Raw genomic sequence first — 288358 nt, forward strand, 5'->3', positions numbered from 1 at the left:
TAAAATTTGAAAGAAAAATAAAGCCACTTGAGGATCTGTGACATAAATTATTTAAATTCATTGATTTATTCAATCCATTTTTTTAAAAAATAAAGAGATTTGAAATTAAGTCATTAATAGGGCACAGTTACTGCCTTTGGGGAAGTCACAACTTTGCAGGAAAAGGAGAAAGTTAAACAAACAAAATGTATATATATGAGAGAGAGAGAGAGAGAGAGAGAGAGAGAGAGAGAGAGAGAGAGAGAGAATGCAAAGGAACCCTGACTAAAAGAACACAAAGACTAAGAGTTTTTAATTAAAAGTAAAGAAACAAAAAGCAAATCAATATTATAATATTCCCAGGTTCTGTTCTGTACTACTTTCTGAGCTATATCAAATTTCTTTATGACATCACTAATGGTATTATGAATGAAAAAGTAGCAAAAAAAAAAAAAGCAGGAATCACCTTTGTGTCCTTTCCCATTTTGAGATGTGATGTATAAAATCAAATTTAGAAAGGTTGGCAAACTAGAATAGTTCTAAAGTATCTTCTGTGTAGCATTTGTTGATATTATAAATATCAACCCAACTTTGATATTTATAATATCAACATATCAACCCAAAATTGGGTTGATATTCATAATATCAGTAATATAAATACCAGTAATATTCATATATCTCACTCTCAATGTGCAGAAATAAATTATTTGATTATAGGTAAACTGGGATTGTAGAAAGAGCTAAAAATCATAGCCCATTTTTTCTTAGAAAAGTGTTATCAATTGTTGTTTGTTGTTAATTCTGTTATGGTTCATAAATATGTATTAAACTGAAATGTCTTGATAGTTCCATACGACTTACTTAGCTTTTCATTATTATAAGAAGAAAATGTAAACTATATCTTTTCATTTTACTTTATAGAAATAACTACAATTTTTGCACTTAACTTTCCTCTAAACTTTTCTGGTTTTTCTACATAATCTGACATCAAAGAAAGATTTCTGCTTTATCCTGTGGCATTTTCCCGGCAACTAATTTTGTGATTTTTTTTTTTAATAACTCCTGAGATAGGAAATGATGTTTATTCTCTTTGGCTCTGAGTTAGCCTCTGGCCATGAAAACTCCCTAATCCAATATCAATGCACAAGTCTTTCCAGCAGTTACTCAGGAAAGCAGTACTTTATGTATCATTAAGATCTGTTATTGTTTCAGTGATAAAATAATTACTCAGGGTGATTTTTATATTCTTATCTCAAAACATGATTGTTCCAGTTCACATATTGATTAAGATTTAAACATATGAACAACATAGCATTCCAGAAAACATCTGTGAAATGTAAGTGCTGCTAAAGTCGTTTAAGCAACCCGAAAGAAGAAGACCAATGTGTTCCAAATGTCAAATCATTGTAAACATTGTTGTTTTTCTAGTTCACCTATTTTCTAAAATTTATGGGTATCAATAATGGAATTTTCTGGAGAACTTTATAATAATGCAAAAACTGCTATGTAAATTAAGCAAACAAATTAAACAAGATGGGTTTGCTCTACTGTCAATGCAGTGGGTTAGTTAAGAATAGGAAAAAAAAAAAAAACTTAAGAAAGAAAAGAGGAAAGAGGTGGAAGAACTCAGGCCTGTTCTTCCTTAATCATATACAAAAGAAAGCTTGGCCATTAGGAAGTAGAAAATTTTGAGCAGAATAAGGAAAAATATATGAGAGTGTGTTAAAAATATGGCATTAGTCTAAGATTTTTTTCCTCAATTAATCATCAGAATAACCACAAGAGTTAGGTAAAATGATTATTGCCATTTATGAATAAAGAAACTGAGGAATAAAGGTGGTCAATTAGCACAAGTACATATATCTAGTGAATGTCAAAAATATGATTTGATCCAGGCAGTCTGCCCTCAAAGTTCACTGTATAAGGCTTATAAAAGTCAATAATGTTCAAACATAGGAAGTGAAAATACAAGTTTTTCATTTGAAATCAAATGTATATGATAAAATAAGACAAAAGTTACCTTTTTAGACTTTGACACAATCAATTTTACTATCTCATCAGTTAGACTAAAATTATTTGGCACCACCCTCTGGGCCCTGAATTGGTAAATTGGACAATCTCTGGTCACAACATGTTTAGCACCAGGAATAACTCTTGCTAATAAAGACAACATTGGAATTCAAGGCAGATGCAACTGGGTGGGTCTCTTCTTTCAATAAGATGTCATTCTTTTCAGAGATGTGTGACTGGCTAATGATAGGAATCTTACAGTGTTAGAAACTTCTGCTTAGTATTATCCAATACAAACCTTGCTTTCAGCTGGCTGAACTTTTTGCTGCTATATGGAATATTTATATGGAGTAAATATGAATTAACTCAAGTTATGTTTTATGTCTTTTTATTGTTGTTGTTCCAGGTATTGAACCCGGTGGCATTTAACCACTAAGACACATCCCCAACCTTTTGTTTCTCTGTTTGTTTCCCCTAAAGACAGAATCCTGCTAAGTTACTTAGAGACACACTAGGTTGCTGACACTGGCTTTGAACTTGCTATCCTCTTGAGCCACTGGGATTTCAGGTGCCCACCACTGTGCCCAGCTCTTTCATGTCTTAATGACAATTATATCACATACTGCTTGCTCAACTATGCTGAAAACATGTATCATTCTTGCCCAAGAGTTAGAAATAACAACTTTTTTAGAAATATTATGGTGGCACCTAAGAAATTTCTTACCATATTTAGAAGTCTTTGCTCCTAAAAGGACTAAACTGCAAACTTAATTCCTTAGAGAATCATCTTCACTCTAAATAATAAAAAGAGGTGAAACTGGTAAAAAAAAAAGATGTGAGAAAGAATATTGAGAAATAAAAAAAATACTTAAAAGGGAAATTAAATACCTAACTCTCTCACTTGTAAAATGTGTGTTGCTTTTTTGCATATGTAAATATTATTAGTTTATCTAAATCATCAGCAGAATTAAACCTGCCTGAGAACCAGGCCCTTTGCTTCCAATCTTCAGCTTTAAGCACAATATCAAAAGCCCAAAACATGCTTGGTAAATATTTCTTAAGTGAATGATAACATCTTTTCTCTCAAATATAGAGCTTTAGTTGTATTCAGAAGCAAAAATATGCAAATTTGCCCAAATAGAAAGTGAGATCATAGGATGTTAGAATCTTGGAACACAAAAGAAGTTCACGTGGTTTCTTTCTTGATATCTAAGATAATTTTATGCTGTAGGAAGAAAGTACACACAGAAAGAATCTTAGTCTAGTTCTCAAGTTGTTGAGCTTTTCTTTTTTTTTCTGTTATGTACATTTTTCTGAAATTTTAAAATTCAGTTTCCTGTGTGTTTATAGTGTTTATATTGAAATGACACTATTCACTCTGCTTATCAGATCCTCTCAGGCTAGCCTGCATCCTAACTGTGAAATTATTATCTATTATAGGAGACACCTTTTATACTTAAAATGAAAATTTGTTTCACCCTTAATTTTTAGGAAAATTATAGATCCATAGCAACAAAGTATGCAAATTTCAGAGAAAATATTCAAATCATAAGCAGCAACTAATTACATAGAGTTTTTTTTTTTTAAAAAATAACGGACTACACAGGACATATCAGAGACATCATTCACATCACTCAAACATGCACTGCTATTATCTTTCAATAGAATGGTTTAATTGAAGAGATGTTAGCATGACACATCCAAGAGCCTACAACAAATATATCAATATTTCTGCCTGTTATTATACCAATAGTTTTATTCCCACATTTTTCATAGCTTTAAAATGTAAATATTCTTGAGACAGGGTCTAACTATAAATACAATAATTATTATTTAAAACATTATCCAAGATTATCATTCATCACTTCACAGAGAGCCTGGAACTTGGTACTAAGTACAAAGTAAATACTTAAGGTAAAAAGAATAGATCATGAGAAGTAGTTTTAATACAGTAAAGAAAAAAAAATCTGTCTAAATCAACTTTACTTGACCTCTTACTCTTCAAACTCCATAACTCTATTGTACAAATTTATGGAATCTATTTGTATTCCCATTAAATGTGTGTTTGATTCTCCCCTATAATATGTGTCCTCCACAAGGATAAGAACTGTGTAAATGTTTTTATTCCTTTCCTTGGTTCCTATTCAGTGCTTTTTAATGAGGCAAATGCTCATTCAGTATTTGTTTATTAAGCTTTGCTTTGGGCCATCATTACATTTGATAAGTACACTCTTTGGTCATATTTAAAATAAAAAAAGGAACAAACAATAGTCCATAGACTTGTGCTAATTAATTGCAGAATTACTAATATTTTAAAACAGTTTAATCATAATGTGTAGCAGCAGCCATTTTGTTAGTTTTTGATCTTCAGACACAATTTGTAAAAAGGGCAATAAAAGCTGGCATTTTTGTGTGTGTGCAATAATTTTGACCCATGACGCTCCACACTTCACCAGCAACTTCTTGCAAGCCACCAGTTTCTGGCTTTATTTAATATGTTCAGATCAGATTTAACAGAACTCAGACCCATTTCAGCACATCAGGCACAAAAAGTCTCTTTGATCTTTTTGCCACTTTTGAGAAACATCTGCATCTTTGTAAATGACCTAGCAAGATGAGCCAAAAGTTTGAGAATGGGCCCAGCCACGTGCAAGTAGATAGAGTTTTTTTGCAGGGAACCAACTTTCCTTTTTGGATTCCCAGAGACCTGAGGGAAGGATGGCAGCATTTAGGGCTTATAAACATGGAGCAATTTCCAGGAGTTGGACTTCAGAAGTGACCTATTCCATCATCCAATTAAAAAGGACAGACAGAGTAGCAGAATTAGTTTTAAGGTTATCGAAACATTCACTTCAAAAATAAGGAAACTTACAGTGAAAAAAGTTCATATTTGTACTTTGCTTTTTTCCTACTTTTTTTTTTAAGGTTAAGTTTAGATCTTTCTTTTCCCAAATCCCTCTGTTATGATTTATTCAGCCTGACAGGGAGGAAAGAATATCTCATGCGAATACCCAACATATATCTTCATGTAAGTAGTGCATCTGTCCTCCCTACAGGACTCCACGCCCCCTAAATGCTTATTAATCCTCTCACCTTCCACAGCTCCTGCTGCATGTTTGAACTGAATTGAACTTTTCTTTTTCTAGATGAATGCTGGAATGTGCTAAGTAAAATAATGTTCAAACACTTTTCCTTTTGAGCGGAGCATTGAAAATGACAAAATAATAATTCTGACTCTAGCTTGAATATACTGGTTAAGAGGGAAATGCAGAGGACCCGCTTAAAGCCAGGGGGAGGGTTAAACCTCAACTCCCATCTCTTTTGCTATCCGGAGGCTTACTTTTCCAAGCAGGTGGAAAGGGAGCACTGAATGAAAGAATAAAAACAAAGCAGCAGATGATAGACAGCAGAAGTTTTCAATCTTAGCCTTTTCCAGGTTTCTAGCACATGTTGTAGATTGAGTGTTCTGTGAAGCCCAAAAAGCATGAACTGAACAAAAAGTTGAGCCAAAACTCCTGATGGCTTATTGAAAACATTTCCTGGCCTTGGAAATATATCCTAATAGGAATTCCTATCATTTCTGGAAAAGCCAGGCAAACCAATATGTTCTGAGAATCCAGCAGCCTTTTCTCATCCCTTCCAGCAGGAAAGACAAAATAGCCAGTTTAGCCAGGCCATGTTAAGAATAAGTCACTTTCAAAGTTTAAACAAGAGAGAAAAAGCCTAATATCCCACAGTATTTTAAATGTTATATTATATATACATACATATATGCATATATGTATACAGGATACCTACATATATATCTACATATATGTGTGTATACAATATAGATAGGAAAACAAAAGGCCTAGATTCTAACTTATGATCCATTCATTATTTACAGGAACTTTGGTAAGTAGTTTATCTTTTCTCGATTCAGTATTCTCCCCCTTCCTTTTTTTTTTATTGGTTGTTCAAAACATTACAAAGCTCATGACATATCATCTTTCATACATTTGATTCAAGTGGGTTAAGAACTCCCAATATTACCCCAAATACAAGTTGCAGAATCACATTAGTTACACATCCACATTTTTACATATTACCATATTAATGACTGTTGTATTCTGCTACCTTTCCTAACCCCTACTATCCCCCCTCCCCTTCCTTCTCATCTTCCCTCTCTACCCCATCTGCTGTTACTTAATTCTCTCCCTTTTTTTCCCCCTTTCCCCTGACAAACTCTTATATGTAATTTTGTGTAACATTGAGGGTCTCCTTCCATTTCCATACAGTTTCCCTTCTCTCTCCCTTTCTCTTCCCCCACTCATCTCTGTTTAATGTTAGTCTTTTCCTCATGCTCTTCTTCCCTGTTCTGTTCTTAGTTGCTCTCTTTATATCAAAGAAGACATTTGGCATTTGTTTTTTAAGGATTGGCTAGCTTCACTTAGCATAATCTGCTCTAATGCCATCCATTTCCCTGCAGAATCCATGATTTTGTCGTTTTTTAGTGCTGCGTAATACTCCATTGTGTATAAATGCCACATTTTTTTTTATCCATTCATCTATTGAAGGGCATCTAGGTTGATTCCAGAGTCTAGCTATTGTGAATTGTGCTGCTATGATCATTGATGTGGCAGTATCCCTATAGTATGCTCTTTTAAGGTCCTCAGGAAATAGACCGAGAAGGGTCAAATGGTGGTTCCATTCCCAGCTTTCCCAGGAATCTCCATACTGCTTTCCATATTGGCCACACCAATTTGCAGTTTCACCAGCCATGTACAAGTGTACCCTTTTCCCCACATCCTCGCCAGCACTTATTGTTGTTTGACTTAATAATGGCTGCCAATCTTACTTCTCCCCCTTCTTTTTATTACAATTTCAAGAAAGACCACTAGATGATTTTTGAGGCTACTCCAAATTCTAATTTATATTACTCCATTTTATTTGTATTCAGTTTATTGAATTATATTTAATATGCCACAAATTACATCCATATAGAGTGTACAATAATGAGTTTCTGTAAATGTATACACCCATGAAACCATCAACAGAATTCACAGGCAGAATATTTTCTTCACCTCCAAAAAATTCCTGGTGTCTCTTTGTAGCACTTTTTTGCTCTATAGCCAATCCAGATTGATCTTTATTGTTGTTGTTGTTTGTTTTTCTTAAATTAAATATGTCAGTGAATTAGTGTGTACTCTTTTATGTCTGGCCTTATTCACTAAGTACAATGATTTTTGAGATGCATCATTGTGGTTTTCTGCACCAGTAATTTCTTCATTCTTAATGGTATTGGTTTTTTTATTGTTGTTGCTAATCTGTACATCTGCTGATGGACAATGGGCTATTTCCAGTTTGGATTCCTCTCTTTCTTTTTTTTTTAATTTGTTTTAATTATTTATACATGACAGTAGAACATTTTCACACACTGTACACAAATGGAGCATAACTTTTCATTCCTCTGGCTGTACATGGTGCTGAGTCACACCAGTAGTATAGTTATACACATATATAGGGTGATAATGTCTGTTCCATTCTACTATCTTTCCCATCCCCATTGCTCCACACCCTTCCATACTCCCCTCTGCACAATCCAAAGTCCTTTCATTATTCTCCTACCCTGCCTCACTATGAATCAGTATCTGCTTATCAGAAAAAACATTTGGCATTTGGTTTTGAGGGATTGGCTTATTTTCACTTAGTGTTATATTCACTAGTTCCAGCCATTTACCTGAAAATTCCATAATTTTTTCTTCTTTAAAGCTGAGTAATGTTCCCTTGAATATATATACCACATTTTCTTTATCCATTCATTTGTTGAAGGGCATCTAGGTTGGTTCCACGGTTTAGCTATTGTGAATTGGGCTGCTATAAACATTGATATGGCTGTGTCACTGGAGTATGCTGATTTTAAGTACTTTTGGTATAAACCAAGAAGTGGGATACCATGTGGCTTCATAACTTGTTGCTTTTATATGGACTGGACATTGAAGGTAATAAGTTTCCTTCCCAGACTGGGTGCTGCAGATGGTGGGCCAAAGTCTTAATTTTAAACATGAAATATCCATCGTCTCTCTTTTTTCTTTTTTCTTTTTTTTTTTTTTATCTCTCACCTTTGTCTCCTCCAATAAGAAGACATGGCAGGACAACTTTTTTATAAAAGTCCTCACTTATTCTATAAAATGTACTTCACTTGTCTTTATCTAACCTTATTTCATGATTAAATTGAGGTTATGTATTATGACAATAATAACATAAATGATGTGAGCTACTCAATGCAGTGTGTCAAGAGTTATATGATGTTAATATATTTTACTACTTGAAATATTAACTATAATTGTCTGGTTAAGGTAGTGTCTGTTAAATTTTTCCACTGAAAAATTGGTATTTTTCTACACATGAAGAATGGCTATATTGGGGGGGAAATTAGAGGTATTTTGAGACCATGCAAACATCCAGTTTTATCTCAAACTTTTACTTCCTAATTTTAGGATTCATCAGAGGATCTTTGTAGTAAAAGTTATTACTGTGGTCTCTAGCATGGATTTTTTAATTTCTTTTTATTTCTAATACTTGCATTAATTGCAAGTCTTATATATTTTTCTCTCCATATATATTTTATACTATTCATGTGCATTTATAAATTACTTTTATTTATCATAATGTAATATTATAAATAGTTAGATTGTTGTCAGATTGTTTTAGCTGTGGCTATTGGGAACTTTTCAGCTCAATGTCTGTGCCATTTTAATGTGTTCCCATCATTTTTGAACACTTCATTATTTTCTGACACCACAGTATTGTTTAGATTAATCTTGTGTTTTCTTGTCCCATTCTGGAGGTAAATCATATATCTTTGATTCTTTTGATTTGAGAGCAATAATATTTAGAATACCAAAGAGTAATAAATATGCAAATGCACAGCTTATAGCTTTCTCAGTGACAAAGCTAAAGATATACCCATATATAATAACATAGATTTATGATTATTAGTGTATCCAGCTATCTCTATGTACTTTTAAATGCCATCAGTTCATACTGGTAAATCTGATTTCAATCAAAACCAAAGTTCATCTCAACCTTCCCGTTTATTTATTTGTGATTCTTTTCTCATTATCTGTGATATACTTATATCTCCAACTCTATATAAAGTGTACTTAGGAGTTTCATATGATAAACAAATTTTCTGTGAAGACTATACTATCTATGTACAATTTTTTTAATTTCTTAACCTTAAAGTATAGAATTAAATATTGACTTCCATGTTTCTCAGATTAATCATTTTTTTCCACCCTCCTTCACTATGGTTATATTTTTTATTTCTGGTATAATTTGGTTCCTTTGCTAAAGTTTGTATTTAATTTTTGAGTCTCCTTCACATCCTGGTTCTTAAATTTATATACAATAAAATTTACTATTTGTGGAATATATCTCATAGGCCTTGATGAATGCATAGTGCTACTTCTCTACCACTAGTCTTGATTATAAATTGATTCATTACTTTAGAGAAGGAAAATCTCTCATGTCACTCCTTCACTTTCACTGTTCTCTTTTCCCATTTCTTCATTTGACTGGCTAGGCATTTATCAATTTTGTTGATTAAAAAATAGATATTATCTTTATTACTCTCGGGCTGGGGATGTGGCTGAAGCAGTAACATGCTCTCCTGGCATGCATGGGGCACTGGGTTGATTCTCAGCAACACATAAAATAAAGATGTTGTGTCCACTGAAAAACTGAAAAATAAATATTAAAAAAGTTCTCTCTCTCTCTCTCTCAAATTAAAAAAAAATTACTCTAGGTATTAAAACATATATCTAGGGGCCTGGGGTTATGGCTTAGTGGTAGAGCACTTGTTTTTCACGTGTGAAATCCTAGATTCAATCCTCAGCACCACCTATAAATAAATAAAGTAAAAGGTATTATGTCCATCTATAATTACAAAAAATTTTTAAACATATCTAATTTTTATGGCCTACAAGTTAACATTTTATGACTTCATAAAAAACACAGATGACTTACAAAAGAATATGCCTGTTTAGTGTCATTTGCCCTTATTTTATAATTATTATATGAATTATACTCCATATGTTGTCAACCTCCCAGGACCATGTGTAACTTTTACTTTAAACCATTATAATTATTTAAAGAAAATTGCCCTTAATATATACCTACATGTTTGCTTAAACTTTTAAGACACCCACCAGAGCCTAGCCTCTGGCACAGAACCATCCTTTCTGACCAGCAGGCTACCAGGGAAGTCAGGCCTGGCCCAGATTTGTCCAAACTGATTTGTGCAGGACCCAGGTCCAGGGTAGGTCTGAGTTCGCCCCCCTCCCCACGCCCCACCCCCCGCACGCCACACCTGGGAGCCTAAGCCTAACCTACTTTCATCTTGTGACTCTGTAATCATTGTCACAACCTTCCCCACACAGTAGCCCCTAACTTTTTGGCAACAGACAGGACCTACAAGCAGCTGCATCTCAGAGCAGGCATCCCAAAGCGAGTGAGAGGCCCACTCTTGCAGCCCCTTCTCTGAAAGACATTGCTTCCATCCAGGGACACCTTGACTATTATATCAAGTTACCTCTGCTATTGCCACCACCAACCTTAGATGCACACACTGAGGGACAATGGCAGGGCATGGAAGCCCAATATTAAGGTGAGGTTCAGACAATCTGCATGGGTACTATAAGAATATAGAGAAGAAAATGTAATATCTCAGATCTACACTGCAAGAAAGGAAGACACATAGATAACATGAGAAAACAAGGGAGGAAAGTGCCCCAAACAAACCAGGATACTATTTAAAAAAAAAAAAAAAAAAAAAAGCCATGGACAGCAAAGTCAATGAAGGAGTTCAGAAGGTTCATAATTCAAATGATCTGTGAATTAAAGAATGACCTAAATGAGCAAATACAGGCAAAAATTGATCACTCCAACAAGGAGATAAGAAAGCAAATAACAAGTAGCAAAAGATTACTTCAAGAGGGAGAGACTCTGAAAAAAAAAAAAAACTAGTCCGAAATCCTTGAAATGAAGGATACAATAAATCAAATAAAAACTCAATGGAAAGCATAACCAACAGACTAGATCAACAATAGTGTTGGCGAGAATGTGGGGGAAAAGGCACGTTCATAAATTGCTGGTGAGACTGCAAATTGGTGCAGCCATTATGGAGATTCCTTGGAAATCTGGGAATGGAACCACCATTTGACCCAGCTGTCCCTCTCCTCAGTCTATACCCAAAAAATACAGCATACTACAGGGAGATAGACACATCAATGTTTATTGCAGCACAATTCACAATAGCTAAACTGTGGTACTAACCTAGATGTCTTTCAATAGATGAATGGATAAAAAAAGCTTGTGGCATATATACACAATGGAATATTACTCAGCAATAAAAGATAATAAAATCATGGCATTTTCAGGTAAATGGATAGCTTTGGAGAAGACAATGCTAAGCGAAATTAGGCAACCCCCCAAAAAAAACAAACACTGAATGTTTTCTCTGATATAAGGAGGCTGACTCATAGTGCGGTAGGGAGGGAGAGCATGGGAGGAATAGATGAATTGTAGATAAGGAAGAAGGGTGGGAAAGAAAGGGAGAGAACAGGGGATTAGCAAGGATGGTAGAATGTGAAAGACATCATTATCCAAAGTACATGTATGAAGACACGAATTGGTGTGAACATACTTTATATACAAACAGAGATATGAAAAATTGTTATATATGTATAATAAGAATTGTGATGTATTCTGCTGTCATGTATTTAAAAAATAAAACCAATAAAAAATTTAAAAAAGATAGCACTTTAATTCAGATCAGAAAAATGTGCAATTACAACTCCAAAATTCAATCTAACATATAAAATAAATAAACAAGTGTTAAATTCAAAATCCAAAACAACAACAACAAAGGAGTCAAATAGACCACAACACAATAATTTTGGGTGACCTTAACACACCTCTTTCATCACTAGATAGATCTTCCAAACAAAGATAAACAAAGAAACTATAGAACTCAATGATAGAATCAATAACTTAGACTTAACTGACATATGTAGAATATTTCATCCTTCAAAAAGAGAATACAATTTCTTCTCAGCAGCACATGGATCCTTTTCTGAAACAGGCCATATACTATGCCACAAAGCAACTCAGTAAATATAAAAAGTAGAGATACTACCCTGCATTCTTTCAGATCATAATGAAATGAAATTAGAAACCAATAATAAAACAAGAAATAAAATTTGCTCCAACACCTGTAGATAATATAATATGCTACTGAATAAACAAGGGTTGCAGAAGACATTAAGGAGAAAAATAAAAAAAAAAAATTTAGAGGTGAATGAAAACAGATACAACATATCAAAATCTCTGGGACACTATGAAGGCAGTTCTAAGAGGAAAGTTCATTGCATGGAGTTTATTCCTTAAAAGAAGAAAAAGTCAACAAACAAATTACTTAACATTACATATCAAAGCCCTAGAAAAAGAAGAACAAATCAACACCAAAAGCAGTAAAAGACAGGAAATAATTAAAATTAAAGATGAAATTGAAACCAAAGAAACAATTGAAAAAATTGACAAAACAAAAATTTGTTTATTTGAAAAAAAAATTGATAAATCCTTTGCCATGCTAACGAAGAGGAGAGAGAAAACTAAAATTACTAACATAAGTGATGAAAAAGGAAATATCTCAACAGGCACTACAGAAATACAGAATATAATTAGATATTATTTTGGAAAATTGTATTCCAATACAGTAGAAAATATTGAAGGCATCAACGAATTTCTAGAGTCATATGATTTGCCCAAATTGAATCAGGATGATATACACAATTTAAACAGATCAATTTCAAGTGATAAAATAGAAGACGCCATCCAAAGTCTACCAACAAAGAAAAACCTAAAACTGGACGGATACACAGCCAAGTTCTACAAGACCTTTAAAGAAGAACTAATACCAATACTCTCCAATTTATTTCAGGAAATAGAAAAAAAGTCAGCACTTCCAAACTCATTCTATGAAGCCAATATCACCCTGATTCCAAAATCAAGCAAAGATGCATCAAAAAAAGAAAACTTCAGATCAATATCTCTCATGAACATAGATGCAAAAATTCTCAATAAAATTCTGGCAAATTGAATACAAAAACATATCAAAAAGATCATGCACCATGATCAAGTGGGGTTCATCCCAGGGATGCAAGGTTGGTTCAACATAAGGAAATCAATAAATGTAATTCATCATATCATATCAATAGACTTAAAGATAAGAACCATATGATCATCTCAATAGACACAGAAAAAGGATTTGACAAAATACAGTACCCCATCATGTTCAAAACACTAGAGAAACTGCGTGCACACAGGCGAGAGTTGCTGAGTTCTGCTGGCGTGAGTCCCTGAAAGACACCCAAGGAGGCTCTGTTTTGTGCCTGGCCACACCTGGCTGGCCAGTGCCTCCGGCCCAGGCTCCGGGTGGATGGGGCCAGACTCGGGACAGCCTCGGGTCACCCACTTGGAGGTGTGCCTCACCTGCTGGGCTGCACAGGTCCCCATCCCCTCCTATCCTGCTGCTGATGGCCGGAAGACTCTTCCCCTGACAGGGAGACATCAGTCCTTCTATCTGGCGCTTGTTATTTATGGGTTTGTTGCTGTGTAAAGAAAAGATCATATCTGCTGTGTGGAGAATGGATTGGAAAAGAGAAAGAAGGGAGAGACCATGCAGGAAAATCTTGCAGAAGTTCAGAGGACTTTCAAACCAGTCCCTGAGACCAACCAGAACACTGGTCGACACAGACAACTGGATGGAGACGTAGCTGGGAGAAGGAAGACGCTCCTGGAAGGAACTGATACAGAAAAACACCATGGAAAGGAAAGCCCAGGGGAGCAGGAAAGGTCTTACCCACAGAGAAGTCCCCCATGTTGGTGGGCTGCTGCTTGCCATGGCCCTTATGAATGTGCTCCTTTACCTCTGCCTCGACTGATTTTTCATATCCCTTCAACATTCCACCAAGGACCCTAGATCCTGTCTGCATGGTTACTTCAAAATGGGGCAGATGAAAAACTGCTCACCCTGGCTGTCCTGTGAGGAGCTGAGGACACAAGTGAGACAGTTGAAGCGTGTTGGGGAAGGAGCCGTGAAAAGAGTGAGTGCATGGTTTTCTTCTGTATTATCACTTGTGTCACCTCTTTGGGAGAACACTTTGGCATTCTGTGCTAAGACCCATTAAAAGGAAGTGGATGTGGTGGCACCTGCCAGCACTTGGGAGGTTGAGTCAGAAGGATCACTTAAGCTTAGGAGTTCAAGGCCAGTCTGGGCCACACAGGAGATCCTGTCTTAAAGATCCACAAAGGCTCTGTGTATCTGTCTTTGAGCCCAGTAATCTCATATCTGGAATTTAACTTTAAAAGAATAAAAGAATCTGAAGGAAGGAAAAAAAAAAAAAACTAAATGCATAAAGGAATACTATACTAATGGAAAACTAGCACCAACAATTTTAGGAGAACAATTAGTTAAATTATGGCCCAACCACTTGATGGAATATTCTATAGCTATTTAAATGTAGTTAGGAAACCCTCATGTAGCAACAGGAAGAAAATCTTAGGAAATTAGAATAAATTTGAAAAAATCCTTTCAATAAATGAAAAAAGAAAAAGAAAATAAGTAAAAAAGATCAAGATATTGAATTGTGTAGTATGTTATTTTCAACTGCGAAATTACATATTTACCTGGAAAAACACAAAAATGGCAGAAATTATATAAGACAAAGGGGGGATTATGAGAAGATTTTTCTTAGTTTTCAAAACATGATGGTGGTATTGATTTTTAAAATTTTCTTTTAAAAGGAGTGAAATCAGTTCTCATATAAAAATTCCAAGAGCCTTGTCCTATTGGTAACCAGTGTATGCTACACTCTGTGTGGTTGTCATTTCTGTGGAAGCTGAGTCTACCAGTATGAAGAAAGATTCTTTGTGAATTTGAGACAGGCAAAAGGAAGGGAGCGATCAGGAAATGCACCTACAAAGCTGCAGTTTGATAAATGGCTAATGAGGATGCCATGGTTTCCTCCTGAATATAGATAGGGACACATTAAAGGAAGGAGTTAGGGAGTAGGGGAAGGAATTTGTATAAAGTACTCTATTCATTATAGGTGCTATGGTGGAGTGGTAAAAGAAACAAAGACACTGATTTCTTTTTTAGTTGGAAAGTCAGATACTAAGAAAAATAAGAAAGTTGCATTATGATGTGTTATGAAGACAAAGCAGGCAAAGAAATGATGTGCTTGTCACTCCAGGTTTTTAGGAGAGGACTCTGGTGAGAACAATGGGAGACCATGATGAGAATGTGGGCATCTGGGGAAGAGGCCCCATTCCTCTGTGAAGGAAGCATTCCTGGTGTTCAAGGAGCAGGAAGGAACCTAGTGTGACCAGAGAGCAGGAAGAGGAAAAGAGGTCCCGTGAGGTCTGAGAAGGGTCAAGTTGGGAGCCAGGTTATGCCAGGCCTCACAGAACTTTGAGAACCACTGGAACGATTTTAGTAGAGAAATTTATTTTGTAAAAGGACTATCTTAGCTGCTATGTGAAGAGTGGATGAAAGGTGGCAAAGGTGGAAGACTGGTTAGGTTTTTGCACATGTGAGGGATGGTTATGGCTTAACAAGGGTGTTAGTAACAGAAATCAGTGGATTCTGGACATATTTTTCAAGGTATTACCAAAAGGATTTTCTAATTGACTGGATGTGGGGTATGAGAGAATGTGACCAGAAGGTTCCTAGCTTGGCTACCAGGAAGATTAGAGTTGTTAGTATCTGAGATAGGGAAGATGGAAAAGAAGAGATTCTATGTATCTGAGATGGACATGTTAATTCTGGTAAGACACCCAGGTGGGGATTTGGGCAGTTAGATGTGCAAGCCCAGCAGTTTGGATGAGGTCTGGGAGAATATAAATTTGAGACTCAATATTATGTAGATTCATTTAAAAGTATTAGGATGTGGGGAAAAAATCACCAAAGAAGGGACATAGATAGAAAAGAGGACATATAACCAGCTCATTTCCATCTTCTTCAAAGAGATTTGCTTGAATGTTGGTGCAGTGGTGCATGCCTGTTATCCCAATTACTTGGGATGCTGAAGCAGGGGCATCACAAGTTTGAGGCCAGCCCCTGCAGCTTAGGAAGATTCTGTCACAAAATGGATATAGCTCAGTGGTAGAGTGTTAGCATGTATGAAGCCATGGGTTCATCCCCAGTACTGGAGGGAAAATGTATATACTAAGAGGTGACCTTGAATATGTTATGTCTATGGTTGTAATTGTTCAGAGCATTTTTGGAATTTGTTGAAATTGCTTATTTCCTCCCAAAGAATATGGTTTTGATGGTGGGAAGTAATTATCATTTGTAAAATAGATTTAATTTTAGGGAGCCACAAATCATGTTCATCCAAATATGAAATTTAGTAGTGTGGCTAATAAGCCTAAGCAATATCATTTTTTACAGTGAAATATAACTAGCCAGGCATGATGATACACCCCTGTAATCCCAGCTACTCAGGAGGCTGAGGCAGGAACATTGTAAGTTAAAGTACGTAACTTTATTTTGACCTTGTTTCAAAATAAAAGTGAAGCGTGAACAAAATTTTTAAGAAAAAGAAAAGACACTAGAAAAATTAGTGATAACAGAAACACATCTCAACATCATAAAGGCTATCTATGCTAATCCCCAGGCCAATATAATTCTAAATGGAGAAAAATTAAAGGCATTTCTCCTAAAAACTGGAATAAGACAGGGATGTCCTCTTCCACCACTTCTATTTAACATATTTCTTGAAGCACTGGCCAGAGCAATTAGACAGACAAAAGAAATTAAAGGAATACACACAGGAAAAGAACTTATATTGGCATTATTTGCTGATGATATGATTTTATAACATAGAAGACCATAAAAGATCTACCAGAAAACTTTCAGAACTAGTAAATGAATTCAGCAAAGTAGCAGGTTATGAAATCAGCTCCCATAAATTAAAGGCATCTCTGTATATCAGTGACAAATCCTCAGAAAGGGAAATGAGGAAAACTACCCCCATTTACAATAGCCTCAAAAAAATAAAATAAAATAAAATACTTGGGAATCAACTTAATGAAAGAGGTAAAAGATTTATATAATGAAAATTATAGAACCCTAAAGAAAGAAGGCAAAGAAGACTTTAGAAGATGGTAAGATCTCCCTTGCTCTTGAATAGGCAGAATTAATATTGTCAAAATGACCATACTCCCAAAAGCACTATACAGATTTAATCAATTCTTATCAAAATCCCAATAACATTCCTCATAGAAATAGAAAAAGCAATCATGAAATTCATCTGGAAAAATTAGAGACCAAAAATAGCTAAAGCAATCCTTAGCAGGAAGAGTGAAGCATGTGGCATTATTATACCAGACCTTAAACTATACTACAGAGCAATTGTAACAAAAACAGCATGGTATTGGCACCAAAACAGACTGGTAGACCAATGTTACAGAGTAGAGCACATGGAGACTAACCCACAAAATTAAAATTATCTCATATTACACAATGGTGCCAAAAAACATGCATTCAAGAGAAGATAGCCTCTTCAACAAATGGTGCTGGGAAAACTGGAAATCCATACGCAACAAAATGAAATTAAACCCCTATCTCTCACCATGCACAAAACTCAACTAAAAATGTATGGAGGACTTAGGAATAAAACCAGAGACCCTGCATCTAATAGAAGAAAAAGTAGGCCCTAATCTCCATCATGTGGGATTAGGCCCCAACTTCCTAAATAAGACTCTCTTTGTGCAAGAATTAAAATCACAAATCAATAAATGGGATGGATTCACACTAAAAAGCTTCTTCTCAGCCAAAGAAACAATCTGTAAATTGAATAGGGAGCCTACATCTTGGGAGAAAATCTTTACCTCTCTCACATCAGATAGAGCATTAATCTCTAGGGTATATAAAGAACTCAAAAAGCTAAGCACCAGAAAAACAAATAACCCAATCAATAATTGTACCTGAACAAGGACCTGAACAGACACTTCTCAGAAGATGATACACAATCAATCAACAAATATATGAAAAAAGTTCATCATCACCAGCAATTAGAGAAATGCAAATCAAAACCATTCTAAGATTTCATCTCACTCCAGTCAGAATGGCAGCTATTATGCATACAAACAACAACAAATGTTGGCGAGGATGTGGGGAAAAGGTACACTCATACATTGCTGGTGGACTGCAAATTGGTGCAGTCAATATGGAAAGCAGTATGGAGATTTCTTAGAAAATTGGGAATGGAACCATCATTTGACCCAGCTATCCCTCTCCTCAGTTTATACCCTAAAGACTTAAAAATAGCATACTACAGGGACACAGTTCCATTAATGTTTCTAGCAACATGATTCACAATAGCTATACTGTGGAACCAATCTAGATGCCTTTCAATAGATGAATGGATAAAATAAAATGTAGCCTATATACACAATGGAATATTACTCAGCAATAAAAGAGAATAAAATCATGGCATTTGCCTGTAAATGGATGGCTTGGAGAAGATAATGCTATGTGAAGTTAGCCAATCCAAAAAAAAAAACAAATGCTGAATGTTTTATTTGATATAAGGAGTCTGATTCATAATGGGATACGGAGAGGGAGCATGGGAGGCATAGACGAACTCTGGATAGGGCAGAGGGGCTGGAGGGGAAGAGAGGGGGCATGGGGATAAAAATGATGGTGGAATGTGATGATCATTATTATCCAAAGTACATGTATGAAGACATGCATAGTGTGAACATACTTTCTATGCAACCAGAGATATGAAAAATTGTGCTCTATATGTGTAATAAGAATTGTAATGCAGTCCACTGTAGTGTGTGTGTGTGTGTGTGTGTGTGTGTGTGTGTATAAAATAAAACTGAGATCCTAATGATTAGCAGGATAGCATAGGATCACACATCTGGTATGGACTCTTATGTGTGTGTGTGTGTGTGTGTGTGTGTGTGGTGTGGAGAGAGAGAGAGAGAGAGAGAGAGAGAGAGAGAGAGAGAGAGAGAGAGAGAGAAAGGGAATGAGAACTATCAAATTTTAGACCAGGAGCAAATTTAAAGAAACCTTCAGATTAACAGAATCCAGGCACTTCCTACGAAATACCAGTATACACTGAGGAGACTTTCGAAGATTGATTCAGAATGTCTTCATCTGGCTCAGGTATAAAACTAGTAAAATCATTCATAAGTGGGTTACAAAGAAAGTCAATGTCAGTTAGACAAAAGGACTTCTAGAAAGAGTTTCATATACAAATGGCAACCTAGAGTACTGAAGATTCTTCATTACATAGAGGACCAAGAGTGAACCTGTCAGGGAAGCTATAAGGAAGTATTTGAGCATTTGATGAACAATTGAAATAGGTAACTGCTAAAGTTCCTTCCAAAACAGGGTATCCATGAATTGATAATTTAGTGATCATTATGTTACATCTAAAAGTTCCTTGCTTTCATCTGATAATATAAACTATTGCCATTACTATAGTTAATATCAATTGCCATGTAAAAATGGCAAAATGTTTCTCCTCTTATAGATCAAACTTAATATACATATACAAAAGTATATGTGGATCAAGGTTTTTCTTTTCCTTTGGAAACAACATGTATTTTGATTTCCTAATAGGAAGCAATTTGAATTTAATGTTTATTGTTAGTGAAAAAAGAAAATGTGAAAATTGTAATATTAATATTGTTTCATGACTCAGCCCAATTTACTCTTGAAGTAACCCCATTTTTTTAGTAGGATAAGTGTTCTCCAAGAATATTTATGGCACCCAGGAAGTGGCCAAGACCATTTCAGAAGTTCTGTAAAGTCAAAACTATCTCCACAATAAGATGAAGACATAGTTTGCCCTTTCTTGTAATTTTTTGCACAAGTCTACTGTGGGCTTTTAAGACACTGAGTGTCATGTAGGACATCATGGTTTTTATCCTCAGAAGATATGTATAAGCATACTTCCATTCTTTCCAAAATCTTATGTGAATACATAAATATGTGTGTTTTCATGTACTATCTCAATTTTTAAGTAATAACTCCACCATCCTGTTACTATCACCCAATAAATGTCATTTTGAAATTCTACAATTCTCCTTTGGTCTACATGGAAACATTAAGACATTAACATGTCGTTTTGATTTACAGGATATTTTTAAAATTTTTGAAAATTTTTCTAAAGTTTTAAATTTAATCTCAAACTGTCATTATTTCAGAATACAAAACTAGTTTATTTTGAAACATAGCAAACACCATTTTTCTTATATTTAAGGAATGATTTGATTTTTAAAACATCTCATTTTTCTCAGTCCATCGATGCACTGTCTATATCTAAAGATGCTGAGAAAAGTAAAACTTTCATATCAGAAGATTATTTAACTCATGGAAGAAATAATTCTTTTCCAAATAATCATTAGTTAAGAAATAAAACTGGATTGGGCCTGTATCTCAGTGGTATAACCCTTGCCTAGTATGTGCAAGTACCTGAAATTAATATCCAAATGAAAAAGACAAAGAAAGATAGACAGACAGGCAGGAAGGAAAGAAGATTTAAAAAAAAAAAAAAAGAAAGAAAGAAAAAGAAAAAAGAACTATGGTAAAAGGCTACTCCCCTCATTTTTACAAATGCAAACAATGTTCTTTATTATGACATTGAAACCAAATATTTAAAATAGTTTTGCAGTGCCAGTTAAGTTTCATTGTCATTTTGAAATTAAACATTCAGAGGCTAAAGAAAAAAAGATAATTAAAATTTTCAACACCATTGGGTTGAAAACTTTCACAGCCAATGTTGTTTTTATAACTTTTCAATTGAGACATGCAGAAGCCAAAGGAGACATGGAGAAATGTGTTACAGGATATATCATCATATTTCATTGGCTAGAGAACAAAATACAGTAGCTGGGTTTTAGTAAAACCTTAGACCATTGACATTACTCAATGAAACCCAATAAAATATCAGTAAAATCTTTCACAGCAGTGCCAATTTCCAATATTATAGCACGTTGTCAAGGCAGATTCACAAATGTGACACAAATGTGTCAATTCACAAATGTTTTTGTAGAAGTCAAATTTATAAAATGATTTCCAAACAAAAAATTCTTGACTCTTTTACAAGTATAGTTTTCCTGTTTTGCAGGTCTTCTATTTGCTCTGCGTATGTTGCTGTTTTATTGATTATCTACTGTTTAAACTATCTTACTTTATTATTGTGTCTCCCCACTTTAATGTAGGGTTCATGAGGATGGAGCATGTGTCTGTGCTGTTATTTGTCTACCCCAGGGATTAGAATAATGACTGGCATGTAGTAGATAATGTGCAAAATGAATTATTTTTTGCTTAACTTGCCTTATTTCTATTACATTTTTGTGACATAGGCTTCAAATAAATCATTCCTATTTTTATAAAATATGTATACATGTCTACCATTATTTTAAAAGCAAACAAAAGTTTCTTTTACACACAATAATGAGCTATTTTAATTCTCTTCTGTTATTTTACTCCCATTTCTGACTTGTGACTTATTAATTGAAACAGCGGTATTTGGTTGTTTTCTTCTCTTTAAATTGCATTTTGATATTGTTGCCTATTTATTCTTCCAGATTTATCTAATAAATTTTGTGTTTTAACTATTTCTCTCTATAGTGGGTTAAAATCATATAATTCCATGATTTTGGAAATGTGAATACCTATGACTCTAACACCAAGATGTCATTATACTTGCATCCCATGCTCAGGACATTAAGACGAGTTTCAGTCTTATTATACTTATTCTATATAACTGAGCCCTTGGGCCTGATTAAAACCTCCTTACCCTTTGGTTAAAGACTTGGCAAAAGTCTCTGGAGACCTAACCTCCCAGTCAGCAGTTACACTTGCCTTTGTGTGCACAAACTTCTTTATCATGGCAAATGCAGAAATGTCAGATTTCAGTTCAATCTGGTTTATATTGTGTCTGGCTATCCCCTTTCCTGGCTTCCTAGTGTCTTACCACCAAATTTTCTTGATGGGTTTAAAGACTGTTTTTGAATAATTTCATGTTACATTCTTCTTTTTGCCTTAATTCATGCCACTCTTTCTTCTGCAACTGGGCTTACTTTAGCCTAGATTCAAATACAGTTTGAAGAATTACCACTATCCCAGTATAGGTTTATTAAGGTACATTTGTGTATAAACAGTCACAGAAATCTTAAGTGATGCCACCCCCTATAAGCTCCCAGTATGAACATGAGCACCCTGGAAAGGGCTGATTTTAACTCTCATATAAGAAGATTCTTTGACTCATGGAAGAAATAATTCTTTTCCAAATAACCTGGGTAACACCTTAATTAAGAAACAAAACTAGGTTGGGTATGTATTTCAGTGGTATAGCCCTTGCCTAGTATGTGCATATACCTGGAATCAATATCCAAATGGAAAAAGGAAAACAAAAAGAAAGGAAGGAAGGAAGGAAAGAAGGAAGGAAGGAAGGAAGGAAGGAAGGAAGGAAGGAAAAGGGAGGGAGGGAGGAAGGAGGGAGGGAGGGAGGAAGGGAGAGAAGGGAGGGAAGGGAGGGGGGAAGGGAGGGGAGGGGAGGGGAGGAGGGAGGGAGGAAGGAAGGAAGGAATGAAGGAAGGAAGGAAGGAAGGAAGGAAGATAAAAAACTATGACATGCTATTCTCAGTTTTACAAATGCAAACAATTTTCGTATGATTTTGTTCTTTTATTCTCATAACACAATATATCATGCTGCATAAACATGGCTACAATAGCAGTGTGATTTCCTATTTACTTTTTTATATGTTATTATTGTCATCATTATTACTATGTGCATATGTGTGTAACATATATTTCTCATTTGCTACATTTTTGCATTATAAACACAGCATGAATTTTATTAAATCAAATACTCTAGAATATTGAGCATATCTACATTTGCCAAATTCAACATCATTTTCCAAGACAACAAATTTGTTTTTATTTTGAAGAAGGGAATTCTTATATTCAGAACAGAAAAGTAATTTTTTCCTAATGGCCCACTGTATGTCAGTGATGGAGCTGGTAATAAAATTCTAGTTCTCTGAATCTCCAATTCAGTGCTCAATAGAAATTGCATTCTTCACTCAATGAAAGCTAAATGAGAAAATAAAAGTAGCATGCTGATTCCACAGGGTACGCTGTGCCAGACTAACGTCACCCATTTTACTCCTTGCAACACAGGCATACTTCAAAAGCTATTTAGTAAATGATCTGTGAAGGTCATTTCTTGCAATAGGGCAATGTTTAAAAGTTGTGAGTCACTCATACTATGAACTATTAATGAAATACATTTGTGAGCCTTTCCTCTTTTATCATAAAATGAATGTACCACTTATATATCCTTGTCTCCTAAAACATAAATTATAAGATCATGTAGCTCCATGATCCTCTACCTTGTGCCTAGTATGCACGAGGCCCAAGGTTCAGTCCCCATTATCACAATAAAAAGGTGATGAGGACTTATTCGTCACACTAACTGTGGCAATGATAGATACTGTCCTAAATTCTGTCCTAACCTTTTTTAAAGAGTCGACTCCCATTTGCCAAGAAATAGTCATGATAACTTAGCATACTTATCTCTGTATCTTCTTAAAGAAAAGTGAGGTTATATTGCTATTATTATCCTGTTCATAATGGTAAAACTTTCCATATGTGATTCATGCAACTCAGTATCAGAATCAAGTTTCAAACTCCACTCTTCAGAGCAACGTGCCTGCATTGAGAATCAGACATTATTCTGAAACTTCTAAATTTCAAATCCAGTAATAAAGATGAAACTAAATGCAAGAAAACAAAAACTTATTATCATCAGTATTTTCTGTGTGCTTCAGAATACTCTAATAAAAACAACATAGCATTTGTGATTTGTGGTCCGCATTCTAAACACATATGCTGTTTTTCAACCAATTGACATTCCAAATCCAAAATGACAATAAAACTGAACAGAGATCAATCTGGAAGGTGATATTTATGGGCACTGCATGTAGGGCTTCATTCTTTCCTGTAAATTAGTTTCATATCACAGCATAGAAGTTATGAACATTAGCTGGGCACTAATATACAAAATGTTACACCTTTAATCCCAGTGACTTAGGAGGTTGTGGCAGGAGGATCTCAAATTTGAGGCCCCTAAGTAGGGGCCTCACTAAGGTTAGTAAGACCATGTCTCAAAAAAAATAATAATAGTAATAATAATGGTTGGGGATGTGGTTCACTGATTAATCATCTCTGGGTTCAATCCTTTACCATAAAAGAAAAACAAGAAGCTATAAAGTTATAGCTAAGTAATAAATGACAAAGTTGAAATTTAGAAACTCTCAATGGATTCAAATTATATAAGTGAAGGGTAAATTCCTGATTCAGGAAGAAAATAAAAAAATTGTGTAAGGATGGCATGGGATAGATCTGGACTGATAACATTTTAAGCAAAGAAAATAAAGAGATTCAAAAAATTTAATTGACCATGAAAGCTATAAAAATCCCATATGGGATATGGTAGTAAAAATGTCCCATTAACACCTATTTTTACATGTAATACTATTCATAAGAAAAAGAGAGCATAAAAATAGAAGATAAAATAAGCTAATTTTCATATCCCAATATCTGTATAATGATGGATATTAAACACAGCTAGAAAAAGCACAATCAAAATAAAATGTTACCTCAACAAAACGCTTCTTGTTATACATTCCTCATGATATTAGCTGTACAGTTTTTGTAGAAATCATTCTAAAAAGAAACATTTGAACGTGGTTTCCTCGGAGTATTTGAGATCAAGGAGTATTTTTTTAATATATTTTATTTATTTATTTATTTACTTACTTACTTACTTAATATTGCAGTACTTGAAATTGAAACCCAAGAGTTCTATTCTATTTCTGAGCTACATTCCAGCCTTTTTTTTTTTTTTTTTTTTTTTTTTTGAGATGAGATTTCACTAAAAGCGCCTTGGCTGGCCCCAAACTTTCAATCCTCTTGCCTCAGACTCCAGACTAGCTTGCATCACAGATGTGTGGCACCAAGCCCAGCTTCTTTTAAATTATCTTAATTTTCCTAATGCACTTCAAAAAGTTACTTTTGGAATCAATAAGTTCTTTTAAATAAGCTACTATCTCTTTATTTGCAAACTTGGATCTTATTTTATCTACAGATATTTAATAGAATTCATCAATGACTATGGGAAGGTGAACTAGACTCAGAATATCATTACAGAAAAACTCACTATGCAATTCACCATGCCACTCTCCATTATTATCAGATGTTTGTGTACACCACATTTTTTCTACTATCTTCTCTGACCATTTATCCATTTTTTTTTCCAATAAAAAAGATGTTAATGATTTTAAATCCTTCAGATCTTTTCCCCAACCAATATCTAGAATATAATTTGTTATTTTTCCTTCCCCTCTTGTTTACAGGTGTTTTAATCAGCTTTGTATTTCTCTAGAAAAAGTACTTGGGGCTCAATGGATCAAAGGTCTCAGTCCATAGATTACTAAAACTACTGTTTTGGGCCCGATGTGAAATGCAAAAGGACCCAGCAAAGGAAAGCTGCTCAATGTATGGTGGTGTCTGGAAGGAGAGAGAGAGAGAGAGAGAGAGAGAGAGAGAGAAATGGATCACAGGGAACATGAACCCTTCTGGGCATGTCCCAGTAAACCCTTCCAGCCATGACCCACATGCCTAGTGTTACCACCTAGTCAGTCCATTTAAATTAGGATGGACTAACTAGGCTACAGATCTCACAATGATTTCACCTCCAGACATTCCTGAATTAGCACAGGAATTTCCAGGAATTGGTAGGTGGGCACCTCATATCTAAATCATAACAATGGAATAGTCCATAATCACCCAGGCAATGGGTAAATCTGCAAAGGGTCTGATGGTTGCATTTGAAGGCAGAGAGAAGAGGCACCATTGCTAGGAAAACAATCATCTCTTGCTGTCCTACCCAAGAACCCTGTTCCTGGCATAGTACACTCACAAATTCAATAATATGCTATAGGAGAAAGAGAACTAGGCCAGTTACTATTAGCAGCCAGCTATTTAAGAGGAGAAGACATAGGGTTCAGATGTTATAGGACTCACTAAGTTTTTTTTCTTTATTTCTAATTATATAAGGCTTTTTTGGAGCGAGCAGGTGCTGAGTAGGCCCAGATGAGAAATCAAGAGAGAACATTCAGCAACCTATGGCAACCTGAAAACTTCAGGTGTCAGAATTAGGCACTAGGATTCAACACATAAATAAACCATGAAGATTACGTCCAATTTTCTGATTGATTTTAAAGTCTTTAGTGACTTATACTGTAATAGTTGCAGAGCAGAGAAATATTTCTAAGGAGTGGTAGATGAGCTCATAGGAAAAGGAGTGGTATCCTTTATACTTTTGAACATACACATGCTGTCAATAATTTAGATTAAATATATTCTGTGAAGTAAATAAATGAGGAAAAAAACTTAGGTAATTAGTTACCCTAGATATTTCTGAAGCTCACACAATTTTAAAGTTTTTAATCAATATCAAAGATGGTGGCAACAACTTTAACTTTCAGGATTAAGGAAGTTATGAAGTATTGAGTAAATTCAAAAAACTGTCAGTACTATATTCAAATTTTGTATTATCAACATCCACCTTAAAGAATTATTCCCAGAATATACAAATAAAAGACTGAAACTTTAGAAAGTATACATGTCAAATAAGGTGTACATTTACAACTGAAAAAAAAAAGTCATCCTTTAAATAATTACATCTTGGGCTGAGATTGTAGCCCAATGGTAGAATGCCTGCCTAGCATGTGTGAGGCAGTGGGTTTGATTCTCAGCACCACATATAAATAACTAAAATAAATATCCACTGACAACTAAAAAATACTTAGAAAAAAAATTACATCTTAAAATTCACTGCATTTTTATCATGTACTATAGTTTCAGAATTAGTAAAAAAGATGCACAACAGATTTTATTTTACATATCCCTTAATCATTTTCTATACCTAATAAAAGTGGCCATTTCCCTGAAAAATTATGAAGCTCGGTGCTTTCCTGTATACACCCAATATCTACTAAACCCAATTACATTTCTCCAAGCTCTTCAAATGTTTGAATAATAGAAAATTATTTAATATTCATTTAAAGAAAATTGAAAAATCTAAATAAAAATATAATGTAGAATAATTTGTTTCTACTTTTTTTTTCTCCTAGGCTTTTATCAGTTGAGTTCATAAAGCTTAACTTTTAAATTTATGTATTTAAATCGAAAAATGAAACTGCATGTATTTATGGCATACAATATGATGTTCTTCTATATGCATATATTGTGAAATGGTTAAATCAAGCTAATTAACACTTCCATTACCTATTACTTTTTCTTTATAGTAAGAACATTTAAAACCAACTCTGTAAGCAACTTTCAGGTATACAATACATGAATATATCTTGACTATATTATATAATAGTTTTCCATAATTTTCTTGTCTAACCAAAATTTTCTATTCTTTGATCAATGTCTTATCAATAATAAGAAGTACTGAAAGACTAACTGTGTTTATTTCCTACCAGCTCATCAAAACAGAACAATAAATTAACCTTTAGTAGGGACTCTTGGAAATAATGCAGCAGTGATAGACAATTGGGCTAAATATCTGAATGTTCACTTTGAGTTTCTCAAACGAAACAGGACTCACAATTAGTGAGTATTCCCTAGAATTGCCACAGGAGACAAAAATCTCAATTACAACTTGAATGAGCTCTCTCTGGGTCCTAATCTACCTTAAGATGAATACTGTAAATAAAGACATTTTTCACTTTATATTTAATCATTTAATCTAAGTTTTTTACTTTCTTAACACAAACTCAAAAAAAAAAAAAAAACAATCATGGTAGAATAGCTTTAGGGGTAAAAACATAGATTTTGAAGCCTAATTGATCAGCTTTACTACATGTAAGTTGTTCCTCTGGTTAAGGTGATTGGCTTCTCTGTGACCTGGTTTTCTTAAATAAAATGTGAACAACAATATCACTTATATCATAGAACTACTTTAAGAATTAAATAAATTATCATATACGTGAATATTTCCTGATACACAGTGTATCTGTGTGTTTGCTATTATTACTATCATCTTAACCTTTAAGTATCTTATCTGAGAAAATGAAATTAGGAAGTAAAGTTAGCTTTATAAATTTTGATATCACTTCCTTATGAAAATTTTCTCAACAAAAATATAATTTAGGGGACTGGAGATGTGGCTCAAGCGGTAGCACGCTCTCCTGGCATGCGTGCGGCCCAGGTTCAATCCTCAGCACCACATACAAACAAAGATGTTGTGTCTGCCAAAAACTAAAAAATAAATATTAAAATCTCTCTCTCTCTCTCTCTCTCTCTCTCTCTCTCTCTCTCTCTCAAAAAATATATATAATTTAGTAATATTGTAAAAAATATAAAGTTAAATTCAGATAGTATTATCTTTTTCTTTTAGTATTTTAAACAATTCTGCTCATTCTAAATGAAAAGGGAATATTTTTCCTGGACTGGATGAAAATTATTTCTCTGCCTCCCAAACAGAAAACACTTAAAAGTTGTAGCTTATGAAAATGGTATCCGAGTAAAGGAAAAGTAGCTTTCTTTTGTTAATGTTGTGGAATTCAATTATAATGGGTTAATGATAGGCCATAAAATACTGCTGTGTGTGTTAATACAAGAACAGAGATTTGATGTTCATACTAAAACTGGTAAGGCTTGGGAGTTATAGACTTGGGTGGAAAATAGAAATAGCAGGGTGAAACTAAGGAGTATAAATAACCCAAGGTAATAATCTTAGAGCCCTTTCTGGAAGGCAATAGGAAACAAAGAGGGACAGGGAATACAGCTCAGTTGGTAGAGTGCTTGCCTCCCATGCACAAAGCTCTGGGTTCAATCTCCAGCACCACCAACAAAAAGGTGGGAAGGATAAAAAATGAAGAGGAACATTGCAAGGATATTATTTTTATTGTCCACAAGACATATTAGAAGAAAGTACTTGATGTCTAATCATCTTTTCATAAATTATAAGGCACTTTTAGTGGTTGTCTCCAAACTTCAGAATGTGAAAATTTTTCCTTCTTCTATTAAAAGTAGTCTGATTTTCCTTGAAAAGTTTACCTTTTATCACAATATATTGTATATGCTGTTTTGGTGGGCCTGAACAAGAGTTCATCCTGTCAATTTAATTTATCCCTGAGGCCATCATACCTAATTTAAGGCTGATTCATAACCTTGTTCAGCTCATAGGTTGCAGAGAAGTAGCATTTTTCTCCCTCAGGAAGAATTAATGAGAGTAGATGAAGTTCACAATTTCAGTCATCATCAAAGAAGATCTAGAACCACCATGTACAATTGAAAAAGACCATTGGTACCATGGAAGGCAGAGCAAAAGGCAGGATAAAAAATTAGATGACTGGTGGTTTTATTCATGCCAAGTCCCATATGTGCTTTTTATCTAGACTGCCAAGTTATAAAAGTAAAAAAAATAATAAATATATTATTTTGTAGTTGTTCATCATACCAGTTATGTTGTGTTTTCTGTTCTTTTGCAACTAAATTAGTCTTCACTGATTTAAATGGGAAAATAGCATCCATATCCTGTGCTTACACCCTTGAAAAGCAAGTCTCCAGACATGTAGAAAAGTGGCTGGTTGTGAACCATGCACCCTCGTGAAGTATGTCACGAATTTTCAAACTTCATCTTTCAGCCCCATAAGAATCTCTGTGAGGTCAAAAGTCAAATAAAGTTAGTTTTAGTCATATTTTCACTGCTATGATCAAAAGATCTGACTGAAAAATTTTAGAAGTTAGTTTATCTGGGCTCACAGTTTCAAGGGTCTCAGTTCGTAAATGGCCAATTCCATTCCTCAGGGTTAAAGGTGAACCAGAACATTATAGTAGAAGGATGTGAAGGAGGAAAGCAGCTAAGTAAGTGACCACCAAGAAATTGAAAGAGAACTCCACTCAACAAGAACAAAATATATACCCCAAAGGCATAACCCTCAATGATGCACCTTCTCTAACCACACCCTATCTGCATATAGTTATCACCCAATTAATTCGTATAATGTGATTAATGCACTGATTAAGTTGAAACTTTCATAACTCAATAATTTCACCTTGAAACTTCCTTGAATTATTTTATATGTGAGATTTGGGGGGACACCTCATATCTAAACCATAACATAGTTCAAGTAATGATCAAAGGGATAGAAGAACTGTAAAGCAAGTTTGAGAAAATTTTTTAGTTATTTTCAGGCATGTAGGTTCTACCCTAATAATCTCAAGAAAACACATAAGAGCTTTACATGCTTGCTTAACCATAATATCCTATAGGTTGTGTGTGTGTGTGTGAGTGTGTGTGTGTGTGTGTGTGTGTGTGTGTAGTTTATGAGCCAAAGCTCATGCACAGATCTTAGTCAGATATAGTCATATAATCGTTTTCTTTTTTTATCACTTGAAATAGTAATCACTCTTATTTTCCAGATGATAGGAAAACTGATGTCAGTAGCAAAATATCTATCTTTTTGGCCATGTGAGGTCCATTAGCTCATGAGATAACCTTTCCCAAAGGACTCATCTTCATATCTTAAAAAACAAATTGGAAATTCATTATTTAACATTTCAAATAATTCCTTAAAATTTAGACCTCCAAAATATGGTTTCCAACATATACCAAATTGTTTCCTGTAGAAGCTAGTGTAAAAGCATCAGTGAATTCACACATTTTATCCTCTTTATAATTTAATATCTTGACAAAATATATTGGACCACCTCATGACATTTAGAGCAGAGTTTGTAAAATCATAATAAAAAACAATTTTTGAGTCTTCTAAAAGCTTATAATTTTTGGAAATATTGTAAGTAGCAAAAGTACAAAATTATAGTCAACATCTATTTTACATTCTCTGTTATATCTCTAACTTTTTATGTAGAACTTTCTACAGTTTTAAGTTGTGTGAGAATGTGTTGTTTTCTTTTTCTTTTTTTGTAGCTATTGATGTTTTTTGATTCATAACTATTCTTCTAGTCTGTAAACTATTAAACAGTCTGATAGGGGCAAACCTATCAGACTTATCATGGACAACTAATGTCTATTTGATAAATGCATAATTGAATTAAATAATGAAGGTATAAATGAACAACGTGACTGTATATTCCCTATTGATCTAGCAATGAAGGCAAATGCTGATATAGCTCAAAGTGCATTCATATCCTTATTTAATGTTCTTTGTTTGTTAGACAAATATAAATAATGGGTAGCACTGGCTTTTTCCAGCAAAATGTCACAGGAAAGTTTAGGGCTGAAGCTTCAAATCTCAGTTCTTGTGTCCTGATGAAAAAAAAAAAAAATTAAAGTCAGGAACTAAAAGCCATGCAAGAGATCTTCATTATAAGTGAAAGTAAAGGATTGTGTTGACTCTGTATAGTGCTTTTGGTAGTATGTTCATTTTGGCAATATTAATTCTGCCAATCCAAGAACAAGGTAGATCTTTCCATCTTCTAAGGTCTTCTTTATTTCTTTAGTGCGTTATAGTTTTCATTGTAGAGGTCTTTTACCTCTTTTGTTTAGTTTATTCCCAAGATGTTTTTGTTTTTGAGGCTATTGGAAATAGGGTGGTTTTCCTTTTTTCTCTTTCTGAGGATTTGTCACTAATGTACAGAAATGCCTTTGATTTATGGATATTGATTTTTATATCCAGCTACTTTGCTGAATTCATTTATTAGTTCAGCAAAAGAAACAATCAGTGAGGTGAATAAAGAGCCTACAGAATGGGAGCAAATCTTTACCATAAGCATATCAGATAGAACACTATTCTCTAGGATATATAAAGCGCTAAATAACCTTAACTCCAAAAATACAAATAACCCAATCAATAAATAGACCAAGAAACTGAACAGACACTTCTCAGAAGAGGATATACAATCAATAAACAAACATATAAAAAAATGTTCAACATCTCCAGCAATTAGAGAAATGCAAATCAAAACTACCATAATATTTCTTCTCACTCCAGTCAGAATGGCAGTTATCAAGAATACAAACAACAATGTGTTGGTGAGGATGTGGGGAAAAAGTCACACTCATAAATCACTGTTGGAACTTCAAATTGCTGCAGCCAATATGAAAAGTAGTATGGAGATTCCTTGGAAAACTTGGAATGGAACCACCATTTGACCCAGCTATCCCTCTCCTCAGTCTATACCCAAAAAATACAGCATACTACAGGGAGATAGACACATCAATGTTTATAGCAGCACAATTCACAATAGCTAAATTATGCAACAAACCTAGATGCCCTTCAGTAGACGAATGGATAGGGAAACTTTGGTATGTATACACAATGGAACATTTCTCAGAGTTAAAAGAGAACAAAATCATGGCATTTTCTGGTAAATGTATGAAGTTGGAGAATATAATGCTAAGTGAAGCAAGCCAATCCCCCCAAAAAACAAAGTCCCAATGTTTTCTTTGATATGAGGATGCAGACTCATAATGAGAATGGTGGGGAGCATGGGAGGAATGGAGGAACTTTAGATAGGGCAAAGGGGAGGAGGTGAAAAGGAGGGGGCAAGAGGGTAGAAATGATAGTGGAATGAGTTAGATACCATGAAGACATGAATGGTGTGAAAATACTTTGTGTACAATAAGTGAATTGAAAAATTGTGCTCTATATGTGTAACATGAAATGAATTGATTCTGCCATCATGTATAACAAATTAGAATAAATAAATAATTTAATATTTTAAAAAAAAGAAAGTCAAGGAAAGCTCGAGCAAAGAACACTCTCAAGCCAGAATGGGTTGTCTCTCCAAGCAGAGAATGATAACCATAGTTTGTCTTCTCCAGAATTGTCATGGTGGCTATCCTATTTTCTGGGGCTCCATGTACACATCAATCTTATGTTAATGTGGGTGCTGGGGTTAATGTCTGGGCAGACTTAAACTTAGTACACCTGCACTACTAATGAAATTTCCCTTCTGAAATATATTGAGAAATCCATGACTATAAATCCTGACTTTACAATCACCTCAGTAGACCCTGCCAGGAATTAGTCCCATTGATCTTTTCTTTCTTTTTTTTTTTTTAAATTTATTTCTTAATTGAGTTCTTTTGTATCTACCTGTTTATTCTCAGAATTAGTGCACCTGTATTTCTACAAGTTATTTGATTGGTCATTAAAGGTAATTACAAGGAAACCACGTGACCTCTCTATGTTTTTTGCTCACATTTCACTGTTCATTCCTAAATATTACCTAATATGTAACACAAACTACTACACATAGTGGCTCCTCTGAGAGGTCATCAGGCTATAGAAGGATTGATAAGTGGGCTAGACAACTGTTCCAAAACAAGCAACAAAGAAGGAAGGGGAAATACCCTATCTTAGTTACACTTAGTACTGAGTGTTCCCAAGAATTGGTTTTTCAATGCTATTTCTGCAAAATCCTATCAAAGAAAGAATATGAAATAGAAAGAGATAATGCGCATGGAAGAATTTTATATTCAAAATTATTGCAACAGGGAGGAAAGATTGAACTCCTTTCTGCTGAAACAAAAGGCAACTGAGTTTTGAAGTTCTAGGTAAGGAAGTGGAAAAGTACTGGAAGATGTTACAGGTTAGATTGGTTCATGTGATAATGTTTGTTTGTAAAATCAGGCTCCTACTCCCACAGAAACTGAGAGATAATAGTTGTCTTTCTAATTGATTACATAGAAAAGAATGCCTCGAGGTTCTCAAGCAAGGTATTCCTGAGTTATAAAACTGCCAAGAGTCTGGGAGACTTGTGTCATAAAAAAGGGGCAAAGAAAACATTTACAATTGAACATTTTCAGTGTAGGTTTTCTAAGAAAACTGATAGGAGCTGTTAGTCCGGGCTCAGGGGAATAGTAAGGCCATCATAGATATTCCTTAGCAAACCTGGATTAGTCAGTCACCTACTGGATGTTAAGTATGGCAGAGAACTTCATTAAAATTTATTTACACATGAAATTTGGGATATTCACATTCAGCAAATTCTTATATAAATTCATGACTTTGTTACTTTTCAGATTTGCCAAAAATATGATATTTTTTTCTTAAAAGAGTATCTATTTCAAAGTATGAGAATTATTTTTGTTTCTGTGAAATAGTTTTATAGAAGTACATATTTGGGGAGTTTGTTGAATTGCTCTAAAATTAAACTTTCTTATGAGGTAAAAGGTTTTAAACATCACTAAAGAAATTGTTCAAAGAATGAATCTCTCTTCCATAATGCTTCTGACATGCACTAAATCTTCTTAATCCAATAAAAGGCTTTACTTTATAGACACACTTTCTACTTTCTCATCTTAAACTTCATTTTAAACGCTGTGTAAAATCACAAACTAGAGATTCACTTCTTTTGAAATCTTAAATTACAAAAATATGGCCATATAATCAAATCTGAGTATTTAAACTCTAGTGGTAAAGACATGGTCATTTAAATGTGACTTAAACTGTAAGACCTGGTATAGGGAGTACTGTTTGTGTAATAAAAAATGAATCTCATAAGTTGCCAAGTTAAAATGACTCTTTGCTTAATATAATATTTTACTATATTGTTCATTTCCTATATGTTTGGTTCTCGGGAAGGTTCTGGGCCCATATGGTGAAGGAATTAGATTCTAGAAACTCACTGAACCAAACCCAGTACTCCAGACAGAAAGGAAAACCCTTTTCCAAGGTCGCTGGCCAACACTTTGTCTGTGTGAGCCAAAAGAGTGAATATGAAAACGAGTCTAAATATTTTTTTTATGAAGAACCAAATAATAAATTCTTACAGTCACAATGAGGTCAACAATCTTCAGTGTTTATCATATTAAACGAGAGGCCATCACATCAGCAGCAGCTTAAGATGCATTAATTTTCTTCAGAGAGTAAAAGAATGAGTTGACAATTCCAAAAGGATTTTTTTTCCCTGCTAATTCCAGGAATTCTACTCTATGAGGGGTGTGTGTGTGTGTGTGTGTGTGTGTGTGTGTGTGTGTGTGACAGTTTTGAGAAACTATCCAGAGGAAATAAAATTAGAAAAAGGTCACAACTGAAATTTATTATACTGAGAATTGAGAGAAAAACATTAACTGACTATTTACATAAATAGATGTTTGGATATAAAAGGGTAGGTAAGAGGGTGAACACACTTAAACTGACAGTCTTAAGAAACGAAGTAAAGTATTGAAAGCCATAACTCAAGAGAGTTCATTTTAAAAATTATGCATTTAAGCAGGGGTTTAGCCCAGTGATATAGTCATTTCTTAGCATCCAGGAGGCCCTGAGTTCTATCTATCCAAAACCACAAGAAAATGGAATTGCATTCATTAACTCTTTCAAAAATATATTTAGTATTTCTTATGTGTCCAGACGGAATATTTAACATATAGACCAACACATGCATGATCACTCCAACAAAATGAAAACTCGTTCTTGCTCTTATTAAAATATATATATATCTCCCAGGTTTGTCAACAGAGCATCACTTCTCCATGTTATTTTTCATAACTAAACTGAAAGAGGCTCTGCTATCTTTAATATAAATACACTAAGATCAGGCTGAGAGTTGTCCCTATTCTAGCTGGCTATAATGATTTATAAAACAGGGGAGAAGAGGCAGGGACATTTTAATGGACCCAGTTTAGGACTGGCCCAAGTTCCTCTACTCACATTATATCTTCTGCCTCTGAGGACCAAAAAATGGGACATGAAGAACTAATATAACCATTGTTGTAAATCATAATTCTCTGTTCCTGATGCTTGATGTCTCAATAACATAAATAAATAAAAGTTAAAAACATATCAAATTAATCAGAGGCAATACTTTCAAAGAATATGTTTCAGAAATGGATTGAAAATTATCAAACAAGAATAAAGATATGACAGAAGCATACACCTCTAAAATAGCATTCATAGAAATTAAGCTTAGAATAAATCGAGACTTATGAAAAATAAGAGAAAGGATATGAAGGGATTTATAACTATTCTTTAAGCAAGCAGATGAACAATAAGAGGAGAGTGTAACATTACAAAAAGACAGAAAGAGAATAGTCTATTTATAAGGAAAAAAATTTTCACTAAAATAATAATAAAGCAATTTAATTTACTGCTTCATTAAGGTAATAAGTCAGATGTAATGAAATTTATTCAGGCAAAATATTTTAACCATTATTTATAAACCCTTGTAGAATCTGTTAAAGGTGCTAAAATTATAGAATAGTTGTGCCAGGTTCTAAAGTTCTGCATTGAATTAATGACTAAGAGTATCTTGCAGAACAGGAGAACATTAGCCTCTGGTCTGCCTCAAGATTTGATCTTCTTTCTCCTTTTATTTAGTTTGAAAGTACATGTATCTTTTTGAAGAAAATTATGATTCAAAACTATCTCACCCTTGTGTGTCAAAGATATAACTGAATATAATAAGTAAGTCTCACTTGGATTCAGTAGACTAGTTACAATACAGAGGAATGCCAAATTATCAGTAGTTTATGTGAATCTACACTTGAAATTGGATCCTGTTATTTGTCATGAAAGCTGGACTCTTAAGTTGAAACAAAGAGTCAGGTTTTATTCTCAGCACTATCATTCAATAGCTGAAAAATATAGAGGAAACATTGAAGTTTTCTAAGCCTGTGACTTCCTCAGTGTATGTATGATATCAAATTCAGGATAATTTCATAACTCTGTTCTGTTACTGCCATTCTAGATTCACAACATCGTATTTGATTCTAGATATCAGATGTCTCTTAGGGGGAAATACTAACAACAGGAGAGGATCCTGAAAACAGCTAGTATATGGTAAAATCCAAAAGCTAAGTAATGGAACCTACTTGAGAACTAAAGTCTTCTGGACCAAAATGCAGAGGACCAGGCAGGATACATCATCTACACAATGCAATGTTGACATTAAAAGGGTAACAGATAGGTAAGCAAGACCAATTCAAGTAGCACACATTACTGGATTATATTAATTGATGGGAAAATAGCATGAGGTAGAAGAGAATCCTAGTTACAAATATTAAAATCCGTTAGTTTAACTGCAGTTACTTAAATTAATTTAAAAAAAATTGTTAAGTGTTGCTTTATGGTTAGTGAGTTTTGATACAGACCAGCAAGTAGATGTTAGTATCACAGAGGCATAATTTGCAATAACAAAAGAAAAACATTTTCCACTTGAAAAGAATTCCCATAGAAAATAGAGAGTGCCAAATCCCTGGAAGTGCTCAAGCTAAGACTGGAAAACCATCTCACTGGAGGAGGGATTCCTGTAAGATAACCTCCAAGACCTTTTCCAGATATAATTCATTATTTTATTAAATAATGCAAGCCCATGTGGAAAAAAGGTCAGGAGTACAGAAATATCCAAATATTATGAAAAACATCTTGTAAAATTTGCAAAGGATAATGTTAGAGTAGAATCTTGAAATCGTGCCTCTGGGAAGATTTTCAGGAATGCAACAATCAATGGATTTTAGATGAATTTTGCAAGAAAGTCACTGGAGCTTGAAAAATTAAAAAAAAAAAAAAAAAAAACATTCGAAAAGAAAGTAAAATTCCAACTTCAGTGCATTCCCAGCATAATGGCAGATTTACAGGTCAAAATTTTCAAATCACCAATATGTATAATCTTTTTATATTTTAGTATAATATTTAGTTAGTATGATATCAAACAATAGATATAAATGAAGCAAACTGTAAATACCTGTTGATACATACGTTCATATGCCAATTTGGAAATAAATAGTATTTCCTCAGATATAGTTTTACAGGTTTTAAAATTTAGTATCATTCAGAATCATTTCAACAATTAAATAAAATCCGAGTTAACTAGAATTTTCTCACTGTTTATCTAAGTTACATTTAGTTATTATTAACCTATTTTCTCATGATAGCCTTTTGTTAGATTTCTTTTTTTAATATTTCATATAATTTGTCGTCACAAAAAATATAGAGGAAACATTTCTACAGGGACAAGGTGAACTGTCACTTCTGTTTCTAGTTTATAGGTTTAGTGACTTCCACTCATCTATTCATTCAGTTAATATTTACTTGTCACCTGAATAATCATGAATGGTGTCAAGCTATCACTTTATTATTTACTTTTATTATGGTGAGCTACTACTAAAGGAAACTAATTAGAATACTGGGAAAAGATGTTAGGTTCTATAATAAGGCAGTTCAGAATGTCATGGGTGTAGGTCACAGTAGGCATAGCACCTTTTCTTTATTCATTCACCCACTGATGGACATTTAGGTTGATTCAATAATTTGGCTATCATGACTGGTGCTGAAATGAATTTGGGTGTGCAAACATCTCTTGACATACTAATTTCAAATCCTTTAGGAACATACATAGAAACAGAATTGTTGGATTTTATATTAATTCTATTTTTTCTTTTTTGAGGGAACCTTGTTCTGTTTTTCCAAATGGTCATATTAATTTGCATTCTCAACAGCACTGAACAAAGGCTCCCCTTTAATCCCCAACCTCAACAACATTATTGTCTTCTATCTTCTATCGGGTATTAGAAGATATCTCCTTGTGGTTTTAATTTGCATCTCCCTAATGTTCCTGATATTAACAGTACATACAGCCATTTGTATGCTACCACCTTATTATTTACTTTTGTTATGGTGAGCTACTACTAAAGGGAACAAATTAGAATACTAGGAAAGGATGTTAGGTTCTATAAGGCAAGTTCAGAATGTCATGGGTGTATGTCACAAAATATATAGGCATTTGGAGAAATGTTTCTTTAGATCCTGTTACTTTCATAGTCAGGATTTTTGTATCCTTGTTATTGAATTGTTTGAATTCCTTATATGTTTGGACATTAATCAGGTGTAGGGATTTCAAATATTTTCTCTTATTCTATAGGATGGCTCTTCCTTCTATTAATTTTTTTTACTTTGTTGTGAAGAAACATTTTATTTTAATATAATCTAATTTCTCTGTTTCACTTTTGTTGCCTATGCTTTCAAGATGAAACCTAAAACTCTTTGCCTAGCCCAATGTCATGTGTTTTTAAATTAAGTTGCTAGTATTTTCTTCAGGAGTTTTGTATCTATATTCATCAGAAATAATTGTCAATAGTTTTATTTTCTTTTGATATCCTTGTCTGGCTTTGGTATCTAGGTAATTCTGGCTTTATGAAATAAGTTTAGAGATAGTCTTTTCTCTGATTTTGTGGGGAAAAAATGTATAGAATTGTTATTAGTTCTTCTTTAAATGTTTGATGAGGTTCAGCAGAGAAATTATCAGATACCAGTCATTTATTTATTTATTTGTTATTTATTTGATGGAGGGGTCTTTTTAGTGGTCAATATTCTCATTCATTATTGATCTGTTTATATTTTCTATTTCCTCAGAATTCAGGATTAGTAGATTATGTGTACTTAGGAATTTATTCATTTCTTCCAGCTTATCCAATTTTTTGGTGGGTAATTGTTCATACTAATCTCATGATTCTATTTCTGTGGTATCAGTGATAATGTATCTATATTTGATTTACTTGTGTGCTTTCTCCATTCTTCTTCACCAATCATTTTCATCCACAATGGGAAGTGAGGAGCTAAATCCATTGATGCAGGAAAGAAACTGAGTGAAGATTCCTAACAGGAAGGGAGATGAAGTTCAGAGGTATGAAAGACATGAAGACAGTGTGTCAGATAATAATTGAAAGCCACACACAGAACACAGGTCCGGAAATGACTCTGTGTGTTACAGTGCTCATTTTCTTATTAAGAAACATGCTCTTTACCAGCCACAGGAAAAGCTCTTTACTACTTTTGCCTGCTGGAATGTAGGATACACATTTCACTGGTCTCTGTTCCTGAAATCTGTGGTATGAAACTTGGAGAGTGAAAAGGTCATTAGATTTAGCTGGTGTAAAATAATACTTCATGAACCAATTTCAATTGTCAAGTAAAGCATTGACTTGGGTCTAAAAACCTGTATTTCACTGGAATAAATTAATGGACATCTTTTAAAATGTTAAATCTATTTGTAGCATTTGGGAAAAAATGCATTCTCTCTGAAAATAAGACTATGTTTTAATGGAAAAGTATTATTTTAAGTCTGTCATTAAATTTGAAAGGGAATTTCTTATATCATTTGATAAACTTGATATATTTAGCAATGATGATCCCTCTTTTCTCACCTGCATCCAGGCATGAGATTTCTGAACTGCCAAGCAAAATTTTCAGAAAAAGAATTGTTGAGACCTTATAATTTGCTAATCTAAACGTAGACATATTTCTCTATGTTTCCCTAGTTTATGAATATGTATTCCTGGATAGCTATGGCCAGAACTGCTCTTCTCTACCTTCTAATTGATGAAATCAAGATTTGTTTTAAAATTCTTAAGTAAGAGAATTGTGTGTAAACAAAATGTTATTTTACCTAGGGATCATTAATGGCATTCATGCACAGATATTTTTCTCATATATGATCTCATAAACTTTTGTCTTGAACTTACATGATATGTGTCTATGAGAAATGGTGCTGAGGACAACCACTGAGAGTCATGGAATGTCTCTGGTAGGGACCACAATATTCATTTAAACCAGTACTAAAATGCAAGATTCTTCCCCTACCAACAGATACTCTGCTGATTGTAGGTCTTCCAGGCTTTCCAGATTTAGAATGAAGTAATCATTCTTTCCTTTTAATTATCAATAATTTGTAGGTAAATATTAGAGTTCCAATGGAAAAATTCTGTCATACAGATTTGGGAAAAGGAAGATGTATTCCCTTTGACACCTTGGAGTACTTGGCTAAAAGTCACAAAATGTTTAAATGGTAAAGGTTATGCCTAATAGGAAAAAAAAAAAGCCAATGGCAAGGAGCAGGTTAATATCTCCTCATATACATTCAGATTTCAGCTCTCAGAATTTACCTATGGATGTACAAGTGAATTCTGAGCTTAACCATGGGAATATATAGAAATAGTCACCCATTGCTAAGGCTAGTGTTGTACTTTTTCCAATATTAACCATGCTATTCAGATATTGCCAATGCAGATAATCATGGCTGGTAGCTGCTTGCATACTCCTCCTCCTGAATTCTTTCCCAAGCCCCAATGTGACTTTACTTCTTAACAGAACTTTTAATTAAAGTGTGTGTGTGTGTGTGTGTGTGTGTGTGTGTGTGTATGTATTTTAGTGTAATTCTTTTTTCTGCTTTCTTTTTGTTTGTTATTGTTTGTATGTTAGTATAATATTTATTCTTCTCCTCTACTCTGGGGAAGACCAAAAAATATTTGCTCTCAAGCATGGCTGGCTGCTAGAATCACCCGGAAGCTTCCAGAACTTCTGATGTCTGAGAGCCACATCTACAGATTCTCATCACATTAAATCAGAGCAGTAATATCTTTAAGCTTCCCAGTTTATTTCTATCATGCATTTTAAGTTAGGAACCACTTGGCCATTGTGCAAATCCAGATCTGTTTGATTCCATAGCAATATCTACTTCTTAAATGTTGACCTTAGTTTTAGTGATGTTTCAGATTGAGTTCATGCTTGCTGGCTATCGACCAACTCAGTTGGACTTAACTAGTTTCTAAAGCTCAGATTACTACTTTATGTTAAATATAGAAAAGAATAATATGAGACTGTTGGGAAGATTAAATGAGATTCTACAATTTAAAATTGTTAACTAAGGGTTTGGTATTGAGTTATTTCTGAATTCATACATTGTCATCCATTATTATGGCTACTATTGTACTTTTTCCACTATTAACCATGCTATTCATATAGTTCCAATGGAGATAATCATGATTGGTGGCTTCTTGTATACTCCTCTTCCCAGATTCTTTCACAAGCCCCAGTGAGACTTTACTTCTTACCATAACTTTTGATTAAAACTCCTTTCCACAAATATTTTTAATAGCACTCCTAGGGTTTGGCTGCTTCTTGAAATGTAAGCCTGGTAAAATGTATAATAATTTACTAAAAATTTAGTATATTTGTCCATATTAGACTGAAATTTTGAAATCGCGATCTAAATTCAGTACTCAACATTTCTATAATATCTAGACCAATTATTTGCACAGAACAAGAACAAAAGACAAGTGACTGAATGAATTAATAGTTAATTGTGAAACAGTAACCCACGCATATTACACCTTGCTTTGCTGATTTTTACTTTTAACAAAAGGAACCCAGAATAAAAAAATTTTAATAACTCCCATCACACTGTATTGTGATATTCTTTGTTTCTTGCCATCTGAAACTTTATTGGTGGCATGAGCTCTGTTATTCCCTTTGCCCCAGGGGGAAATTCTCTCACTGAGAAAATTCAAAATAAAATCTGGAGCAAGACAGCATGAATTTATAAATCATGCTTAGGAGACAAGTTTTCTTTTGAGCTTTACAATCACATGGATATTTCCCACTTTCCATTTAATTCTATCCTGTATCTCACAAGTCAGTGTATCCATGCATGGTGATTTGTCCTTTCATTATTTTGTGTGTGGGGGGGTGGGGAGGGTGAGTCTCTCTTAAATTAGATTCTAATTGCCTAAAGGGAAGGACCAAAGTTTTCCCTTCTTTATATCACCCATTTTATTTAGCCAAGGTATGAACATGCATATAACAATGATAATAAGTAATAAATATTTGTTCAATATTTTATTCCCAAGCAGAAAAGATGTGCATATTGCTGTTAATATCTTTTCCATTTTCTACTTCAGTTTTGTGTTATAGGGAAGCCCAAGAAATTCTCTTCCTTAGAGAAATCTTGTGGCAGGCTAAACCCTGATCATGCTTAATTAGTGGAAGTGAATGTTCTGTGACTACCAGACGTTTGGGAGCAGAAGGTCATGAATGTGGGCCAGCATGGGTTATGAGGGCTGCATGGAGGAAAGGGGATGCTCAGTCTGGCCCCCAATGCCTTCCCGTTCTGTGTCTCAGAGACCTCAGCAAAGGAGTAAACAGGGTCTTAATGCATTCTCCAGATCACACTAAAATGGGAAATGTTGGAATAATAAAATGGGCCCTAGCAAGGAAAATAAAATAAGGTTCAACTTGGAAAAAAGAACTAACACATCTACGGGAAAAGTAATTCAAAACACAGATTCAGTAAGAGGGACAAACTTGGATAGCAGCACATACTGCAGGCCATCCTCACAGTCCTGAGTCTGAATGGACATTTCAGTGTCTTTGCTCCCCTTTCTTTCCCTCACCCAAGAAAGGGTGACCCTTTCTATGGTTCTAGTGACATCTGAGGCTAAAATTCTCATACTCCAAGTTTAGGAATTTGAGATTGCAACCAAGTTCACATATTATAAGATGAAAATGTAAATAAGGAAATTGACAAAGGGAATTTTTAAGTATTTATTCAGAATTATAGTTTCTCAGAGCAGAACAAAAACGGATAATCCGAACAGAAAATCAAGTTACAAAACACACTTTACAAGATAAAATGAATACTCACACCCTAGCACACAATCAGCCATATTTATTGTAGGGCCACAACACAAACACCTTTAGGTAGATGAATTTAGGATGTTCCTTAGTAGTTCCAAATGTTTTACCATCTTTGTTTCTTGTCTCCACACAGTATCATATTTAAACCATCATGATGGGTCCATTCATGACCTTCTGCTCCCAAATGTCTGGTAATCACAGAATCTTCACTTCCACTAATTAAGCAGGAGAGATATTTGCATTTCTATCAGCTCTGACTTATGGTGGCCTTACTAATAATTAAAACATTTTGTAATATGAAATTTTTAGTGTAACTTCATAAATAATCTTCAAAATTTGATTAGAATTTTAAAATCTATTTGACCAATATAATTTTTAAACATTTCAGCTCATCTTTACTAGATCTGCCTTAGATCCCATCCATATCAGGAATTTAAAAGAACACAAGAACATCTCTGCCCTAAGTAAATTTGGAATCTCACAAAAATTCAGATTAGCATGAAAACCAGACAAAAAGGAAAAACAGACTAAATACATCATGATTTTCATCATTACATTGTTGCCCAATTCTCATATGCTCCACCCTAATTTCTTTTAGGCCAAGGATATGAAACTGAAATTGTTTTTAATGTTTTTAAGAAAAATTAATTTTCCCTCATTACTTTAAAAAGCAAGAACCCTGGAATTTTCTAGGTCTGAGTAAGTTTCAGACAAAATGACAATAGTATATTTTAATTTCTTTAAGTCACATTCAGACTGGAATTTATTTGTCAATTGAAAGGCTACTTTAGACTTCCATTTCTGACCAAAAGGAAGTATGAAGCCAGATTAAATATATTGTTGGAAACAACCAAAAAAGAACAAAATATGGGAGAAAGGATTTATTTGGTGCACATCAGGTAATGAAAAACACTAATATCCGAGATATGGAAAACAAGTGAAGCTTACAAACTGCCCTTGCATTTTAACTTACAAGGCACTTTAGGCTGTAATTCAAGAAGAAAGAACCCAGGAAGAACCTCCCAAACTTCTGAAGGTGAGAAGACAGGGTAATATTATGTGGAGAACAAAGCAGTTAAAAATTTTCAGGAGACAGTTCCACAGAGAATAGAGATTTACAGGGAGAGAGCTCTGGAGCTGAGAAGGTTCCATATGAAGGATTCAGTGAGATTGATGAGCAAATCTATATTAGGAAACTATCCAAGAGAGCAAGAAAATACAAAAAAGATAAAAACATCAAGGCTCAGCACTTACACAGGAGTAAAATAGTACATATCTATTCTCACCAGACAGACTGATGGTGGTGAATAATTAGCCATACACTGACAGCTAGATTCTCTGGACCTGCCTAACAAATTTTAAAAGCAAAACAAAATGTCAACTGTTTTCTTTTTACTTAATTCCATTTTAGAACTAAGCTCAAGAACATTTGCAGCAATACAAAAATATTCCACACTCAAGGCGAAATTCACAATCATGTCCAGGTATATATATATGCTACAAAGCAAGAAAATATGACCCATAATCAGGGCTAAATAATCAAAACCTATTCAGAAATGTCACAGATGTTAAGTAGCAGATAAAGAATATGAAAACAGTCATTATACATTTATTATATATATTTTAAAATTTAAAAAGACATGGAATTTTTTTTAAACTAAACTTCTTGACATGAAAACTGCAATTAGAGGAAAAAATGCACGGGGTGGAGTTTGCATATTAGACAGTGGATATTGAAAAAGAAAAGGTTAGTGGACTTAACAGTATAATAGGAACTATCGAGAATAAAACCCAGAGAGATAAAGAAAGGAACCAGGAGTTGAGGGTAAAATTCAAATGGTTTCATACACTTCAAATTTGAGTACCAGAATAATGAAAGGGGGGAAAACAAAAACTTGAAAAGCAATTTACCAAAATTTTTCAAACTTAAAAAATATAAAAATCAACAAATTCAAGTTCAGTGAGCACAAAAAATGTAAAGAAAACCACAGCAAAACACAACAAAATTAAATTTCTCAAAATTAGTGAGAAGGAAAAATATCACATTCACTGTAGAGAATAAAATAAAGATGAAAACATACTTCCTATTTTAAAACATGAAGTTGAGAAGATGGTGAAGTAACATGTTTGAAGTCAAGAAAGACATAAACTGTCAACCCAAAAATCAGTGGGAAATCAATTACATTTTTTTCTAAAAAAAAAAAAAAAAGAAAGCAAAATAAAAACTCAGTAAAACCTAAATCTAGTTTGTTGAAAAAAATCAATAAAATTAATGAACTTCAAGTCTGAGATATCAGAAAAAAAGATAGATACAAACTCTCAATACCAGAAATGAGAATGGTTCTGCAGATATTACATGAATATTGACTCTATAGATATTTAAAAAACAAGAAAATATTACTCAATACCATTTACTATTATATAGAGTTTCTCACCAATGCAATAAAGCAAGAAATAAAATAAAATTCATCCAGATAAGAAAGGAAGAAGTACAACTCTCACTATTCATAAAGGACATGAATATCCTTATTGGAAATCCAAAGCAATATATAAAAATGGTAATAGAACTAGTGAGTTTTTAAATATATATGAAGTGAGGAACAAGATTAATGATCAAAAATCAACTGTATTACTATATAAGTAACATACTATAAGAACTTGAAATTAATACTTAACATTATTCATAGTAGTAACCAAAATTATGAAATATTTAGGGATTATTTTGACAAGAAAAATTTGGAAGACCCATGCAGTTAAAACTGTAATACATTGCTGAAATAAATTAAACAAGTTATAAATACAGAAAGAGATTTGTGGCTTAAAAGAATCAAAATTATTAAGATGTCGATTCTCCTCAAATTTGTCTGTAGATTTAACACAACCTCAATTAAAACCCCAGCTACTTTTCATAGAAATTATTAAATCAATTCTAAAATTCATGTGGAGGTATAAGACTCAAGATAAATTTGAAAAAAAATTACAGGAAAGAATTACAGGAAAAATAAATAGCCTGACATGTGGCACATACCTATAATCCCAGCTACTAGATAGGCTGAGGAAGAAGGATCACAATTTGAAGGCCAATCTGAGCAACTTAGTGAAACTCCCTAAAATATAAAATATTTTTTAAAATTACCTGATTCCAAATGGTGCTAAAACCAGAATAATCTGTTCAATGTACTATTAGGATTACGATAGAAAAATGAAGCTATGGAATAGCATACAGTCCAAAAATATATTTATACATTTTTTTTCTACAAAAAAACACTTTCCCATAAAAGTACAAAGAAATCCATTGAAGAAAGATTAGCCTAATCAACAAATTATGTTGTAGCAGTTACATATTCACATGCAAAAATATGAGTTTTAATCTTAATATAATGATTAACTCAAAGTCCACCAAAAAACCAAAAGTAAATCCAAAACTTAGAAAAAATTCAGAAAAACCTTTTTGATCTTTGATAAGCTAGAAATTCCTTACATCTGACACCAAAAGCATGACCTACAAAAGAACAAACTTATTTATCAAATTTTATTAAAATTACACACTCTTTTACCAAAAACCTTGTTCAGGATTCTAAAAATAAATTATTGTATGACTTATTAACATATTTATAACTGGTCAGACCTCTTCACCATCCTCATGAATTGTCAGTTTAAAGAAAAATTGAATATATACCAATATTCAAAAGATTTAAACATTGATAAATATTAATTGAAAAAAATTATAAAGTATAAATTCTGTGCAAGAGAAAATTATTCTACAGGTTAAAAAAATGATGCATTACTTTAGCATAAAATCTGAATAGAATTTGCACACATTGCTGTGGTTCTCACCAGTATCTCATTGTTGAATATATCCTGGATCTATATAAAACTCTTAAGAGCCTATGACCATTATTATATTTCATTGGTCTGTGAGGCATTACAGAAGATACCTAGAGCATGAAGGGAAAATTGGACATGGTATTTACTCTCCCCCCGCCCTCATTTGATGATACAGCAACATTTACTTGAACTACGAATTCTCAGTTCGTGGAGCCAAAGTTGTGGACACCCATAGTTTCAAGATGCCTTCTATACATGAAAACATCAGAGCAATCTTTCTCTTTTCCACATCAGAAATTAAAGGGTTAGAGGACAAAAAGAAGTTACATAGGTATTCAAAAATTAGGTATATGTTGTTCTCCTTGTTTTCTCAGCTGATTGTCTTTAAGAAAGCTAATAAAACAATTTTGATTCATTAATTTACTACAAGCCTCACTATTGTCACTAAAATAGTGTGCATATGGCTGCTTCCTTACCATTATATTTATGACTTGATAGAACATATTAATAAGTAATTTCAGGTACCTAACTTAAGTTACCTTAAATATCCAAGGGAGATTCCAATTGATCACAAAGATCACAGAAAACTTTGAAGACATCCTGTATGGGCTACTAAGTCCAGCCTCATCATAGAAACACGATTCACTTTTTCTTTTTTCTTTTCTTTTTTTTTTTTTTTTTTGTGGTCCTGGGAATTGAACCCAGGGCCTTATGCATGTGAGACTAGCACTCTACCAACTGAGCTATATCTGAGCCCCTAGAAACACAATTCAAACAACTTATTACCTTTTATCACTCATACTAGTCCCCACAGGAGTCTGAATTTTCAAAGCCCCAAATCTCAATGAATATAGAAAGATATTTTTTACTAAGGATAAGTGGATATATAAGTATAAATATATAAGAAAGAATCAGAAATAGACAGAAGCAGGAGTTCAGCTTGTGGAATTTTAGTCAGATTTGGACATGTAACAAATTAAGAAGATATGGGATGCAAAGGGGAGTCTAAGAATGAATCACAAGGGTCTTCACTGAGAACTTATGGTACTTGTATTCTGCAGTGTAACACTGGGAAACTATTGAATATACCTGAGTAAAAAAGTTGTATGTTGAATTCTTATCTTGAAAATATCAGCAAAACGTCAGAGGAGTTCAAACAGGAAAGGAGACAAAAGGTAAGAGCAGTCAAGTGTAGCTATTTTAAAGTTTGGGCACAGAAATGATGGTGGTCATGAGAAAGAAGAGAATACTTACCTCTCAGTTACCTGTAATTGGTGGAGACCAAATGGGTAGAGTAAGTGTTGAATTTAGTAGCCTGAAAGAATAGGTATATCAAAATAGGACAATTACATGTAAGTAAAAATAGTTTTGAAGGAAGTTTTTAAGAATATAGAGTTAAGAAGACAACTGCAAAATAACACAAAGAATTAGTCAAGCAGAAATTTACAATACAGAATCTGAACCCAGAAAAAAGATTAGGACCAGGTTCATGGATTGGGGAGTCCTTCACCAAGACAGGTATATATTCAAAGAATCTGAGAGAAAACATGAAAGGCTGGTACTAAAAAACAACTCAGGCTTTCTATATAAGGGATGTGGCAAGAATAAGCATATGATGAGGCTGGGGATGTGGCTCAAGCCTTAACGCGCTCGCCTGGCATGTGTGGGGCGCTGGGTTGGATCCTCAGCACCACATAAAAATAAAAATAAAGATGTTGTGTCCACCGAAAACTGAAAAGTAAATATTAAAAAAATTCTCTCTCTTCTCTTTCTCTTAAAAAAAAAAGAATAAGCATATGATACAGAGAGGCAAAGGTATACACACATGTGCACACGTGCGTACATACACACACATTAAACATTTCACTACCAAATGAGGTAACTAGAACCTATTTCTTCTAAGAACAAGTCCATACTATAAGATATTCAGAAGGGGTATAAATGGAAAAATTGTCTCAAGTTAGAAGTTGAATTTTTTTTTCCTCTGTGGTTGAAAATGTTCCAAAACCTAATTATTACATCCTATTGATATTTCCTCAAAGTTATTAGGTGTGTTTAAAACAGTGAATTAAACAGCACAGTTTTGAAGCAGTACTGCTCTGGTTTGGAAGCTAGAGTTCAAAGTGAGGCTCCACCACTTACAACTTTAACTACCACAATAAGTTCTCTGAGTTTCAGTTTATTTAAAAAAGAGAGATTTCGATAAAACATAGTTATAATAACTTTAATGTTTGTGATCATGGCATTGAATTATATCATAAAGTGAAACAGAAATCAATATTTTCTTAAAGCCTATAAAGAATGACTGAAAATAAATCATAGTTATAAAGACTGCAAGGGCAGCTAGCCCCAACTAAAGCCATGATCTTCACATTTAAATGCGTCTCACAAGAGAAGATCCAATGATCCAATAAACATATTGATGGTTTTCTCGTCAAAGCTCAAGCACATTGAAGGGACATGACAGGATAAATTCTGTACCAGGGTATCAAAAAATTTTTAACTGAGATATATTAAACAAGGCACAGCTGATACATATAAGGCCAGAAAGAACACTGAACTGCTTTTTTAATGGCACTGGAGACATTAAGCTAACGGCAGCAGAAATAGGCTATCAAAGTCCAGTTGTCCAGGACAATAAACATTATCAGGCTTCTGCTTCATAACTGTGTGCTGTAGAAATAGAAGGAATTTTATATTCATAGGATACCACCTGAGGTTACAAATTTGGGAAAATTAATGCCCCACCTCAAAAAGAAAAGATTCAAACTGGCAACTGCAAAGCTAATGATGAGAGGCTTGCTCTCAAGTTTGATCTCTGCTTTGTGTACTCTGGCCTCACAAACATTTCAGTAGCATCTCATGGGTACAATAAAGGACCTTGATTTAGAGTCCACAAATTCTCCTCCCTATTAGACACACACTGAATTGCTCCTGGGAGGATATTATATGACATCAAGTGCTCATTGCCGCAATATAAATGGGAGAAAAGTGGAAGAGAGGAGAGAGGAGCAAACTGAAAAGAGAAATTTTGTTTGTGCTTAAAGAGGCCTGATATATTTTTTTTGTTATTGTTTTGAAAACATTTTTTGAAGTTTTTATTAGAGGTATGACTATAAGATTTTATGTATTTTTTTATATGGCACTTTAATAATCTGCACAAAGAACATTAAGTATTTCAGGAAATGCTGGAATAATAACTTACACCTGAGTTCCTCTATGAAATGCATATAGACTTAAATTATAAAAAGTTAAAATATTATTACTTACCCAATAAAAGTCTTCTGTTTGCCATGTCTCTTTCTGGCATATTAAGGCTATAAATATCTCTAAATTTAGTTCACACACCTACTAAAGGAAATTTCATGGAAAATCCATTGACACTGAAAAATCCTCATTACAAATAAAATCGACTAGCTTGTGTATGAGCATTTACTATTTTCTAACAACTGATAAAACAAGGAGTGTTAAGGTGGATCCATATTCACAGGGAAACTTTGGGAACTTACACAGTTTGGTTAAAACATAGGCAGATAGAGATACGAAACTCCTATAAAAATTATATTTTTACTAATCTAGCCATTAAATTTGCTTATGTGTCTTATATTCTAATTTTATCTGTTTGGGTATCTTCTTTTGTGGCTAAAATGGGATATTTCAGATTTTACCTGACACTGCAAGATTTCCTCCTAATGTTCTGGAAATGTGAGTGAATATTAATGATTTCATTGGGGGTTTAAAATGTGTATAAGACTGAAATGTGTGACAACCTGTACTTGTTTGCTAGGGCTTCCATAACAAAGTGCCACAAACTTAATGGCTTATAAAACAGAATTTTATTTCCTCACAGTTCTGGAGGCTACAAGCATCTAGGTGTTGGCAGAATTGGTTCCTTCTGAGAGCCATAGCCTCCAGCATACCTTGGTTTGCAGATGACAGTCCCCCAATGCCCTCCCTTGCACATGTCGATGTGTTTAAATTTCCTTTTCTTATAAAGACACCAGTTATATTGAAATACAGAATCACTGTATTCTATCATGACCTCATCTTAATTAATTAGATCTGAAACAACCCTATGTCCGCAGGAGATCTTGTTCTGAAGCACCAAGGGGTTAGGACTTCAACATATTAATTTAAGGTGAGGTTGGCAGGAGACACAACTCAACCTACCAAGTTAAAATAGTGCAGAAAACTTCATAACAACTCTTGTCATCCAATTCTTAAGCTGACAACAATTATATTTAATTGATATGCTTCATTATTTATACTGAAAATAGATTATAAATTGGTAATTATAGATTCCTGCCGCAGTCCGGCTGCAGCAAAATAACCGGGGGTGATGAGCAACTTGTGTACATTGATACAGCAGGAGTGGGAGTCGTTTATTGTAGGACAGGAGGGGTATATATACATTACACACAGCTTATCTTAATTAACATAAACTAGATACAGCAGTCAACCAATAAGGAATCTCCACACTTAATGGCTCGCTGGCGTTACTTCACAAACCACTCCCTCTGGCAAAATGCCAGGCGCCATCTTGACTTGTTTACAGACCCTAACAGATTCCTACCCTAATTTTTATCTAGGTAGAAAATGATTAAGTCCAGATGTTAAATCTAATATCAACCTCACAGAACAGGAGCAAGATAGTTATCCCAGACCTTATAAACAGACCCTCAGGATAAGATGCTTTAGCATAACCTTTGATTTAATGATTTCCAAAGACATATTAACATTAACATTTTGGCATGTAGGAAATCCATGTGTAACTAATGATGAATGCACCTGGATTTGGTTCATATATGACACAGATATGATCATTACTTTTTTCACAGGTCCATGTAGCACTAGCTCATTTCACTGAGCTCTTCCTAAAGACCAGGAACCATTATAATTTACATGGATGTTTTCACTTAATACAACAACTCTGTAAGTGATGTAACACCTCACCCCCATCTAAAGAAATGGGGCTTGAGTAGTTATATTACTCACCTAGGGACACAGCTTGTTCAGAAGCCTGTATAACTTCTGAAAAGCTGCAAATGTTAGAAATCACATCTTAAAGGAAACTAGGAATGCTTCCCTACTTTCTCTAAAATATTCTTCTAGCTAATTTTTGATTGAGAAAATGATGCGACATTAATTTTTCAGATTACAATATTACATTAATAAATTTTCCAAACATACCAAGCAGACACTTGGACAAATTAATTCCCCAAAAGCTGCAAATATTATTTCTGTTTCAAAGTAAATTGTGAAACAACCCAAATCTGCATTACTCATCTGGGTGATAAATCAGATTATGTAATATGCAATTTCAAAAGAGGTAGAATATTGAAAAGATGAACTCTTAAATGAAGAAGATCTGGCAGCTGTGGTTGAGATTACTGGTGTTCACCCATATTAGTTGAACCCTGACACTCCCTACTTTCCCACTTGCTTTCCCATATTAGGTGGGACCTTGTGACTGAACAAAAGTACACCAACTAACTTATGTTAAGTCACCAAGCATCTGGGTTGTACTTGTCACCAGAGCATAGCCTAATTTACCTGAATACAGAGACACAAGATTTTAGGTTTTACGTGTTTATTTTTTCATCTGTCACTTTTAGAATTCCTTAGGATTTTTCAGAGAATTTAAGCATTCCACCTAAGCAGTCACAGGAGCTCAAAATACAGGTGACTTCTCCTTGGAGAAATCACATTGGCAGCACAAGAAAGGAAAGACCTACTCGCATAGTATGAAATCCATTCTTCACAATAGCTCTAAATGTATGGGACAGATGGAGAAACAAATTGCCATCAAAAAGTTGCCAGCTTTGACATTCCTGAAACAAAAAATGCTTCCAAAAGGGCATAACTCCACAAGCCTTCAAAATCTGGAGGACTAATTCACTTCATCACCCTCATCAAATTGTTAGGAATAGTACAATGTTCACTGGCATAAAACTAATGGAGAAAACAGGGAACATACTGGTGCCTCTGTGCAAATTAGGCATTTTATTTTAACTTTAGCATTTTGCAGAAAACCACCAAAAATTATTTTGAATTTAAGAAACTGTTGACTCTTCCAATTGCTCAAAAGATATGTGCCTAAAATTACATAACTGTTTATAGAAATTATAAAATATTGGGCAATATACCTGGAATAAATATGTGTGTTACAACCTGAGTATTTGCTGAAATATTTGAACTGAACTATCAAATAGCATTGCAGGATTGATCTGCAGTCTGACTACCCTTGAGTCCCAGCTTTTCTCTGCTTGGTAGGAATGTGACTTTGGACAAATAAATTGTTTTGCTTTTTGTAAAATGGGGACTATATCCATATCATGCTGTAGTTAGGCTTACAGGAGATATATATATGATAATTTATTTATCATCAAACATGACATAAAATGTTCACAGTGTCTTTTAATTAGTATTACTAATTTAAGGAATACATATGAGTAGAGTTAAATTAAAATACAAGTCATGAGCAGCTTATATTCTTTTATTTGGATGGAATGGGAAGACTATTCTGGTGAACTGTTCAAGCTCTTGGTCTTTCTACTGGGCTCAAATATCTATTCTATAACTTCCTCATCATGTATACTACTGGGCGAATTATTTAATTGTCTGATTCTTTGCCAGGGGGTGACGAATGACTTGTGTACATTGATACAGCAGGAATAGGAGCCGTTTATTGTAGGATCTGAGCGATATTTATACATTTTACACAGCTTATCTATTTAGCATAAAATAGATACGGCAGCCAACCAATAAGGAATCTCCACACTTAATGGCTCGATTTTGTTACTTCACAAACCACTGCCTCTGGCATTTGGCCAGGCGCCATCCAGACTTGTTTACAGACTTGTTTACATTTCTCTGGCAAAATAACAGGTGCCAATCTGACTTGTTCACAGACCTTAACAATTCTTTTGTTACTTCCTCTGGTCACTGAGGTAATTGTTACAACCTAACTTAGAAAAATGTGAGCAATAAATGTGAGAAACAATAAAGGTTTGGTGTTTCAGAAAATTATGATTTCTGAAAATCTGGGTGGATGTTATATCTACACCATTTTTATTTAGAAAATTGCTATCAAATCTCAGTATAAAGTGTTCAATTGATCATTTTGTAGTTACTCCCAAAGACAAGAGCAATGTAGCATATGTTAAAACAAGAAGCCACTAATCAAAAGAGTAGTCCTTAGAAATTTTATGAAAAATAACTATATGCTTTAAGAAACACTAAAATATCAATTATAAAAAAATTAGTATTTTGTGTCTAAGAGATGCAATATTTTGCATGGCTCATCACTGGATATAGTAGAATTTTCCCACAATGAAAAACCTGTGGATACATTATGATAAATATACATACAAGCACCTAGGGAAACCAATAAATACTGAAACTTTCAACACTGTCACTATAAAAATTTCAAATTCTCTATTTCCTACCTACCAAGTCACCTTGGACTATTTCTCTTAATAATAATGGTAAATAATTGGGTGGTCATATCATACTAAAATTTCTATAAAATTCTTTGTCACAGACCCTAAAATTTTAAACAAGAATTGTAAAAAAATTTTATTAGGTCTTGCACAGATAATGAAAAAAAAAACTTTTAAAAATTCTTTAAACATTAAAATATAAAATATGTAGGACTACTACCAAATTTATTTTATGTGTCTTTTATATTCTTTATACTAAAAGCAAGGAAAGAGTAGTTTTGATGTGCATTTCTCTAATTACTAGAGATGTTGAACATTTTTTTTCATATATTTGTTGATTAATTGTGTATCTTCTTCTGAGAAGTGTCTGTCCAGACACTTCTGTAGCCCATGTATTTATTGGGTTGTTTGGACTTTTTGATGTTAAGTTTTTTGAGTTCTTTATATATAATGGCAATTAGTACTCTGTCTGATGTGCATATGGCAAAAATTAGCTCCCAAATTGTAGGCTCTCTCCTCACTTCATTGTTTCTTCTACTGAGAAGGAGCTTTTTAGTTTGAATCCATCCAATTTATTGATTTTTTTTATATTATTCTGTGCTTTAGGAGTCTTGTTAAGGAAGTTGGGGGCCTAATCCAATGTGATGAAGATTTGGACCTACCTTTTCCCTGTATTCGGTGCAGAGTCTCTGATCTAACCTAGGTCATTGATCCACTTTGAGTTTTGTGCATGGTGAGAGGTAGGGGTTTAGTTTCATTTTGCTGCATATGGATTTCCAATTTTTCCAGCACTATTTGTTGAAGAGACTATCTTTTCTCCAATGTGTACTTTTGGTGCCTTTGTCTAGTATAAGATAACTGATTTATGTGGGTTTGTTTCTGTGTCTTCTATTCTGTACCATAAGACTTCTTCTCACCCCAGTCAGAATGGCAGTTATGAAGAATACAAACAACAATTCAAACAAATGTTGGCAAGAATGTGAGGGAAAAGGCACAATCATACATTGCTGGTGGGACTACAAATTGATGCAACCAATCTAGAAAGCAGTATGGAGATTCCTTAGAATACTTGAAATGGAACCACTATTTGACTGAGCTATCCCACTTCTCAGTCTATACCCAAAGAACTTAAAATCAGCATACTATAGTAAAGCAGTGACATCAATGTTTATAGAAGCTCGATTCACAATAGCTAAACTGGGGAACCAAAAGATTCTTTTTGATAGATAAGATAAAGAAACCATGGTATATTTGCACAATGGAATATTACTCAGCATTAAAAGATAATAAAATTATGGCATTTGCAGGTAAATGGATGAAGTTGGAGAATATCATGTTAAGCAAAGTAAGCCAATCCCCAAAACCAAACTCTGAATGTTCTCTATGATAAGTGGATGCTAATCCTTAATGGGGGCGGGACATGGGAAAAATGAAGGAACGGTGATTGGGCAAAGGGAAGGGAGGGCGGGGAGAGGGCATAGAAGCAGGAAAGATGGTGGCATGATATGGACATCATTACCCTAGGTACATGTATGACTGCACATATGGTGCAAAGCTGCATTTTGTACAACCAGAGAAATGAAAAGTTGTACTGAAATTATGGACAATGAATCAAAATGCATTCTCCTATCATATATATCCCTAATTAAAATAAATTAATTTAAACAATAAATAAAGAGAAGGAAAGAAAAAATATAGGTTAATCTCAATCATGAAGAAAATACAATGTCTAACAGAATAGAAGAGTGAAATTATACAAAAAGTAGAATCCCAAATGCATGAGTGGTTGGTATTTAATAGTTAATTAATAAACTATGTAAAGGGCCTTACTGAGATAAACTCATTCTTATCATAATACAACAGACAAAAAGTTTCAAATCTTTCTAAAATGCAGATCAAATAAGGAATAAAAATTAATCAACGTAGTCTGATAAAAGATTGCTCTATAAAAGCATGTTAGAATAATTTCCTTTATAGCAAAACCACATTTAATGAGATCTGCCATATCCAAAAGATATAAGAAACTAAAAGAACTCAATTGCAAGAAAATAAATTAACTGTTTTAAAAATGGGCAAAATTTGACAGCATAGATATGGTAATTATGCTGATTTGGTCATTGCAGATGGAAAACATGTATCAAAATATCATACTATATCCTATAAATGTGAATAATTATTATGCATAAATTTTAAAAATTAATAAAAACAGGCAAAGGTCCTGAATATACATTTCCTAAAAGGAGACAAACATATGATAACAGGTATATTAATAAATGTTCAACAGTATTAATCACCAGGAAAATGCACATAAATACCAAAATGAGATATCACCTCACATCTGTTAGGAAGGTTACTATCAAAAGAGAAGAAAAGGGGCTGGGGTTTTGGCTTAGTGGCAGAGTGTTTGCCTGTACGTGTGAGGCACTGGCTTCAACCCTCAGCACCACATGAAAATAAATAAACAAAATGAAGATATTGTATCCATGAATAACTAAATTTTTTTTAAAAAAAAGAAGAATAAAAGAAAGCATTTACCAAGTTTGTAGAAAAAAGAGAAATCACTGTATACTGTTGGTGAGAATATAAATTAATAAAGTCATTATGAAAAACAGTGTGGAGGTTTCTTTAAATAAAAAATAGAACTATAAAATGATCCAAAAATCCCACTTCTGGGTATATGTACATAGAAAGTGAAATCAGTACCTCAAAGAAATATTTATTCATTGCAACAGTATTCACAATTGCCACAATATGGATCCAACCTAAACATTCATTCATTAACAGATGAATAAAGAAAATATATTCCAGGCATATGCACACTCCAGCAATTCCAGTTACTCAGGACAAGTTCAAGGCCTGCCTGGGCAATTTAACAAGATCTTATTTCAAGATTTTTTAAAAAAAGGGGTGTGGTAGGGAATAGCTCAATGGTAGAGGGCTTGCCTCTCAAGGCCCTGGGTTCAAGTTTCAGAAAAAAAAAAGGAAAGAAACAGAAAAATTTTGACCAAGAGAATTGTTAAAAGAAAGAAAATAATTGTTTTTAATTTCCTTCTTGAGGGGAAGATTTCTTAAACAAGATAGATTATAAAACACAAATAAAAAATTGATAAAATACAATATATTAATCTATTAGACAAATTGCATAGAAAATGTAGAGATAAGCCCCAACATAAAAAATTGTAACAAAAGGATAATTATCTGCAATATATGACCATTAAGCCATAAGAGAAAACATGAGCCAATATCATTTCACACAAATGTAAATAGCAAAAAACATGAAAATACCTTTACTGTACTGGTATGTAGTAAAATATATATTGATTTCATCCTCATTGGTATTTATAAACATGTAAATGAAAACCACTTCAAGGTACTCTTTGCCCAATAGTTTAGCAAGTTTTTAAAAATCACCATAAAAGGTGGGTGAAAATGGCAACTCGGGTCGTGAACTATTACTTGGAAAGCTATGGAACACTGCTTGGTGAGATGAAAATATGAATCTTAAATCACCCAGAAATTCTGTTCCCATAGTCCTTAAGTGACTCATATAAAAGCATCCAAGTTTTATTGTTTTAATAAGGGAAAACCTGGAAATACTGCCAATGTATATCAATAGGAAAATCACATAAATAACAACAAATCACATTTATCTAGTAGAATAATCCAGTTCACAGAAGAATAAATACACTATCATTTCTCATATATAAAATTAAAAATAGGTAAACATAAATAGAATAGAACAATAAGGACAGAGTAAATCTCAAACTCTGGAGGAAAAAGGGCTGCAATCAAGGATATCTAGAAAACTTGGAAGTAGTTTAATTTTTCACTTAAACCCATGCATTCATAAGCATTCCTTTTATGATTATTGATATATGCATAAAATAAATAATTAAAATATATAATTGTCATTGTGATGTCTAATGAAGATAATGGGGTAAGCTCACCTTTAGACAGCTTCTTTGCCCTAAACACATAGTAAAGTCAGTTAAAATATAAAGAACAAAAGTAAAGGTCATATGAGTGCTGAAAGCCAAGAAGCAAAAAAAGTGAAGTACAAAAAGGTGAACAGGGATAATCAATGTGTCTGTTGTATCCTCTATGTAAGAATACTTAGAGCCTAATGGGGTAGAAAAATACAAACTTGAGTCTTGACCAGCATCTGGACCAATCATGAGACTACTGATAGTCTTTTTATCATCCTGAGACAGGAAACCTGGACCATCTCCATAAAGCCTAATTTATAGACCAAGAGCATAGTCAGAAGAAAGAAATAGGAAAATAATAATAAGAAAAAAAACACAAAAACTTCCCTACTTAAATGGAGGCTGGAATTCAAAATGCAAAGCAATTGAAGAATTCAAAAATTAAGAAAACATAAACATAATAAAATTATTTAAAATATGTTTAATCCAGGTAGAGGGTACATACCTTTAATCCCAATGACCTGGGAGACTGAGCAGTAAGTTCAAAGCTAGCCTCAGCAATTTAGCAAAGCCCTAAGCCACTTAGTGAGACCCTATCTCTAAATAAAAATTTAAAATAGGCTGGGTTGGTGGCTCAGTGCTTAAGCACCCCTGGTTCAATCCTCAGTACCTAATAATAGTAGTAATAATACTAATACTAATACTATTTAAGAGACAAATTTTTAAAAAGTGATTGTGATTTTATGCAAAATGAATACAAAATAATAAAAATGCAAAAATGAGACAAGTAAGTGTAAATATTCATTGAACTTTAAGAATTAAAACAACAATATTTAATTGAAGATAAACTAAACCAAACATAATCTAGATTATGGATTAATTGGAAGAAATTCTCCCACAATGTAGCAGAGAAACAAAGAAATTTTTGTTTTAATTAAGGAATATCTATTATTAAGAGTTCCAAAAGAAAACTGAGGGGATAGTAGTAAAAGTTTTGCTTAAAGTTTTCCAGAATTAAAAGAAAAAAAGTTCTGAATCAAGACAGTAAGAGATGCCCAATACAGTGGTGCATGCCTGTAATTCCAGTGTTTGGGAGGCTGGGACAGGAGGATTGCAAGTTCAAAGCCAATCTCAGCAAAGCAAGGCACTAAGCAACTTAGTGAGACCTTGTGTCTAAACAAAATGCAAAATAGGGCTGCGGATGTGGCTCAATGGTTAAGTACCCCTGAGTTCAATCCTCACCATCAAAGAGAGACAAAGATTAAGAGTGTACTATGATTATTAAGTATGCTTATTTTAAATCCACCAATTCTTAAACTACACCCATTATAGAGTATCTTCTAAGCTTGATGTCTCTAGTGGGTTATGAATGAAAAGTAAAGTCCTTTAAAATCATTAAAGTGAATAAAGGCAGCTAGTTTGACAATAAACTTTGCCATAAATGTCAGAAACAATGGAGAAATATCTTCCAAGTCATTCAAACAAAAATTCATCAACCTTGAATTCAAAAGTGACAGAGAAAATATTTTTGGACATTCATAGATTTAAATCTTTTCACAGCCAGAAGAAACCTTCCCTAATGCAACTCTTAAGGTAGACAATAGAGAGAGATCTTAATTCATGGTATTAATAATAAACTCTATGGCAATTCCATTAACACTGTGTTGCCACAGAATGTCAGAACTTGAGGCCCTTGTTGGGAGTGCAAAGTCCAGTAAGCATCCTAAGCTCCATAAAGGCACGCACTATATGCACTGCTTTAACAGCATCAGGAATTACATCTGTTTCATGGGCTTTCAATGAAGATCTTTTTAATTGACCATTTGGGTATTAACAGTGTTAGCAATGGAGATCCAAGAGCTCTGCACTTGTTGTGAAATGCAAGTATTTCATCATTCATTTTGAAATATTCACCATAGAATATAGTCAAAATCTCAGTCCACATCTGCCTGCCTACACATTTATCTGCTCTTGTTCATGTCACATTTCATTACCACTGTGGCTATTTCTGTGAAATATTTCACATCATTTTTTTCTTTCTCCTTTTACTAAAAATGCTGAAGTCGTCAGAGGTTCAGCAAAGGTGAATGCTTTAATCTCTGTTGCCAGATCAGAAACTCAAACCCGAATTCTGTGATAGGAAGCAAACTCTGTTTCCTCTTGTGACAATGAATTATAGAGGCAGTGTTCGTACGGTTACTGGATTCTCAGGGCCTTGCATATACTAAGTATGTTCTTTACTGAAAGTATGTTCTCAGCCCATGCTTAGTTTTAATTGATCTAATCATGTAATAGATTACTAAAAATACCTATTGATAATACCTATTTATAACATTATTTATTTAAGTTTATTTAGAACTTCTCACAGTTGGAACCCATTTTTCAGACAAGATATAAAATTTATGTAGATAAACTAGTTTCTTCCAAGCGGTACACGTATATTTGCATATATCTATAATCACAAGTATAGGAAAAGCTCACTGTGCTGAGTTTATCTGTTATTACATTCCTTCTGTAAGTAAATTACTTCATTCAAGGAAAATATATTCCAGACAAATTATTCTAAGACGTATACAATAAAAATGTGTCTGCTCTTAACACTCAATACACTTATACACCTGGAAGGAGGTAAGTATAGTGGATCAGTACACACCTTGAAGTAGAGTTCAGCTCTCTGAAGAAAGGTATGAATTATTGTCTTTCTACTCTGAAGAAATGATCATGGTATCTTAAAGGAATTAATAACTATGTCAAAGATTAAAGGACTTAGTATTTATAAAATTAAAGGTTGTGTACCAAATGGAATACTCATTGATAAAAACTGAGGAGAGAAGAGCAGAGGAAGAAGATCAATGGAGACAGAAGAGGGAAGTGAAAGGAAGGTACTTGGGAATGAAAGACCAATTGTTCATGTATGAATATAGCTCTGTGAATCCCACTGACAGATTGTTATTAGCATATAACAATGCTACTGATTTTTATGTGTTGATCTTGTATCCTACAACTTTACTGCATTCATTTATTAGTTCTCATAGTTTTTTTTTTAATCTTTGAGGTTTTCTATATGTAAGATCATGTCCCCTGCAAAGAGTGGCAATGTGACTTAAAAAAAAAAATAGAAAGACCTACCTGGACTAAGAAAAATACAGTGAATACTCAAATAAAATAAAAGATAAAAAAAAAAACATTTCCAAGATTGAATATGAATAAATGGAAAATCCAAAGACACCAATAACAAGAAAAAGAGTTTGAGTGAGTTTTTAAAAAGTCAAAGGAAAGGTCAAGACCAATCAGCTTCACCACAGAGCTCTGAAAAACATTTAAAGAACTAATAAAAATTCTTAAATTATTCAAAACATAGAATAGAAAGGAATTATTTCAACTAAATTCTATGGGGGTAGCATTTCCCTGATACCAAAACCAGACCAGGACACAACCAAAGAGAGAGGAAGTGGGGGAGAGAGAGAAAAAGAGAGAAAAGCAACAACAAAAACAATAACAAAAATCAATATCAGTAATGAACATAAATGCAAAAATGAAAATACTAGTAAACCAAATTCAAAAGCACATTAAAAAGATCATTTGCCATGATCAACTAAGATTCATTCCACATATACAAGGATAATTCACTATAAGCAAATCAATAAACATGATAAATCACAGCAACAGAATAAAGGATAAAAATCATTTGGTCATCTCAATAGACACAGAAAAAGCAGTTAAAAAAATTAAAATCCTCTCATAAACAAATTAGGTCTAAAAGGAATGTGCCACAACATAATTAAGGCCATTTATTGTAAGCCAACAACTAAAAGCTAAAAGTTAAATTTTAAGATCTAAAATAAGACAAGGAGTCCTACTTTCACCACTTTTGTTAAATATAAGTGTTATAAGTAATGACCAGAACAATCAGGCAAGAGAAAAAATATATGTTAGGTATCTAAATTGGAAAATAATAAGTCATATTGCTACTGAAAAGGATTCTTTTGCCATTCTCACCACCCTTCCCTTCATCCTCCTTTGTCAAATCTAATAAACTTCATATCTCTCCACCCCTTGTTTTTGGTTAGCATCCACATATCAGACAGAACATTCTGCCTTTGGTTTTCGGAGACTAGCTTATTTCACTTAACATGATATTCTCCAGTTCCATCCATTTACTGGCAAATGTAATAATTTCATTCTTCTTTACAGCTGAGTAATATTCTATTGTTTATATATACCACATTTTCTTTACCCATTAATCTGTTATGGGTTCCATAGCTTGACTATTGTAAATTGAGCTGTTATAAACATTGAAGTGGAATAAATCAGACATCTTTCCTATCCTTATATATGAATACACAACCAATGCAACTACACATCACATACAACCACAATTATGGGATCCTAATTGGAACAAGTTATATTTATTCTATGTATGTATAATATATCAAAATACACTCTACTTTCATGTACATATAGAAAGAACAGATTTTTTAAAAAACTACATTCTTTAGATAAAGTCCTAATTAGTGGTTGCCCCCACCCTCCAATAAAAGAAAAGCATTCTTCAAGGATGCTATGTAACAGAAAGTAAGTTACAGGTTTACTTACTGAGACTTAATAGAGTATGTCAAAAGAGGGATAGAGCTGAATGAAAAATTACTCTAAGAAGTGTTTTAGTCTGCTTTTCATGGTTTCAGGTGTTCAGTCCCGACTCCACAGCTCTAGGCCTGCGGTGAGTCAGAACATCCAGATGGAAGAGCATGGTGAAGGAAAGCAGCTCAGGGTATGGCTGCCAGGAAGTAGAGAGAAGACTCCTCATCAGGGTTACAAATCCCCAAAGTCACACCCCCACTGACCCACTCTTCCAGCCACACCTCACCTGTACAGTTACCAACCAGTCTCCATATCAGCAGATTAAGTCATTGATTAGGTCTTACAAACCAACCACTTCACTGCTGAACATCCTTGCATTGTCTCATACCTGAGCTTTGGGGGGACAGCTCATATCCAAATCACAGCCATGAAGTAGTCAGTAAGATAGGAGATTGTAACGCATTCTGTAAAGGAAAAAGACACATAAAATGGAATTAAAAGAAGGCTAGATTTGCGGAGATTAGAGAAAAAGAATAATTCAAAGTTTAACATAAATGAACTCAGGTAGGAAGAAAGCATGGTGCGTTCCTTGCATTACATTATTGCTTGGCAAAAAGTGAATAAAAGTGAAAAGTGTTGGGCATGTAAATGAAATAGCAACATCCTTTAAGATGGTAAAATGTCTACAGATAAATTTTCTGTGTTGTTTTGTCAATCCTAGTATTTTCACACATACAAGTCCTGCATCTTCCCATTCCATGCTCCTCAGTGAAAGAACTATTCTTTCTCTCATTGCCTCAGGATTACAAGATGGCTAGTACAATCCAAGGCGGATTGGGTTCTACAAAAGAAAAAAGATAAATGGGTGGGGGGCGGTCTACTACTTGTATGTTTTTCTCTTTTATCAGGGAGAAAACTAGTTTTCGAAAGAATTTTTAGCATTAATTTCTCTGTATTTAATTGCTCAGAGTTGGGTCATATAACGACCCCAGATTAACTTTTGGTAAAGGGAAAGGGACTCCACTATGATTCTTCCCCTGGTACTGTGAGAAGTGCTTCATTGAAGAAATTAGAGCTGCTTTTAGCAAGAAGAAAATACTGTTTAGTGAATAATCAACAGTCTATGACTTTGTGTTTAATTCTGGAATATAATTCGTACATAAAAATCACATGATATTAAAAAAGGGAAAATATTTGATCCAAAATATGAAAAATATTGACCATTAAAAGAATCGGTTTTTTTAATTTAATTGCCAATTGGAAGACATTTTAATTTGAAAGCCTTGTTGGTTTGTCATTGTTTAGTTTTCTTTTTGTTTGGTCTCATTCCACTAGTAGGAAAATTGCACAAGCAAAAGTGTTTAAATTGGATCAAAACTGAGAGACAGGTTGTAAAATAAACTTAGAAGCTTTACTAATTACAAGTAATGGGGGATTAATCTGAAATGTGACTACTATAAGACAGAATAGAAAATTAATTCAAATAACATTGCAGAAGAATACTTTCAAGTGGAGAGCTGGGAAATCTGTTGAATGAAAGAATAGAAGATCCAAAAAAAATGACTACAAAGTTTCCTCTTGGGTTCCCAGGAACACAGGACTTCCATGAATATAACAAGGCACTGGAGAGGTGATTCCATGAGATACATGATGAGAGCAGGTTTTAGTAGACTGAAAGTAGGAAAATTACTCTTTTACCATTTATTTTACCCAAATGGCAACCCTACACTGTACACAGTGATATGGAATCCGATGACTAAATTATTCAAACCAGTTGAGCAATCCATTAACCTAGACAACAAATAACTAGTACGAGAAAGTTAGAATGTATTCTAACCCTAGTTTTATATTTTTATATTGGATCATCAATAAAATATATAAAAATGAAGGTTAAAGAACTGATTATATAAATACTTGGTTTGATAACTTGTACTTCACACTTGATGATAAAATACAATAAGTGAGTTGCCTCGAGAGAAAGTAGGAAATGGAATAGTTTTAGGAGCCACATGATAAATTTTCATTCTTTTTTGCTGTTGTTGTTGTTGTTTTTAGATATACATGATAGTAGAGTGTATTTTAATCCTGTCTTTATAAACATTTTTAAAAGCCAGCTTGATAGCTCATGCCTGCAATTCCAGCAACTTGGGAGGCCAAGGCAGGAGGATCTCAAGTTCAAAGCCAGCCTCAGCAACTTAGCAAGGCCTTAACCTACTTAGTGTTACCCTGTCAAAATAAAAACTAAAAAAAGGCTGGGAATGTGGCTGAGTGGTAGAGTAAACCTGCACTCAATACTCAGTACTGCCCAAACATATTTTTTTAAATAAACACTGAAAACAAATCAGTTTGAGGTGCACATTAAAAACAGCCTTCTAATATATTAAATAACTTACACAAGGAATTGAATTTAAAGAATCTCAAATGAGTCATGTTCAAATTGAAAAAAAATCTAAGATTTTGAAAATGGACATAAAAAAGGATTTTATAAATCTAGATGTAAAAAAATAGATTACTAACAAGTAAATTAGACTCACTGCTTTGGTATATAAAACTGTTGTAATATAAAAATTTGTATTTATGAGATAAGATAATTCATCTTTTGAACAAAACATGATCTATAAATCTGATGTCTATTAAAATAAAACTCCCAGATTAGAAAAATAAATATAACAATTTTGACATTTTTATTTCTTATAATGTCAAAGCTATTGTTTAAAATGTTATTACATAGCTTAAAATATATAGAAATAAAATTTTATTAAAGAATTAGACAATAAATGGAGAGAATGACTAGCTTAATAGGGAAATAGAAATCATTCTTAAACATATTAAGTTTAATTATTATACTAAGTACTTATCTTTACAATAGGCTTTATTTTATATATAAATTTTACTGGACTATAAATTTTCAAAATAGTTTCTACTTATCTTCTGTGTTTCAGTAGTGTCTCTTCCGATATTTCCTTCTCTTCATTAGTGTGCCTAAAATTATCAATTTTATTCATTTTTTCAAAGAACCAACTTTTTGTTTTGTCAAATTTTTGAATTGTTTTTTTTTTTTTTTTGTTTCCATTTCATTGATTCAGCTCTGATTTAATTATTTCCTATCTTCTATTGCTTTTGGTATTAATTTGTTTCTCTTTTTCTAGGGCTTTAAGATATAATTTTGGGTCATTTATTTGTAGACTTTACATTCTTTTAATGAATGACTCAATGCAATGAAGTTTCATCTAAGTTCATACTGTCTCAGAGATTTTGATAGGTGGTATGAGATTTTGTATGTTTGATACATTGTATCAGTATTCTCATTTGCCTCTAAGTATTTTTTATTTACCCTTGATGTCTTCTTCTATCTATTCATAGTTCAATAGTTTATTATTTAGCCTCCAGCTGGTAGAGTAGCTTCTATTTTTTTATTTTATCCTTGGTTTCTAATTTCATTCCATTATGATAGAATGCAGGATAATATCTCCATTTTTTTTTTTTGTATTTAAAAAGAGTTGCTTTGTGGCATAAGATATGGTCTATTTTAGAGAAGGATTTGTGTGCTGCCAAGAAGAAAGTGTATTTGCTTGTTGATGGATGAAATATTTTATATATGTCTATTTATTAAATGTATTATTTAGTTCTATAGTTTATTTGTTTAGTTTTTGTTTGGAAGATCTGTCCAGCAGTGAGAGAGGTGTGTTAACATCATCCAGTATTATTGTATTGTGGTCTATTTGATTCTTGAAATTGAGAAGTGTTTGATATACATAGATATTCCACTGTTTGGGGTATAAATATTTACAGTTGTTATGTCTTACTGATGTATAAGTCCCTTAATCAGTATGAAATGTCCTTCTTTGTTCCTTCTGATTAACTTTGGCTTGAAGTATCCTTTATCTGATAAGAAGATGGAAACCACTGCTTGTTTATGTGATCCATGTGAGTGATATGTTTTTTCCCATCCTTTCACCTTCAATCTGTGAATTTCTTTGCCTATGAGGTGAGTCTCTTGGAGACGCTTATTTTTTAATCCAGTCTGCCACTATGTGTCTTTTGATTGATGAGTTTAGGCCATTAATATTCAAGGTTATTATTGAGCTATGATTTGCATTCCTGGTAATTTTGATTTATTTCTTGTTTTTAATTTGACTAGTTTCTCCCTTGATTATATCTTTTGTGTAGTTCCTCTCTTTTCTGGTTTTCACCTGTTTTTTTTCTTCACTTCATCCTCATGGAATATTTTGTTCAAAATGTTCTGTAGTGCAGGCTTCTAGTTTTGTTTTTTTTTTCTAGCTTTTTTTTAATCATGGAAGGTTTTTATTTTATCTTCAAATATGGAGCTTAATTTTGCTGGATATAAAATTCTTGGTTGGCATCCATATTGTTTCAGAGCTTGAAATATATTATTCCAAGACCTCTAGCTTTGAGGATCTGAATTGAGAATTGACCTGAGATCCCCTTATACTAAATTGATTTTTTCTCTGGTGGCCTTTAACTGTCTATCCTTAGTTTTATGTTAGTCATTTTCACTATAATGTGCCTTGGTGTGGGTCTGCTCTTATTTTGTACCTTTGGGTTACTGTAAGCTTCTTGTATTAATTTTTCCATTTCATTTTTTAGGTTTGGGAAATTTTCTTATATTATGTCATTGAAAAGATTATACATTCCTTCAGTTTGTATTTCCACTTCTTCATCTATCCTGATAAATCTTAAATTTGGTCTTTTCATGTTATTCCATAATTTTTGGAAGTTCTGTTCATGGTTTCTTACCATCGTCTATGTGTGCTCAACTTTATTTTCAATATTATATATTTTATCTTCATTGCTTGTGGTTCTGTCTTCCAAGTGGTCTAGTCTGTTGATGATGGCTTCCATTGAATTTTTAATTTGATTTATTGATTTCTTCATTTCAAGCACTTATGCTTTTTTTTTTCCTAGAATCTCTACCTCTTTAATCTTTTACTTCCTGTATTTTCTCTCTGATTTCACTCCTTATGTCATTTTTTACTTGGCAGATCAATTTAAATATTTACATTCTAAACTCCTTCTCTGACATTTCTTCTACTGTGTTGTCAACGGCTTCTATTATTGGAGTTTCTTGGTTTTGGAGGGTGCTTTGTCTTCTTGTTTTTTTGTTTTGTTTTGTTTTTTCATGTTGTTTTGTGCTTTTCCATCTAGCAGTATGCATCTGAGGAATACAAATTCTACCCTGTAGATTTATTGTGTCCCTGAAGGTTTCTGGTACTTCACCTTTATCAATATTAACAACACCCAATGTAAATAGTACACAGTCATAAACCTAATAGCTCCTTTAAGACATCTACTGTTTTCTCATAATAAATGGAAATGATGAGTTCAAGTATTGTCTACAATATAAACAGTAAATTTGCTAAAAGTGTTTATAATTTCAAATGGTGAATAAAGAGATAAAAGAAGTAATATAAGATGTGATGTTTATGAGGGAGGAGGAAAGAAGTAAAAATGTATAGGAAGAGTGGAAGAGGAATATATAGATATTGGCTGTTTGCTAATAGAAAAGCACACACAAGTCATGTCAGAATTGGATTTTAAGCCATGTCTGATCAAGCAGATGACACAACCTCCAAAAGAAATGCTCTTAAACTCTGAGCTATTGTGGTGATTTCAGGATAATTATGTTTTCATGTTTTGTTTAATAAACTGTGTCCTTATGTAACCAAAGCATAACATTCTTATTCTTATTTGTATGTTTTTATATGCATTATTATTATTATTTGGTCTTCAAAATCATCTTTAAGATAATTAATAAATATTAATTTGCATTTTTTCAATAACATGAAAGTTCTTGGTCCTATTTATTATTCATGTAAATTTGGCTCTTTTTGGGGAGTTGTGCTCTATTAATCATTTTTTACTACTAAAAATTAATGCATTTCCAGCTCAGGGGAAGATTTCAACATCAGTCAAATTGAACTGAACTACAACATGCATGAATAATGCATGAAAAGCAAACACTACCAGCAAACCTCAATATTGCTTATTTTCAATTTGCACATGAAAGAATTGACTATTAGCTTAAACTTATATCTAAGATGATTATAAACATCATATTATACTTAATCCATGATTAATAACCATTCAGTGGGTTATTTTTATTAAAATTTCTGAAGTTTCTAATGGAATTTTTTTTTCCCTTCCCCTACTCTATTACTCCTGAAGGATGAGAATTACATTTTTTTGTTTTGTTCTTTTGTACCAGGGATTGAACCCAGGGGCACTTAATCACTAAGCTGCATCCCTAGTCCTTTTTGCTTTTTGTTTTGAAACAGGGTCTTGATATGTTGCTTAGGGCCGCAATAACTTGCTTAGGACCTTACTAAATTGCTGAGGCTGGCTTTGAACTCACTATCCTTCTGCCTCCATCTCCTGAGCTATTGAGATTATAGGCATGCACCAGCATGCCCAAACATTGAGTATTTCTAAATTGAGCTAATAAAGTCTGTCTATGGCAGATTCTGAGAGAGCACTGAAAGAAATTTAAAAGAAATGATTGTTCTTGAGGTGCCTGTCCCCTTTCCCTTGTCATTCTTATATCTACTGTCCTAACTACCATGGACATATGTGCAGCCCACCTCAGTCCAGGAAATTAAAGTCATTTTCTCTATTGTGCAGAATAGGAAGCAGGAGAAACTAATTTATTTGGTGGGCAATGATGTTACTTTAAAAAATCATTCTCTTCAAATTGTCTGTCTTTGAAATTGGAATAAGTCAAACTAATTCAAGAGATTCTAGATTTTCATTTACATGTTATGTAGACAAAATATTCTGTTAATATCTAATGTTAAAAATAAGTAGGTTATAAAACACAATAAAATATGTCATTTTCTCGTGTAAATATGACTGATATTTAACAGGGCCATTAAATATCCTTGTTCATTGATTAAATCTACCTGCATTAACAAATGCAGTGTGGATCAAATATGTGTTGTAGATTTACACTAGTACAGCATTTTTCCCCACCAATTCAAAAACTTTCATAACCCCTTTGAGCACCTGAGTATCTGAGGAGTTGGTTCACCTATGCTGAGATGATCATGCATGATCACCAGCTCAGTTCATGTTGCAACATATATTTTACATATAATGTGTCTTGTGGTCCTTGAATATTATAGTAACTTATACTATATTTTTTTCTAGATATGTACTCCTTTTTATTTTATTTCTAAGTAAAAAGTAACTGAACAAATTATTACATTCAGCTTTTCCTTTTTTATATTTCATCCCATTACAAAAATTATCAGTGATTGAATGTTTTATAAAGATATGAACATGTTTAGCCTTTGATAGTATTTTACTAAATGGTATTTCAAAGTCATAATATGCAATATCACTATTTTGGATTTACTATTTTCATCACAATTTAGTTAGCAATGGGTTTTATTCTCTCTCTCTCTCAGCATGCTCAGTCATTGAAAATCACACATTTTATTTAACAAAACGTGTTCTGAACACTATTTTGTTTTGTACATTGTTCTAAGTTTAGAACAACCAACTACAAAGAGACACAGCAAATATTGTTTTTGTGAAGCTCAAAACCATTTTAAGTTAGGGCCCTCCACAGAAGCAAAACTGATATGACATATTAAGAGAGGTATCTAAGAAGGGATTTACTTGGAGAATTTGCTCACTTGATTGTGGAGGCTGAGAAATCCCACATCAGGCAGACCAAAAACTGTTCTACCAGGAGAGTTGGAAGCAGGGCTCAGTCCAAGTCCAAGAGCCTCAGAACCAAGGAAGCCTATGTTATAACTTTTGGTCTGAGTCCTAAGGCCAGAGCCCAGGAGGTTACTACACATCTCAGAACCTAAAAGCGCGTGAATGTGGACTTTTGACATTGAATGTCAAGAGAAGAAGGGCACACCAGTACTCAAATCTGAAATCTAATCTAGTATATATTTTGATTAGTTTGTTTTTAAAAAAAACACATTTTTTTTAAGCTACAAACTATTCTAACTGCTGTATTTACACTAAGTGATTTAATCTTCAGAATATCCCTTGTGATGCTTTATGGATATATATATACATAAAATATCTTCATTATTCAGAAAACTTAGAGAACGAAGAAGGTAATTTAATGTCCCCAAGATCACATAGCTAGAAAATGTTAGAGATAGACTGGGAAGAGGAAGTCCAGATGGTAATGATCTTTGCAGTAACAATGGTATTCTATATATCTTTTACATGATTTCCTGGAAAGATGGATATTTCTCAGCATGAACTTTCTCAACTGGCTTCTGATATATTCTCCTATTTATTAATGAGAATGCTATTATTGCTCTTATACATCTCTAGTAACAATAATAAACAATTTTAAAGGAAATGGTGAACAGTATTAGCTTTGAAATCCAACAGCCCAGCACTTGAGTTCGGCCATAATATCTACAACTCTGTGGCCTTGGGCCCAGTTCTCTCTTTCACCATCTACAGGTGTAATGCCAGATTGACCTGAAGAGCTGCTGTGAGGATCCAGTGAGATAAGACATGCAAGCACTTGGCATAGTGCCTAGCACCTAGTGACTGTGCACTAAAATTGCTTTTTGGTCATAAATATTAAATGATTTCAAAGATGTGATAATAAGAGATTTAATTTAAAAGATTTGGAGAAAATTTGGGAATAGTACATATTTTGTTGGCTAGGAGAGTGGGACACTTCAGCCACTTGAAGTTCAGCACTGGGAATCAGGCAAGGAAGCAGAAAAGTTCAGCATCAAAGACAAACTTTGTAAATTTCAAATCTTCACACTGATGAAGGGAACACAACAAAAATGTGTAAGGCTTTATGCAGGATATCCCTGTCTGGTTTCAGGCTTCTGACAGGGTAACAGGCAAGTCATGAACTGATAGCCTTGGTGTAGGTGTCTCTTAGGGTGTCGCCTCATCCTCTAAAAAGAAATTCTGCCTGCATACACAGATAAAGTACTACAGCTGTGTCATCCCATCCAGGCAATGTTGTTTAGATTGATAATAATTATAATGTATCTGTGCATTACCAATGCATGTGTCTGTATAAGTGATTATGCCCCAGCAATTTATGACAACTTGAATTTAGGTATTTGATGAAAAGATAAAAATATGCTGACAGTCCTCTTGGTGCTCTAGGGTAGCCAGTTATCTCAGTGGTTATTTAAAGGTCATTGCTTAACAATCAAGTCTCAGACTTCCTTCCAGCATAAGCCCCAGACTCTCTTCTCCAGAGTCCTTCTTTATGCACACCTCTTCTCTTCAAGGAAGTGATGTGGGTAAAGCTTTATGCTTCCTGTCCACATGGGGAGACTGCATATCTTTAGGCACATGGAGACATGGGTAGAATTAAACTTCTCACTCTTACTCACACTCCTTTCTCCCTCTACTACCCCCCTCCAAGAGAGAGAGAGAAAGACAGAGAGAGAGAGAGAGAGAGAGAGAGAGAGAGAGAGGTATGATTACAAAGGAAATAATACAGAAGCTTAGGAATATTTTGCTCAAAATATATAAAATTTCAGTAAGAGAAAAGAAATAGTTCAAAAGAACCATTATACATCATGGTGACAAGAGTTAATAAAATACATGGCATCACTGAAAACTACTGATTTAGGTGTTCTTACGAAAAATAAATAAATAAGACTGTGGTAGTGATGCATATTAATGCTTGATTTAGCCATTCCACAATATATACATATATCAAAAATCATGTGTTGTCATATATATATATATATTATATATATATATATATATATATATATATATATATATATATATATAATATATATATATTTACAACTAATTAACTTATTATTTTAAAAAGAAGTGATTGGGTATATCACATACATTTTCAATTCATAGGGGAACTGTGGATATGTTCAACTCAGTAGAGTAGGAAAGGAAGATTGAGAGAGAGGATCATCTTCTTAGTCATCTTATGAGCCTGGTTCCCACCCTCATCTCGGTCTGCTTTGGAGAACAACATTCCAGTTTCTGATGTCCTCACTGGAAAAGCTGAAGCATCAACCCCCTGTCTTTTATCTCCACAGTACTGCTAAATACACAGAAGGCAAAGAAAGAACATATAAACATTGTACAGAAACCACATTAATTTGTCTAAGGAGTAGAATGAGGTGAGAAGGCTGGAGAGAGTGTATACCAGCAGAACACAGTCTTTTACGATTTTAAGCAGTTTCATAGCAGGCTGCCTTCTCTTAAAACTTAAAAGTCAGAAGAATAAACAAAGTGGGTACTGACATTCTAAATTATTTTAATGCATTCTATACAGCATTAACAGTCAACATGGAGACAATCTTCTTATTAACCATTAATGCTATGTAAAATGGTCATTTTCTTAATGACAAAACTTGTTAGGTGTTAGTGGCCACATAAAATTATTTAGCATCCTGATTTTTATTTCAGAGTGAGAAAAATTTTGTCACACAGGGAAATCACATTAACAAGCCCACAATTAATGGCCAGTGTTACTCCAACAAATCTTTATTTTCCATGTGCTGCCTCTTTCATGTTGCCCACCCTTTTCCCCTCTGTCTCTCTGGAATTAAAATTGAGAAAGCTATTTGCACAGCTCTGGGCTGATGTGCTCAGCAGGTAGCAGGAACAATAAAACCTCCCAAATCCTCTTCTGAAGTGGGCATAATATCAATTAAATCTTAATGAATAGACATCATTTCAAATACATGTACATTTTAAGAATGATCTCACCAGTAAGCAAAGACCTAGGGAGTTGTAACTGAGCTGAGAGAATGGCAAGGTTGCAGCTGTCGTTTAAAATGGCTCAATAGGGAATCTGAGAAATTAAGGAAAACATGTTGTTGCAACAGAAACTGAAATACTGTCTATAAGCCCTCAAAGAGCTAAGGGCAAGCGTAGAGATGCAAGAGATACTGATGCCTGGAGGCTGCATATATTGGGAGTGTCTTCATCTGTTTCTGACAGAAAACAAATATTAATTTTTAGGTCATCATCTTTGGTTCCTAATAAGGTTGATGAGTCTTTTTGAAGAAGGAAGCAATAGGGGCACAGGGAAGAAGGTGAATAGATTTAATTCATTCATGAGGATAATACCCCATGACCTAATCACCTCTTAAAGTCTCCACCTTTTAACATCATCACTATGGCAATGAAATTTCACCATGAATTTTGAAGGGGGCATTCAAACCACTGCACAGATCAAAGTTCCTAACTCTTTAACAAAATTCTATTTTATTTTTATACAATAAAGTGTCAAACTGACCCATAATATCTTTCAAAAATTAATGTCATATTGGGGCTGGGGATGTGGCTCAAGCGGCAGCGCGCTCGCCTGACATGCGTGCGGCCCGGGTTCGATCTTCAGCAACACATATAAACAAAGAAGTTGTGTCCACCGAAAACTAAAAATAAATATTAAAAACTCCCCCCCCTTTAAAAAATTTAATGTCATATCTAACCTTAATACTAGAAAATGCCTTTCCAAATTTGAAAACTCATAAATGGGGAAAATGATTGACAGAGGCATGTCTAAAATACTAACAATATATAAAAATAGAAGCTGAAAACTACCTTGAAAAAATTATCTAAGATAAGCAAATAAGTATACAAAGGATAAGCAAAGTTAATCAGAATAAAAACTAAATAAATTTAAAAATACAGACTTATAGAAAAGTGACACAGAAATAAAGTGATAATTAATAATATAAAATTCAACCTCACTATGAAAAATGAAAGTTTGACTTGAGAATAAAATATTCATTTTCATCTATCAAGCAATGAGATATAAAATATTTAAAGCTTAGCACTTCTGAGGAGATAGGGAAATTGGCATATTATAGACACACAAAGGTACACTTGGCAGAGCCATAGTGATTTCTAGGAAAACTGTCCAGATTGTGTATTCATTTGCCTTTAAGAGGTAAGACAGATAGAGATTTAATCAAAGCAGACTCTATTCTGTATGCAATAAATCAACTTGTTCTTGCTTTTTTGCTTTATTCATTTTTAACAAGATACTATTATGGTTTACATGTGATTAAAAATCGATATACTAAAACCATACCAAAAGCATCATAAATTATAATGGCATAAATAACTCAGAATTTAGTATAGTCTTTGGAAACTGGACTAGAGAGAGACCCATATACAAAGAACAGGAAAAACTGGCAAATCTGCAAATCAGCAAGGTCTCTGTGTACAGCATCACAACAGCTTCAAGTTTTGTTCTAGACACAACAGCTTCAAGTTTTGTTCTAGATTCACTGATAGTATGATATGGTGTTTATTCAGATACAGAGCCCAACAGTGAAAAAACTACACATCAACCAAAATGTAAGAGTCAATCAGGAAAACTGCCATTCGCGAGTCTCCTGGCCATATGCTCAGCTTGGCTTAGATTTGAAACAGGGACTCAAGTTAGGGAAGGAAGAAGAGACACATCAAGACAAAGTACAAAAGATCTTGCAAATAATTGCAGTATAATTGTACATTAGGTATAAATTACCAGGCAAAACTGGGAAAAGAAGGCTAAGCCCAGTTCTTCTGACTAGGATCTTGCTTAGACATATGAAAAAGGAAAAGTTGTAACCTACAGCCAACTGGCTATTGTCCTAGGTTACTTGAATTCAGGTGTCATTGTAGCAAGATAATCTGAAGTACAAGTTCAGAGGTGTGGCATTGGTACGGGTCACTACATCACAAGTATAGATGGGTCATTTGTATTTTGTCCCTATTAGATAGTAAGTAAAACAATGATAAAGAACCTCGTGGAAAGTCCAAGAAAGACCAGAGAAGAAAGCAGAAGCTATAGAAGCCTCTCTGCTCATGCCTATATTATTTTTACTTACAAGAGCAATACATTTACACAACTTGAGAACAAAAAAAGCAAGTTTTCAACTTGACCCTTACCACTTCTGAGAGTTAAACTCTTTTACTCACTTCTGGGCTTAAATTTTGTTATAGATATTTTATCATTCTAAATAATTAAATTGCTTTGTTTTGTTGATTTGCCAACTTGAGGGCACAGAAAAATGTGGAATTCAGTTTATGATATTCCTACCTACATACCTGCATACATTCTCTTATGTTATCTTTAACTGTTCTACTGATTATTTTCCTAAATACATAGTAATCTTAAGTTGCTATGTCATTTCACCACATGGATGGTTTTAGTAACTGCTACAACAAACTCACTCTCCAAATGGCTTAAGATAAAAGACTTCCGACCTACATCACAGTTTCCCATATTTTTTTTCTTTTTTTTTTCATTTCAGGTCCCAAACTGATGGAGCAAATCCCGTATCTCGAAACTTGCTAGTTGGCACCACAAAGGAAAGAGCTTTGGAGAACTCCAAGTCAGTAATTAAATTCCCTTGGCCCAAAAGTAACACATGTCACCTCGGTCCAAAACTCACAGACCAAAACTGTTAAAAATATGAATTTGACTTTTACACATTCTTCTTAGACTTTGTAAATTCACACACTGACATCCATTGGGAATTTTCATCTGATTTTTATAACAAGAACAACAATATGAGATCAAGCTATACACATTTCGGGAATTATCTTTTTAAACTGGATAATTCTCCAGGTAAATATATATAAATCTTACTTTTTAAAGCCAACTAATATTCTATTGCTATGGAGGCCAAAATAATACTAGACGTTTAAATACTAGCTATTTAAGTTTAATTTTTAATAAATTTAATTAAAATTAAATTAATTATGTATTTCCTTAGTCATCCTAGTCACATTTCAGTTGTTAAAATGAATCCCACAGCTACCATGTCAAACAGTGTGGTTAGCTATAAAACATTTTAATCCTTCTAGAAAGTCAGAAATTCTATTAGTGTAAATTTATTGTATGAATATACAAAAAAAAACATTCAGCCCTATTACTTAATTAATAGATTGTATTCATTTTTAAGTGAATATGATCAATGCTGAAATATATTCTTCATCATAATACATATATGTAATTTGATTTGTATTGGATAGAATCCCAAAATGGGAATATACTATGCTTTAAATTTCCCATTTGTACTTCCTTAGGAAAAATTTTTATGTCTGCTTATGTATCATATTTATTCTTGTATGTTTTCCACTTTTTCCAATCGTGATTATTAATACTAAGAAGTTTATAAATCATACTTATTTAAATTACCAGTCTAATCATTCCAAAGTTGTGTTAACATATGAACTTGAGTCTGATGCTTGCTATATACTTTATGTGTTTGTGTGTATGTGTGTGTGTGTTTGCTTTGGCAGGACTTGTCATTTTTGTTGTTGTTGTTGTTAAAAGTCAGATGTGATGTATCAGCTCAAAGGAAAATAGGTAAAAGGATATCAAGTGTGAGGTTTTGTGGGGGTTTTGTGGGGTTTTTTGGTGTGTTTTTTGTTTGTTTGTTTGTTTTTCTAGTTAACAGTTGAGCTGTGTTTAGTTTTCTGGAGCTCCTGTGTCAGTAGATAAAATATCCTGTATTATCCTTGTTTTTGTCTACTTTTATCTTTGGGTTTCACTAGAGACTCCTTTTTAAATAGTGCCTGAAGCTTGCAGTTACTATAAATCTCTATTTTACAGAAGCTCTATTGACTTGGGTGATGGGGAGCGATCTATAATACTATGAATAGGTTTCAGTCTTGTGAGTCTGTGGACTTCACAGTTGCTTCTCAGTTTCACCACTCTTAGGTGAAATTGGCAGGGTAGAAGGGATAGAGTTGGGTAGTTTCTTTCCCCTATGTTGAAGGGGAGCTCAAGTGAAATACTTTTCATCTTCCCAATTGGTTGGGCTGTGATCAAATCAACTTGGTTAGGGAACAGAGTTTTCCTTGAGGCCAAGCTTATGTTAATGATGATGGCTCATTATCATAATTAATGGTCTGGCTGTTCATCAAATGGTTTTCTCCTCTTGCCAGAAGAACAAAGGAATTTCTCCAACCTTTACTCTGACAATTAGTTGGAATTTTGAAGGTAAAATTCATCAAAGGATGTATTCACTAGATTTTTTTTCATCTCCTGAACTATCTTCTGATTATTTTCCAGCAAATAGTAGATTAACTTTTAATTGCCCCTACCAATTGCTGACTACAGCAAGGGCTTCTGTTCCTAGTAGAGTGTAATTCTTCATTTTCACCTGTTTTACTGTTGTCTTTAAATTTTGGAGCCATGCAAGGGGACACCTCTGCAATCCTAGTGACTGGAAAGCCTGAGGTTGGAAGATTGCAAGTTCAAGGCCAGAAACGTAGTAAGACCCTTCAGCAACTTAGAAAGGCCCTATCTCAAAATAAAAAAATTAAAAGAGCTGGGAATGCAGCTCAGAGGTAGAGCATTCCTGGGTTCAAACCCCAATATCCCCCACAGCAAAGAAAATAAATATTTAGGGATGGCAACTTGTCCTCCTACCTCAATTATCTAATGGATTTGAAGAGTTACTGATCTCAACTTTTATCACATATATTTTGTTGTTACTGAGATAATGCCAGAGCAATGACCTTTAAGCTCATTTATGCCACACCACCAGAAGTCAGAATCTGTCACTTTTTCTTATCTCTGTTTCAATTAACACTAAAAAAAGAAGAAGAAGACAAAACTGTCATTCTAATTTTTTTTTAATAAGTACCCAGAGTCTCCTTTGGGCAGATACTGTGATAGGTACTAGAGACTTCTTCAGAAACTTGTGGTTTAATGGTCAATCATGTGCAATGGTGCCAAGAAACCAAATTACAAGAGGACAGGAAAGATGTCCATTTATAATGTATATTTATAATGTATATTATAAATATGTATATTATAAATATGTATATTTATAATGTAATGCAGAGCAGTTTCAGTCAAAAGGTAGCAATCACACTGCAGTTACTTAAAATTAAATGAAGAAAAAGGTACAGGGTAGATGAGAGTCTTAAGATCAAATTTTTTTGTAAGCTCCTAAAGACTAAAGTGCTTTCATGTACTGATATAATAAAATGAGTTATGAGAATATACTGAAAACTGAGAAAAAATTAGGGGAAATTTGAAATACCAAGACCTACTAGGTAAGAAACAGAATGGGATTTAGAACAGAGATTATCAAAACTGATTTTTGTCAAAGGGAAACAAATCAGTTCAGGCACACAGATATGTGATTTTGGTTCAGGACTCCATAAGTTTTCTTTCCAAGAAGTTCTAATTTCTTTGTGTCATAACAAACAGTCTCTGCTAAAAAGAGAAACTCTTTTACTAAAAGAAAAAGTGTCTTGCCAAAAAAAGAAAATGATGAGGAGAGAATGAGAGGGTCAAAATTTTTAGGTACAGAACTTTATAAACAATTATTGTTAACTGACAAAAGCTGCCTAAAAAACAGCACAACAACAAAGCATAATGGCACTGCTATGTAGCACTGGGGTCCTCTTGGATGGTTTGCTGTCATTGTGTTAAGTAATCAATATGCATGGTTATGGGGTTTTCTCCAGGCAAGTAAAAAGCAGTTTCTGGAATTTCTTCAAGAATGTAAAAAAAAAAGTCATGAAACAAAGGAGTTTAAAATATGAACAAGAGAATAGTCAGTGACAGCTCAGTCTCAGTTGGGAGTAAGTGAAGTAGAAGTAGATAAAAGTAAGAGTAATGAAAAGTCCAAAGTCGGGGAAGAACATATGTTCTGATTGTAGTAGAGCTCATTGAACTCAGAAGAGTCTCTGAGTTTTAATTTCAAAACAAGTTCAAAGACATGGCAAGTAAATGATGGCAAAACCAAAAAGGAAGCAGAGATTGGTGAATATGTATAGATAAGAGTCCAGAAAAAGTGAAACAATCAATACCTAGTGGTGGATGGTGGTGATTGGGGCATTGTTAACATTTGGAGCACTAAAGAACAGGAGCAGATGCCAAAATCATCAAAAATGAGGGGAATGATTAGGAAGTGTATGAAATTTACTGTCAGTATGAGTAAATATGCTACAGTCTAATTCACTACCATTAGAGCAGCTGGAAATTTTCACAAAAGAGAAGGGATGTGTTGTAAACTAAGCTCTGGAGCAGTGGGGAAGAGAGGAACAAAGCAAATACATGAATAGTGTTTCCCCCAACTTGGTGAAAACATGTCTGAATATTGTGCTTATTATTTGACACATTTCCATATCTTGAGGGTAGAGACATTATATATCATTTTATCATAATCATATGGGACACCGAAGATGTAAACAAATATTGCATTTGTCTAAAAAATAGAAAACTAATCTCCAAAAGGTTTATACTTGCTGAGCCAAAGGCTTCCCATCGCCATTATACTCATGTTAATCATGAGAATCCTATTTAAGAAAGGCAAGGTATGGGTCCTCTCCATTCTAAGATTCTCAGCTCAAATATATACTTCCATTAAGTGATTCTTTATCTTCAGGAATGCACCGTGAAGAGCAGAGGTAGAGGACCACCTACTTTTCTAATCACTTTTAGCCAAGCTATAATAAGTTTGATTTATATCTTTTTTTAAACCTTAATCCTGAGTGATAATATAGAAAGCCAATAATTTAATGATTTTGTCCTTGGCTTCCACCTGAAAAGAAAGAAAGAAAAGTGGCCCCAAGTCACATAACCTGAATGAGTCAATCAAGGGGATGGGTCACAGCATGGATGTTGGGGGAAAAAAAGAACACCTTGGCTGTGATAACTTACAAATTATGATTGGATAGAAGAGAAAGCAATGGAATGTAAGCCCACCCACTTGAGGTCAATCTATGTGTCCTTCATGATGTCACTATTTAGAAAGCCATTTAACCTCTTAGAGTTCCCTTTTATCACTTATAAAATTACATTAGATAATAACTTCATCACAGAAGTCTCTTTTAAGCTCATGATAAAAACTTTGCTATGCTTTGGCACTCGGTTCTTTTCTTTTCCTTGCATCTTGGGTCTCTCAAATTTTGACTTGAAGCAATATACCTGGGAAAATTTTGGATAAGATCTACAAAGCTACATCTGATCTCATTAACTTTTATCATCGTTAGTTATAGGACTCCAAATTAAGCAACTACAGAACATAGTATATGACATATAGTAATTAAATATTAGCTTTTTCTTTCAGGACCATATATACCTTTGACTAGAACTAAATTATATGGTAGTTTTCAGCCAGGATGAAACAGAAATAAGCAAAATTTTAAATGAATTGAATTAAGGGCAAGGCAAAAATAGAGGCGTTGCCAGGCCTTGATCTTGTTCCTGTTACTTATTTTTCTCCAAAGGTGGGAGTTGGTTTGAGATTATGGTGGGAGTGGTTTTCTGTCCCATAGGTATAGTTGTCCAAACTGCAAACAGGAAAAATGGAACTGCTCACTTAAAGCCTTGGCATCAGTTCAATTTTATACAAAGGAGACAATTTAGTCTTCTTGTTTTAACATGGAAGCTAATTTGACTTCTACTGACAACAATGCAATTGCTTTATAAAAAGAAATCCCACTTTAACCCATTTTGAACAATGTTCCAATAACCAGTGTATTTTTAGCATACACACATACACCCATGTAAATCTTCAGTATTCTTAATACCTCTGCCTAATACCTCATCCCAATGTGGCTGTCCTAATCAAAGAGAAAATCTTAACACTATAAGAATCACATGCTAAATAAACTTTTGATATCTCTAGACTAGACGACCAAGAAAATATCCATGTCCCAAAAAATGAAAGTTAAGGCAACTAAAACTAAAATCTGATTGAGGGACAAAAGCAATCTAGTTTGCTATATATGTAAGTGTATATATATATATATATATATATATATATATATATATATATACACACACACACACACACACACACACACACACATTTACAGATATATATATATATATATATATCACCATGTGTAATGGCAAAATGGTCTACATATCTCCTTAATATAAAACAATGGTACCAAGGACATATCCTGTGTTAATGCTTCAGAATTTTAGTTTAAAAGATAATCCAACAAAAATAGGATTATCCTATCTGGAATCAATAAAAATAGTAATTATAGATACTTAAATAATATTTAACCCTCTGTAATTGCTAAGGCATTAAACTGTAATGAAGATACATTTAATACGATGATTTTATTTGCGTGCAAAAACTAAAGACTATCAGAAGAAGAAAAAAGATGTGGCAAAATACATGCAGGAGAACTTTCTGTGTATGTGCACATGTGTGTATGTATAGTCATTATTATTATGTATTTGCACACAATTAAATAAATGAAGGTTCAAATAAATTTAGCCTTTGGGGTGTACTGAAGAATGCATAAGGGGAAGAGGAAATAGGAAATAATGCATTCCTGAATAACAAGCTTAGAAGTAACTCATTAACCAAAATAAAAGACATATTTTCCTGTGTAAACTTTGTCACACTGTTACCATGCATCTTATGCCCAGTTGCTTTACATGGACACTAACACAAAAGCAAAAAAACAAGTAAAAACAGCCATCAATCTATTGATTTGACAACAGAAAAATGTTCACATCCTCTCACTGATTCTTCAAAATATATATGGAATACACAGCTGCAATATTTAGCAATACTTAAAACACATGTAATTGTTGTTACTCCAAAAATGGTTATATCATCTTTTTCCTATGTTCTTTAAACTTCTTTTTATAATTTTTAAAATATTAGTGAATATCCTTAGTGAACATTCATATTCAATATAGGACCCTCTACTTATATAAGCACAAAGTCATTCTCATTAAAAATAACTATTCTATACTTACTTTCATAACTATAAAATGAAAAGTATTTAAAATTTTTTACCTAAAATTCTTCACTTTAAGTCTGGAGGGTTTTTTGTTTGTTTGTTTGTTTGTTTTTACATTTCTGTCACATTAAAGAAAATTTGGGAAAGTCTTTAAGACTCAATAAATAATTAACACAATCGTGGAAACTTGGAGCCTCTCTAAATATCCAAAGCCATGTCACTATTCAGATTGTGAATGATAACATCGTCCTTTGAACATTTCATGTTAGATGCTACTTAAAGGTGAGATGAAAATGTCAGATTTTCAAAATTGACCATGAGTTGATAAAATTAGCAACTCAGGAGGATGAGGCAGGTAGAATGCAAATTCAAAGCCAGCCTCAGCAGTTTAGTGAGGACCTAAGAAACTTAATGAGATCCTGTCTCAAAAATTAAAAAATAAATAAATAAAAAGAGCTGGGAATGTGGCTCAGTGGTTATATACCTCTGGGTTCAATCTGTGGTACTAAGAAAAAACATTTAAATACATTAATCAGAACAGAATGATTTTCCATTTGAAAAAGTGAAATCCTTGAAAAATTCACTCAACAAAGGGAGATGTTAAACACTGGTTACCAATAACTTTGAGCCTAATAACTAAAATCAAAATTTTGCCTATGAATAATAAAATGAATTTTGCTTCTACCAATGGCCTCATTCCCTATACATTATGTTATAGAACAGACAAGATAGAATTGGTCTGTACCAATTAAATTCACTATTAGACAAAATTAGGAGAAGTAGCATTCTAATGGAAATATGGAGTTTGCAGATGAAGATATTGACTCTCTTCATCTTCTACTTATATCCTGTTGTATTAAATTCATTATATTTCTTCCCATTTGAAATATTTTAGTTATTAGGTTTTTTTCTCAAGAACCTCACCTACCATGATTTATGTCTCTTGACTTTGAAGACAAATGCCCCACATCAAGCCCTATGTGCCAGTGTTGTGACCACACAGACGAAGTATAAACCAGTACCTCAAAGACATGGTCTGGAATCCTACCTTCCAAGTTCAGATCCCTTTGTTTTCCTTTATAGCTTGGTCATCACAGACAAGTTAATTGACATCCGCTGTGTCTTGCTTTCTTTATTTGTAAAATAGGGGCAACAGTACTTGTCTCAAATATTTTTGATCAATAACACCTATAACATAAATAACGCCTATAGCATGTTTAGAAGAGTGTCTGGCACATAGTAAGTACTCAACACATTCGTTTTTATAAATTTTCATGTGTGGGAGAAGGGAAGAAATCGAGGGAGGGTGGCTTATATATTTTCTCTTTGGTTTCTGATGTTTTCTGATTATCTTCTCTAGCAAATAGCTGGATCTATAGAAAAAAGCCTAGTATAAAGGTTTTGTGGATTTCCATTTCATTATTCTCTGGATAATTCATATCACAATATAGAATAAAGTATTCCTAAATTCCCCTTTCCTTACAAATGCATCAAAACATTCTGTTTTCACAGAAGAGATGCATGCATTTTCAAACATGATATCTTTGTTGTCCTTGATAAGATATGAAGGGCTTAATAAATTCTTTCCATAGGGAATATTAATTTGTAATTCTTTAAGGCTACATTTGACCTCTAGATCTTTTTATCACTAAGGTATTTCCCCCAGTCATGACAATACATTTTTCTTAATATATGATTTCAAATAAACTTTTGGTAATAAAACTTTGGCAAAGAAATTGTTCAAAATCTATTTTTTTTCTTCTCTAAAGCTGAACTAATATTCAGTTGTTTCTCTTTTCCATATGTTCAATGCTGTCACTTCCATGGGTTCACTATAGACAAATAAAACAAAATATTAAGGTGAATAAAATCACAAAGGTAATGAAGATAAATTTAGATGTGTTAAGCAAATCAGAATCACTAGCAAATATGCAGAATTTCCCTTGAATTGTATAACATGAATTTTTAGGCTCATAAAAGTATGCTGCTACTTTTACTCAACAGGCAATAAGTTGGGGAATTGTGTTACCTCAAAACCATAGATTGTGACAGTACTATATAAGTCAAATACTCCCTAAGGAAACTTTATTCTAAGATTCTGAGGAAAACTAGAATTATCTGAGGTTTATCCTTAATGATAATTCTTTTACTTTTCAGACAGGACGATGCTAGAACTTATAATTTCCTAGGAATAATCATACTTAGATACTAAATATTGGGGGAAATTTTCATTTACAGGGCATTGCCAGTATTTTTGAAGAGCTCTGCTTTTCTTTTCTGGAATTTTTATTCAATGATCATTGCCAAAGCCCTTTGGTTGTTTAGCATCTGGCAGAAGTACCTTGAGAATCTGGTAGTTTCAATTATTAAGGAAGGAAGGTAATTCTAGATATGCAAATCACATGAGCTTTGAATTACAGATCAAGCCTGAAGCTTTGCATATTTGAGTTCATTTGTCTTTGGCAAAACAAGTCTTCCTGCTCTTAAAAGGGAAAATTGCTGAAACATACCTTACTGAGAAAGCAGCTAAAATTGTTTCTACATCAAAAACCTCATAAAACTAATATTTGATGATATAAATGTAAATGAATTAAAAGCACATGGACAAAAATCCCCTTGAAATACACAAAGTTAGATGAAATATGTATTGGGGTTTTCTTAGTCTGGCATGGTAGAAAATTAATTTAAGATGATTGGAGCATTTAAAATGTGGCAAGCTCAGTGGTTTCTCGGACTTATGCTCAAAAATGGTATTTATTTCAAGGCAAGATTCTTCTGGTCAGGAATCATCCACCTCTGTGTTTTTATGGGCTCCTTATTCTAAAGAACCTTGGGGGAGCAAAAATTATGCAAATAGAATGAGATCCGAAGAAATACTTATTACAGCTGAGATAGATTTTAAAACAATCTACCTCTGAATGATTCATGTCAAGCCTCTTTTTTAGTAGTTAAATTCATAAAATCCTTTCCATAGTACATGGATCACCAGTTGACAGCATACGTAGAAATTTTAAAGTTTTCTCATTTCTACAAAACTCTATTTTTGTGCCACGCAGGTTGGTGAGTGGAGACCAAATAATCCTTGTAATTACTCAGAGCTACATATTGTTTACAGACCTTTCTCTTCATTCCTTTTCACTTAGCTGAGAGCCATAGTTTGTTCTCTCTTCTCTCCTGAAAAACACGAAGTTCTGCAATCAAGATTTGCTAAGGTTTACCTGGTTTGTCCACAGTCTCCCTTGAAAATTAGGCCAAGCCTTGTACCCTGAAAGCTGTGCTATTCTGTCACTCCTCTCCAGCTTGTTGGTTCCTGCCTCTACGGATTCTTTTATTTCCTCTCCCACTTGTACTTTCCAGAGACTGTTTATCCTCCAAGACCATATTCTAAGCATTGTTTCCTCAAAGCTATTCTAGACAGCAGATGACATTGAACACTCCCTTTCTAAATGTGTATTACTATCTGATGTCCCCCAATACACTTGTTTCTTTCACATAGACAGTCAATCCCTTTCAACAACAAAATTACAAAGTTAAAGGACTTGATATGCCCACTGTTTCCTTTGCATCATTCTCAGTATATAGTAGGCAGAGATCTGGGATGTGGTTTCTGTAACTAAAAGATGCTTTCTCTGCTGCCAGTACCACTGATGCACTTTTTTGTTTTTTTAGATGCTCTGCCCTCTTCTTCCACATATGGGTAAAATACCCCATCTTTACTGTGTATCCTCTGAGTATCACAAAGATAATGGGATTGTATGGTCGCTTCTGCCTGGACTTTCTTCAATAAGGAAGGAAAAACTGCCAGTACAGTAGGGTTATTTCCTCAGAAAGCCAGGCCCACATCCTTAAAAGTTGTGTTCATGGGCTGTTGCTTATGGTTTCTCTCTTCCTGTCTCTTCTTTCCTCCTCTTCATTGTTTACCGCTGTTACATAAATTTAATGCCTGTGTTACTAATAAATATTTTATAACATACAATATTGAAGAATATACAAATCCCTTAGTTCTCAAATCAAAGTGTTTCCTGTTTGTTATGCATTTTCTACATGGCAATTGAAGAATTTCACTTATTCTCAATTATTGCTTCATCTGTTTGCCTCTTTCTGTTATATATTGTTGAGTCCAAGACTATTATGCATTTTTTAATATTTAATATTTATATAAAATAATATGAACCTACTCTAAGCAGATGAGTTTGATAAAGGTCAAAACATCACCACCATCACAACTAGGATATTACCCCAAGGGTCTGAAATCAATCCCATCCCCTCCTTTTGTTACATTTAACTTACTGCTGCTCCCATTTCTGTCATGATACATAAATTTTATCAGTTCAGGAAAAACATATTAGTATGTATGCTCTTATGCCTACCTTCTTTTATTTTATTTATTTTAGTGTGCTTTTAAGATTGACTACTACTTCTATGTATTAAGAGTTTATTCCTATTTTTTGCTGAGTAGTATTCCATTGTATAGATGAGCCAAATATTATTTTTTAAAAAAATTTATCTGTTAATAAGCATGGTGAAGAAGCAGAAAAGGAAACACTTATGTGCAGAAGTAACCAAGACATGGGGTGGTCTTGCTTTATGACAATCTGAATGAACTGACATGGCTTAACCACCTCCTATCAGGCCCCACATCTAAAGGGTTTTACCTCCTCAATACCACCACACTGAGAAACAAATTGACAACACATGAACCACTGTGGTACCAACAATGTTCTAAATTTTTTACCAACCTTGACATACTGTTAGTTGGGAGAAAAATGGAGGCTCAGATGCCCTAATCAAATTCCCATTTTCCCTGAAATTCTTCCTTGCTAAAGTAACATTCTTGCCTGACCCAAGTGCATGTTTGCTGATATTCTAAATCAGTGGAGGCTATGGAAGCTACCATTTTCATTAAGCATTCCTTCAAGATTCTTCTCAATATTAACCCCCCATAGTGTTTAGCTGTTGAGTTACAATGTATAATACAAGTTTACCAACCCCCTGCCTCACACACAACATGACATAACCCCAGTGTTTTCCATCAGAACTGTCTATAAAGGCAAAGTCATAAGGAACCAAATTTAGCTTCCTTAAAACAAGGAAAGAGCAGGACACCAGGACCCTGTTCATGTCTTGAGTCTCAAAGTAAAAACAGTGATAAGAAGGTATAATGGTTTCTTATTTTTTTCCTTTTTCTTATTTTTTTAAAAATTGAAAAATAGTATATATATTCAGTGCATACAACATGGTGATTTGATATAAGTATATACTGTGCAATGATGATCACAATCAAATAACCAATAGATACATGACACCATCCTTGTACGTCAGATTCCCAGAACTTGTTCATCTTATGACTGAAAGTTTGTGTCCTTTGATCAACATCTTCCTAATCCTCACTAACTCCAGGGAAACCAGCATTCTATTCTGTAGTTCTATGATCTTAACTTTTAGGATTCTAAATGAGGGTGAGATTATGCAGCATTTGTCTTTCTGTGTCTGGATTGTTTCATTTAACCTAATGTCTCCAGGTTTAATGCGTTGTTCCAAATGACAGAATTAACTCCTTGTCAGATGTACGATTCGTAAATTTTCTCTGTTGTTTCTTCAATCTGTTGATTGTTTCCTTTGTTGTACAGAAGCTTTTTAATTTGATGGAATGACACTTGTCTATTTTTTTTTTATTTTATCATCTCTGCTTTTGTTGTCATCAAAACAAACAAACAATAGTAACAACATACATCTCCCTGAACAATGGCATGGACCTTTTTTGATGTTTTCTTCATGTTCTTTTATGGTTCCTTATTTATATTTAAGTCTTTAATATATTTTGAATTTTTTGTAGATGGTATGACATAAAAGTCTACATTCTTTTGCATGTGGAAATCAACTTTATTCGTCAGCATTCATTTGAAAGACTCTCCTTTTTCCATTGTGTAACCTAGGCACCCTTGATCAAATGTCTGTAAATTCATGAGTTTATTTCTGGATGTATTCTGTTGCATTGGTCTATGTGTCTGTGTTTATGCCAGTACTATAGTTCTCTGATTATTCTAGCTTTGTAGCATATTTTGCAATTATGTAAAACATTCAGATTTATTTTTTCACAAGATTGCTATATGTGTAATAAGAATTGTAATGCATTCTGCTGTCATATATAAATTAAAAAGAAACCCTAAAATGAAAAAATTCATTCTCAGACCATCAAGAGCTGAGAGAATGTGTAATAGATATTTTTCATTATAAATAATAAAGATGTCCTTTATTTTTCAACCTTTTGGTTGAAGAAAAGTGATGAGAATCTAAAATTGTCTATTTGCAAATGACATGAATTTACATACAAAAACCTTAGAGACCAAAAAAAAAAAAAAAAAACACCTTTAGAACCAATAATTAAATAAGGTGACAAACTAACTCAGTAAAGCAGTAAAGTTGCAGGGTACAAAAATCAGTTTCATTTCTGTACAGCAACAATGAGCTATCAAAAAGCAATTAAGAAAATACTGTTTATAATAGCATCAAAAAAGTTTGTGGAATGAATTTAACCAAGGATGTGAAAGATCTGTACAATAAAAACTAGAATATTGATGAAAGAATTGAATAAGACACAAATTCTTAGAAAGATATCCATGTTCATGAATTAGAAAAATTAATATTGTCAAAATGACCACACTATCCAAAGTGATGTACAGATTCAATGCTATCCCTTTCAGAATTCCAATTAAATAAGTATCTGATAATGGGGAGGGGAGCATGGCAGAAATGGAAGAACTTTGTATTGAGCAAAGGGGAGGAAGGGGAAGGGAGGGGCATGTGGATAGGAAAGATGGTGGAATGAGGTGGACATCATTGCTCTAAGGACATGTATGAAGACACGAATGGTGTGACTACTTTGTGTGAAACCAGAGGCGTGAAAAATTGTGCTCCATTTGTGTACTATGAGTCAAAATGCATTCTTCTGTTATGTATAACTAAGTAGAACAAATAAATAAATAAAATGTTTTAAAAAAGAAAAAAAAGATTGCTATGGGTATTTGTTTGTTTGTTCATATGAATTTAGGATTGGTATTTCTATTCTGTAAAAATGCCACTGGAACATTGGTATAGATTTCATTGAATTTGTAAGGACATTTTAACAATTAATTAATTCTTCTAATCCTTGAGTATATGATATTTTCCATTTGTTTATGTCTTTTTCAATTTCCTTCATCAATGTGTTATAGATTTCATTGTACAGATCTTTCACCTGGTTTGTTAAAAAAAAAATTCCTATGTATCTTATGTCTTAGTAGCTATTGTAAGTGGGATTATTTTTTTTCATTCTTTTGGATAATTATTACTGTATAAAAACACTATTTATCTTTGCTTATTGATATTGTGTCCTAGAACTTTCTAAATTTATTTATTAACACTCACAATTTTTGATGGATTCATTATAGTTTTATACTTATATTAAATGTCATCTTTAAGCAGAGATAATTTAGCTTGTTCCTTTCCTGTTTGCATATCTTTTCTTCATTCTCTTGCCTAATTGCTCTTTCTAGAACTTCCAGTACTATGTTGAAGATAAACACTGAGGACGGGCATCTTGGATCAGCTCATTGAGTCTGAAGTTAGCTGGGGATTTGTCTTATATTTGTCTTATGACTTGTATTGAAGTACATTCCTGGTACACTTGGTTTGTTCAGAGGTTTATATTATGAAAATAGATGGTGAATTTTGTAAATTTATTTTTCTACATCCACTAAGATGATCATACAGGCTGTGTGCTTCAATCTGTTAATGTGGATCAGATTTATAAATCATGTTGTTAAAAAACTCTTGATGTCTCTGGGATAAATCTGAGCTGATTATGGTGAGTGATCTCTTACATGTGCTCTGATGTACACTTTTCTAGTATTTTGTTGAAAATTGTTGCATCTAATTTTGCATAATATCATCAGGGATATTTATCTGTAAATTTTTTTTCCTGTAGTGTCATTTGCTCTGGTATCAGATTAATGCTGGCTTTGTAAAATGAGCTTCAAGTATTTTTTTCAGTTTTTTGCAGTATTTGAAAAGGTTGGTATTGGTCCTTTTTTAAATGTTGGTAGAATTCAGTTGTGAGGTCAATAGGCCCTGGACACTTGCCGCAATCTGGCTGGGCACAATTCAGGAGCCACTTGTCAAAAGAAACCAACTTTATTTTTTAGAACACACACACCACACCACACAGCTCTTCAGGAAAAACCTCAAAGCCCAACTGCCACCACCCACCGGCTTCCCACAAGCCTCTCCACTTCCCCCACCCCTCCTGCTCTTGAGGCCGATTTGCTGGGTTGCGTGGGCAGAGCCAAAAAAAGTCCCCCAATGAGCAGCTCCATGGTCTGAAAGGGCAGGGAAACAGACCAATGAGCATCACCACAGAGGAGCCAATCAGTTGGCAGCTAGAAGTTTGCTGGGGCCACTGTGAGCCAATCATCAGCTGGCAGCTGGAAGTTTGCTGGCAGCTGGAAGTTTGCTGGGGCCCCTTGGGCTGTGGCTCTTAACAGACACTTATCCTCTTATTATTTATTTAGTTTCCTTACTCATTATTGGTCTGTTAAGATTTTCTATTTCTTCATGACTTAGTCTTGGCAGGTGGTACAGGTCTAGGAATTTATCCATTTCTTTGAAGTTTCCAATTTGTTGAAATATCCAATTTCTTGTCTTGTACTTATTTATCAGTCTATTGTGTTCCTTTGTATCTGAGGTATAGGTTGTCATGTTTCCTTTCCCATTTCTTGGGTTTTTTTTTTTTTTTTTTTTTTTTTTTTTTTGAGTTTTCTGATTATTTCTTACTCTGGCTAAAATATTGTCAATTTTTAAGTTTTTCAAAAGCAGCTCTGAGTTTCATTGGTCTTTTCCATTCATGTTTACTATCTCCTTCCATTTTTGACTTTGGCTTTGGTCTTTCTTCTTTTTCTAGTTCATTTAGGCGTAATGGCATATCATTTTAAGAACCTTTATTTTTCTTTAATGTGAGCACTTATCTTCATAAATTGTCTTCTTAGCACTGCTTTTGCTTTGTCCAATAAATTATGATGTTTTATATTTACATTTATACTTTTCTAAGGTTTTTTAACTCATATTTTAATTTCCTTAATCCATTGGTTGCTCAGAATTGTGGATGGCATCACATCTCTAGGTTATCATCATCTTTTTTATCTTTTCTCCTATTTTCTCTAGAATTACACATTATTTTGGTAATTATTTGCTATTTTTTTTGTTTCTTATTTTTTTCCAAAATATGCTGCAATTTCTAGTTTTATTTTTTAAATAAAAATATAATTTATATATTTCTTATTTTTTCTTCCTTAAATGAGAGAGGAAAACCTGGAAACAGTACTAAAAAGTATGTGACATCATCCAAATAGTTTATGTAGATAATTCACTTCAAAGTATTAGAACATTATTCCCCACTCCTTAAGTCACTAGGGACTGTACATAACAACTTCCTTCCAAAAACTATAGTATTAATAGTGGGAAAAATAATTTTATTGTAGGTAAACTTGACAAACACTTCTCTGGGTGGTCATGGTCAACAGCAGTTGTGGTAACGCATGTTACTAGTAGGTACCTTGAGATGATACAACAGAAATGACATTATTCCTCTTCCCCTTCACTTCCTACAACCCAGTCTAATCATGAGGAAAATACCAGACAAATTCCAACAAAGAGGCATACTCTAAAATATGTAACCAGCACTCCTCAAAACTGTCAAAGTAACCAAAAAAGGAAAATCTAGGAAACTTACACAGCCAAGAGGAGCAAGAGGACCCATGATGTCTGAATGTAATGTGGTATCCTACATGGGATCCTAGAACCAAAAGGGGGGGGGGGAGGATGTTAGGTAAAACTAAGGGAATCTAAATCAAATATGAATTTCATTTAATAATAATATATTAATATTGCTTTATTTACTATAACAAATAAACTATATTATTGTCAGATGTTAATGTATTACATTTGTATTTTTCTTTAAATCTTAAACAACATAAAATAAAAATTTTTAAATAAAATTGTATAATATGAATTATGTAAATAGTGAAACGGTAATTAATATTTTATTTTTATTCAGTACCATAAAAGCTGAAAAATTTTCATAACGACATAAAATATTACACAGAAGACTACTCAGCATTCTCTCTGTACCATTTCACACTTAAACCTACAACCAGAGCATTCATTGTGTAGAAGCTTCTCAACAAACACTCCTGAGATCACTTCTGTGAGAGAAGCTCATGTCCAAGAGACAGATGACATGGAATTGTACTTTTCATCTGTCACCTTACCTTTAGCTCCTTACAATATAAATCTCCCCCACAGTTAAAGAAAGTTCTTTGGAGAAGGAATCTTATGATAGTCAACATAGAATTGGACACAGAGGAGCCTTCTAAGAAAAGTTAGTTGATATTAATTCAATGAAACAAATATATAACAGTGCATTATAAGACCTGTGCAACATAATACACACAGAACTCTGCTGTCTATGGAGGAGGTGACATGGCTAATAAACTGTAGATTAATTCTCTAGGCCCTCTAAATTTCAACAGAGAAACTGATTATATTTGCAATGTTTATATAGGCATGCTACCAAATCACTCTTGTCCACAGACTCTTTTTTTCCAGTCAAAAACATACAGGGGAAAATTAAAACAAAAATCCTGATTTAGGATATCAATTATTTGTTATGTGTCACATCATAAGGCAGAGCTTATGGTATTTTCCCATTACCTGTCCAACATTTTTCCATTAGTTCAAATCCTACTCAAGTTTATGTCTCCCTTCCTATGCCAATCATGCATTCAGCACTAAGAACGATTTCTACAATCTATTCATCTAATTCAAGAGCATCCTCTGCTTACATTATATTCTTATAACAAATGACTGAAAATTTTCTTTGAGTAATTGTGAAATATGGCATAAAGTTGAGAAATGAAAATTTGTCTCATTTTTGTCTTTGTTTATGACAGTTATGTTTTAAAATTTTAAGTTTAAACATTTTCCCTCCAAATGTCATTCATTGATGGTGACTAATGGCTATTCAAGAAAAATTAGAAACAAGAAATTTAATTACTCCAGCTTGATAAAAAGTTAAATGTTGTGATTTAATGATTATTAATTAATGTCAAATCAATATTTAAAATATTATTCTATTAATACATATAGCAATGTCAAATCATTATTTAAAATATCATTCTATTAATACATATAGTAAATACAATAACTTAAAATTAAATTAACATAAAATAAAACTATTCTTTCATAAATAACATTTTTAAATTTTTAATCCTAGATCCTAAATTTGTGAATAAAATAAATATAGTTTATTTGTCTTTATTTAAACTTTATTTAAATATTTTAATTTAAATGGAATATAATTATTTTATATTTTTCATGGTTTATAGCATTTATGGCCAATTCAAAATATATTAAAAGTAGGAGTGGAACAACTCAGCCCAGGGGAGAAACACTAGTATCCAAGTCATTAACTTTTCTAGTTATAAGGAAAATTTATGAGAAAGTCAAAACATACACTGATTCATATATAGATGGTTTTGCATACATAAAAATATTTTTTCCTGGCAATAGTTATTATGCATATAAGAATTAACATAAATACACATTAAAATGGGCGAAAATATGATATTCAGTAGATCTGAAGTATTTATGAGAGCAGTTTAACAGAAATAAGAGTTTTATACCTTGTTTTCCTAGTGTGAGCTGGACCACCTAAAACAATACAATTAATGTCAAAATTCTACCTGCTGTGTTGATGTCTAAGAAATAGCACTTATGTAAAATATTCTTAGTTACTTCAGTTGTAAATGTTATATAATGACTAACTCTACAGTGATCCCTTAAATGTTAATCCTTCATGTAAGTGGATATGGCCATATAAGAAAGTGATTCTGTTGAGAGCAGAACATTTTTGTTTGTTTGTTTAAAATGAACACACATACTGAAAATTGTGTAACAACCTCTCTTTTTACTTTTTATTTGAATTTATTTTTCACCAACACATAAAAACATAGAATCATACATATGTAAGAGTATCACATAATTTTCCAATACATGTAATACTGTGTAATATTTAAATGAGGGTAAACTATCTCACTGATCATTATTATCTCTTTATAATAAAACCATTCAAAATAATTTCTTCCAGCTCATTGAAATACACAGTAAACTACTGTTATCTCTGGTCCCTACTATGCAATAGTACCCCAGAGCTTCTCCTCTTAACTATAACTTAGTACAACGTGATGACTTCTCCCCATCTCTGCCTTCCTCCTACTCTGTCCAGCCTCTGGGAATCACCATTCTAAACTCAACTTCAATGAGATTGATGTTTTAAAAAAAGATTATACTCTTTTTGATTTGATTTCTTTAAGAAAAAATATGTTACATTAAAAGTGAGAAAACTCTTTGGTTTATTTCCCAATTCTAATCAGGAGCATATTTTTACCTAGGTAGCCAAAGTGAAACTTTAAATAAAATATTACCAAATTAGAAACAAATTTCTATAGAATGAGAAAATAATCATTATCAGATACAGAGATTTAAAAAAAATGGCAAAACTCTACACATCAAACTATCTTTGTTAGCTGTCACAGCTCTCTAATATTGTGTCCTCTTCTATTCTTCATTTGCATTTTCCTTGTGCTCCTCATAACACAGTGTAATCTTTTTTTTTTTTGAACAGAGAATGAAAGGCAACTTAGACTCAAACTCTATGCCCCTCTGGAGGAATGTCCACTCACTCCTGTGATCAACCTTTCTCCAGGAATAATTCCTGGTTGTTTGCAATTTCTGTGAAACCTGTAAATCAATTCATGTCTTTTCTGGTTTTTCACAAAGCTATCCCATCATACCTACAAGCAGTCTCTCATCTCCTTGTTTTCTCCTTAACTCAGTGAAGGAATGAGATGGTTTTATGAATATTTTAAAAGAAATAGATTTTAACTTTGCTGGTCAACTCTAGTGTCCTTTTATTTTTTAACATTACTTTCAACTTTCTCTTTGTTCTCCCTTCTGTATTTCTGGCAAGTAAATATTTATCATTGTTAATTTGGATTTTTTGTGGCGAGTGTGATACTGGGGATTGAACTCAGGAGCACTCAATCACTGAGTCACATCCCCAGCCCTATTTTGTATTTTATTTAGAGACAGGGTCTCAGTGAGTTGCTTAGTGCCTTGCTTTATGCTGAGGCTGGCTTTGATCTCGCCATCCTGCTGTCTCAGTCTCCTGAGTTGCTATGATTACAGGCATGCATCACCTCACCTGGCTTGGAATTTTTTAATGATAGATATATTTTATCACATGCATTTCTTAGAAGTGCATTTTTAAATATATTGCACAATTTATTCCCCATATGCATTGATTCACTATTCCTCCATTTTGAGAAACATTACTCAAAAGCATTTGTTGTGTTTAACTTCTAAGATCCTGTATAACCACAGAGTATCAATATCACATACTTACATATATAAAGAAATACAACTCTTTATTTTATTGTTAAAATTGATGTTCAATTCTTGCTGTATTTTGAATCATCTGCTTTTTCCCTCTGGAAGCATTTAGACTTTGCTCTTTGTCTTCCTTGTTCTTAAGTTCCTCTGTAATCTCTTCAATTGTATTTCTTCTCTAATGTAATTTTAATTGATGGGGTAGATGTTGTAAAAATGAATACAACCATTTATCCTTTCCTGAATGTCATTTTGCAAAATGACTTTAGTGTTTCTGCTTTAGGAGGAAGAGTTTATTTTTCCTCTCCTTTTGACTAGCCTTAGCCATATGATATGTTTTGTGAATAAAGTGCTGGCAAACATGATCGAAGCAGAGACATGAGCAACACTTGTATATCGAGCCTTGCTCTTTTTCGCAGCTCTAAAAATTCTGAAACCACAAAGCATATCATCCTAGACTAAGCCCCAGCCATTCTAACAAGTGACTGAAAAAACATATGTGAGCCAAGGGAAGACCAGTGTAAGATCATTCAGGTGATCCAAACTCAAATTGTCAGCTCTCAGAATTTTGAACTAATAAATTATTTTTTAAGCCAATAAGTTTAGGGTGGTTAATTACATAGTGAAGGCTAACTGGTGAACTCAACTTTCCTACAGAACTTCTAATCCTAAATTTTTAAGAGTTATAAAAGGTTCCAGATTTTGTTATTATTTTAAAGTATTTCCCCACAATTTACTTTTATCTTCATCTTAAATTGTTTGTATATAGATTTTTATTCCACTTCTCTTTTTCATTTCTACTTACCTATCTCATATTTTTTATCACTTTATTCTTTTCTGAGTTTTTTTGTATTCATTCTTTTCTTTCTATCTTTTTCTTTGTTCTCTGTTTTTACATATCTCAACCTAACTTCTAATTGGATAATGTATTTACTGTATTTTCATTTCATTGCTTGAGTTGCCAACCATTTTATTTTTTTCTATCCCAAATTTTGGCTTGGTTTTGCTTCATGTTATTTCTTATGCTTTTTTTAAATTATAAATTTGTCTGTTAATTTTATTTCTCTGGTGAAGGTATCCTTTTTCAATCCTTGTTTTATTCTGTTTTTATTCCACAGCTCTAGTAAGTTTTCCTGTAATCAAATTTTTAAACAAAAGTATCAGCACAATGCATGCATTTTCTTCAGTATCATAAAGAAGTATTCAAAGGTGTTCAGACTTAGGAAACTGTGAAGTTAAACCAGGCAAACCTGGACGGATGAACTGGTTTCCGATACATAGTTATTCCCACTGTCTACTCTTGACCTTGGGTGATACTTTTAAGTCAGACTCTGATATGGTTATTATGTCCTAACTGCAAGGTCAGAATATAATTTTAGTAGTAGTAAGGGTTTCCTTTTGAATAGAGTAGAGATTCCCATAGCCAGGTATCAATATTGGATTAAAACTTCTTTAAATGAAGGACAAAAAATATTTCTCTTTTCTAAACTGAGATCCTTCCTAAGGACCTGAGAGAAAACTTTGCAAGGATTGGAATACAGTTAGTCTTGATTCTCTGATGGCAACTGTGGGCCACTGCATTAAGAAATGCCCTCCAATCACAAAAAGCAAACACAGCCACAGGACTGGCAACAGGACAGCTGTGCCTGACCCAATGATGAACACTGTGTGATTCTAAGCCACATGATCAAAGATATAGAGTTGGTCTAGGATAGTCTAATCATAGAATCCAAGCTGATTAACTACAGAAATTTTTTCATTGTTATCATAAAAAGATCTGTGCATATTTCTGGAGACGAATGTAAGGATGGTTTGAGTCTACTGACTTGTAGCAAATGTGAACTTTGGGGAAAATTTCTTGACAGTTAAACTAACCCAAAACAAAGCAGGCAAAAGAATAGAGCAGAGATGGAGGCAATAAAGGAGAGAAAGAATTGGTAATATTATTAGAGTATCTTGATCCATCTGTGCCTTAAACCTATACAATTTGTTTGTTGGTTTCTTTGGTTTTGGCTCAACAAGGTATGAGTTGCAGCCAAAAGAATAAATAATCATGATTAGCACAGAAGGTGGTACCAGTAATGAAGCACTTAAAATAATGAACTGGCTTATTTTATACACATTGGAATATTGCATAAAAATGATAAATGTAATGATACTTAACAATGATGTATTATACACTTAAAATGGTTAAGATGGTAATTTTATATTATAGGTAATTTATCATGACTTTTAAGATTCTTTTTTAAAGAAGAGAAAAGAGACTATATTGATATTGACCAATCAAAGAAAACTTCAGTGGATAATTTTCTTGCTTTGGGGTCACTAGTGCTTTTTAATGTTCTGTTTGGAGAATTCCCTTTCCCTAGTCCATGCCAGGAACTGATTTTCCCAGTTTCTCCTGCATCCAGAGAACAGGCTCAAGACTTCCTATAACTTGGCTATAGCACTCAGAATTACCCTTGCAAATCTTCAATTCCAATGCAATGTGAAGGAGCAGGTATCTTATAGGATTTGTTCCACTAAGGGTGAGCGCATACACATTAGCTATCCAAAGCAGCACCAACAGAAATTCAGTAGTATGCTTTGCTCTCTGTGCCTGCTGGGATCTCTAAAAAAGCCTACCTACAGTAAAATATGATGTTGTTCCCAATTATGTAACATCCATGTCTGATCTTCTACCTCTTCAAGATATTCTGTGAGCTGCTTAGTATCATCAATAAATTATTTTTCTGGTTTTAATTTAGCTGTATGTTCTTATACCGGGTTCCCCAAAATGCAGCCTGAGGTAAGAGTTGATTTACTATCTACTATTAATTTGCTATTCATGCCCATATGAAGTCAGTATGATTGTAACATTTGTAATATATTTTTAAAGAGGGGCAAAAAATAGGCTGAATTAAAATGGAGTAAGGATTAGTGGGTATTTCTCCTTTCCTATTAGAAAAACTGGAAATCCTTGTAAGGTAAAAGCAGCAAAGTTAGTGGACCTTGCTACTCATACCTGGGGATACAGACAATATGCTTCGTGAGTTTGGAGCTTTAAAATTTTTGAATTACCAGATGGGGTTATAGCTCAGCAGTGGTGTGCTCACCTAGCATGGATGAGGCCCTGGGTTTGATCCTCAGCACAATATATAAATAAATAAAATAAAGACATTGTATCCAACTACACCTAAAAATAAATATTTAAAAAAAAAATTTGAATTATTTTAGAAAGTTGAAAGATGGTTATCTTCCAAGTCCTATAAAAAATGAAATACGTGTCCTAAGCTGTTCTCTCGAAAGCAAAAAGGGAAAGAGACAGATACATCCCAAGAGATGTTTTTTTTCTGATTAAAGTATTTCAAGAAATTTCCATTAGACTTGAATTAATATCTGTGTTCCTACATGATCTTATTCTTTGTAGCATAGTAAATTTCAAATTTCTATCAATATATTTTTCCTAAATTTTATTGTTGGTTTCTCTTCTACAATACAGTTCAATTTTACTTGCTAATAGCTATATCCTTTGAGTCAAAAGTGTCTGAGAGAATAGCTTCTCAGCATAAAATTTAATATTAATTCAATATTAATGTATTGAATTAATATTAAATTTCAGTAAATAAATAATAATAAATATCTGTAAAATTTGTACCCTTTATTGCTACATGGATATTATTTTTAAAAATTCTTCAAATTCCAAGTGAGCACTTACTATACATTAACATTTAAAATTGGCTTACGATTTGTATAAAAATTTTCTAAGATAGGTATGATTCTCTCCCTTTATAGTTATAGAAAATGAAGTTAGAAGTTTGAGAATCTTGCCTCATGTCACACTGTTAAAAAGCCATGAAGAATTGATAAGAGTTCTGATTCCAATGTTTAATCCCAATATGTCATTTTGAATTTAATGTGTGACAAGTAAACACAAAAGTAGAAACTTCACTGTTATAGCTCAATATTCCTTATAGTGAAGAAAGATTCAATTTCCCAAGTTCTAACTATCTACCAGTATAGAAACATATGGAAAAAGTTTCAATACAGTACCAGTTGTAATAGTATCCAATTAAACTTATAATTCTTGCTGGTTTTTACCACATACAGTGGTGACTTGCCTTCTTTTTCTTTTTTCTCTTTGAATTCCAAATAGACATTTATTCTCTTCACTCAGTCAATTCCATTTAAGGAAAAATATAAACTCTAAAACTATGAAAAAAGATCGTAATTCTATTTATTAGTGCAAATTGATGTACATTTGCTTATTATAATTTTTTTCAAAATATTTTTCTTTAGTAATGAAATAATATTGTATTTTCAATAACAACTGCATAACAATTGTCATTGTTGAAAATTTGAGCACTTTTCCAGGGCAAAATTAAGCTAGTTTTTCCAAAATATGTTCCATATATCTCCAACTGTACTTCTCAGTGAGTCTAGATAATAGCCAGATGGATGGTAACATCAAAGAGTCATTTTACAGAGAGGACTCCCTGTTCTAGTAGCCTTAACAAACTGTATATAGAGATGAGATAAACACACAGGGCACTGTTTGCATTGCTGTTTCTTTATTTTTTTAACCAATAAGGTGTTTTTCCACATGACAGTTTGGCAAAGCCCATTGTCCCAGAGAGTTCTTAAACTACTCCTAAAGTCAAGCCTAGGAAGAAAAGCAATTATATTTGCCCCTTAAGCAAGATTGCTTGACAATCTTAAATATTCCCTTTTGTGAATAATGAAATTATTTTTTATTTTGATGAATTATAAGGTTTTCTTTTCTTCTCAACTCATAGTTAGGCTCAGGTATAACACTATCATTGTAAAACCTATTGAATTGGTTATTTTGGGTCAATAGTAAAATAGTATTTGGAACAGATTAGGTGCCTCATTTTTCTGAACATCTCTTCCACGGTCTTTCACCTACTTATTTCCCTCTCTTCCTTGTTGAAAAATAAATGCTGGCAATGAAAATCAGCAGTAGATTTGCTTTCTGAAGATTTAATTCCTAGGATCTGACATGTGTGTTCTGTATACAAGCACATTTAAAACTTTCACTTCCATAATAACTGGATTGAAATTAGGAAAAATTGTTTCTGTAGTATCCCATCCTTTTTTTTCCCCATTGACTCTCCTTACAAAGTGACTGGGCTGAGTGCCTAAGAAAATAATAACATACAAGCTATGAGGGGTAAAGAAAACTGCACAAGATGTAATTCATTTGTCAACCACAGAATGCTTTACAGAGCCATAAGATTCAACTTTTACATTTAAGAAAATTTTAGAAAAGCCTAAAGTCTCTTGAGCAGATTATTTGTAAAATACACTAGCAGTGGGCAGATGAATCTCACCATTTTTCACCTATGTGACTTTGGGCATGCTGCTCTTTTTATCTGGAATGCTCTTTTTATTTACCATTTTTTTTCCCTGTAATTCACCTCTTTAATTCTTAGGGACCTTAAAACTCAGCTCAGTTGCTTCTTTCCTAGAAAACATTTCCTTGCTTACTCCTCAAAGTCAGGCTTAGATGCCTTTTCATTACTTCTCGATGGCTCCTATACATATTCTATCACATTTTAATTGCTCATTCATCTGTCCCCCTTTAATGAAGCATGAAATTGTTGAGGATAGGTGCTGTTGGGGCCATATATTAAATCATAACACAGTGATTAATTCATTACCTAGTCAATACATTTTTGCTGCAAGTTTACTAGCACAGAAAGTATTTACGCTTGAGTACATTAATGCAGAACTTTATTGCAGATGAATGTCATTTCTGGTTGACTTTCCATTCCCCATCATCTACCCCATGGCTACTTTTCTCAGGAAAACAGATTTTTACTGGAGACTTAACCTTCCTGTATATTCACCTATATAAATTTTGGAGAATTAATCCCACAGCTCTTCAAAGACAATCTTAAACCAATCTCTTCCATATCCCTTGCCAAAGGAGTTATTCCAGGGATATTGCATGAGACACAATCAGAGATAGTTTGTGGCACATAAAGAGAAGCATGTTCTTTTCCTTTGTAGGTCCTATAAAAAGGGACTAGTCTACCTCTATTCTGATATGTACAATTAAGAAGAATGAGTGTAGATTCAAACTCAGCTGGTTATCATCTCATGACTGAAAGAGCATAAACAGAAGTAAGCAGAGTCAAAAGTCGGCAAGAGAAAACATATTCTGCTCATAATACTTGAGCCCAGGAAAAAAGTAGTCCTTGAATTTAGTCCCTGGGTTATTGAGTTAGGAGTGTTAACATTATTTTTTAAAGTATTTTGAATTTAGCTCTCTGTTTCTACATACACAGTTTTTTGTTGTTGTAGCTGTTTTTTTTTTTTTTTTAACTTATGTCTCTTACCGTTCTTCATCCTCATTCTTGATCTTCCACTTGATATAAATTTTTTATGGGGAGCGGGGTGTCCAGGAATTGAACTCAGGGGCACTCAACCACTGAGCCACATCTCTAGTCCTATTTTGCATTTTATTTAGACACAGAGTCTCACTGAGTTGCTTAGCACCTTGCTTTTTACTGAGGCTGGCTTTGAACTAGATTCTCCTCCCTCAGCCTCCCAAGCTGCTGGGATTATAGGCATGCACAACTACATCTGGCTAATATATTTCTTTACCTGCTTCAGTTGTCTCACAATGGCATACTGTTGTGAATTCACATAGAAGTTTTAATTTAAGCACTACATTGTTTTAAAAATCTCTAGGCTTTGGATAATACCATTTGGGGCTTAATTTTCTTCAACCATACCTATCTTAGAAGTTCCCATAGGATTTAATGACTTAACTATACATAACATTAACTGCATGCCTAGGATATAAAAGTCCATAAAATAATCCAAAACTAGGTTTGTTCCCTTGGAATTATCCTAATCTGAACTACCTTATGGGATGACGCATCTCACATTCTGATATCTCAAATGTTTCAAGCATCACTACTTTTCATTCTGCTTCTCCAGCTAACAATTAGAACTCCCTAGTCTCACTGTCATTCAGAAAACTTCTTCCTGGCACGTCCTGCTCTGTCTTATGCAAATATCTTTGCCTCTCCTACCACTCATATCTTCATACCATAGTTTTTCCTTTATTGTAAAGGCCAACTCATCAGTTTTCCCAAGTCTGCATTCCATATTCATCCCTCTTAATCATGTGTCTCTGTTTAGTTCTCCTTGCACTTAGAGTGCACCTACTGTATGCCAGCTTCAGAGCCACACAGGTGAATAAGAGGTGGGCTTCTGCCTTCAGGATTCTTACAATTTAGAAAAAGAGACAGATTTTAAATTAGATAAACTTAATAGTAAAAAAAAAAAAATGAGAAAGAGAAAAAGACACATGGGGGTTGGGGACAGGCATAGGGTAAAATATGTCCACCCTGGAAGAGAAATGAATGTGAAAGCAGTTAAGTTTTAGGAGCAATAATAATCAACAAATAAGGAAGATGGAGTTTGATTAAAGGTGGAGCCAATGGAGATGGTGTGAAATGACAGGTTATGAATATATTTTGAAATATGAACAAGGAAATGCTGGTGGATCCCATAGAGTGTGAGAAAAATAAGAAGAGTTAAGGATGGCCCCAAGTTTTTTCGTAAAAATGTTTTCAAAAACATAATGGCACAATCCTGGAAGACACTGTGATAGTGGAATAAGTCACACGCAGAAAGACAAATACCACATAATCTCACTTGTATATGGGATCCAAAAACCTTTAATTCATAGAAGCAGAATATAGAATAGAGATTACCAAAAGCTTGAGGGGAAGAAGTTGGGAAATACTGGTCAAAGTTATAGTTATAGAATAAAGCTTTAGTTATAGAATAAATGAAAAAGTTCTGGGTATGAAGTATATAAATGAGTGACTATAGTTAACTACAATGTATTGCTTACCCGAAATTTGATAAGGCAGCAGATTTTAAGTTCTCTCTCACAAAAAACAATGGTAAGTATATGTGGTGATGAATATGTTAAATAATTTGAGTGTGGTATTCAGTGCACAATGTATACATGTATCAAATCACCATATTGTATGTCTTGCACACACAATTTCCATTTTTAATTAAATACTGTAAAATAAACTTAAATAAATAAACATAATTGTCATTAAGTGTGATAACTAAGACTATGGAATGGAACAGGAGCTAAGTGGAGATATACAAAAAACAGCAGGTACATGTGTATACAGATGCACATATGCATTATGTATTTACACACATATATACTTGGAGTTCATGGTAAAGATCTGATTAGAGATCCACACCCGGGAGTTGTCTGTCTAGAGATGGTATTTAAAGTCATTGCATTTGGATAGGGAAAAAAGCAAGTATAGATAGAAAATAGAAGAGTCCCAAAGACTAAGTTCTTGACTCCTAAATGTTGGAGATATAAATATATATGCAGAAAAAACAACTAGAATTATGTGTACCCAAAATTTTATCATTAATGGTGCAAAGATCTATTTTGCTCTCTTTATTTTCATGGTTTTTAATAATGAAAAGCATTTCTTGCATAACAAGAAACATTTATTAATCATCTATATGTTCTGTGGGTAAAACAGAAAGAGTTGATCACTAAATTTAAGATTTTTTTTTTCTTTCAAGAGCTTTTAAGTAATGCCTGATCCTGAGGTAGTTTTCTATGACAGATGAATACCAGTCTCTAAGCCCCATCATCTGCTTTAGTTTGCTGCCCCATCCCAGTTTTTCAGGAACAATTTGGAAATAATCTTGACTATTCCTTGAACTAATCCAGCCCTAGACCCCAAGGTCCTATTGTCTGTTATACTGATGGGAAAAGTGGGTGTCTAGTCTACACTTAGAATTATTCCTACTTTATAACCTGTTAGATAATGAAATTCTCTCTCATTCTTTATTATATAGACCTCCATATCCTTAATTATCTGGTAGTAGGATATACTTCCAGGTTGCTTATCCCCAAAACTGAAACAAGTAGTCAGACTTTGCCGAAAAGCTGACTCTTTTTTATTCAACCTAATGGACTATACTCTTTAAATGTGCCCTTCTCTATGTACAAAATACCAATTTTTGTATTTGGTGATTTTCCTGAAATCATGGCTAAGTTACACAAGCAAAGGTCAAAACATAGTTACATAGAAAAAGATACTGTTTGAATTGTCAATTCATTTACAATAGCATTACTAAAAATTGCTACCACTTTTCTTTTCAAATTGTTTTATAAGAAACAATATGAAAATTTATCAAATGTCATTTACAATGAAAAATTTAATGAATATATTTATCTTGAAAATGCCCCAAACTAAAATCATTTATCACTGTTGTAGTCAGTGAGATATCCCTCAGGTCATTTATATTCTCAAAAACAGATTTTTGTTTACCCTGTATACAGTGAAACAGCATATGGAGACCATTTACATTACATTTGAAGGACATATATTGTAGTAATTACATTTTGGAGTACGTGTTCTCCTTAAACAAAAACTCTAAAATGCCATAAAGTTATTGTCTGCTTACTTTGATGCTCGTAGCTTATCAAAAATCATTAGTTATATTCAGATTCCATCCCCTATGTCAGATAGAGATGAAAATGATAGAGCCCTTCCTGCCTATTGCTTATAGTCTGAAACATAAAATGAATTCTTAATTATACAGAATTAATTTTTTATAGTAGCTACACGGAAATTGTTCTAACATAATTCTCTTGATATTTATGGTTTTCTGACTCCCATACTGAGCTGCCAGTTAAGTACCAAAATATTGAATTTATCAAATCACAGAACTTTTGATAGGAACAAAAAGGCAAGAGAACAGATGTAGATCAATAAATCACCACTATTGACCCCTATCCACCTCTTTAAGTTATTAAGGGCTGAATGAATGGAGGATCAATTATTTTGAAATTTTATGCTTATTAAAACAAAGCTTGGTCTTAGAAACTCCTTTAATAGAAGGAACTACCTTATAAAATCACATCCTTTGTTCATTTGTTAAATTCTTATTTAATAATTGGAAGAATTTCGGAAAAGATTTCAAGGAAACGTGATTCTTAAAATAGGGCAAGTCCCCCAGGGGAGATGTTGCAAGCAGAGAAAACAACAGCCATCAAAGCTCTGTGGCTGAAGTTAGTGTGCAGAAAATGCCAAGGAGAGTGGTGTGGCAAGAGCAAGGTCAACAGCAGAAAGACTGCAGATGCTAGAGCAGAGGTTGATCTCCAGGGGAGCTTTATGCATCATGGGAAAAGTCTAGGTTTCTTTCTTTTTTTTTTTTTCTTTTTTCTTTCAATGAGCTGGGAAAACACTGGAGAATTTGAATATGGGTCTTGCATGATTTAATCCATGTTTTAAACTGACTTTTTGAAAAAAGGCTGAAAGGAAACAATGTGGAAGTTAAATGATGACTACAATGATCCAGGGAGAAACAGGGATGGTAGTAGCACAGGTGGTAAATGTGGTCACTTTCTGAATATATTTTGAGGAAGTTTAGCAGGATTTGCTGAAAATTTGGATGTGGGAATTAAAAGAAAACTAGGAAGAGAGAATCACTGCAATATTTTGTGTCTGAGCAAAAGAAAGGTAAAAGTAGCCATTCATTGAGATTTAGGAGACCCTGGCAGGTGATTAGTTTGGGGTGAGTTTAAAGGGCTAAGCTTTGTTCCCTTTCAAATTGAGATTTCTTTTAAATATTCAAGTACAGTCATCCCTTGCTATCCTCTGGAGATTGGTTCTAAGACCTTCACAAATACCAAAACCTACAAATGCTCAGTCCCTTATATATAATGACATCATATTTGTAAATAAATTTTGTATACCCTTCTGTATGTTTTAAATCATCCATAGATTACTTACAATGCCTAAAATGCAGATTAAAATATTTTCAATCTGTAGTTGATTGAACCCATGAATACAGAGAGACTACTATATAAGTCTTACAGAACTACATGTAAAAAAAATAGTTTATCTTGAAGGTTTTCAAAATGCAGTGTTAAAAGCCATAAGATTTAATAGGTTTACCAGAGAAGAGAATGCAGATAGAGAAGGTAGTCCCTGATGAGTGACATTTAGTCAGGTCAATGATGTATTATCAAAGGAATCAAAATCAAGTGAAAACTAAATCAACATCATCAGCACCAGCATTAAGCAAATACTACTATGTTCCAGGAATTGCACTGGTGCTACTCATAAATTATCTCAACTACCTACCTTATGAAGGAGGTAGTGTTATAATCTTTGTAAGCTGTGGAATTTATCTCCCCTAGGTCAAAACAGATAAACAATAGAAAAGTCCAACTTTGAACATAAGTCATGGAACTCTGGAGTGCAGTTTCTTCACCACTTAAGAAGCAACCAGGCTTAGGAAAAAGGCCTAAAGGTCAATTGGGTAATGACAGAAACACACTCATCCCACATTTTTGCATTTATAACATCACATACCCAAACACCATAATCAGTCACTAAAAGAGATTACAAGGAATGTTTGGTTACGTGGGCTCTTTTCTGGCAGTACTCCATGTTTATGTACACACATTGAACTGAGGAGAGAAAATATCCTTGTTCTTATTCCAAACCACCAAGTCTGGGTGCCATATGAAAGACGTGATATGTACGGCATGTTTGAAAACACACTGAGATGTGAATAAAGAGGTGGAGATCAGACAGCTGGCTTAGGTCAGTCACTTGAAGTAAACCACCCAGCTTGTCCTGTCAAAGCCTCCTTTTCCAAATCTGTAAAGGAGGAAGTTTCATTGGAGGATTAGTTTTAAAATTCTGTCTATACTTTTTACCTACTCAAAAAAAAAAAAAAAAAGGTATATAAATTTTAAGCCCTGAAAACAAAAATGTTTTGGATTAAAAACTTTTCTTAAGCCCCATTATGAAATGTTTCTTATGAAATGTTTCTTAAGTGACATGTTCTTCAAGGCTATATTTGAGATCAAGAACCTCATACACAAAGGAATATATAATACAATTTTCAAAGTACCATAAAAATGGTATAATAGGGTCGCTAAAAATAACATTTTAAGATATAGAATTTTTCTAAATATAATTCTAAGGAAAACATCTGTGAGGTTTTGACTTCATAGTCTTCTCAGTACATCACATATTTTAACTTGATCATGATAAACAATGTAAGTTAATATCATCATCTTGCTCTCAGTAAAATTTCTGTAATAGAATAAGGAATTTATTTCTCAAATTCAAACATCAATAGTACATTTTCATGCTCTTTGATAATATTTATTTCGATCTTTCTTTTGCATATAATTATGTTTGTAAAATCTTAACAAATATAAAGACTACAAACTGTGCACAAATCATTGTCCTACACAAATCCATTTATTCCTTTCATTATTATCGAGAAACATATTTAAATACAGTTTATTAAAAACAGATCTTTGCTTTCCATGGATAATATGAACCTTTGTAATTTAGCCCAGAAATAAAATTATAGAGGCAAACTTCCCAGTTGCTGTAATTGTTCTGAGGGTCTCTAAGGATTTATTCAGTAGTTGGAATTCAAATATTTCTCATTAACTTCACACTGTTAAAAGAATTGTTTAATTTCTTTAAAACTAACAAATCAGTCACAAAACGATTTATATAATAAACAACATTTGCCCAAGTAACAATTATACATTATTCCAGGAGATAAAATAGAATAATCCCAGGTCTACTGGGTTACCCTGGGTTACTCCAATCCAGAAAAGTTTATCATCAATGAACTTTTTTTTAAAGAGAGAGAGAGAGAGAGAGAGAGAGAGAGAGAGAGAGAGAGAATTTGTTAATATTTATTTTTTAGTTTTCAGTGGACACAACTTCTTTATTTTATTTTTATGTGGTGCTGAGGATTGAACCCAGCGCCCCATGCATGCCAAGGGAGTGTACTACCGCTTGAGCCACATCCCCAGCCCCATCAATGAACTTTTGATTGTAGGCTTGAGTTTCTCTTTCTAGATCTTGAGCTAGTTGGCATTCTATTTCACCCCAACTCTATTTTCATCACAAATATGAAATCTTTCTCTGAAATTCATTCCAATTGCTTGCTAATACACTATTCTAAGACTCTCTAAGTACATTGTTTATATTATTGCTTAACATCTCTATCACATTTTAAAAAATGATTAGTGCTCAATGGAAAGCTCAAATGATTACTTGTTGATAGAGTATGAGGATGTGGAGATACAGGTAACGAAACTGGAGGCTAGCAGTCCAACCAGGAACCTTCCAAAAGTTGTATGCTAGAATCAACAGGAGTATGGCTGGCAACACATTGACATGCATGATAGGAAATGACTAGAATTCAAGAGCACAGATTAAGAAACAGCACCTGGAGAAGATGGAGAAATGCTGGAATCAAGGATTAGACTTGTACCACACAGAGTTACAGGAAATACATATCATTCAATCACCTCATTATTACACAATCCACTGGGGTTTGGGGAGGTAAATGCTATCATCAAGGTGATTCTCAAGAATATCAGAAAGCCTTTTCAGACTCAACTTTCTTCCCGTTAGCTAAATTAGTAATAGATAATGAAGTGTAGTAATTTTTTCTCTTCTTTACAAATAATAGAAATACAAACTGAAATTTCAGAATCTTATAATGCAAGGGATAAAGAAAAAAACAGCACCACCTGAAATGGTTGGTAAATGTTTAGAAAAAGTTATTCAAGATATCAAGCCTTCAGAAAGTGAAAAAATGCCAAAAGCATGATCATGAAAAAAAAATTGATGTTAGACTTTGTTAAAATTAAAAATGTCTTCTCTGTGTAAGACTGTTTAGAGAATGGAAAGATAATCCTCATTGGGAGGAAATCTTCACAAAATAAGTATCTAATAAAGAATTGGTGTGCCAAATGCACAAAGAATTCTTAAAACTAAATAAGAAAACAAGCACCTTATTAAAAAATGGACAAAGTGGAGAGCTTACTGAAGAAGATACAGAGATGGCAAACAAGCACATAAAAAGTGATTATCACCAGGGGATTGTAAATTAACATAGCCTTGAGACACCTTTGCACACCAAATGAGGTGCCTAAAGTCCAAAACACTGATAGCACCAAATGTTGAAGAGAATGCCAGTGGGAATAAAAATAAAATAGCCACTTTGAAGAATAGTTTGACAGTTTTTTACAAAACTATGTGCTTTAAGAATACAACTCAGCCACTACACTCCCAGATATCTACCTAAATGTACTGAAAACGTACTTCCCCACAAAAATCTGCATAATATTTATAGTAATTTATTCATAATTGCCCAAATTTGGGAATAAACACAATGTCCTTGAAGAGATGAATGAACCAACTGCTGTAAATCTATTGAATTGAATGTTTTTCAATGATAAAAATAAATGAGCTACTGTGCCACAAAAAGGCATGGAGTTACCTGAAATGTATATTATCCAATGAAAGAAGCCATGGCTATTTACTAGATGATCCCAAGTATGTGACACCGAGGAAGTAGCAAAACTGGAGAGACAATGAATAGGTCTAGGGATTTGGGGAGGAGGAAAGGATGGATTGGTAGAGCAGTGGGTATTTTCAGGGCATATGCTGTGTAATACTGTAATGATTCATGTATGTTATTATAATTTGAACCTAAGGCAAATTTAGTTAGTAATAATTGGCTCATGGATTGTAACAAATGTACTTCATCATTGCAATATGTCATTAATAGGAAAATTGTGGGATGAGAATGGAGGTGTCTATAGAAACTGCTCTCTCTGCTCTATTTTCTTATAAATCTAAGACTGCTTAAAAATATATTTTAATCAAGAAATGGCCAAAATACCATGAGTTTATGAGGACAAATAAGCCCAGAATAATGGCATTTGTTATTCTTAGGTTTTGTTGTTTTTGTTTATTTGTTTTTAGTTAATTTTTGTGCATATTATTGTTTGGGATGCTTGTGTTAGTAAGATATAACTAAGAAAGCAAAATAAACAAAAACAAAAAGTCAAATAAATAAGTAACAAAGTTAATCTGGCATCATGAAGAGTCACATTGAAAAAATATGGAAATTTTATTTTATATTTGTTTTACATTTCCTTGTGGCTAAACACACATTTTTTAGTCTATAAACATTGATTGTCCAAGTAAATGAAATAAAAATAAATTAAACAAAAATAAAAAATATCATTTATAAGAGTAAGCCAGATTAGCATCTATTTGCAGATTTAAAACCATTTTAGATAGTTATGTTATATTCACAAACATAAGATCCTAAAAATGAACTGGCTTCTGAGGTTTATGAATATAGAATTAAAAATCTTAAAAAGCACTCTTTATTCTCTTATTTCTTTTGCATGTAACACAACATGTATTCACTTCTATCAGTATTTAAGTATTATTAATTCTGCATCATAATAGTTAAATTATAGGATATCAAAAGAGTAAGTATCACTCAAGGACTTTTCATTTTCTTCTGCAGAAGGCATTAGTGTACTTTAAGCTCTATGCAGAATAGTTATATCATGTTAGTCTGAATCATAACCTTGTTATTGTATGTTATTGTACAAGTATGGTTTAAGAAAATATACATGGATATCAAGTTGACAATATTATATGTCTACTAGATGAGGCTCAAGGATGTCCAGATAGCTGGGTGAGTCTATGTTGAAATTAGTATTTAAATCATTAAATTTTAAAAGAACATTCATCCATTATTAAAACTTTTCTTGACCATAATAAATTCATAAGACAGTCTAACTTGTAAAGAAGTTTATTTCGCTCAGTTTTGGAGACTGAGGATCCAAATGACAGAACATAGATTCTGGTAAGGGGTCCACCTTAGTTTTTTGTGTTTTTTTGTTTGTTTGTTTGTTTGTTTTTTACCTCATGTTGGATTACAATGGCGAGAGCATATTCAGAATTAAATAATCACATCACCATATAGGAAGACAAATAGCCGAGTGGGGCAAACTCAAAGTTATATCACAAACCACGCCATGAGAACTACTAAGGTGTTGCATGATGTCTACATTAATCCCTTCTGAGGGCAAGGCTACAATGATCTAAGGATTTCCCATGATTCCACATCTTTTAAAGGTTCCATTATCACCCAGTATTGCCACCCTGGGGACCAAGCCTCCAATGCATGGCCCCTTGGGGGACAAATAATACCTGAATCATAGCATTCCCTGTCAATATAAGTGAATATTATCTAATCCATTGAGGATCTATGTCCACATTCTCATACCCTGTGATACTGTCACACTTAATTCTTAGGCCTTCAAACTCTAGGACTTATACAAGCACCTCTACCCCATTTATCAGTTCTCGGAGATTTGATCTTGGCCTGAGAGTTATATCATCGGCTCCTCTTATTCTCAGAGCTAAATCAAACTGAATTACACCACCATTTTTCCTGATTTTCCAACTTGCTGAAGACATATTGTGGGACTTAGCCTCGATAATTTTGTGAGTTAATTACAGTAATAAATTCCTTCTTCTTTCTCCCTCACAATAGATCCTATTGGTTTTGGTTCCCTGAAAAAACATGCTGACATAGTGTCCTTGTCCAAAATGCTTTGCTGGGCTCTTTTCTAGATAGATTATTCTCATCTAGTTAGTGTTTTAATGTATCAAAATTGATCTACCTACTTAGGTGATTATATAGAAGCTGCTCACCTATGATTATTATAGCAAGTTTGTATTCTGATTGCTACCAAGATGGTGCATGAATAATTAACTCATCTCTTTTTCAGCTTTTCTTTTAAAGGGCATGGTTTTTGCACTACTGTAAGTATTTCACCTTACAAAGGAAGCTGTACAAACATATTTTTGCCTCACTCACTTACAAAGAAGATATTCTATTATAATATATTTCTTTGAATCACATCATGGTCTCAATAAATTGGTCTATTGTAATCAGTTTATATTTATGATGTAAACTATAGATGAAATAACAAAGTTCCTATATTTTGTTTTAAAATATATTAGCTAAAACTCAAGTTTATCTGTGAATAATCTATATTTTTCTTAATAATTTTTCTAAAGTGTGTTCATAGATGCTGTGTACAATCAGTGGTACTAACTAGTTTAAAATGTATAAAATTTGAAGAATTAGGAACATTAATTCCAACATGTGGCCACATCCAAGATATTGTGTTATATAAGAAAATACCTCCATCTATGATCTTGGAAACAAAAAATCCATTTAGAATATATGATTCGTGGAACTTAAAAAAATCATCAAAGAATACAAGTCAGAAAATGAAATAGTAAATTGAACTGTGGTCTGAAATCTGGATCAGAGTTCAGGAGAATCCTTATAGAAATCCAGAAGCAAGATCACAAAAACAGGAGAGCAGTGGTCTTTATACCAGAAGTCAGATAACTAAAAGACAATACTGAAAAAAGGTAGAAGAGACACTGAGATTTCTCAGCGATCAGAAAAGGAGACAGAATGCCAAGACACTTTATGTTCATATTGATGCCCTTTCATCTGCTTATCCTAGACTCAGAGGTTAAACTTAGGAAACCAGTCCATCAACTTTTCCAAAGGACTATGACCTCACTAGAAGTTCACAAGACCCTAGTTCTTATAACTGACACTCATGTTGAATCCATATGACCACTGTTGTAGGACTCCTTAAGGTCATAAAAGAGTAAAATAGAGGAAGGGAAAGGAAAAGAAAGAGAAAATAAAAGAAACAGTTCAAAAGTCTGGAGCTATTTTTTTTTATTTGTCAATACCAAGAACTCTTCAAGTTTTGCATAGTAATGAACAAAATTTTATGACTGTACTATATTCTTGCCAGTATAAAAACAACTATAAAACAGTAATAAAAATCAGAATTTAAACTTAATTTATACAGATCATGTTTTTTTCAGCAGAATTTGCTTACTGAAGTTGTATAATATTTAAGTAAAAGCCACAGATAATAGTTTCCATTACAGAATTCAAGTTTTGTGTATGTTCAATCTGTTAATAGAAGAAAGAAAGTAGGGACAGGAATAGATCAGAAATGGAGAAAATGTGATCCATACATTCATAAATTGGTAATATATCCAATATTTAATAAGGGAAAGTTCACCTGTTCTTTTTAAATGACATTTGAGTATCATTAGCACAACTGGTCTTGTAATATTATGTCTTCTTAGAATCAGTTCTATATTCAGGTCACTCATAGCAATGTATGTACTTAGAATATTTGAGAAAATTAAATTGGAAAGAAAGATGCATCTTACATTGTTCTAACCAACTACTCCAACACACTTGCCTATACACACATGCACTCATGCACTTAGGTGGGTGTGTACATGCACACACACGTTCAGATTTTTCCAAAAGAAGAAGAGCAAACATTTCACCTTTAGAGGCAGATAGCCTAAACTCCTAAGCCTTAAGATCAAGCATGTGAAATGAAGACATTAATGACAAAGGTAGATGCCAAATCTGTACTTGATCTTTATATTGGGGGCTCTAGGGACTGGAGCACTCAAACCTGTTCAGATAGGACTACCACTTCTTGCTCTTGACCATTGAGAACTTAGAGTCCATGCTGTTGGTCTCTTATTTTTCTTTTTAAAAGAAGCCAGAAATCTGGATTTCTAAGTGAAATACCCAACTTTTACACGTTGGTTCAATTTTATAAAAAACACCTTATGGGCCAAACAAAACACTATATGGGCCAAGTTCAACACAGAGGACAACAATGTGTGATTTCTACTCTAAATAATTAGCTATAGAGTCACAACATTTTATGTTTGTATGAATAAAGACTTGAAGTAATAAAATTGTGTTGTTTGGTATGAAATCCAAAGGAAAATGTCAACATTGAATCAATATTACTAGCCTGATGCTTTTATTGCAAAACACTAGAAATAAGGGTTAGAACTTTCAAAATATTTTTATTATCATGTTCATTTTAGCCAAAAGGTTCATTCTTATTAAACAGATACTATTTAATCCATTATATTTTCTTTTAATATTTTCATTAAAAATAATTCAAGCTTACAGGACCTAACATGTGTACCCCCTACTTAAATTCATAAATTTCTGACATTTGCTGTATCTGTCTCCATTTTTTTTAAAAGGAATGAAATCTTACAGATATAATTAAAATACCCTGGATACCCTCCAACTCCCATTTTCCTTTCTTGCTTGGAACTCACAACTATTCCAAAATCAGCATTATAAGTTCCCTTTTAACACATAAGTGTTTATCAGTTTAAATGCCTCTATGTTTATCCTGAAAACTGCTTTGTTCACTCAATAGCTTATTCTGAATTATTCCTATATGAACATATATAATCTTCATTTTATTTCATTTTTTCTAGTTCTAGTCTTCATAATTAATTTTTTGTTTTTAATTTTTTAACTTATTTTAATTAGTTATACATGACAGTAAAATGCATTTGTGCACTTTGATATACATAGATGGGATACAATTTCTCATTTTTCTGAGTATACATGTTGCAGAGTTATATTGGTCATGTAGTCACGTATAATCATACAATAATAATGTCTGTTTCATTCTATCTTTCATTCTATCTTTCCTATCCCCATATCATCTCCTCTCACCTCCCATCACTTCTTTCTACCTAATCTAAAGTAATGCTATTCTCCCTAATGCCCTCCTACACCCTGCTTCTTGTGAATTAGCATCTGCATGTTAGAGAAAACATTAGGCCTTTGGTTTGGTGGGACTGGCTTATTTCACTTAGCATGATATTCTCCACCTCCTAGATTTACTGGCAAATGCCATAATTTCACTCTTCTTTAAAGCTGAGCAATACTCCATTGAGTATTTTCTTTATCCATTCATCTAATGAGGGACACCTAGTTTGTTTCCATATTCTAGCTATTGTGAATTAAGCTGCTATAAACATTGATTTGGCTGTGTCACTATAGTATGCTGATGTTAAGTCCTTTGGGTATAAACCAAGAAGTGGGATAGCTTGGTTCCATTCCCAGTTTCCTGAGGGATCTCCATACTGCTTTCCATAGTGCTTGCATGAATGTTCAGTCCACCATCAATGTATGAGTACACATTTTTCACCACATCCTTGTCAACATTTATTGTTGTCTTTACTCTTAATGATTGCCATTTTGACAGGAGTGAAATCAAAGCTTAGAGTAGTTTTGATTTGCATTTCTCTAATTGATAGAGATGTTGTTTATAAATTGTATTTCTTCTTCTGTGAAGTGTCTGTTCAGTTCCTTAGCACATTTATTGATTGAGTTATTTGGTTTTTCTGGTGTTAAGTTTTTTTTTTTTTTTTTTTTTTTTGAGTTCTTTATATATCCTGGAGATTAATGCTTTATCGGAGATGTATGTGTAAAGATTTTTCCCCAATCTGTAGGCTCTCTCCTCATGTTATTAATTGTTTCCTTTGCTGAGAAGAAGCTTTTTAATTTGAATCCATCCCATTTATTGATTCTTGATTTTACTTCTTGCACTTTAGGGTCTTGTTAAGGAAGTCAGATCCTAGGCTGACATGGTGAAGACTTGGGCCTATTTTTTTCTATTAGGCACAGGGTCTCTGTTCTAGTGCCTAAAACTGATTTTTTAATAACTTTACTTTGAGATCATTTTAGATGTACAGAAAACTGCAAGATAGTAGAGAAAGTTATATATGACTTTAATCTGGTTTTTTCTAATATTAACAACTTAAGTGAATAATTAAGTAGACATATTATATTGTCATACCAGAATATCAAAGATTGGTTAAATACTAAAAACTGAGCTATAAACTTTATTTGAATTTCACCAGGTTTCCTCCTAATACTCCTCCCTCATGACATCCAGGATCTCACATTGCATTTGGTTGTTGTGTGTCCAATCTGTGCATCAATGTTTCTTTGTATTTTTTCATGACTTTGGGATTTTGATGAGTATTAGTCATTTACTTTGGAGGAGGTCTCTCAATTTGGATTCATTCAATGTTTTCCTATAATTAGGTTTTAGGTTTTCTCCTAGTTTCTCAGATGTCTTGACTTCTTTTACGATTTTTAAATTTAGTTTTAGTTTTTTTGTTTGTTTGGGTTTTTTATTTGTTTTGGTTTTCTTTGGGGGGGGTATATAGCCACATTTGTCATTTTCTTTTTATTTCTTTGGTATTTTGGTATTTTTAGTCATGTTTAGAAAGTCATTGCCTGCATCAAGTTTAAACAAGATTTCACCTTTATTTTAATCTGTACTTCTATGGTTTGTTTTTGCACATAGTTTACATTCTTGAGTAGTTTTAATTTATGTTTCTGTCTTTCTTATGAATGGTTACTCAGTTGTCCCAGCATCACTCAATGAAAAGCTATCATTTACTATGGTTTTAAAACACCATCTTTATTATATAATAAATCCTCCTATGTTCTTAGTCAATATTTGGATTTTCTATTCAATTCTATTTTTATTTATACATTAATGTCCCAGACCATGCCATTAAATTATGTAAGCATTATAGTATGTTTTTATATCTTCAAGGAGTCTCCCCTTATAGTTTTTCCATGATTTTGTTTTCTTGGCTATTGTATTTTTCTTTGTCCACATAAACTTTAAAACAAATTTTATCAAAGCCCCCTGGTTCATGCCTGTAATAATAGCAGCTTGGGAAGCTGAGACAGGAGAATTGCAAGTTCAAGGTTAGCCTCATCAATTTAGATAGTCCTTAACCAACTTAGTGAAACCCTGCCTCAAAAAAAATTTTAAAAAGGGCTGGAGATGTAGCTCAGTGGTAAAGCACTCTGGTAAATAACCAGTTAAAAAAAAAAAAAGAATTAATTTCATCAAGTAGTTTGCTCACATTTTATTGAAATTACATTGAATTTATTGATTGATTTAGGAACAACTAATCTACTTATAATATTAAAGCATTATCATATTAAATCATAGACAATGAGTGTATCTTTCTCTGTTCATGTCTACCTTTGTGTTTTTTACGAATGTTCTAAAAATTCTCCTTATATATTTTTTTTATATTTTTCCTATGTAAGATACTTTGAGCATTTAATTTTTTTACTATTGTAAATGGAGTTCTCCTATGCCCTTATGTACTCTTTATTGTTTGCATAGATGAAAGCTATTTATTTTAGTATGTAACTTAATATGCTACTATTTTACTAAATCCTATTATTGTTACAATTACTTTTAACATCAAATTTCTGGAATTTCAGGGTATATTCTCATACCATCTCAAACAGAATTGTTTTGCTTGTTTTTACTCACTTTTATACTTCTAATGTATTTTTCTTCTGAAATTGCTCTGACCAGTACTTCTAATGCAGTATTAAAGAGTAGGCAGAGATAGTGAGTTTCTTTGCCTCATTCCTACTTTAAGGAGAAATACCAGTAATTCTTGCCCAACTTTTCTATGAAGTAAGATTTAGAACTGAAAGTATTGGTTTCTTATATTACATACACATATTCATTAAAAGGAAAAAGTTAAACTATTTCCAAGAAATCTACTACATCTCTTTATCTTTATCTTTATCTTTAATATGAATTAACACCATAACTTTGGTTATAACCAAATTTATTCACTTATTCTCAGTTATATGACACTCAATTAAAAAGTATCCAGAGATCTAATCAATAGAAACAAACTTGCTGCTATAGTTTCAAACTAGGAAAAAAAAAGAATTTCTCATAATAATAATCAAATTTATTCCTAAAAAAGTAGGTCTATCCAAGGAAATAAAATGGCACTGTTTAGTATTAGAGAACCATTTAGGTGGCTTTTTCAACTATAAAGTCAACACTGAAGGTGAGGGAATAAATAGTTACCAACACTGCTAATTTCCAGAATTTTAAATTCTGTGATTCATAAGCATTTCTATGAAATTTGGTATTTTTGTGTATATTCAAAAATGCTGATGATTGAAAAAAAGAGAAGGGGAAAGCAGAGAAAGAGAGAAACAATAAGTAGAAATTTAAAAGGTGGAGAATGAGAAAGAATATTAAAAGAAAGTAGATATGATAAGAAAAATTCCAAAAATCATTATCATTTCTACCATCTACTGAAGTATTACTAATGTATTTTCTCATGTACACTGTATTGATAATGGAACAGACGCACAACAAGTCCACCATTGATCCCCTCTGGTCCAGGAGAAATATAACACTATCCCTACTCTTCAGTATTTCCTGTAAAGCCAAAGCTGTTATCTCTGATAACATTTAGAACAGATACACGCTAATATCTTATTTCAACCAGTAGTTTTGTTTTTTAGTACCGAACCTCTTATTATATTCCTACTTCTGCTTTGCTAATTATATTTTTTCTATTTCTACTTTTTGCTATTTTTGTCTTATTTTTCTTATTTTTATTTTGTCAAAGTTCTTGGAAACTAACATAAATAATCTTATATTTTATTTTATATTCTACATTCTTTGTACATTCACAAGTATTAGTAATAAAATTAAGTCAATAATTTTGGGCTGAGTATAGTTGCTAAATAATATGAAGCAGATGAGAATGAATATGGCACAGTCTCTATCTTCCTTAAATTTTGCAAAAGGAAGAAATGAGCATTGTTAAAGGTAACTGAAATTTTAGGCTATTATGAAATCATTTGTTTGATGACAGAAATATAAAAAGAGGAATGTGGGAGCATTAAGGCGGAAACAATTAATTAGCTTTGTGTGGTGAATAAAAGAATGGAAAAGAAAGTAGGATGAACTTGAATCAGAATCTGGAACAAGGAAAAGTGAAACTTTGCAATTGTCACAAATCCTTCCTGCCCAATTAAACGTTCATAAATACCACTCTGGGATTTAGGATGTTCCACTCACCTCGGATAATGGCACCAGAAGGACATATTGAATTTCATATCAGATCCCAATGTGGACTTTGTTAGTATTTGAATTGTGCCTGGAAAAGTCTAGTTTTCCTTTTAATCATTGAAGATATGATAAAGAAATCTTAAACATATTATAATGAACTATAAACTATGAGTTCTATAAATAACTACTACATTAAAATAATACTGTTTTCTTTAAAAATTGCATCTCTGAAGCTTTGAAAGAATTCTCGTAATAAAAAATTATTGAATACAAGTTCTTTCTGACCAACAGAAGAGATGGAATATGCACTGCTGGGGATGTTGACTAGCAATGAAGTAAATTCTGCTTTATTTAAACCCATCTACTCATCTGTAAACTATTATATCTCCTTAAAATCCCAACACCACCATAGAGCAAGCAATATATATATTCTGACATGCTTCTATAGTTCCAATTTGGGAATTTCCTTCAGATTTAGTAAGATTATTGTCTAGAATTGGTCCCTGCCCAGAAATCTTGCCTTGTGTTACATACCTATGATAGCAAGAGGTTCAGAGAAACAGCTTTCAAAAAAATATCTTATAATACATTTCAGTATGTCATGACTTAAAACAAGCACTGTTGTCATTATTAATAAAAACATATATATTATAGTGGATACTGTGAAAAAATATTTAATAATACCTTGCTGTTACACTCTCAGAGTTAGAAATAACTCCAAGTGGGGGCCTAAAATTAGCTTCATATATAAGAAACTAATTATTTCCAAGCATAATTCACAATATATACTTTCTAATGATAACTGCATAATGACCTGGTTTAACATTTTAATTGTATCACATTATATGGTTAGAAATTAGCTGGGGAAGAGTAAAGAATATATCAGAGCGATGTAACTAAAATATAATTGCCTTCTTTTTTGTTGTTGAATTTTATGAATCATCTATCTAATATATATATATTTTTAAAAAAAGCCAGCATTCAGAAAGCAGATTTTAATAATAAGCTTTTTCTTTAAACTTACTGCTGTTAAGTTGTAGTAAAAATGATATTAAGAGTTTAGTCCTTAATTTTATTCTATTAAATAGTTAAAGGCTCTAAATGACAATGAGAAAATAGTTTAAAAAACTTGCAGTGAATTTGTTCCAAGACCTCATTTTTCATAGCAAAGTTTTTATAATGTTCTATTTCATTTGTATTCATATTACCAACCAAAATTTTCCAATCATCTTTCAATTTTCCTAGTATTATCAGCATTAGCCTTAATCCCTCAATATGAAATTACAGGCTGAACGGATATCATCTGGGACATAGTCCACTGTTGTTTACCATGGGGTAGAGCTCTGAGGAGGCTCAGTAAATCTCATACCCATCTTCACTGAAGTTCTAAACAATTAGGAAATAAACCAGTACAGCAAAATTACATGGGGTTCAAAGCATCACATCATTAAGCTGGAATTGGAAAAAGGGACTTGTTACCAAAGACAAATAGCTTCTCTAATCCTGAATATCTGAGTTAGCCAATTTAGCTTCTCAGTCCTTCCAGTGCTGGTTAAAAACATACAGAGTTATAGCAATGAAGGCACAGAGAAGACTGTCTTTGGGACCACATCTGTGTTCTGAAGAAAAGGGAGGAAAGGGAATGGTCTGGACACACTCTTATATACTTCCAAACTCAACCATCAGCTCAGCTTTCCCTCTCCCTTCTCCTCCCCACACTCCCTGCTCCAGAGGACCATAGCCTAAAGATGATGGGATTCGTCCAGGATTGTTCTGTTAATACCTTTCCTATCAAAAAGAATAGCTAAGAAGAGACTTCACCTTTCAGCTCTGTGCAATATATTTTATTTATTTATTTATTTATTGGTGTTCTTTTTTTTATTAGTTACACATGACAGTACAATGATCTTGACATAGCATACATTTGAATCAAATGGGGTATGATTTATCATTTTTCTGAGTGTACAGGTTGCAGATCACATTGTTCATACAGTCTCGTATATACATACAGCAATACTAGTGTCTATTTTATTCTGCTGCCCTTCCTATTTTAAATTAGAAGCAGTTAGCTTTTTTTATTGGCCAGAATTTGTTTTAGTGCAATTTTTTCATCACATTAAGCCAGAGAAAAGTTAAAAAGTTAAATATGTGTACTTAATATACACATATTTCCCCCTTTCCCCCTTGAGCCCAGTGGCTCACAGGACTAGTTGGGAGATATGTGTTCATCAAGGAATTTGAAAGGGCTGGGGTAGGAGAGATTGAGTTTGGGGACTAAACTTGAGAGACTAGGAAGCAAGGGGTCTGCCAGTGACAAAGTGGACTAAGGATTGGCTCTGCTGCCACACAAATGGAACCCCGGGGAGATCTCTTGGGTAGAGTCTCCCAGCAACCACTGGACCCTGGAGGTATACTGATTTAAAATCTTCAGACCAATTGCCTTTCAAAGAAGAACCAAGCCTACCTAAGCCTCCAGGAGCTCTATTTATGGGAATTCTTCTCACACTCCAGAGACCCCACCCTGAGGGTTGATAAGATATCAGGTTCTTTGTAACACTGCTAATAAAGGAAGCAGATGATTTTTGAGCCATAATGGAAACAATTCTTTAACTTTTCATCAAGATTTTTTTTTCTTTGTTTTCTTTTCTCTGTTTAATTGTGACCTGAATGGTTCTTGAACACTTACACATATTTATTTCTTTTATCTCATTTCTGGCATTTTTTGAAGTCATTCTTCATGAATCAGTATTTTGAGGATGAGGATGTTTGATCAGCTTATTTTGGTTTTGTTGGTATTCTTTTAATTTTTAAAATATTTTTAATTTATGTATTTTTTTCTCTCACTTGTTTCCCTGATTCTCTTTCTTCTGCTAACAGCCAATCTCTATCATTCTCTCTTTTACTCTTCCTATAATTCTTTACTTCTATTTTCTCTCCTCTTGCCTCATAATCATCACATCCTACATCACTTCTGTTCTTTCCCTGTTCACCAATCGAAATTGTAAACCCTTTTGCAAACTCACTATTTTACTGCAAGCAATTACTGATCACATCAAATTCTATTTATTGTGACAATTAACTTTGTAGAGATGTTATATCAGGAACTATTTGGTTTGATGCTGTATATTGTTTGCTTTGGTTGTTGTTATTATTTGTCTCCCTCTAAACAGTAAGGTACTGGAAACCTTCAGGGACAGTATAAGTCCACAGGGTAGAAGCTCTACTGCCTCAGATCCATGCTGTTGCGTGGGTAGACACACAAACAGTATGAAAAACCAAGGGAACAAGTCACCCCAAACAAACCAAAATACCTCAATCACAGAATCCATTGACACCACAGTGGAAGAAATGTCAGAGAAGGAGTTTAGAATGTTCATAGTTAAAATGAGCTGCAAATTGAAGGATGATATAAGAAGTGAAATCAGAGATAACATGAATGTTCATAGTTAAAATGAGCTGCAAATTGAAGGATGATATAAGAAGTGAAATCAGAGATAACATAAAGGAAGTGAAAAATGACTTCAATAAAGAGAGATTCTAAAAAAACTCAAGTAGATGTTGATCTGTCTTAATCCACTTGTTCTACTCTGAGTAATTTGTAAAAAAAAAACAAAGTGATATTTTTTCTCAGTTCTAAAGGATATGAAATCTAAGATCAAGGAACTGGCCTCTGTGAGGACTGCTTTCTCTGATTTCAAAAAGGTTCCTTGGGTAGGCGCATGCTCCACAGGGAAAAAACACTTCATAACATTCCCATGGTAGAAAAGATTGAAGGGCAATATAAAAACAAACACAAAAACAAATGCTGGGTGAAGTTTCTTTTACAGGGCCTTCATTTTCACCAGGGAAGAATCCTTCAGTTTCTTCCCCTCTTGTATCCCACTGCTATTAATATTCTCACATTGGCCATTGAATTTCAACACCTGAATTTTGGGATGACATTCAAACCATTCCAATCTTCCATAGTAAATAATAATAATAACAACAACAACAATGTGCTTACCAATGACTTTGTGAATGTGAATATTCTTCATAATATTCATGTTTAATGGATAGTAAAGCCATATTCATCAATAATTTGAATAGTTTAAATAAAGGGGTAAAAGCTTAAGTTGGATGGAAGTTCACAAAAATCCTATTTCACACCAAATTTCAGAATTTGCATTCTATTACTGACAGCCTTATTTCATTAAAATTAAGCTTGGATGCCTTCAGATGCCTTCAGATTTGAAAAAAATTACACAAAATGTCTAAAATTCATCATAAATGTCCAAAATTAATCATAAATCATGGCTATATTCTATGAAATCCTCCAATTTTTTTTTCTTTCTGTAAAAATCAGATCAAAAGGCTAAATGATAGCAAACACTGATATTATTTGATCCAATTCTTGAAAACTGTATTCAGTTTTTGCTGAAGACAATGACTACATTCAACTTTATCTCCTTTGTTTCTTCGGGCAATGTAAGAACATCCATTTCTCTTAACCATCTTCAAAATCTGTGTCTTTTTTCAACAGAAATTTCAATTTCTTTACATTTTAAAACTTGTTGCAGAACTAAAATTCTTCATTCCTTTTGTATAACACCAATCATCAAGGAATGATTCTAGAGTGTTTTTCATTCTTCAAGGTTAAGTCTGTTCCTTTTTCACTTGCATAGAATGTTTAAATTGGAGTAAAGTAAGTTCTGTTTCTTAGTAGTGCTAAGTAGTGCTGTAACTGTTTTCAAATATTTAAGGATAAGAATGCATGCTACCACAGGTCTGGACATATCACCATCAATTGAAGGAATCTCAAATATTTCTGAATCATTATGAACTTATTCTGCAAGTAATAAAATCCTTATATGCTTAGGGTCTTTTACATAATTCTTTTCTTCAAATTACCATGCTATCAAAATGTTAGTAATAAAAATGTGTGCATTTCAAGCTTATAAATCTAAATCTTATGTATTTGGTATACATATGCATTTTTGTGTATGTGCACATATATATTTATCTTATATAAAAAAGTGCAGAAATTGTTAAAATAAGGGTGAGCAAACTATTTCTTTAAAGAGGCAGATATTAAGTATTCTAGAATTTTTGTGAATCAACAAGCAAAACTATTAATTATTATTTAATTAACATTAATATATAATTATTAATTCTTATTTAGTAATTAGCTAAATAATAAAAAGAGAAAAAATCCACAGTAATTTTTAACCTCTTAAAAAGTTATATTATATTATATTATATTGTATTAAATTATATTATATTATAAATTTGGCTTAGAGACCACAGTTTGCTTAGCCCCTCCAATATAATTTAGAGCTTAGACAAAAAAAAAGGATTTTTAGAAGACATATTTTAATCACTGATATTGTTTAGAATTGTCAGTACATGGCACGTCACAATTTTTAAATTGTATACTAGTTTTTATTATTGTTATTATTTGAAAATTACCTATAAATAATGTAATTCCCCCGTTTACTAACAATAAACTACTCATAGTGTCTTTAATTAAATATAAATAGAATATAAATCAGGTGACAATGGAAATAGAAATAAAGCCCTGTTGTGTTTGAATTCAATAAACTTGTAATGTGACTACCTGTCTCCTTAGAATAATCCACGGTTACAAAATGAAAGGGAGTAAATATTCAATAGTTATAAATAACCTGTTTTCAGCAAATAACTTGTTTTAAACTGCTTCACTACAGAATTTAATAAATGCCAAATCTCTTAATTCTCTGCCTAGTATTTGCTGTCAGTGACATGATTGCAAAATGCCCACTTGTCTCAAGTAAAAAAAATCATTTAAAAAAATGTGGACAATATCCATAACCTGATATTAAATAATGAGAGGAAATACGTGACTTTTAAGTCCTTTTTAGCTCTAAGATTCCATCATATTACTATGTAATGTCATGAACTGGCAAATTAAAGAACAAATTGTTGGTTTAATATTTGATTATGAAGTCTCCATATTGAAACAAAGAAACAATGGTAACAAATTAAAAGCAAAAAAATATTACAAAATCTGAAAAGCAAAGTAGATCAAGGAAGCACATTGATTTACTTGTCTCTTTGAATGTTTAAAAAATAAAGTTGGCAAATATGCTCTTTTAGAACAAAGTAAATGAATTGATGTATTTTGTATAATAGCATCCCTAAAACAACAACACCAAAAATATTTTAGGAGCAGACCTCTAGTGGATAGCAGGCATCTGCCTAGAATCCCTATTAGCCTGTGAGGATCCCTAATTGCCTGTTAAATAATTTTGCATTATTATAATTCAGGACATTGGACTTTACTTTAATTAACCATTTTGTGTGAATATGTTCAATAAACACCTTAAGAGGCAGCCTGCTATATGAAACTCAGGTTTTAGGTGTTAACAAAAAGAATCCATAAAAGTATTTGGGTAACTCATTGGAGAAGGTGATTATTGACTATTCACAGAAAATAGAGACCCATTAATAAATCAACTGCTCTCAAATTACATACATCTTAAACAAACCCACAGTTAAGTCTAACATGCCTCAAATACATCACAGAATTTTTAACCAATCTATTGCAGGTCCTAAATGCATGTTTTTGAAAATACACAAAAGATAGGACTGGTCCCTAATCTTGTGCATTTGTTGAAAAGATCCAGGGGTGTAAAATTCTACCTGTAAGCCAAATATGCCCACCTCCTGTTTCTAGAAATAGAAATTTGCAAAGTATAGCCCATTCATTTATGCATTATTTCTGGCTGCTTTGGGGCTAAAATGTCAGAACCAAATACTTGCAATAGAGACCTTATGTCCCACAAACCCTAAAATATTTGTTTCTGGCCCTTTACATAAAACATTTGCTATCCCCAGCCTAAACCAACAAATTCAGTTTAAAAGAATAAATGCATAATATTGTTAAAATCTAAAGGAGGATATATTACTCTAATTTGTAATATTCAAACTGAATATTGGACATTCCTGGTATATGCATTGACTGTCAAAGTAATATTTGAGTCCCACTGGCAAAAGAAAACTGGACTCTCTTGATTCAGGTAAAGATTTTGTTCCCTTTTATATTCTCTGAACCCATCTATTCTATCCTTAGTCTAAAACTAATCAGTGCCTCAAACCCAACTCTCCATTCTCAATTGTTGGCTTCCCAGTAAAAATAATTATGACACAGTTTCAAGGTTTTGCATTCCATAAAACATTGGAAATTTCCTAAATCCAAGGATCCCTTTCTGTGGTGAATCATAATAATAATATTCTCTGAATAATTTGTTTGCTGCAGTATAGCAATGTGGTAGCCAGGTTCTAAATTGTTCCAACAAATTGAGAAAATATAACCTAAGTCTGAGAGGACCCAAAGGGATAGATATGCTAGCTGCAGCTGTCTTCAAAACAATTGAGAGATATAATTTCGGTTTTATAAGGTAAGTAAATATGACTAATAAACTTTAGTCTATTGCATAAGATCCTACTTCATACTCACAAGCACCCTCATGGGGTATGGAGAGGTGAAATCCTGCCAAACCTATTGAAAATCAAGAAACCTTACTCATAACAGAACCTTGCCGTTTAGTTCTCTTGTGGATCCCACCAAAAAGGCATTTTCCCCTGGTTGACAATGCAAATAAGGTTTGTTTCTGTCCATGTGTGGGACTGAATTTGGCACAGGAACAAAAGTGATTGGGTTAAAAGGCAGACATGCTTGGCAAGTTTTAGACTTCATGGCTATAAAATGATAACAAATAACTGGAAAGTAGGAAGCAACTAAAGTAATGACAAACTGATCAATTTTCTTGGTTGGTTCCATAAATTTATTGGGTCCAATAAATCAGAAACAACAAGTAGATACCAAGGGACAATATGACCTAGTTTATTGGGTGTGGGTGGATGTTGTATTAATTTTTATCTGGCATTGGAATATAATATACACTAGTATTATCTGTTGAAAGCAGAAAAACTGGAAACAGGTAAAATGAATCTGTTCTTTAAGGATCTACAGTTTTCGCCAAGCATCAATCAGTTTGAAGCAGTGAATAAAAATATACTGGACTCTTAGAGCAGTTTTGATTTTCATTTCTCTAATTACTAGACATGTTGAACATTTTTTTCATATATTTGTTGATCAGTTGTACAACTTCTTCTGAGAAGTATCTGTTCAGCTCCTTAGCTCATTTATTGATTGGGTTATTTGTGAGTGTTTTTGGTGTTAAGTTTTCTAAGTTCTTTTTTATGTAAATTTTTTTATTTATATATGACAGTAGAATGCATTACAATTCTTATTACATATATAAAGCACAATATTTTATATCTCTGGTTGTATAAATAGTATATTCACACCAATTTGTGTCTTCATACATGTACTTTGAATAGTAATGATCATCACATTCCACCATCATTAATTACCCCATGCCCCCTCCCTTCCCTTTCCACCCCTCTGCCCTATCTAGAGTTCATCTATTTCTCCCATGCTCCTGCTCCCTATCCCACTATGAATCAGCCTCCTTATATCAAAGAAAACATTCGGCATTTGGTTTGGGGGGATTGGCTAACTTCACTTAGCATTGTCTTCTCTAACTCCAACCATTTACCTGCAAATGCTATGATTTTATTCTCTTTTATTGCTGAATAAAATTCCATTGTGTACGTATGCCACATTATTTTTTTTATCCACACATCCACTAAAGGGCATCTAGGTTGGTTCCACAATTTAGCTATTGTGAATTGTGCTGGTATAAACATTGATGTGGCTGTGTCCCTGTAGTATGCTGTTTTTAAGTCCTTTGGATATAGACCAAGGAAAGTTATGGCTGGGTCAAATGGGTCAGTTTTCCAAGAAACCTCCATACTGCTTTCCATATTGGTTGAACCAATTTGCAGTCTCACCAGCAGTGTGTGAGTATACCTTTTTCCGCACATCGTCACCAACACTTATTGTTGTTTATATGCATAATAGCTGCCATTCTGACTGGAGTGAGATGAAATCTTAGTGTGGTTTTAATTTGCATTTCTCTAATTGCTAGTGATGATGAACATTTTTTTTCAAGTATTTGTTGATTGATTATATATCATCTTCTGAGAAGTGTCTCTTCAGGTCCTTGTCCCATTTATTGATTGGAATATTTGGGGTTTTTTGGTGCTTAGCTTTTTGAGTTCTTTATATACCCTAGTGATTATATATCCTAGAGATTAGTGCTCTATCTAATGTGCTTGTGGCAAAAATTTGCTCCAAAATTGTAGGCTCTCTCTTCACCCCATTGATTATGTCTATTGCTAAGAAGAAGATTTTTAGTTTGAATCCATCCATTTACTAATTCTTGATTTTATTTCTTGTGCTTTAGGAGTCTTGTTAAGTAAGTCGGGGCCTAATCTGATGTAATGACCCTCTCCTAAGCACAGGGTCTCTGGTCTAAGTCCTAGGTCCTTGGTCCACTTTGAGTTGAGTTTTGTGCATGGTGAAAAAGAGGGGTTTAGTTTCATTTTGCTGCATATGGATTTCCAGTTCTCCCTGCACCATTTGTTGAAGAGGCTATCTTTTCTCCAATGTATGTTTTCAGCTCCTTTGTCGATACCCAAAGAACTTAAAATCAGCATACTATAGTGACTCAACCACATCAATGTTTGTAGTAACTCAGTTCACAAGAGCTAAAGTGTAGAAACAACCTAGATGCCTTTCAATAGATGAATGGATAAAGAAACTGAGGTATATATACACACAATGGAATATTATGCAGCATTAAAAGAGAATAAAATTATGGCATTTGCAGGTAAATAGATGGAGCTGGGAAATATAATGCTAAGCAAAATAAGCCAATCCCAAAAAACCACAGGCTAAATGTTTTCTCTGATATGCAGATGTGAATTCACAATAAGGGGAAGGATCATTAGTGGAAAACAGAGGTACTTTGAATTAGGCAGAGGGGAATAAAGAGAAGGGAGGAGGTATGAGATTAGGAAGGATATTAGAATGAATTGGACATTATTATATAATGTGCATATATGATTACACGACTAGAGTAATTCTACATCTTGTACAATCGGAAGATTGAGAAGTTATACTCCATTTATGTATGATATATCAAAATACATTCTACTGTCATGTATAACTAATTAGAACAATTTTTAAAAAGAAGTATATCAAGAATATGACAATAAAACTATTAAAAGCTAAAGGAACTTAAAAGAATTCATCATTTAAGAGCATGACTTTTTAAAAAAAAAGTTACACTAAGAAGTTAGCTAAGTGTCAAAGATAAATGAATGAAAGGAAAAAGCCATCAGACAATGCATAGATGAATTATTGAACTGTTTAAACATGAAGACAAAGAATTATGGAGAGCATAGTGACTAAAAAATGTGAATGTTAGATATATTGACAAACTAAACTCTAAATACAAATTAAAACATCAAGGTATGGGTGCATGGATCTGTGTTAATTTCATTCTATATAATGCATTCATAGTTCAGTAAAAAATTCAAATATGGCTTCCAAAAAATAATGATTCATTGAATTTTTTCCAATTTCACAGTATCTTTTAGAAACAACTATTTTAATAAGAAAATAAGAACAGTTCAATATTTTTCAGTAAAGCTAAATTTATAATGCTTTATTTGGAAATATCAAGATTAAATATTTTTGTAGTTTCTTTTTGTGAAGATGGTGATATATCTCACCATCTTCTCTTGTGAAATCTAATTTCTCACTTTTTTAGGGATAATACATTTCTGGACCATGAGCTATATACAGAAATCTGGTGGAGGTGAGAATCCTCTGGAAAAACTCTTCTGTTCTTGGTAACAAAGGACAAGCATACCTCAAGCAACCACTTCCAAATTCTTCATGCTTGAATATAGATGCCTACATTTAAAGTAGCCATTTTGCCACAATGAGTTAGAAAAAAAGGAACACTAACAATAACACTGCAAAAGATACAAAGAGTCTGATTTTATCACCAAGTGTCTATATTATCCTCAACTTCTTGTTATGTGGAGGGTAGAAAGTATCTTTGTTTACATCAACCACTGTTGAATTTAATTTTCAGTAATTGTAATTGAAAGTAGTTTTTTTTAAAGAGAGAGAGAGAGAATTTTTTAATATTTATTTTTCAGTTTCCGGTGGACACAACATCTTTATTTTATTTTTACGTGGTGCTGAGGATTGAACCCAGTGCCCCATGCATGCCAGGTGAGCGCATTACCGCTTAAGGCACATCCCCAGCCCCAAAATAGTTTTAATTATTACACTCTCCATTCATGTAAAATGATAAACATGCACAGAGAAAGGTATACAGCATAATGTGCTATTAATTATAAATTAGATAATAAAATTTAGAGGATTTTTTTTCATTTTGTACTTTGATAAATTGCTTGAAATTTTAAAAATTTATTTATTCATTCTAATTTGTTATCCATGACAGCAGGATTCATTTCAATTCATAGTACAATATAGAGTGCAGTTTTTCTTGTCTTTCGTTGTACGCAAAGGAGAGTCACATCATTTGTGTCTTCATACATGTACTTAGGTATAATGATGTCCATCTCATTCCATCACCTTTCCTATCCCCACCACCATCATTATGGCACAACATTCACATGTCAAAGAAAACATTTCAGTCTTTGGTGTTTTGGAATTTGCTTACTTCACTTAACATGATATTCTACAACTTCATCTATTCACCAGAAACAACCATGATTTTATTCTCTTTTAATACTAAATAATATTAGATTGTGTATATATACCATAGTTTCTTTATCCATTTATCTATTTGTTCTTGATTTTATTTTCTTGTGCTACAGCAATCTTGTTAAGCAAGTCAGGGCCTAATTTGACAAGATGAAGATTTTGGCCTACTTTTTCTCTCTTAGGCACAGGGTCTCTAGTCCAATTCCTAGGTACTTGATCCATTTAGAGTTGAGATTTGTGCATGGTGAGAGAGAGGGACTTAATTTCATTTTTCTGCATTATGATTTACATTTCTTCCGGCACCATTTGTTGAAGAGGCTATCTTTTATCCAATATATGTTTTGGTGCCTTTGTCTAGTATGAGATAACTGTATTTTAAAGTGTTTGTCTCCGTGTTTTTTTTTTGTTTTTGTTTTTGTTTTTTTCTCTCTACCATTGGTCTCCAAGTCTACTTTGGTGTCAATACCATGCTGTTTTTGTTACTTTTGCTCTGTAGTATAGATTAAGGTCTGGCATAGTGATGCCACCTCCTTCACTCTTCTTGCTAATGATTACTTTTGCTATTCTGGGTCTCTTATTTTTCCAGATGAATTTCATGATTGCTTTTTCTAATTCTATGAGAATTGTCATTGGGATTTTGATTGGAATTACATTAAATCTATATAGTGCTTTTGGTAGTATGATCATTTTGACAATGTTATTCTGCATATCCAAGATCAAGGGAGAACTTTCCATCTTCTAAAGTCCTCTTTATTTTCTTTCTTTAGTGTTGTATAGTTTTCAGTGTAGAGGTCTTTTACCTCTTTCATTAAGTTGATTCTCAAGTATTTTATCTATCATCTATCTATCTATCTATCTATCTATCTATCTATTTATATATTTCTTTCATTAAGTTGATTCTCAAGTATTTTATCTATCTATCTATCTATCTATCTATCTATTTATTTATTTTTGAGGTTATTGTAAATGGGGTAGTTTTGTTAGTTTCCCTTTCAGAGGATTTGTCACTGATGTACAGAAATGCCTTTGATTTATGCATGTTTGATTTATTCTGCTACTTTGCTGAATTCATTTACTAGTTCTAGAAGTTTTGTGGTGGAATTTTTCGGTCTTCTAGTTATAGAATCATGTCATCAACAAATAGTGCTAATTACAGTTCTTCTTTTTATATCCATATCACTTTAATTTCTTTCATCTGTCTAATTATTCTGGCTAGAGTTTCAAGAACTATGTTAAGCAGAAATGGTGAAAAAGAGCATCCCTGTTTTGTTCCAGTTTTTAGAGGGAATGCCTTCAATTTTTCTCCATTTAGAATGATATTGCCCTGGGGCTTCTTTAGATAGCTTTTACAATGTTGAGATAGGTTCCTGTTATCCTTAGTTTATCTAGTGTTTTGAACATGAAGGGGTACTATATTTTGTCAAATGCCTTTTCTGCATCTATTAAGAAGATCATATGATTCTTATCTTTAAGTCTATTGATGTGATGAATTACATTTTTTGTTTTTCATATGTTGAACCAACCTAGCATCCCTGGGATGAACCCCAAATGAAAATAATACACGATCTTTTTGAAATATTTTTGTATTCAATTTGCAGGAATTTTATTAAGAATTTTTGCATCTCTGCTTATTAGAGATATTGGTCTGATGTTTTCTTTCTTTGATGTGTCTTTGTCTGGTTTGGAGATGTTGGCCTCATAAAATGAATTTGAAAGTGTTCCCTCTTTTTCTATATCATGGAATAATTTGAGGAACATTTGTATTAGTTCTTCATTGAAGGTCTTGTAGAACTCAGCTGTGTATCCATCTGGTCCTGGGCTTTTCTTGGTTAGTAGGTTTTTGATGGCATCTTCCATTCATTGCTTGAAATTGATCTTTTTAACTTGTGTATATCATCCTGATTCAGTTTGGGCAAATTATATGCCTCTAGAAAGTGTATTTGCTCATAATTTTGAAATGTTCTATATATGTCTGTTAAGTCTAAGTTGTTGTTTGTATCTCTATGGCTTTCACTATCCCAATAATTCTTAATTTTGAAATATTCTATATATGTCTGTTAAGTCTAAGTTGTTGATTGTATTGTTGAGTTCTATAATTTCTTTTTTTAGCTTTTGTTTTGAAGCTCTATCCAGTGGTGAAAGAGGTGTGTGAAAGCTACCCAAAATAATTGTGTTGTGACCTCTTCGACTCTTGAACCTGAGAAGAGTTTGATGAACATAGATGCTCCACTGTTTGGGGCATATATATTTATAATTTTTATGTCTTGCTGATGTATGTTTCCCTTAAGCAGTATATAATTTCCTTCTTTATGCCTTTTGATTAACTTTGGCTTGAAGTCTACTTTATTTAATATGAGGATAGAAACCCCTGCTTGTTTCTACAGTCCATGTGAGTGGTATGTTATTTCCCAACCTTTCTCCTTCAATCTGTGGATGTCTTTAGATGAGTCTCTTAAAGGCAGCATATTGTTGGGTCTGTTTTTTCAAATCCAATATGGCATTCTGTGTTTTTTGATTGGTGAGTTTAGGCTATTAGCATTCAGGGTTATTGTTGAGACATGATTTGTATTCCTGGTCATTTTTGTTTTTTGTTTTTTGTTTTTTTTTTTTTTTTTTTTTTTGTAATTTAACTTGACTTGGGTTTTCCTTTGATTATTTTTTTTCCTTTATTGTTATATTTCCCTTTGCTGATCTTCATTGTCGTTTTTCATTTCCTCCCCATTGACTATTTTACCAAAGATATTCTTTAATGCAGGCTTTCTAGCTGTAAATTCCTTTAAGTTTTATTTATCATGAAAAGTTTTTATTTCATTATCAAATCTAAAGCTTAATTTTGCTGGATATAAGGTTCTTTGTTGGCATTCATTTTTTTTTTTTTCAGAGCTTGTTATATGTTGTTCCAGGATCTTCTAGCTTTTAGGGTCTGGGTTAAAAAATCTGCAGCAATCCTAATTAGTTTCCCCATATATGTAGTCTTATTCCTTTCTCTTGTGACTTTTAAAATTCGCTCCTTATTATATATGCAAGTCATTTTCATTATAATGTGACTTGGTGTACATGTGTTGTTATTTTGTACATTTGGTGTCCTGTAATCCCCTTGTATTTGATTTCCCAATTCATTCTTCATGTTTGGAAAAATTTTCTTATATTATTTCATTGAATAGATTGTTCATTCCTTTGGTTTGTATCTCTATGGATTTCACTATCCCAATAATTCTTAATTTTGATCTTTTCATGTTATCCAATAATTCTTGAATGTTCTGCTTATGGTTTTCAATGTGTTGTCAACTTTATTTTCAAAATAATATATTTTAATCTTCATTATCTGTGGTTCTGTCTTCCAAGTGATCTAATATTTTGGTGATGATTTCTATTGAGTTTTTAATTTGGTTTATTGTTTTCTTCATTGCAAGGGTTTCTATTTGGTCTTTTTTTCAGAAGCTCTATCTCCTTATTGAAGTAATTTTTGCTTTCTGTATTTGCTTATATATCTCTTTATCAAAATGATTTTTCACAGCCTGAATTGGCTGTCTTATATAATTCCTTAATTAACAGAACATCTTAATTATGTACATCCTGAACTCCTTCTCTGTAATTTCTTCTATTCTGCTGCCATGGATTCTAATAATGTACCTTAGTTTGTTTGGGAACTTTCTTCCCTTGTTTTTTCATGTTGTTCATGTGTCTTCCTTTCTAGCACTGTGGATCCAAGGTGTTACAGTTTTTTTCCCTATAGGTTTATAGTGTCTCTGCAGGGTTCCATAACCTCTCCTTTAAGAGGTAGTACAATATTAACAGATCCCAAAATATACAATATATAGCCTTCAACCAAACAGCTGCTATTAAGATGTTTACGGTTTTGTCACAATATATAGAAATGTTGAGTTCAATTATTATCTACAATATAAGTGGTAGGTTTACAAAAAAGCCCACAGTTTCTGATGGTGGACAAAGAAAGAACCAGGGGTGAGGTATAGGATGAGATGTTAAGGAGGTGGGAGGTGAGGATATAGAATTAATCTTAAGAAGCTTGAAAGAGGAATATAAATAAGTTGGTTAGTAGCAGAAATAAAGAGAGAAAGTGACTTTGGGGAGACAAGTAAATGGGAAGACAATGAGAGTACCAAAAAAAAAAAAAACATAAAATTAAGAAAAATAAAAAATGTAAAAATAGGAGTTAAAAGAATACACAACACAACTGTAATACACTATCCTGGCATCCCAGTCCTCAGTAGCTTAATTCATAAAAACATACTTGGTTTCACTGGTGTTGGGAATATCAGGGTGGGAGAAGAGAGAGAGAACAAAGAAAAAAAGAAAGAAAAAAAAACTCGAAGGAAAATATAAGGATTGCTTTTGTTGGAGTTCAGTATCTTTCCTTCTCATCCAATAGGTGGAATTGTCTTTTGTTTGCTGGTATCTCCACCCTCAGGATGATAAAGATTATTAGGGTGGGAGGGCTGTTCTTGGGGATGGAGCTCCTGGAGATGAGGTATAGCAGTTTCCAGTCCCCAATGGGAGACTGCACCTCAAGGATCACCTTTGGGGCCTGGTCATGTGATGGAGGCACCTGGTCTTATCTCCTTATATCACCTGTAGACTTCACAATTCCTGGTTTCTAATTTAGTCTCTAAACTGTATTTCAATCACCCCCTCACTTTCTACTTCTCATTCAGGAACCTCTCTCTCTGGAGGTCTTGTGGGCTGCACTCTGGGGGCTGCATACCTGTCGTGGAGAACTGTTTTGTATTGGGCAGTTCAGGGTCAGGCTTTGAGAGCTATGGATCAGCTCCGAAGCTGCGAGCACTGTGCAGGATTAGTGGCTGCAGGGAAAAGGGTGATTTGGGGACTATAGGTACCTTGATATTGCTTCTAGGCTCCAGCCTATGCCTCAACCTGGGAGTTGCCTCAACTAAAGATGGCAACAAAGGTGTCCCAAGATGAATGTGGCTGCTTTCAGAGACTGGGTATTGGGTCAGGTTGGGCTGGGTGGTGGCATTGGGCTGCATTTCAGAGATGCAGCTCTGTGGCATGCAGTGTTATGACTGGCAGTTGTCTCCTGACCCTGTGCAGCATTCCCAGGTATAGGCTACCACGTGTAGGGGACTATGGCAGTGATTTCAGTGTCCCCAGATAGAGGCAACTAGGGGAGGAGCCTCACATTAGTAGATGGGGATCCACAGAGAGCAGCAGACAGAGATCCTCAGTGGGTATTGATGCCAATGATCCTGCTTGGGCAAGGAAGCCATTGGTCTTACACTGACACTGAGGCCTGGAGATCTGCACAGGCATGGTGGCCATATTCTACATGGAAGCAGTTATTGGGGGACCTCTAATCACAGAGAAACATAATCCCAGGTCATGGAGTGACACAGAATTCAGCCTCTCTCTAGCCTGCCATCCTGGATCCATCAAATTGCTTGAATTTTTCATAACTAGACTATATCAATGTTTTAGAAATGTTTATTCTTATGAAGTCTGGGGTGCTTTAGAGGTTTGACAAAAGTTTGTAACCCAGATGAAAACATTTCTTAATAGTTGATGGAAATAATTCAGAAGAGAATAATTAGGTAGTTATTTTGTTGTGAAGAAAACTCCAAGTTAGTTTAGGTTGAAAAAGTACTGCTAATGCTGAATCCAATGTAGTAAGCAAAACCATTATTACCTTAGTTTTAAAATGGCCATTTCTGACTTTCCTTTATATAACCATTGTTGATCAGCAGCAATGATCATTTTCAGCTATAATTTGAACTGCAATAACAGATTGGTGTTTCATTGATTTCTTTCTACACTAATTCATGATGTTTATAATTTATTCACAGATATGAGCATTTTTGCACTATGTACTTGAATAAACATGCTAATATGTTTATTATGTAAAACACTAGAGAAATTTTTAACTTATTTATAAGTACATCCAGTACTCAGTAACATTAGAAGTGTGCATTTATTTAATTGACTATGATTTATCTGCAAAATTTATGATAGAAATGTTTCTTTCAATCTACAATGTTTTAAATTATTTCATGTGAATATAATACATTATGATATCTTTCTGTAATTCAATAAGTTTATCTCTCTGCATTAACCTAAATCAGAAAGACTTCCCATTATATGGCTTATTAAACTCTGAGTATTTGTAAGATCATATAACTGAATCAACCATGGCACTTGAAAATTTAATGTCAATTTTTTGGTTGACTATTGTTTTTGCCTCATCAATTTATAGTATTCTACTTGATGTTTAAAAAGATAGTTTAGTTTTACTACTTATGAAGCAGATTAATGGAGGAAAAATAGGTTAGAAAACCTACTCACACCTGCTTCTAGTGAAATAACTTGTATTTTCTGAGCATCAGTTAATGCATCTGTAAATAAAGCCAATAATTTCTGCTCTCTCAAGAATAAAGTGAAATAGAGCACATTGGTTTTATTAGTACTATTGCTCAATTGTAGTTAAAATCCAAAACTAAAAATCAAGATATATTATACTACTCAAAATATGTGGGATTTTTCTCCTTTTTTCCCACTTAAAATGCTGTCTCATGAGATTCTTGATCTGTTTATGCCATTTTTCATCCCAGGCTTCAGAGCTGTTTCATGGAATTCCTTCCAGAATAAGATAAGTAATAGATACAAAAATTTGCCAATAGGATTATAGAACCAAATAAAGCCTCTGATGGATAGGACACATCTGGCTTAGGAAGAGATGATCTGAAGTCTACATGTTATTGTTAATTTGTACTATCATTGTGTAATCCTTTCTTGTTTCTGAGTCTAGAAAGAACAAAGGTACAGAAACCTGAATAATTAAGAGGAATTTTTGAGGCAGAACAATTACTCAGTGCACATAAAAAAGGATGAAAGGTGGCAATATTTTCCCTCGGGAAGAAAAAAAAATGGAGTAGACCTTTTTCTTCTTTATTGTTCTTGTTTACGGATGAAACAAAGGAAGGAGTTAATTATTTTAATGTATAATCAGAAGGACAAAATCTGGTGTGTTTATGATTTGGGGTGTGTGTGTGTGTGTGTGTGTGTGTGTGTGTGAGTGTGTGTGTGTGTAACTAGATTATCCATGACAGTTCTGTGAAGGAAAAGTAAAATGTATTTTAGAGCAATTACACCATATCTTTGCTTGAACATCAGCACAAAGCACAAAAGAAACCAATTATACCCCATGTTGTGAAATTACTTTAAATTTCTGCTCATAATCCTTGTTGGTTAAACTCCTGATTAGCTGTTCAAAATGTGTTATTACAAGTCTACAAGAGCTTCTGGGGTCATTAAATTCATGTAGAACACCTCCTAGCTAAAATACTGTGTCCTTCTCTTCTAATAGATGCATTTTGTGTTGGAAGCAGAGGGAAGAGAAAGCACCCCCATCACTGACTCTGTACTGGTTATATGACTCCATATATCATAATCTACTATATCATACTCCACTCTATCATGTTGCTGATTATACTACATAAGTGTTGACAAATGAGTTACAAAATGAAACTAGTTGAGCTTCTTTAATGTCAAGAACCCCCAGAAAGGAAGGGAGATGGAAGGCAAATTCCAGATAGTTGAGATGCTCTGAGAATAAACACCCAATGAGGCCTTGGATTTCATCTGGGAACCTTGCCCTGGGAGCTATCCAAGGTACTAACCAGCCCCAGCTTAATTGTTTTGTTCAGTCTGTCCTTGAGAAGCAGAGAAAAACTGGGGAGTAAAAAGAAAGAAAATTTCTTCGACTAAAGTTCCAATCCTGCCTTTGAATGTTATAAATGATGCATACCTGAAAAGTTATTTAATGTTGTTAACTCTCAATTTTTTAATCTGGAAATTGACAAAAAAAAATATTACCTAGAAGACTAGGTTATTGAGATATGAGAATAAATTGCTTAACACATATAAAGCATGTAATACAGTACCTGACAGAAAATAGACATTTTATAAATATTAATGCAATATTATTTATACATTCAAAATATAATACAAAGTGCAGCAGTGTATTCACCACCAGAGCGACCAAACATAGCATGTTGTTGTCAGCCTCAGATTTCACAAGTTTTTCTCCTCCTAGAATTTTATATTAACAGAAAGCATGTTGCTTTCATCCATTATTTGTCCAGTAACTAGTCCAAAGTATGATCTCAATACACAGGTGCTGTAAGTGAATAAATAAAGGTAAGACAATATAGAGTAACCATGAAGAAAAGAGATCAGGCTATATTCCAATGGTCATTGGAAAGGGGGAAAACTGTGCAGCTAAGGAAAAAAAAATGAAACTGCTTTACCAACAAAATGTCCTGCATTTGCAAACCTGAAGTATTAAAAATATTTTAAGTACCTAGAAAATTTTTCACAGTGAACTGCCTTAGAAATGAAGGTATTTTTCAAGGCTGTCTAATCCTGAAATTTTCTTTATTTTTATGAATAGTTTATTCCTGCACCACACAGGCGGCACAGCATAAAACCAAGCCATTCTCAGCCTCCTAAGGTTTATAGTCTCCACTCTATTTCCTATTGTATTCTATTTTGAATTTAGAGTCCAAATTTGCTCCTGGATCCTTTTGTATTCTCACGTTAATAGTCATCTGCCAGTAGATTTTGTAGTTGGCATTTCACACCTGATGTCCACCCTGCTTCCTCAGCCTTAATATCTATTTGCTTTTATGACTTTAATTTTGTTTTTCATGCTATTTTCTTCAGATTGGATAAATCTGAATAAAAGACTCGAATATTGAATCTTTAATGAACAATACCATAACTCTATGGACCTTCACACAAGTTAGCTATCTGACTCCCACTCAATAAGAAATCTACAAAACTTTGGAAAGAAATGCAACTGAAAGAAACACTGTATAAGCAGGTTGACCATCCCAACTTCATCAAATACCAAAACCACAAAGAAAATTGATGGAATTCTTAAAATATATTTTTACTTATTTTTTAAAAGTCAACTGTACTGTGTGTAGTTGTATCAACCTCAGTGTATTCAAAAATACCACACATTAAGAACACTAAAATTCATATAAAAACTAATTCTAATTTATTTCTAATTTAAAATTTCCTATGCTATGGAGTGAGTCCCCAAATGACACAATGAGAGAATAATTCTATTAAAATCAAGCAAGTTAGCCAAGTGTGGTGGTGCAAACCTGTAATCTCAGCAACTTGGGAGGCTGTGGAAGGAGGACTGCAAGTTCAAAGCCAGCCTTAGCAACTTAGTTAGGCCCTAATCAACTTAGCAAGATCATGTCTATAAATAAATATTCTTTAAAAAAAGGCTGGGAATGTGGCTTAGTGGTTAAGTGCCCCTGGGTTCAATCCCCACTACTACTATTACTATGATTAATAATAATAATAATAATAATAATAATAATAATAATAATAAATCAAGCTTACTAAATACAGAATAATTCTATGTAATTAGAGTAATGGATAAGATGACCCATTGAGTTTGTCTCCTTATAGTTTTTATGGTTATGTGAGATTGCATAGACTGTGTACATGTGTGCTTTTTTCTTACTCATCCAGTTATTTATTCTTTCTCCCTGTAGGATGTCAGACAAGACACAGTAGCTCATTTATGGTAATCAAATATGAAAACTACAGTTTTAAATAAATATACAGACAATCATAATTGCAGTTGATTGATTCTGAAGTCTTGCAGCTATTATGTACTTTCTTACTAATGATGTGAAAACTATCTAGAGTTAGAAATGAGAGGCTAAAGGACTCTCTCTCTCTACATGATATATTTGCAGAGTTGTATTGATTTGCATTTTAGTGACATGGAGAAAGAAGCATTCAAGTCTCTAAGTTGCATTTTTAGAAGTTGATTGGACTAGTTACAGGGGCCAGAAGGAACAGAGGTGTGAAGATCATAAGTTGTCATCAAAGACATTAAAAACGATTCTTAAGAGTTCTCATTCAAATCAACTTAGTCACAATTATAAAACTCAGTGTTTTCCTAGATCACATTCACATTTTGTGAATTGCTTCTCCTTTCTCATGCCCATTTGAAAGGAAATAATATAAAAATAAATGTATCATTTCATAGATTGCTTTGCAATTCTGTCCTACCTATTGACTTCTTGGTGCTTTTAGAAACTGTCATTTTTTAAAATCCCGTGTAAGTACAGATATTCTATTCTCTCCAGTAATGGATGAAGAGTTCACTTGCTTCAAAGTACTGAGAATCTGAATATCAAATCAATTGTAAGACATGATATATATTCAAAATCAGCTTAAAGAGATGAATGACATTAGGGTGTAAACAAAGATTTTTTATTAATGGCTTTTGGAATTTTTTTGGAGCTAATAAATTTATTAAGGTCCCAGGAATTAAGACTGATATACAAAAATCAATTATTTTTCTACATACTAGCCATAAAACCCAACATTTCATGAAATTTGATATTTAAATGTATTTTTCAATGACTTAAAAAAACCCAAGACCTCAGAGTAAATGTAATGAAAAGTTTTTATGAACTCTGAATAATATAAAACAAAGCTTAAGAAAATATAAAACAGTGATACATTTTTAAAAATTAAATTTTAGATTTTTGCTACTATATAGATATACAATTGATTATTATGCATTGATTTTCACATCTACTAACATTACTCAGTTATTTTTTGTTAATGTATTACTATATTGATCTTCTACATATGCAGTCATTTAATTTAGAAAATTGGTTATTATTTCCCAATAATTGTAACTTTTATTTTTCTTTCTTTTTTATTTATTTTTATTGGTTTCTTTTAGTTATATATAACATTACTGGGAACTGAATTATTACAAATTAAATTCCGTGTATTTGGGATTTTTTTAAGAACATGTGTAATCTCAAAATTTAGAAATTGATATAAAACACAAAAAGACACTTTCAGTGAAACAGAATTAGCTGCTTACCTACCGGTGTATAATGATAACCAGTCAAGCTCAATTTCCTATACTGTGAGAGGTTAATGCTTCTTATGGGAATGGATCGTTTATCACAGTCTAATTTTATTAGCCATTTAAATTAATCAAATAACTCTTGCTCTAATTTCATGCTGTCTGAACAATCTGAGTTCCTGACAAGAGATTTCTGAACAGAGATGACATGTGCGGCAGTCGACATGATTATCTGAGTTCATACTATGTTGTAAATATCCAGAGTGTCCATTCCCAAGAAAGCAGCCAAAGCAGCACAACCTTTTCTTACCCACTGTCAGAAAGTTTCCCTTCTACTAAATTCAATTGGTTATAAATGAGACACTAAAATTAACCTGGTGTACATAGCTCCTATTTATATGTTATTATTTATTTGTTTATTAAGTGCCTCCCAGCCTTATGTAGGCAGAAATTTCGTTGTTGTTGTTGTTTATTCATTGATGTACATTCAGCACTATGCACTGTCCTGGCGCATAAAAGTTGCTAATAAATCTTTATTGAATTGATTAATTGATTGAATTAATAATTTCTCACTTTGATAGGTATGAAAATAAACAGAGACACAAAACACAGACATACAGAAATTTCAAATCCCAAAGTTATAATGGTTTAAAATATGTAGCTAATAAAATATGTTGAATAGGACACCAGATCTGTGATATGCTATCCAAGATGGGTTTCATAGTCAAGTGTATTTGGTAAGTTCTGAGTGTCTTTTAACACCTGGAAAGCCACTCTGATCATTAGTACCTGAAAGTTCCTAAAAATCTTAACGTTAAAAAAAATAATACCAAAATAAATAAAAGCTTAACCTTAATTCAGTTCTCTTTCCCCTGGTTTATGACAAAACACCTATACAATAGTATTTTTTTACTTTCCATGCTGTTAATTTAGCCCATTTCACTCAATTTAGTTAAATTTATTTATTTATTTTGGCCGGGGGTACCAGTGATTGAACTCAGGGGCACTTTACAGACAGGGTTCAGTTGTTAGTGCCTCACTTTTGCTGAGGCTAGCTTTGAACTTGTAATCCTTCTGCCTGAGCCTCCCATGCCACTGGGAGGGCAGGCACGCACCACCACTAAAATTCATTTCTTGATATCTAGATGGTATCTAAATAATATCGTGCTCTGTCACAACATGGTGAAGAGGCTCCAGGATTTACTCAACTTACTGAAGACTACAGGAAGTTACTGGAAAGCTGAGAACTAAAGCCCAAGTGTCCCTTCTGTTATAAAATGTTCTTTTCACAACACCATGGGCTTTTCAGATTCATAGACAAAACCCTACCCTGGAGTCATCCTGGACAGATGGTTATTCTCTTCTTAAAACCCCTGAGAGATACAATTTGTAATCTCCCTCAGTAGCCTGTCCTGTTATTTATCAAGTCAAACTCACATTGCAATAGGGTGGAATTCCATTCCAGAGGGAAAGCAGTTTCTTTGTCTGTTTTAAAATGTTCCATTAAAAAGAAGGAGGAGGAGGAGGAGGAGGAGGAGGAGGAGGAGGAGGAGGAGGAGAAGAAGAAGAAGAAGAAGAAGAAGAAGAATTTATGATCAATTCACAAGTACAATTTGCACTTGCGCCTTGGCCAAAAGGGTGGTGGAGCTTGGAGCCGTGTCTTCAGCATGCACTCAGTCCTTGGCTTCAGGCCCCAGTTTAATGACAATCTGAGTCCTCACACTCACAGGCCCCTCCCAGTGAGGCTGCCAAGTGTTTGTCATAGTCATGCACATCAGTCAGTCACAGGAACGGAATGTGAAATGGTCCAGAGTGCAGCAGATCCTAAGGCAAAGGGCATTCCAACTCCAAAATGCAGAATCATTAAAATGCAATCTCTATATGTTCGACTGAAATAACATAACATGTAAATCATCAAACCATTAAATCATCAAATTTGCTTTTCATTTCCTAAAAGATTTTATTTAATAACTTCGCTCATAGAGGGACATAACTTCATGTACAAAGACATTTTTCTACACATAAGCATTCATCTATCTCTTTCACTATGTGTTATAATAAAAAGAATCTTAGGAAGCTGAACATAAAACATTATGCAAGAAATCTCATTGTCTTTGTATTCTCACAGGTCCAGTTAATACTCAATATCAGCCTGATCAATTGCTGTGTAACCTTCAGCAGGACTATTAAATAAGCTAAGGTTCCCACATCTACAAATTAGGAAAAATAAGTGTAATTTCATAGTATTTTCACAAAAACTGAATCAGAAGACTTATTTGAAAATAGATAGCCTGGTGACCAGAACATAGTAGGTTTTTAATATTCTTTCTCATCTCATATAAGATCAGAATTATGCATTAAATTCCTGGACAAATGAGTCATTTTGAAAAGCTTGACTTATTTCACTTAATGATCTTAATTCCATTCACTTTGCTGTAAATGACAGGATTTCATTCTTCTACAGGGTTGAATAGTATTCCACTGCGTATATATGCCACATTTTCTTCATGCATTCATGATTTGATGGACACTTGGGTTGTCTCCATTTTTTGGCTACTGTACTGCAATGAAGATTAGAATGCAGATGTCTCGTTGATACACTGATTTTAATTTCCTCTGGATATATACGCAGTATTGGAATTGCTGGATCATACAGCAGTTCCAAATAAGCCAGGCACAGAAGGAGAAGTACCACATGTTCTTATATGTGGTATCTTAAAAATTGGTCTCATAAAAGTTGAGAGTAGAGTGGTTAGTGGAGGTGGGGGAGAAGGGGAAGAATACAGGAAAGGTTATTCTATGGTTACTAAGTTGCAGTTAGATAAGAGTAAGATGTTCTGGTGTGCTGTTGCACCGTGGGGTTATTGGAGATAATAATAATTGTCTATTCATTCCAAAAAGCTAGAAAAAAGGATTTTGAAAAGTTTTCACAATGAATAAATGATAAATGTTTGAGAAGGTAAAAATGTTTAATCTTATTTAAACATTATAAAATTTATACATGTATCAAAATATTACATGGTATCTCATTAATATTTACAATTTTATGTTTTTTGGCATTAGGTAAAAATAAATGAAAGAAGCTTTATCATCATATTTACATAGAAGATGATGGTTTAAGAAGAATTAACACCTACTAATTCATTTGTTTGGAAATGTCAAGATTTTGACATGGTCAATTTCTTAAATGGGTAACAACTTTATAATAGGTTAATATTCTTTTCTATCATTTGTGTGTAATAGTTCAAAAAACAAATAAACTGATATATGAATTTTTAAAACTGCAAAAAGCATTTTATCTGTTCATTAAGATCCTAGTAGTTGTACTTTAGAGTTGAAATTAGGGTAAATATATATGTATAGCAGAGGAAGTGGCTCATAAAATCCTAGGTACACATCTTCAGCAAAAAGTAGGCCAACAGAAATCATATACAGCAAGACTAAGATAGATCTGTGACATATTTGTGATAATAGATGCTTTGGGATTGACTAAGATAAAATCATCAACTTCCAATATTATACTAAAAAGTTTCACCAGTTCATGACCCTATATTTCACTCTAGAATATCTGTGGGAATGTTTACAAAAAATATATATTTAACAAAAAAGGTCTAAAAAAAAAATTCATAGTGACACGATATGTAATAGCTTTCATATAAGACACTATCTAAATGCTTGTTGACGGTAGAAGTGATAACATGAATTATGATACATTCATACAATGGAACACTGTATAGAATTGATAGCAAATGGTCTGTGACTAAGAGAAACATTGAAGAATCTTGCAAGCATAGTATTAAACAAAAGAAACCAAACACTTATACCCATACACTTCATATAAAAAAAGATATAATTCACTTTATGCACAGTTTAAAACCACACTGAACTTGCTATTACCAAACAGTGATTATTCTTCTGGAACTGGTAAATAACAGGATTTCAAGGATGCTGCCTTCTGTTTCTTTATGTAGTCACATTCATCTGTGAACAGACATGGACTAATACACTTTTGCTGTGGACACTTTGCTCCAAGTATTATATACTTTAATAAATATTTCGGGGTGGGGGGGTTAAGATGGCAGATTAGCATAAGGCAGTATTTCTCCTAGCTCAGCTATCCAGAACTTAAGCAGCAGGAATACAACATTTTTCTAGGCTTAGAGTGAAATATTCTGAGACTGAAGGGGCAGTCTGCCCTAGTTAAACCAGAGACTGTTTGACTCATTAATTTCATTAATTGGTATAAGAAAACCTCTTCACCAGAGTTTATCAATCAATCCTCTGTGGAGAGCTGATCCAGAAGCTATCTTGGGCCGGCAGCATGGAGGAGCCTATGGAAACTGGAAACCCAGATCTATGAGTTTGCACCTAGGTCTACATGGGCCTATCTGAACCTAGCAAACCAGTAGAAAGTCAGAAACTGGCAGCATTTCAACAGGGGGAACACAGGTTAATGAGGCTTGAGAGAGCCAGGCTCTCCCCAGATCCATGAGTCCTGGGGCTTGCAGGGACTGGCAAGGCTGGCTATGATGAGTCAGAAATTAGAAGAGAGAGTATGAAGGCATTTTGTCCTCAGCCTGCTCAGCCAGTCAGTTCAGCACCTACCAGGGTCCTCCAGCTCCCCAAACCCCAATCTTCCAATCCCCCCTCACCCCTGACCTGACCCACTGTTCCACCAAGTAGGCCCACAGCATAGCTGCCGGCTCACAGCCCTGCATGCCAGGCCACTGCTATGCCACCATACACACCTGGCCAGCACAGAGCTTGCAGCCAGCCTGCAAGTCCTGGCAACTGAACTTGACCCACCCATTTTCAGAATAGCTGGGCTCCCAAGGTGGCCAGGCTCCAACTTGCCTCACATGTCACATGGCTGCCAGACCCACCTGGTCCAGAAAACAGCTTCACAGCCAGCTTCATAGGTCCTGGCATCTGACCCTGATCCACCTGGCCCAGCTGGGCTCCCAACATGGCCAGGCCTCAACTTGCTCCACATACTACCTTGCCACCACACCCACCTGGACAAGCAAACAGCCTTGCTGTGGGCCCCAGGATCCAGTATCAGGCCCTGAGCTACCTTTCACCCAATTTATCTGGCTGCCTATAACCCAGCCTCCCTTGCACAACACTTCTCCTCCAGGCCTGCATCCTGGCCTGCCCACACTAATCTCCCAAGAAGAGAAATTAGCAAGTCTTACCTGCAAACTTTAACATGGTGAGCAACACAATAAAAGGAAGGACAGAAAACCCAAGGCCCACACTCCCAAACTTAGATCATACCTCAAGAAGAAACAAAAAGAAAACCAACTGGGCACAGTCAATGAACACATACACTCCTATTTTATCCACCATACTGGATACAACTCCTTAATTTCTTAACATTTGACCAAGATTTTTCCTTATTATTATTGTTAGTATTGTTGTTGTTGCTTGTTTGTTGTGGCAGTAGTTCTGTTTTGCTTTTTGACTTTGGGTTTCCATGTTGAATTTTGTTTTTGTTTTATTTGAATGTGTACTGACTGATTTGAGGATTCCTACACATATTCATACTTGTTTCTGTCTCTTCATTTCTAAGCATGTATTTCTTTCTTTTCATTTTTTTTTTCATTTTGTTTTTGTTGTAGTAGCTTTTTTGCTTTCTTGGGTTTTTTTTTGTTTTGTTTTTTGTTTTTGAAGGTGTTATTTTCCCAGGCTCCATATTTTGAGGATTATGGGGTTTGATTAGCTTATATTGATTTTGTTTTTTTATCATCTTTATCACTATCTCCCTTGTGTCCCTTTCTCTTTCCTCTCTTCCCAACACCAAAATTTCATTCTCTCTCTCCTCCTTTGTATTCATTTATTTTTTGTCCCCTTTCAAATTGACAACATAACCTAAGTTACTACTGCATCTGCTCTGTTCATACTTTGAAATTGCAAACACTTTTCTACCCTCCTATCTCTTCTTCATTAAACATATTCAACTTAATCTTTAACACTTCTTAATAGATAATTGAAGTATATAATGTCTACGACTTCCACCAATGTCACAGCAATAATTAATACAGATAAAGGCATAGACAATACCTACTGCTTGATTTTAAGCCAGACATAATACATGATTGTGTACAGATTGTACTGATAGAAACTTCTGATCCCACTATCTCTACATATCATACCAATTAACACTTTACATATCAAAATAGGAACTAAGGACATAGTCTACTGCTATATATTGTTTGCTTACATTGCTGCTATCATTGGGCTTCCCAGCAATCTATGAGGTACTAATAATATACAGGGACTCTACAAACTCATAAGGTAGAAACTCTATAGCATTAGACCCATCCAGATAAATGGGTAGACACACAAACTGGATAAAAAAAAAAATCAAGGGAACAAACCATCCCAAATAACATAGAATATCTCAATAGCAGAATCTATTAACACCACAGTGGAGAATATACCAGAGATAGAATTCAGAAAGTTCATGGTTAAACTGATCTTAGAGGTAAAAGATGACATAAGAAATGAAATCAGAGAAAATACAGGAAGGGAAAGATCATTTCAATGAGGAGAAGACATCCTGAAGAAGAATCAGTTAGAAATCCCCAAAAGGAAGGAATCAAAAAGTCAAATTAAAAATTCAATGGAAAGCATCACCAACAGACCACTTGGAAGACAGAGTTTCATTCAATGAAGACAAAATGTATGATCTAGAAAATAAAGTTGACCATGGTGGGGGGGGACATTAAGAGACCATGAGCAGAGCTTTCAAGATACATGGGATAACACGAACAGACCAAACTTAAGATTTATTGGGATAGATACAGGACCCCAGATATACAAAATTACAACAGACCCACTCCAAACCTCACTATTATGAAAATTCCTAACATCCAGAACAAGGGTGAAATTTTAAAGGCTACCAGAAAAAAAAGCAACAGTTAATATGTGGAGGGCAACCAGTTCAAATATCAGCTTATTTCTCAACCCAGACCCTCAAAGCTACGAGTTCTTGGAATAATATATACCAAGCTCTGAAAGAAAATAAATGCCAGCCAAGAATACTATTTCCAGCAAAATTAAGCTTCACGTTTCACAACGAAATGAAAAATTTTCATAAAAAAACAAAAGTTTAAAAAGATTCACAACTAGAAAGGCTGCTCTATAAAACATGCTCAATAAATATTTTATGAAAAAGGAATAAAGAATAAAAGTGAAAACCAGCAAAGGGAGGTACTATACTAGACTAACAGTCAATCAAAGAAGAAACTAATTCAAAGTAAAAGCCAGAAATAAATCAAAATTACAGGAAATAAAAATCATATCTCAATAATAATAATATTGAATGTAAAAGACCTAAACTCATCAATCAAAAGATATAAACTGACAGATTGGATTTCAAAACAAGACCCAACAATGTGCTGTCTCTAAGAGACTTACCTCATAGGTAATGACATTCACAGATTGAAGGAAAAAAAGATAGGAAAAGCAAATAATTCACATGGGTTTTGAAAACAAGATGGGGTGTCTGTCCTCATATCATATAAAGTAGATTTCAAGCCAAAGTTGATCATATGGAACCAAGAAGATCATTTCATACTGCTTACAGGAATTATACATCAAGAAGATATGACAATTTAAATATGTATGCCCCAAACAGTGGAGCACCTATGTATATCAAACACACCCTTCTCAATTTTAAGATTCAAATAGAGCATGACACAAGGATTCTGGGTGATTTTCACATGCCTCTCTTATCACTAGATAGATCTTCCAAATAAAAACGAAGTAAATAAGGTATAGAACAAAAGAATACAATTAATAATTTAGACTTACTAGACATACCAGAATATTTTACTCATTGAGGACTGAATACACTTTCTTCTCAGTAGTGCATGGATCCTTCTCTAAAGTAGACCATATCTTAGGCCACAAAACAACTCTTAATAAAGAGAGAGAGAGAGAGAGAGAGAGAGAGAGAGAGAGAGAGAATACCTTGCATTCTATCAGATCATAATGGAATAAAATTAGAAATAAATCATAAAATAAAAAATAAAAGCTACTCTAATACCTGGAAGCGAAATTATAAAATCCATATGCAACAAAATGAAACTGAATCCCCTCCTCTTGCCATGCACAAAAGTTAACTCAAAATGGATCAAGGACCTTGATATCAAATCAGAGACTATGCTTCTGATAGAAGAAAAGGTTGGCTCCGATCTACATATTGTGGGGTCGGGCTCCAAATTCCTCAATAGGACACCCATAGCACAAGAGTTAATAACAAGAATCAACAAATGGGACTTACTTAAACTAAAAAGTTTTTTCTCAGCAAGAGAAACAATAAGAAAGGTAAACAGGGAGCCTACATCATGGGAACAAATTTTTACTCCTCACACTTCAGATAGAGCCCTAATATCCAGAGTATACAAAGAACTCAAAAAATTAAACAATAAGAAAACAAATAACCCAATCAACAAATGGGCCAAAGACCTGAACAGACACTTCTCAGAGGAGGACATACAATCAATCAACAAGTACATGAAAAAATGCTCACCATCTCTAGCAGTCAGAAAAATGCAAATCAAAACCACCCTAAGATACCATCTCACTCCAGTAAGATTGGCAGCCATTATGAAGTCAAACAACAACAAGTGCTGGCGAGGATGTGGGGAAAAGGGTACTCTTGTACATTGCTGGTGGGACTGCAAATTGGTGAGGCCAATATGGAAAGCAGTATGGAGATTCCTGGGAAAGCTGGGAATGGAACCACCATTTGACCCAGCTATTGCCCTTCTCGGACTATTCCCTGAAGACCTTAAAAGAGCGTACTACAGGGATACTGCCACATCGATATTCATAGCAGCACAATTCACAATAGCTAGACTGTGGAACCAACCCAGATGCCCCTCAATAGATAAATGGATAAAAAAAATGTGGCATTTATACACAATGGAGTACTACGCAGCACTAAGAAATGACAAAATCATGGAATTTGCAGGGAAATGGATGGCATTAGAGCAGATTATGCTAAGTGAAGCTAGCCAATCCCTAAAAAACAAATGCCAAATGTCTTCTTTGATATAATGAGAGCAACTAAGAACAGAGCAAGGAGGAAGAGCAGGAGGAAAAGATTAACATTAAACAGAGTCATGAGGTGGGAGGGAAAGAGAGAGAAAAGGGAAATTGCATGGAAATGGAAGGAGACCCTCATTGTTATACAAAATTACATATAAGAGGTTGTGAGGGAAATGGGAAAAAAATAACGAGAGAAATGAATTACAGTAGATGGGGTAGAGAGAGAAGATGGGAGGGGAGGGGAGGGGGGATAGTAGAGGATAGGAAAGTTAGCAGAATACAACAGTTACTAATATGGTATTATGTAAAAATGTGGATGTGTAACCGATGTGATTCTGCAATCTTTGTAATGTTTTGAATAACCAATAAAAAAAGAAAAAAAATCAAAGAAATTGAAACAAAAAAAAACTTTTAAATATACACAAAACAAAAACTTGGTTCTTTGAAAAAATAAATAAAATTGATAAATCCTTAGCCAAGCTAACAAAGAAAAAGAAAGAAAACTCAAGTCACTAAAATTTGTAATAAAAATGGAAATATCATCATGAATACTATTGAAATACAGTCAATAATCAGAAATTATTTTGAAAATCTATTTCCCAATAAAACAGAGAATCATGATGACATCAACAAATTCATAGAGACATATAACCTATCCAAATTGAACCAGGAAGGCCCAGAAGGTTTAAACAGATCAATTTCAAGCAATAAAATTGAAGGTGATCTCAAAAGCCTTCCAACAAAGAAAAGTCCAGGACAAGATCAAAAGTCCAGCCAAGTTCTACCAGACTTTCAGAGAAGAGCTTACACCAATATTATTATATTTAGCTGTATATGCTAAACCCAAGGTCAACATCATTCTAAATGGAGAAAAGTTGAAAGCATTCCCTCTAAAATCTGGAAAAAGACAGGGATGACCTCTTTCACCACTTCCATTCAACATTGTCCTTGAAACTCAAGCAAGAGCAATTAGACAAAAGAAATTAAAGAGATACAAATTAGGAGGGAGAGAGCTCAAAGTACACCTATTTGCCAACAACATGATTCTATATTTAGAAGACCAAAAAACTTCTTGAACTCAAACAAATTCAGCAAAGTAGCAGGATATAAAATGAACATCCATAAATCAATCAAGTTCCTATACACCAATGATGAATCAGCTCAAAGAGAAATCAGGAAAACTATTCCATTTATAATAGTCTCCAAAAAAAATGAAATATTTGGGAATCAATCTAACAAAAGAGGAGAAAGACCTCTACAATGTAAACTACAGAACACTAAAGAAAGAAATTGAAAAAACCCTTAGAATATGAAAAGCCCTTCCATGTTTTTGCATAGGCAGAATTAATATTATCAAAATGGCCATATTTCCAAAAGTGCTATAGAGATTTAATGCAATTCCCATTGAAATTCCAATGATATTCTTCATAGATATAAAAAAAGTAAATTTATTTGGAAAAATAAGAGGCCCAGAACAGTCAAGGCATTCATTAGCAAGAAAAGTAATGCAGGAGGCATCACAATACCAGATGTTAAATCATACTACAGAGATATAGTAACAAAAATGGCATGGTATTGGCACAAAAACAGAATTAAAGACCAATGGAACAGAATAGAAAACACAGGGACATACCTGCATAAATACAGTTACCTCATACTAGATAAAGGTGCCATAAACATACATTGGATGAAAGACAGCCTCTTCAACAAATGGTGCTGGGAAAACTGGAAATCTCTATGTAACAAAATGAAATTAGAATCTTACATCTCACCCTGCACAAAATTCCATATTGATCAAGGACTTTGGCTTTAGACCAGAGACCCTGTGCCTACTAGAAGAAAAAGTAGGTCCAACTCTTCATCATTTTGGCTCAGGAATAACTTCCTCAATAAGACATCTAAAGCACAAGAATTAAAATCAAGAGTCAATAAATGGGATAGCAAACTAAAAAGCTTTTTCACAGCAAAGGAAACAAGAACATGAACAGAGAGACTACATAATGGGTGAATATCTTTACTAGCTGTACCTCAGAGTATTAATCTCCAGGATATACAAAGAACTCAAAAAAATTTAACACCAAAAAAAAAATGCAATCAATAAATGGACAAAGGAACTGAACAGGCAATTTACAGAAGACATATAAATGGTCAAAAATATATGAAAAAAAATGTTCAACATCTCTAGCAATTAGAGAAATGCAAATTAAAACTACACAGAGATTCCATCTCACTCCAATCAGAATAACAATTATCAAGACTGCAAGTAACAACAAATGTTGGTAAGGATGTAGAGAAAAATAGTCCACTCATACATTCTTGATGGGACTGCAAATTGGTATAACCACTCTGAAAGGTAGAATGGAGATTCCTTAGAAAACTTGGAATGGAACCACCATTTGCCCCAATTATCTCACTACTTGGCATATACCCATTGGGCTTAAAATCAGCATACTATAATGACACAGCCACCTCAATAGTCATAGCAGTTCAATTCACAATAACTAAGCTATGGAACCAACCTATGTCCCCTTCATCAAGTGAATGGATAAAGAATATTCCTTGTGGTTCATACACACAATGGAATATTACTTAGCTATAAAGAAGAATGAAATTATGCTATTTGCTGATAAATGGATGGAACTGGAGAATATCATGATACGTGAAATAAGACAGTCCCCACAAACCAAAGTTTGAATGTTCTCTCTGATATGGAGATAGTAATATATAACAAGGTAGGGAAAGTATAGAAGTTCACTGGATTAGACAAAGGAGAATGAAGGGAAAGGAAAGAGGATGGGAGTAGTAAAGACAGTAGGAAGAATCAGACATAATTTTCTATGCTCACATATGAACACATGACCAGTGTAACTCCACATCATACTCAACCACAAGAATGGGATAAAAATTGGAATGAGCTACACCCCATGGATGCATAATATGTCCAAGTATACCCTACTGTCATGTATATCTAAAACAAACAAAAAATTGTTCCAAATTTTTTACTTCACAAAAACTAAACACTTTGCAATTTTTAATAAACTAAAAAACTTATTTCTTGCATGACCCAAATATTAAAAAATCCATTTAATATAAAAAAAATTTACTACATAGTTAAAAACAAACAAAAAAGATTTAGAAATACATTTGTAAGAATTCCAGATGATATGAAGAAAATATATATTTTAGATTTTGTCCAAATCATCCTTAAAGGAAATGATTAATTCAATCAATGAATCAAACTAATAAAAAAGAAAACTAAAATAAACCCCCAGTCAGTTGACTAAGTTGGAAACACTCCTTCTAGAGAGCTCCTTGATTCCACTTCTGCTTGTTTATTACTGGTAATGGAAGACCCTTAACCTTAGGCTTAAGAGCTCTCTATCATCTACCAATGTGAATCACTTTAAGAGAACTCCCCTGCATAAAAAGCTGAGTCTAGAATGATCTAAATCCCCCATACCTGGATGTCTGAAACCCAGCATTTGTTTGTGTTTCCCACCATTTGTGTAAATTTCCTATATTTGGGTTTTGTGACACTGCCTAGTTTGTATATTTGTTATTATCACCCAAATTTCAGCCAGTTTGACCAGGATACTGAATACCCACCTGACTCTAGCCTGTTTTCTCTCCTTTAAGAAATGTGTCTTGTCCCAGTCTTTTTAGCTATGGCCTGTTTTATTTTAAACTTCTTGAGTCCCCCTTAGATCCAGAAAGTACCACCAGCCTAATTGGAAGTATTTCATTACTACTAAAGCACCCATCAACCAGATGGGGTCTTTTAACTATGGATACCATAACAGATCACCTGAAGCTGCATCTTAAATACTTACTATGCCTTTGCTTTTTCACTTTCTTCATTGTGTGTCAGCCCTAAACCAAGCCATTCATCCAGAATGGCTTATTTCTCAGTTTCTAATGTTCCACCATTATGTTCCAAGAAGCCGTAGGCAGCAGGGCACATTGGCACATGCCTTAAATCTCAATCACTCAGAAGGCTGAGGCAGGTGATCATATTTGAGTCTAGCTTGGGCAACTTAATGAGAACCTGTCACAAAATAAAAAATTAAAATGGCTAGGGACATAACTCAGTGGTAGAGTGCCCCTGGGTTCAATCACCAAATAGAGTCAATATCTCTTTGGCAACAGACTCAACCAAATAAAAATGTACCCGTTTACATTATTTTGAATCTTAGTAACCTAAGGATTACTAAATTCTCTAAATAAAAAGGAATTTATGGAAGCTGGGGCTGTAGCTCAGTGGTAGAGCACTTGCCTAGCATGTATAAGGCACTGGGTTCAATCCTTAGCACCACACAAAAATGAAACAAAATAAAGCCATACTGCCCATCCACAATTATAAAAAATATTTTTAAAGAAAGCATTTATTCCTATAAAATACAATGATTGTAGTTCCACATTTCAACTCATTTTCCATAAACATGGTCAAGTATTACAAGATTAAAATTGATGTTCACTTTTACCTCATACTATACAATCACTTTATATCAAGGGTCAACCAAATCATTTTCAAGTAGGGAAGAGAAAACATACCTTGATGTTTCACACCAAAATATACTTTCTGTGCATATTAGGATCAAAATAAAATATTTCACAGTAAAATTCAATCTAAAAGCAAATTAAGATAATTACATAGCCAATTGAAAGATTAAATTTTAAAAAGAAAAATTCAAATGGCTGACTTCCTAAATTACACTTCAATATCTTTCTACCAACTACCTATATTGTATACCTGGAACTACAGTTACTTTTCAACTGATTCTGTTTTGATGAAGTCAAAGAGTTCACCTGAACTATTTCAGTAAAACAATCACTTTCATTATTTTGCAGTGACCCAGTTACTCAGATTTCCTAGTACTGTGAGCCCATTGATCTGACATGTCCACTGCATATGGTCTACTTAGCCTAAACACCACAATATGGGATATGACCAAATCTCCTATTGTGAAGTGGTTAGAATCACTGTTCTTTGTTAGGCCAGACAATGGTCCTTGCAGTGATTGAGGTAGAGTCATATATAGATGTATCAGTTGGGTGCAGTTAGGAAAAACAAAAGCTAAGTGTTGTCCAGGTGCACTCATGATCAATGATCAAAAGATCCAGAGTTTGAGTGGATACAGGATTGTAAAAGTGGCTGCATTTCTGAAACTTAGTATCTGAGCACAGATAATAGATCTCAGCATAATGCAGTACTTTCAGCAAGTTCTATAATTACAGGATGACCTTGATAAGCTGTCATGTCTAGAGCATGAAACTGTAAAACAAAATTTTCCAGTGCAGTGAATATGGTTTCCCTAATAAGAACTTAAGGAAAGCTAGACACCTTTGCTAAAAATGTAAATATTTGCCATAAACACTCACAAACACGTTGTTTCTGGCTCATTCTGTTTAACAGAAATACTTAAAAATAAGAGGTGATACTCTAAGTAATACAATTTATCTCCACATTTTTTAACATTCAGTATAACCAACACTAATGATAGTTTAGATGAACTTTTATTAATAGAAATAAAAATTTCTTAATCTATTTATGACTCACTATTTTTTAAATTTTTTAAATTTATTTTAATTAATTATACATTTCAGTAGAATGAATTTATGCACTTTGATATATCATACATAGATGGGGTATAATTTTTCTGATTGTACATGTTGTAGAATCACATTAATCATTAGATTTTATATATATATATATATATATATATAAAATATATATATATGCCACATTTTCTTTATCCATCATCTATTGAAGTTCACCTAGGATGATTCCATAGTTTAGCTATTGTGAATTGAGCTGATATGAACATCAACATTGCTGCATCACTGTGGGTCCTGATTTTTAAGTCCTTATAGTATAAATTAAGAAGTGGGATAGCTGGGTCAAATAGTGGTTTCATTCTGAGTTTTCTGAGGAATGTCCATACTTCTTTCTATAGTAGTTGCAACAATTTGCAGTCCAACCAATAAAGTATGAGTGTACCTTTTCCCCCACATACTCACCAATATTTGTTGTTGCCTGTATTCTTGATGATTGCCATTCTGACTGGAGTGAGATGAAATCTTAGAGTAGTTTTGATTTGCATTTCTCTAATTGCTAGAGATGATGAACATTTTTTTATATGTTTGTTGATAGATTTTCTTATTCTGTGAAGCATCTGTTCAGTTCCTTAGCACATTTATTGATTGGGTTATTTGTGTTTTGGTATTAAATTTTTTGAGTTCTTTTTTATATGTTTGTTGATAGATTTTCTTATTCTGTGAAGCATCTGTTCAGTTCCTTAGCACATTTATTGATTGGGTTATTTGTGTTTTGGTATTAAATTTTTTGAGTTCTTCATATATCCTAGAGATTAATGCTTTTATCTGAGGTGCATGCTTTTATCTGTAGACTCTCTCTTCACATTATTGATTGTTTCCTTTGCGGAGAAGATTTTTAGTTTGAATCCATCCATTTATTGATCCTTGATTTTGCTTCTTGTGCTTTAGAGGTCCTAATTAGGAAGTCAGATCCTAAGTTGACATGGTGAAGGTTTAGTCATACTTTTTCTTCTATTAGGCACAGGGTCTCTGTTCTAGTGCCTAAATCTTTGATCCACTTTGAGTTGATTTTTGAGCAGGGTGAGAGATAGAGGTTTAATTTCATTTTGCTGCATATGAATTTCCAGTTTTGGCAGCACCATGAATATGCTATCTTTTCTCCAATGTATGGTTTCACCACCTTTGTCGAGTATGAGATAACTGTATTTGTAGGTTTGTTTCTGTGTCTTCTATTCTGTACAATTGGTCTATGTGTCTTTTTTGTGCCAATATCATGCTGTTTTTGTTACTATAGCTCTGTAGTATAGTTTAAGGTCTGGTATTGTAATGCCTACTGTTTCACTTTTCTTGTGAAGGATTGTCTCTTATTTTTCCAAATAAACTTCATGATTGCTCCTTCTATTTCTATGAAGAATGTCATTCTATTTTAATAGGAATTACATTAAATCAGTATAACATTTTTGGTGTATAGCCATTTTGAAAATATTAATTCTGCCTATCCAGAAGCATGGAAGATCTTTCCATCTTCTAAAGTCTTCTTCAATTTCTTTCTTTAGTGTTCTGTAGTTTTCATTGTAGGGGTTTTTCACCACTTTTGTTAGATTGATTTATAGGTGTTTTGTTGTTGTTGTTCTAATTTGAGACTATTGTAAATGAGGTAGTTTTCCTAATTTCCCTTTCAGTGGACTCATTGCTGATGTATAGGAATGTATTTTATTTATGGGTGTTGATTTTATTTCCTGCTACTTTGATGAATTCCTTTATCAAAAGCCTATGAACCACGGACTGGGATTTTGGCTCAGTGGTAGAGTGCTCATCTAGCACATGCAAGGCCCTGGGTTCAATCCTTAGAACCACATAAAAATAAATAATAAAGATATTGTGTCCAACTACAACTAATAAATAAATAGATAAATAAATAAATAAATAAATAAAAAGCCTATCAATCAAGAAAAGCCCAGGACCAAACAATTCTCACCCAAATTCTACAAGACTTTCAAAGAAGAATCAACACCAATACTCCTCAAAGTATTCCATGAAATAGAAAAGGAGGGCACCCTTCCAAACTACCCTACTAATTTGATCTTGCATAGCAGAAATAAGTTTATCTGATGTAATACCCTTAAACTGGGTAGGTGAGAGAAAACCCAGCAATTCCAGATGTTTCCAAATTTCAAACTAATGGGTAGTAAATGTTTACCCTCCTATCTCTGGAGACAGTGGTCTTGATGATATTCAGAAGCAACCAACATAAATGATGTAGTCAAATACCTGTTATATTAATCTTGTCAAATCATCAAAAATAGCCAATTTTTGATAAATTGCTTTCTCTCAACCCAAAAGAATATATTGTTTTCTTATGATTTTCATGGACCATCAAGTATTCAACTTCATAGAATCCTTAATGAAATTGTGGCTACATATATATAAATTTTAAATATCACAATTCTGATTAATAGATTAATACTAAATAAAAAAAGCAACAGAAGGAGTCTGTTTTGTATATTTCTAAGCATTCACTTACGCAAGCCATAAGTTCTCTGCAGAAGCAAAGAGAACATTGGTTAGTCTGGTTCAGTTCAATGAAGTTCTTTTAAGAGCAATTCTGCTATATTTTATCCTTCCAAAGGGCTATTATTTACATTTCTGTATGGCAGCAATGTTAGTATAAGGCTAGTATTATGTTTATTATACGGTTAGCATTTCGTTCTCAGGATAGGCTTATATAAAAAGAACATTTGACTTAAATCATATAGAACTAGATTTGAATCATAGAATCACACTGACTTGGTGATTTGAATATGAGTTCTTGAGTCATACTACATCTCTGACCTTCACCTTTATGATGTGTAAAAATAAAGAAAATAAGTCATTTTCTCACAGGAATGAGGGGATTGAACGATACATCATTTACAAATAGCCTAGTTACCGGCATATGCTAGATGGTCAATGCCTGTTGGTCCCTTCCCTTCAATTCAAATAAGCAAAACAGATGCAAAGGTAGTGCAGTGGATCTTTCAGCATCCAATAAACAATTATATAAAGCAAAAGGGTTCCAATCAGACTCCTTTGTCTTCACTCACAATAACAGCCAATTTATCACTTGAAATATGAAAAGTCCACTCAACCAATATGTTCTGTTTCTAAATATTAGCACAGTTGGTTACATAGAATAATAACAGCTCCTGTTAAAGACTTCACCCCACCCAAAACCCCAATTAGTGCTACAGAAATAGAAACTATCTGGGGACCAGACAGGGACAGATTGCTGTTTATCCAGTCAGTGGTGAAAGCTGGGCAAAGGTATCTGTGACAGTGAGTCAGTAGCGCCATCTATGCGTGAGAAAAATAGCATGTTTTGGTGACATCTTTTTCAATAAAGTGATGGTTTTGGCATTACAGAAAGTAAACAGCTATAGTCCACTGCTTAGATTCTGAGTCATGTAGCTTTCCTGCAGGGACTCTGTTCAACTTCTGAACTTGAAGATTCTAAGCCAGTGGTTTAGATTAGATATGGACAGTTGGACTGAACAGATAGGGAAAGCTGCTGAAAAGACCTCTACAATGTTGAAAACCATTTAATGAATACAGAATAAAAACCTGTAAACATTGGATGGCATAGAAAGATATTCACATTTCATCTAAAAGTCTAGTTAGTCATTCCTACATAACAAGAAAAATCTAATTATTTTTATCTTATATAAGTACAGAAAAGAAATCCAAATTTACATATACATGTTCAATGTCATATATATACATATATTATATGTTGTAAAAACAACATGAGCTAAATCCTTTTAACACACTTTTCAGTGCACATTATGATATTGTTTTCTATAGGTATAATGTTATACAGCAGAATTCTAGAGTTTAATCATCTTGCTTAACTGAAACTTTATGCCCATAGGTTGGGAATTTCTCCATCCTTCCCTTTCCTAAACCCCTGGAACCTACTATTCCATTTACTTATTCTATGAGTTCAACTACTTCATATAAGTGACATTACACAGCATTTGTCTTTCTTTGGCTTATTTCACTTAGAATATTGTCACTGAAGTTCATCCACAATTGTCACAAATTGCAGAATATCCCTACCGTTTTTAAGGCAGAATAACATTTGTGTGTGTGTGTGTGTGTGTGTGTGTGTGTGCGCGCGCGCACGCACTCGCGCCACACTTTATTTTTCTGTTCATCTGTGAATGAACAATTTATTTATCTGTTCATCTGTGAATTACTTTCACATACTGGCTATGGATAATACTGCTGCAATCAACATGGGAGTGCCAATATCTCTTTGAGATCATGATTTCAATTATTGTGGATAAATACCAGGATCACATCAAAATTATATTTTAAATTTTTTGATGGACCTCCATAATGTTTTCCAGAGCAGCTACTCCATTGTTTATTTCTACCAACAGTGTGGCATACAGGAGGGTTCCAATCTCTCCATATCCTTGTCTTTTTATTTTATTTTCTTTCTTTTTTTCAGAAAGATAGATAGATAATAGCCATCCTGACAGGAGTAATATGATATCTTGTTGTGGTTATGTTTTCATTTCCCTAATGATTAGGAAAATTGAATACATTTTCATATACCTGTTGGCCAACTTTACATCTTTTTGGAGAAAAGTCTATCATATAGTTTCAGTCTCAGAATAGCAATAAAAACACCAATGGTATTTCCTAACTTTAAGCTAAAAAATCTTAATTTGTCTTTTTAAACTAAACTAGAGCAGAAATGCCAAAATTTATCTTTGTAGTTTGCTCTCCTTAACTAAACTCAAGTGTTTCTCAAAAAGTAATATTTTCAAGAACATATAAATTAAAAATTTTGTAAATTAAATAAATTTATCTTTCAATAATTTTCAAGAATTAGTATTTATTTCACAGTAGTAAAGTATGGACACAATATTTTATAATATATATATATATATATATATATATATATATATTCACATTTGAGTATAATTATATGCTTATTTTTTAAATACAGTGACATATCAGATGGAAACACTTATCCTGTTAAATTTAAGACAATAATAATGTCCAAGATACCTTAATTTGCAGTGGGAAGGATAGGGGAAAGAGATCACTTGGGAGAGATAGGGTTTCACGCCCATTCTTCTAACCTTATAACTTCTCAAGATTATACTAAATCACATGTTCACCTAATATTTCCTTCAGCATTTGGTAAAACCTGAAGTCATCCCAACACTAAATCAGAGAAACTGCAATATATCAGATTTGCCAAAATATAAGTACAAAATAAAACTTCAGTTTTTTAAATAACTCAGCAAAAGAGATTTGTTCCTTTGAACAACACATGGATCACCTTTGACAAAATCTTTTTGCTTGAATGTGAATAACTTTGCTTTGTCCCACTATTACATTTAAATAGAAAATGTAAAGAAAGAAGGCGGGATGAAGACACTAACATTTATTGATTAATTTATTCAATTATTTTCCACATCCTTCACATTTACTATCTCATTCAATCTTTCCCACAGTCATTCAAGAGATGTTAATATTTCTATTTTACAGATGGAGAAACTGAGGCTAAGAGGGATTAACAATTTATCAAAATCCAACACAGTTAGTGAATAGCAATCAAGATTTATATTTGTATACCATATAGCATACATAAAAGGATAAACATTAAAATATTATGCTAATTTTGAAAAGCCAGGCACACCGAAACTACAGTGTTAGAAGTTAAGACTGTAGTTATCTTTGGGGGTGATGGTGTGTAGAAGGGACAACAATTAGACTACTGGTATGTAGACAATGTTCTGTTTCTTTATGTGCTGCCAATTCATAAATGTTCATTTTGTGATAATTCATCAAGTGTACTCTTATAATTTCTGTACTCTCTTTATATTGTACTTTTAAAAAATATCCTTTTTCAGTTGGATGAGGCATCTGTTACATGGCATGTAGGCTTGAACTAATTCCATCAGAGCACATCTCATTGGCTTTTATCAAGTCCAAACATCTGAGGAGCTAAGCAAAACATCTTTCCAAACCAACTTGCATTAGACATCTGCAATTCTATTTCTGATCCCATCAAATCCTCAGAGGTCAGAGAAAAACCCTTTAATATAAAAATACACACATGTTATATACAGCCCACCACATTACAGATGACTCAGATCAAGAATTGGCTTTTATTAAAAATGATGTAGTTTTATTCTTTATCAGGTTCCTTGGCCCAACCATACCTAGAAAATATACTACAGTATGACTTGTATTTCCATCCATAGTATGGTTTTATAAGCAAAAGAAAGCTTTGCATCTCATTTCTAAGCCACAGAAAGGACAGGGTAGAGAGGAAAAGACTATATGACATCCCTCAACCTCCAGTTGCACTTTACCAGCTTTAGCACTGGGATCCCAGATCCCAGGAAACCCTTAGTCCTATGCAAACTAGAATGGTGGACCACACTGCACAGAATCAAGCCAAATTATCAATGATCTTAATATAATATAATATACTTTGAAATATAATATATTTAACATACTTTGAAATCTCCTCAATCTATCACAACTCTACTAGGTTTTTTATCACCATAATTCAAAAATATGGCAAATTTGGAATCCTGACGATGCTCCTGCCAAATGAGAACTTCACAAGGGTTTTTTTGCAGAAGAAGACCTATGATGTCCTGAAGTATTAATCTGTCAGAGACCAATATTTTATATAGTAAACTAAAAGGTTACTTTGTAATATTCTAAACATTTACTAATCATTAGAAATAATGAATCTGGCATGGTTTATGAAAAAAACCATTGTTGCAAACCATAACTTCAACAGTAGCAAAGTGGCTCTTTTAAAATGGATAACTGTATAATAAAACTGTTACATATATTTGATGCAAGAAATCTACATTGAAGATATACCTTCAAATCAATTATATCTTATAGTCTAGGAAATGCATTATTATTTTCATTTGTTTAGTAAAAACAGAAAATGTGGTAATGGCATCTTTGGCCCACAAAATTCTACAATCACACCCATATTATGCAAGCAAATGGACTAAGCCTGCCAGAAGAAGAAGGAGAGTCCCGAGAAACATAAATAGCTTTTTATCTGTCTCTGAGTACATAAGGTAGAAATTTTAGAGAAATTAGCTGGGAAAGACAGTAGTAGCTAGACCCTCTAGAGGTAGGAAGGCAACTTGAGGTTGGGTGATATAAGTCCTGGTTTCAAAGGTGTAGAGAATACCATGAAAGTAGTCCTAGTCCTAAAGGTACATTCTGTCCCTGATTTAGATAGGAACAGGAAAACTAAAACACAGGGAATGTAAGTGAAAGGCACATGTACCTTGATAACATAACCTGCTCTGAATAGATTTTCAAAAATTGAGGTCAATGGAAGATTGATTGCAATGGAGAATGTGCCATATAACCAAAATTCTTCTAAAGACCTTACAGTATACATGTTTCTTCAAGTGTTTACTGTGCTAACATTCATAAATTAAATACAAACTATTTTTAATTAACTCACAGTTTATTTTCTTTATGAGACCTGAGAATTATAGAAAAACAAGTTCTTATCTTTTTATTGCAATGCACTTTTCAAAAACTTCACAATTGCCTGTGCAACCTTTACCAAGATTTTATTATGAACTATATTGATCAGGGGCAAATACTTTAGAATAAATGTCAAGGTATAATTTCAGAAATTACATTATTTGCTAATAATCAAGGTTTGCTATTTCAAACATCAAATACTAATACATATATGAGCCAAAAGATATAAACAGAGTTCAAAGAAGAAATTACAGGGAAGTACAATGTGTACTTTGGATTCAGTACCCATGGCATTTACATCTTATTGATTCACAAAGGTTAAAGAAAACTGAACTTCCTTGTCTATAGTATTTTACTTCACTGGTAAAGCTTCTGTGATAAAAAAGAGGACTTGTTTTATTTAGCCTTCCTGGTAATTTTCCAAGTTTTCAACCCAAATTGGGAAATACTCCTCAACTACATCTATATTTGAAATCTCTACTAAAATCATGGGTCAAAATTTTCTTGTTGCAGAAGAAAATCATAACCATTAAGAAATTAATAAGAAAACAAACTGTCAAAATTACCTTAGCAGTTTACATTTAAATCAATAAACATAATAGTAGAAAAATGTACTCATTAGTTTAATTATCCACGTGAGTAGTATTTTTATTCATTTTTTGAGTACTCCCTAAGGAATAGGTTAAATCCATAAGTGACAGCATCTTTTCTATGTTTTCCTGTTTCTAAGTTTTATGCACAAACAGGAAGATCCAATTTATTTCACACAGCATTTATTTCTACTCAGGCATGAAATCCTTCATAGCAATAAATTTATTAAAGTAAAAGACAAGTTCTTGACATAAGAGGAAAGGAGTTTGTACTTTTGCAACCTCCAATGTCAAATTGCTCTGATAATTGCCCACTTTTCTACTTTACGACACCACCGGATCCTTGCTATTATTCACCAAGATTTTTACAGAGCCATCCTACATGGTCTTCATATCCTCAATATGTTTATTCTCAACAACAACAAAAAAAAATTCTTGAACACCACTGAAAATGTGTCTGTCTAAAAAGTCTTCCATCACGTCAATACTTTATTCAAAAATTGTTATGTTCTATTGACTAGAGAATTAAGAACCAATTCATCTTCTAGATAAGAACTTCCATAAGAAACCAAGCCTTTTATACCATTTTCATCTAGTACCTTCTCTAGAAACATTTAGTAGCCAACTTCCTATTCATTCTTTCCTAATATGCCCTAGACCTATTCATCTTCGCTTATCCATCTGACATTTGTTCTTCCAGAAAAGCAAATCTTTAAATCTTTCAAATCCATTTAAACTTCCATCCCATCCTATCTCCCTCAATAAGATATCATTCCTTCCACCTCTAAAGCCTTTGTTCCCCTGATGACCTCCTTTTGCCTATATTACCATTACAAGAAAACTGTGTTCCTCTACTACCTTAGAAGATCTCTGAGAAAGAGCACTCCATCCAGTGGAAATTCCTTTCCCACACAGCACCTATTACTTCTGGGTACATAGATGGTGCCCAATGAAATATTTGAGTGTGTGTTTGTTTGTTCATCCTATCTGAGGAAGGTGTTCATTCATCCTATCCAAGGGAGTAGTGTATGTTACTCTGCTAAAACATCATAATGCTATTCCATCCACCTCATTGTATCCCTGATAAAAAGTGAATGCTTATGCTTCAAACTAACCCTTACATCCTTTAAGTCACACAGGCACAACATGGATTGAAATACCATACCATCATTTCAGTCCTGATAACGTTTTTACCTCTCAATATTGCCATCTAGTTTAGATCCTTAAGCCACTCAATATAGAACTTGCATACAAAATATATACAAGCTATGCTCTTAGTTCTGACTCTTGTGTTATCTGCACTTACAAGACTCTCTCAAAAGATATTAAGAATAATTAAAACCGTGTTTTGAAATTACAGCTTAAACTAATTTGAAAAGTGATACCAAATGTTAGCATACCATAAGGCTGAGCATAGGAAGATGTGGAAGGAGGACACTTCACAGAGTTGCAATAAAAATTCCTCAAGATGTTAGGAGATTTTTGCACAATTAAATCAACAATCTCCAAAAGAATTTTGCCCTTCATCCTCAAATGGCATGTGAAGAAACATTTGCTTCTCTAAAATAATAATAATAATAATAATAAAACGATATCCTTTCATTTTCTCATAAAAGCAAAATTAAAGAAAACTCAAAATCTCTTGATATTAATTGCTTTCTAAAATTTGTTATTAAACTTTTACTTGGATTGAACACTGAGTTTGTTTCCTTAATCTACCTATGTTATCATATAAAAGGAATCCCAGAAGGGATTGCCTTGCAATTCATTTCTCAATTAGTTAGCAGTTAAACAACAGTTACTTTTCTTGGACTCAAATGTAACATGTCAAAATACCATCAAATCAAACTGCTGACTATTTCCATTAACTTCTGTTGATTTAAGATTCTCCTGAGTTTTACTTCCTTGCATATATAGTCACATTTTCAAAATTGTTTTTCTCACTTAACACAGGGTAGCAACAAGTCACTAACACTTTCACAAAATGCTACCTGGAGTTCTCTAAATACATAGAAGCCATGGATATTCATTTTGGTTAACCATTATAGTTATTCTTTGCATTTTTGTATGTATTTCCAAAGGTGGGGGAAACATGGCCCTATATAAACCTAATGCCAGGAAAAATGTAAGCTACTGCTCATAAAATGCCCATTCTCTGCCAAAGCTAAATTCTCCCTCTGAATTGTGAGGGCAACGCCTATCACAATGCTTTTGATGCCACAGTAAATTGTTTCAACCATCTTCTTGCTATTTAAAGTGTGGAAAAAATACAGACAATCCTCTGGAATGTATTCATTACTTTGAAAGTGCTTAACATGCTGGTCATGCTAAAATGAGTATGATTATTGCTTTTGTGGCATAAAACACTCATACCTCATTATAGTCTCAAGACAATTTATGTTATAATCCCATTTGCACTTACAATTACTCTCAAAATTCTCCATTGTAAAACTTCCACCCTATAGAAACAGACTTAAATTTACTTTTCTATTTTAAAAAAAGAACAAAACACTTCTTACCCTCTCCAAAACAAAAAACCCACCTCAGAGATCAGTCATATAATTTGAATATTCCAGTCTACCATGATCATTATGATCATTTCAGTTTTCATAATCACACCTACAGACCACAAGAATAGGAAATAAATGAATTATGAGTTAGTCATTGTTAATAGTTAACTAGCATCTTATTTCCACTGTTTGCCACAAATAATTAAATGGATTTTGTGGGGGGGAGGGCAGATACTGGGGATTGAACCCAGGGTGCCCTACCACTGAGCTACATCTCCAGCCCTTTTTATTTTTTTATCAAGACAGGGTCTCATAAATTGCCCAGACTGTCCTCAAACTTTTGATCCTCCTGCCTCAACTTCTCAAATAACTGGAATTACAGCAAGTAACACTGTGCTTAAGTTTATTTTCTTGCTAGAATAAATGTGATTTCTTAGCAAAGAATAATGCACTTAGAGTGTTAATAATTCAGAAGACTTAAAAAGCATATTTAATAAAATTTTTTAAATACCATATTTAAATTAATGGTATTAAAAACTGATTAAACAACAATCATGTAATGAATTTAGTAAATTTTACTAGTCTCCATACTATGATTATTCTGTCCTCTTCTTTTACATAATGAATTTTCCTACATACTATAAAATAATACCTAAATTTGTCATTATGAGAAAGTGCCCTGCTGCACCTCCCCTGCCCTGTCTTTTCCATATTAACTCCTATCCACTGCCCTTCCTCTGCTTTGCACATCCCCTGACTGCCTGCAAACACAAACTGGGCTCAAGAATTTTCATCTTCTATTAAGTTTTTCCTGGCAATATATACACCCTTAGGAGGACTCATCATTTATTCATTTGGGCCATTTAGCTTAATACATATAACACATATAAATTTCACACATAAATCTATATTCCATCCATTAGCAAAACTCCTTGATGCTACTTCTAAAGTACATTTTAAATTCACTTACCATTCTCTATCTCTACCATCACTTTATCTCAACTCATGCCAATACAATTTCTGGTCTTACTGACTACAAGAATCTCCTAATTATCTCTCTTCTATCTTGGTTCCTTTCCAACTGATACTTCATTCAACCCCTAGAATGATATCTTGAAAATGTCATCAGACTAGATTGGAAATCTATTTTAAGTCCTTTCATAAGTTCTTATTGCTTTAACATGAAAAGCCAATGTCCCTCCATAGCCATCAGGGCTCCATGTGATCAGATTCTAACAGCATCTCTGCCCTTACAAGATAGATCCTCCTCCCACCCCTGTTCCTCACCATTCTCCAACAAGACTAGGATGGTTCTGTTCTTCCAACACTCTGTATCTTCTTCAAGCTTTTCCTCTGTTGATCCCTATAATCTCTCTTGCTCCTACATGGCAATTTCAGGACTCTGTCAAATGTCCCTACCACAAGGACCCTCATCACTCTAGTGGCCTCGTCCGCAATTACTCTCCATCACACTGTCATATTTTTCTACATACACCAAATACTATGTGTTGATGGTTTGTTTACTTGCTCATTCCTTATTTCCTTTCCTAGAACCTGAGAATTCTTGAGGTATCTGATGTATCCTCCTGTCTCAACTCACTTTCTAATCTATAGTGGATACTTATTAAATATGTGTTTAATTAATTACTATAGGTTAGGTTTTTCCATTATACAATTAATTCATTGAGATTAATGATCATGACTTATTTACATTTGTACTATAGAATCTAGAAAAGCCTTAGTATGATATAAATTGTCATAAGTGACTGTGGATAAAATAAATGAATTTATTTTAAATGTACTTAGTTTCAAAATGTATAAACCCAGCTCTACAACAGTGGATGATCCGTAAAAGGTATTTAATAAATGTGTGTTGAATCAATAGAATACACATGGAGATAACTTGTTCATATGCTGCACTTATACTTTAAAACATTCACAATAAACCAGGACTCAAAAATTCAACAACCAAAAAAATAAATGGAAATGTGTCAAGACTTCAGTTTTTGTTTTGAGCTACCAGTTGTAATTTTTCATTCAAAGTTCAATGTCTTTCAGGTGTTCCTATTTACTCTTCTTCCCATTTATACCAAAAACAGAAAACATCTGGAACATCATTTGAGTACAGTTCACAATCTCTGAAAATATTACTGCTCAAAATTTTGGCCTTGAAACACTTTTTAAAGTAAAACAGACTAATTTGTCAAGCACTGTTGCTGAAAAGTGCATGTTCTTTAATCTTGTTCTTTAATACTTCCAAATCATTTCATTGTCATTCAGAACAATGAAAAGAATCTCTTTGAACCAGTTGTTGATAACAGACTCAGTCTGAAAGTGAAGTTTGGGGCTTGGAGAGATGTGAGGGAAGGAAGAAACATTCCTTATAAATAGTTTATTTTAAAAAATATAAAACACGTGTTTGGATTGAAAGCAATGATCATTTCATCCTTATATTTTAGAATAGAATCTTAAGTAGCAATCATGAGATTAGGACCATAAATATTAGACTTAATAAAAGATCTGTTCACAATAAAACAAAATAATTGCAATTAAAAACATTATATTTGCCCATTAGCTTGACCCTACCTATAAAACATACATAAGACTGGTTTCATAGGAAAAAATAGGCATTTATTTTCTTCTTTTTAGATTCTTCTTTCAAATAACTGCATATGCCTTTATTACAGGGTTAGGAGATTTTGGATATAAGAATAATATATACAAAATGTATTTTATTAATATTCAAGAAATTTCTTAAAATTTGAACACTTAAAGCCTCTCCTATGAACATATTATCTATGTCACTATTTTCAGACAAGCGAAAAATTCTTACTTAAGACCTTGTTAGTAATGTAAGTTCTAATGTGATGTGAGTTCTCAATCCCTGACCCCACTACCTACTGAATAATTAAAAATGCTGGAGTTGGGGGTGGAAATCAGCAATCTGTGATTTAATAAGCCCTCTAAGTGATTGTACTGCATACTCATGTTGGAGCCATTATTTAAATCATTTGCTCTAAAATCCAAGCTTAAAACAAATCTGTGGCTCTTTTTTAGACTGGGCCTTCTTTTCCTAAGTCATGTCTATAGAAGAGTTCTAGAATTTCCACTTACTGGTCTGTTGAGTCCAAAGTTTGTTCTTTCCCTCACACTCTTCATCTCCCGATATTTTTATGCATTTCTTCACCTTTTCTTTCTAAAGTCAGTTTTTTCTCATGGTTTTCTTCTCTCAAGATCTATGTTGCCACTCCCAATGTTCATTGCTACATCCCAGTCTTGTGATCATTCAACCATCCCCAGGCCTTTTTCATACAGGAGATGTTCAACTCCAAGAATGACAATTAAAAGACTTCGGAGTCTAAAATTTTCCTTTAAAAAAATGACACAAAATGGAAAACCCTTCTCATCAAAGACTGATCTGCCATTACAGATAGAGCCTGGATATTTGCATGGTTTTCTGATCTCCATGGTTATCTGCCTGTGGCTTCAATAGCCAGCTTTGACTGGGAATGGCATATTGAAAGCCTATTTGGGGCTGGGATGCACAGATATAACACAAATACCAAGTTTTATCTCCATCTTTTGATCTACCATCGATCATGTTATAAAAAATTAATATCAGCTGACTATGAAATTCTTTAGGTAAAACTGTCTAAATCAAGAGTTATCACTATTTTATCTTGGCTTCATAACTGGAATCATTGGCTATGATAAATACTAGTGGAGGAAAATGCAAAGTTTTAGTTTTGTTAGTTCATATCAAAATAGCCAGAGTAGTAGGGTAATTTATCAAATCACCTATTTGGACAGTCAATACCCAAAAGACAATAAATTGACTGATGATTGATTAATTACTGATTTCTCCTATTAGTTCTATTACTGTCTGAAGGCCATAAATACAAATGCAAAATGAGCTGATGATCAAAGAGGATTTCTATGTGATAGGTCCCTCATTTGTAAAAATTTTCCAAAAGTAGTAAAATAATCACAGAAATAATTTTTAAGTGTGTCCTTATCAATCTTCTACATTCACAGTATATACATGATGAAATATTTGATGGTCTATAGCAATGGGACATTGTTTATACATTCTAATCAAATGATCAAGATAAAGAAAAGCAATTTTTGACTTACTATAATTGATGTCCCCCAACTGCCCAGGGAAGAAAAATTATCAATCACAGAGTCCTTAAATCAAGAAATCCTTATTAATTACACCATAATTTATTCTCAAAGAAGGAAAGATGAATGGGTGTCCACTGCCCCTCCTAACGATATTAGAAAGGCAAGGCATAATTCCACCTCCTCATATTTTGTTCTTGCAAAAGCTACATGAAAACACCCAGGCCAAGAAAAGCACAATGGTAGCATATTTCTGTATTACCAGCTACTTGGAAAGCTGAAGCAGGAGAATTATTTGAGCCCAGTAGTTCAAGACCAACCTTACCTCAGCAACATAATAAGACCTCATCTAAACAAAATAATAAACTCTGGGACCAAAATTTTAAGATTTAAAATTATAAATGCATAAAATCAGATTCATCTCTAATTTACTTTTTGGTAGGAAAGCCCTGCTACAGCCTAGTTTTGACATCCTTTTTTGTCCTTGTATGATGAAATCTTTTTGAGGCACAAAAAAAAAAAAAAAAAAAAACACTTCTGGGATTTTACAAATATTTCCACAATACTTCATAACAGCCCTAGATTCTAGATGCCAAGGCTAACCCTGTTCATCAATCCATAAACAATTTCCCATCAACAAATTAATGTCTAAGGCAATTAGTACCAAGAATAATATTGAAGTCTAGTTTTTATATAATCCCTAGGGAAAACAGGAATGGAATACATAAAAATAGCTCATTGCCAAAGTGCTGGCAAAACAAAGAGAGTTTTAAAAAGAGCAATCAAATTTTATTTTCAGTATGAACCATATCTTGCTAAGTAAAGGGTAAGCAAGAAATGAAAGATGGAGACCAGGCAGAGAGATACAGAGCTGACAAATAAAGGCCATCTCTTTATAGGAGAGAGAGGCAAAACAGGCTTGAGTTCTGGGACCTTTATGGGGGAGACTCAGGAATCAGAGCCAGGTGGGTCCTAATGCCAGCAGTTAAGGGTTGGGTTGGTATGAGGGAGTGGTGAGCTTTTCTCAGAAATGCCCTTGGGCGGAGACAGAACTGTTTTGTTTTTTTTTTTTTTAAATAGTGGCTGTCACTTAAGATGGCCATACAGATGCTAAGCAAGGATCTTATACTAAGGAAATTTCAACTTCCAAAAATTTTTTAAAAGGAAATTATTCCACTTTTTATTTTCAAATATGTACAGTTACTTAGCACTTGGCAAAGAGATTGATAAATAAGAATGTGTATCAGAATTTCAGAAGGAGACACATCTACCCATAATTTGGCAAAATGAGTTATCAGCTAAAAAAATCACTTTAATAAAATACTTATAAGGTTCTGAGAAACAAAAGTTAAATGTATGCCATTGACCTTTATTATAGAAGTTAATTATCACAATCAAAATAAGCACATCATGAAAAGTGCTTAATAATTTTAGCTTACCCAAAGGATTGACAAATTGAATACTGTTTGTTTATTTATGTAAATAAGGTATAACTATTACCAGATTAATAATTATTTAAAAAATTTGTTTTCCTTTTATCTGTGTTCATTTGTTTCTTGTTGTTTGGTTGTGGTGTTCTGTGCTTTTAAGGAAGTATTTGTGGTTCAATCCTCCAAATGTCTGAGCACTATCTTGTGACACTGAGACCTAAAATCCACCAAGAGAATGCAGTAGCACTCTCAAATATATTACTCATACTACTCATTTATAAGCTATTTACCAAGTTATCAGATTAATGAAAGATGAACTTCAATTTTTTGATGTAATAAAAATGGAGAGGTAATTTTTGCTCCCGTAAAAATGTATTTCAAAATATTTTAAGTAATTTTTGCTCCATTAAAATGGAAGAAGGTAAGTTCCAGGAGCTCAGAGATCATTGTGTTGTTTTTTCACCGATATATTCAAAACACTGAGAAAAGTGCCCAACACTATCGGAAATTCTCATATCTCAGACGCTCTCCTTTTCAATATTTACCAAGTCCTGTGAAGAAGTAGGAAAAGTATTGCATTCTTTCAATAAATAAAACATTCCCTAAGAGGTAAAATGCCTTGCTCCAAATCACTCAAATGTTAAATAAAACTGTTGAAGCTATGATTTATCTATCATAATATCTCATCCAATGGTTCTTTAATTATATTTTAAATCATATTCTTTAATTCTTTTCTGTACTTATGTATGTTATACATACTTGAGCAGCAAGGCTTAAACCTAAAACCCCAAGGGAAAGATTGGCTCAGAGGAGGAGAAATGACCTAAAGGAAGATCAAACATTCCCATTGTCTTTCAGTTCCCAGGAAGGTTGACATGAATCACTGCTCCAGGTGGGACTGGTCATAGATGTAAAAATAGATTTCAAACTTAATAATGGAAACAGATCTGGACACACATGCCCACCTCTGCCACCCTGCCTCACTTCTTTTCCTCTCTTAACAAAATTACATTTTACAAGTGTGAGCAGCTTTTTTTTTTTTTTTTTTTTTTTTGCTGTAACAGCAAAATCCAAGCTCCGTGCAAGAATAGCAGACTATATTTCAGTTATGAACCTGGAATCTGCCAACTGGCTGGCTTCACATGCTGCCAGAAAAAGGAGATTGAAGCCATGTGTCAAGTCATCTCCTCCAGGAGCATTACAAGCCTTGCTGTTAACAGGAAGACTGGCTCAGAAACACCAAATCAGCACTATCATGTGCAAACGTAGAACAACGCAATGGTAGATGGTGAGCAATGCACTAAGCTGTCTAAGACTCACCTACTCAGGCAAGCATTTGTTTAAAATGAGGAATTAGCATTCCCTAGCAAGCTTCAGAGAGGACATGGCAGGGACACTCACTAAAATTAACAAAATAAATTTGAGTAATTCCAGTTGTGTCATCACTTGAGGATTTTATTTTTACAAAGACTGACCCAAAATACACCAATTTGGGTAAATTATCTATTATCTTCTGACTTCTTTTCAGTCACTTGACATCATGACAAGGCACAGACCACACACAAAGTTCCTTCTTCCTAGCACCAACCCAGAAAGGCCCAAAGAAATAACTTCAGCATTGTCACAGAGAATTGAACTCAAAAAAATTCACCCAAAATAGATGCCTGTTCCTACTTGTAGAATACTTTTTGGGTGGATATGAGGTTGTGGTTCTCCATAACCTCAAGAAAATTTCTATTTTAAGAATTGTTAGAGTTTGGTTTAAGTGCATTTTTATTTGATTTGGTAATAGACTTATGGGAAACCTACTTGGTCTATGTCAATCATATCAAATGGTCAAATTTTGCTGCAGATATCTTGCATCTTTAGTCAGCTTAATTTTTAAAAGTTATTTTTTAAATGGTCAAAATATGACTTAAAAGAAGTTTTGCAAAGCATATTCACCTTTAGTTTAAAGTCTATGTTTCTAGTTCTTTTAAATATAGAAAGTCATCAAATATTACTAGAGAAACAATTGTTACGTCCTAAAAAAAAATGTATTCAGCAACTTAGAGACACTTTAAAAATATATCCTTAAAAATTAGAGGTAACTTTTAGTCAAAATTAAATAAATTCAAACTTAGAGCAACTCTCTAAATGCAAAAAAATTAGGTGGGCTCTAGGTTTAAAGAGCTACTTATTTTAATTTAAACTACTTTTTAAAGAGCTAGTATACTTTCAGTTTTTAAGTGAATAAACAAGTAGTTCTTATAGGGTTCTACCTCCTCCATCAAAGTTGATAATTAAACTTTTCCAATATTATTCTCTATAATTTTAGTTAAATATTTGTTTATTGAATAGCATGCTTTTGAATTTCAAAGGTAATGTAAGATATTTGAATTTGAAAATAAAAATAGGTGATGAGAATGGAAATCACATGTAAATTTTCTAAACAGATAATCTTTATTAACATTTTGCTTTAAATCCTTCCAATTTTTCTATGAATGTTTATGCATGTATTATTTTTAGGAAAACTATAAAAATGCTCTGGGTATATTTTATAAATTTTTTAGTTGAATAGGTCATTGTGAACAGCCATCAACTATTCTATTACGGTGTAGATAATATTCAATCATATGGAAATATATATTTAATCTATTGTAAATAAACATTAGGATGTTTCCAGCATGAAGATCTTCATATAAATATCTTTGAATAGTTTCTGATTGTTTGCAAGTTAATTATTTAAGTAAAAATCTCTGGATTGATGAATGTGAGCATTGTTAATAATTTAATAATTGTGCTTAATTAATTTTAGCAAAATGCTTTCCATACAGACATGTAATAAATATATTTATATAAAATTATTCCTCTTTCCTAGTCCTTATCTATATTAAGCAGTGACATGTTATTTTATTTTAGTTTGGTTGTTGTAAGGTTTCGTTTGGTGGGAGAAATGAGTAAAGAATGAATACTTATATGAAATCTTTCCATGAGTTACATAGTTGCTCTTCTAATTATGTAAATTAATTGAGTGACCCTTTATCTCCAGGCCAGCTGAAATCTAATCCAATAATGTCTCCTTCTCTCTTATTGGTAGAAACAATTCTTAGTGAGCCCCCAAGGTGTTTTTAATTTAAAACATATAAAATTTCTGGTTGTTGAAAATGCAGAGATAACCTATTTCAAATTCCTGTTTATTTCAGCTGATGTGGTAAAAGGATGGAGGACTAATGAGCCAAGGGTAAGAAGGAGAGAATATATCAAACTAAGTTTTGCCATTTGTCTTCTAAATGTTAAAAAGAAAGAAAGTGTGTATTTTGATCAGCTTTTTCTCTTCTGTGATTAAAAGACATGACAAGAGCAATTTAGAGAAGGAAAAGTTTACCTGGGTGCTCACAGTTTCAGAGTCTCAGTCCACAGCCAGCCATCTTCATTCCTTGGGTTTCAAGGTAAGGCTGAATATCATGGTGGAGGCAAGCAGCTCACATATTGAATCAAGAAGCAGAGAGAGAGATTACACTTGCCAGATGAAAAATATATACCCCAAAGCCACGCCCTAAAGACCCACCTGTTCCAGCCACACTCCACCTACCTTCAATTACTAATTGGTTAATCCCATCAGGGGATTAATTCAAGGATTGGGTTAAGGTTTTTATAACCCAATCTACCTCTAAATTTTCTTGCATCTCACACATCAGCTTTCAAAAGACACCTAATATCCAAGCAATAACAGAGCAATTCTTTTTTGAAGTAGTTCTTATTAAAGCCTCCATAATTTTTTATAAGGCAATACTTAGGAGTAGGAAGAGAGCTACCCACTAATCGTCTCCAAATTGATGTCCTGCTGCTGTTTCAAACTTGAGAAAACTCCCAGTTTTCTGTCTTTCTTCAAGGTGTAGCCATTATCTTAAATGAAAATAACTGAAATTAATTTTGAATCATCCTTGAGATCTGTTTTAATTATATAGCCAAGGTACTTCTTACCTCTTTCTTCTTTACTATTCCCCTTGCGCCTCTTTAGGTCGGGAGCTCACTGCCTTTCAGTTTGACTATGGGCTTTTGAAATATACTTGAGGCACTACAAGGGAGAAAGAGGATTGGACATTGTCCAGGGAAGGGCACAGTGGCCAGTACATTGACTCTTCTTACCTGATGTAATTGCTGGGGTTTTAATAGAGTTGCCAGATTAAACAAATAATGATACAAGACAGCAGTCAAATTCGAATTTCACCTAGACAATGAATAATTTTTGGCCAAAGTATGTGTCAAACATTTCAGAGGACATACTTATACCAACAATTACCTATTGTTTATCTAAATTCAGTTTATACTGAGCAACCTGTGTTTTATCTGTCAGCCTTAGTTGTGTGTAGCAAGCAGAGAAGTTGGTGGTTGCAATTGAGTTAAGGATTTAAGGTGACTTGTCTGTGTCTCTTCTATCATATCCAACACAGGGCCAAGTTTCACAAATGAAGGAGATTAATTTTTACAGCAAACTAGATTTAGAGACCAGAATCTGTTGGAACTTTCAATTCAAGACAGTTGTACTCCATAATATATTGATAAATGTATGAAACCAGGGATTAAGACCTGGAGAGAATTTAGATAATTCTATCAGATTATATAGAATGGGAAAGAATCAGACTTTATTAGTAAAACCAGAATGGACTTATCTCAAAGAGTTTTGGTGAACAGAAAAATGTAGTTCATAATTTGAAATTGAAAGAATAGCATTCAAAACTATATTCATCTATAAAGTGCTATATGTATCACTCAATTATAGAGAATGGACATATTGAAATATAAAAACATATATATGCTCACATACATACATATATAAAACTCAGTTGCTAGAGTGCTTGCTTTGCATGTACAAGGCCCTGGGTTCAATCCCCAGCACCACATTTTTTTTTTAAAGGAAAAGACTATAAGAAAAAATTTGCAAGAGGTTAACTCTGCCTATTTCGTGGTGGTGTGATCATGGCAGAATTTTGTAAACATTCATCATTTTTCAATTTTTCTCCAATCTCTCAAAAAAACAGGTTTCTAATATTGCTTGGTATCAATATGGAACTTTATTCAAACATGTATCATAATGTTCCAAAAATTCTATTTTCCTCCAAACTCTCAAACACCCAACACATTTCCCAGTCTTTCATTTCAAACCACACTCAAAAATACCCTCAAATTTGACTGTATTAGTCAAAACACTTTCAGTTCCAAGTCTTAGATAACCAACTCAGAATAAATTACACTTGGAATAAAAAGAAAATAAAAATATATTGGTTTATATAACTGAAAAGACCAAAGACAATTTTTAATTCAGGCACAACTATATTGTCAGATTGAATTTTTGTCATGTCCTAGAGGGTGAATTTTGTTAACCAAAACAATTATTCATTGAGAGATTTGTTATATTAATAGTCCATTATAAAAAGTTACCATTTGAAACACTACTTCCTCAAGCTTTTAGTTCAATTTATAAATCATTATTCTATTATCAGTTGAGCTTATTTTAATAATCATTTGTAACTGAGATATTGCAATGTAATTGTGTATACACACACACATAAACACACACATATCCTTAATTATCTAAAACAGTAGTTACAAATGCTATATACTTTTGAAGTCTACCAGGTGACTAAAGAACCCTTCCTATGTGCTTCAGTAACTCTTAAAAAGCTAAACTTATGAATATTATGAACTTTGGGATTTCCTACATGTTCTAATATCATTTCAAAATGCTATAAGAGCTCAACTAAAAATCACAAGCTTAAACAAATTATTCAACTTGTTCCTCAGTTACTCATTTATTACTCTAATAGGATAGAATCTCCCATAAGTTTTTAAATTGCTTAAAATATCAAACTCTGAAAATTATATTTGATTGCAAAAAGTAATAATACTCTAGGTTTGGCTTATTTCGTCACTCTGATTAATTTGAAGAACTAGAAGGTTACTTCTCAGAGATAAATCCATGGCACTCCTAGGAGTTAAGGACCTTTTTAGCTGGCTGGGCTAAGGTTGCTTAAAGACCAGAGCTATTGTCTTGCTATGAACTCTGGAATTGAAGACATCTAGGGTAGATGGCATGACTCTAAAGGCAAAGCTAAATTTAATTTTATGAGGAATATGTCAAAGAGTTTGCTTGTAAGTCTACATTCCACATCTTTGGGCTAAATCTGATCGTCTTCTAACTTTCACCTTATTCTAGAAAATTAAATAGTTTCAGACAAAACCACTATTTCTATGAGTTACTAATGTATGTATATAAATAGATGTATATAGAGATATGAAAGTATATATGTGTGTACTCTCTCTGTGTGTGTGCACACATACATTTGTGTATTTCAAACTCCTTAAATGTTTCATTGACCTTGTGTGTTCTTTGGCCCTCTAGAGGTATTTATGTGTCATTTCCTGCCATTCTAAGGCTGGACATCATATTACACATGTACAACTCCAGGACGCACCATTCTCACAGAATATGTGAACTGGACCTTCTGAAACTGGAAACTGAGAAGGGACCTCTTTAAAAACACAAGTATTACATGGGGCCTTGACATTGTTTTAATTTAATGAAATCTTGTATTACTTCCTATTTTCTTATCTGCTAGGTTATAATTCTTAACAATACTAAAACACTTCTGACTAGACTCTCTTATGTGTCTTAAGCCTCAGTAACAGCTTCTAAGGTCATTCCAATGGCAATCCCATTGGGATAAATGAAAAGTCCAGGGGAAGTCTGTCTTCAAACACAACTTGACCTTAAGATCAGAACTCATTCTCTGTTCTGATTTCTCACTCTTTCCCCCTTTCCTTCACCCTTTCTCCTCACTCCCCTCTTCCACTCTCTTTCCAGCCTGGCTTTATCCTAAGGCAGTCTGGTCAGTAACAGCAGAGAAGATAGACACACAGGAGCTCTTAGCTAAAGGTTAACTTGTTAGAGTTCAATTCAGAGTTAGATTCTCATCCTGCTTTCTGAACAGTTGTGGGGTTTGGGGAAAGATATTTAATCTGTGCCTTAGATTCTTTATCCATCAAGGAGAATAACAACAGCTTTTCTAATGTGTTTTTTTGTTGTTGTTGTTGTTGAGAATTAACAATGTTTACATAAAGCTTTTAGCACAATGGCTGAGGACACATATTTCCACAATGGCAGAAAACTGAGTTAGGAATATACATTCACCATAGGACAAGGAATCTTAACCACAACCCTCTTACCTTCTAGATTGCCTCCTTTCTTCTACAGTTTCTTCTTTTTCTTTCTCATGGAATCTATTTATTTTCCTTTCCATTTTTTGTCTTTTTCATTTTCTATTTTTCTAGTTCACAATAGCCTCTGTGAGATTTCTTAGGCAGTCCAGAACATCAGAGCATGCCAAAGATATATAAATATATTATTTAGACTTTATAATTCTCTCTATAAGCAGAAATTGGATTGCAAACCAACCACAGAAATAAAAAATAAGAACAAAATGTGTACTACAATTTCCTGATTTCATTTATGTTTAGAGAACTTTCTTTAAAAGCTTGGGCTTTGCTGGCTTATATAAATCTGGGGTAACTTTAACCTTGTTTCATACAAAATGATTTTTTCCTTAAGGTGCTACAGTAATTCTCTCTTCTAATAGACTATAGGAAAGCTAATTCAAGTAAGTTACCATGATTTTTGCTCATCTTTACGTCCAGCACAAGGCTTGATATATACCCACCTGTGCCTCTCACCTACAAACAACTGCAGTAAAAATACAGATAATATAATTATAAAGTCAAAAATGGTCTAGAAACAATAGGATCACTCATTTTAACTCACTAACTAAACTAAAAGTGTTTTTAGAATATTATAGAACGGTGGGGAGATGTACTTAGATAAAATGTATTAGAATAAAGTATTGCCACTTAGAAAATATCCAGAAAGTATGGAAATGTATCTAGAAATCAAACTTAAAGCAAATTCTGGAGTAAGGAAAACTTATACTCATTATAAGCGAGAATGACCAAATGCATATTTGCAGATAGATCTTATTCTTGAGCTGTTCATGATAAGAACATTCCTTTAATCTTTTTCTATCCAGGCTCCCACCCCACACCTTCCAAACAGCCTAAAGCTAGAAATCACTTATTTTAGATATGACAATATAGTTTGAAATTTTTTTCTATCCAAGATCATCTTTCCTTTTGAAAATAGTAGAACTGAGATTAGTCAAATAAAAATACATTTTCATAGCATTTTATAGATTACAAAGTTATTTTACAAATGTCATTTTAGTTGATCTTCACTAGACACCGTTGAAGTATTCAAAGTAGATATCATTATTCTCAATTTTAGACAAGAAGTTTGAAATTCAGAGAGAATGTATTTTCCTGAGAGTATAGAAGGAAACAATTTTAAAACTAGAAGTGACATTTTTTTAAAAGTTGGTATTAGACAGCTGAGTGTGTTTCCTAATAACAATGGAGTGAAAGTAAATGTTTTCCTGTGGAAATACAGATAGAATTAATTGACAGAAGCATAAGAGAAAGCTTCTAAGAAAAATAGTACACTTTGCCTAACTTTGAAAATAACTAATTTCTTTACTTTTTAAATGCCCTTTGTTGCTTTCTTGTCTATTCATAAAATTAGACTATTTCATAACTTATAAAAACTGGTGGTTATAGACTAGACATCAGCCAGAGTGAGGAATGGAAAATTAGTAGTATTAAATTTTTTTTTTAAATATTCATCTTTTTGCATAATTGTGATAGTACCTGAAGACAAATCTAGCCCTACAAATACTTGCATTAAACTAAAAGGATATTTTACTATGGTAATAGTAATGAGCACATAAATAGCTACAGTTGAATTTTAGGGAATTCCAGTGTATAATTAGAGGGTATGGTTTGGCTCAGATTGCTGGGTTGCCCTACCACAGGCATGACTAGACCATAGGAACTGAGAAGCACATTTATCAAGACTGAAATATTCAATGACTCCTTTTACTATGTACATGGTGTACCTATCATGATCATGAGGTTATGACTGAATGTTCAGTCTCCTGGTTTTGAACATAAATGAAGGTCTACAATTTTTGTTTTAAATATTTTATACTGATATAAATAAATGTCTTCATTTATGTGCCAGATGATATTTCTCAGGTGATATGTGAGATTTCCCCAAGGCAAGTAAATTGAGATTATAGAGAAACCCATGTAAACATTAGATGACTAGTGATACCAATGCCAAGTCATTTGGGCAGAAAGTCACTTTTATAGAAACTAAAGGGAAGTTCTATAGTTATTAAGTAGCACACCAGAGATGTGAGGATCATAACTGAAGTAACCTTCCCTTAATATTTACTGTATTACTTCCAAGTTGAAATATCAAATTTCTATTAGAGTAAGTGAGCTGATTAACTTCCTTGCTTTAAAGTTGGATGCTATGGGGGAAGGAAATGCCCTTGCAACATCAGCACAGAATTAATCATTGCCCCCATATCTTTCCCTTGTACCATTTAGCATAGCTTAAATTTTGAAATTTTGTGCTGACTTCCTTAAATCTATCTTCCCCTTCCCCTCTAGATGTAAGGAAGACAGAGACTGTGTCTATGTGTCATTGCACCACAGAACCTACAAGAGGGGTTAGGAGGGGAATGGCCAGGAGGACACAAGTTGTGACTTGAGACAGGCCTTCGCTGAGTGCAGTCACATCTAAGATGGCCCACTCACCCTTGGCAGAAGGGTGACCACCTCCACAGAGGAGAAAACATGTGCAGGCAATGTCATCGCACTTTAACATTCCTGGTTAAAATTCTCCAACCTTCTGTTCTCTTTGCTACATTTTTTTTGTTTTGTTTTAAATACTTCACACTGACAAATACTATCTGTTCTTAAATGTCTATAATTATCTGTGGGAAAGGTGAGGGTGAGGATACTGGAAACTACAGCAGTGCTCACGGAAGAAGAGTAATTCAGGACTCCATGGGAATAAAGAAATGAGTAGGTCAACAGAGTCCTGTGGCTCGAGGAAGAACAGGGTGGAGTTTTGTGAAAGAACTGAATGGAGCACTGTGTGGGGAATAAAAGGAAGCTCATTATAAACTACCCAAACCTACAGAGATGGCCTCTGGTCTGTACTCCCCTCTCATGAAACACACAGCACACTGGAGGAAACCTAACTTCCATATGCTTCAGTCCCCAAAAAACTGCACAAGGGCACTTTGTATTCCTTCTAGAGAGACAGCCTACAATCTTAATCCTGGTTGTTTCTTGACAATTTTGAAAACCTCAATGTTGCACACAGTAAGTGCTCATTCTACGGTGGACTGTTCTACTTATTCTTAATTCACAATGTTTTCAAAAATGACAAGTTCATGCACAAGGGTTGACAAGGGTAGTTGCTCATGTTTATATTCACAACTTCTCCAGCACTGTTCCCTTCTTAACCTTCCCTGACTGTCCCCACTTAGAGAAACATCCAGCTGCCTCAGAATCACAACAGGCTCTGAGATCTGACTTGTGCAAGTTTATGCAGACATTCCTATGGCAGGGCTTACAGCCTGTTTCCCTTACCCTATGTCATATTTCAGTTCCTTTCAACTGTCTTTATTTTCCATTTCTTCAGTAAAACACATGAGTTATATTTAGTGAAAGAAATATCACAATGATTATGCTCAGATTTTTGCCTAAAATGAAAGTCTCTGACCAGGCTCAGTACCCTTCCTTACCAGCCTTCTCCTTCCTAGGCATCTCCTGCAGTGGCACCTCAAAACCCCTTCTTATCTTGTCATGTTAATGCAGCCCTCCTCCTCTTGCTAAGCCTTTGAACAATAAATCCCCAAGCAGTCAAAACTCTGACAATGACTTCTGATTCCCCCAAGACTTAAGTACTCATAGCCTGTCATTGACCAGAAGACTTGTCAGTAAGATAAATAGTTGATTGACACATTTTGTGTTTTATATGTTATATAAAGTAAAAAAAATACACGAGTTCACTTTACTGTGATCCATCATTAACTGGAGAAAAGAGCTGTTCATAGCCAATAGTGTCACAAAGAGTTTTAAGTGGATACTCTCACACTTGAGTTCACCACAACAGCAGCAGGAAGTAGCTACAGAATTATTACAGTAGTCTGTACTAATGTTCCTTTTATGTAATTATGATCTAATACTACACTTTCACATTTGTTTACATTTATTTGCACTTTGAATGGTGTCATACAGGGGTCTCATGATTCGGTCTTTATAAATGTAAAAATGCTACTCAATATTTTTTAAAGTGCACTTCAAGATGCCATTTGGTTTAATATTTGCCGCAGTCTGGCTGCAGCAAAATAACCGGGGGGTGACGAGCAACTTGTGTAGATTGATACAGCAGGAGTGGGAGCAGTTTATTGTAGGACAGGAGGGGTATTTATACATTCCACACAGCTTATCTAATTAACATAAACTAGATACAGCAGTCAACCAATAAGGAATCTCCACACTTAATGGCTCCCTGGCATTACTTCACAAACCACTCCCTCTGGCAAAATGCCAGGCGCCATCCTGACTTGTTTACAGACTCTAACAAATATTTTCATTATTTTACCTTAAACTTGGGAGATTTCTCTGAAAAATTCCAAACTATATTACACTTGAATAATTTACAGATCTATGGATCAGTCACTAACAAATTTATCTGAAAGAGATCAAAAAGCAACAACAACAAAAAAAATGTACTGTGGAATTGAACTATATTCCTACACAATTTAAAAATTTAAATTTTAACAGCATGATACATGGTCACTTATTAAGTTTAATATGGAATCTGTATGAATGACATTATTTCAATGGGAAAAAAGTCATATCAGCCATTTATTGCTTTATCTCCTTATCTAGTTCATGAATTATTTGGAAAATAAGAAGTATTCTAGCCATGTTAGACTACTGCTTATATTTTTAAAATTAATGCTATTAATCTGAATAAGCTTATTACTTATGTCTGCAAAGTATGAAAGAAAAGCATACCTTTATAAGAAAAAAAAAAACTAAAGGCAGATGTTTAACATGTTTCCTTTCCCTAATTCTATTTTATTTTATATTCCAGAGGTTTCTTATTATCAGATTTGGAGGATAAAAGCTGGTATCTAGCATTAATTGCCTGATACAATTCAAATAATTTTTTTTCAACTTCCAAGTAACACATTCATAAAAATATAGCTGAATCAGAAGCATAGCATTTAGAAGGAGTCCTGGATATAGCAAGAATGGCAAAGAGGAGGATCCAAAAGGACATGCAACGCATAGCAAGGTACTCACTCAGTAAACAGTACGGCCACCTGCCAAATTGCTGGACTCATTACATCAGGCCCAGGCCTGTGTCATTCAGTGAGGTACTTGATAACAATTCAAAATGAAGATAACATTATCATAATATCACTGTATTAAAGGACCAACCCCAAATCTCTTGAGGGCTGAATTAGCATATTTCTCTTAGTCATTCCACCACTAATACAGACTAGAGGGGGGAGAATTAACAAGAAAACAGACTGAGATTGTCATTTGGAAAATGTGGGACATTAGCAGAACTAAACATCTTCCCCAATGCTCATTTCTATTGATTTGTCTGAATGTAGAACACATGCCTAGAAAAATTCTGTGTGATAAGAAGGGACAGAAAAATATAGTCTACTCTCAAATGGAGAGAGTTGAAATAAGGTATTTTTTAATTCAAAATTATTTTCTGGAAATTTCCAGACTAAATAAAGCCCTACATCATTCTTATAAAATACCAGCAGCACATTCTTGCACCAGAGCCCCTGGAGAAGATGAACCTGTGAAGAATTCGACATTGAAATAATTTGTTCATGAATGTTTAGTTATGGATTTTATATTTTTACCAAAAAAAATCTTAACAGTATTTCCATGTTATAAAATCTGTCACGTATGACTTATAGTCTAACATATGCTACATTCTATTTAGGATGAAAGATAATTTGTCAGACACTTCCAAAATATGTTATTTAACAGAGTATATTGTCTTTCATGTTTAATGAAACCAAATCACCTAAGACAGACCTAGAAGTTTCTTGCCTAGAAATCTCTTTTTCATATAGATGATAAAGCCCTGCCTACTTCCTTTCTTGGATCTCTAAAGCCCTGCTCCCTTCTCCATCAAGAAGGTACCAGTATCACTCTTGGAGCATGTCATAGCCTCTTGAGCCTTCATACTGCCTTCAATATTACCTCACTCCTTAATTCTCTATACTCTCACCAAGTACAATAGCTCTAGAACTTGAATGTGATTATTTTATTCCTTCAGGTACATCATTCACAAGGTGGCCCTGACTGGCTCTCAGTTTTCATTCTTATCTTCACACCCTGCATGCACTGTACTCATAATCTACTAAGATTTCTACCACACATTGAATGCTCCTTGTTTTCTCACATGTAGCTGTTCTCTCTGTGTGTAATGCCTTCTCTCCATTGCTCACCTTTACCTTCTAAGTCTTGCATTTTCTTCAAAACTCTTCCTTGGAAGCTAGACCAAGATATGGGAGAGACAGGAAGGAAGGAAGGGTTTCATGAAAAATAGGAGACAGATCAGAGATTGGAAGAAGGAGATTGAGGGGGAAGGGAAGAACAGGAAAAGGGAAGACATGGAATGAATCCGACCAACCCTCCTATATAAATATGCCACAGTGAATCTCACTTATATGTATATCCACAAACCATTCATTTTAAAAAAAAAAAACTGTAAATAGATAGAAGAAAGATCAGTTGAGGGAAGGGAATGGGGGAGGGGAGAGAGGAGGGGAAGGGGAAGTACTGGGGACTGAATTAGAGCACATTCCATTTTATGCTTCTATAATTATGTCAAAAATGAACCCTAATATTATGTTTAACTAAAATGAATGAATAAAAAAAGAAAAGAAAAAGTTCTTCCTCAGAAAATTCTCCTCTATACAGGCTTTTATGTATTCTTTCTTCTTCTGAACTCACAACCTTCAAGTTTTCCCCAACCTCTATATGTTTCATGGAAGCCTTTAAAGCTCTATCCACTGAGGACAGTGTGAAAGCAGAATCTCCTCACCTGTGCATTCCCACAGCCCATCACATAGAGCACACAGTGGACATACAACAGATGTTTGCAAAATTGAACCAAATAAACCTAACTGAATATTTTATCAAGATGATTTTTAAGTAACACCTGCTAAGAAAAGCAAAATGAAAAAGAAGAACAATAATAAAGTCATTAAACTACTTGCAATTGAAATGTCGTCTTCAAGGTATTTTGAATCTCATGAACTAGCTAATCTGAACTATATATGATGACCACCTGGACATGGGTCCATACAGTCCAATTATAGTATATAAGGTTCTTTTAATGTATGCATGTCTAATTTTGTTGGCTGTACTTCTGAAATTACGGATATTCCTAGTAACATATGAACTGAATCTCAGACCCAAATTCAGGCAGTAACAACAAAGTACCTAAAAGCTCAGACTGTTTCCTTCAGCTTGTGACAGTGGGGAGTGGAAGAGGCCCAAAAAAACCCTGGAAAAAGCCTCAGATTTCAAGTCCAGGTGCATTATTCCTCAGGAAAGTTGGGGGCTAGTCCCTAGCCCCAGCTAATCCTTTTATCCAAGGTTTCCTGAAGTCCTTAACACTATCCATTCATCTACTGAGGGCTTTCTGACCATTCCTTTAAAACTCTGCCAAAGGGAATGCTTTCCAGAACAGCTTCATGATAAATGTAAGTGGGAGAGGATTGAACTTCCTTTTTTGTGAGTTTGTTGCTCATGGCTTTGAATGTCTTTTTAGTACTTTTCCCTTATATACTGGAGAGCATACTTGGAGAAATTGTAAAAGTTTAAATTTCCACTTATCTTAACCTTTTTGTTCCTTGTTATTATATTCTGATTCCCTTCTTCATGTAATAATAAATACACAGGAGTCTTGCTTTTCTCTGTTGTTTCAGAAGATAAAACATATCAAAAATGCCCTCCAGTTCACAGTGTATGTGCTAAAACATTCCAGGCAGTCCTTTGGAGTCTAAACAGCTCTAAAATATTGTTGAATTTTGTATCATTCACCTTTTATGAAGTTATTAGTTAAATAGCATCTGTAAGTATTCATTTGTTTCTTCATCTAACAAATAAATATTGCTTAAGGTCAGTGATTTGTACCCTTTAATGTTCATTAGTTCCCTGAGGAATTAACAATTTCCCTCAGAAAAATAAACACCCCACACCCCAAACACACAATCTCACATACAACTTCAAGTGCAAGTTCTAAGAGGATCCACTGGCACTTAACCACACTGCTTGGAGCTCTTTTTCAAAGTTTTGACAACTTTAATCCACCTAACAAGTTTTAACTGAGTACAATGTCTTACTAAACAGCATTTCTGAAGTTCTATTTTGTGACAAATGAGTACTCTTTCCTTCTCAAATACTGGCAGGTTCCTTATCTGAACATGAGCTAGACATGAATTCATATCTACTCTCCAGTGGAATTTGGTTCTGAAAAACTAGTATTCTCAATACTATTTTTCTCAAAATTTTTCTCAGTTTTCTGTATTTTTACAGAAAAAAATTCTGTAAAATTTTTGGATATAGTTCTAAATTATGGCCAATAATATGATCTTGTTCTACTTTTTAGGTTAGTGAACAAATCTACCAATCCCTGGGCATATGTTACTAGAAGCTGAAACATTCACAATAGACGCCAAACAATTATTCTATATTTACCATCTTCCTAGAGTTAAGTGTAGCCATGTGACTTGTTTGGACCAATAAAACATGGGAGACATTGAAGTACATCACTTTCAAGCTGAGACAGTAAAAACCTTATTTGTGAGTAGCCCATTTCCCTCATTCTTTACTGTAGCAACTGGGAAGTTTTATGTCCTATCAGGCAACTATAAGATATTGGAACCCATATTTCAGATCTGATGCCTGTCTAACACCTAGGAATTTTCAACCATCAATCAAATTGTAGACACCTTCATACCTTTCGCTTTTACAAATCATGACAATTTGAAATACTGAAAATACAATGCCTGTGGGTGACCACTGGAAATCTTAGACTTTTTTTTAGCTTTTGTGCCTCTTTAAAATATTTTATTTTTTTGCATTTTCCAATTTTATTTAATTGTACCTCTTTCCCATCAACAGCTGGCATAGTTCAGTGTCAAAAGCAGAATCATCTTGGATAGGTGTTCCTCTACTAACAAGGATGGAATTATGTTCAAAAGAAATCATGAGATAGTGTTATCATAAGTAAAAAAAAAATTATTTAACACAATTAAACCACCAAACATTGAAGCATGCGGCACAATACAATATGGAGTATCAGCTATTTCCTCTTGGGATGGCTATCTGAGAACTCTAGCTCACTGCAACTGCCCAGCATTTGACATACATAGTATCATGACACATGTCACTAGTCGGAAAGATAAAAATTAAAAATCCAAGGCTCAGTTTCTACAGAATGCTTATCACTTTTTCACCACCGTAAAGTAAAAAAAAAATCATCAGTTGAACCATCATAAGTTGGAGACTGTCTGTACTTGCAGCCAATGTCTTTATATTGCACTTTAAAAAGACAGGCCTATTGGCCCCATTCTGACCGGATTCTCAATTTTCATGTTTTTCCTTTCTTTTCTATTTCATTTTATTTTACTTTATTCAGTGGTACTGAATCAGAATCTGGAAGCAAATTGTTATTTCCATAGGTGGCTAACCAATGTGTGAACTGGAGTTCAGTTTATTTAGCAGAAACACTGTAACGAGAAGTCCACTAAAAATATTTGCTTCTTCTCAAATATGCGAGATTTGAGACCAAGAAGTAGATGCCTGTCTAGACTCTACATTTCCCAATATTCCTGGAATTAAGTGTGGTCCTATCATTGAGTTCTAGCCACTGGAATGTGAATGGAAGTAATGGTGACATCTACAGGTCTGATCCATAAAACCCCCTGACCTGGTAATCATTTCTGCTGCATTTTATTATTGGTAGTCTATCATGGAGAGGAACCTCAGAGTAACTGTGAAAGCCACCAAAGAACAAAACCAAAAAAAAACAACTGTCATGCATCTGTGTATGTATTTATTTGTGTGTATCTGTGCATATGTGTGTGTGTTTCTCAAGAAAAGACAAAGATTACTTTTCTTATCATCATACTTATTAACATGCACCAAGGGACCTTCCTGTTAGCAAAATTTTGGGTGCCCTAATCAATTCACACATGGACAAGTGTTCCCTAAGGGATCACATGTTAAGGTCTTCATGGCCAGTCCATGGTGAGACCCAGAAGTTGGGGCCTCATAGGAAGTGGTTAGATCAGTGTGGGTGTGCCCTTGGTGGATATTGGGACCTTGGCCTCTCCTCTTTCTCTGTCTTTGATGTTCTGACCATCATGAGGTGAGCAGGGTCCTCCTCCTAATGTTCTCTCCACCATATGGCCTTACCAGAGGCCCCAAAGGAACTAGACAACTGACTAAGAACTGAAACCTCCAAACCTACCAAAATAGGACTTTCCTCTTCAACTTGATTATCCGAGGTATTGGTTATAGCAACTTGATAGTGACTAACACCCCACCCAAAACAGAGGCATTCCTTTTGGGAAGAGAATGTCCCAAGCTAACTGCATCTTGAAAAATTCCACCCTTCCTTAAAACAATAATTTAGTGACATTTAAAAACACAATGTTCATTTCTGCTTCACATTGACATTTTCCTTCTTTCACAGATAGATCTTCTTATGAGGGACCTCAAGATGGATCCAGCCTGAGCTTCCCATGGTTGCTTGAATTTGACCTTCTGATCAGTTTCTCTTGTTCATCTCACTTCCCTTGCTCTGGTGAGAAATCCCAGAGTGCCTCAATGTCCCAGACCTTTTGTGGCACTTTCTATGACATGTGTCTGTTGTTTTCTTTAGCCTTCTAATTTTCTTTAGCAAATTCCCTGAAAAAAAATGTTAAGAAAAATATTTTTGTTAAATAAAGTAGTATATTTAAATCTAGCAGAATACAGATCTAGAGTAGACATAAAATAAATAATGGTTCCTTTTCTATTTTTGTCTCCCTTCATGCACCACATTAAATGGTTGCTGAAAGGTTATTTTATGATTATAGGAAGTCATTATAAAATAGCTTTTGGCTGATTAAGAATTCCAGAGTTTCTGGTAACTCTTTCATGTACCAGTATAATTTATTATTCAATTAGAATATACTCAATTCATTTTAACTTTATTTAAAATGTGTTTGACATTTTGTGTTACTATTATAAACATCAGTTATTATAGATAAATACTTGCCAGAACTAATTAAAACACAGATGTTTTTTCCTAGACTAATGATCCTAAATAACTTTTCTGAGGTTCTATTTGCTACTATTGTTTACTTCTTTGCTGTTGTGTGGTTGAAGGTATTGCTCCTGATTTCAGTTTGGATCTGCATTCTTTGAGGTACCACTCACATCTATCATCACTGCTTTCCATGAACCTGGCTATGGTAGTTCTTGTCTCAGCTTCCAAAATAATTTCAAATTTTTTGAAATCTTGGAAAGTAAATTGCTACATTGTTAAACCTAAGGTCAAAATACACATAACTAGGATATGAGAGCAGGACTGAGGTATTTTTCTCCTACATGAACTTTGGGTACAGGGAAGTTGTGGCACCAAATATGGCTACCAAAGGTCTTTTTTTGTTAATGTTTAGAATCTCAGTGGAATTCCAAAAAATGACATGGTCAGAGACTTGTATTATGGATGGGCACTATTGTATTATATATAATAGTAATGGAATAGAAACATTAAAAGTCAGAGACATGTAAGTGTAGTGTATTTAAAGTGGCCAGTCATGGTAAGACCCAGAGGTGGGTCTTAACTTGTCATTTTTCACATAACTTGTCTGGCTGGTTCACAGCTAAAAACTGTGTACTAAACTAGAAGTATTTGGACTATACATTTGAATATTTACTTTGCAAGGCACAAAGTAATATTATCATTTATGGTCATTCTTCATTTATTACATCCATACAAACATGAAAATATGCCTTGAAATTTTCTAAAATTATCTGTTTCATATTTCAGTGCTTTTTCTTAGGAAGTTTTATCATCAAACAAAAGCAGTTTTATTCCCTACTATGCATAAAATGATTTCCTATGAACATTATAGTTTCCAATTTAAAGCACTATGAAATAAAAACATAAACAATAGTTATTACATATTTCAAAATGTTAATGTTGATTACAACTATTTTGATATGTACTACATTAAAATAGAATCAAGATATTAAAAAATTCCTAAAAATTTGTTACTAACTCATATTTTAGCAAAATAAGAGTCTTATTTTGCTAAAATATGAGTCAATGTTTTAAAGTCTAAATCTGAGGTCTACTTGACTTCAGATTCATTATGTTACAATGTACAAATTTATAAAAGAATTTATTAGAAGGTAAATTGGGAAAAAAAATTCCGGGCCTCATATTAAGGAGTTTTCATTATTAATTTAGACTTCTTACTATATTCTTAGGCAGATATTCCTATAATATATTTTAACAACATACAGAAAACAATTAATTATAAAAGGTAGAAATATGATGTGGGTTACTAAAATAGCAGATTATCTTAAGGATGATTCATTTTCCTTCTTAAAAATTTGGGGCATTAAATTTAAGAAATTGTTCTATGGTCATAATTTGAGAAAATATATTTTAGTCATCTTTCCCTTAGCACAAGATGGTCCGTGTAACTTACATGGATATAATCATGAGTGACCATTTAATTTTTGTCATTTTCAAATTTAAGCAAAATATAACATTATAGTAAAGAACAACCATTCTGAAACAGATTTACTAATATCAAATAGTGACTTTCCCATGTTAGCCATTTATTTCACAAATAACTATGAAGAACTTGCTATATGCCAGATGTCACTCTAGAGTTTGCACATGCATACATGGTTCTTACTCTCATGGATCATCTATGGCTCAGATACTCAAACAATTAGAAATGCACAATATCCTGAGAGCAAAGGATATTTGGGGAACCCTTGCCCCAAGTGAGAGAGGTTGGGGCAAGATTGAATGGAGATGGAATCTGAAGGAAGAGTAGGAGGTAAGGCCTGCTCCTTCACTTTGTGACTTTGGGAAAGTTACTTAGATTAAGTAAGCCTTAATTTTCTTGTCTCAAAATGAAAAAATGTTAAGTGTGAGAATTAAATTATGTTATGCTTATAAATCACTTAATACAAAACCTACCATATAGTCAACAATATTTTTAGGAAGATGAGTTCCCCAAACTCTCAGAATTTTTTATTATTGCATTAATTGTCAATATCTTAAATGAGCTCAAATTTTCAGGCCCTATTTTCTAAAGACTTCACTGATGTCTGCAAAAGTTTGTTGTCAATAATACTCAAATTCATATTTTGAATAATAATATTTAATTGTTTAGAAAATGGTATCATATTAAGTTGAATTATATGAATTATATGAAATTGCCATTTTTGTAAGTCAAAAGTTGTTTAAAATTAGTAAATTACATGGTTCAACCTAAATATTAAGCCATAATTAATTTCACTATGAAGACTATTTTATAAATATTTGCATAAACCTTGGAGCAAGGGATAATTCATATATTGGCACATCTTATTTTTTATTTAATTTTTTATAAGGGCAGATATTTCCTTGTACTAAATTTTCTTTAGACTTTAGGAGCTAGCATTAGGAATTGTTTCACTTCAAAGTACGACCAAACTAACAAATCCCTTCTGACAGCATAATGTTAAACAGCCTGCACTTTTCTTACAAATGTGAATTCCACTGGTAAAGTCATTATTTTTGAAAGAAAATTAGAGACAACCTAAGCATACAGAAATTGCCTTACAATTCCCCTGTTAGTGAGTAATTAAGAGAAATTATTTTTCCCTTGCTATTCTAAGCTGAACACGTTCATCTATCTTTGTGACTCCAGGTATGAAAAAGGAAGTTCCATATAAAACTCTTCAGAGTTTTACATTCTATTCTTATGAGAATAGAATGTAATATATATATATATATATATATATATATATATATATATATATATATATATAGTGTATGTGTGTGTGTGTATATATATATGTGCATATATATATATATATATATATATATATATATATATATATATGAAATGACATATGATCAATGCCACATCTCTGCAAATGCAAAAGGTAAGGGCCTCATAACCATAAGAACAAATCACTAATGTCTTTCACATCAGCTGAATACTTAATTTCCTTAGATTCTATACACCATCAGTCTAAAACATATGTGAATCTTTCCTGTTATAGTTCAGTGAAATATTTCATTGCAAATACAAACTTCTGAGTAACTGAACAATCGTTTAAGAGAAAATATTACACCAAAAAGACACCAGAATTGTGATTTAGTCCCTCATGTTGCCAGTTTCAGAACTCACTTAACTCATATCAACATACCTTGTATATTTAAATGTTAGAATCTATTGATTTCCTTGGAGAAAATGGCTTTATAAAAGCAAAAGCATGGTGGATTATGCAACAAACATTAAATTTACTTATAGCTTTGATTTTTTAAAAAAACATAAGCACTATAATTTTACAATCATATTGAAAGTGCACAAGTCAAACACAGAACAAATGACTGAATATTATATGTAGCATTATCCACTTCTGTGCACTGAAGTAAGCATTTATCAAATGCTAGCTCTCAGATGAATATAGGCTGGGAACATACAGATTAAAAAAAAACTTTGAAAGAAGTCTCCATGTAAGCATCAACATGTGTTATGGAATAATCAAGTTTCATTATGTGCAATAGTTCTATAAAGTTGCTGGGAACTCTGAATTAGCAAATACTAAACAATCACTCCTAAGGAGAAAATAAAAGTGTTCCTACAAGCCTCTGGTCATAACATTTTGACCAACCAAGTTTGTTGTATGTGTATTTCTGTTTGAAGACATTATATTTAATATATATATAGTTGATTCAATACATTCAACACACAGCTGACAGTACTATAACTCATGTGTGAAGTATCTAACATAAATACTTTCTCCATAGGACCTGTTAGAGTCTTCAAAACACATCAAATTCTTTCCTGCTTTAGGATCTCAGAAAACAAAATATATTATTTTTCCTTCCCAGAGGAAGTTCCCCAAAGTCTTTGCTTGGCTACCTCTTCCTCATGTTCTATGTTTTTATTAACATAATATTTTTTTCAAAGTGTCCTTCTCTGATATGACACTACTACTTCTGCCCCTTTAATTTTAATTCCCTTATAATGCTTATTGTATCAAAGGTTCTTATCTACACTGCATATACCTACAGCAGTGAAAACTTAGACATGTGGTAGTCCTTCTTAGAGTTCAGATACGCACAGAGTCAAATTAAAAATACTTAAAATACGTCTCAATGCACAATGAAAACTTAACTGAATTTTTTATATGTGTCAAAAAGTTGTAAAAATCATTTTATCAGATATACAAATCTATAAAATTTTAAAATATTTAAAAATAAACCTTGGAAAATTATGAATTTGTAAATTTGGCAAAAAAATTTCTGAAAAATTTTTTAGTCTATTCCCCAAATTTAGAAATTTTGAATAATAAGAGACAATTCATCACATACAAGTGATCTTCAATAAGATCCACAGCTGATTTAATCAGAAACCGTGCAAGCCAGAAAGAAATGAGATTAAATATATATTTTAAATGCTACAACCAAACACAACTGTTAAATAAGAAATTTATAGTCAATAAAACTATCCTTCAAAAATGAAGAGAATTTAAGACATCTCCAGATAAACAAAAATTGAAAGAATCTGTAACTAGCATATCTGACCTATAAGAAATTCTAAAGAAAGTCCTTCATACTGAAATAAAAGAACACTAGGCAACTCAACTTCACAACTTAGTGGAAAAGGTAACTATATAGCTAAACATAAAAGAGTATAAATATATTTTCTATTTTTAACTCTTTCTATCTGATAAAGAAGAGAACTGCATTAAGCAGCAATTTTAATAGAAGTTGATGGGCCCACCATAGAAAAAGATGTAATTTGTGGCAATAATAGTATAGAGACATTGCACACTAAATATATAAAATTTTTATATCTATTAAAATCAATTTGGTATCAATCTAGTCCATATTGGTGTAAATTATAATCTGCAGATTAACCACTAAGAAAAAAATTCAAAACTATAGTAAAAGAAATGTCAGGCAAATTAGAAAAAAAAATTAATAAAATAAGACTCCAGTAGCGAAATTGAGGAATAAAAATGACATTGAAAACAAAATCTAGTTTGTCACCATGAGGATGAATGGCAAAAAGTATGGGGTAAAAAGGAGTATTAGAAGTAAAAAGGCCAAGGAATGTACAAATTAGAATGTTAGATGTTTTGTCCCACAGTGTTAACATTGCAGAGAAGGATGAGGCCTCTGGAAGAGGTGAAAGTCCAGGAGCTGAAGTCTCTATTGGGTGAGAAAGAATGACGGGAGTAGAGGAGATGACACCATAAGAGGGAAGTGAGAATACTGTAGCCCCAGTGTGCAGATGAACAGGTACCAATGTTCTGGCGTGGAGTGCTGAAGGGTGGCAAGGAAGACATCAGCCCTGAGTTCACCTGTGTGACATGAGAGCAAAATAAGCTTCTGAAGCAAGCAGCTGGAAAGCAGAGTCCTCCAGGGTAGGGAAGGTGAGGCGAGTTTCAGCTAAAGCTCAAGTCATAGGGACAAGCACAAGATGAACCTATTTAATTTAACTTTCAGCACCGTTGCTCTAATGTTTCCTTTTCCACATGCAGCATTAACAGGAATTGAGTTCTCTAAGTGATAGTCTCTAAGCAACACATTCTATACAGTTTTATATGAACTTTGAAGAAGACACAAGCATTGAAATAGTGTGGACTTGATTCACTTGCATAGTGTTCCAGGTTTAAAAAAACGAAACAAAAAGCTCCATCTTAAAACAAGCATACATATATTAAGACACTAGCTATTACAGAAATATTTAGCAACAAGTATATATTCGGTATTCAAAGATAATCATGCAAAGTGTAACAGAAAAAAAGTATTTTGGTACCTTAAAAAATCATGCAGAGAAAAGTGCAGTTAAACAAACAAAACTGAGGATGCTAACAATTATATCCTATTATTAACTTTCCAAAAGCTAATCTGCTGAAATAAGCTTACAAGGCTAAAATTGTGCAAAAGAAAAAGTAAGAGTATTCAAATGGTGGGTCTCTGCTGCACTTTTTGCATACTCAGGCATTTAAATGTTGTCTGCTGCAATATTTGTTCATGGCAGTTTCTAACCACAAATAACATTAAATCAGAAAATAGTTTTATTTGTTCTTCTAATGAATTATTCAGATTTAAGAACGATCCCATTCCCAGAGATGTTTTATTCTAATGTTAAAACAATCACCTTCTCTTCATTCCAGGTGCAAAATTAAAATCACAGAAACGGCAAACGCCATTTAGTGGAATGTAAGTTTACTAGTGTTTTAATTTTCTTGGAACTCAGTTTTCTCATATGTAAAATGCAAAAAAAAAAAAAAAAAAGTAATATTATGGTAAAGGATTGTGATAAAGTTAAACTTTGTAATGTACATTAAATATTTTGTACTCAGCACATACCAAAAAAATAAAATAAGTGTTAGTTGACCTTATTTTAATAAATATTTTATTTATTTATTTTCTATTCTATTTTTATCAAAGTAATAATTGCGCAAGGCTAAAAACAGCATTCTTTTTGGCCACTTCTTCTGTGTAGACCAGTGCTCCAAAAGCAACAATTGAGGCCAAAAATCAAAGCACAAACTTAATGCAGTTACATACTAATGTGCAGTTTTTCTCTGAGAGAATGCCACCAATTTTGGTGGTAGAAAAGATAACCATAATGGGTACAATTTATAATCTTGTAGAACATTAAGCAGTTTTGTATCTGAACCAGAAATTTCATTCTAACATTTCTTTCTTAAATTTCCTAGCAATATTTAGTAACTCAAATGCTCATTGAAATGATCATCTTATCTTAGTAGTCCCCATTTTAGTTAACAAGTTGAAAAAAAATTGACACATTTAATTTCACACTTATGTGAGAGTCATAATTTTGTCCTCTTGAAAAATGTGCTTCCATATAGCTAGCTTTAATTATTTAAGTATTTCCTTCCGGTTGCCTGATACATACAAAAAAGTTCTACTTATAAATTTACCAGATTTAGATATTGTCTAAGGACTTCTCGGCTTTTAATACTTTTTTTAAAAAAAAATCTTACTTTATGACATTTAGTTTCTCTCTGACTGATCCTTCTAATGTTTAAGGAATAAAGTGATTTTATTTCTTGTTTGTTCAAATTAAAACTATCATGTGATCTTTTTCCAAAATGAAATTGTTAGCACTAGGTCCTGTCTTTCAGATTATCATATGTTTTCATTTGTCTTTATATTTTCTCATTATCTTTAACATCCAACACCTTGAATATGTTATCTATAAGATTTTTTTTTTAATCCCTCCTGCTTTGGGTTCTTTGGATCTGTTGTTTAATTCCTTCATTATTGGGTGAAAAATTCTCAGCTATTATATCTTAACATATTTCTTCTACTGCATCATGTTCTTGTTCTCATTCCTGGATTTTAATGTGACATATACTTTGCATCCCACAATCCATGGGTTCTCTGTTCTTTTTTTAAAAAATGCATATTCTCTTTATGTTTAAACTTCAGCAATTTCTGTTATGCCCAAGTTCATTGATTTGTTTTTCCATTGCAGTATTGTTTACTAATAAATCTTTAGCAGAATACTTCCTCTTTGACATCACATTATTTTAACATTTTTTCCTACCATTTCTATTTGACCCTTTCATTATTTTAAATTCACTCCCAAAATATTCTATCCATACATGAGTTCTGTTTCCCTTTCCTACTACATTATCTACTACACTATTTATGGTTATTTTTAAATCTTTCTCTGAGAAATCACACATATGGATCATCTCTGTATCTGGTTGTGTTGATTGTTTATCTCTTAAAAATGTTAACTTTTCATCTTCTGTGTGTGACAATTTTTTATTGAATGCATTTTATTATGTTTAAGACAGTAGAGTCCAAGGTAAGTGCAGGGGTATGCCTCTTTTTTTTTTTTTAAGAGAGAGAGAGAGAGAGAATTTTTTAATATTTATTTTTTAGTTCTCGGCGGACACAACATCTTTGTTTGTATGTGGTGCTGAGGATCGAACCCTGGGCCGCACGCATGCCAGGCGAGCGCGCTACCACTTGAGCCACATCCCCAGCCCCGGGGTATGCCTCTTTTGATTCCTGTCTTTTATGGCATCTCTAGTCAATCTACCCAGGAGTTGAGCTTGTATATAGTTTGTATTTCTGTGATTTTTCTCCTGTGCAACACAGACTTCACATCAGGGGCTTCCAGTTATTTCAGATTATCAAGCCGGCCCACACTCCACCTGTAATTGTGGTTAAAATATCAACTGTATTCTTTTATTCACTTTTATAAAGACTAGTTTTTCCTCTTGTGTTCTGCCAACTGTGACATCAATTTTATATCTCATTTATGCAAAAGAATTTGTAAGTTTTGAGAATTTAGTTTACTTGATTGCCTTAAAACCTCAGTTCTCTAATTGGCTAAAAGTAATTAAAGATTTTCTAGAATATGTGACTCTTTCTCCTTATTAAAATGGAATATTCTTATATCTTTTATATATCAAGCAGAGAGGAAGTTCTATAGTTTGGCTTTGTGGAAATATTTTTAAGGCAAACAATAATCTTAGTAAAACAGCTATTTTCATTTGTAAAGCAGACAAATATGCCAAATTATCCCAATTAACTTAAAATTATTTTTTGTTGCTTTACAAGATAATATTTTAGTTATGGTCTACTTTCTGTACTTTTAACTATGAATTTATTGATCCTGATTATCATATTTACAAATAAAAGTTATGACTGTGGATGTAGCTCAGTTGCAGATTGCCTAATATGTAAAAAGCTCTAGGTTTTATTCTGTAGCACTAATAAATTAGAAAATAAGAATTAAATTGAATAGGATTTCAAAATATCAATAATATAAATATATAGTAAAGACTAGATAAAATATAGGAAGACCAGAGAAAATGAGTTTAAGATGAGGAATAAATAATGGTTAGAAATGTTTAGAGATATACTAAATAATTCTTAGGACATACATTTCCAAGAAAGTTAATTGCATATTATTTATTCTAAATTCAAATTTAATAGGAAATTTTATATTCTAAATAAAGTACTTTATTATCCTCTTGTTGATAACTTGCTTTTTAAACATTTTTATTAAGCCATGGGAAGTACATAAAATAAATATTTTTGCCTCACAAAGTATATTAACTCTAGGACAAATAGTAAAGTTTAAAGTAATTTAGCGTGTTCACCTGAAAAAAAAATTCAAGGCCCAGTGGTACAGCTCAGGGATAGAGTGCTTCCTAGCATCTATAAGGACCTGGGTCCACTTCCTAGCACTGAAAAAAAAAAAAATCCAGTGGGGAAAAATTCAAAAGAGAAAAGTGGAGGGGCTTTGGGAGATCATTAATTTTATTTTAAAATATCTTATAACAATGACTATTGATTGCTCATATTCTTTCAAAATTTGGCTGAGTTTACTTACTGAATTTTTGAAAAGTCAATTGCCTATTTTAAACTTAAAATTATAAAACAACAAATAGAAAATTGGCAACGAGCTACTACTTGCTTCTTTCTTTCTGTATTATAATATTTTAAAACTGAAAACCTGAAGAATAGCTTTGATGTTTTACCAGTTTGACCAGATCTTTCAAAGGTTAATTTACTAACAGCATTGCTCAAGTTTATGGGACAATTCAAACACCTCAGTTTAATATACCTTTAGATTTTCTTCTTTGTTCTTCCACATGTTGACTACGAGTTTTGGAATGAGCAGAATCAATAAGACTTTCAGCAGAGAGAATGAGAGAACTATTTTTCCTTCTCACTATTGTATCCCAAATGTCCAACATCAGACTGTATACAAAGAGGCTAAATTAATATTTTCCAATTAACAAACTCAATATCCTATCCATAGAATAAGATATCTTACTGGATTTCATGATATGTTCTTTCGGATATTTTAACTACATTTTCTTTTTATCTCACAATTCCTTTCTGTTTTCAAATTAATAGTATTTATCTTTAATAAATTATGTCAATGTTTTGCTTAGAATAAATCAGAGCATAAGATTATAAATAATAATATTTAGAAATAGAAAATAACATTCTATTGAAAAATAGTTCCCCAAATATTTTATTATTATATTATTAAAACATGGGTTCTTAGAAAAGCAAATAGAAGATAAAAAAAATGTGTCATACCTTTTGCACATTTCTATAGATAAGCCTTATTCAAACAAAATATTCCAAGAATTGCTTCTTACTAATATATTTTCTTCTCTAATCATCAAAATATTGCCTATAGTGTCAATTGGGATCAATGTAGTCCAGATATTCACATGACCCAACTGAAGCTAAGACTCAGGAGTTGTGTCAGAGCAACATCATAGTAAATAGAAAAGTCCTGTAATCAAAAATTAATTTCAAAAGAGTCAGTTATATTTTATACTTTCTTGAAAATTCTGAGCATGAGTTCAGAATCATCTGTTTCAGATTACTTTATACTTTATATCTCCTCCAGTGTCTCTTTCCTCCACCTTTGTTCAGAAAAGTAAACCCACAAAACTACAAACTCATCCCAGTTCTTCCCCATATTATCTATGGCTCTTACTCTTCAATCTCTTTTCTTCTGCTTCTATTCCTTTAATTTCCTCCTTTGTGCCTCCTTCTTGTCACTTGCAGGGTAACTTGCTCTGAAGATATTTTGTCTTTTCCTACCCCACACTAAGAATGGACTTCATCTTTCTCATCACAAGTGTTCCAAGAGGTTGTCTGTATTTTCTATACACTTTTAAATACCCATTGTGCATCCTTAAAGTTAAAATTTGTGTTACAAAGTGGAAGAGTAAAAGTCTGAAATCCGGCATTATAAATTATTTTGACCCATAATATTTATCCATACTACTTGGGGGATTAATCTGACACCATGTTTTGTAGGAAAAAGTAGTGAATTGAAAATAAATAAATAGATAAATAACACACAATACAATATATAGAGGATTGCAGAAGTAGAGTAAGACACACTTGACTGCAGTCTTTTACCTACCCTTTAACCTGGGTGCATCCTTCAACTGGTCTGGCATTCCATTTCCTCATCTATAATATGGAACTAATAATGTGCTACAAGTGTTGTTGTGAAGATTAAGGAGAACTTAGAGATCAGTTTCATAATTAGTATCAGAATTGGATTAGTGTATGAAAGGCAACATTGACACATTTTTATCAATATTTATTTATCCTTTATATTCTATTGACATGAGAGTATTTCCTCCACCCTGTTTCTTCCCAGTAAGTAGAACTGGATAATACTATGGGTTTTAGGACTTCTTACATTCCTGTATGTTAAATAATGCTCTGTGCCTGGTATAAATTCTTGACAAATAATTTACATGCAATCTATATGTGTATATATAATATATATATAGCTTATATATGTATAGTTTATTATATGTGTTTGTGTATGCATGTGGGGAGAAAAAGATGTTTAACTTCCAAATTCTCCGTGCTAAGAAATTGATGAAAACCCTAAATCAAAGGAATGTAAAATGATTCAGCCACTCTGAAACCTAGTTTGGAATTTTCTCCCCCAAATTAAATACACTTATTGAGCGACCAACCATGGCACTTCTGCATATTTATCCAAAAGTAATAATAATTTATGTTCACACAAAAAAAAGTTGTGCATGAATATTTATAGCAACTTTATTTATAATCACCCAAACATGAAAAAAGGTTTTTAAAAGGTTGAATAAATAAGCAAATTGTAGTAAATGACACAATTCCATTATTACAATTGAAAATAAAAAGATTGAACTGCTGTTACACTCAACTACTTGAATCAATCTCAAGTGAATTTTCTCAAAAGTTTGTACACTGTATAACTCTATTTATACAAAATTCTTCAAAATAATAATCTGGAGTGATGAAGACCTGATAAGTAATTGCCAAGATTTAGGGGTAGAAGAAGTACAGGAATAAAAAGTGACAGCTTGAGGGTGTTTGGGTCTCTATCTCTGTATCCCAATTTTGATGTTGGTGACACATTTGTAAGTGAGTTAAAATTTATGGAACCATACACCAAAAATGACCAATTTACTGAATACTAATTAACTTTGATTCTCATTAATGAATAGAAAAAATAGTTTATTTATTTGAAAAATAGTTTATTTAGTTTATAAAAAATAGTTTATTCATTCAAGGTATTATTTGTTCTATCCTGAGAAATTTCCCATCTAATTTTAACCCATTCCAGTTACCAGATAATCATACCTTTTCTAACACTACTCTTTTTACTAATTAATATTTTCACAAGAAGGATATTAGTTGGGAGAGAATTTCCATGTTTTCAGAAGTGGCATACAAAAATATTAGTAAGAAAGGGATTGAAGTAAATTAAATCATTCTCATTTCTTTGAGCCATGTTCAAACTTATCAGGTAATGCCCATTCACAAAGTCATCATAAACTATTTGATCTCACATCAGTATATGAAATAATCTCTTCACCAAAGAAGACTCACCAGGCATAACCCAGTGTGATGTCAAGAGAGAAGAGGAAAAGCTGACTCAGAAGTCAGACAGCACTTGCAGTCCCTTTGGCCTCACAGTCATAGTGATTGATGAACTAAAAACAACTGTACAACAAACAGATGGTAATAAGCATGACAACTTGCAGAAGCACCTGAATTCCTCCAAGTCTTTTCACAAATGCTAGTGGGGCTCAAATGCAACGTCAAAGAGGCTGAGTTCATGAAATTCTCAAAATTAAAGAGTAGTGTAACAAACATGGGTGACTTGTCCCTGGCTACTGCCTCAAACTTTAAATTTCAGCAGTTTAGGAAATCCAACCAAAGAATGTAGTCTTTTTTTCAGAGTCTATGACAGGAACACGCAGCTGCTTCAAACACAGAACACCCCACGTGGCCAACGTGTAGAATCGCATCTGGGCACTACATCATCCTGTGAAACATTACAACTTTGATATAGCAGCCAAAAAAAAAAAAAAAAACCATGGAATTAAATAAAATATATGAAAGCAAGGTTGTGTGAGCATGAGAACGGCTTTTGAAAAAAACTAGACTTGTATTTTATAAACTGCTCAGGCCAAAAAAGAGCATAACCACTGAAAGTTGCTTCCATTATGACCACAATTTCAATGACAGACCTGCTCACTAAATTATACAGTTGTCACCTCCTTATTCCTTCAGTGCCCTGCTCTTTTTGGCCTGTGGACTCTGTATTGTCAGAATAGCCACATACTTTAAGGGGAAAAAAGATTTAATGGTATTTTTCTCGTTATGACAAAAAGAGCTTGCTAATTCAACAAACATTGAAATAAATGCAACTATTGCTGTAGTTCCATTAGTGGAGATATGAATGTTAGATTTTTATGAGAAGAGTTGTCTAGTTGTACATGTGGTCACATAGCTGGTAAGCAAGTAGAGGCTGGAATATAGTCAATCCTGGTTATAGTGTCTTTCCTCAAAACAAAGAGCCTCCTCCTGCTAATTTGCTCAGCCACTGGTAGTGCCTATATGTAATTTCTCTGCCAAAGAGGTGTGTCTTTTTCTAATTCATGCAAACATACTGGTATTTAAGCAAAACTTTAAATATAAAAAATTATCTAAATCCAACTAATTAAATGGGAAAATGGCAGATATAAGAGCCAGGTAAATAAGAAAATAAGAAAAGGAACTGAAAATAAAGGTAGAGGGTTTTTTTTTTCTTTTTGTTTTATTTTGTTTTGTTTTTTAAGGTCTAGAATGTTAAACCTTGAAGAAAGAACAAGACTGAATATATGGAGAGAAGGCTGTGAGGATCATGAAGATTGGAATTAGATAAAACCATGCCAGCATATTCCCTCCAAACTGCATCATTCATTTAAAATTGGGTGAGGAGTCAATGGCCTGGTGCATGAGAAAGTTGCTTTCTGCTTTCCTCTGTAGTGTCATCATAGTCTTGTCAATAAAACTTGGAAATTTCCCAAAGGGTCATGGAGAGAATAAGTGTAAGACATGGAAATAGCAAAAGCCAACCCCATTCACTGTGAGAACACAGCCATCAAACCTATCACTTAATCCATCCTTTATAGTGATGCTACAGGACAAAGAAGAATGATAAAAACATTGCAGAGCAATTTAACAAAGCATATGAAGCCTTCCAACAGGCACAAATGGGTGGAGACTCTGCAGTAAGGAACTATATAGTAAAAGACCAAGTGCAAATAATGTATGAGCAACTGGAGAAGGTGTCACTTTAGCTATTATTGACAGAGAAATCAAAATTACTTTTTGTAAATTCCAATTGAGATAACAGTTATGGCTAATGTTCTTCTCCAGATAGACAGTGAAATAAGGAAGAATAATTTAACTCTTGATCAGCCACATGATAAATAAAATTAAATGAGTAATGCCAAGAGAAAAATAAAGTACAAAAAATAAAATTGATATATTCTATCCAGCCCTTTTTGCTCTTGACCAAGGCATGAAAGGCTTTTCTCCCAACAAAAATAGGTAAGAAGTAAGCAGGTACTTCCCCTAAGAAAGAAACTTCTCCAAGTGGTTTCAGTACTCCTTTATTCCATGTAAAAATGATTTGGCTAGTGGTGGGGGGGTGGAGAATCTGAAAGAAGAATTTCACTGAACATACATAAAGCAAGAATCACAGAAAGACAGAAAGACTGCATGAGCAAACTTAATATACCAGACATTGCAACCAAAACACAGTGCTCTGTAAATATACAGTGTACAAATAAAACAGATAACCAAAAAGCACTATTTAAGCCTCAGACCAAAGATGATTATAAATAGAAGTGATCCATACCTCAAGTTTGTCATACCAAGAGAACTGGGAAAAATGGGGAAGACATCTCTTTTGAATCCCTTTCTAAATTCAATATCAAGTTTCCACCTAAGCAAAGTGACTCTGCTAGTCTTCATCTATGGACAATGATTCTGCTCATAGCATTCCAGAGGGACCCAGAATTCTCAGTTCTACTACATCTGAGGCAATTGTGCCCAGAAACACTTAGTATTAGAGATAACCAAGAAATGTTGTGAAAACAAAAGAAACTTTATTTGAAATTCACAAATGGACCCTGTAGCTTCAGCTATGCTGAACCTTAAAACACCAGAGAAAGCAAAATGCTCAAATTTGGTAAACACTTATATCAGGACAACTCTGGATAGAGTTTCAAGTTTGCCAGTGGAGACAATAATGAGTTCTACATGTACACATTCCTCTTCAAGGCCTGTCTGATGCACCTTTTCCCTCACTCTGCTCCCCAGGAGAAGCTATCCAAGACCACAGTAGGCTCTGTGGAAGCTTTTTCATCATCTAGACAGTGGCTTAGTGGTAGTAACAGACTCAGGACTGCAAGTACTTCGAGTCTGTGAATTCTGGCAAACGTTCTCCTATCATCCATTACATCCAGAAACAATTTCCTCTGACATTTTAATCCACACTTTAATGGGGAGACTTAGGACACATCTAAAAATAGATGTATCAAGTTTCATGTGATGATATTGAATTTGTAATACTATAAAAACTTGATTATAAACTAAATTCAAGATAATTTCATTGTGTTAACAGTGATTTGAATTTTTTCTAGACATATTTCATAACTTTCTTTTATCTTTTAAAAGATCATTATGTACAAAATTATAAATTGTTGTACTCATGTTTACAGTGTTACTACCATAATTCAAATCATGTATGTGAATTTCGAGTTGTGATCACTAACTATATTTGTTTCTAATATCTGAGTTTATTGCTTGGAATTCTAATGTGATATACTGAATTTGGTGATGTCAAAGGCTCATAGGATTTTTTTCATTGAAAATTTTAGATTATTTATGCTACAGATGATGTTCTTCTTAAATGAACCTACAATAGAGAATAGTAGACAACATAAATGTCTAAGTAAATGCCAAACCTAAGTCTTTTGTTGCCCAGTGATAAAATCATAGGTAGAAGGTAGATGTGGTAATGCACACCTATAGTCTCAATGCTTAGGAGGCCGAAGCAGGAGGATCTCATGAGCCCAGGAGTTTGAGATCAGACTGGGTAAAACAGACCCTATATTTAAAACAAAATCACTTATAGAATTATTAAACACTTCAGATTGTTTTTAACATACATGGTTTAACTTTTACTATGTATAAACCTATAATGAATTGAATATTTAAAAAGATTTATTTTTAAAAATAAAATTCAGAGAATTTAGAGCTGTGCTCAGTAACTGAGAAGATACAAAATGTTCTAATTTGTGTAGCTTTATTACTACTGAAAACACATTTTAAGAAAAATATCCAAAAATATTTTTTATCCGCTTAACAGAAAATACATTTCTACTATGAATTTTGCTTCTGAATAGGATTATAATTCTGGGTTTTATGAAAATAGAAATTGTCAAGTAAAAGAATGGGTTGATTGGTTATTTTTTCTTAAAAAAGTACTGATTCCATTAAATACTCACACATACATTTCTAGAAATTCAAATTAAATAAAGTAATCACAGAGTATTGAGAAAAGATAAAAAGACTTCATCCATGAAGATGTAAAATGTACCAATGTGAATGATTTTTAATGTGAGGAAATTACAGGGAAATGCATCCATATTTTCACATAGATGGAGTAATTTAGAATAACATTTAAATAACAATCTTGCATCATTGACAGGGAGTTTCCATATTTGTATATATTTTAATATACAGAAAGTCATGAATAGCACACCCCACCTAGTACAATATCTTTCTTGCACTCAAACATATCTAGAAATAAATTGCAATATTTTTGTACTCACTGTATATTTTTCTTTTCTTTTTTTTCTTAACTATCCATCAAGAGTCCCACGGTGTAGCCAGATCAGAAGAAATACAAAGGAAGTGACCAGGAAGGGAAAGACAATATAGATGAAGGCCTTTGTTGAGGAGTAGAAGCAGCTTTCCCCAAGGTCACTCATAGGTTATTTCTTCTGCATAGAACAAGGTGGCCCATGATACCTCCTGCTTATCAGGATTCTCTGTGATGATGCTATCCCGGCTGGAGACATGTCTGACCTTTCGCTTTCAGAGCCCTCATAGCACTTCATGTAGCCAACTATTAAAGCATTCACCGTACATTCTTATGGAAAGGGTATCATGTCTATTACATATCTACCATGAAAACTTGCTAGAAATGGAAGGAAGAACGGAGAGAAGAAAGGAAACAGAAAGAAAGGGAGGAAAGAAAAAGGAAGGAGAATGGCAGAGGGGTATTCAATTCTAAAGAGGAAAAGTGACTCATTATAATAATCTCATCAATGCATTTGAAGACTTGTCATGTCAGAAAGAAATCTCCTTCTGCATGATTTAGAGAAGAAATGAGTGACAAGTGGTAAGAAGAGTCAGGCAATTTTGACTCACTATATAAATGAACTTTATGAATCATAGTTGTCTAAGATGTGAAAAAAGCACTATGTTCTTAGTCTCTATGTATACACATATAAAGTTCAGAAAATTAAGGAGATGTCAGTGTGACGTTGATGCAGTAGGCAACAGTGAGAACTAAAGGGCATCAACTACTCTAAAGTATGGATTCTTTTCTTTCACTGAATTCTAGCATCTTCAGGAAGGACAATGCATTGATTCAGATGGTATTTTTCTCTTTCTTCTATTCTAACTATTTGGCCCTGCACAAAGAGTGGTATTTTCAACAAATATTTATTTTACAAATCTGCATTGGTCTTCTGAAAAAAAAAACTGAAAACAGTTCATGAAATCCTTATGGTAAGTCATCACATTACACAGACTGACATCTGAAAACAGTTTTAAAAAGGACAAGGCAATGAGACATACCACAAACAAATATTTTTATGCCTACTGTACATAAGAGAAAAAATTCAAGATATATGAATCACATTTCACAGGGAAGTGTCTGCAACATGTAAACAAAAGCTAGAACTAGACTACCTACAAATAATTACTACAGTTTCTAAATATAGTCCTTGCATATTCAGATCATGGTTTTAGTTTGCTCCATGTTGATGTATCTAGATTGTTTTGTGTTGATCAAAAGTTGTATGACTTTTTTTTGCCAATATTTGGAATTTGGCAAAACATAAAGTGAATTTTCCCATTATTTATTAAGCCCATATGAATTTCAAGGATTATTTATGAGAATTGTTTGATTCATTTGGAAAGATCCTACTGATGGATTTGTTTATAAAAGCATGTTAATGCGTAGAAAATGTACTCAATTAAACAAAGGTTCGAGATGAATTTTTCCATCCAAAGGAACATTAATTCTGAACTTATCCTAGAGACTTGAACTCCAATTCCTCTCTGGCCATATTTTCTTGGAAGAGCAGTTATTTGCTGAATACCCACTCCATGCCAGGGACTTTATATGTGTACCCAAGAAGCCCTGGCTGAGTTTGTTCCCTAAGAAATTTCTTTTTTGATTGAGAAAAGACTAATAAGCAACTGGACATGGCTTGATGTAGCCCCATGTGAACTAGACAGCTGATATCTCACAGATGGTCTTACTTAAGGAATAAATAACCCAGATTTTAGGAAAAGAAACTGATGTTTGGCTACTATGAGAACTGGGCACTGCCTGGTTGATGCCGTAGGGACAAACTGGGAGTTTCCCAAAATGAAAACCTTGGTGAAAACCTAGCATTTCCCTATAGGATCTTGAACTTGTGATGCTAAAATTGACAATTTGAAATTATGGGTGATATTATTAAAAAAAAAATCAAAGACATGAAGTTTTGCAAAACTACTGATGCTCCCAGGCTTCTGAAAACGAAGGGGCTGTAGATATACTCCCTAATTGTAGTGTAGGGAAAACCTTGTACATAATTTTATGGATAAATGCAAACAAATGTTTTGCAGCTTTAATAAAAGACATTTGCTTTCCATAAACACCCTGTATTAAACTGATGAATCAACATTAAATAGAAGCCATCTTAAAAATTTTAAATTTAGAAGCTAATTGAATCATTTTATAATCTCCCTCCCAAGAAAATGTTTTCAAACCTGATCGTGGTATTTTATTCATGTGGGGAGTCCACAACAGATCCAGTGCTCTGACTACTATGTAATAACTCTAGCCGCTACTCCATGAGCCATGGACTTCAGCAGGAAGAGAGGGCAGCTTCCAACAGCACGGTTCAAAAGGACACACTACACATAGTAGTCACCATGTTACCTGATGAAAACATGGTAGCCTGGGATGAGGAAGGCTGAAGATTTAAAACCTTCAAAATACCAAATGGTATTTATGATTTTGAATCTTTCCATTTTTTAAGATTGTTTTCAATTTTCTTAACCACTGATTTACTAACCTTCATTTCTTTTCTCTATTCCTTACTCTCATGTTTCTCTTGGTCTATTTTCAAGTGTTAAAGGGTAATCCTGACACACAACTTTTATACTATGAGGAAGATTTTAAGACAAGGTCCAATCCAGTGATCACAGGATTGGACCCAGTCTTCCACTCATCATTTGTATTTATAAGGTAGCAACTACTATGTACCAAAACAAAATCTGGGAAGGTAAGTGAAACATTTTCCCTTCCTTCCATTTATACACAATATAGTGGGCACGTTGAAAATTTACCTATGTGTACAAAATGTCTTAAAGGCATGATTATTCTTTATTTTTAACTCTTTAAAACAATATTTATATTTTAGTTTTAGTTGGACACAATTTCTTTATTTTACATTTATGTGGTGCTGAGGATTGAACCCAGTGGCCCGTGCATGCTAGGCGAGTGCTCTATCCCTGAGCCAGAACCCCAGGCCAAGGCATAATTATTTTTATGCTGCCTTTATTTCTATACCAGTTTGCTGAGGGGCTGGGTTGATGGCAGAGAACGGACTTCAGGAAACAGTAAATAGCTTATTGTCACTTTCATTGTCCTCTGGAGAAATCCTTACATCTTACAGAGAGAGAAGATGACTCAACCAAGATCTGATTTACTTTCTGATTTACTTCTCAAAACCTTCTCATTTTCCTTGAGTGACCTACTTGACACTGTTCACTTTGCTCCTCCTTTCTCTATTTTCACTACATAATAAACTCCCCAAGGACATAATGGCATGCTTGCTTTTCTTCTGAATTTCCCTCAAGTTGCCCAGCACCTTGACTTGTATATAGGTGCTTAATGAATGCTTTTTGAATTACAGTTTGCACTAATGAAAAGTAAAACATAAATTATTATCAATGGAGTAAACATAAGGAAAATGGAAGAACATTTTCAGGATACTTGATTTTTAACAGTGTCTCTATTAGAAACCAAATGCTGGTACTTAATTTCCTATGTTGTCCGTGCACAGCAAACCCCCCAGTATTGACTTTTCCACTGGTTAGACGATGCACGTATAAGGGCATTAGAACAAATAAGCAAGAGAGAAATAAGCACTTTAAAGATCTTAATTTTAAAATATTCCTTGGAAAAATCTAAAAGAAAAAAATCTATTTTTATTTCAGTAAAGGTGGCAGATACGGTAGGTTGCTGCACAATTGCCATTTTCCTCTCCCTGATCTACTGATCTTGTCCCCTATCATCATCAGAAAATGCTACCTATTCAACTCACCAGCTTCACTTGCCAATAGAGCAGCCATAGGGGATTCTACAGAGAGGCTCTTGGTAACAATTTTCACTCCCTGCTTGGAAAAATCAGACCCACAAGGATATTTCTCTCACTCAGCACCCTCCTCCTGTCTTTCTTTCCGTGGGTCCTGTCCTCAAGCATTGGCAGTAATTTTGCAACATGGAAAAAAACAGGCTGAGGATGAAAGACAGCACACCGAGTCTGGCAAAGAGCAAGAACTGAAAGGACCTGGCTTCCAGCCACTGTATACACTGTTCATGCATACACATTGCTTCCTTTTATTCTCTTTTGGTTTGTTTGTTTGTTTGTTTGGCAGTGCTGGAGATCAAATCCAGGGCTTTTCACACAAAAGACAAAGGCTCTAATGCTGAGCTATATCCCCAGCCCCTTCATTTTATGCTTAAAACAATCCCATGTGGAGATATCTGCAGTCATTGTAATGACTGATAAAACTGGACCTCAGGAGGCACAGTTCTATCCCAAAGCCATGTGAAGTAATATTCTCATAATTCAGAACCACAGTCATGCGACATAAGAAAGTCTTTTGCCTTTTAACACGTTTATTGACTTAGTTCTCATTGTTTCAGTTTGTCAAGGAAAACATTGACAACAACTAGGTCAATATTGAATGCTTTACTTTAAAAAGACAGCATAAGGAAACAATATTGGGGAAGGGTCTTAGGGCTGCGTTTTAAAGCATGACTCATCCCAATGAAGAGTTTTCTGATTCCACACACCATAAGCTGGGCAGGTAACATAATCCCCTAAGAGACCGGCTTCCACTCACCTCTGGGATTGTGCATTTCTGGCACTCACCAAGAGCAGTTGAATAGGAAATATTCAGTAAATGTCCATGTGTGAATGAGTAAGTGAAAAAGCTGAGTTTTGGGATAAGTGAGGAAACACACTAACATGGATCAAGTCAGAGACATTCTCTGAGTACCCAGAGGGAGCTCAAGAAGTGGAAGAAAACGGGAGGGAGGAATGAAGGAAAATAATGGAAGTCACTGTGATAATTTAACTACAGCCCCATCTGGATATTGTAGCTCTATTCTGGATCCCACATATCACTCTCATTGAGTTTTAGGATCCACAGACAGGACACTTCTTGTGCTTCACTTCTTCTCTTGTACCCATTTCATCAGTGGGTTTCCTGATCTGGGCTTCTGATCTCTTATTGTTGGAGGAATAACCCCTGCATATGAACCTCTGTGATACATTATGGTTCCATCTAAGTTTCCACGGATGGTTGACTGTCCTTTGGTCATTGACCTGACAATCAGGTACATGTTAATTTTCTAGATCTTCAATCTTTATTCTGGCTTTAGGAGAAAATACTCCCAACCTAAAACTTTCTCAGATTACTCACTCTTGAGAGTTGCTAAGAAACCTTACCTGTTGCTAAGTATTCTATTCCATTCCCACTTAGGTATTGCTTGAAACTTAATTAAACCATACTATTGCATTGGTTTTCAGTGTGTGGTCCTTGGATCAAAAAAACGCATCACCTAGAAAATGGATAGAAATGTACATCCTTAGACCCTATTCCAGAATTCTGAGTGAGTCAACTCTGAGTGCAGCTCAGTTATCTGTGTGTGTGTGTGTGTGTGTGTGTGTGTGTGTGTGTGTTTTCCCCCAGGGTGGGGGAGTACCACGGATTGAATTCAGGGACACTCAACCACTGAGCCACATCTCCAGCCCTATGTTGTATTTCATTTAGAGACAGGGTTTCACTGAGCTGCTTAGCACCTCACGATTGCTTAGACTGGCTTTGAACATGTGGTCCTCCTGCCTCCGCCTTTGGAGTCGCTGGGATTACAGGCATGTACCAGAGCACCTAGCAATCTGTGTTTTTTAATGAGCCCTGTTGTTGATTTTCATGAGCGCTGAAGTTTGAGAAACATTACACAAATAATATTAATCAATACTTTTTTTCAAGTATTATTTTGAATTCACAAATTTGTCATTATCTTTTAGGTTTGAGTTCCCTGGAAGCAAAACTTGGTAGAAAAACTAAAATACAAGCCATTTTTCTGGGAAGTAATACCAGGAAGTATGAGTGAGGAGGCAGCAGGAATAATGTAATGAAGAAGGAAGGAAAAATATCAGGAGGATCATTGTCATTAGCAGCAGAAGTTCACTTCTGCTAGGGTTTCACTGAGTATAGAAACCTCCAAAATGTTTTAGAAAAAATCTGGGAGAATTGAACACTTATCCACTAATTCCTTTTCTGCATTGTTTGAGTTTGCTCAAGTATTACTAATTCCCTTGCACTGTGGGCTGCACCTACATAAGGCTGAGGTCTACAGCTTTGGAGGAAGCTCTGAGGCAGACAGGTAGAATGATGCGTAATAGGAAGCCACTTGAGGCAGGTTGCTCCCTGTACAGAGAACTTGGCCCTACAACTGGGACTCAGGTTACATTGGTTGAAGTGATGGAACATGGGACATCAAATGTTTATGTTGTAGCTCCTTTAACAAAATCACAACAAAATGTTTTCAGTGTTGTGACATATTAGGACTTACTGCTAGGAGAGAAAATTAGTAAGTTATGGGGTAGTTCAACACATTTCATTTTTACTTATTTGAAGTGGTTGATGAAAGGAGCTCTTAATAAACAGCTACTATTTCCTGCAAGAGCCGTGTTTTGTAATTAACAACAGTTATCTGGCACATGTTTTCCAAATCTTCGCATCCACAAAAACTTAGATGGGAGTCAAGGTTTGAAAATATTGCTTAGGTAAGTGTAGATACTTACAAAACTTGATTAATAAGTCTGTTAAAACATTTTCATCTGCATTAAAAATTCAGTTTATTTATAAACATGGTGTATTCATCTTCTGGTACTGTGACAAAATACCTGAGAAAAACCTGATTTAAAAAAAGAAAGATTTGTTTTTGCTTATAGTTTCAGAGGTTCCAGTCCATGGTCACTTGGTTCTATTGCTTCTGGGATTGTGGTTAAGCAAAACATCATGGAAAAGCACATGTGGTAGAACAAAGTTGATCACTTTGTAGCAGCCAGGAAACAGGGAGAGGCAGATAGGGACAAAATGTAGCCCCCAAGGTCACACCCACAACCTCCAACTATATCCCTCCTCCTAAGATTCCACCACCTTCCAATATGCCATTAAATATATTAATCCGTTAATAAGGTTAGAGCCCTCATAATCCAATCAATTTCCAAAGGCCCCACCTCTGAACGCTGAAGCATTAGAGACCAAATCCTCAACACTTGAGATTTTGAGGAAATTTTCAAACCCAAGCCATAACACAGAGAGTTGACATTCTTATACAGAAGAAGGAAAGCAAAAGTATCTTTGGTTTAAATCATTTATTTCAATTTTTATTAAGTATATTAATAAGGTGTATACAATTTTCAGAGTAAACTTTCACTTCTCTATATAAATAGGCTATCATTTATTGACACATTAATGATATCCAATTACATAGTTAGTGAATTCAATTCTCCTGTCTCCTCACACTCCTCAAACTCTGTACCCTAGCATCACAGCTTGCTAGTGGTCTCTTAGTGTTTCCTTTAACCCCTCCTCTTCAGAGAGAGAACCCTCAACTTTTAGACAGGAAGCTGACAATCAAAATAAAGAGTATTTAATCCAGCCTCCCTTGCAGCTAGGTGTGATGTGTGACTTAACTTAGTCAATGAAATACAAGTAGAAATACTAGGTGGCAGCTCTGGGAAGCCTTTCTTTAAAATCCAGCTGGCACACACCCTTTGTCCTCCATTTCCTTGTCCCCTCCTCTTTCTGCTGCCTGATGTAGCTGAGATGATTTGATGCTGTAGACGATCTCATGGCAGAGGACATAAAACTACAACTTCAGAGATAAATTTCAGCCAACTGACTGTTTTTATACAGCTGACAGGCAGATAATGGGCTTTACATTTTTTAAGTGCTGGAAACAAATCAAAAAAGAATAATATTTCATGACACATGAAAATCATATGAAACTCTAATGTCAGTGTCCATAAAAATGTATTGGAATTAAGCCACATTCATTCATTTCCTTACTGTTTATGGCTGCTTTTGTGTTATATTGGCAGAGTTGAGCATCTGCAACAGAGACCATATGGCCCACAAAAGCTAAAATATTTGTCATCTGGCCCTTGACAAAAAAATGTTTGAATTCTCATTTTGGCAGTAGAGACAAAACTAGGCAGAGTAATAAGATGGAAAACAGAAGGACCCTGTATCCTTCAAAACTTCATGGAGTAAAGCTGCCATATAATCCTGTATCAAGTATCTTTGGACCTTCATGTGGAAGTATTAAACTCCTATCCTTTTAAACCTCTATTCCATAATATATCCAATCCTTAATCCCTCATTCTTCCCTGTATCCAACATACCATGTGTCTTTAGAGTTCATCCCACAAAAGAAGGAGCATACTTCCCTATCTCTTGCCTTTGGCCTAGGCCAATTGGATAACTGAAATTTCAGCCAGAAGCTGAAAATGTGATTATGCACTAAGAGTGTCCTCCTGAGCCACAGGCATTGCCATGAGAAGAACTTGACTTGATAACCCACAGAATGATAGATACATCAATTTAAAGACTCCTTTCCAATCCGCAACTGAAGCAGGCCTACCCCAGGTGACACACAGTCCTTCAGTCTTAGTATCCTACTTGGCCTGTGTACATAATAAGTACTTGATTGTTGCATGTTTGGAGATAGTTTGATCTACTACAAATATTTACTGATACATGTGGTTATTTCATCATTGTTACTTGCAGACAAATTTAATCTTACTAATTGCTATCTGTGGCAATTCTCCAATAATGAATAAAGAAAATTCAAAGCTTTCTCCACTAGGGTATAACTGTAAAATCTAGCTGATTTAACTTTAAAAAAAAAAAAAATCAGCCTAGCTTTGCCACATAACATTTAGTTTTGAGCATTTTTTTTAACTCTATGAACCTTACTTTTCTCACCAAAAATATGACATTCTATTCATATCATTTGCCATTTCATAATTTTAAAAGATAATGTAGACAAAACACAGTAGGTAATAAAAATATAAAACTAACATTTATTAAAGGCTTTATCAAAGGTTTGCTATGTACCATCTACCATTCTCAAAGCAATCCTGTGGGAAACAATCTGGTTTTTCTTTTTTGTTTTTGTTTTGGGTTTTATTTGTTTTCAGTGTGTGTGTGTGTGTGTGTGTGTGTGTGCGCGCGCACATGTGCGTGCCAGGAATTAAACTCAGGGGTACTTAACAACTGAGCCACATTTCCTGCCCCCCTCCTTTGAGATAGGGTCTTGCTAAATTGCTTAGGGCTTCACTAAATTGCTGAGGCTGGCTTTGAACTTGAAATCCTCCTGCCTCAGCCTCTGGAACTGCTGGAATTACAGGTGTGTGCCACCATGCCCAGCAAACATTCTGTTTTAATCCCTACATAATGCATGAAGAAGCTGAGATGTATTAGAGCAACTCCCTCAAGGACACACCGGTAGAAAATGATAGAGCTGGGTCTCAATATCTAGTACCCTCAACCCAGGATCTATAATCTTAATTTTAACATTTAGCATCTTCAATCCATTTTTTGTTCTTTGTACCCCAATTGATATGTACTTTCAGGAGAAAATCTTTCTCTTTATTTGGTAAGGTAAACACATACATGTTTACTCTGAAAGTAAAGAGTTTATTATTGCTCTTTTAAGAGCAGACTTGTTAGCACCCAGGCATTCAGTGGTGTCCTGGTGGGTTTTTAATCACTCATTCACTTCCCCACCCCCAACCACTTACAGAAGTTGTAGATTTCTGTGGTATGAATATCAAAAGGGCTAATTTGGAGTTACAAACCTTAGGGGTCTCTGGTCATGAACCTGGGAGAAAAGTACACAATGGGCAGCCAGGACTCCACGGGGATTCCACAGAATATCACTGCCTCAAACCCACCACACAACAGGACTATTCACATCTAGGAAGAGTTGAAAGAACCAGTTAACACCAACCAAAAAAAAAGAAAAAAAATTCACTATCAATCGCTTTAATACATTTATGTACAGATACACACATATACACACTCACACACACAAATTAAAAATCTATAGACTGGATCAAGCCTTGTGCCTCTAGTTTTCTGAGACTTGCCCATTTTCCATTTGTGACTCAAGAGGTGAGAAATTAGACTGTGTTTCAGAATTGTGTGCAAAACAATTATTCAGGAAACTTCAAAATAAATTCTGCTAATGTAGCTTTTATCATGTCCTGTGAAATGATACTATCTTCACTGTAACAGACTCTTTAGACACAGAATTCTCTGATGTCTTCATTCCCTCTTATCCTTAATTAACCCAATATAGCCAGCCAAAATGTCTGCTTTGTATTTTTGAGCTACAATTTTTTTTAGTAGATTCTATATTCCATGTGAACACAAAGGTGCCCTGCTTCAAAATGTTAATCTCCAAAGCAGTATTAGTTACTAAGCTACCAACTCTATTTCCATGGTTTTAAAAAATACCTCAGACAGAGATTTGGAATCAAGATCTCCAAAATCTGGGATCAATCAAGAAATCACTCCCTAAAAATCTTGTTAGCTCCATTAAGTGTTTCCATCTAAAAAAAATGAGTTTTACTTTAGAACAATTCCAAATCCTCTGAATTAATTTTCCATTTTCCTTTTCACTGTTCCAGCACTTCTTTTCATATATGCCTCTGCTTTTTTCCAGCCTGGCAGAGGTTTAAAAACTTTAACAAGTAAATTCAAGTTGTTAAATTAATTCATAAGAATAGGATTATAGCAATCTATTTTGGCCAATAAACTATCATGTTAAATTAAATCACCAAGCAACCATAGTTGATATTCTTATAAAACAGTAAAATACACCAGAGACTGTCTAAACATTTCATAATTTTTTTGGAATGTGCTGTTGCCAGTCTTCATAATCTATGTAAATGTATGGGGTTTTGCCAAGGAATACAGCCTTGGTCAGTTGTCCAAATCTTATCAAAGTCCACCAAAAGGAAAGTGATATTTATGGAATATGGTTCGAAGCATACTCAGGACACACATTCTTCTAAATCAGGGACTTCCGCATTATGTTCTCGAGTTCCACAGTTGGGTTTTAAAACAGGGTAGGCCAAATTGGCAGATTTTGGAGCCTATCACTCTCCCCTACATCAAGGGATTTTACTTGGGACTCTGCCAGAGATTTCATTTGGAAAGAAAGAGGGGATTCTGGTGTTTAAAAATATGAAAAAGAGGGCTGTATAATGCTGGATTTTCTATTATATCAATCCTGAGCATCAGAAATCATCATGTTTACACCAAACCATATTGATTCCAGGCCATAACAATCCTGGTTATTAATAAGGAGCACACCAAGAAACTATGCTGTGAAACTCTCAATGCAGTTGCTGTGAGTAGTGGCTAAGGCCTCTCTCCACTATAGATCTTAGTGCCTCTCACGTGTAACAGCACTTAAAAATTTTCTCTTAGAGTTCAGGAATAAACAAAGTTTTGTATAATGATATTGGAGAAAGCATATCTAATCTTATTTCCCTTTTTACTTCTACTTCCTAGAAACTTGGAACCAAATGCATGTCTAATAGATAACCATTGTAAACAACTTTATGACTGAAGAGTCTGGTTCCTTTTTTGCTTCAGATACTAATTTACGTTGTCATCAATCTACTTTTTAAAAAAAAAAAACTATTTTAATCTTTTCTATATGTTATATTATTTAGGACATGTTTGATTATATGTAACAAAGATCTGAATAGCTAGATGATAGAAATGTATTTTTCTTTCATGTAAAATGGCCATGAAAATGTCCAGGGACTTACACTTCCTATCCCACAGCTCCTTCAGATCTGCAATCTGATCTCATTGGCAGTGGCCCTAAGGGTGAACTCCTGATGCCCACATCACATGTGGTTGGCAAAGGAGTACAGCCTTTCTCCTTAAAATGTCGCCAGGAAATTGAACACATCATTTTCACACATATAACATTGAGCCTATCGAGTCACACTCACTATCTTTATACCTATACCTTCATCTATGGGTTGTTTCAACATTAAAAAAAAACTGAGAACAAATATTGGAAGAAGAAAAGAACATTCATTTTCTTAATATTATAGCCTACATCTATAGTTCTCAAACATTAGCATGCACTGAATTCACCAGTAGTAAGCTTATTTTAAACAAATTGCTGGGTAAACAATGCTGACTTTTTCAACTAGAATTTCAAGAAAAAAGATCTAGTAAACTGTACATGTAACAATCATCCCAGATGATTTTGATCATCAGGGAAATTTGAGAAGCCATAAATTGCTTAAGTAATTCTGATATCATAATGCCTTTGAATTATGCTAAAGGATAAAAGATGACAAGATATATAATATCACCTCCAGGCTTTTCCTTAACATCCAACACATACTTCCTAAAGGCATCTTTTCTTCTCCTGTTAATTTCTCTGATTTTAGTGTATGCCTGCCATTCCCTCCTAAATTGTTTTTTTTTCATCACCTCTGTATCCCTAATTACAGCTCCACCTTAACTGCAACATTACCAATGATGGTACATACAGCCATGAGAAAATTTTCACAGGAGCAAATACTTACACTGCATTTGTATGTGAGAAGCACATACAAATTGTTCAAGATGATGGATAAAGTGGTTGCATCATGAAAGTATCAAAATAAGCCCCAATATGAAATCTGCTTGGGATAAATGGAAATAAAAGTAGACAAAGAAGCCTGGGCCACATAGGCAGGAAAGTCATGAAGGCCAGAGCTGTGCAAAAGTTTGGGGATTTTTGTTGGTTTTGTTTTTGTTTTTGTTTTTGTTTGTAGCTCTTAAAGCTACCTCAATACTCTGATCAGAAACCCACAGAGCCATACTATATGTGCATCCCCTAACTCCTTCTTATATTCACTGCCTGCAGTATTCAAGGTAGGTTATGAGATTTATGCCAAAATCCTCCTCATCAGATCCCCATGATGCTAGCCTGGACCTGATCCAATCATATCTTCCATGTGTGAGTTTTTTGAGCCAGACAGAGCAAGACAAAGAAAAACCCCTCATGGACAAGGCTTCTTATTTTCTCACCAGCTCTGTGGGTTATACACAAGTGGTCACCATGGCCAGAATAAGCAAAGCTTCTTCTCAGTGCTCCATTAGCCAATTTCTGATTTGCTCCCATAAGTTAGTACTTAATCATATTGATTGTGTCTAAAATTCTACCACAGTTTCCTGGATGCAAAAACTACAGAACACTAAAGAGGGAAATAGAAGACGACCTTAGAAGATGGAAAGATATACCTTGTTCATGGATAGGCAGAATTAATATCATTAAAATGGCCAGAGTACCAAAAGTACTCTATAGGTTTAATGCAATGCCAATCAAAATCCCAATGGCATTCCTCACAGAAATAGAAAAAGCAATCATGAAATTCATCTGGAAAAATAAAAGACCCAGAATAACTAAAGCAATCCTAAGCAGGAAGAGTGAAACAGGTGGTATAGTTATACCAGATTTCAAACAATACTATAGAGCAATAGTAACAAAAACAGCATGGTACTGTTTCCAAAAAAGGTGGGTAGACCAATGGGTAGACCAATGGTACAGAATAGAGGACACAGAAACCAATCCACAAAATTACAACTCTCTTATATTAGACAAAGTTGCTAAAAGCATGCAATGGAGAAAGGATAGCATTTTCAACAAATGGTGCTGGGAAAATTGGAAATCCATATGCAACAAAATGAAACTGAATCCCTTTCTCTCACCATGCACAAAAGTTAACTCAAAATGGATCAAGCAGCTAGGAATCAAACCAGAGACTCTGAATCTACTAGAAGAAAAAGTTGGCCCTAATCTCCATCTCGTGGGGTCGGGCTCCAAATTCCTTAATAAGACACCTATAGCACAAGAGTTAAAATCAAGAATCTACAAATGGGACATATTCAAACTAAAAAGTTTTTTCTCAGCAAGAGAAAAAATAAGTGAGGTAAATAGGGAGCCTACATCCTGGGAACAAATTTTTACCCCTCACACTTCAGATAGAGCACTAATCTCCAGAGTATACAAAGAACTCAAAAAGTTAAACAACAACAACAACAAAAAAAATCCAATCAACAAATGGACCAAAGATCTAAACAGACACTTCACAGAGGAGGATATACAATCAATCAACAAGTACACAAAAAAATGCTCACCATCTCTAGCTATCAGAGAAATGCAAATTAAAACCAGTCTAAGATACCATCTCACTCCAGTAAGAAAGGCAGTCATTATGAAGTCAAACAATAACAAGTGCTGGCAAGGATGTGGGGAAAAGGATACACTTGTACATTGTGGGTGGGACTGCAAACTGGTGCAGCCAATTTGGAGGGCAATATGGAGATTCCTTGGAAATCTGGGAATGGAACCACCATTTGACCCAGCTATTCCCCTTCTCAGACTATACCCAAAAGACCTAAAAAGAGCATACTACAGGGACACAGCTACATCAATGTTAATAGCAGCACAATTCACAATAGCTAGACTGTGGAACCAACTCAGATGCCCTTCAACAGATGAATGGATTTTAAAAATGTGGCATTTATACACAATGGAATATTACCCAGCATTAAAAAATAACTAAATCATGACATTTGCAGGGAAATTGATGGCATTAGAGCAGATTATGCTAAGAGAAGTTAGCCAATCCCTAAAATCAAATGCCAAATGTTTTCTTTGATATAAGTGGGGTGACTCAAAACAGGGTAGGAAGGAAGAGCATGAGAAGAAGATTACCATGAAACAAGGAAAGAGGAGGAAGGGAAAGGGAGGGAAAAGGGGAATTGCACGGAAGATGGAAGGAGACCCTCATGGGTTCACAAAATACATATACGATGATGTGAGGAGGAAGGGAAGAAAAAAAAAGAGAGAGAGATAAGTGTCACAGTAGAATGGGTAGAGAATAGTGATGGGAGGGGAGGGGAGGGGATGGGAGGGGAGGGGAGGGGAAAGAGGGATAGGGAGGGCAGCAGAATACAACTGACACTAGGATTGCTGTATGTATACACATGGATGTATAACCAATGTGATCCTGCAATCTGTACACGTGGAAAAATGAGAATTCATACCCTATTTGAATCAAATGTATGATATGTCAAGATCGTTGTGTTGTCTTGAGCAACTAATATATATATATATATATATATATATATATATATATATATATATATATATAAAATAAATAAATAAAATAAAACTCTACTGCAATCTAAAATGTTGTTTATTTTCAGCTTACAACTATTTCTTATTTCTAAGATGAGAAATCTAATAATATTGTAGATATTTCTTTAATATTATACTTTTAGGTTTATATATATTCCAGTCGGATCTAATGAGCTATTTATCTTCAGATTAAATTAACATGCACTCCCAAAACTACTTACTAGTAGGTCAATAGTACAGGTACAGATAACTGGTTAGAATGGGGTTCAAACTGTATAAATAAACAAGTAATCTAAGGTAAAGAAGACCACTGTAGCTCAGAATAAGCAGGAAAAAAATCCATGGCAAAATAGACCTTTGTAATCAACATAGATAGAAATAGTAAAGAAGATTTGAGAGTTGGTAACCAGGTGTATACATTCAAAATAAGCAGGCCCAGACTTTCGTATACAGAGATAGCTAATGACTTTGATTTGCATCCTTGTTTTATGTACTATTGTCACACTAAGGGGATGATAAAACACATAGTCTTTGTAGTAATTAAAGCCAACCTCTTGCCATTGTAAATATGGCATGCAATATTTTCACTAGATCGAAAGTAATCCATGAATATTTTACAATAATAGTTCTGCAATGAAATAAAGTGAATTTTGAGGTCTAGAAATCAAGAATCAAAATTGTTACCCTTTGAGACAGTAGAATCCATATATGCGAAAATTCCAGAGAATCAATATAAAAACAAGTATACTTAATAAGAAGGTTCAATAAGTGACTGTATACCCGAAAATAAAGAAAACCAATGAATTTTCCTTTGTATCAATCTTCAAGATGATAGAGATTACTATTTATAAAATAAATTTGAAGATTAAATAGAAAAAATACAAAACAGTTATACAAAGTGTCTGGGAAAAGCATTATTTTTAAGAACCTATGAAAACAAAAATCTAATATTTTACTTAGGGATTTAAAAAAATCAGTATTGAACCAATTAATGTTCATTATTTGAAACACTCAATATTATAAAAAAACATTTTCAACACATTGATTTATACCATTATCAAAAATAATTCCAATAAAAGTCAAAGCATAAATTTTTGGAATATATTGAGTTGATCCTAATTAGCTATAAAAATAAATAGGATAAAGATGAAATTTTGTAATGAAGATGATCAAGAGAGTATTAATTAACACTTTCACATGCTAAAATAGAGCATAAATTCAAAAATTATAACACTGCCAATAATATACAATGAAATAAGATAATGTTGAAATAGCACTAAATATAAAATTATTTACCCTTAGAAATCAATAGGACTATTGAACAAATGGTCTAGAATAACTGGTTCATAACAGGGGAAAAAATGATCTTCACATTATTTGCCAAACACTATTAGATTGATGTGCTAGTTTAAAAAACTAAAAGAATATTTCATAAAAGGAAAACAATATGGGTAAATAGTTATATAGATTTGGAATGAGAAACATCTTTAGAGGCAAAATTAAAATTTGTAAAAATTTTAAAAAGTATAAAAATTTTAAAGTATCATTTATTAAAAGTATAATAAAAAAAACATTAAAGGAAGATAATCAGCTCCCCAGCTGATTATACTGATAAATTATACTGATAATTATAATTATCAAAATACTGATAAATTATACAAAATGTCTGGTGTTGTAGGGTCATAGGCTGATCTGCAGATTCAGAACAAGTTCAAGCACCCCTGGCCATGTGACTGCATGTAGGTATAAAAGAGGAAAATTAGCATCAGGTGCTTGCCTCACAATCCTTCTGTGCCCCTGAGATATATCATCTCACCCAAAATCAAAGTGGCAGCCATACTCAACACCCCTCTGCTAACACTGGGTCAGCCAACGGAGGCACCAACTCAGTGATTAACACGCTGGAAAGTGAGAAAGTGAATCACTGGATTGAGGAAAGAGTGGACCAGTAACACATTGCTTGACATTAACCCTAAAGTTTATATTTAATCAATGCTGGAGCTTTTGTAGATAACGCTACCTTTTGTAATATTGCTACTTATGGTCTCTTCCATGTTAGCTGAAGTTTATGTTACTGTGTGATAAATACTAAGAAATCTACTTTCCAGTGGAGATGACTCCACTCCCCCTGTCCTACTTCATGATGTCCTTGTTTTACATTTGCCTATGGCCCTCCTCAAATCTACCTCCTTCCCTTACTCCATCACATCTCTAATCTGAGGATTCCCAAATTAAGGCTCCCAGAGGGCTGTTAAGTTAATCTCCTAGAGCACTGGAAGAAAATGTAAGTCTTCTACTTATATTTGTATTTAATCCCAAAATTCAATGAATATCAAATGAGAAATAATTCAGTTCTTCATGTATAACAGGAAGATAAAACTTTTTACATGGAGACACTATGAGAATTAGTTAATACACAACAGTGCTTAGGAAAAAGCAAGTTCTAGATGAGAATTAGCTACAATTCTGAATGTGTAAATCCATGCTGGCACCCTCCCTGTGCCAGCCATTTCCTCTGGCATGGTGATTATCCTAAGGGCAAAGAAGGCTTTTCTCACAGTGCGGTTGACAGCATTTTGCCTTACAAAGCAGTTAAGAGTAGGGCTTTGATATCCCATTGTAATTGAACTGGTCAACACATAATTGCAGAAAAAAAAGACTGCTGCTCCAAAAAATGGAAACTTAAAAGAGTAAATTGAAGACAGCATTAAAAACTCATGCCCAGAGAATAAGAAAGTCACACACTGATCTATTTAATCAGTCACATTCTAAGGTAGAAACATGACAAAGTAGTCAAATCCAATGTGGCTACATAATTTTGCAGGTATAAAGCTGATTTATTAAAAATTTAAAATCCAAAAATTTCCAATTAGTTTGTAACAACTGTCCAATGTCAGGGAAGATGGAATTTCCTAAATTCTAATACAAAATGCTATACAGGGGCTGGGATTGTGGCTCAGCAGTAGAGCGCTTGCCTAGCATGGGCTGGACCCTGGTTCAATCCTCAGCACCACATAAAAATAAAATACATTGTGTTGTGTCCATCTACACCAAAAAGTAAATATTTTTTAAAAATGCTATACAATTGGAGGGTAAGGTTCACAATTAAATTAATGTCCTAAAAAGTGAATAAATGGGAAAAAATTTAAATATTATATCAACCATGTGAAGTAATGAAATTAAACTTCAAAACATACTGAACTTAAACCAACACATTATGTACAGTTCTATAACAAAGAGTTAACTACATGTTGGGGTTTGGGGTGATTTTTTTTAAGAAATATAATCAATCACATCATTCTGATTATAAATATACACAAATGATATATGATATAAAATTTTATTACTATCTTAATTTTATATTAGACAAAAGTATTTATTAATAATATAATGTAAAAAATTAAAAATTGAATATTTTATTTATCTCTTATAGAACTTTATAATATATGAAATATTAGTACTATAATACTAACAATACAATTGATTCACACTAAATATATGGTGGATTCACAGGCAAACAAAATAACTATGGCAATAAGCTCTGTTCTAGCCTTTGATTCTCACAGCTGTTAAAGTTATTCTCTTAATACACACTTGAAACATGCCTTATGCTTCTTTAAAAAAATCTGTTAATGGCTCCCTATGGCCTAATGAACAAAATGCAAACCCCTTAGAAAAATATATGAGTGACCCGGTCAAATGTTTTCAGCCTAATTTTTATGGGGCCTTTCCCACTCCCCACTTCATGAATAATTCTCATATTTCCATAGCACTTGACCTGTAACTCCAACATAGTACTCATTTTACTCTGTCAGTATTATTAGGAGTTTCTGTGCGATGGTGAACAAAACATTGAAGTTAGGAGAATTTGGGCTCACTGAGCTCTACTATAAGACCCCTACTTTTCACTTTATCAATTCCTCAATTTTAAAATGAAAATATAAGGGAAGATCACCAGAAGTAATATACATATATTATCTAGTCAAGTTGTCTAACAGTCACTCAAATACTGAATGAATAAATTTTTCCCTCCAAAATATGAATGTATTCGTGGAATTTGACCAAACATGAATTATATCATATCCTTATTTAAATGATCTCTTAGAGAGTCAGATTCTGACCTATGAAAAATACATGTGAAAAAATTTACTCTGTGTCATACAAGAAAATGATTAATTTTCAAGGAAAGTAAATATAACAAAATTAACCACACCCATTTCTGCATTTAATCTCTTTTAATTGTTTCCAAGGCACATTCAAATTTTGTCACCACTTAACATCTAAAGCATTTCATTATTTCCCTGTTTTTGACTATTTTATTTTAGGATTATCAGAAGTTCTCTGTATTTCATTTTCAAAAATATTCACCATGTCTCACCATTTACCTAAATAAAGTGGAATTTGAACATTAAATGGCCACAGATATCCCAATCTAGAGTAGGATTTCTTTCTAAATCTCTTCAACAAATAACAGAAATCATTGTGGATAAAATTTATCTAAGACTCATCCTAGGAAATTTAGTGAGCCAACCAGTTAAAATAAGTATAATTGTTTGTTTGGTTTTTTTTTTCAAAATATGTGACCACATAGCCTGGTGGTTGATGTAAGGTGATAGGACTTGATTCAGCTCTTCCACAGATCATGAGAGATTCCACCTATGGACCAGGTTTAAGCTTTCTAGCAACCAAAGGAAGTAATTAAAATGAGTAGCCTCTGAGATCAATGGGCATGGCCTTTCTCTTCACTGCTATTTCAGAATGGAAAGCAAGTATCAACCAAACAATTCTCCCCAAATTCACACTTGCATAGAAACAAGAAAAAATGCCCAATGAGCATGAGTGATATAAAAGACCAATAAAACTTCAGACTATTGACTGGGTTTATGTTAATAACCAAAAGCATGGTTTAAGTCAAGTCAAGCAGGGCTGAGGTGTAGTTCTATGGGAAAATGCATGCTTAGCATGTGAGAGGCTCTGGGTTTCATCTCTAGCACCTCCCACCCAAAGAAAGACATTTATTTATATATTAAATCAATATAGTGTGATCCATATTTTAAGTCAAATATGAACATATGGTTATGAATATTCTGCAAGCAGGTCTCCAGTTGCGTTACATGGGTGTGTTTTCACATAGCTTCAAAGAAATTCGTGGGGGTGGAGGAGATCAACACAAAAGCAATGGCAGTTACTCAGTTCCTAAAGAATATTAAATGGTTTTAATCACTGGAAGAAATTTACTGAAATCACAGTCAAAAATTTACTGAAATCATCTGACTGAAAACATTATTAATGTAATTACTTACTTTGAAATTCTTATTTCTAAAAATACTGTCAGGTCCTGGAGATCCTATCACTGCACTTCGCTAGCGTGCTTCAGATTTGAGAGTATATGCAATTGTTATCTATTGAGCTGAGCAAAGAGAAATCCTGTCATGAACTCTAAACCAAAAAAGAGAGTGTGAGGAAAGAGGAAAGTTTGCAATGAAGCTCTAATATCTTTTGTAGACTCTCAACTCTCAACTGCTCCTTCACAGGGTGGAAGAAGCATCTGTACTCCAACTTCAAATCTTTCTCTGAGTGATTCTCCTGCCTCTCTGTCATAAGGATTCTTGTGATAAAACTGGGCCCATATGAATAAACCAGGATTAACCCACCATCTCAAAATTACCTCTGCCAAGTGCCTTTTGCCATGTAAGTGAACATATTCTTAAGAGTTCAAGGATTAAGCTACAAACATCTTTGGGATAGATACACTATTCTGCATATATTTCTTTCTAGACATGCTTTAAAACTACTAGTACTGAATAAATCTGGGAAGGAAGACTATAAGCCTAGTGATCAAGGGGAAAAAAAGAGATTTTCCACTAAACATATATCATGTCACAATTTGAATTTTTCTCATATGTCTGCATTATTTCAAAATATTGTGTTTAAAAGGTCACCAAAATGGTTGATTGTTTAAATAATATTTTTAGAAAGATAAAATTGAACCTCCCAATGAGACTCAAGAGTAAAAATTACCATTTAAAAAGTGACTGTAATATAAAGAGACTTTTGTGGTTAGACATCAATTTTTAATGTTCCTTAAATTCTGAATTTTTGGTAACCTTTGTTTCCATTCATTTTATAATGAACACAGTCAACTTTAAGCACAAATGTATATTTAGAAACTTAGGCCATAAATTTAAAAATGGTCTTCATGAAGCTAGGATACGCTTTATCACTAGATTCTTTATGTTTAATTAATTTAAATGAGTTACTTCTTGGAATGTGAGAAAAGGGAAAGTAGGAAACAAAAGAAAGAAGCTTATTATGGTCTATATCGCAGATTTCACCTTCATTCTCTGATACTACAAGATGAAGGGATGCAGTAGTATAGGAGAGCAGAAATGTGCTCTCATTTATGGTTTAGAGAACAGAAGTGGTACTCACAGGTATGCTGTTCCATGCAGATGGATAGCACAATGGAAGAACTCAAGGCAGTCACGGTGAACTCTTTAATAGCCCAGAGAGAAGGATCTGAGCCCAGCCTACCTGAGACCAGCAGCAGTACTGAAGTACGGCATGCACACAAGCTTACTTTGCTAAATCCTAATAGAAAAATGACCAGAAGTCATAAAATCTGTTTCCATTTCTTTAGTGTTCAAGGAGTTGCAATAACCAAGTTTCTTTTCCTTTATTTTGCTCCCACATCGCTAGATTCTAAATGTTGTGATGGAAACATCACTTTTAAAGGTTGCTCTATTTCTGGTTTTGATCATTAACATTCTGTGCAGCATGTCTCAGGAAGCACAAAATGAGATGTTCTGATTCTAATTCTTATGGATAAACTAATGAGGGAGCTGAAAAGCATGGTAGCCTAGATACGAGATTTATGAATGGACAATGGCATGTATCATTGGGAGGTTGACATCTCAGTTGTAATTCTTTCTGCTAACTTCATTCTTAAATCTTGCTAAAATATTTCCCATGTTTTGTAAAAGGATAAAAATCCATTCATGGATTGCCGCAGCCCGGCTGGCTGGGCAAAATAACCGGGGGGTGACGAGGAACTTGTGTAGATTGATATAGCAGGAGTGGGAGCCATTTATTGTAGGACAGGAACAGTATTTATACATTCCATACAGCTTATCTAATTAACATAAAACAGATACAGCAGTCAACCAATAAGGAATCTCCACACTTAATGGCTCCCTGGTGTTACTTCATAAATCACTCCCTCTGGCATTTTGCCAGGCGCCATTCAGACTTGTTTACAGATTCTAATATTTTCCCCTTTTGTTTAATTTAAATAATGACCATAGTGGTTTTTACATAAACACCATAAATAATCTGCTACAAGCAGAAGGGGAGGAAACAAAATGCCACAATACTAAGCCAATTGATGGCTCCATGCAAGAAGCCCTTGGAAAAATTATACCAGCAAGACACCATTTGTAAAGATATCGAGTTACAATTTGTTGTAGATTACAGTTTGTTGTCTCAGTCCAGGTAAAGCAGTATCTCAATAGATTAACTCACAGACCAGGTAAATCACAGTCCAGCTAAGTTTTGCAGGCAGCTAGCTTAAATCACAGTCCAGGTAAGTTTTGCAGGTAGCTAGCTTGATCTGAAGTTTCGTCCGTTTCTCAGCCGAAGTTTCATCCGGTTCTCAGCAACATTGTAAATTCTTCCACCTTTGTTTTCATTGGCACTGGGATGAAGGCAGGAACTCCGGATGGCTAAAGAAAATCCTGTAGTATTCCAGCAGGCGCTAAGAAAACATCCTTCTGAACAATTTAGTACATTATCTCAAGGTTTTTTTTACATTTGAAATAAGCCTTAATAGTGCTCATTACTCATTAGCTTCCAGGTGTGGGAGAACCATTGTAGTTATTGGCCTTGGAAATATTAAACTTCAGGGATGCTGGTAGCGTCTTCAGCTGGCTGTAGCATCCCGGGCAGCCCCTGATGGCCCTGGGGAGAGTCCTGGTCTCAAATTGCTTCCGGGCACAGGGAGCAAGAGCTTGTGAGACTATGCCTCTGGGTCAGGTCTAGATTTGGGTTCTTGCAGTGGCGTCCCGGACGATCCCCTGGGCAGGGAGGCGGGGAAGAGCCGGCAATTGCTGCTTGGAAAATCCTTGTTGCGCCATGACCAGCTTGTGCACTGGCAGCCGCCTTATGCACCCTCCGGTAATGAAAAGTATTCAGTAATAGCTTTTTGTTGCAACTTTTTTCTTGATAATCCTTCCTCCTTTGAACTTTCTTTTTTCTGATTAGAGTTCCTGGGCTTCTATCAACATATGCCCTAACTATTCTTGGTTCCACTGGGGTGCCTCTTTCCCTTATCAATTTACTTAATACTCCTTCCATATTTTCATCATAAAGACAATACAATACATTGAGACAAAACAAGACACAAACATACTGTATTAATCTTCTCCAGTTTCTCAGAATGGCCATTTTTCCTTTTGCCCTATCTGCCTAGGGACGAGGGACGAGCAGATTTGCTTCCGTCCTATCTATGGATGGGCAGCTTTTTTTTTTTCGTCATTTACCCCCGAGTGTCCCGGGGCTCCCCGTATGGGTCACCATCTGCCCAGGGGTGATGAACAACTTGTGTACCTTGATACAGCAGGAATGGGAGCCGTTTATTGTAGGACCGGAGCGATATTTATATATTCCATGTAGTTTATCTTAATTAACATAAACTAGATACATCAGTCAACCAATAAGGAATCTCCACACTTAATGGCTCACTTTGTTACTTCATAAACCACTTCCTCTGGCATTTTGCCAGGCGCCATCCAGACTTGTTTACAGACTCTAACATTTCTCTGGCAAAATGCCAGGTGCCATCCTGACTTGTTTACACACTCTAACGTCCCGTTTGCTGCACATTATTGTTCCCATGGTTCTTTGAGGCCAAGCTAGGGATTTGGCTACTAGGAATTTTAATTTTGTTTATTCATTCAAGAGTAAAACACACACACACACACACACACACACACACATATACACCAGCATAAATATAGGTAGTTGGCAAGAACATTCTGCTTATTAAATGTTTAGATTTGAATCACTTATAAAATCAATCTGAATGAAATAAATAGCAAAACAGTAACAATTACCCAATTCTGATATAACTTCAATCCATTATTTAAAAAATTACATTTAGAACAAGGATTATGGTGCATGAAAATTTAAACAGATTAAAATTTGGTGTTTGGTGGCTAAGGTTGAAAAAGTTCAGTAAACTCATGTTTTCTATGAAGGGTGCCTTGGGTTAAGGGGCAGAAATTGCTGACTCCCACTAGGCTGATCATGTGACTGATGACATCCTTCTTACCTAAATAGAGAAAATTGGGCTTATTCCTCCAATAGGTGTAGGAGACAGCCAACCAAGAGCTACACACACCATGCCACTTCCCTTAAGAAGTGAGCAATATCATCATAAGATGATTCACAGCCTACTTCCAAAAAAACTGTTTCAATTAACACTTCATTGCTATTTCCATTTTGTTTCAACTACTAGGTTTCACTGATGCCTTTCCTATGGGTTTCTTATAGCCTTTGAGACTACTTGCACTCAAAGCCTGCTGAGAGAGGCAGGCTGGGAAAACCACAGGCATTTCCCACAACCAATACGCCCAGAGTGCAACGGATTTTACAGCTGAGATCTGAGCTGTAGGGCCTAATGTGTCTGCTGGCAAACAATATGCAGTATTCTACCCTTTTTTATCCCTTCCCTCCTGGCCCCAGCCACGCTGTGGAATTCCAAAAGTGTCTCATAACACTATTCAATTCTAAATCAGTCTTCATAAATCTTTTTCATAGCTTCATCTACTTTCATCAGCAATTTGTGATTGCCCCTTCAAACCCTTTTGACAAATTTCTTTCTCATAGCAGTCCTTGAAGAGCAATTTTCACTGACAATGAGATGAAGGCTATTGAAACGCTGAATACCAGCACTTCCATCAAGTTCTTGTGTCATTACGGTTACAAACTCATTTTCCCAGCACACATTCTCTGTGGGCAGGCAAAGGAAGCTAAGATTTCCAAGTGGTATTTATGAGTTGTATGTGAAAGTGATATGTATGCCACTATTTGATTTCCACTAAAACTATCGTCTGCTTTGCCTTCCGAAAAGGCAGTTGACAATTAACCATGCTAATTGTGATCAATAGGTAAGAAACTCATCTTCCAAACGTCATCTAGTAATTATTCAGGGCTGTGAGCACAGACTGGTCTCACCTAGTCCAGGTAAAAGCTTTGGCTGAGGGTTCCCAAAGAGGGGGAGATAAAGTGAGAGACAGCTCCTCATCCATCTCCCACCAGCCCAGCCCCAGGGCTGCACTCTCCTCCTCATCAGTCCTTACCTGTTTTGTCACCATCTCTGTCCTCCCACTGAGTGAGGAGTTAAATAGTCTAGGATGACACTCAATGTTTGTTTGATTTTCAAGCCTATTTTAAAGTATTCCTTGTTTTTCCCCTTCATCCTATCTTGATTCCACTGTTACCTTGTTTCATCAAGATGCAGGATACTTTTAGCCTTTTGGGTAGATATAGTGGTAAAAAAATATTAACATTAAACTTACCATAAAAATGCTTTCTTATTTATTTGATCCTCACAGTCCAGCTAAAATTTTAGTTGTGAGCATTTTATAGATGATGAACCATAGCTATAGAAAGGCAGGTGTCTAAACTAAGGGTCCTCCGTTAATGAGGATGGAGCCAGTTCAAGTCCAAGTTGCTGTGGGGTTTTGTTGTTTGTTTGTTTGGTTGGTTGGTTGTTTGGTTGGTTTCCAACTGATCACCTAAGACAGATGTTTTATTCCAAAGTTCTCTGCTGTTTCCACTCTGCCAGGCTAGGTCTGTTTGATAGAAGAAGGGGACCTAGTCAAAGAGATTCTCATTGGCCACAGAATCAGTTTTAATCACAGAATGTGAATCTGTATTTAAAATATGTCTACCTATTTCAGTATCTCCTAAATACAGCAATAATATTCTTCCATATACTATTGTTCCTAATGGAGGTTGATTTTTCAGTTCTGCTCAAAATATTTAAATGATCTGCCTGTCAATCAGAAAGCTAAGTTTTCCTATGCCTGTAGTTTCTACAATAAAGTCTTCTAATTTTGTTCTCATATAGAAAAGTTCCTCTCAAAGAACGTAGACCTATCACCCTTAGAATTTTCCCCAAAGCATCTGAAAAACTTCCCAAAGGAACAAAGAAAAAAAAAACATAAATTTGAAACTTAACTGGAGACTTTTATAAAATCTTGATGACTAAAAATATTTTAAAATGTTATATTCTAGAACATAAAACAAGGATTCATGATACCACTATATGATTCAGGAAATGAAGTTAACATTTATTGAACACATCTTGTTTATAGACACTCAAGAAATTACTGCAAATTCTGACAACTTACAGCCCTAATAGATAGTGTTGTCCCAATTTAAAAGGAATTAAAGAACTTGCCAGTGGTCTTATAAATTATTAATGGAAAATCTCTGCTTGATAGATAGGTCAAATAGACTAAAAATTTTATGTTCTTTTTACTACGTCTCTTCAGCCATTGTGCCAATACTATTTTCTCAAATACTAAGTGTTGTGCACTCTGCAAGTGAATATAAATGCTCTCCTCAGTTTATTATTAGAGTTCCACTTCCAATAAAATTTATCTTTGCAGCACCTTAGCCCATTAAAAGTTTTATCAAGCCAAGGAACAGTTGACTAGAGGATATTTTATGTTATACAACAATCTAAGGGGAAAATTTATTTTCTCCAAACTGAGTTACAACCAGAAATTCTCCTAGAGAAGGGATAGAACTAATTCAGCCTCTTCACAAACACAGGCATCCTGAATGCAAAGGTTGTGAAAGCAGGACCTGGGTCAGTGATTTCCTAGAATACCAGTGTCCAAAGACATTAATGGGTCAATGGCACCTTGCAATGCGATCAACTTTTCTAGTTTTTCTGTTTTCTCCCTAAAAAAGTAAGACAGAGATAACACACATTTGGGTTTCAAGCACAGCTTTATCTCTTACCAACCAGGAGATTGAGGCTGTACTTTCTCTTCTTCTATTTGAAACACTTTCACTTTCTTCTGTAGAATGATAGTAAAAACCACCTATCTTGTAGTGACAAGCGAGATTATGTATGGAAAGCTGTTAGGACGACAGTACCTAGCCACTAAAAGATGCTCAGAAAATGCCTAACCTTCATGTCAGGATTTAAAAATAAATATTCTGGCCACTTACTTATAAACCATGGTATTTTAACCTGTTGTATAATTTGTATCCAACACATTGCAGTATATTCAACTCAAATATTAGTTTCACATTAGGAATGTGAAATGATTGCTTTTTTTTTCTACTGATCAAGATGATTTCAGCTAGGCTGCAGAAGTTGAAAGTAAAAAGACAAAAGTCTGGAAGAGATGTAAATGCAGGATTGAGAGCAAGGAAATGATGTGATGAATAGTACTGGCAATCAAAACTGACTTAGGGAGTTACAGAATCAGTAAAGGAAGTATGCCCTGCCTGAGTAAATATGTAAGTGCAAGATATTTGTGTGTTTGAAGGTTATATTAAACCACCATGAATCTCAAAACTGATTGGATAATTGGCTCTATGACTTAAAACAGAGTGATCATTCAAATTCTATTATTTTATATATAAACTATAATGAAAAATTCACATTTCATTAAATTATAACTAAATATGGTACAAAGGACAACTGTGCTTTTTTATATAAGACCCAGCAACAATATTTAATGTAGTTATTAGCACATGTACATAAGCACGAATATAGCAAATGAAGCATTATTTGTAACGAACTGTAAATATTGTCCCTCAGAACATACATTAGTTAGTTTTCTGGTCTCCCATAAAGGAAATAAGTAAATTAATTGAAGCGTATAGTTTTTTTTCTGAGTGAGTTTTATATATGTGGGAGTGGAAAAAAGTATCCCTCAATGTTAGGGTCTGTAAACAAGTCAAGATGGCGCCTGGCATTTTGCCAGAGGGAGTGGTTTGTGAAGTAAAGCCAGGGAGCCATTAAGTGTGGAGATTCCTTATTGGTTGACTGCTGTATCTAGTTTATGTTAATTAAGATAAACTGTGTGGAATGTATATATACCCCTCCTGTCCTACAATAAACGGCTCCCACTCCTGCTGTATCAATCTACACAAGTTGCTCGTCACCCCCTGGTTATTTTGCTGCAGCCGGACTGCGGCACCTCTTGTGTAACTACAAATGAATCTACCTAGCAATAATGGCACTAATTGACCAAGACCTGGCAAATGTATTCACAGAAGTGAGAAGAGATAAGAAAAAGTGGAACTCTTTGCATTCACTATTCAAACCCACAGAAAGAGCTACAGGAAACTTTCCATGATGTTCTGGGTCACGCCGGTATCCACACAATATCTACAAATGAAAAGGTGTCATGTAACCCCACATCATGAATGTGATGAAGCCAATCACAGCTGAATGTTAGAAGCTAGAACAAAGTCCTAGTAAGTGGAGACATTTGTGGTTGTCAGAAACTTCATAATCCAAGAATAGATTAGATGAACTAACCCACAGTTCTTTTGGAGACACCCAGGTCAGGGGAAGATCAATTAAGCCTTTAGTCTAAAAGCTAGGGAGGGATCTGTCAGTACCTCTGATAATTGTACTATGATTTCCTCCACAACAGAGAGAACCACTGCCAGAAACATGAGCCAAGACTATGGTGCCAGAGTCTGGTTTAAGCTTCAGTTACTTCATTCACCCACCCTTTACAAACTTTAACCTTGGCAAATTTGGGTAAGCAGAGTTGGCATCAAGAGTTAGCTTTAGGCAAATCTGTAAAGCTCAAAGTTTGACTGTAAATATTCTCAACTCTCTTTCCGTCATCGTCTCTTACTTCTATTTTCCATGATCCCCTGCAGAGCTTTAATGAGCCTTCTGATTCTATATACCCAGGAAAAATCTGACTCCTGCATTTCATTCTGTAGGCAATAGAGCAAACTGATTTAAACAACAACTTGTTTCTAGGCACCTAAGATGTTCCAAGCTCATTGGAAGCACTGGGAATGCAGTACTGTTAATACATCACATCTATCCTAAAGGACTTTAACAGTCAAGCTTGGAGGAAAAGGTAGACATAGGAAATAATTGCCAAACAACAGTGTGCAATAAAATGTTAATGTGAGTCATGTCCCATGTGCAAAAGGACTTAGAGACATGAGAAATCAGTAGGAGATTGCAAAATGGAATGAGTTTTGAAGGAGGTAAAACCAGAAGTAAATTTGGAAGCAAGAGAAGAACAATGTGATATGAAGACAGCACTGCCTTTTGGAAAACAATTCAATCATGATCAGACTAAAGGAGTGGATTTAACACCAGTCTACTTTAACAAAAAGTGTGGCTTTTTATTGAGGTTTTATTCCTTTGACTCAAGCAATATTTGAGTGACATATTTCCAGATACTAAATGGCTACTATAGGACTTGGGGAATAAAAGGTGTTTGAAATTCTTGAAGCCATGTCTTGTTCAAGGTGTCTAACCCTCCTGCACACAGGAGAAAGTCTTACAGGGCTCTGAACTCAGTATCCATTTTGAAATACTTGCCTGGACCTCACAGAAGGAAATGTTCCTCTTCATGACAGACATGGATTTAATCCTATTTGCTTTTTGTTGCTTTACCAGAACAGGATGCTTTCTCACTTAAGACAAACTAACACACACATTTATATAAGAATTTGTTTTGTGTGTTTTTCTAAGGATCGTGTCCTAAACTCTGAACAAGGGGAATATATCTTCTGAGTAATATATTTTACCTCAAAAAATATTATTACGCTGTTACATACTACCCACATTTATATGAAACTAAAACAATGAACTGAAAAGTGAAAACTTGGTTAAAATATGTTTTGGGATCAGGTGGAGAAAAAAAATTAAAAGCCAGTTGCTTTCCTGAATTTAGAAACAATACAGAGGTTGGTTTATTTCCAGAGCTAACTTGATCAAACAGGTATGTGTGTGGAAAACCCTTTTTCCATTGGAACTACTTTGTAAGACAAAAAAGAAAGCTTATTATGGAGAACTCAGTAAAATGAAGATTCCAATTCAGTGGGTCTTGGGGGAATTCTAAGAGTCTGCATTTTTCACAAGCTCCTAGAGAATGTAGATGCTGCTGATTCATGGCCACCTCTGGAGTAACTACATTCCCTGTATATAAAATAAAATATACACAATTCAGTAGATCTATTTAACATGAAATTTTGCAGTGATACAAAAGAAAAACTGTGACTGCTTAATAACAAGTACTAACATTTTTAAAGAATCGTGTTTGTGCCATTTGTTCAAAATGAACATTGAATGCTTTGAGAGCACTGTCATTCTGTTTAATATCTTTCTCTTTGCTTATCCTCCCATATAGAGGAGTAGAAATGAAGAGAGAGAGGCTCCTGCTTGGACTGTAGTAAAGGCTCTATTTCCATTTCTGATGTTTGACAAATAACTGACTCTTCCTTTCCTTCTTCATTGTCATGGGCAACTGATAGGAAAGTGCAGGTGCTCCCTTGATTGGTGCTGGAAGGTTGCTCAAACCAAGCTGCTGTTCTCATAGGAACCCTCAGGTGTCTCCACTCTGTAACCGCTTAAAAACACCAAGCCTGTCTAGGTTCTTTGATCTCCCAGGCCATTTTGAACATGCTTTGGAATTTCCTGTTCTTCCCATAAAGCCTCACTATATGAATAATTAAACTTTTCTTACCCTCTTGGTACATATGTTCCATTATCCAGCTGCACATCTTCACCAAATTTGGATGGGGGTCCACATTGTCTTGACTCTGTCTTAATATACTGCACTAGGCATATGTGCAACTAATAGCAAAAGAGAAAACAGTCTTGACTATGAAATTCAAAATTAGAGTTTGAACTAGAATGGTTGGAGTCCTAAGAAGCAAAACAACAAAAATGTTTGTGGAATCTGCCCATAATTTCATTAAAGGATTGAAAGTGAAGAATGTGACAGAGTACAACATCAAGCAGTGATTGGAGGGAAAATGTCATTCCATACTTCCCATAAGCTGTGTCCTCAAAAAAGGATATATTTGTTTTACGAATAAAGCAATTTCAGTTATGTGACTTCATATCCATACTTTAGGCATGACAAGGTTTGTTCCACCTAAATAACCAGTCTGGGAACTAATAAGCAATATGACATAAGTCTCACTTAGAAGATCTACATTTTTTGAAAAAAAACAAACAAACAGAGTCCTTGTTTGATATAGGAAAAGAATTGAATATGCTCTTGGATGACCTATAACAACTATGCAACCTAAGATGGTGAAAAATTGGGTTCCTTTAGAAGTCCTTGGTTTCTCATTAGAGACCCATCATATTCATCTGTTCAGCCCTAACATATATAAGCTTCAAGAAGGAATTTTTGCCTTACTTCCTACACCCAGAACCTAATATAGTACCTAGCAAAGAAGACTCACTTCATAAACATCTGTTGAGTAAAATTCATCCAACTACAGTTTATTGAATGCTTAAGTGTCAGGCAAGATTTCAATTCCAAATGTTAAATATTTTGGATTTTTTAGACACAAAGTATTTCATATACAAATTACCTGGGTTCATTGGCTATACTGTGTTTCTAAGAGTGTTCCAGAAGCATAGGTATGGATGGACAAAAGTCATGCCTTATTCCATGACCCCAAAATCCCAGACAAGATGTTGAAGGTATAAGGTATAGGCAGCTGGCCAACTCAGCTCAGAGTTATTCTCCTAAGATTCTCTATCAGGAGTGAAAGGAAGATAGCTCAACCCTAGGGCAGAAGATGAAAGGTATGAAATGCAAGAGCTAGAGACTCTCATGTTTTTCATCCTGGAAGGAAGCCAGTCTTCAGTGGGAAAAAAAACGTAAAATTGGCACATGAAAAAAAGAACTTTGACAGATTGCATCAGTAGCCCTAATTTCTATCCATTCCTGTTTATGTACTCACTTTAAGCTTGGGAGTTTTCAGTTTTCACGGAAAAAACTGGAATCTATTTACTTAGTCCTTGGATCTGAACTTGACTATGTAAACAATAGCTGAAAGCCCACAGAATAAGGAGTATCAATGTGCAAGTACTCAAACCTTGGGTTTTCTTTTAAATTTCTTTATTAGTGCCTTATAGTTACACATAACACTGAGCTTTATTTGGACATCATTGTACACACATGGAATATAATTTGCTCCAATTCAGTTCCCGTTACGTCTCCTTTACCTCCCTCCCACCCTTCCCCTGTTCCTGTTCCTCTATTCCCCTATATAGGTCTATTAAGTAGCCCATTATAGATATGCATAAAGGTGAAATTCACTGTGGTATATTTATGTATGTACATAGGATATTTTGGTCAGCTTCATTCTACTGTTCCTTCCTTTTCCTATTCCTCCACCCTCCTCAATTCCCTTTCTCTACTCCACTGATAAATCTTCTATTTTCATGGGATTTCCGCCCCCTTTCCCACCCTTATTTTAGTCTAGCTTCCACATTTCAGAGAAAACAAACACTTGACTTTCTGAGTCTAGCTTATTTCTCCTAGCATGTTTTCTAGTTTCATCCATTTACCAGCAAATGTCATAATTTTATTCTTTATGGTTTCATGTGTGTGTTTGTGTGTGAAAGATATATAAATGGATATACATAATATATATATATAATATTTATATATAAAAAGTGTGTATATATGTTATATCCATTATATATATATATATATATATATATATATATATATATATATATATATATATATATATATGCTTTTTTATCCATTTGTCTGTTGATAGGCATCTGGCCTGATTCCATAAGTTAACAATTGTGAATTGCATTGCTATAAGCATTAGAATGCAGAAATCACTGCAGTATATGCTGATTTCAGATCTTTTGGGTAAATGCCAAGGAATGGAATAGTTGGAATAAATGGTGTTTCCATTCCTAATCTTTTGAGGAATCTCCATACTGCTTTCTAAAGTGGATGATTTTCCAACCCATCAACAATGGATAAGTATTCCTTTCTCCCCACATCATCTTCAATATTTATTGTTTTCCATTATATCTGGGTGATATGAAATATCAGTGTAGTTTTGACTTGCAGTCCTATGATTGTTAAGAATGTTGAATATTTTTTTATATATTTGTGTCCATTTGCTTTTCTTCTTTTAATAAGTGTCTGTTAAAATGCACATTTTTTTAAAACCAATAGTCATATTTCTAAACTTTACTCTGTTGACATACTACCTATATTCACCAACATTTGTATAAAAATGTTCACTGTATGGTTTCTTGTAATAGAAAAACATAGAAGCTATCTATATTTATATTACTAAAGCAACAGTGAAATAATATTTGGTGCATCCAATTATGCAGTGCTATTCAATCACTGAAAAGAATTGTCTGGGTATCTGTATACTTACTTTTGTAGGAAGAGTTCCATGATTTGCTAATAAATGGGGAAGAAAAGGTGAATTCTAGTGTATTTCAGTTACCCTTTTCTGGAAACAAAAGAGATACACAGACAGATATTGATAGAAAGAAGAAGATACGTTAAGGTTGCTGTTTTACAAATGAAAGAACAAGTGGTACACACTGGCTTTTAATGCACAGAGTTTGAAATCAAAAGCAAACATTTTTGGGATAATGCACAGGTATAATAATAGAAAGGAAGAAGGGGAGACAGGATATACAATGTTGTACCTGTGAATTGCCTGCATCAGATCCACTTGAGGTAAATCTCCGTAATTCTCTTGCCTGTCTCCCAAGACTCCCCAAAGCCCCTGCCCTCCCAAATCTGATTCAGAATGTCTGGAGCCAGGGATTCAGAAATTGGTACCTGGAACAAGCTTCCAGTGCACTCTGGGCCTCACAATGGCTGGAAACCAGTAGAGTAGCTCTCAGTATGATTACATGTAGAAACCACACAGCCCTTCCCACTGCACTGTCCCTTCCTTCTCTTCTTCCCTCTCTCCTATACAAAATGCAAAGGTAGGGGCTGGAGCTGTGGTTCAGTGATAGAGCTCTTGCCTAGTACATGCACAGTACTTGGTTCAATCCTCAGCACCACATAAAAATAAATAAATAAAGTAAAGCTATTATGTCCATCTACAACTAAATAAATAAATAGAAAATTTTAAAAAGCAAAGGTATTCTTACTCTTTGCCAAGATATTCTTAATCACCATCTGTCATGATTAACACCTGCCTTCCTTCTTCCTTAGGCACACCTTTCAAAGTCAACACAAAGAGCTACTGATAAAGTCAAACGTTACTTTCAGGCCCACAAAAGGCCCAAATGTGGGCCTGAACCATTTGTGGGCCTGACAGTAATGGTTGAATCCATCTTCTAGGGTGTTTAAATCATGCTCTGTAAAATGACAAGAAAAAAGTAGCCAATCCCTAAAAAACAAATGCCGAATGTCTTCTTTGCTATAAGGAGGGTGACTCAAAACAGAGCAGGGAGGAAGAGCATGAGAAGAAGATCACCATTAAGCAGGGACAAGAGGTGGGATGGAATGGGAGAGAGAAGGGGAATTGCATGGAAGATGGAAGGAGACCCTCATTGTTATACAAAATTACATATAAGAGGATGTGAAGGGAAAGGGGGAAAAAAGAGAGAAATGAATTACAGTAGATGGGGTAGAGAGAGATGATGGTAGGGGAGGGAAGGGGAGGAGGGATAGGAACGGGATAGGAAGGGCAGTCGAATACAACAGACCCTAGTATGGCAGTATGTATAAATGTGGCTGTATAACCAATGTGATCCTGCAATCTGTACACGTGGGAAAAATAAGAATTCATACCCCACTTTAATCAAATGTATGAAATATGTCAAAAGCATTATAATGTTTTGAACAACCAATAAAAAAAAAGTTAAGTAGAGAGTAAAATTAAATTAAATTAAAAGTTAAAAACTAATATTTAAATAGCAATAGTTACAATGCACAACTGATCTTTAATAAAGTTTCAGCCTATAATGGTTCTTAACCAAACAATAGCTTCAGGCTATATAAGCTGCCCACAAAATAAGGGCCATATGTTGCAAGAGATGATGGACATTTTTTAATATATTTGTTAATTGATTGTATATCCTCTTCTGAGAAGTATCTGTTCATGTATTTGGCCCATTTATTGATTGGGTTATTTGTTTTTTTGGTGTTTAGCTTTTTGAGTTCTTTATATACCCTAGAGATTAGTGCTCTATCTAATGTATGAGGGGTAAAAATTTGCTCCCAAGACGTAGGCTCTCTATTCACCTCACAGATTGTTTCTTTTGCTGAGAAGAAACTCTTTAGTTTGAGCCCATCCAATTTATTGATTCTTGGTTTTAATTCTTGTGCCACAGGAGTCTTATTAGGAGAGTTGGGACCTAATTCCACATGATGAAGATTAGGGCCTACTTTTTCTTCTATTAGACACAGAGTCTCTGGTTTAATTCCTAGGTCCTGGATCCACTTTAAGTTGAGTTTTGTGTATGGTGAAAGATAGGGGTTTAATTTCATTTTGTTGCATATGGATTTCCAGTTTTCCTAGCACCATTTGTTGAAGAGTCTATCTTTTCTCCAATCCATGTTTTTGATGCCTTTGTCTAATATAAGATAATTGTAACTTTGTGGGTTAGTCTCTGTGTCCTATGTTCTGTACCATTGTTCTACCAGTCTGTTTTTGTGCCAATACCATGCTGTTTTCGTTACTATTGCTCTGTAGTTTAGACGTCTAGTATAGTGATGCCACCTGCTTCACTCTTCCTGCTAAGGATTGCTTTAGCTATTCTGGGTCTTTTATTCTTCCAGATGAATTTTATAATTGCTTTTTTCGATTTCTATGAGGAATGTCATTGGGATTTTGATGAAAATTGCATTAAATCTGTTTAGTGCTTTTGGTAGTATGGTCATTTTGATAATATTAATTCTGCCTATCCAATAGCAAGGTAGATCTTTTCGTCTTCTAAGGTCTTCTTTAATGTCTTTCTTTGGCAAGGATGTGGGAGAAAAGGCACACTCATACATAGTGGGACTGCAAATTGGTGCAGCCAATATGGAAAGCAGTATGGAGATTCCTTGGAAAACTATGAATGGAACCACCATTTCACCCAGCTATCCCTCTCCTCAGTCTATACCCAAAGGATTTAAAAATAGATACTACAGGGACAAAGCCACATCAATGTTTATAGCAGCACAATTCACAATAGCTAAACTGTGGAACCAACCTAGAGGCCCCTCAGTAGATGAATGAATTTTAAAAAATGTGGCATATATGCACAATGGAATACTACTCAACAATAAAAGAGAATAAAATCATGGCATTTGCAGGCAAATGGATGGCGTTAGAGAAAATAATGCTAAATGAAGTTAGCTGAACCCAAAAAAACAAATGCCGAATGTTTTCTCTGATATAAGGTGACTGACCCATAATGGGGTAGGGAGGAGGAACATGGGAGGAATAGATGAACTCTAGATAGAGCAGAGAGGTGAGAAGGGAAGGGAAGGGGCAGGGAGTTAGCAATGATGGTGGAATGTGATGGTCATTACCCAAAGTACATGTATGAAGACTTGAATTGGCATGGACATTCTTCATATATAAATAGAGATATGAAAAATTGTGTTCTATATGTGTAATAAGAATTGTAATGCATTCTGCTGTCATGTATTTAAAAAAATAAAATCAATTAAAAAAAAGAATAGGATAAAAAAATAAGGACCATATGTTGCAATAGGCAGCCCCATTCCATTTAAATATGAAGTTAGATAAGAAATTAGAGTGTTTTGTAAAGAGAGCTGTGGTTCCCCCTTGGTTCTTCCTCCTGTGAATATCCAGTTACACCACCAGGGAGGTTTCATAATAATAAAAGGCCTGTATCTAAGACCTATCAATCTTTATACTATTACATAAACTTTTTACTACTACCCATTGAAATTGATGTCATTTTAGAACCAGAAGAGTAGGAGGTTCCTTTCCATGAATTTGAGTGATCATTTTAAGTGTTTCAGGGATTCAGAAATTGGCACTCTCCAAGGAAATGGAGACTTACAAAACCCTCAGGGGGAAATAGAGCTTAGGAATCTGACCTGCCAAATCTCCCTTATCTGTCAAAATCCCCCTGAGCACTGAAAGTAACTGACCAACTCCTCCCATGACCTGGCCCTGCTAAACCCTATAAAACTCAGGCCCTTCTTGCAGCCAGTTGCCATTTCCCCTCTTGAAACTGTGCCCCTCTGTTGCTTAATAAAGCATCTCTGATCTGTTGAGGTCGGTCTCCATTTCTTTCTCTTTGTGGATTCTCTTTCATTTGCTTTCATTTTCCACTTACATTTATTTGTTGTTTTTGTTTTTGTTTTTGTTTTTAGGTTTGGGTACGCATTTCAGTTTTTACTTTTAGTACTTTTAATACTAAAATGGTAGTAGTTACATTTCTTTAAATGTAATGCCCTTCAAGAACTTAATGGAAGGTGATGTCCATTAAACTCAAGTAATTATTTTTTGTAAATGTTTACTGACCTTTTCAGTCAATTTTTTCTTACTTCTCAGTGAAGAATAACAATGCTTTCCCTGAGCAACCGGTTTGTTTCCACCCTATAGACATCGAGTCAACAATTCTCTATCTCATTTACCCTAAAACTCAAAGCCAAACCTGTGGCCCTCCTCTAGTTGCCACAAAGAAAGATTCAGTTCTTTAAACTATGAAATAATTTTACTTTATGTTTGTTGTTTTTTCCTCTTTATTTTCTCTTTTGTTCAATTTGCTCACTTACTGTATTGTGTATTGTGTATTCTTTCATAGAGTGGCTTAAATAATTTGCAGGACCGAGCAGAATATAAAGGAATAAATTTGACTCTAACATTGCAATAGTTCTCACTGGACCAAAGTTTTCCCTCATCATGCTCACCTCCTACTGGTTGACAAGTCATTCTTAAAAATAAGAGCTTCCCTTAGTGAGAATTTAGCCATATATGCAGGTATCAGACGCATTTATTCAGTTACATAAGCTCGAAAATACCATTTGTTCCCATTAGTGTCCCATGCATACAAAGTACATCACCTCCTTCCCACAGGCTAATCAGAAATCTTTCCTTCTCCCATCTGCTATTTATTGAATATTTGAGGTTATGAAGCATTCCTAGGAAAGTCCCGGAGCCATAGACTTCTCTTTTCTCCCACTTGTAACATCAGTGATTAAGGCACAAAACAAAGTAACAGACAGAATCCTGTGGACCAAAGCACCTGGAGCGACAGCACTTAACTATCTCCCTACCTGAAGCCCCTCCATGCCTGTTTATTCATAGTATTTCCACAGAAAAGGCAAGCTCTCTCCCTATCCTATTTATTTGATTTCCTGTTCTCTATAAAACAATATATCTTTAAAGGGTGCTCTTAGCTTAATAGTATCCACTGAAGAGCATTTCAACCTGGATAGAAATCCCAAACACAGATTTCACCAGTACAAATCAGTGCATCCTTTTTAAGCAGCTCCATCAGATCAACAGCTCTCTCAGCAGTGTGCAGTTGTGTGACTGTGACTTTTACCCCGCTGCTAAGGAACAAGTGTCTTTGTAGTGACGCAGAAAGCGGAGCAGGAAATGCCCACTAAGTGTATTTATGTGACTCATATCCATTTGCTCTCCAGCTCACTGGCAGTTTGCTCATTAGCATCAGTGCTAGGGGCTAATGGATACTCAGTAGGAAGTCATTTTTCTTTGTAAATGTCCAGTGGGGGGGAAAAAAATGGAAATGAAAACCCAGGGAGGACTCTGTTCCTAACAAAACCTTCCGAGGCTGACAGGGGTTGTGTTTGAGGAGGTCTTGTTACAGAATTTCATAGTCCATTTCATGTTCTTAGGATTGATTGCCTTTCTTCTAAGATAAGCTTTGAATCACACACACACACAAACACACAAATAGTGTGAATACACAAAGCTAAGGCAGAGATTGCCTTTATCTCAATTTTCTGTTTATTTTTAAATTATTAGGGGGAACTTTTTAAATACCGAGTATTCATTCTGTATCCAAGCACCCTGTGGTGTGTTGATAAATACTCAGCAACTGTCCCTGGGGAAAAAGGAAAGGCCCTGATTTCCACTCTTTGCTGATTTCTATGGGGAAAATACACCCACCACAGCCAATTTCAAGTGACAGCACATCACTAAAAGCAGAACTGGGGAAAATTGAGATAATTGGTTTTCTTGTAAGCAAATAAATGTCCAGTTGTCCCACAATTTTGCTGCCTGCTAAAAGCAAATGGGGATCTTTATACAGAATGAACAACCAACAACTTTTTCATAAGGGTCCCCCAAAGTAATCAAAGGGTCATTCTGTTTGGCTAAAGGCCATATATACTTGCACTTGTACAATTTTTGCAACTTTCTGCTTTTTTTCATTCTCACTCCTGACTCCTTCTATAATCCTGAGTCTCTCTAGGAGTAATATTTGCCCTAGAAGTAATATTTGAAAGGTTATGAAAATGACTAACTCACTTCAAATAAAAACTGGAGTGCTTTCTGATATTTTTAAATACATGTAATTAAAAAAGCAGATTACCTGTAGCTCAGTGGCAGAATGCTTGCCTAACATGTGTGAGGCACTGGGTTCGATCCTCAGCAGCACATAAAAATAAACAAAATAAAGGCATTCTGTCCATCTACAACTACAAAATTTTAAAAAAAAAAAAAACAGATTATCTATAGCAAAAGTATTACCAAAATGTTTTATATGAAAAGACCAGCATGTGTAAGATTTTTTTTTAAGACAACTAAAAATAAAGATTGTGCAGCAGTGTGGCTGCTTGTTCCACAAAGCTTAGAACAGTGAGGTAAGCTTGAGTTCTGGAGCCAGACATCTTTTTCTGAATGCCAGCTTTGCTACTCCGTGGCTGTGTGATTTCAGGCAAGTTGCTCATCCTCTCTGTGCCATAGTTTCTTCCACTGATAAATAGGGATAATAATAATATCTAACTCAGAATCTAACAAGAATAAAATCTATCAATGTATAAAATGCCTTTGTAGAATATTGTATAGATAATACATAAGTGTTTGCTAAATAAACTTTAGGGAGAATTTTCAAAAATTAAGAAAAATAAGTGGATTAGAGAGCAAATCTAAACCTTACAAGGAAGCTGATTTGCAGAAGTATAATTTAGTCTAATAAATTACATGACTATTCAATATTGCTCTTACTCCCCTGATCATGTAAATGAATGCTAATGCAGCAATTTAATTGCAGGTAAAAATTTAACAGTCGAAGTAAAAACAAGCTAAATCAATCTATTTCAATTGGCCTGTGAAAAATTTCTTACACCAGAACATTCCAAGAGTCCAAAGGGCACGTTCTGATTATCAGTAGACACTCATGGAACCATGAAAATTTCCCATAACCATGAAACCTCCCCATTTCTCCACTGAGTCAATGCCAGTGGAGGGCGGAGGAATGAGGCTCTAAGGAATCCTGAAATACAATGAGACATACATGAAGTGTCACTGAAGGTATTCCATGGAGCTGTGATTCACAGTTCCTGCCCAAAATTAGAGTCCTGTCAAAACTCAGAGCTGGACTGAAGTCAGATCCTCCTAAGTAACGATAATGAAGTGCTTCAGTGTTGGTACTGAAGAGACAGGCTTATGTCTTCTCTCACATTTGCCTTCTCCAACTGGCCCTCTTTGGTTCCCCTAAGCTCCTCTCACTGCTGACCCCACCCAAGATTCAAATCTTTCCTCCTCAAGCAACAAACAGACCCACCCTCTGCCTAGTTTTACAACTACCTGTTCCTAAGATTTCTAATACTATGATTATTAAGACAATTTTTTTCTTTATTATTGCTAAGGTCTTAGTGAAAATCTTCTTCCAGATAACACATTTTAGATTCCTTGTGAAAAAGTATGCTTTGTGTGTGTGCGTGCGTGTGTGTGTGTGTGTGTGTGTGTGTGTCTCTGTGTGTGGTGGTGGTGGTGCTGGGGATTGAACCCAGAGTCTTAAGCATGCAAAGCAAGAAATATATGCTCTAAATGATTCTAACAGTGGTGATTTTGAGAATTTTGCAGACTAGTAAAAGAATGAGGGAATCACTTGAGGAAAATGAGGCATTTTCAGAGAAAATATGCTGATAATTTCCTCTTGAACCACACTCATACTCTGTAAGTGGTTATTTTGCATACCTGATAGGATTTTCTCCCAAGTTAAGAACCCCCTAAATATTAAACATTTCTTCAAGTTAATCTAGTTTTACTTTTCATTTAGATTTTTTTTTGTTTGTTTTTATAAAGATTAAGTACATATTTGCAATTTATTGGCTTTATTTTATTTTTAATATCCAATAAGCCAAATGGGAATGAGAAATCTGATTTTCAAGCAACATTAGGTAACAAAATAAAATCTATAAAAATTTGTTGGGAGACATTTCTTACATTTTTTAAACATATGCATTTTTAGTGTAACATTAATTAAATAATCTAAGCATTATTATCATAATCATTGCAAAATGTCTGTTTGGTCTTAAATAGTAATAACCACAAAACAAAATAGTCATAATCGAAATATTCAGAATAATGTATCCATCTCACATACGTTGTCCCTTATCAATTTGAGAAACAGCAAAAGTTATATTTTCCTAGTTGCAAGCATTAATGGTGGCTATCTATTACGTACCCCTACCTTCTTTCTTACTAGGAAACTTACTAGAAATAATTTTATTCCTGACATCAACATGTTCAGCAAAAATACAACGTCCTAAATTCCTTGTGGCTGGGGATAATGTTTTGTCATAGCTCTGGTCAAGGAGGTGATGTAGAAGTACATGAGACCTAGCTGGGTGCAATTGCACACACCCGTGATCCCAGCAGCTCAGGAGGCTGAGGTAGGAGGATCGAAAGTTCAAGGCCAACCTCAGCAATTTAGGGAGGCCCTAAACAACTTAGCAAGATCCTGTCTCAAAATAAAAAAGGGCTGGGATATACTTCAGTGGTTAAGTGTCCCTGGGTTTAATCCCTAGTATCAAAAAAAAAAAAAAAAAATGAGACATGATCTACTCATGAAAATTCAACTGGTACGCCTCTTCTCAGCTCCACTTCACTTCTTGCCTAGTGTATGAATAATATGTTTGGTGGTAGAATTATAAAAATGAAAAATATACAGTAAAGTTGCTGGGAAAAAATCAAGAAGCAGCTCAGAATCATGACAGCATGAAGGAACAGATAAGCCTGCCCTGGATTGTCTAGCTTCAGACTTCTCCATAAATAAGAAAAATAAATCCCTTGTTTGGTCAAGCCAGAGTAGTCAGATTTGTGTTGCATCTAACTAAACACAATACTATCTCCTATACTCCTTTTTTACATAGAAAAAAAAAAATACTCCAAACAGCATGTCCAGAGTCACAGGGCTCCAAGATTTGCACTCAATCTTTTCTTTGATTCAGAGCCCATGATTTTTTTCACTCTTCCACACTGCTTTCACAGACAGACTTTCACATTAGATCTGTAAAAGATCTTAGAGAGCATGCAATCAAAATCTTAACTTTAATCATGAGGAAGCTAAGGCCCAGCACAGTTAAAGGATCTGTCAATCTAAAATGTGATCTAGAATGAAATAAAATCATCCAGTACTCTGATCACCGAGTATACAAAGAAATCATGGGATAAAGAAGATGGAAAAATTACTTGATGCCAAAATTAAATGCCTTTGATTCAGGAAAAGGAAGGTGAGATTGAGAATCCTGAAGAACTCACACACACACACAAAAAAAAAAATTATACAAGTTCACGACAACAGATCACTTTGGCAATACTGAGGTGAAGTTTTGCAAGAAGTAGATATTTCCGTGTCACAGAGGAGAATATGAGGATTTCCAGGAACCCAAAAAGCCATAAGTCAGGAACACAACCTCTGAATGACCTTGAGTGACTCTTGCCAAGAAGGTCCTGTGTTAGGTTTTACTTGTGTATTCTTATACCTGGCAAGGCCAATTGAAAATGGGCATCTAAAATTCAAAAAGTCATCATTTGTAATATGTCTTTTTAATATGTCCACCATGGTTCAAAGTCCCTTTCTTGCTTCACAGCCATATCACTATACAAATTCAGTGAAAAGGGCAGATTAATAATATATGCCGTAATACACATGCACACAGGACATATGCATACAGAAACAGAGTACAGAAAAGAACTGAAAACAATACAACAAACCTCAATAGTGGCTATTTCTAGAAAGGAGGTCTATGACTGATTTACTTATTCTCATTACTTTTCTAAATAGATTCTAAATTAATAATAGAAAAGTAAATTACAGCATATTTTAAAATTCATTTGATGACCAAATGGTACTGCACTTACAACACAAATAAAAAGTACAACTTAAGACTTTAAAATACATTTTCAGACTAAAAGTCCATTTAATTCTTACAACAAACCAATTCACAAGATGCTCCAATAAAACCATTCAATGATAAGTTATTTTATATTTGTTCACCACCATTTTTGATGACAGGTATGAACATTTTTATCAGATTTTGAAAAGAAACCAGATTACAATTTATTTTTTCCAATTTACATAAAACTAGATTATAATTGTTTTGTGTAATTTTCCAAATTATGAGCTAAATTACAACCTTGTGTTATATTTGAACACAAAATGCCACACAGAGAAATGTTGGAAACAAAGTCAGATAGAGAAAATGGAGAACTCCACTATCAAAAAAAAAAAAAAAAAAAAAAAACAGGCAGTGTACATCAAAAATATCTAATTTTAAATATCTTCCTAGCCCCATTTTAAAAAAGTAAAAACACATGCAATTATATTAAAACTATGTTATTTAATGCAATATATCCAAACATTATTGTTGCAACCTGTAACAACTATTTGAAAATTTATTTGCAGATTTACTTTTTTTAAAAAAATTATCTTCACCTGATGCATAAAAATAAAAACTTATACATATTAAGGGATGCCAGAAATATTTTAGTCAGGTTAAACATGTTTGTCTCTTCAAACATTTTATCATTCCCTCAAGGTGAAAACTTTCAGACTTTTTTCTTCTAGCATTTTAAAATATATAGTGCATTACTGTTATCTATAATCACCCTACTGAGCAAATAGCACACCAGACCTTTTTTCCACTGGTTATAATTAAGCATCTATCAACTTTTCCCCACTCTCCCACACACATACCTCTCTGGTAAAAAAAAATATATATTAATGGCATATTTTCATTTCATTCATTTTTCCTTGTTAAATGTTGAAATCTGTTGTGTATTTTGTCCACACATGTCACTTTGGACTAAGTTTATGCTAAATGCACAATACACACATATGGGTAACAGCTACTGTTCTGGATAGCATGGTTACAGATTAGGTTGACCTTGTAAGTCATTGTGAGGTTTAAAATATATGAAGTAAGAATGTAGTAGATGGTTTTTAAAAAGTGAATAATAAAATACAAATTATCTACTGTTAAAATTTAGTATTTTTTCCTAAGAAAACATGTCATTGTATATAACCTTAAGATATTTATTCTATAAAATCAGTAATGCAGTACCACTTATATACAATGAATATACATAGAAATTAGTCAACCATTACTACAACCAACCTCCATTGCCATCGTAGTTCAATCTACTGTGACTTCTAGTCCTTCCCTGTTCTTCTCTTGTCCCACTGCCACCTAACTTAACATAACAGCCAGAATGATTGGATTAAAATTCAAACTAGAAAATGAATATTATTGAAGACTCTGCACACACACACCCCACACACGTGTCCTCCTGAGGCTCTTCCTGCTCTGGCCTCCTCTTACTTCCCTGACTTCATCTCACACTGGTTGCTTCCTTGTTTACTGTTTAGTAGTCTCTCTAGCCTTGGTGTTTTAAGAACACACCACACATCCTCCTGTCTCAGAACTTTTCCCCTAGATGTGAATAGGACTCTTACCTTCACCTGCTCATGTCCTTTGCTCACATTTTCAGTAGATTCTTACTGACCTCCTTACTGAAAACTTCACCTGTATGTATCACCACTCTCCATAGCTTCTTCCTGCTTTATTATTTCCCCATAGCATTTATCATCATCTGACATATTATATGGTTTTACTGTTTAACACTCTCATAAGAAGATCTATGTGGCCAGCAATTTTTTACAGGTTATTTTTATCTCTGTGTCCTCGTTTCCTGCAAAACTGCCTAACACATAGAGGTAACCAATAAATATTTGTTTAATAAAGTATTATTTGATCAATAATTATCATTCTCACTATAAACTTCCATAAATAAAAGGTCATGTCCTATTTTTGCTCATAATTGTATTCCCAGGGACTAGTGCTTAATAATATAAACAAGTATTTTAAATATCTATATTATAAATATGTAGTTGTCTTATATAAACTCAATGTATGCATTATATAAGTAAACACGCTCATTTCCCTATATTGGATTATGCAAAGGATAATTTCATTATGGCAATTGGTTAGAATGGTAATACTAAGAACAACAGTATTAGAAATTAAATAAGCTTTCGGTTACAGAAGGTTAAAGACGGTGGTTCATTTATGTGGGCTATTCATCATGTTGGTTAGAAAGGAAAAAAGTAATCCTAGAACTATTAACTCCGGGTTCCTTTATTTGTCTCCAGTTATGATAGCCCTCTTTCAACATATGATAGATCACTCATTTTTTACCTCAGATTAAAAGTATCTACTGTAAACAGAAAAAAACATGAATAAGTCAAGTAATACATAAAAATTTTCAAATAACTAACATTCCTCCCAAGATAAGTGAGTGTATTTTCTTTAAAACTGACAATATCTGTATAGTTTCTTCTATTTTTATCTAAATCTGGCATAACTTTTAATGATTAATTTGCTTAAAATGCAGTTCAAGTAATTTTATTTTATTTTTATTTTATTTTTTTTATGGGTGTTTCTGATCCTGTTAATGTGGAGATATTAAAAGTGCTGCTTCCTCGCTGGCCGCCATGTTGGATCCCCCAGTTCAAGTAATTTTATAAAGGAAGTTCAAATTTGTATATAGTTCATGACATTTTGTCACATAACAAATTTTTCAGGAAGACTGAAAACAATCAAAGATTTATTAGTGTGCCTTGCTTCTCTGCCAGTGTCAATAGGACATGCATGTTGGGTAATTTTTTCCAAGTGTGATGAGGGAATTACACTTTTCCACTCACACTGTACTTTGCTTTCAGCTAATAGTATGCATGAGCAAGGAGGTTGGCAGAGGTTAAGGGGACAAGCATGACTCAACAAACTGGCACACAGAGACACTGAATTCATGAATTTGACTTCATTCATATGGTGCTTTAATCAACTGAGTTGAACAACCACCATTAATTAAAGATCTAAACTTCTCTAACAGTCTCGCACTTTCAACCTACAAACCATTCATTACCTCTCTGCATCATTGACAAACTTTTGGTTTAAGGATGGGCTTAATTAACAGTCAATGCTCTAAAACGGTCACATACAAAATATATATACATGTCATATGGATTTTTCTTATTGTTTTACTTGGCAGAACTCTTAAGAACCTGCAAAAAAAAAAAAAATTGTTGCCTTCCAAAATTGACAATGTCATGAATAACAAGAAGAGCAAAATTAACACAAAGGAAAGTAAGATCTGATTGGCTTGAAGAAGCAGCATGGTGTAAGAGTTTAAAAGGCAAAGACAAGCTATGATTCAGACCCTTGAGAGTTTGACCCTTGGATCTCTTACTCTTAGTGTGACCCTTGGACCACTTAACTTCTCTCAGTCATAATTTCCATATCTAAAAGTGTGAAATAATAATATTTTTACCTAGTAATTAAATGTCCTGATAGATAGTAAACACCGAATACATTTTATTATCATAGACATCTTAAGTACAGGTTGAAAGAGAACAAACATAGTAGAAAAAGAACTAGCAAGAGGGTGGTTACAGTAATTCTGGTTCCTAGAGATGAGACAGCGCTCCAGACAGATTTGAGAGACACTGAAGAGGCAGAATTTGAGGTGTCTGACTTGTGGTAGCAGTGAGTTCTGGGGATTGTAGAGTGCAGGGAAGGGATTTTATGGTTTACATAGATGTCCCCCAAAAGTTCATGTGTGAAAATGCAAGACAGTTTAGTGGAGAAATGATTTGCTTATGAGAGCCATAACCTAATAAGTGCATGAATTCCCTGGTAGGGATTAAATGGGTGGTAACCATAAGCAAGTGGAGAGTAGCTGGAAAAGGTGGGTCCCTGAAGATATGCCTTTGGGATATATATTTTGTCCTTGTTAAACAGAGCTTGTGCTTGCTCTCATTCCCTCCTCTTCTTCCTGGTTTCAAGTCCTGAAATACTCTTCTGTTATGATGTTCAGCCACATCTCAGGCTCCAAGGAATGGAGTTAGCCATCTGTAGACTAAGATACCTGAAACCATAAGCCCCTAAATAATTTTTTCCCTCCTAATTGTTCTTGTAAGATCTTTTGGTCACACCAAGAAAGAGCTGACTGAAACAGAAATTTGTACCAGGAGTGGGGTTGTTGCTGTAACTAACCTGACCATGTGGTTCAGAAGCTTTTGGAGCTTTGTGGAATTTGAGAAAGGATTTTTTTAAAGTTTGGAGATGTAAGATGGAAAAGTTTCATATTGTTGTGAGTAGAGCTTAATGGGCAATTCTGGTAGGAGCTCAGAAGACCAGAATGCTGATTTGACTTTGGAGAATGAAAAGTGGGCTTATGGGATTTTGGAGGGGAAAAAAAAGACTCTCTTGGAAATCAAAGTAGAGGCTGTTCAAATTATATTATTTCTAAGAAGTTTCTGCATTTTGACCATGTCCTAACACTTTCTGTGAGGTTGAATTTAAAGGTGATAGACTAATTATAATCTGCTGGAGGAATTTTCAATGCAGCACAAACTTCAGAAGGCAGCATGGATATTGCTGGCAGTTTTTCAGCTAAGTTTTTTGTGATAATCAGAAGCAGAAGGCAAAGCAGAAAGATTTGAAAAATTTGGCCAGAAAGCTGTAGGTAAAACTGGGGCTAAGGAAGGTGTGGTTAAAGCCATCTCAGGAATAGACAAAATCACACCCATCTCAGGCTCAAGGCTATAAAAATGAAAATTCTTTTTAGAAGAAGCAAGGGGAACACCCTGCCTGCACAGAGGAGCCTAGGAAGTTGTTTCACCATATTCATCCTTCCAGAAACACAGAGGTTGCTTCAGCCATGGTCCCTGAAGGCCTGGCTACTGCTTGGGATGGTGGCAGACAATGGCAGTCAACACGTGGTGCTAGTTCTGCAGTATTGCAGGATGCTGGAGTTCTGGGGTCATGGAGGTTTCCACCAAGATTTCAAAGGAAGGCCTAGGAGGCCATGCAAAGTTCCCTAGGGTTGCCTCTGAGAGAGTGATGCATGGAGATGTGAGAGGAAAGCCAAAGTTGCAGTGGAGACCCCTGAGATTAAGAAATGTCAGTACCATGGAATGTATGCTGACGAAAGCTTCAAGAATTAAGCAGAGACAAGCCAACAGAGAGGCCATGTGGACTGCAACCAGCAAAGCCATAGGGGTGGAGCTACTCAAGTACTTTGGAGAGAACATCAGGATGCCATGTGCCCCAGATTCTGGATGTGGAGCTACAGGACCTCTTTGCCCGGCTGGATTTTATTCTTGCTTTGGATGCATCCCTTCTTTCTATGCCCCTATTTCTCCCTTGTGGAATGGAAATGTTTACTCTGTGCCTTTAAATATTGGATATATTTAACCTATTTTTAATTTTTCCAGGAGCTCCTGCTGAGAGTTTGCCTAGAGTCTCAGAGGAGACTTTGGAGGTGGCTTATTGGCAATGATGGAACTGTTAATATTATGGGAACTCTTGAAAATGGACTAAATGTATTTTGCATTGTTAGATGGGTTTTTGGAGCTTTTGGAGGCCAGGGGCAGAAACTTATGATTTAGATATTAGGTATCCCCCAAAAGCTCATGTGTGAAAGAAAGAAAGAAAATTTAGTGGTAAAATGATTGGGTTATGAGAACCATAACCTAATCCGTGCATAAATCCTGGATGGGGATTAAATGGGTGGTAACTGTAGGCAGGTGGGGATGTGCCTTTGAGGTATATATTTTTTCCTTGTTGAACTGAGCATGTTCTCTCTCTCTCTCTCTCTCTCTCTCTCTATCTCTCTCTCTCTCTCTCCATGTATCTGCATGTGTGTGTGTGTGTGTGTGTGTGTGTGTGTGTGTATGTCTGTCTCTCTCTCTCTTTCTCCCTCTCCTTCCTGGTTGCAGGTCTTGAGCTGCTTTACTCTGAACACACTTCTGTCATGATGTTCTGCCTCATCCTTAGGCCCCAAGGAATGGAGTTAACTTTCCATGGACTGATACATCTGAAACTGTGAGCTCCAAGTAAAACAAGGGGTGACAAAGAAAGACAAGTTTAAAATGACCTTCAAGGAGACAGTATTCTATAGGGTTCTGAAGAGGGACAAGTGACAAAGCAAATGAAGGTAACAGGAAGGTTGCAGGTCTTTCTGCCAAAACTGAGTGTTCCCAGACTGTGGGCTCTGAATTTAAAAAAAAAAAAAAATAGGTTTATCATAAGAGATGTGTAAATCTATATGAACTCTAGCCTCTCCTTGTAAATTAAATAAATAACACACCACTCATATATTTAACCATCTTCTATTTATGTCAATTCTGTAGTTATTAATAAAATACAAATTTTAACAGACATTTCTAAAAACCTTGTTATTATTTATGGTTTTTATTTGTCAAACATCATAAGACATGTTTTGGTAGATGGGCCAGAATATGAGTCTTTTAACTTTCTAAAAAAAAAAAAAAAAAAAAAAAAAAGACTTTGGTCTTGAAAACAATGGTAATTACTGCATACCTTGTTCTTGACAAGCATTTTCCAATTTCTGATTTTTTTTCTGATTTCTTGAGATGTAATGCATATAGTCATAGGGAGAAGAATTGAGAAGGAAACAATGGAATATTATGGCACAGCTAAACAATGTCATGTGTTTTTGGCAATTGCTTTTCTTTGCATTAATTATTTCAGTTCTTCTAACCTAGTAAATATTTGTACACAGCTGGACATAATTCCTCAGTGCTTATTTTCCTGTTAAAACCTCTAGTCAACCCAAAAGATTTTCAACAAATATTTGAGTGAAAATTCTTCCAGGTAATTACAATAGAATCTGTATTGCCCTGTGAAAGGATTTAGCTTGATGAGTTTAGAAGGGACTAACATTAATCTGGAAACACAGGGAACTGCTAAATAGAGAGATGAGTTGTAAACACCGCCTTCCTGCCATATTGACACACCCAGGGCATTAGTCATTGGATCTGCGTTTTCAGTTAGATTGTACTAGCAAAGAAAAGTTAGTAGTATCCAAGTCAGTAAGGATATGGGGAAATAATTACTACCAGCTCATCTTTCACCACCAACCTATTTCACAGCCTATTTAAGAGCTCTCCAAAAAAAGAAATTGAGCAATAACAATAATAATAATAATAATAATAGTCAACCATTACTTGAATAACATGACAGTTTTACTTATTTTATTTTTCCTGGAAGCCCAAGACAATAGTGTGTTCTAGCTGAGTTAGGTCAAATAGAGTTCCCTTTCCCACCTCCCCACCACTATCACCATCTTACACATCCACAAACAGGCACCACACACACCTTTTTGTTTAGAAGTATTTTGGTGTAGTTTAGTATTTGGAAGGAGTTTTGACCACATGGTATGCATTGTCAGTTCTATATCAGTGCTAAGGTCAATGCTTGTAGATTTTGTTCTTGGTGAAAATAGAAATGAACTTCAGACAGGGTTTAACTATTCCACCAGAAGTGTAAGAAGCCCCAAGTATAGCACAAAACTTAGAGGACTAACAGTCATGAGAACAGGCTTAAATTCAGCTTTAGCAAAAGCCTCCTAATCATATGTTGTCACTGATAATCTGAGTCTTGAATTACTGACACAAAATGAAAGCTAATACTAGAAGGTATCTACCATCTCTAAAATCAATTGAATTCATTGCTTCTCTGGGCTGCCTGCTTCTTCACTGAAGGTCCTTTGGTATTTTCCAAACATAAGAGGCTCAAAACAATTCTGGTCCTAAGAAACTGCCTAGACCGCATTTTAAAAATGTATCTTTAGATCTTTTCTGTGTTTGCCTTACCCTATTATGAGAACCTAATTCAAATATTTATTTGACCAAAGAAGTATGTGTGAAAAATGTTTATGAAAATATGAGTGGAGTGGGGCCATATAATGTATTCCATATCAAAATGCCTGGTTGACTTACACGGTGACCTACCTGAAATATTTATTGAAGGGAAAAATTGGAATAAATGACTCATTCGGTCAAGTGTTAGGGAGTTTAAACATAGTCATGATTACTGAAGAGTATCCTTTAAGATGTTGAATATGTCTATATTGAAAGCAAAATGCTGGTTGTTATATATTGCACACATGTACCAAAACATCATATTGTACCCCATAAATATGTATAAGAATTATGAGTAAATTGATTTTTAAATGGAGGAGTGGTTATTGTTTCAAACTACTTTGCTAATTGAAGAGTTATATGAGTGAATCAGATTTTTTATTTTTCTTCAGAACCTCTGAGTATATATATGAACTCTTTCTCAGACTCACTGACTGTGTAACCCTTCTTTCCCAGAACATTTCATGGAACCACCATAAAAGGAAAACCTATATGGTATACTACATACTAGAAATTAGGGAACAAATCTATTGAAGAAACATGGCAATCTAAATTTCTGATTTCCACTGGAAAATATAAGTACCATCTTTAAGAAGCAAATCAAACTTGATGGCTGCTTGAGATTTTATTCAGCCAGGAATAAAATAATTTATTTCAAAATGACATATATCAAATGTCTAAATGGTTTTCAAAATCTCTGCTGTTATATTCCAATACAAATATGTGTACCTTTCTAAAGTGGTCTTTTGTATTTATGGACTGAGAAGCTGAAAAGAAATGGAAGAAAAATGATTTTTTAAGAGTGATCAATGTCTGTCTTCCATGGAATTTTTTCCATCTTTTTAAAAAGAAGCTCCTTGACCAATTCTGGCATCTCTCAGGAAACTACAAGCCAGGGTAAACCAGGAGCCTGCTATAACACTTCATTCTTATGCATCACTTAAAAGGCATGCATGCTTGGTGTGATTCCAATAACTCTAGGCACACTGAGAATGGGTGTTACATTAGGACCCCATAAATAATGCTTCATCTCATCATTTAGGATTGAATAAAGGAAACTATGGAAGAGAGAAGTCATGTTTTAGAATTAGATGTTCTATTTAGTTGAATATATTGAAGAAGCTTTCAAGCCTCCAATCAAAAAGACAAGAAAGAGACTATGAAAAAAAAATACACTTACTTTTTTTTTAAAAAAGTGACATCAATTTTTTTTTCAGAAGTGATGGTTAGCAAGGTTGTCTATGATGTCTTAGTATATAAAGTACTACTAGTACTTCTATAAAAATGATCCCTCTCCAAGATTCAAATTAGAGGAAAGTGTCCAAGTTAGTATGATAGGGAGATTTTATGGGGGATACATTGTGGAATAAAGTGTAACCTTAAACAACATTCACCTATGTCTGGTAGGGGTATAAAGTGTACCTACTGGAAAGGAGAGAGGAGACTGAAATTTCCCTTGAGTAAAACTAACAAAAAATTGAGGAGCATATTTGTTTCAAGGATGATGTGTCAAAATCAAAAGGAAGAAAAAACTATTGGGATAACATGATGTCAGTTAATCATTCTCCCCTCACCTCACAGCATGCTGACATGGCCAAAAGTAGAACATGAAGGCACTCACTAAAGAATAAGCAAAGATCAGAACAACTGGGACACATACATGAAACACAAGGCAACTCTAAGATTGGGGTAGACTCATCCCCGATGGCAGGAAATATCACTGCTTAATGCAAAAACAGGTTCATCAAAATAGCAATAAGCATTGGCAGCCTAAGCAAAGATTTCTGAAATAAAGTACATAGTGTGGCATTGGCATTAAAGCTGCTGCTGTTGAGAATAGAAGGCACGAGTAAGGGCAAGAAAGAAAGAAAATAATGCATGGGATAACAGTGGGTAGTTAAAAAGGATAAACTTTCTCTTAAGAATGCTATTTATTTATTTAATAGAAATATAACAGAGTTTAGCTTTATCACACAGTGAATAAGAACAGAGCCAGAGAAATATTAATTTGTAATAGTCATAATATTCTATTTTTATCCCCATGCTGTTGTGCCCTTAGAATCATCAATTGCATAAGAAAAGGTTGCACAATGTTGAAATCACTTATATTGGAATAGAATACTGACTGGCAGTGGTACTCTTTATAAACAATGGGAAAATCATATTCAATCAAGTCAGCTTAAGTTGGGTTCCTTGTAAGACATTGTGGATTCAATAACCTGTTAAGACTGTATCTGTAATCACCACAAATGACCTAATGAATTTCACATTTATTTTTCACCCGATTGCCAAATGTCAGAATTCTTTATTTTATGATGAAGTAAGTTTTGCTACTTTTAAGTGATATTATTCTAGAGTATAATAAAAAAAAACTCAAAAAAGTCACAATGATCATCTACTTGAGTATATTTAATATCAACAAACAATTTTAATAATGGTAGTCTATATCTTTATAGAATGCTAGGTTTTTTTGAAAGTTCCTGCATTTGATCATGTTATGCTATAGAAGAGCTAAGCTATTTAGCAGATTAGAAAAATCTGTTTGTTTAATTGGCCAAGGATAAACAATCACTGAATGATGAAATTGGGTCTATAACTGACTTCTCTGGATGCTGGGTGAAGCTAGCTCACTGTACCATAACAAACCACCTCCTCTGTAGCCCTTTCCCTCAATCTTTGAGTCATTTCCACAGGAACAAATATCCATACACACTCCTCAAAAATCCCTAAAGCAATGATGGACTTCGTAAGCTGCATTATCAAGAAGCACTGGGATGTTCCATTCTCCCTAGACATTTAAATTCTTTTAAAGTAAAAGGTGTTAGTTCACTTTGATTTTTCAAACTTTGCTTAATAGTGTCTTAAATGAAATGAAAGCCAACATTGGTTTATTTGTTTCTCTTCTGGATGTTCTTACAAAACACTCAGTGAATTTCTCCTCTCCAAGCTGAAATGCTGTTCTTTCCATGAATTGCACAACCCAGCCACCCAGCCAGAGGACAGAAAAGGTATACCCCAAAGAGCTCAAACACTCTCTGAATTTATGTGTCCAACACAAGTAATGACCACATTCTAATGAAAACTAATTTATCCAGGATAAAAGTTGACAATAGTTGGGAGGAAAGACTTTCACAACAATTTAGAGTGTTTCTTCCTTGAAGAGGCAAATATTAAAGTTATTTCTGTTGTAGATCAGTCATACAGACTCAAACACATGTGCACACACACAAATGTATCCAATTTATTTCCTCATAAAAATAATCTCATTAGATGCATCTGGGAATCTCCATATGACATATTTTAAAAGATAAGCTCAAATAACTAAATCTGATAAAATCCTACCTGAAGTCATAAATTATAGGAGCAATGAAGATGCCAACATGCTATGACATCCGTAAATTCCCAAACAGTGTTACATTTTGTTGGTGTAAGAGTTTTCACCTCCACAACACAAAAGAAACTATACAGTGCTATTATTTATACTGATTTTCAATTCATTTTTTAATGAAATGTTATAATGCATCCTTTTCCTGATACCCTTCAGCAGATGAATGAAATTATTCATATTAATTTCATATTAGCTTTTCATTATCATATATTTTCTTCTTTTTTTTCTTTCTTCACTTCCCTTGTAGTTGTACTTCAATATAACTTTATTAAATTCAGGCGACAGCTTTGGAACTAAGATCTTATACATTCAAAAGAAACCTCATATCAAACTCATCCAAAGAATGCAAAAAATGACATTCTTAAAGCTTTCTAATGGATGTTATAAATCACAGATGATTCTTTGGCCATCTTCATGATTATACTTGATTGAGCTGTCTAAACCAAAATGTCCAGAATAATGAGAAGCTCCCTTTGACTTGTAATGTCTTAAAAGACATGTTATATGGGAATGAAAGCACATGTACATGTGAGTGTGTAGATAGATAGATAGATAATATTTTAAAGATTATTTTCAAAGGAACTATCTCTGTGATTTTCCTGATCACATAGAAAGTATAATTTTATTTTGAATGTAGAAAATGTAGAAAATTTTCCATTATAGAGTAGGTATGAAAATCTCTTGGGAGATTTTAGGTAACAGAACATAGAAGAAAATCATTAATATAACTTATCCTAAGGAATAATTATCCTACTTTATTCATTCAAAATCTCTTTGGTTTATGTCCTAAGCTACTCAAAGTTTTGAAGACCTAAAATTTTGGTCCCAGATTTCTACCTAGTATCTTTTAAAGGTTTCACATGAATCAATATTGTGGAAAGAAATCCTTCATATAGAATTTCTTAGAACTGACTTCATGGACACTGGTAATTGTACTGTAGAATTTCTGTGAGGCGATGTGGTGGTGGTGGTGGTGAGGTGTGTGTGTTGGGGGAGGTATTAAAAATAGAGCCTAGCTCTAGACAGCAGCCATCTAGATCCATGATGGTCCCACAGGAAGAAATAGGAAAGCTTACAAATCTCTTTTGCGCCCTCTGCTGGTTGACTTTGTGGAATAGAGTGGGTTCCTTGATCTCTACATTTCAGTAGCCTCAGAAAGGCTGATGAATTTTACTTTTCCTAAACTTTCAGAATCTGGGTATCAGCACCTTTCTCTGGTTCATTAGTATTGAGTTGGTGGGTCTTTGCTGGTTTGAATTATAAATAAGTGAAATATTAGAAAAAGACACCATGGATAGGAAATTTCCTTTAGATTGGCAGTCTAGGGATTAGGAGCACAAAAGGGAATATATAACCTCCTCATCTTAAAGTAATATGATCTCAAAGAAGTAAATGACTTAAGAAAAAGGTAGTATATAGTCAATGGATACATTGTATGGTATTTAATATTCAGTGTAGAGTTCAAAGGGGGAAATTTTCATCAACAATTGATAGGAGTTGTGCTAAAACTCAAAAATGACTAAAAGAACACAAGCTAGAAAAATAAGAGTGGTCTTTGCAGGAGCAAGAATCAAAGTCATCAGTAATCTAGTCTTTGACTTCTTCATCCAAACACAACTGTCTTCACATGCACATCATTGCAAAGAAAGCAGTAGTAACAATAGCATACTTGCACCTCACATAATGAAGTTTTCCATTTTCCAAGGGAAAATATGTTCAAAACATTCAATGTCTTTAATAATTCACTCAACACAGCTATCTCTAGGGGATATTTAGTCCTTGTCTACTTCAATAATAAGCCAGCTTTGTTGTGCTCTTACTGATGATTAACTAATAAAGTTCACCACCAGTAACACTCTCTGTAAAATACTAGAGAAAGACAAGAAGGAAGATTCTCTTAATTTTATGACTATCACTCTGTTGATTATGAAAACCACAGCACCTAGAATAGTAAGTGTTTGTTTGGCCTCAGTCAATAGAGGATGCCAACGTGTCTGGTGATATCTTCCCATTCTGGAGATATTAACCACTGGTAACCACTGCAGTCTATTTTCAAGCATATAATACTCCCTTCAACATTGTTTTTTTTTAATGTCTAATGAAGGAGATGTTCCCAATAATCTCTTGAAGAACCAAGTGGGAGGAGACCTAATCTCTCTTACATTCTTTGCATTTATCTTTCTACATGATCCCAATATTTCTGGCAGTTCAACTTTACTTGGCACATTCCATTAATGAGTCCAGGCTTCTGGCAATCAGATGAAGAATGGATTACAACCACTTCATGTGCTAAGCTGGCACACAGAATCTGTTTGTCTATATTTCTGCACCTGTTGATGCATTGATTCATTCACTTAGTGAATACTTACTTAATCAGCAGGTATCAGACAATACTCTAGCAATGGAAATGCTGGCAAACCAAGTTCTCTGACTCCTTGAAGTCTACCTTTGATGGAAAAGGAGAGAAGGCAGAAATGAATAAATATTTTAAAATATAGAGTGCATTCAAAAGTTTTTAGTGCTCTAGAAAGCAACACAGCAGATGAAAAGAGATGGAGTGTATTTGGTGTGTGTAGATTTAAGTAGGGGCAATCAGATTAGGCAAATCTGAGAAAATGACCTTGAGCAAAGATTAAAGGAGGTAAAGATGTGGGAAATGTGAGTATCTGAGGGCAGAGCACTCCAGGAGGAGACCACAGCATTACAAAGGCTGAAAAGAAAGGAACGCCCCCCACCCCCTGCAGAGCGAGTAAGTGGTAGAGAACTCCTTATGACTCAGTTCTAGGTTTGTTAATGAAATGTGCAAAAAAACTTACCAACATTTTATGTTAGCAAATATTACACAGCAACATTTTATCACTGGTTCTCTAAAGTATATGGGTTAAAGCAGCAAGAAGAACACAAACTAGTTCTTTCCATTCTTAGGCAACTCATAGAAATGATCATGTCAATGATCTGCCATGATTCTTCCTAATCGCCAAAGACTGTGGTGAACTGGATCTGTACTATAAAGTGGGAATATAAAGCTAAGACTTAAACATCCTATTAAAGGAAAAAGAATTACTATTTCTTTGCAAGTAAAGAACTAATCTTCAAAGAGCTTATGAAGAAGTCTTGCAGTATATATGTGTATGATTTTCTATTTTAACTGGTGTGCTTCTTTAAGAAAAGTACTCTAATCATACCTTTGGTTTGGTTTTTTTGTTTTGTTTTTGTTGTTGTTGTTTTACCCCTTTTTTATTTAGTATTCTATAGTTTTTTAACACACACTTAAATGGTCTTATTGGGGAAAGGGAAAAGAGAGGTTCTTGCAAATCCCCGAGGAAATGTTGGAAAGGCAAGATATGAACCAGCTACATCCCTTTCCTGTTTGGGGCTTACTAGGTGAATAGCACTTTCCTTCTGTGCATATCTATGTCATGGTTTTCTTATTGATAATACTGGAATTTCAGTGAGAAGACATCTGACACCCTGACCAATCATAACTACTTCTGTAGACATGGCTTTTGCTGCTTGAATGACTGCTTTATCAAACATTATATTCTTAATGAGAACTATTGTAATTAATCATCATAGCCACTGCTTCTATTATAAGATGGCAGAGGACATCATATAGGTGGGGTACTAATGAGTTACCATAACTCTCATCCTAATCTCAATAGGAACCTCCATTTGGAAGACATGAATACTCATGATTCTGACAAGCCCATCTCTATCACTGAAGCCTTTTGATGGTTAATCACCATGTGAACTAGAATGACTATATTCATGGTAAGTATAATCTTTTACTGGTGGTACATAATCTCTTTATTATAACCTATTTTAAAATTTTTTTTTAGTTGTAGTTGGACACAGTGTCTTTATTTTTATTTATTTATTTTTATGTGGTGCTGAGGTAGAACCCAGGGCCTCACGCATGCGAGACAAGCACTCTACCAACTGAGCTGCAACCCCAGCCCTGTAGTCTCTTTTTAGGTCCTCTCTGCTGTCTTTAGTAGAACATCCACCATCTCTTGGGGACAAATAAGCATCTCTGTGAAAGAAGAGGGCTTCCCTTTGAAGTTGCTCACTTCCATGTGAAACCTGGGCTCTTGCTGCAAATTGGTCCTAAAGAGGCCAATTTTTTAGGAGAAGAATCCACATGTTTTTATTGGAAGCTGTCCTGAGGAAGAACTCATGTTAAAATCCATGGAATCACCACCATTGTCCATATCCCCACCTCATGAGGGAGGCCCTTTACTTCCTCCTCCTCCTTCTCTAGGACCTCTGGGATGGCCTCTGCATATTGGGAGTAGAAGCAATCCATATCCACCACTTACAAATGATGATTTGGTATCTTGGTACACTTTATTGGTTTTTTCATCTAAGGACATTCCATTTATGTCTCTATTTCCATCTTTAACAACTGCTGGGCTTCCACATGTAAAAAAGCAATCCTGTGTTGATTTCATGTTCTTTCATCAAGAGTATTTCCACTATTTGTCAATATTTTTCACATACTGCTTCAAAGACTTTCTCATCTGTTTCTATATTACGCCCACCTATGGAGAACTTTCCTGCGTGATCTGCTTCAACCATTTTTATTTCCTGGTGAAAGTTTGAAGCAGTGGCCAGACTCGGGCCTTAAAATCTCACCAACAGGGCCAGCAAGCAACTCAGCACAAATGACAGATGCCATGTCTAAGGACAGAACTGAGAAGCTACTGCTACTGTATTACAGTGCAACCCTAGTCTAGGCTTTAGAATGGGGAAATTATTAATTTGCCTTTAGGAAAACTCAACTAAACTGTATGCTGAGAGACAGGTTTACTTAAGGAATTGAATGTAGAAACTCATTTCTTGTTAAAAAATTTGTGGTTCACCTCAATTATCCAAACAGATAATTGTTTGGATAAATAGGTTATAATGTAGAAAAAACACACATTAGTAACAGTAACCACAGAAAAACTTTTTTACATAGCAAAGCATTATTGAGAAAGCCAGCACTATAATCTCATGCTAAGGAGTGACGTGACAGATAAATGACTTTTTCAACAAAGTTTTCCCAGAGGTAACCTGATGAATTTCGACTCTTCATTGATATAGAGTGATTGAGAAAATCAAGATGGAGAATGTATAACTTCTTATACTCCACTGCACTTGAAAGATTCATTTTCAAAATATTGGTTCACTCTGGTGTATGTTTGCTGCATACATGACCCTAACATTGCATACAATTATTTATAAACATAACCTGATTCATCATCACAGAAATCCCATTGAATGTCTACTATTGACCCCATTTGAGGAAAATGAGGCTTTTAGGACCCCCATGTTGTCCTGCATATCTCTCTGACAACCTGGCAATAGGAAAGCACCTTTATTTCTCTTTCTTGTAACCTACCTACAACATCAATTACATTTTTTTGTGTGCATACGTATATATGTGTATGCACATGTGTGTGTGTTCATATACAAAATCTCATGAAACAAAACATTATTTTGCCTATAACAAATACCTAAGAAATTCTATACAATCTTCTTGTACTGAAGATTATATTAATTATATTATACCTGTGCTATTCCTGAAAATATCCATTTTTATAATCATTATCAAAATTATTAATAAAACTTAAACATGACCTAGAAACGTTGTTTGTGAAATTTTTAGATAGCTAAATAACTTTTAAATAATATTAATCATTTTTTAAATGTTCCATCTTAACCAGCAAGTTCTTACATATAATATAAATGTATTATTACAGAATTTCAAACTTACCTAACTCCTGAAACTGTAATTTAATATAGGCCTATAATTTGCTTACATGCCATAGAAACCTGTCCTGGTATCCTCATCTCATTCCAAGAAAATTTTTTCACAAAACAGTACACCTCTATAAAAGACAAACCACACAAAGAATGTGCTATTCCCTTTTATATATGGAAACAAGTTTCCCTCCAGAAACAAACCCAAATGGAAAACCACCTTTTAGATGAAAAATAATACATTTTAAAAACTCAGTTTAGCAAAAAAATATTATTTTTTACATTAAATATTTTCCTTTCCCTCTTTATTAAATATTAAACCATGTCTCAGAATAAGAATTGCCTCCTGGTTCAATGATTGTGCTTAAAATCCTCAAATTTCCCTCTTGCAAGGAAAAATGGAACCCAGAATGAAGAGCAGAACTCTATGATCTTCCAAACAGAAATTTGTCAGTCTCCTTTAGTTCTGTCTGTAAAAGATTTGGGATAAAAATAGACTAGATTGATGAATAAGGGAAAAGGCCCTGGGGACTTTCAGCTGCACATAAACCAGAACTATGCTGGTGCTCAAAAGCATGCTCCCCATTATGCTCAAAACAATGCCTCCCATCTACCCAGAGCTGCACATGCTACTCATTAAGCTTCCTAAAAATCTTCAAACTTAAGCGGAGCAAGTATTTTCATCCCCATTTCCCTATTAGGAAACAGAGAGATTCAAGTGACTAGCTTGATGTTACTGGAAGTACCACAACTTGACTCTAAATTCTTAATTCCTGGTAGATGTCATATCACTGCATTGGGTGCCTTCTAGAAGTAAATAAACAGATAAACAGGTTGTGTAAAATAATACTTTTTCTGTCTGGGGAATGGCATTGTACTCCACAGAAGCATAGGTCCATATGACAATAATGTCTAAATGAGTGCCAAGATTATAGAACTGCTAGAAGAAAAGGCTTATGCAGGGAGGAATACTAAGGATTTATGTAAAATTTTGAAAGACTGCTACTAGAGGCATACTTAAGACTCAATTGCTATGGCTTCCTGATACATTGATCTTTTTATGTCTATAAAATGTCCTATCATTTTTTCTCTGATCTCTTCGTATTTATCTATTTGCTCTGAAATATGAGTTGTCTGACAGCAACATAACTACACTAAGCTTTCTTAGGATTTATGGCATCATGACTCATTTTTCTATCCTTTATGCTTTGACTTAATCATGTTCTTATATATAAAGTGTGCATATTGGAAACAGGAATCGTTGGGGTCTGATTTTAATATGCTATCTATCTAGCATATTAAACTGGATGCAGGGTGCACATCTATAATCCCAGCATCTTGGGAGGCTGAGCTGGAGTATCACAAGTTCAAAAGCCAGCCTTAGCAGTCTTTGTGCCAATCTAAGTTGTGGTAACTTTGTCAAGGACCAGATGAATGTAGATGTGTGGATTTGTCTCTGTGTCTTCTATTCTATACCATTGGTCTATGTGTCTGTTCTTAGACCAGTACCATGCAGCTTTTGTTACCATAGCTGGAGTATAATTTTAACTCAGGAATTGGGATACCTCCAGCTTTGTACTTTTTGGCTTAGAATTGCTTTGGCTATTCTGGGTCTTTTATTATTCCAAATTAACTTTTAGATTGTTCTATGAAGAATGTCATTGGTATTTTGATGGTGATTGCATTGATATTAATTTTTCCTATTCATGTATATAGATTTCTCCATCTTCTCGTATCTTCTTCAATTTATTTATTCAGTGTTCTATAATTTTCATTGCAGAGATCGTTTATCCTCTTGGTTAGATTTATATCTTGGTATTTTTTTCAGGCTATTAGAAGTGGGATTATCTTTCTGATTTCTTTCAGAGCAGATTCATTATTGGTGTATGGGGAAGATACTGATTTTTGTATGTTGAATAATTTTATATTTCTTGTGTTCCTCTGTTGGATTTTATGCATTTGTTAAGATGAATTTCTCTTTCACACTTATGTATGGGCATTTTTAGGGCACAGTCTTCTTTGGTCAAAGAGTCTTAGAATTATCTAGATTAAGACCCTTTCATGGGTATGGTATCCACAGCCTTTGTATTACATATGTCTGTTTTTACTGTAGGCATGAATGTCTGTGAGTAACTCTGAGGACCTGTCCCTAGCCATTCCTGTTTGGAGCTTAATCATTATTTTGGATTTTTGTCTTTTCTATTTCTTGTATTAAAGTATAACTAAATAAAGTCTGAATGTTGTTAATTTGTGTGTAAAGCAAGGTGCACTATCTTTTGGCTGAGTTTAGTTCAGCAGTAGATTCTCTACCTGTAACTAGTAATGTCTCTGTAGGTTCCAGCACTTTAGGGGGTAGGGGACAACAGCAACAACCAATGCAAACAATATACAGCTTAAAAAATAAATACCAGGAGGCTGGGGTTATGGCTCAGTGGCAGAGCACTTGCCTAACATATGTGAAGCACTGGATTCGATTCTCAACACCACATAAAAGTACATAAAATAAAGTATTAAAATAAAATGACTTGAAATAAATAAATAAGCAGATACATGGTTCTTATTATGACATTTTCAACATTAATTGCCACAAAAAGTATGAATGGTGGTGTCAGCAATTGCCACCAGTAAAAACAATGAATAACTGTGAACTGGAACTAGCATTAAATCAAACAGCAGGTGTCAACTATTTCATCCACATCATTATTGCAAGAACCTGAATGGTAGGGGCAGAAGTTACATAAATCAATTAGTTCTAAAAGATAATAAAAACACAGTTTACTAAGAGAGAGGAAAATGTGATAGGAAGGGAAGAGAGAGCTTATGATGTTCAAAAAAAAAGAACACAGAATGCAAAAACAATGCAGCAGGTGATGGTTATAAGGAAGGAGATTATAAGGAAAATCAAAGCAAAGGGATGGAGAAAGATAGAACAGCAGAATTTGGCTGTTAGTGGGAGAATACAGGAAAGAGAAACAAACAAGCAAACAAAAATAAACCAAAATAAACAAACCAAAAACCCTAAGCTTAAAGGACAAGGCAAAGAAAAATAACTACATATTTATAACCCTAAAAGTGACCAAAAAAGAAATAATTATGTATATGTCATGAACCAACCGGCACAGCAAAAACACCAAAAAGAAAAAAAAATGGAAAAAAAATCTTAATGAAAATAAAGAAATCATTTAAACTGAGGTGGTCAAAATAGTCAATGAATATGGTCACAGCTTATGCCCAGCTGTCTGTCCTTCCCTTTGTTCTTGAGCTTTGTACTTAGAGAGCAAGGACTAAAGGTTGTTAACCCCCTCATCTTTTTATGTTACTCACCAAGCTGCCAGTGAACTGACCTAAGACTAAAACTGGTTGAAATAGCTCTCAGCTTCTCTTTTCAACAGTATAAGGTATGGCGGAGTGGGAAGTGCTATCAATTGGAGTTCTGTCTGCACAGACCAGATCAATGTATTCCCAGCGTGGGGACTGTTACATAGTTCTATGAGGGGTGTTCTAGAGACTGAAGCTTAGGTTCAATCAGGGGAACTAAGGTCCAATTAAGGGCTTTGTTGGGTGGTATATCCTCTGGAGAGATTAGATGAACAAACCCCAGGGCCCAGCAGTTACCAATCTCTGCTGGTCAGAATCTCAGGAGACTCCCAAGAATTCTATTCATGGGGTAGGGGAGCCAATTCTCCACCTCCTCTGCTGCCCACAAAAGTGGCCTTATCAGCCTTTGCCACCTGTTCAGATTCCTGAGCCTATACAGCTGGTCTCATGGGCCACCAGACTCAAAGGAAAAGTGAGTTGGGCTCCCCTTCATTTTTCTGACTTGATTCCCTCCCCCCAGCCCCCATATAGTGTTCTGCTAGTACATGCTAGGTCACATGGTAGGCACTTGCTGGGACAGTAGGGCAATGTTTGCTATGATTTTCTGGCTCCTGCAGCAGCTAGCTGCAGCCTGACCTCTTCAAGATGACTGACACCTCACCTCTCTGCTTGCCCCTTTCAACAACCAGATCATGATGCAGCCTCTGGATCCGCTAAGTTCAGACTCCTTTTCTGATTACAGGTTTTTTTCCATAAGAAGTCTTCTTATTGTGTGTTTCTTTCAGGCTGTTTTCTGTTCTACAGGTTTTTTGATGACAAATTTGTCCATTGTGTTTCTTTCTCTGTTGTCCCTCCCCTCTGTGGTGAACCAACATTGCTGTCACTGTAGCAACTGACTCGGCTCCAATGTACTCCTTCTTGTTCTTTGTCAACGCACTCAAATTTCTGAGTCTCTCAGAGATTCTGATTGTCTGATATTGAATTTCAGTGAATTCACTCTTTCACCCAACTTGCTGAGAAGTAGTTTCCAGCTGCTTGAATCCCAAGCCATGAAAAAACTGGGAATGTAGACTTCCTCTAATCTGCCATCTTGAATCTTCCCCTTTGTATTATTCTTATGTGGTGTCTGTAGTGATTACAATATTCATTCTTAATTTACCACAGTTTTCCTGGAATGAACGTCATTTCTCAAGTATCTCTTGTCTCATTATGCCACCTTATTCTCTCTCTTCCTGAGATTCCAGTCATATATGACAGACCATTTGATATCATACCACAGGCCGAAGGCTCTCTTCTGCTTTTTTTTTTTTTCTTTCTGCACTTCAGTTTAAATGATTTATACTGACACGTATTTTAGTTAATCAACTCTTTGTTCCTCTCTGTTCAGTCTATTTTTAAGCCACCTGAATGCTTCTCTTATTTTGGACATTATAGTTTTCAATTCTAAAATTTACATTTGTTTTTCTCCTATTTGCATCCGTTTTGTCAATGAAAAGGTAAGGTCTGTACTGACTTTAAGACTGTAAGGTCTTTTCAGTCATATGGTTCTAGAACCAATAGATGTTCTACTTCATCCAAAGCCCTGTTCAGTGGTGCACAAATGAGAAGAAAGACAAGTCAAGAGAAACAGAATGGAAAAGTGAACGATAAGGAGAATTGATAACTATATTTAAGCATAGGAGAAAAGAAATAGGATAATAGTTTTCAAAATACACTTTTATTGAAAATGACTTACCATACAGGGGGAACTATATATGCTTTACACACATTGTATTTTTTTAGGGAACAAGAAATGAAGATTCCAAGAAACTAAGTACCATTCCATAGGTACACAGATAGGAAGTGACTGAGCTAGAATTTGAACTGCACACTCTCTGATGCCAAAGCACATGTCTTTCCTACTATAATGCACTGCCTTCCTAAAACTGCAATGAATTCATATAGATAGGCATTGCTTGAGCAGCTGCAATCAGTGATGCAGATTTAGAGGGCTGTGTTACACATGATAAAAGCAAAGATCTCATCTGATATCTTGTACATCTATCCATATTAGTGTTGCAATATTAGATCACATTTTTTACATTTTGTAAAAGTCATCCTCATGTCTTAGATTTAGAGTAGTTCATCTCATTTTTTTTTTTTTACTAATTTGGGTTTTAAGAAAATACCCAAAGCTTCATGAAGCAAACACATCCTAGACATGATTTTTAAATGTGCATAGAGGATAAATACAAAAGCCAGAAAAAAATAAATTGCAGAGTTTAAATATCATACACACACATACACACACATGCACACATACACACACACACTTTTTTCTCTCATCTTTCACCCACATCCATGCACAAAAATTTATTTGTATTTCACACTCCTTGGGATTTTGTTTCCTTTATTTCTGCATGATAAAGGCATTTCTTCAGTCTGATGATTATCTTTCTTATCTATTCTTCATATCAAGTTCATTATTCTTTGGATGGCTTTCTACTCTCCCAAGGCTTCTCCAAGTCCTCTTTGCTTCTTGTGTAGACCCTGAACTTTGAAAAATCTCTCAATCCCTAACCATGTTTGACTTCAAGCAGCTTTCAGATAAAGAATGACTTTGTAACCATACCCACTTTGAAACCTGTGCACAGAATCAGATAAAACTAGAGAAAGAAAAACCATGCAGAAATCTGGGAGGAAGCATACCCCTTGGGAATGTAAAAATTTTCATGTGTCAATCTGTTGCTCATAGCAACTTCTCCACACAACCTTTAAAATTATCATCAAATGATTCTATTTTCCTTGGAGATAACTCTTTCCAAATTGTTCAGTTATGATTTATTTAAGCTAATCATAATTTTTATCTGAATTCAGTAAATGAAAAACTAATGAATCAAATCAGCCATTACCATTTCTTTCCTTCATTATCAAAGTAAAATTTGATAGTTTGCAGGATAAGAGTGGGGATGGGATAAGAATAAAATATCAAGCAGTATCAGTCTAACAACAGTGTAGAATAAAACAAAATAGCTTTAGTAAAAATGATACTTAAATACTATTTTCTTAAGTTAAATTAAGCACCTTTTTTTTCTTCAATACAAATGAGCTCCCCCCACAAAATTGATTATATAGAAATCAGAGACTATCAACAAATAAAAAATTCATTAAAATAAATAAATAAATTCAGAGTGAGCAAATAAAATAATCAGAGACTATTCATAGCAAAGAGGTGGTGGAATAAAACAACGTAGGACTTACATAATCCAATACCATATATCTGAGTAAGAAAAGATAAAATTTGCTTGTACTCCATTTCAATAATGGAGGTTATAAGTAAATACAGAAGTAGGAAAACACATTAAAGTCCCAAAGTAGCACTTAGCACAACTCAGATGCATCTTGTGGGAGCAGGTAGTTAAAAGGTGAGGACAGCTCTTCTATTAGATCTAGCAAATGCATTGTTAATCTAAGAGTGCAACTTGGGATCTACAAATGCTTCTGAAAAGAATAGGTGGCAAGAAAGTGTGTTGACCATCAACAAACATAAGCTGAAAGAGTGAGTTAACACCATAAGGCCCAAGAAGGGCAAAATCAACACTAAGATAACTACAGAGCAGCACAGTGAATGTTTTGCTTAAAGATCAGACCATCTTAGTCTTGTCTGAAAGTTTCCCTAGTAAACCTCTTCTGGTTCATAATCTAAATTAACTGCTTTTGGGCTGGGGGTGCCAGCCCAGCAGCAGAGCACTTGCAGAGCATGCACAAGACCCTGGGTTCAATTACCAGCATGGCAAAAGTAATAATAATGATTGATTAATTAGTTAACGGCATTATGAAGTATCAAAAAACACACATGATTGGGATGCTTTTTTAAAAATGAGGTTATTGGAATATTTGCAATCAAATACCAGGTGTCAATATGCAAAAATAACCAAGTAATAAAAAGTGTGAAATAACTAAGCCAAAATGGTCCTCACAAAATCCATCTTCTCAATACCTAGTTATGCTGTAGAGGAAACCACTGAGCATCTGTTTCCTATCATTTTAAGCACTCCTTCAACAGATTTGAAGAATATGTTACAGGACCCATACTTGAAATTGGGCAGTTACATTCAGAATGGAATAAAAAGTCAGGTGACAGATGATAGACCGTTGAGAAAGGAAGAATGAGAGAAGAGTCATAAAAGGAACACAACAAGACAAGCGCAAGTGTCGGAGTCTCTCTGGCTCAAGTGGCAAACCAATTCTCTTTCCCTGATTTTACTGATTTTGTTGCAGTTGTATACAACACATGGCTTACATTCACACTAACAGATATATAATGGCAATAAGATTGTTATATAAGAGTAAATTTAGAAAAGAAAAAGCAAGAGAGGCTGGAGGACTAGACACTTGAGAATCTTGTGAAAAGAGAATTGGGTGTAACTGAAGAAAATAACAGTTTGTGATCAGTAGATTGGAGTTATTGTCCATTCCACTCACTATATCTAGGACACTTGGCTACAGTATTCAGAACACTTCAAACAGTCCCTGAAAGATCCATTTCTTCTCAGACACAGTACAGGTTCCATGTCACAGTGACCTAAGTCTCCCATGAGACCATGTCCCCTACAATATGTAATTAGAGGTCTTCAGGAATTCATAAATTTTATAGAAATTGCAGAAATTTTATGGAAATTGCAGCACATTGACATAATAATTGCAACATGATGTTAGTTTTTATATACCACTTGAATCTTCTGTACATTTATTGTTGAGCTTCTTTTAGAATAAAGATATCGATTTAAAATTAGTATATATTCAACATCACCATTCTTAGGGATATATAAATTGAAACCACAACAACATGCTACTTCTATACCATCCAAGATGACTATAATGACCATATTTTTTTAAAAAGAAAATAGCAAGAGTTGGTGATTGTGGAGAAATTGGAACTGTCATACATTTTTATTTGGAAGGCAAAATAGTACAGCCACCATGGAATTTTGCTGTTCTTCACAAAATTAAAGAATTACCAGGTGATCTAGTGATCCCACCCCTATGTGTATATATATGAACTGAAAACATATATACTAAAATTTAAATACACATGTTCATAGCAATATTATGCATGATAGTAAAAAGTGGAAACAACCCAAATGTCCATCAATTGCTACATGGGTGAATAATATGTGATGCATACAATGGAATATTACTTAGCCATAAAAGTAGTAAGTACTAATACTTGCTACAATATGAATAAATCTGAAAAATATTTTGCTAAATAAAAAAGCAGAAACAAAAGACCATAGATTATATGATTCACTTTATAGAAGATATCCAAATTAGGCACATATAAAAGGACAGAAAGTTGATTTGCAGTTTTCAGGAGATGAGAAAATTGAGTATATATGCTTCTTTGGGGGGTGATGGAAATGTTCTGGAATTAGTGGTAATGATTGCAAAATTTATAAATCTATTAAAAGACATGAAATGAACAGTAGAAAATGTCTAAAAATAGTGAATTTTATTTCAAGTGAATTTATCTTAATAAAAAAAGAAAAAAAATCAGTATACACACACATTTCCATGTTATTATTTTCTAAGTCTGCTGTGTCACCGTCCACTCTCAGATTATTAAATTCATTCAAAAGTTGACTACAAATCCAACTCTCTGATCTGACCAGTAGGATTTCTTCTGAATGATTTGTAGTGCTTCAGTTCAAAAAGAAATACATTTTCCTTTTTTCAATCTTATAAAATATTTAAAGTAATGTAAAACTTTAGTGCTGAACATTCTACCAACATGCTATTATCATGGCTCTTAGATCTTTTGGCAGAAGGCAAACTTTTCTCTAACATTACATATTGTTCCAGAGTACAGAGAAAACATGTAAAAATCAGTCAAATTTCATATTGATCTATATATTTGGTCAATATTGTCCGTTTTATGGAACATATTCTAGAGAGCTACTGTGAGTAGTGGGGTATTTTCTAAGTAGGATCCTGTAGTTCCCTTCTAAAGACAGGCATTTGTACTGTTTCTTAAGCCTTTTTTTTTTTTTTTAAGGAATCTTTTATTACATTCCCTAAATCTTAGTAATAAAAAGAATTAAACATTAAAACATTCTCTTACTAAGAAAAATAATTTAAAATTAAAGCATACCATCATAGGATTAACAGATATTGTACTTTGTAAAAATTTAAGTAAACCAAAAATATTTGTTATTTAAAAATTCATTAAGAAAGGCCAAAACATTACCCTATTTATACCTCTGAAAGTCACAGATAATTATCCATTTTGTCAAATTAATAGAAATGCTGTTTTATTTTCATGCCTGGCAACTAAGTCATGTCTGTGTTTGATGTATCTATTAGAATCCAAATTGTTTCCCAATTCAAGTGGCAACAGAATGACAGAGAAACCGTTCATCTAACTCTTCATCTGCTATTCTGAAGGGCTGTACAGAGAGAAGCAGGTAGTGAGGGAAGCCAGGAAGCACTGTACACCACAGGAATCTATGCAGGCCGGTGTATCACTGTGCTTTGAGTTGTGAAAGAAACAATCAGCACTTGCCCAGCACACAGTCCAGATCCTCCTCTGCCCTCTACCTTGTAGCCTCATGGATAATAGAAGAAGGGAAGGTGGCACATTTCTCTGTATTGGCAAAGCCTGAGAAACAAGGGTGAGGAGAAGCAAGGTGGAAAAGGGGGGCAATCAAGGAAAAAGATGTGAACAGAAGAGTCCCTTCCAGAGCTTGGTGGGTTTAGGGAAAATTTCTTTGTCAGTGTTACCCCTCCTACTCCATTTAAGTATTTGTAGAATGAAATTCCTGGTTTGAACCACCCAGCATTCCTCTTCCTCTAAGCACTGAGAAACAGTGCCTTAAGCCATCCTTCTTCTGGGTAAACTGATCCTCTCTCGTGTCACATAATTCTGATGATCTATCTTTCGTATTTAATCACCCTCCTCACTCTCACAAAATAAAAATAAAATCTGATGTTTCTCATATGCATACTTATACATTGAGGTGGGCACAGGAGCTGAAAACCCAAGTCCCCTAATTAGATGTTCTTTTGACATTTTAACCTACAGTGGAAACAACAGAGACGGGGCAGAAAACAACACCAGATATGTAGGCCTCAAGTTTCTGGGCTGGAGTCACTGAAGGTTTCCATGTCTTCCCTCTGCTAAGGCCTGATTTCTCAAGTCTTCCTTTAATTCTCCAAGCAACTCATTAGATCCCCAGCAGGAAGCTTTTCCCTGCACGGCTTAGTCAGAGCAGTTTCTTTGCCTTACAGCAAAGCAATTGAACTGCTGTGGCTGAGCTCAGCTTCAGTCATTTTAAGACAAATGTAACTTGTAGGAATAGCTTTAGACTCAGTTGGCAAAAACTGCTTGCAAACTTGGTTTAACCCCAATTTGTCATAGAACACTGAGCATTATTTCTGAGGTTCATTATTTCATAGGTACAAAAGAGGGTTGAGCTTAGAGGGTTTTTTTCCCAAAAAATTAAAAAATCTACAGTTTTACGAAAGAAAGAGAATTAAGCAGGAGAGGAGTGTAATGCTTTACATAGATTTGTTTACCAATAATACTTCAGAGGATTTGGAGAAACACTTTTGAAGTAATTTGAGGGGTAGATGAGAACTGTAGCCTGTTAGGGTCTGTAAACAAGTCAAGATGGCGCCTGGCATTTTGCCAGAAGGAGTGGTTTGTGAAGTAATGCCAGCAAGCCATTAAGTGTGGAGATTCCTTATTGGTTGACTGCTGTATCTAGTTTATGTTAATTAAGGTAAGCTGTGTGTAATGTATATATACCCCTCCTGTCCTACAATAAATGGCTCCCACTCCTGCTGTATCAATCTACACAAGTTGCTCGTCACCCCCGGTTATTTTGCTGCAGCCGGACTGTAGCAGATGGTGGCCCATACCAGGAGCCCTGGGACACTCGGGGGTAAATTGACAAGGAAAAGCTGCCTGTCCCTAGATAGAACAGGAGCAAATCTGCTCATCCCTAGGCAGATAGGGCGAGAGGAAAAATGGCCATTTTGAGAAAATGGAGAAGATTGAAACAGTATGTTTGTGTCTTGTTTTGTCTCAGTGTATTGTATTGTCTTTGTGATGAAAATATGGAAGGGGTGAGAAGTAAATTGACAAGGGAAAGAGGCACCCCAGTGGAACCAAGAATAGTTAGGGCATGTGTTGATGGAAGCCCAGGAACTCTAGTCAGAAAGAAGAAAGTTCAGAGGAGGAAGGATTATCAGGAAAAAAGTTGCAGCAAAAGGGTATTACTGAATACTTATCATTACCGGAGGGTGCGTGAATCTGCGCAGCAGCTGCCACTTGCACGAGCCGATCATGGCGCAGCAAGGACTTTCCCAGTGGCGGCCGCAGCCAGCGGGACGCCACTGCGGAGAGCCCAAATCCAAACCTGACCCAGAGGCACAATCTCGCAGGCTCTTGCTCCCTGTGCCCAGTGGCAGTTTGAGTCCGAAACACTGTCCGGACTCTCCCCAGGGCCATCTGGGGCTGCCCAGGATGCTACAGCCGGCAAAAGATTCAGCTGGCATCCCTGATGTTTGGTCATTTTCAATGCCAATAACTAAGCTACAATGGTTCTCCCACAACTGGAGGCTGATGAATAATAAGCACTATTAAGGCTTATTTCAAATGTAAAAAACCTTGAGATAATGTACTAAATTGTTCAGAAGGTTGTTTTCTTAGTGCCTGCTGGAATACTACAGGATTTTCTTTAGCCAGCATTGCCGGGGTTCCAGTGCTAGTGAGGACGAGGGTGCAAGAATTTCCAGTGTTGCTGAGAACCCAATGAGACTTTGGATCAAGCTAGCTGCCTGCAGAACTTACCTGGACTGTGATTTAAGCTAGCTGCCTGCAGAACTAACCTGGACTGTGATTTATCTGGACTGTGAGTTAATCTATTGAGACACTGCTTTACCTGGACTGAGACAAAAAACTGTAATCTACAACAAATTGTAACTGTATCTTTGCTAACAGTGTCATTGCTGGTATAATTTTTCCAAGGGCTTCTTGCATGGAGCCATCAATTGGCTTGGTATTGTGGCATTTTGTATCCCCCCCTTCTGCTTGTAGCAGATTATTTATGGTGTTTGTGTAAAAAACACTATGGTCGTTATTTAAATTAAACAAAAGGGGGAAATGTTAGGGTCTGTAAACAAGTCAAGATGGCACCTGGCATTTTGCCAGAGGGAGGGGTTTGTGAAGTAATGCCAGCGAGCCATTAACTGTAGAGATTCCTTATTGGTTGACTGCTGTATCTAGTTTATGTTAATTAAGATAAGCTGTGTGGAATGTATATATACCCCTCCTGTCCTACAACAAATGGCTCCCACTCCTGCTGTATCAATCTACACAAGTTGCTCATCACCCCCCAGTTATTTTGCTGCAGTCAGACTGTGGCAGTAGCCCACTACCACTGAGAGGTGTCAGCTATCAGCTGACTGAAAGCTTTTGCCAAAATGAGTTTTGCCCAGAGGACTACCACAGATCAAGCCCATATCCATGCTGACTGAAGTTGCTGCCATTTGCAGCGCTTGCCTGGAACCTGTACTGATTCTGCCAACAGCTGCCAAGTCCACAAAAATGTCAGCCTGTCATGGCCTATGTCTCTGAGGCATTCAGCTCTTACCACCGCAGGACGAAATTTACTCAAGCTCTGAGAAAGAGAAGAGACTCTGCTTTGACACATATTTCATGGGCAGACTAAACAGAATTTCCCTACCAGTAAACTTCATGGATTTTACTCTCCGAAGACATGTGTGGAGGAAAATGGATCTGTGAAAATCTCTCAAGGATCCCAGTATGCTTGCCTAGGTGTCATAGGACTCTCTTTTACAGTGTGGAACCATGGAACAACTATATCACAGTGCAGTCAGAGGAAAATCAAGTATGGGAGGAGCTGTCACACTTTCTAAAGAAGAGCCTGGGGAAATGAAATTTGCTTGCAACAATGAGCTACGTTGCTCTAACCAAGGGTAGTAATTCCAAGGATTTCTTTTTAACATCTAGATAATGTGTAACAGAATGGAAATAAATGAAGCAATAATTTAGAATACCACCTTATCTTCCACAGACCTTGTGATTAGAAAATGGAATGAAAAGATATTAAATCTAAGATTTTTCAAGTTGACAGGTACATCCAGAAAGAAGGAACCCAAGGTCAGGCTATACTACAATTTGAAAATTTCTCCTGTATATTCCTCTCATCCATTGTTAAATTACACCAAATGATCCACTTCTTTAGTCCCCAACGAGGTACCATTAATAAGGAAAAATCCCACTTATAAGCCAAAAGATAAAATATCAGTGTTTATTCTCAAAGTAAACTTTGATATGTTACATGTGAGACCAGAATAGCCCCTACTTAAAGCTTGTCATTGACTACTGAATCAGTTGAGGGAGACGTAAACTGTATACAGATAGGCAAGAAATGATTAAAAAACAAACCCTAAAAAAGAATAATGTAGACCACCCTTGCTCTTGTTTGCTGCTTCCAAACATGTGTAAGAAAAAATGAAGGAGATGAATATTCATAAGCATAACTTACAAATTAACACTTAAGAATTTCTAAATATTGGAGGGGAAGCTTTGAAAGTCTCTCATTCTGGATATTATTATTTTATCACATAAATTCAAGTTAAAGGAGCTCTTTCTAATCAAGGTAGCACAGGGAAAAGGAATTTTACAGGAACCTGGAGTGCATCCTCACTGGAGCATGATAAACTTCCTGCACTAAATGGACTTGAGTAGTGGCTTGTAGGAGCAGAAATCATTTAACTAGGTAGATTCATCCATAGAGACATTAATAGGTGTTTCCCTAAAAGCCCTTCCATGATTAAAGAATTGGGAAGCAATTCATTTCATGGAAACGTTCAGTGCACTTTACATTATGAAGACTCTGGGAAGCCCAACATTCTAGTAGCCCATTTACCTTTGTAGAGACTCATGTCTCTTGATGTGGTGTTCCAAAGAATAGAATTTAGGAAACATACCCACAGAAATTAATGAAGTTTACCTAAAGGCTAGATTTTTAATAATTGCAGACACAGAGATATCCTTTTCAATTTATACTTTATACAAAGTACAAGAAATTCACAAGTTCAATCTGAGCTTTAGGGGACTAGTTTGGAATGTAACATAACTTGAAAAAAAAATTCTTATTCTGTTTCAGCCACTCTTTAGTTTTGAAATTAAACAATTTAACCTCAATGAATTTTAATCTTGAAAACTAGGAAAATCATCATGTAATATATGTGTGTTAACCATTTAGCACTATATATCTAGCACACAGTAAGTACTCAAAATAGTAGCTATTATGATAAGAAAATCAGTGGGTTACAAAAAACTGGATCTACAAATACAAAGTCCTACTTTGAACCAGAACAGAATTTTCCTAAGAAATTTCATTTAACCAAATCCCTAACAAATACTAGTGTTTACTTCTCTGTATTTTCTCAAGAATAAAAGTCATGGCATTTGCAGGTAAATGAATGGAGTTGGGAGAATATTATGCTAAGTAAATAAGCCAATCTCAGAAAACCAAAGGCTGAATGTTTTCTCTGATATGTGGATGCTGATCCATAATGGGGGTTGGGGGGAGCATGGGAGGAATGGAGGAACTTTAGCTAGGGCAAAGGGGAGGAAGTGGAAGGGAGGGGGCATGAGGGTAGGAAAGATGGTGGAATGAGATGAATGTCATTACCCTAAGTTCATGTATGAAGACACGAATGGTGTGACCCTACTTAGTGAACAACCAGAAACATGAAAAATTGTGCTCTATGTGTGTACTATGAATTTAAATGCATTCTGCTGTCATTATAACAAATTAGAGTATATAAATAAAGTTAAAGTTTAAAAAGAACAGATCAAAAAATAATAAAATTCTATAATAATGTCATTTTAAAGTCATCACTATTATTCTTATTCCTTTTCCTCAAAAATTTTAAGGTGTCCAGGTGAAATTGAAGACCTTACCTGAAAATTCAACATTAACATAAGTATTTATCCTTTATCAGTTATAAATTTATCCTGTATGCTCTTTCTTCATACACTGCACAAAGCATACATCATTAATTAACTGAAAAATTGCTCCCTGAATCACATACCCCTATTTTCAGAAATTTACCTCAATTCCTTACAATTCAAATAGTATCCTAATATGGGGTATATCTTTAAAATTCCTTAACACTTTTTCACCCTTTATAAGTCCCTGCCTATGCAAGCTAAGCAAACTCCAAAAACAAATATATAAAAATATCTGAATTGCTTCTGGAAATATTTTAGCTTTATAAAGAGAGGAGAAATGCACATGGAGTAATCTCCTTTGCCCTCTTTGGTCTCTTTCTGCTCTAAATGCCACCTCATTAGGACTGTGCCAGGAGCTACAGCAGCCCTCTATAACCATCCATGAACCAAAAACACAGCTAACATCCTGAGAAAAGATTGAAAGTGCCTGGATTCTTTGCTAGCCTCACCAAGCCAGTGAACCATCCCTTAATGCCTTCCTCAGAGTTTCTTATTTCTCAAATTAGACCTCCTAATGGTTTAAGACACATTTTGTTTTCTGTTACCTGCAGTCAAAAGTGTTTTTTCCTGATTTATTGAACCCATTTTCAGCATGGATCTCAAACAAAAAACATTTTCCAGCAATAACAATGAATTGTAAATTCTACCTTCACACAATGAACAGGAGAAGGCAGACAGCAGAAAATATATTGACATAGATATGTAGATCAAAAATGGCTCAACTACAAAGAACAAATAAAAATGTGAGAAAAAATAAAATAAAATCATAAATTTCAAAAAATTGTACAAAGAGCTGCCAGTTCAAGTAAATACACACACACACAAAAAAAATGATTTATCAGTCTAAGTAGTCAGGATTTTTGCAGAGCATACAGGTGTGAAGCAAAGTTCTTACATAAATCAGATAATAAAGCATGTGATTTAATAAATTTCATTTTAAAAATTGGAGTAAAGACCTAAAACTGAAAAGGGAAGATTCCAAGATTTCCATTAAATCTCCATGAAAAGACCAATAGAACTTGGACCAAAGAAAGTAAAAGTCCCAGTTGATCAAAATAATCTCCCTCACCCATGAGCTAAGGGTTGTCTCCAGTCCCTCATAATACCATTGGTCTATGAAGAAAATTTTCAAGAAAAAATATTTTTGTGTTTGAGTTAGCTTAAAACAAAACTAGTTGGTTTTTTAAGATTAGAAATTAATATTAAATAAATAATGAATAATATTGGATATTATTTATTAAAAATTTAATAACAATATTTAATATTTAAAATAATATTAAATAAATCTTTTAAATAACTCCAAATTCCAGAGTTATTGGTTATTATTTCACATTGGCATCTGAATAGATTGGATTCTACCTAGCAGAAGTTGTCCAAATTTTGTTGAATGTGACAAATATCTTTCTCTTACTCAAATGTTATATTTAGATAAACATTTCTCTGACATATATATCCACTCAAACTATTTCTACCTGGACTAATGAGGGTGCTGTTGTTGTGATAACTATTTATGTGTTTGATGAAAAGTCTATAAATGAAAAGTGAGTTACTGCCCTCAGTCTGTGAAATCATAATCCCAGCCTTTTACCACTGCATTCTCAAAGTATAGACAAGACTCATTTTGAAACATTCCATGTGATAGAGGGTGAAATGCTAATATGTGATGATCTAGTATGCAATGTATCCAGCTACTTGGTGCACTGAAGCCTTGAAACACAGATTTTGGAGTTTGTCAAATAAAACAAGGTAGTTGTCTGTGATTGATACCACTAGAACTAGCCTTATGTTCCAAACATCCTCTCATTTTCTTTCTCACCGCATTTATCAGAGCTTGAATTTTTTCCCAAGGCAAATGCAGGAGGCAGAATCATTGAATGTACATTGGAGGATATAGGAGAGACTCAGAAAGAGCTATTTCTTCTTGTCTAAAAAGATGTATTACCACTATTTTTCTAACTGCATAGACACTACTTAATATCCTTTCCTAAGGATAAATGGCAATTGATGGCACATACCAGCCTGGCCCAATAATGGAGAAGAAAGAGCAATGAAAAAAATTCATTCTTTCATAGGTCTCAAGAATTTTTCCATGCCAAATGCAAAATATCTCTTAAGTTCAGGACATTTTGCATGATGTTTATATTATAAATGTTCAATTTCCATCTGTAACTTAGATGTCTGTAAATCACATAAGGCTCCTTTGTTTTGTCTTTTGTGTCCAAAGTAACATATTCAAAGCACATGTGCTATCATTTGGTGGATTTTCTTCTGGTAAGAGGATTATTTTTCCCATCTCTGGAATCTCCTGAACAAAAAATTAATGTTGTTAAGAAGATAAAATATCAGTACTTTATTGGAAATTATGCTCAAATATGAGTTCCAAGTATGTAAATTTGAAAGTATTATTTTGAATGACAAACCACCATCCATGAATCCTAAGAACATACATGTTAAATAGCATGTATTGTAAACTGACTATGTGCCAGATAATTTCCAGGCCAATCACATAGAATACATTCATACTTTATACAGGCCTTCCTTTCCAGATGTTTCTGCAAGTACTCCCTTTGTATTTTCATGTGATAACTCAAAGGCAAATACTATTTCTTTTTCTTTTACATATGTAAAAACTGTGACAAAGTTCATGTCTATTTGTGCAAAACTAAAATACTGCTTAATGTTGTAAGGAAGTCAAGAGGCAGAACCAAGTCCAATATTATTTTATGGTCCTGATTTTTCCTCATAAAATATTTTCTCTGAAATTATATTAAATTGCTGAGAATCAGCTTCTCAAAGTGCTTTTTCATCAGTATCTCATTTGAGCCTCACAATTACCCTCTGATGTGTATACATGAATTTGTTTCCAATGGGACAATAATATTTTGGCTCATCTTCCAAAAGCAAGAATAATCCTATTTTTAGTTAAAACAGTTTTTAACCAAAAACTGTTATTAAATGATTTATCTAAGTTTGCCTGACTTCATCTCTGGATTCTAATAGGGAACCATACTCTTTTCCCCACAGCATACCACAACAAAATTTTGAGTCTTTTCTTTTTCTAAAATTCTAAGAATTAAAATCAACAAGGAATCTTTTACTCACCATCAATATCTCTGTGCTTCTCTCTTTTTATAAGTTAAAACTACAAACACAATGAGATACTAGAATTGGTAGCCAGTACACTAGCTACCAATTCTAAAACTGTCCTTAAAGTAATCCCCTTGAAAATCTCTAGCCCTGTTACCAGCATACCTCATTGATCAAGCACACTGAAAAAGCTTTGGGAGTTCCTTTGAAAACCAAGTTATAAGCCACAAAAGAGTATCACTTTCTTTCCTTAATAGTTATACCTCATTTTTTTAATTAGTAAGTGTTTAATCACTCGCTTTCTTTGCCAGACGAGACTCTGATTTCTTTGGACTATTCCCAAATATAATATTTTTGCTCCAAGTATGAAAAATTTTCACAGTTAAATACAATTTTTAAAGTTTCCCATGGTCTTGTGGGACAATTCCACAAAAGAAATTCCAAGCATGACTTGTCCAGAGGTGGCATCCCTGAAATGAGCATGACGTCTGCCAAGTCATGTCTTTGATGGAACTTTCTCCTAATGTGTATGTAAATATATTTTGAAAATATATTCCCAAATTAGCCACATGTCATACACCATGTGAGTTTGTATAGCCAAAGTGCCTAAGGAAGAATTTTACATAGATTCTGTCTAAAAAGGGAAAGCCATCCACATGGCTGCCAAAATTTAAGTCCTCTACAGGCACTGCTTTTCTGAGCTAGCGACGATTCAATTGCCGAATAACCTCTGTTTCTTGCAATTTAACAAGTTTCAATTCAATCTATCAATTTTCCCATTATGCCACTTTTAAGAGATCATTTTAACCCAGTAGAGCATTTCAGTAAATTGCCCACTGTAGAAACGCTAAGGATGTGTTATAACACCTCTTTTCTTCCGCAGAAATAATACCTTTCTGACATTTTGACAAGTTAATGAAGCATCTCTCTCTCATCTGAAAAAATCAGTTGGCATTCCTTCATCAAGCAAATAAGCTTCCAAGTGTTTCTTCATTTGACCCTCAAAACACCTTTTAACACTTTTCTTATGAGTGATGTCAACTGGCACACAAACTACTTGGTACGTTCCCAGTCCTTTTAAAAATAATTCCATCACATTGGCTAATCCTAGGGGGTCTCTTCAGAACTAAGTGCCCTT

The 288358-nt window shown here is 34.1% G+C and overlaps 1 pseudogene; it reads left to right on the forward strand.

Annotated features, from left to right (window-relative positions):
* Positions 1-14039: 14039 nt before the first annotated feature.
* Positions 14040-206995, forward strand: LOC143401904 (TRAF family member-associated NF-kappa-B activator pseudogene; annotated as a pseudogene).
* The last annotated feature ends 81363 nt before the right edge of the window (positions 206996-288358 follow it).

Source organism: Callospermophilus lateralis, chromosome 6 (genome assembly GCF_048772815.1).
Source record: "Callospermophilus lateralis isolate mCalLat2 chromosome 6, mCalLat2.hap1, whole genome shotgun sequence".
NCBI lineage: Eukaryota > Metazoa > Chordata > Mammalia > Rodentia > Sciuridae > Callospermophilus > Callospermophilus lateralis.